General features: G+C 35.0%; 1 protein-coding gene across 1 annotated transcript; it reads left to right on the plus strand.

Annotated features, from left to right (window-relative positions):
- The first annotated feature begins 50,207 nt into the window (after positions 1–50,207).
- Positions 50,208–242,642, plus strand: F13A1 (coagulation factor XIII A chain). Its single transcript, XM_003760207.4, has 15 exons — positions 50,208–50,317; positions 54,381–54,519; positions 71,873–72,061; positions 121,443–121,694; positions 140,379–140,497; positions 150,516–150,623; positions 173,169–173,343; positions 177,487–177,625; positions 200,311–200,414; positions 203,912–204,000; positions 209,167–209,320; positions 214,975–215,262; positions 222,949–223,109; positions 230,041–230,177; positions 240,837–242,642. The coding sequence occupies exons 2-15, from the start codon at positions 54,399–54,401 to the stop codon at positions 240,982–240,984; spliced, it is 2,184 nt and encodes a 727-aa protein (XP_003760255.1). The 5' UTR covers positions 50,208–50,317; positions 54,381–54,398; the 3' UTR covers positions 240,985–242,642.
- The last annotated feature ends 26,255 nt before the right edge of the window (positions 242,643–268,897 follow it).

Raw genomic sequence — 268,897 nt, forward strand, 5'->3', positions numbered from 1 at the left:
CAGCACTAACCCTAGGGTCAAGAGCACCTGAGTTCAAATCCACCCTCAGATACTTAACCCTGGGCAAGTCACTCAATCCCAATTGCCTTGGGAAAAATAAAACAAAAAATATCAAAAACAATAATAAAAACAAACACAACACAGAAAGTTATGTAATAAATATTTGGAAGTATATGAAAACTTTCTTCTTAGCAATCAGTTCTTGAGTTATAAACCCAGTAATGGAGTCTCTGTTTCAAAAAGTGTGGATATTTGGTCATTATATTTGCATAATTGCAAATTGCTTTCCCAAATAGTTGTATAATTGTATAGCTCCAGCAATTATACATTAATGTATTATTCCACAATCCCTCCAACATTGCAATTTCTTGGGAAATTTTGACAATTTTTAGGGAATAAGATAAAATATCATGGTTGTTTTGATTTGCATTTTTCTTATTATTAATAATTCAGAATGTTCTTTCATTTGTTTGAGTACTCTGAAATTCTTTTGAAGCATACTTGTTCATGTCATTTGATAATATATCTATTAGGGAATGACTATTAGTCTTTCATATATTTATTAATTGTTTTTATATTTGAGACACTAAATCCTTAGTAGAAACATTTGATACAAAATTTTGTTTCCCCATTTGAACGCTTCCGAATTCTTATCTTAAATCTGTGACTGTTGCTTGAACAGAAGTTTTTCAGTTTCAAAAAAATCTTTTGAAATCACAAAGGTCTGTATGTTGATAAGAATTCTGAAGGTTTTTGATGTTGTTTTCCTTTAGATTAATGTGGCAAGCATGTCAGTAGTTCCCCTAGTTCTGTTTACTTTGCTTAATCTTTGTTTACATCTATCCATTTATATGTTACTCCAAGTTTCTCTGATTTTTAACTTTGTCTTCTCTTATTATGCAATAACAATTTCTTCAGTCATTTCCTCAATCTATGGTCACCCCTTTTCTTATCAATTCTTTACTTTTATAAAGGGTTTGTTTTAAATATTTCTGCATATTTGAAGTTTTTCTCTATGTCTTCAACTCTTTGTTTTATGTGCATAATGGTTATATTTCTGCACTAAAGGACATATATATTAATTGATTTTAAAATTATAATTTCAGATTATGTCCCAGAATGATTGGGCCCATTCAGAGGTATGCCAGCATTATAGCATTAGTGCACATATTTTACTGTAACACCTTCAAAATATATTATTTTTGTCCTTTCTCATATTTGCATATATAAAAGATATGAGATAAAATTTTAGAGCTGTTTTAATGTTTATTTCTGTTGTTACTAGCCTTGTTTCATATGGTTGTTTATATCTTGCATTTGTCTGTTTGAATACTGTCTATTCCTAAACTTTGACAGTGGAAAAGGAAGGTAATTGCAAAGGAAAGACATTAGCATTATAGGGGGAGAGAGGAAAGGAGGACAGAAGTGGTGGAAAAGGGACAAAAAAAAAAGCTTCCTGCAGATGGTGATTTTTGCTTCAGTCTTGAAGCCAGGGAAATTCCAGATAGATGGTGAATGTTGCTAGAGTATCATGTTTGCTGGTTTATGTTTAAGTTTTCTATTTTTTGCCCAATACCAAATAATTTTAGGGTATATGGGGTGTTCAGGGAGGACTAGCACTCCTGGTGTAAGGACTTGCTAAACCCTTTTCAGGGCTGCACATGCATCTTTGGTGTCTACTTTCATCTAGCTCTTACCTGTGACTCCAAGAAACTGTAGTGCATGCAGCAGACACCTGGTAAACCATTTCATCAGACAGGTAGACAGGTCTACACAATAAATCTCAAATCCACCAAGTATGTGACTTGAAGGAGAAGAATTTGTTCTAGTGGTCATGAAGGCAACAGGTGCCTTGATGTGCTTAGAACTTACTTAGACATTGAAGAAGACATCTTCCATTTCATCCTGCGTCATGGCCAATCATACCAAGTTTTTTTTTTTTTTTTTTTTTTTTCCCCCCGCTGAGGCAATTGGGGTAAGTGACTTGCCCAGGGTCATGCAGCTAGGAAGTGTTAAGTATCTGAGGCCAGATTTGAACTCAGATCCTCCTGACTTCAGGGCTGGTGCTCTATCCACTATGCCATCTAGCTGCCCCAATCATACTGACTTTTATATTGCCATTGTACTTTGATGACTCTGGAAGACAGAGTGAAGCTGATGACTTTGTGCAGGTCTGCCCCACTTAATCCAATTAAATGGGAGTCAAAAGACATCACCCATGTCATTCTGCTATTTCACTATTTTATTATTTTCCTATTTCAACTATTTCACTATGATACTATTTTATTCTTATACCTTATAACTCTGCACATTGGATGCCCAAGCCATAGGATCATCTTCTTTCTGAACTAAAGCAACACTAGGATTCAGCAGTCCCCCATGGTCTGAGCAGATTTCTTAAGGATTGCATTGCTTAAACCCAAAGAACACTGCACACAGTAATAGCAAAATAATGTGATTATCAGCTATGATAAATTTAGCTTTTCTCAGCAACACAGAGCTCCAAGATAATTCCAATAGACTTGGGTTAGACAATAACACATGCATCCAAAGAGAGAACTATGGAGACTGAATGTGGATCAGAAGCATACTATTTCCACCTTTGTTGTTGTTGTTTTCTTTTTGTTTTCACTTCTCGCATTTGTTCCGATTTCCCTTTCACATGACATGGAAATATGTTTAAAATGATTGTCATCATCAGTACATATATTATATAATAGCATCAATAAAATTTTGATATGGAAAGGCAAGCCTTTTTTTCCTAGGAAAATCTTAGGGAAAATTAGAGATTTGCAATTTGTATAAAGCATTCCATAGTTGTTTTCCGAGTGGTACTGAATGTATCTTGACAGGTCAAATTTTGGATATTTTATGATTTTTGTAGTTATTTAGAATGGAATTTTTTTTCTATTTCTTTTTGCCAGGTTTTGCTACTAACTCACAATAATATTTTTCCCCTGTGGCTAATAATGCTTTAGGACTGCTTTTGTTGCATCCTGAAGGTCTTGGTATATTGTACCTCATTTTTAAAGTTTTCAAAAACATTATTTTTATTTTTATGATTTGTTATTTGCTTCATTCATTCTTTAGAATTCCATTACTTTAAAATTGCATATCAATATATTATTGTTAAATTATATATTAATATTAAGATTACGTAATTAGGTCTCCATATGAGTCTATTTTTTTCCAGATTCCCCTTAGTTATAATTTTATTTTGCATTGAAATATAAAGAAGGTGCTTAATATTTCTACTTTTCATACTAGTCTACTTTTCAGCTAGTTTCATATTAGTTCTTGAAGACTTTATATTCTAGCACATGTTATGAGGTGTCATGAAAAGCTGAGAAATATATATTCCTTACCATTCAGTATTTATGAAAGTTCTATTATGGTATTTAATTTTCCAAAAATTCTGTCCCATTCCTTAACTTCTTTCTTGTTTGTATTTTGCAGATTTATTCATAGCTTTCTTCTAGTTCTGAAATGAGATACACCCAAGTCCTAAACAATTATTGTTTTGTTATTTCTTTCTTTAATTTGATCAGCTTTTCCTTTAAGTTCATGGACCAGAATACTTTACAGTATTACAGAATACTGTAATAAATTCTAATCCACCCCCTCATTTAATGCTTTGTGACTTTTTATGTTTTAGGTTTATCTCTTTAAAGTCACAGTGTTAGAATTTACTTTCTGAATTCATTCTGCCATTGTCTTTTCTTTCATGGGTGAGTTTAACCCATTCACACTAATAGTTCTGATTTGTTTTTCAATTTATTATATCCTATTTTCCTTTCTTTGTCTTTAATGCTAACAAGAAAAAAATGAACTAAAAATAAAGGAAAAGGGAATTAATTTGACACTAGTAATTATAGTTGGAACGATTTAATCCTAATCTTCACTTCTTTATACCATTCAGTTGAGGTCCAGATCACTACATTTCGGATTTTTTTCTCTATCTCCTTTTAATTCCTATTTCTTAGGTGGCCCTCCACCATCAAAATTTGTTTTGTTTGTAGCTGTTTTTCCCCCACTCTACTCTCTCTAAGGCCCATTCTTCATTCTCCCGATCCCTGACCAGGTCTCTATTTATTCTTTTACATTTGTACATGATACTCTTTTTTCTCCTACCTTTCCTTGCCTAATTCAGACAAAATTATGGGCCATGAAATGTTTGCTTCCTCTACACTAACTCCCATGCTTGTATAATCTTTAATACTAAAATTATCTAAAGATTAGTTCCTTCAATCTCCTCATCTTTTCACTAATGTTTTCTGGAACTTTGAAGATACAATAGTCTCTTCTACTAATTTTCGGAAGCAAGCACCTGATGCAGAGTGGGACAGTAAGAAAAAAATACTGAGTTTGGAATTAGAGGACATTTGTTTCAAAATTTGTCACTCATTGAACTTTTAGTCATTACTTCATTGCTCTGGGACCCAGTTTCTTCATTTACAATTTGAAATGATTGAATTATATGACTTCTAAAGTTCAGTCCAGCTCTAAATCTATTATCATAATTTTCCAGACACTCAAACATTTACCTTTCTCTTTTTTGTCCACAGAATTTGTATTTCAGCTTTTGTTTTCTTAAGAACTATGTTTAGAAGTCTTTGATTCTATTAAAGGTCAACATTTTACCCTATAATATTAAGCTCCACCTTGAAGGATAAATGATTACTTTGGCTTTTTTTCTTTTTACATTTTGGTATGTTGTATTCTGTTTTTCTTTCTTTTCTTGTATGGTGGTATGATCTAGTATGATATTGTGATTCAATATCTGTTTTCTGTGTTGTTGCATACTGCAGTATTTTTCCCTCTTTAATAGGGATTTAGAACCCCTGTAAATCCTATTTTTTGCTATTTTAAATGAAGACTTTTTTTCAGATGGTGATGTGTGGATATGGTCACTTTCAATTTTGCCTTCTGATCTGAATAGTTCTGGGAAGCATTCCTTTATGATTTATAGTAATATGGTATCCAGACTTACAGGAAGTACAGTGGTTTTTAAACTCTCCATAGCATACTGCTTTTCATTTTTTTTTATAATGGATACCTCAAATGTTCTATTTTTCAGACTTTTGACTTGGTCCTAATATTCATTTTATGCTTTTTGTTTCTTTTAAACTGTTTCTGATGGTACTGACTATTTGGGCAAGGTTTTTTTTTTTTTTTTTTTTTTTTTTTTTTTTTAAATGTGGAACAGTAGACAGCAGGCTAATTTTCTTTTTTTAAAATTAAATTAAATTAAAATTTTAATTAAAACTTTTTATTTTCAAAATATATACATTGATAATTTCCCACTTTTACCCCTACAAAACTTTGTGTTTTATTTTTTTCTTCCTTTTCCCCATACCCTCCTTCAGTCAGCAAATGATTCAATATATGTTATACATATGCAATTCCTCTATACATATTTCCACAAACATCATGCTGCACTAAACAAATCAAATTAAAAAAAAAGAAGAAAGAAAGAAAGAAAACAAAATGCAAGCAAACAATAACAAAAAAAGTGACAATGCTATGTTGTGGTCCACATTCAGTACCCACTGTCCTTTCTCTGTGCGCAGGGGCCTCTCTTCATCACAAGACCTTTGAAATTGGTCTGAATCACCTCATTGTTGATGAGAGTAGAACAAGGTTTTTCATCTTCTGTTCTAAGCAATTTATTCTCTCTACAAATTCTTCCTTAAAAGCTTCAATTTTCATTTTAAAATCACTTAAGACTTTTAGTTCATTTAAAAAATATGTTCTTGGAGTTATTGTGGTCAACCCGTTATTTTTCATGGAATTCTACTTATAATCATTGTAGAATTATTTTCTTCTTCCAGATTTTTGCTTTTCATTTCTCATAAACTATAATATTTCTTTAGTATCTTAACTATTTTCTTCCATTTTGTTTTCTACCTTTCTACTAGAGAAGATTTATAAACATACCCTTTCTTACTATTTAGAAAACTTTTCTCTTGGATTTGCTAGAGATATTGCTAACTCTGTCTTTTAATATAAGCTCTAGAGCAGGACTGAATGTCTACAAGCAATCACAATCAGTTTTCATTTCCTAGGCTTGAAGTAGAGCAATGTAGAAACCTGAATGATGTATTTTATTTGCTTTCACTCCTATAGCAACTTTTGTTTGAAATAATGAGGTAGGAATTGTGCTCCTTAATAGTGTGATTAAGCCTAGAATCCTAAAAACTGTGCCTTGTTTCTTCCTACAGTATTACCTGGAATAGTTCATCTGGGATTGTAATAGTTTTTCTTCCTTTGCTATAGTTTGAACCCACTGAAACAATCCCAAGGACTACTCTCATCAATAATCTTAGATAAGGTTTCCCCACCTTACTCTGTGTTCCCTCTCACAGTTGTAGATGAAGATACCAAAGTAGAGACTGTACTTTCTGATACATATCTCCTGAAATAATTTTACATTTGATGGTGACAACCAGGCTCTACTTTCCACTATAGTTCTGGCCTGGCACCCAGAATTTTAATCAGACTCTGCTATTTGCTAAAGCCCTGGCTTAAGATGTAGAGTTGAGACCAGGCCTTGCTTCTGTATTGGGCTTGGATGGCTTGGAGGATCAGAGGTTCCTAAGGCAGGGTTGTGTGAGGGATGTAGTCAAGACCCTTACCCAAAATGACTACTCAGAAATCACTCAAAATAGAAAGCAGAAAGGGTGTTTATTAATAAATTCTCATGAGAATGAGCAATTCTACTGCGAGGAAGGAGAGAGAAAGCTTGTGATAGAAGGGCTAAAGAATTAGGAAAGCTATACAGTTTTTATAGTTTCTGTTAAAGAGGGTTACATCATAGGTTGGGGAGCATTAAGAAATAGGTATCAAAAGCAGATTAGAATGGAATGTTTTCAGTTTCCCTGATTCCAAGAAAAATCATCCATCAGAGCTTCAAACTTCAAATTACTGAGCTGATGGCATTTAATAATCTAAATATTGATAACATTGAAAAAGGATAAACATCATCATCTCTGGTTAAGTAAATGTATCTAAAGTTTAAGCAAATATTGGCTAGCACACACCATACTTATGTAGGTCATAGAGACATAGAAATAATAATAAAAAAGATAAAATACAGAAAAATAATTTAAATATTCCTGTAAGTTCTTCACTTTTCCTCTCCATTCCACACAGTTGCCAATGTCTGTAAGTTTCTCAGAACTAACTCATGATTATTTCTCTTCTATGCATTGTTTTTGATATGGTTCTAGAGTGATTTGGGTTTGGCTGATACTTTTCATACTGCCATATTTGCCAGAAATCCATTATATCTTTTCTCCTAAAAACAAAACAAAACAAAAAAGAAACAGAAAAAAAATGAGCACATACCAGCTTTCCTATAGGAAGATGTCAACTCTTGGTCCATCTTTACTACAACATGTGCTCATTCTTCCTTCAAAAGAAGGATAAGTTGCCTCTACCCACTTATAACCAAAAGCATATGTCAGTGAGACAGTTTGTCAGGGAGAATGCTCCAGTTTATGATCATGAAACATAATTCAGTGTCTAGGTCACATCTACATCTGTTTGTTTAATCATTTTTGTAAACAATGTGCTGATTATATACTTTCATCTGAATAGAAATGAAAGGGGCATGACTTGTCAACAACTACAAGATTATTGCCTTAGAGGAAGTTTGATAGAGAGATCTGACCCATTTATCAAAGATTCATTGATTGCTTATAAAAAGGTTTTTAAAAATATGTTCGGTTGTGTTAGCAGGCAATGTATAGTTGTTTCAATAGTTGGAATGGATAGATTTTGGCAAATCAAAATAAATACTACAAAGTATGCAATATGGATAGCACCTATATCTGACTGTAATACTGAAGGGAACACGGATATTTCATCTGAAGAAGATGCCATAAGAGAACCCTCAAGAAAAGAAATTTTTCACTTATTTATGTATATGTTGTTTCTTCCTACTAGAATGTAAGCTCCTTGAGGGCAAGGGACGTTTCATTTTGTCTTTATGTTTCCAGTACCTAGTATAGTGTCAAGCACATAATGAGTATTTGTAGAATTGAATTTAATATCCTCATCTTTACAGATATGTGGGACAAGTGGTGTGCAAGACTCAATCCAATGAACTAATCAGAGACTCATCAGGTACAAAGAGAAAACATTTATTTAATCCCTGCAGGGAGAGGTCCAGACACACACCTGGGAGTTTTCTCATGCTCCTGCCATATGCTCCTGGAACCTGACCAACTTCCAGCTTGTCCAGGGTTTAAAACTCAAAGGACTCAAGCCTTCTCATTGGATAGACTAAAAGAATCCTTGATCAATAATCACCAATGTTGACTGTCTCCTACAGGTCACATCACTTCCTGCAACTTCCTGCATCTCGGGTTCAAAGTTTGTTCCTCCAGAGAGCAAATGACCTCCCAAGGTCCAAAGTTCTGGGAACAGGGATCATGTGACAACACTAAGAAATACTTCATCCAATCAGTCCTATTCAGTCTCCCCTCTTTTTTCATCAGTTTAAAGATTTCCCACCTCAAGCAGTCCAGACTCAGCTTCATTTGGGACAAAGAGACGAAGATCTCATCTTCTGGAGCTGCTTCAGGCTGACAAGGGGTATGGAAGCTGGTCCTATCCAGTGGGGTCCGGACTGAAAAGGGGAGATGAGTGGGTTGTAGGCAGGGGCACTTGCAGCAGCAGCAGTAGCAGTGTCTGGTCCTGAATGTCAGAATCAGGTCTCAGTGATTTTCAGGATGACATAGTTGGAATTTCATGGGTCGGAGTCTGGAAGAAGCAACTCTCACAAGTATATTAAAATGCAAGGACTAAATATGAGTAAAAGAGAAAGAATAAACAGAGTTTATAGAGTAATAGATAGCAGACATAATATAGAAATTATAGTAGAGTTAATAAAGAGGTTACTAAGGACAGTAACCAGGAAACCCTACCCAGAAGAGGGTTGGGTGGGAGAATGAGACTATCAAAGATGCCTCTCATCCTAACAGCTTTCCTAGCATAATTAACAAAGAATGTTTCCCCAAATTCTTGCTTTTGTTTCCTCAAAGGAGTAGGTGCGATAGAACATGTGCCCTTCAGTGAGAATGATCTCTCCCACAAAAAAACAAACAAACAAAAACAAAAACAAACAAACAAACAAAAACAAAAATGCTAGAGCCTTACAAAGGAAGGCTTTTACCCAATTAGTACAGGTGTTAACAAAACTGAAAGCAGTTTGAAGTCCCTGAAAGGCGCACATGAAGCCCCTTTTCAGAATTTATTTGCCTGGGAGCTATATGAGGGAATGCAGGAGTCAGGGAATTAAAGTAGCCATGGTCAGGGGTAAACAATCAGCAACATGGGCAGCTGATCTGTAAGCCTGCTTCCCTTCACCTGGAGTGAATTCCCCTTCATTTAAGAAACAACAGAAACCTAGAGAGGTCCATGGATACCTGGCAGTAATCATTTTCTCTGAATACTTAACGGGGAATTGTTTGGGTGACAAAAATTCTTTCCATATAGCCCCCCACGATCATGCAAAACATGAAAAACGCATTTGAAGACTGTAGATCTTTGATAAATAAGTCAGGGGTCTAAGATTCCAGAGACCCCAAGGACCTAGCCCTGCCTTCCATCAACATACAATATAAAAGACTCTAGGCAGATTAGTTTAACTTTTAGGGTCCTAAAAAAAAACAGCCTAATCAGGGCATGATGAGATTTCCAGCTTTCTCTCAAAGAACAAAAGGAAAAGTGGGAGTGGCCCCAGGTACTTTGACAAAGTAAGCCTTTAGATAAAGAAAGTCTAGTCCCAGGGAAGTAAAAGAGTTAAAAGATATAATAGCAGCAAACCAAAAAAGCAGAAACCTACAGGGCTGGGCTGCAAATTAAAATATCTACATACTTGTATTTTATATCTCATTGACCACTTAGTCTAATTACAAACATTTGCTGTAAGAGGAAAAATCAGGGACATGATTTATCTAAGACAGTTTTACTTCAGATAACTGTCCTAATTTTTTTTTTTTTTTTTTTAACCATACCACCTTAAACCAGATTCAGGAATAATTAGCTGGGTTCTCATTCAAAAGAAGATCACTGGGAAATTGAGTCAGAAGGATTCTATCTCAGTTAAGACCAAGATAGTCCTTCCAATTCATTCCCAAATGTCACCTTCTACCTCTAACAGCTTCTTCTGAATAGCTTGTTGTATGTTCCTTTCAGATAGTGGAGTTTGATAATCTATTCAGACAGTCATACCTGAATTCAAAACTCCAAATAAATATCAGCTGTAGTCCCAAAAGATTTTATCTCCTACAGCAATTATCATGAATCAAAGCTTCAGATGAATCTGGTTCTCAAGAATCACAGTAAGAGATTCATCCTAGAAAGTTCACAGTTCATACAACTTATCTTTCATGTCTAAGTAGATGGTTTTAACATTACACAGATCATTTTGCTTTTAAAACACCCAATACAGAGAAAAATTTTAAATTGCATATTGTCCATCCTGTTTCCACATAAAAGAAATTTTGAGATTTAACATTAATACTCTCTTCATTCTAAAAAAAAGAATTAAATTTTGGAAATAACCCTATCAAATTATCAGATCAGATTAAAATCCTGCTCTTACAGTTCCAACAAACTTCTTAGAGCAGCTATACACTTAAAAAAATAAAAATAAGACATTGTTATTAACACCATGTAAATGTAGGCTGTTCCTTGTTCCTTTAAACATTAGAAGCAATTAAAAAGCCACCATACTTAATAGGGGGAGGGAGATTAGATTGACCCTTTCCACAAGATGGCCCTTCCCCCATTCCACCATGCTTCCTGACCCCAATTTATCACAGTTAACCTTTTTAGGGTGCGATTTCTCTCAGGACCCAATCTGCCAGCTAAAGACAGGCCCCAACCTCAGGGGTTATCTCTTTTCCCATGGTAAATGGCAGATTCACCAGGGGTTTGTACCTTTTTATTCCCCATTTCTGGAAAGCTATTTTCCTCTCTCTTCCTCCTTTTTTCATGCCATTTCTTCCTGTCCCATCTCTGTCTCTCTCCTCCCAATGCCTACTTGCTCAAATCTTCTCCAACATATATTAAACACTCACAAACCAATACCAGATACTCCATTTAAACTATTAATTGCTTTTACAAATCAATCTTTCTTGTCCCTTGTCTTTAAATCATTTTTAAAAAAAAAACTTTAAACGTCAAGATTCACAAATAACTTTGAACCAAATTTCATAAAATTTATACATACCCAATAGAGCTGACAAATTTTTAAGGCATAACTAATAGTTTACAAATTACCCAATACTTCTAGGAAGCAACATACTCTCTAAGTTGGAAGATACAAATATGACCTCTCCTAAGGTAAGCTACTGGCATTTTGTTTTAATAACCTATATTTTAACTTAAAATCCAATCAAATACAGCTTTAAATTCCCAATAATGTAAAACTACTTTTGCTATCATATTTAAAATAATGAACTTCACTAAATAGCAGTTTCTTGCTGGTTTCTTTCTCTCCCCCTGTCCCTGAGTGGCCCAGCTGCAGTCAAGACACAGGCGAAGGAAAAGAAAAGAAACTACCATCTTCACTCTCACTTCACGATCCTCCCGTTTAATTGAATTGCTTTGGAATTTTGAAATGACCAACAGCCAAATTCCCTAACCATTATTCCCGATGGACTTTCCTAAAGTTCCAACTTTGGCCAGAGTTAGGGCCTACAGGAAAGTCTCTTTCTCTTTTTTTCCCTAACAAATTCTAACTCACAGAACAAACATGACAGACATTCTGCACAAAGACACACAGACAAAAATCACATGGAAGAGACCATCTCTTCTCCACTTTCCCATATAAAAATACAACAAAAATACCGAAGTGCACTTTTTTTTTCATTTTTGCTCTGAAGATTTGAGTTGGACTGCCCTCTCTCAGAGCATCTAGTCTCACTCACTGGTCTCCAGCAAATGTACAGCCAAACCCCTCCAGGGTCTCTTGACAGACCAGAGTCAGAAGGAGTTGCCTACCTTCATAGCCAATCGTAAAGTGCCCCTATTCTGGCCCTCACTCCCTAATCTGGATCACACAAGGCTTAATGATCCCAGGACCCACAAGGATAGTTCAAGGGCACATTAACAGACAGTGCATGAGTATGCATAAGTTACCTGGCTTTCTTCACCTGCACGGTTTCATCTTCAAAGACTTGCTTGTCTTCTGTTTGTATCTGAGTGTTTCTCCTAGGCCTATTCTTCACAGAGAGGGAGGCTGAGAGTCTGATCTCAAGGTCGGTTGGAGAACCCAAATTGGTGCCTACCTTGAATCAGAGGCCCACCAGTCATCTCTCTGGGAAGCCAGATCCCGGACAAGCCCCCATAAACCATGTGGGACAGGTCAGGTGCATTCCAATCCAATGAACTAATCAGAGACATCATCAGGTACAAAGAGAAAACATTTATTTAATCCCTGCAAGGAGAGGCCCAGACACACATCTGGTTGCTATCCCATGCTCCCGCCATGTGCTCCTGGAACCCGACCAGCTTCCAGCTTGTCCAGGGTTTAAAAGGCAAAGGACTATTGGATAGACTAAAAGGACATAACCATCCTTGACCAATAATCACCAATGCTGGCTGCCTCCCACAGGTCACATCATTTCCTGCAACTTCCTGTATCTCAGGTTCAAAGTTTGTTCCTCCGGAGAGCAAATGACCTCCCAAGGTCCAAAGTTCTGGGAACAGGGATCATGTGACAATACTGAGAAATACTTCAATCCAATCAGTCCCATTCACAGATGAAGTTTCCAAGGACAAGCTAGATCACTTAAAGTTTCAGCTATTATAAGGTCTTATCTATTGTATCTTAATATTATATATTAATAATTAATTATACATAATATTTCATTGTTAATATAATTATATAGTAATAATTAATATGTGATGTTATGTGTTAATATAATCACATGTTTATAATTAATAATGATATATTTTAATATTATATCTTAATATTATCTTTTATATCTTAATATCTTATATCTTATCTATTATAGCCTTATCATAAAATAAAGGATATTAAGAGAGTCAGAAAGAGCTAGATTCAAATTATATCTCTGATATTTGTGAGATTGTAGACTAAGAATTGAAGGGATCTTAAAGATCATAGAATCAAAATCATCCATTTTACAGATAAGAAAGTTGAATCTCATAAAGATTGAGGAACTAGCCTAAGGTTACACAACTAGCAAGTGTCTGCAGTAGAATTTGAACCTAGATCTTAAATTAAAACCACTAAACCCAGTCCTATAACTGCTACATTATGCCACCTCTTTGATTCTGGACAATTCCCTTAAGTTTTCAAGCCTCAGGTAATTCTTTAACAGGGCAGTATATTCCCATATCTGTGAAACTCAAGTCCTTGGAGTATTATCTATTATAATGATGATTTCCTTAATTCTAAAGAGGAAAATAAATTTTTTTCATTGAGAATGAAGGCATTTAATAATTGATAAAGAAATGCATTTAACAGAAGGAAGTCTGATGAATATAGATTTGAGGAATGTGTAAGAGAGATGTCATTGTCTTGCTGAATTATTTTCCTAAGGACATTTCTGAGCTTGTCTATTCTTCCCAGTTCTCTGAAATACTATCCATTTATCTAGTCTTTAAGGAAGCAACTAAGGATCACAATTCCAAATTCCCACTTTAGTATTCCTTCACAGTTCCTTATAAGTTCCCTTGCCCATCTTGGGAATGAGGTCAAGCTAAAATGCTTCTTTCTAGTGCTAACAGAGAGATCTCAAATTTTGACTGTATGATCATAAGTGCAGATTATGAACTCTTTCATAACATTTTCCTATAATCTATTTTTTTTTTCCAAAGTGGTATTTTCACAATGCTATCCACCATATTTTCCAATTATTTTCATCTTGTCTATCACCATTTTCTCCATGATGCTATGTGGCATAATGAATGGAAAAGTGATCTTGGAGTTAGAAAAATCTATGTTCAAGGCCTATCTTTGAAATATGCTAGTTATGTGACCTTGCCTGGCAAATAATAGGAGTTTAATAAATGCTTTTTAGCTGACTGAATGATTGATCCTGGGCAAGTCACTTAACTTATCAGCGCCCCAGGCGCTGATATGTGAATTAAAGATGTGATTAGCATCAGTAAAAGGAATTTTCACAACAGGAATTCCCCACAGCAATGAAATCCTTGGTCTGGACATTGCCCTTTCCATTATAATTCCTCCTCTAATATTATTCTTCATATCAGTAATTTCCTAACTTTTTACTAATCTGGATCTTGGGGTTTTGGAAATGGAAGGAACCTTAACAATTGTTAACATTGTACACAGAATAGATTTGCCTTTGATGGAATTCCAGACAGAATTCTTGAAAACCTCAAAAAACTCATTAGAAAATCATAGGATCAAGAGACCTAGGACATCATCTAATATAGCACTCCTATTTAATCTATCTATCTATCTATCTATCTATTTATTTTTACTCTCTATACATTAGAAATAAGGCCTTTACCAGAAATACTGGCTGTAAATGTTTCCCTTCTAATCTTGGTAGCATTGACTTTGTGCAAAAATTATTCCCCACTTCCCCCCTTTTTTTCCCTTAAATAAACTGAAGCAGAGAGAGATGAAGTGACCTACCTAAGGTGACATAGCTAACAAATATTTCAGGAAGGATCTTAATCCAGGTCATTCTGACTCGAGAGAAAGAGCTTTCTTCTTCTTTCATTATTTCTCCCTCCTTTCCTCTCTCCCTCCCTCCCTCCCTCCCTCCCTCTTTCTCTCTCTCTCCTTCTCTTCTCTCTCTCTCTCTCTCTCTCTCTCTCTCTCTCTCTCTCTCTCTCTCTCTTTCTTTCTTCCTGCTTTTGTTTTATAAGTTACATCCACAATTAAGATTTCTCTTCTTCTTATTTTCTTCTGTTTGCCCTTTTCTCTCTTATCACTCCTCAAAAGTATTTTGCCTCTAATGTAACAACAAAGGTCACTTTTAATGGGGTGACCAGTTCCTCCATTTGTCCTATTTCGTATTCTGCCTTAAGGTTATGACCTTCCCCTCTTAATGGTTGAGATAAAGGTATTATAGATTTTCCTTAATGTCATTAGAATATCAGTAACTTCCATCTATGAGGCTATCCCCACCTAGGTCTCTGCATTATGTAAATGTCTCTCTGCATTATGTCAATGTTCTTCTTATTCCATAAAAGGCTTGCTGTCCCCATACTCGGGGCTAGACCCTTTGAGATGATAGTCTCGTCTAACCCTGGGATCCATTGGTCCCAGTATTTCTCTCCATTTAATAAATTATTTAATTGGTCTCTAATCTCTGTCTTGCTCAGTTTCTTTTGACATTACACTAACATTGCTTCCCTTAATCTACCTCTGTGTGTGTGTGTGTGTGTGTGTGTGTGTGTGTATTTTCTTTTGGCTTCGAACCAATTCTCATGAGAGTGAAGTTAAAGCATTGCCTGTTACCACTAGCCCCTTTCCCTCTCTACTATTAAAATTGATCCTTGTATACCTCTTTCATTTGAGACAATTTCCCCCAGTCTACCTTCCCCTTTCCCTTCTCCCAGTGCATCCCCTTTTCTTAGATATTACTTTTTTTTTCCTTCTGGAGAACATCCTATCACGATTCACATACATACCTTCTGGCTATGCAGACTCTTTCTAACTGCCCTAATGATGATAAAGTTCTTAGAAGTTACACTTATCATCTTCTTTATAGAAATGTAAACATATTTGAATTTATCTTTATTGAGTTCCTTAGGGTTACTCCTTTATGTTTGCCTTTTTATGCTTTTCTTGAGTCTTGTATTTGAAAATCAAAATTTCTGTCATTTTATCAGGGATGCTTAAAATTACTCCCCATTTAATTAAATATCCATCACCCCCCCCCCCCCCAAGGGATTATACTCAGTTCTACTAGGTAGATTAATTTTGGTTGTAATCTTAATTCTTTGCCTTCTAGAATATCATATTGAAAGTTTTCTGTGTCTTTAACATGGAAACTATTAAATTTTGTATGATCATGACTGTGGTTCCATGATATTTGAATTGTTTCTTTCTCATTGCTTTTTAATACTCCCTCCTTGACCTGGGAGTTCTGGAATTTTACTATAATTTCTTGGGAGTTTTCATTTTGGGAATCTCTTTTAGGAGATGATCAATGGATTTTTTCATTTATCCACTTGATCTAAGATATTAAGAAAGTTTTCCTTTGGTCTTTTCTTTTTTGAAAGATGATGTATGTTATTTCTTTGATGATAGTTTTCAGGTAGTTCAAGAATTCATAAATTTTCTGGACTTATTTTTCAGATCTGCTGTTTTTCCAATGAGGCATTATTGCACATTTTTCCTATTTTTTTCATTCTTTGACCTTGTTTTATTGTTTCTTTAAGTTTCATGGAGTCATTAACTTCCGTTTACTCCATTCTAAGACTTTTTTGGTTGGTAACACCTACCAGAGGTTATGTATCACTTCAGAGCTTTCAAGAATCCAGGATCACTTTAAAAAAAACCCAAAAGCACTATTAATTAATACTTACAAAAAAAAAAAAAAAAAAAAAAAAAAAAAAAAAAAAAAAAAAAGATGATTCTTCAAGCAATGAGATTCCTTTGAACTGGTTCCAGTGGACATATTCATCCTATCTCCCATGCACCAACTTGAAAATTCTTTTTGTCCAAGCCCTCCCTACCCATTCTAGGTACAATTCTGATAGTCTTTCAACACTTTTCTTCCCTTGAGTTTCCCACCATTTCCCAAATACCCCAACTAATGTTTCTTCTTTGCCAGAGTCCTTCCTTGAAATAGAGATTTTACTATGCTTGCTTGAACTATGGGTCTAGCATTCAAGTGAGAAACCTTGACCTGCCTTTCTATGTTATGAATTGTTATTCAGTGGCATCTGTAAAATTAAATAATAATCCCAAGAATTTTTTGTTAATAATCACTCTAAAACAAATAAATACTTCTTGGGATTTTTTCTTCTTTAAGAAAAAAAGGTATCATAATAGCGAAACAAAAACATGCAAAAGGTTGCTTTACTTGGAGATTTTAACAGTTTACATTTTAAAAAACATTTTTTGTGGCAAATTTCTTTATTAGTACTTATTGATACTTAAAAATTATATTATTAATTATCTGGACACTGAAAGGTTAAGTATCTAAGGTCACAAATTCAGTATTTGTCAGCAGAAGGTTCTGGACCCAGTTCTTTACAATTTTCACTGCCTTCCTTCATCATATTTTCCCTCTCCTACCAGTGAATTCCTTCTAGGTCCTCCATTTTGAATAGGATTTCAGTGGTTCATTTTCTTTCTGTCTGTGCTTCTGACTTCCTGATTTAGCTACCTTCTTCTCACATGTATACTCCCCACCATCACTTTTAAGTTCCCTTTTATGTTTTTTCTTCCCCCATTAGAATGTAAGCCCTTTGAAGATAGGAACTGTCTTTATTTTTATTTAGATTTGTATCCCTGGTGCTTAGCTCCGTTCCTGGCAAATAATAAGCACTTACATATTAATTATCTGCCTGCTTAAGTTACATAACATGTGCTAAAGTTGGTAAGTTCTCTTTATCAGTTTTTCTTTTCATCTTTGCAGTCTTTTCAACTTTAGCTTCCCCTTGTTTACACTGCCCTTTAGCAGGTTAATAGGATATAGATTACCTTTAAATATCCTAGCCTTATGTAGCTGCTTTTTCATTGTTGATAACATTTTTAAAGGGCATCCACATCCTAAGAAATGACTATGGCACTTTGGGTGTTCAGATGTTTTTATTTTTGATAATGCTTATCTTATATTATAACCACCCACATCCTATCAAACTAGGTTTTATTCATGTATACTTCTAATTCCTTTGTTTAACTAATGAGAATTTGTTTAAGGTCAAGGAGATAAGTTTCTTTATTAAAACTGAACATATTTATTTAACATATTTATTAATTTCTGCACACATTTCTGGACCACAAGACACTGCAATTCTGGAATTTTTACTCTGAACTTAATTTTCTCAGGGAACAATCACCACATATGATAACATGAGACTTCCATTCAGCATCTTCAATGATTTTTGAAATCAATTGGTTTAAATCTTATATTATTAAGATGACAGGTTAAACACTAAATGTTTCAATAGTCAATGACACTGAATCTTCTTATAACAGCTAAGAATTAGAAACAGAAAGGATGCTTATTACTTGGGAAATGGCTAAACAAGCTATGGTATATGATTGTGATAGAATATTATTATGCTATAAGAAATGACACTCAGGATGATTTCAAAAAAACCTTGAAAAACTTACATGAACCATTGCAAAGGGAATTGAGCAGAACCAGGAGATCATTGTACATACTAAAAGCAATATTGTATAATGAAAAGTTGTTAATGACTTAGCTATTCTCAGCAATACAATGATCTAAGACAATCCCAAAATGCCTCGGCCTGTGAGGCAGAGTATATGGACCCTGGAAGAAAAGAGATAAGGGCAAGAGAGAGGGGATGCACAGAAGAATGGAGGCAAGACAAAACCATCTGATCAAGCCTCGTTTAATTAATGCAATAGTACAGGTATATATAGCAATAGGAAAGGAAGCAGGGTTGTGCAAACTCAGTACAGGATTGGGGTCCTAGACAAAGGGTTGGTTTCTGCTCAGGTGTCTCTGGTCGTAAGAAGCTCCATGATGTGATTAGGGGATGCCTAGATATCTGCCTATTCAAGGTTAGGGCAGTCCTTGGTCATGTAGGAAACTCCATGATGTGATTAGAAGATGCCTAGATATCTGCCTATTCAAGGTTAGGGCAGTCTTTGGAATGTGACCTTAGTGCTGGCTCCCCACACCAAAAGATTCATGATGAAGCATTTTATTCATTTATTCACCTCTAGAGAATGAACTGATATTGTCTGAATATGGACTAAAGAATGCTATTTCTCTCTCTCTCTCTTTCTCTCTCTCTCTTCTCTCTCTCTCTCTCTCTGAATTTCTTGTCTTCTTGTACAAAATGACTAGTATAGAAATGTATTTCATAATCACATATGTATAAACTATATTGGATTGCTTACTATCTCAGGGAGTGGGGAAAGGAGGGAAGGAAAGAGGGAATTTGGAACTCAGAATTATTTTTCAAATGTTTAGGAGAGAATTCTAGAAAGATGTCAGAATATATCATAAAATTCCAAGTTCTCCAGATTTCCCCCACAAACAAGACTAACACATGCCTCAGGGGAACATAGAATAATTAAAAATAAACAAGAGTTGGGGTAGAACAATCCTGCTGGGACATCTGAAAAAAAATTCCAAGAAAGATACTAGGATGGACATTTTGCCTGTGTGAAGTGTAAACACCTCCAGGCTAGCTCCACTAAAACAACAAATCATTAGCCTTGGGTCTAGCTGCCTAGTAGGAAACCTTAGTCCCAACTACAAGAGTTTCATTCTCCCAGAAAGTGTGTGGAGTTGGCAGTCTGAATGGGGGAAGAGTGAGGGAACCTAGGCTGATAAGGAATGCCAGGCTCAACTGAACTGCTGAGATATGGCCTTGAGTGAGAACAAACCAGCACATGCCTGGTTAGTGCAGAAGCAGTGGGGCAAGGACAATGATGGTTGTGGGATTTCTTCATTTCAGTTCCAGGTCAAAAGGAGAAAACTGCAAAAGGATTTGAGACCAGGGGCTTCATACCTCCTACCCCTAGACTAGAGGTGATCACAGTAATACACTCCTGTAAGTTTTTTTTTAAAAATGAGAAGGCAAAAGAGAATGAATCCAATAATAGAAAGTTACTATAGGAATAGAGAAGATTGAGCTTCATCTTCAGAGGAAGATACAGAAGTTTAAAAAAAAAAAGCTTCTCATACCCCAAGAGTACTGTTAAATGGTTACCTGCCCAAAAAGAATTCCTAGAAAACTCAAAAAGATTTTAAAAATCAAATAAGAGACACTGAGGAGTTTTTTTTTAGAAAATAAGGATAATCCAAGAAAAACAAAAAGATAATGAAAATAAAGTCAATCACCCGGAAAAAGAGATACAGAATATTAAGGAAGAAAATGAGTCTTTAAAATCAGAATTGGGCAAGGGGAAGTCAGCAAAGCTAATAAAAGAATAAGAATAAAAAAAAAGAGAGAGAGAATGCTTAACATCTCATAAAAACAAATGATCTGAAAAAAAAAATCAAGAAGAGAAAATATAAGAATAAATCAATCTACCTGAAGGCTACAATCAGAAAAAAACTCTTGATACTATAATGCACAAAATAATTAAATTGTCCTTAAGTGTTAAATCAAGAGGGGAAGTAGAAATAAAAAAAAAAAAAATCCCCTAATCATTGCCCCAAACAGATCCTATGAGGACAACCTACCAGGACATCATGGCTAAATTCTGATACCCCCAGGTCAAGGAGAAAATATCATGAACAAGAAGAAAGGCACAATTCAAAAAAGCAAAGCCACAATTGGATTAATACAAGACCTAACAATGGCTACATTAAAAGATTGCAGGTCTTGGAACACTATATACCAAAGAACAAATAAACTGGAGTTGCAGCTGAAAATATACCCAGCAAAGTTAAGTATAATCCTGAATGGGAAAAAAAAAGAAACATTCAATTGCTAGACTTTAAGGAATTTGTTGCAAAAAGCTCTAAGCTCAATAAAAAATTTGACATACAAGATCCAACGGAATATGAGGTAAACATCAAAGACTAATTACAAAAGATCAAATAAAGACAAAATGCTGTTTTATACATAGAAATGTAAACTCCATGTCTAAAATTGTTATATGTAATAGCGTTGTTTAAAAGAAAGATTGGGGGAGAGCCGAGTATGATGAGATTCTAAACAGTAAAACCATGTAGAAAAAGGTACAAATAGTCATCTTAAACAAATGAGGTGTAAGAGGAAGAATTGACACAGAAGAATTAGATGAGGGAAGAGAGTTCAGAGCTCAGGAATCCTACTCTTATCGAGAATGGGTTAAAGAGGGAACAAAATACACTTATCTATACATGTATAAAAGTCTTCTAAATTCAGAAATAAACAAGGGAGTAAAGGGATAGAAAAAAAAAAGGAGAGGGCAACGGAGGGATTTTTAGAGGGAACCCTACTCACATCAGATCTGGGTTAAAGAAAGAACTACTTATACATTTGGAAGGGAATAAAAGTCTTCTGAATTTATAAAGGAACAAGAGGGTGATTTCATAGAATTTAGATGGCAGTGCAGAAGGATTGTAGATAGAGGAATGGGATGGTTAACAGAGAGATCTTTGGAGGGGAGTAGGTTAAGTATTAGGACAGCAATGTAGCAGAGGAGTCAGGAAGGATAGGAAATAAGAAATACATGCAAATATAAAATATAGATCAGGAATAGAATTTATGTTAAAAAAAAATAAAGGTCTAAGACAATGCTAAAGCTAAAATAGATTTAATCCAAAAAAAAAAAAAAAAAAGGGAAACTACACTATATATCAGTCATATTAAGCAATATTATTTTAGATTATTTAAAATAACTAAAAAGTATAAAGTTGGAATATTGTGGTGTCTAAAATGATGAGTTGATGGATTTAGAAAACTATGGAACATATTATCCATCTTCAGTGAAACAAAGAACAAGCAATATATCATATAGATATGTTATAAACATCTATCTATGGATAGATATACATATATATGTATGTATGTGTATATGTGGGTATGTATCTACACTTAATTTTAGTCTTTCTGGGGGAAGGGGATAAGGAAGGTACAAAAAAGAATAAAGTAACAAGTTCTCAGCAAAGAACCAAAGAAAATCTACAAGGAAGCAATGAATAAATGGACAGTTCCAAACATAATAAACAATTATGGGCTTTCTTAAGGTGGAAATGTATTGCTTTATATTTTGAATCTTCTCAAGTTCTGCTATGTACATGGCATTTTTTTCCTATCTTGTTTTTAAATTTAAAAACATTTTTTCCAAAAAGAAATGAAAACAACAAAAAAATCTTAAAATAATTTTAACATGTAATTGGAGGAAATAAAATATTATACATAAAAAAGAAAACTTAACATAATGAATAATACTGGTTAACCAAAAGATAGCTGTCTATATCTTGGACCAATAGAATTCAGTTTTCTTATCTGTAGGAAAAATAAAGCATTCAGTCTGAGTGGTTTTAAACATCTCTTATAGCTGCCATTGAAAGATTTTATTATCATTTTAAATGTTTTTATGTTCATTATTACTGATATCCATGTGTTTTTGTGTAGTATAGATACAATACTTTTTGAGTGCTCAGCCTCATTAGCTCTTTTAAATTTCAAGACCATTTAATGACTTTACAGACAGCATGTTATAGTAGAGACTGATGGACTCAGAGTCAGGAGAAATCTATATTGGCTTTGTTATTGTGAGCAAGTCATTTAACTCTTTCAAAGATCAATTTTTCATTTACAAAATGGAATAAAAACATATGTTGTATTTACTTTCAAGTTAATAATGCTCAAAATGAGGCAAATATGTAAAATTCAACACAAATTTTAAAGTATGTATAAATGTCAGTTATTATTACTATAAACTTCAAATGTTACAATAAAGTTGTTTTTATTAAGGAATTCAAAATGGTAATTAAGCTAAATAATACCATTTTCCTCATTGGGTATTTCCTAATAAAATTTTTACAAATAGGTAGGGGCTGAAATAAAAAGGTACCTCGGGTTTACCTTTTTTATACATACCACTGATTCAGCACTAAGTCCCTTTGCCTATGGGGAATTGTACCATTCTTTACACTGATGAGAATGTGATTCACTTTCAGATGGAGAGCTTTCTTTCCCATGAATGTCAAAGCTGTTGACCTTTATTATGTTAATTTGTTTCTCCAGCTGTCAAAAGCATTTGATATAGATGTGAAGAATTTGATTTTCTCAAAAGGTACCTTCTTTTTGTGTGTTTGTCATACTAACTCCACTAAACAGTTAGCATCATACAAATCTAAGTAAGTTCTGAAATTTCTTGTCATAATATATTTGAAGTTGGTCTCAAAGTATGTGTCAATACTATTGCCTTTTTTTGCCTTTAAAGATAATTGTCTATTATTTCTTTCTAGATAGATAATATGGATTTGAGAAGTTACAGGCATTATAGTCTGAAAAAGAAATAAGATTTATGATATTGTAAACTACTTATTTTTCAGATATGATATTTGGATAATTTACCAATACAATAAGTCTTTTTCAGTTTCATTAAACAATATATCATAATTGTCCATGATCAGAAACTTGAAATAGTCATACTAAACTCCAAATATTTCCAAGATTTTATGACCTCCTTTAATTTAAATTTAAACATAAGATTATTAGATACAAAATTCATTTTGGCATCATTGATTTGAAAGGCTCATCCTTTGTCAATATGGGACAACATATTACTTTCCATTTCATCATAAGGTACTGAATTCTACTAATTACCTTGCTTGGCTTAAGCTTTGTTCTAACCAGTGATCCTGCAATTTGATTCTTTCTGGTATAAATAATTTTTTGTTACTTATTTTAGCATTTGGTATCTCATTTGGATTCTAGTTTCTAGTTTAACTTTTTTTTTTTAGTTTTATCTGGTTGTGTTTTTAGCCTGTGGGCATTTATTAGATTAATTTCATCAAGAATCTTACTTCTGGTTCCTGACCTGACTTCTTGTCATTTCTGAGATTAGCTGCTAAGGTATGGGACACTGCCAAGAGGGAGTACAGAAGCCACTTCGACCTTTGGTGCACAATAAGTTTTCTGCCATGTTGCAGAAACACCCCTGTTGAGCAAGGAGCAGTGATTTGTGATCATGGGAAAAGGTTTGGTCTGAGGGCCACAGCATAGTTGATCATAAGCAGAGATGACTTAACCGGGCCTTTCACCTATGAGTGAGTTGCTAAATGGCTGGATTGGCTCTCCTCCCATTGGCAGACACCATGCATACACAAAGCCCACTGCTTCTCTGATGGTGATTGCGGATGTCCTACTGTTCATGTGCTGATCACGCTTGCAAAAATGTATGTCAACAAGGCTGTGCGGCATAATAAACTGGAGCTCTTTTCACACTCTATGAGTCTCCCACCTCATTCATCTCGCCTCTAAGATCAAAGAGCTCATATACTTTGTACTCTTAAGACAGCCACAACAATTAGCCTTGATAAAGGGTCCCAACCTAGGCTCTGTCTCTTGTCAGTATATAAAAGTTTTTTCATTATTCTGAAAACTTAATTTTCCTTGCAGAACTTATTTCATTTAATACACACAAATATTGATTCTCCTAAGTGTACTGGGGAAAATAATAGTTTTACCCACACTCTTAGAACTCAGACTCTTCCCAGAGAGCCTGGCTTCTGATAGGTGAATGTTTGCCTTGATTTATCTGGAACAAGCTACCACTCCTCACCATTTCCAACTCATACCACTAGCATGGACCCTTCTTGTCTACCCCCACTCTCTTTTATATATTTTCTTGAACACAGACACTTTCTTCCTAACTTGCCTTTTCATCTGTAGCACTTCACACTGTGTCTATTATATAATACATGCTTACTACATTCTTTTTTCTATTCATTCATTTATTTATTCTTCTTTTATTTGTTCATTTCTCTAAGATTTGTCATTATCTTTATAGCTATAGAGATGATATAGATAGATATGGATAGTTATAGATATATAATTTGTATAATATATAAAACATATATATGGAATGATAATGAGTCATCAGCATATTAATAGTATATAAGAGCTGTGGTTCCATCTATATCTATATTCTCTTTAACAATTAAGATAGTAAGCACCTTAATAGATGACTTCATAAATTGCTCTGTCTCAAAAAATAAAAAAAAACAGAATTGAGCAGCTAGTGGCTAAATTTCTGATGATCAGCCCCTTCCAAATGTAACTGGGCTGATCCTTGAATATGAGAAACATTTTCAGAATTTCAGGCACATTCCATTCACTAGGCCTATTCTTGAAACTTTTTGAATTTAGAACAGTTCAAGATGGCTCTACTCACCTAGTACTAAAGAATACATAGTTACCTCTTCACATCAGAGTGGGAACATCAAGCACAGCAAACATTATTCGTCCAAAGTCAGCGCTACCTTCATTGGTGGGAAGAGCTCTGGAGATAGAGACAAGGAATCCTGTCTCTGATAGTGTGTAATTTTAGCAAAGTATTTGAATCTCTCTTATAAAACACACATATTCAGGAAGAACTAGTACCTGTTGGGTGAAGTATTGCAGGGCCTTTTTCAAGAATGCCAAATTTGATAAAAAAAATTTTGACTCTTTTTTTGGTAAATTTAATACTGAACATTCATGATCATTTGAATTTTATGATGAAAACTGGATATACTTGATAATACATAGCTAATAACAATAGGCAGCATATATGTTTATTTTTTTAATTAAAAAATTTTATTATAGCTTTTTATTTACAAAACATATTCATGGGTAATTTTCCAGCATTGACCCTTTGCAAAACTTTCTGTTCCAACTTTTCCCCTCCTTCCCCCCAGGGTAGGTAGTCCAAGCCTATATGTATACAGTCTGTGTATGTATATATGTACACCTATATGCATGTGCACACATATATATTCCTTAGAAGTTTGCAAAGCATGTTACATATGTTATGCATGTGCTCCTCACAAAAAAAATATTACTATTGTTATCCCATTTTACAGAGAGGGAAAACTGAGGGTGAAACCATTAAAGTGATTTGACAAGATCACCTAGCTGATAAATGCCTGAAGCAATATTTAATGTTTGATATAAACATGAAATTTAAACAGGGCAATAAGATAAACAGTTCCAAGAAACAGAGGAAGAAAGAAGGTTATATAGTATAAGCTTGACCAAGACATTTCACTGAGAATTCACTACTGTTTATATAGCTCTGAAAAGAGGCTAAACAAGATTTTGGTAGTGCAAAAGACAATAAAACAAACAGTTCATTTCAAGGCACCCAAAGTCATCTACAGAAGGAGAGAGATAGTCATAAAAGGCCATGTATCATTAAGGGATTGATAAAGAAACAAAAAGAAGGACATCTGTGATAAAAGATAAAAATAGTTAGCTTGCCTCTGAAGCCAAAGCAGTTGCAGACAGATGGAGGGAGCGTGGTGTGGTCCTGTAAAGCATCAGCTTGGTATCTAGGGAGGGTTAGTGTGCGGCATATTTCAGAGAATGTCAGAGCAAAAGATGATCCCTATCAGGTACTTGGGGCCTGATTCTCTGTAAATGTTGGCATCTAGCATAAAAGACGTCGGGGTTCTAGGGGTTCAGTCTTCGTACAGCTGTTTGCCTTTACACTTCAATGCTAGAAAGACTTCTTCAATACTTTCTTTCAGATCTTCTGCTCCTTAGAATTGCAAAACCTTGAGGGTAAATACTTTAATAAGTAAGGAATAGAACTCTTCTGCCTTGTCTAAGATGACTCAGACAGCAGCAGAGACTGAAGAAGTTCCATTGTCAAAGCCTCTCAATCTTTGACAACCCAACATATAACTTTCAAGTAAAACCAGCCTCAGTAAAAACCCTAAATGAAGGCCATCTCCCCTTCTCAGATGACAATACACTATATATCTGTGGAACTATCATCTGGGGGTTTATAGTACTCACCTAAGAGTTATTGGAAAGTTTGAACATGCTAATATATTCGCTTTGTAAATATTCACTTTATAACATAACATATTCACTTCGTAAACTTTAAAGAGGTACATAAACGTCAGATTCTAGGAATACATGGGCAGAAAAAACAAAATACAAAAAGGTGTTTACTGATCCTTTGACAGGAAAAGGAAGAGCAGCAGTCTTAAGGTTTTGAATTGATGACTTTGCTGTAACTAATAACATTTTGATAGAATATTAAAATATCACTGGTGCTAAAGGAGCACCAGCATCACAATTTGCAATGGGTCCTACCTTTTCCAAAATCCCATTTACTGTTATTCTGAATCTCAAGGAAAGTAGAGCTCTACCTTAAAGAAAAGGTTGTCATTTACCTCATCTGTTATCCAAAAATGACATTTCTTACATCAAGCCCAACCATTTTCTTATGGCACTCTAGACCTTCTATAACTTTGCTTCATCTTATTGCTACTCATCCGCACACCTCCTCACCAATATGGACAGATTTATCTTATTGTCCCCTCACTTTGTGACCTTAATTCCTTCTCTTTTGTAAGATGGTCTAGAGATCCCCTTTACTATCCACTTATATAAATCTTGTTGATTTTTCATCACCTCCTATATCAAGTCCTGTGTGCTTCTTGAAAGCTCCCTGGATAATTTCATTTTCATTTCCTGATAATAAGCATACATAGTGATGTGTGCATGTATGTGTATATATATATATATATATATATATATGTGTGTGTGTGTATGTATGTATGTATATACATATCAGAGATACTTGTGCCGTAATGGAGAGAGAGCTGGTCTTAAAATCATGAAGGCTAACTCCTCAATTTCCAAACAACTTCCTAAGACTATGAGTTGTGGAGAAGATGTCAATTAAAGAAAGATAAAACATTTATTAAGTACTTGCTACATGCCAGGAACTGCATAGTAAGAAATTTCATTATGGGAAGTTCCTTATAAAAATGAAATTATAAATCTTATCTGACATAGTGATACATATATTTCTTTCCTTTTTGTATTTGATGAGGCTTGACCAGGGTCACTTCACTACCTTGCTGCCTTTTTTGTCTTGTATTTCTTAAAAATACGGCTGCCTATATCATACATATAAGTATTCAACAATATAACAATATTAAATTGAGCACTTTTAAGTACTGCATGAAATTCATACCACTTATCTCCTTAATAAGACTGGATTATTTTGGATAGCAAAGATCATACTTCAAATTTTTACATGACCCCAGAGAATAGATATACAAATCAAATATTTTCTGATAATAAATCATAATTTCATGGCCCCCACATTTAGTTATGAGATTTCTTTTGGGGTCATGATCCACAGTATAAGAAGCTGGGATATAGAGAATACTTAACAAATTAGGGTTATTTTAGATTGAACACATCCTCTTGAATAGAACAAAGCTTCAATCCAACTGCTACTACTTTATGTTTCAGGATTAAAATAAGCAATAATTAATAGTTGCCTGAGTTGAGGAGACTGAGTCCAACTATATGAATTCCCTTCCAGTCCTGCCTCTGCCCCAGCATTCATCCTTCAACAATTTGAGAGACTTTAAGAAGCAAAGAAGGATTTTATGAACTGTGATGAATAAGTTAAATACCAGCAAATTCATAGACCTAACAACAGCAGCTGAAACTGCCTACTAAATGGAAATCAGTGCAGAACAGAAGAAGCTAATGACCGTGGAAAGTGCTGATTCCTAACAAGGGATTCACATCAAAAGTAGAAAACTCTAATGAGTGAACTCTCAGGTGCCTTCAAGCTGCCACCATCACAAAAGAAGGAGAAATCTCAAGTATAAATTCAAAGTAAAACTGCTAGTGTGGGTCTTATGTACTGAGTCTGAAATAACCAGGGGAATTAGTGATACTGCAGCGAATGTTAAAAAAAAAAAAAAAAAAGCCCAAAGCAATGAGTTTATTATATAATTTTTTATTTATTTTTGGAAGACACATATGAATGTAAAACTTGGATTTTGACCACAGAAATCAAGTGAAAAAGACAAGAATTTTAAGAATGTGAGGATTCTCAAATGTAACTTACATAAGATTTACAGCCAATATGTCTATTTGAAAAAGGCAGACATAAACAAGTCCTGTGCTCAGTTTAATATTGTTGAATATTTTTCATGTATGTTATAAATGGCAAGTGCTTTAAAATATATATGCACAATTACATATATATTTATATATGCATTGGCTACACTAAATAGAGAAGTAGATCTCACTACAGTATCAAACGACCACAATTATAAAAACATACAGCTTAAAGTCCATTTGCATAGAACCTATCTCCTTTTGGAAATTGATTATACAATGCTTGAAGATCTTGGGAAAAGAGATCTTAGTTTGTGGTTTCCAGCTTCAATAAAGAAAATATCTTCATCTAGATTACCTTCAGGTCCCTGAAAAGAATGAAAGAACAACATGTAGAAAAGGTAGCACTTCAATCATGTTCCTATTCCAAGCTATATTATATTAAAGACTGGGAAATTTCCCTTTTGGTGAGATCTGGAAAAGTTTCTCTCTTGATTGAACTGTGATAGTTCTTTCCTAAGGAGAGGAATCTGTGTATTTTCTCATACATTCTCATCTGTATACCTTCTCTGAGTTCTTTTTTGCAATCAGCTTGGGATCAATGAGTATATTGTTATTTGTTGTGTGCTCATTTTGGAACTGGAGTTTGGTGGGAAGAGTCAAGCCTTGAATATAAAGGTCAGCATATGTATTGTCCATAAGAAATAGTGATCAGGAATTCATTTTGAATCTAAAAATTATTTTCCCTAGACTGACAAAGAGGGCTAATTTTATCCTGACACCCTTTCTTTGAGAAGAGGGGAGAGATTAGGTATTGGCACTAATCTTTCTTGCTTCCCCTTTTGGTAGGAATAAAAATTTTCTTTAGAGAAGGAGAGTCTATAGCAATATTTATTCATGGGCCACATACAAACAGACCTATATGAAAACATGTAATATGTGTCTTTTGCCCTACATGGACAAAGTGAATACAATATATCCCCAAAACAAACCCATACATGCACACACACACACACACACACACACATTCTTCATGAAACACATGTATCAAAGAGAAACTTACTCATTTATTTTTCAGTCATATTTGATTCATTGTTACTACATTTGGGGTTTTCTTGCAGAGCTACCAGAGTAGTTTGACATTTCCTTCTCCAGCTTACTTTACAGATAAGAAACTGAGGCAAAACAGGGCTGAATGCATTGAATTGCGTTTATTGGAGTTAGACCACTCTGTGAGCTACCATTGTTTTAATTTATGATACCCAGAGTTATTTTAACAATCTGATCCCAAATCAGTTCATTTGCTATAAAAGAACAGACTTGCATAGTGAAAAGAGGTCAGGATTTAGAGTAAGATGGACTTGTCCATACCCCCACCCCCATTCTAATACTGCCTGTGTAACCTTGGACCTCGTCAGGTCTCAATTTCCTTATCTATAAAATGTGAGAGCTGAACTGAGTAGATGAATTCTCTTCAGATTCTTTCTTTATGATCATTTATTCTCCATGGACGTGAGTTTCCTTGGGTGCTAGATAGCTAAATGGTCTCTGGAATTCATTCTAATTCTGTGCCTTGTGCCCTGTGAATGGGCACAATACCAACATTAGCTCCCCCATAGAATGAAAATGATGAATTCAAGTCTTTTATAGTTCTAACATTCTATGATTCTATGAATAATCAAACTTGCAGAGCACATAACTAGATTAAACATTAACAATAAGGTGGCTTATTTAAAACAGATTTTATCATTTCTACATGACAGATCACAGAAGAGATTTCTTTTGCTTTCAAAATATAAAGACAGAATGATGTGTCTAAATTCAAATTAAAAGTTGATGAAATAAAGTACTGTCTAAAACATGTTATCACAGTGGCTGGCACATAGTGAGTGTGAAAAGTATTTATTATCATCAATAATAATAAAAATAATAATGAAGAGAATTTTTTTCACCGAGTCACTAAAGTAAACTTGATTCATTTATACTTAAATGAATTTGTGATTACATCATCTTATATTTCAAGCTGATTCAAATTGCTGCCAGTTCATGGTCCCTCATTCTGTGGAATTCTTATTAATTCTTCCCCCCAAAACCGTTCTAGAAGATTTATAGAACATAAATGGTACTCTTCTTCTTCTCTTTCCCATTGCTCTTCTTTTATTGTATTATTTTATTGTAATATTTTATTCTTTTATCTTCTTTTTAAAGTGCCAACGTGTTCTGCTCATGTTTTCTTTGTATTTTTTCTCGTTCTTGCTCAGTGACCAGCCCACCTTCTGTCCTATGGCTCATCTGTGATTCTTTTTGTGCCCTTTCACTTTGTACCCTCTAAGTCCTCAGGGAACCAGAAGGCAGGCATGCTTCTTATATTTCAGCAGAGAAATGATGAACTCCAGGTGTAGAAAGAGGCATGTTTGTGAGAAAGGAGTCAGGACATATATATATATATATATATATGTATGTATGTATATGTATACACACATATATATGTGAATCTTTCCATTGATTGATTTTATGAATCATTCTAATTTCTGAAATCACAGTATCTAATGTTTCATATGCATAGAATATCACTGAGTTAAATGAGTTAGGATTTGTAGGAGAGATCTTTTTGGGTCATTGAAAACACTACAAAACTAAAGTTATCATCCATAGAATGGGAAATGGATAAACAAGGTAAGAAACAAATGTTATGAAGAATCCTGAGAAATTTGAGCCAATACAAAATGAAACATGTAGATCCAGAGACACAAAATATACATTCAATACAATGACAATTATATGGAATGATTGAAGCAAAAACCAAAACTGCATTCTGTATAACTCTAATGATTAAGTTTGGTCTAAAAAGAAAATATGTAAATGGACACCTCATAATCCTTTGGAAATGTGCATACAAAGTAGAGCTTGGTATATGTGCTAGTTAGTTTTACTGAAGTATTTTTCCTTTCTTCTTCTTCTTCTTCTTCTTCTTCTTCTTCTTCTTCTTCTTCTTCTCCTTCTCCTTCTCCTTCTCCTTCTCCTTCTCCTTCTCCTTCTCCTTCTCCTTCTCCTTCTCCTTCTCCTTCTCCTTCTCCTTCTCCTTCTCCTTCTCCTCCTCCTCCTCCTCCTCCTCCTCCTCCTCCTCCTCCTCTTCTCTTCTCCTCTTCCTCCTCTCCTCTTCCTTCTCCTCCTCCTCCTTCTTCTTCTGATTATTATTATTATTGTCTTGTAAGGAATGTTTTTCTGGGATAAGGAAGGACATATTGGGAAGTGTAAGTGATACCAATAAAAACTTTTCAGAGAAACGGTACACATTTTTCTAAATGAAATACAGCTCAATCTCTTATTCTTATTCAATTCTAGAATTAGCTTATTGTACATTGCATTATAATTCAAATAATGATGAAATCACTCAATAGTCTATGTCTAGTCATACATTAAAGTCTAAACAATATACCGTATGCAAAGAATTACATTCTACATAGAAAAACAAATTAAAAACAAGCTCATTTCCTTCAAATGTTCTAACTTTTAACTTTTACTTTAAAAAAAGAGTAAATGATAGTCTCCACAATTTTATTGGTATTTGTTAAGGCATGAAGGGTGGTAAGAACTCTATAGCCAAATTTAAAAGTGAATCTTATATAAAACCATCTTAGCAATTAGAGAAAATAACAGTCAAGAGCTCCAATAATATCTAATTATAGATCTTTTGTTCAATAAAGAATTTCATTTTTAAAAGTGTACAAAGCTTACATGCAGCTGGTTAACATGTGTGCAATACACATTAACACCAAAAACTTGGTAGGATTTCCTGCTATCCTGGAGAAGTTTTTATCTTAGTTTTCACAACTTGACAAAGAAATATTTTTAGCTATAATCTCCAAGAAGTGAAAATTGGGTGTTAAAAGATAGGGGGCAATGCAAATGCAAAAACAGTATTTTCCCCTAACAAATTGGACAAAGTATTTGATCCTATTCTTGTGGGAAAATGAAGAGGTATAAGTTTCAAAACTGACTAAAAGGTTACTCTCAAAGAATAACAATAGTTTGATATCTTTTTTTTTAAACTTTTTTGTTATAGCTTTTTATAAACAAAACATATGCATGAGTAATTTTTCAACACTGACCCTTGCAAAAACTACTGTTTTAACTTTTCTTCTCCTTCCCTCCACCCTCTCCCCTAGATGGCAGGTAGTCCCATACATGTTAAATATGTTAAAGTATATGTTAAATACAATATATGTATACATATTTATACAGTTATCTTGTTGCATAAGAAAGATCTGATTTAGAAAGAATGTAAAAATAACCTGAGAAGAAAAAACAAAGATGAAAACAAACAATAACAGAAAGAATGGAAATGTTATGTTGTGATCCATACTCATTTTTCAATGTTCTTTCTCTGGGTGTAGCTGGTTCTGTTCATTACTGATCAATTGGAACTGATTTGGATCCTCTCATTGTTGAAGACAGCCACATCCATCAGAACTGATCAACATGTAGAATTGTTGTTGAAGTGTATAATGATCTCCTGGTTGTGCTCATTTCACTCAGCATCAGTTCAAATATGTCTCTCTCTCTAAGCCTCTCTGTATTCATCCTGCTGGTCATTTCTTATAGAACAATAATATTCCATAACATTCATATACCACAATTTATTCAGCCATTCTCCAATTTCTGGGCATCCCTTCAATTTCTAGTTTCTAGCCTCTATGAAAAGGGCTGCCACAAACTTAATAGTTTAATATCAACTTTGAAAGTCTTTAATGGATTGTCCCTGGGACTTGTGTTTGAACTTGTGATGTTTAACAATTTTATACATGACTTAGAAAGCCTGATGTTGTGGCCCACCCCTGTAATTCCATTAATAACAAGAAAAGATGAGCCTGGTAGATCTCTCAAGTTCAGTTCTGAGTTGCAGTGGGCTGTGTTCAGAGTGTTCGCAATAATTTCAGCATTAATTATAATAATAATATCCTTCCTGAGAAGTATTGCCTGCAAGGTGAATTGGACCAACTCAAAAATGGAGGAGGTCAAAGCTTCCCTGCCAATCAGTAGTGAAATTGGTCATGAGTTGTCAGTCCCTGAATTTCCTTTCTGAGTGAGATAGGGAGATTCCATCTTTTTTTAGAAAATCAATTTGAACAAAGGCATAGATAACATATTTAACAAATAAGCATGTGCAAAGAATTGAGAGGGATTCTGAATAGAGTAGATGACAGGAACTGGATCCCAAAAGCTCTTATAGTTTGGATTATAAAAATGTACATTAGAATTTATTAATAGGGTTAAATGTGAAGTCTTACATTTACATTAAAAAAAAAATAAAACTTCAGAAGTCCAAGATGAGAGAGACATGCTTAGACAGCACTTTGAAAAAAGATTGTTTTTGTTTTTGTTTTGTTGTTTGTTTGTTTTTGTTTTTGTTTTGTTTTGTTTTGCAAAGTTGGCCTGTGTAAAGAGAGTATAGTTTCTAGAAGTAAGGCCATGATAAGTCCTCTTTATTCTGCCTTGATCAGTCCACATCTTGGATATTATGTTTAATTTTTGATGTTGCAATTTTGGAAGGATCCTGGAAAAGAAAGACAAGTAAGGGATCTTGATTTCTGAGAACTGATTGAAGACACTTGGCATGTTTAACCTTTAAAAAAGGGAAACTCAAATGGTTCATATCTTTAATAATGATTTTTGTTTTTTAGTCATTTCAGTAGTGTCCAACTCTGTGTGACTCCCCTTTGGGTTTTCTGGGCAAAGATAAAGTGTTTTCCTATTTCCCTCCCCAGATCATTTTACAGATGACATAACTGACCCAGAAAGAGGTTAAGTGACTTGTCAAAGGCCACATAACATGAAAGTTTCTGAGGCAGAATTTAAACTCAGATCTTTCTGACATTAGGATCAGTATTGTATCTATCACAGCACCCTAGCTGCCTGAATCTTCAATAAGTTATCATAGAGATCAGATTTATTCTCTCCTTGGACCCAGAAGGCAGAACCAAGAGCAAAGGATAGAAGTCTTTAAAATTATAAATAATTTTAAAAGGGATAAATTTGAGCTTGACATCTGAAAAAGAAATTTCACAGTGATGAGAGCTTATTTTGGGAGGTAGTGTGTTCCTCCACTTGTTGGGTATATTGTTGTGAGGACTCTTTTTTAATAAGCATTTAATAAGCACCAGACACAGTGCTAAGCATTGGGAATACAAATAAAAGAAAAAGACAGTCTTTGTTCTCAAGTAATTTACATTTTATGAGAAAGTCATCACTTAAAGCAAGATGAAAGGGAGTTCCTACTTAAATGGGGATTCTGGGAAGAGCCACCCAATCAGAAGGAGAGGCCAAAGACTTAGAGGATATTTCTAATAGTTGAATTTCAGGGCTGGAAAGAGCAGAAGAATGAAGCGATTTGGGGAGCATGATACAGGAAATCCAGAGTGTAGCCCAGAGAAGACAGCTATCCTAATATCCCTGAGAATATACCAGAGAAACCAACACTGGGTACAATAGCTCTCTTTGGCTGTTATCTCAGTAGTTCTAGAGCCTAAAGGAAATCTTGCTGTGAGCAAACCAACATTTTAAATAAAAATCTATTTTTTCTGACCTATTTTCAAATTAAACATATCCAGACTGATTCTGTCACATTAACTTGGTTAACAATAAATATTTATTATATCCATCTATTGATCATTATAATATATGTATACATTATATTAAATATATTGTTGCATGTTAATAACAATACAGTACACACAAGTATATGTGTATGTGTGTAAAATCAAGCCAGCCCCCAAATGAATAAGATGATGCCCCCAAATCTCCAAATATATATAGCCAGTCACAAGTCAGAAAAGCAATCAATCAATAAACATTCACTAAGCTCCTACTATATTCCAGGCAGTAAAGAAAAGATTAGTAGCACCAAATAAAGATGACAACTCTTTCCATTTCTTTGTCCTTAATACATATTTCTTATAATGAATTAAAAAGGGATGGTAGATTTCTTTCCTTCCCTTTACCCAGCCTAATTCTGAAAATTAGTGGAAAACCTATTTGCTACTCCCAGGACTTGATTTTGAGTCAATGGCAGATACCCTTATGGAATTTACCTAAAGAACTAATTACAACAGTGGTAATTTTCAAGTGTCTTCAGTCAGTTAATAAACATTTACAGTAGCTGAAAGCCATACAGAAAAAAAATAAATAAATTTCAAACATCTATACATATAGGTCATTAATGAATTAGCCTTCTCCAGAGCTAGAGATACAAAGAGAAGCAAAAGTTAGTCTTTAATCTCAAGGAGGTCAGTCTAATGGACAAATTCTATATTCTTGATAAGTATTACCAAATTACACAAAATAGCTTATAATGTTAGGTTTAATAGAAAATATCCCAAGTCTAGTCTCTCTCTATAGCTCTCTTTCTCTCCTACTTTATAATAGTGTTTCCTTTAATCTGTAGTCTATCACACTGTGGTAGAAATATAAGGGCAAGACAGATAGAGCTTGCTCTAGGGGGACAAAATCTAATGCATGATCGCAACATTTGCTGTTTTTCAGTCACATACAATTGAGTTTATCTTTTATTAAGTAAAAATAATTTCTCAAAATAAAAAGCTACCAGATGGCATGGTTGTGACAACTCTTCCCTGAATCCCAGCCTTCCCCTTCCCCCAATCTAAGGACCTCTACAGTAGCATCTGAGGATACGTTTTATATCACTTGGGTATAGTCTGGGCTTCCTTGTGTGCAAAAATTGCTAGTTATAGCTCTGTATTACATTGTCCTCAGAATAAAAAGATACTTCCCAATGTGTGTTAGGTAAAACCTCAAGGTTTAGGAAAAATCAAAGGGCAAATAGTTATGCCTTGGGGAGGAAACTTTAAGCTTTGTTTGATCTTTTTTCTTTTATCTCACTGTTTGTTTCCTACCTCTGTACAAAGCAATATGTACACAGTACTTAAAATAGGACTTAGAAAATATTTGTTCACTAAACTGTGTATGGATAAAGATATTTGGAAGGCTAAATCATTAATGGGCTATATGTATAGATGTTTGAAGTTTAATTTTCTTCTCTGTAGCTCTCAGCTACTAAAAATGGAGTCCAAGATTGACTCATTTTTTTAAACTAAGACAAAATGGATTGATAATCAGTGATTTCAATACATTTTTAAAGGACCTTATTAGGTATTACATTGATCCTGACCTTTTTGCAAGTGTCTGGGCTATGTATTAGAATTTTTGGTTGATCATTGTTTCTTTTTCTGTCTTTACCCCATATATCTCTTCTGCTTACACATACATATATGCCGTATATAAATATAAATGTATATATATGCATGCACATATACATGTAGGTATATACAGTATATATGTATGTATATCTATCTATCTACATAGATAGATAGATATACATACATATTTATACATCCTACATATATGTGTGTGTGATTAGACTGTTAGAACAGGGAAAACTGTAGTTATATTATTCTAGATTTCAGCCAGGAATTTGACAAAGTCTTTCATGTTACCCTTACAGCAAAATAGAGAGGCATAAGCTAAGTGATTGGACCAGTTGCATTAAGTCTGAAATATTTGGATGATTAGACTCATCCAAATGAATAATTGATAGATGTCAACTTGGAGGAAAGTCTCTCGTGGAGTACCCAAGGGATCTAGGTCTTTGTCCTTGCTAAGTTTAACATCTTTTATGATGGATTGGATGAAGACAAATGAGACATTACTTATGAAATTTTCGGACGACCTAAAACACTTTATATAGCAAGACTAAACATGATAGACTAGAATGATATGCGGTTATAAGCATTGGACTATAAGTAAAGCTGATCCTTAAAGAATCATGGTGTTGGAGAAGAGTTTTGAAAGTCTTTTGGATAATAAAGAGATCAAATCAATAAATATTTAATAATTAATTCAGATTACTTATAAACACAAATAGTGAGGTTGAAGCTTAAATACTTTGATCACATAATGAGAAGGCAAGACTGGAAAATACCCTGATGGTAGGAAAGATTGAAGGCAAAAGGAAGAGACAACAAAGGGTGAGATAGCATCATAGAGGCAATGAACATTTGCCTGGACAGACCTCAGATGAGTCTGGTGTGCTATGGTTCATAAAGCCATAAAGAATCAGATGTGACTGAAAAAAAATCTAGAACAACAAGGTTAGCTAGCTCAATTTGGGCAAATCCCCCAAAATCCAAATTGTTCTCGGGCTTACTGAGATAGGTGGAGTGTCCAGCATATGACAGGTTAGAGTCTCACTGTAAGGGGCTCTAGTCAGGTCAAATTTGTATCATTATACTCAGCTCTGGGATGGAGCAAGAAAACAGGATGACAATGAATCTGGAAATCACACTATGTAAGGTTCAGATGAAGAAACAGATCTATTTAGGCTAGAGAAGAGACAACTTGTCAGGAGGAGGTAAGCAGGGAGAGAGGAGGAGGCCATAACAACTGTCCTTAAGTGTTTAAAGAGATGTCATGGGGAAGACATATTAGTTTTGTGTTTCATGGGTCTATAGAACATATCTAACTACCATAAACAGAATTAGCAAAGAAGTAATTTCAATATAATGAAAGAAAAATTTCCTTAACATAATCCTTGAAGAGCAAAATGGCACACCTCTGTAATAAATCCTGTCATATCAAAAGATCTTCAAGCAAAGCCTGGATGAACACTTGCCAAGGCAAGTAAAGAAGATTTTTATTCAGGAATAGGTTGGACTAGACCAAGTCTTCTTAAACTTTTTCTACTCATAACCTCTTTTCAGCCAAGAAATTTTACATGACCCCAGGTAGTTTGGTATATAAAATAGGCATATAAACCAAACATTATTGATAATAAATAATAATTTTACAACCCTCGCATTTAGATACAAGACCCTGTAGGGGCTCATAAATCACAGTTTAAGAAGCTGGGGGCTAGATGACCTCTTAAGTTCCTTTCAACTTTGAGATTCTGTAAATCCAAGTTTGAAGGAGAGAGTTCTAAAAAAAAAATAAATAAAAATAAAGCACTATTGCCAATAGCAGGCAATAAATATATGTAACTAATTAACCCCCATGAGGTTATGCATGCTGAAAATATAAATACAATGCAACTTCATAATATTATAGCCAATTATTGCAAAGTTCAGGATATGCCCAAGGATAGAACATGCTCTAAGAGGCAGAAAATAAGACAAAATAAGAATTGATCCTTTCTTCCAAAACTATCATTATCAAGAGAAGTTCCAAGAACATGGTTCATAAACTAACAAGTCATTACATATATCAGGTGCTTAATAAATGTTTACTATACAAATCTTGATTACATGCTTATGTTCCAGAAGGCTATGAAAGACTTTAGGGATTTTTTTTTCCTCTTTTATTCCCTTTGTTCATATTTTTCCCCTTCTCCTGCCACTGGCTATAATATGGTCTTTTTTCTCCTTTGTTTGCCCTTGGAGTTAATGGAGAGAGGGAATGGTGTCCCTTCCCTCATCTTAGGTCTTGTAAGGCAAGGCTTTCTTCTTGCCATTCTGTATTATGTTCTCCGATTCTATAGCACAATCACCCCACTAATTTCTCAGAGAAGGTAAAGAAAAGTCTCTGATGTTTTCCAGTCTTTTGCTACTATACTTTCTATATGAAATGAGAGGAAAATCCTCAGACTTCTCCTCCTTTCCCCAGTAGCTGCTGCTCCTCTCTCTTTAGCTCTTCCATTATTTTTCTTCTTTGATCTTGATGAAATATTAGCTCCATCCACTTGACTTCTACAACTTCTAGGACATATGGAATCAGAAACAGAGAATCACTGTGTGAAAAGTGACATAATAGCTCACCTCATCTAAATAGTGCCTCAATGCTAATCTTTGACAATACAAGCAGCACAGCAACTGGTCTTCCAGTTTTGGCTTACAAGACCTCAAATGAGGGAAGAGATACCATTTCTTCTCTCCAATAACTCCAAAAACAAAGAAATGAGAAAGAGGAACATATTACAGTCAGTAATAGGAGAAGGGAAAATGATACAAGTAAAAGGAATGAAAGGGAAAAATATTGATGAGAGGCATTCTCTGGAATTAGAAATAGTTCTCTACTCTGATCAGACAACATCTAGAGTGTGGCATTCAGGTCCAGGGCTACACTTCTAGAAGACCATTGATGTATTGTTATCAATGGGACTGTTATCAATGGGAGAATGACAAGAATGGAGAAGGGCCTTGAGCTCCTGCTACATGAGAATCACCTGCAAAAGAAAATATTTAGAGGGTTGAGGAAGATATTTTAGACAAGTGTTTGAATGACAACTTTAGTGGGAAAAGAGATTAGATTTGTTCTGTTTCATTTTAGAGAGTTGGGTATAAGCTTAATTTAATTGCTAATAATCTAGTGCTTAGCATGGTACCTAGTACATAGTAGACACTTTTCAATTCACTCATTTTTTCAGTTATGTCTGACTCTTTGTGATCCCATTTGGGGGTTTTTCTTGGCAAAGCTATAGCAGTAGTTTGCTATTTCCTTTTCCAGTTAATTTTACAAATAAGGAAAGTGTTGGCAAACTGATGATGTGACTTGCCCAGAGTCATACAGCTTGTATTTGAGGCCAGATTTGAACTCATAAATCTTCCTGACTCCAGGTCTGGCAGTTCCTAGCTGTAGGAACTTAATAAATGTTAATTGACTTTAGACAATAGAACTTTCTAAGAATGAAATGGATTTCCTTAGGAGGTCATAGTGTATCAATTCCTAGAGATCTCAAGTGAAGGATGTATTTCCATTTTTAAGGATACTGTAGAGGGGATTTTTGGTCTACTACTAACAACAATAGTAGTAGACAATAGTGTCAAGAATCAAGGTGGTTCATCTCCCCAATCATGCATACTCACAAACACTAGAGAGCACTCTGGACTATCAACCCCAGCTTTTGGAGGCTTTCTCAGGTTCTCCCCAGACTGTTTTGAGTCACCCCTTGGTTTCAACCCATCATGGATAGGTCACCATATTCTTACATCAGTCTCTAGAGTTTGATTATCCAATCAGTTTATGATAATTTGCAAACTACTAAAAAAACTACTCCCTTCAAAATTTCTCTTTTTGATTAATGAACACTTGCAAAATAAATTATATAGAATGTTCATCATAATGGTAGGGTAACAGGGAGATTGGCCAATGAGAGTTCAATTTTTATTATATGCACAATATGTTCCGGATATGAATATTGGAGGTGCCCTTTCCCCTCAAAGAATGGACAAGATTTGTTTTGTGTGTGTATGTGTGTGTGTATTTCTTTGGAGTTTAGACCTAATAACAATGGGTCAAAAAGTATGTACACTTTAATCATTTTGGGAGCATAATTTAAAATTGCTTTCCAGGATGATTAGATCAGTTTACAATTCTACCAATAGTACATTAATATATTTGTTTTTCCACAGCTCCTTAAACATTAGTCATTTCCTTTTCTGTCATCTTTGTTAATCTGATAAGTATGAGATGGTACCTCTGGGTTGTCTTACTTTGCTTTTCTTTAATTAAATAAATAATGCTTTAAAGAGAGCATTTTTCATATGGTTATTGATAGCTTGGATTTCTTTCTCTGAAAACTTTCTATTTATATCCCTTAACCATTTTTCAACTAGAGAATGTGTTTTATTTTTAGAAATTTGGGTCAGTTCTCTATGTGTTGTAAAAAAGAGACCTTTATTAAAGAAACTTACTGCAAAGATTCCCTCCCTCTTACCTATTTCACTTCTAATTTTAGCTGCATTAGTTTTGCTTGTGAAAAGATTTTTAATTTTACATAACAAAAATTATCCATTTTCTATCCTATTAACCTTTTTAATCTCTATTTTTTGGTCATGAACTCTTCACCTATCCATAGTTCTAACAGGCAAATCTAATTTGCTTATGATCTAATATTTTCCACTCACAGCAAAACTTCTGTGGTATCACAAAATCCCAGATACTGAAAAGAGTTCAATAGTCATTTAATTCAACCCAAAAGAATTATCATGACAATAACTTGAAATACAATCCAATATCTTCTTGAAAACAGACCTACAACAAGAAGACTACCCATCATCTCTTGAAAAAGCCCATTACACTTTTAGCTAGGGCTAAATGTTAGAAAGTTCCCTGACATCAAGCTTAAATTAATCATTTTACAAATTCTACTCATTACTCATAGCTTTGTCTTCTGGATCCAAGGAGAACAATTTTAATCTATCTTCCATATGGCAGTCTTTCAAGTCTCTAAGGACAGCTATTGTGGACCCTCTGAGGTTTCTGTAGGCTAATTCCTTTAACCAATCTCCATTCAAAACAAAAAGGTATTCACTATTCAGACTGTCTTCCTCTGGAAACTCTCCAGTTCATCCTAAAATGTAATGCTCACAATTTAATACAACACTCTAGCTATGATCTGGTCAGGGTAAAATACACAAGGACTATGGACTCCTTATTTTTGTAAATTATCTTAGTTTAGATAGGATACAAGAAGAAGGATGCCAACCTTCATGAACAGGAAGCTATTATCTTTCTTTCCTTGATGTTAAGCTCAGTCTCTATTAATCCCTCACCCCAGCTTCCTTTCTAATCTAATAATCATGCATACTACACAACTATCCATTTGAATGGACACCCCAAATAGGGTGACTGTATCATCCCTGGAAACTCCTACTAGAACTAAATGCCAGCCCTGGATAGACAATTAATTTACCTTAAGAAGACATTTCTTCTATTTTATGTCTACATGCTTTTTTTTTCCCAGAAGAAATCCAAAATCACGCAATGTTCATCTAAAACGTAAGTAGAGATGGTCAAATATTTTAGTGACAAAAAAACTCCTTTGGAATTAAATTTGAGTGTGTAAAAAATGTTAATTAACTCACTTTATGTATCTATGTATGTATTTATCTATTCATCATTGTTAAAGTCTACTGGTAGGATTAAAAAAAAAAAACTTCACAGAAGAATTAAACAGGCTGATAAATGCTGGAAGCAAAATGTCCTTGTTCAGCGTATTTACTGGAAGGGTGCATAATTTAACTGGAAAAGGAGACTTGATGGGAGATGCAAGGGAAGAGTTCTAAGGCTATATCCACATCTGCAATGAGACAAATACTGTCTCCAAAGCTAGACACTCTAATTATAGTTGGGACTATACCCCTTAAAACAGAGAATTCTGATTCAACTCATTGAGCAGAGGGCAGAGACCACCAAAGACAGAAGAGGGCAAAGAAGGGATACAATTCTAGCACTGTTAGACAGTGTGTGACAAAATGCAAGCCATGGAAGGAACATTCATCACATCATGGAAGGAACTGGGAGTTCAAAATGATCTAGAGAGAAGTTACTCTATGGATGGGACATATAATTATAATAAGCTCTTGCTGAGATTCTAGGGCCATCTTCAGGTCAGTTCTGGAACCAAAACAACTCTGCTGCTTTATAACAATGTGCGGGATCCTACTCTTGTGGGTCTGATTGGTTCCGAACAGCTGAGTGACAGCCATAGTAACACCAAGCAGCTAGGATTCCAGAGAAGGGGCCAGGAAGAAAAGAAAGATTACTAGGCTGTAGAGGAAGGGGGAGACATCTAGATAGTTTGTTAGAAATAGAAAGACTAAGGTTTTAAATGAGAAACATATATAAAGCAGTTTTTAAACCTTAAAACCCTAAGGAGGTGCAATGTATGAGGATGCTGATAATAATGTTAGATTACCCAGTGGTTTTTGTATACTTTGATGATTTTTGTTGTTTGTCCTTTATTTTTGAAGAGGACCATGACATCAGGGAGGTGATGTCATAATATCTAAGTGAAGTGGATTTAAGTGAGGCAGGGTTGTGCAAAGTCACCAGCTTTACTTTTTCTTATAGAGTCACATGGGTCTAGTGGCCAGATATAGATCAAGACAACTGCAGATGGCCTTGGATACAGCAGGAAACCTTGGACTTTTTAAGCTAAGGTCTTTAATAGGTCTCAGTTTGATTAAAGCTAGGTAAGAAATTAAAATGATCACATCTATATCATCTATATAACAATAATTAGTAACCACAGGAACAATTAACTAATAAAAAAACCTAATCAGAAAAAATGTGCTAGATATAACACAGTCTGCACTTGAAAATTACAAAGCAAACAGCAAAGATTGATAGTTGCAATAAATATGAAATTTTATTTGGAGCCAGAGGACCTAGGTAAATATACATCACTGCTACTTTCTGTGTGATCTTGGACAAGTCCCTTCCCCAATTAGGTCTCCATTTCCTCATCTCTAAAATAAAGGGGTGGGACTAGATAACTTCAGAGTTCCTCTCTTTTCTAGTTGCTTTGAGCCTACAAAATCTGCCAAGTGTGTGTGCTAAGTACACACAAATCTGTATAATTATGCAATGAATTTTGAGTTGCTTTGGTAATGCATTTAGATCACCATCCCAAAGTTCTTCATTTAAACACTTATCATAGAACAGCATGTTCTTTCCATTTCCTGTCTAGCCTCGTGCATCTCCTCTCCTAGTTTCAAAGCTCCACTCATGCCCCTGCTGACAAACACAGATCTCAGCTTAGCTCCAGGCTTGCTGCAACCAGCTACTTGGTTCATGAGCAATGAGAGGTTTGTTTGTTTGTTTGTTTGTTTTTTAATAGTATTTTATATGTGTTTTTTCCCAATTACATGACAAGACAATTTTTAGTATTCATTTTTACAAGATTTTGAGTTCCAAATTTTTCTCTCTCCTTCCCTCCCCTTTTAAGTTCAAAGAATAGTCTTGCTGGCTCATGTCTATGGGGTCTCGTCAAAAGAATCTGATGACAAGCAGGGGCAGAATTACTCTTTTGACCTACCTGGAAGATACTTTTCCACCAGTCTTGGTCTCTGGCTATATTCAAGTTAGTCCCCTATCTTAATAAAGTCTATCTTTTCCTATGACACCAAACTACATCTGAGACTCATTATCTTGGAAATTTAACATTGTTTTGTTTTCAGTGTAGAAGGAGGTTGACTTCAGTTGAAGACAGTATCATGTGATTTTTTTTTTTCACTGCTCTAATTGCAATGAGCTAGTTGCTTGAATTGTTAATCCCACCTATAAAATCAGACATTTAATGAAAATCAAAACTTCTGAGGAATTTTCCATATGAAAGATAACTTAAGATGTGCCCAAAGATAGAGATATGAACTCCCCTTCTTCTATTTCAATGAAAAAGCATTTATGAAGCAACCACTGTGTGCCAAGTATTGTTAGGTGCTAGGGTTTTGAACCAAAGGATTCCTTCAAGGAGCTTGCATTCTACCCTTCACTGTTTAATTTTTTTGTTTTTGTTCAGTCATTTTTTTTCCTAGTCCAACTCTGCCTAACCCCATTTAGGATTTTCATGGCAAAACTATTGGAATGATTTGCCATTTTCTTCCCCAGATCATTTAACAGATGAGGAAACTGAAGCAAACAGGATTAAGTGACTTGCCCAAAGTCACACTAAAGAGTATATATATATATACATGTGTGTGTATGTGTGTGTGTGTGTGTGTATGTGTGTGTGTATAATTTTGCTGAGGCAACTGGGATTAAGTGACTTGCCCAGGGTCATACAGCTAGGAAATGTTAAGTGTCTGAGGCCAGATTTGAACTCAAGGCCTCCTAACTTCAGGGCTTGTGCTCTATCCACTGTACCACCTAGTTGCCCTGAGTATATTATATTTTTGTAACTCTTACTGCATAATAGCTCAACAGAAAGGAAATAAAAACAAAAGAAAGTAAAAGAAGGAAAGAAGGAAAGAAGGAAGAGGGAAGGAGGAAGGGAAAAAAAGGAGGGAGGGAAGAAAAGAAAAAAGGAAGGAAAGAAGGAAAAAAGAAAGGATGGAAAGAAAAACAGAAGGAAGGAAGGGAGAGAGAGGGAGAGGGAGAAAAGAAGGGAAGGAGGAAGGGAGGGAGACAGGAAGGTAGATTCCATTTCCTTATTCATGACCCATCTATACTTTTGTGTACATTACACTATACATGAGGTAAAAAGCAGTCAAGAGGATTGGATTTAACCCAAAGTATGCATTGACTGTATCTAATGCATTGGAGAGACAGCATAAGACAGTGGAAAGTGACCTAAATTTAGAAGCAATAGACCACAGTTGAATTCTGGCTCCATTACTGATGGTTTCTGGGATTTGGACAATTCATTTCACCTCCACAAGCCTCCATTTCTCACCTAATTCTATAATCCTAAAATCTCAAAGTTTTCTTTCAGCTCTAGATTTATGACCTTATATTCCTGATGATTCCAGACAGTCAGGATAGCTAACTTTAATGATGGTAATAGTGCTTTCTAAAGGCCATTACTTTTAGACTTACAATTCTGTAATCAGCAGACATTCTACAAACAGCCCTTCGTCCCATCTCCAAATGGGTTCTTTTTAAACTTTAAAAAGTCTCTCTCAAAAGGCCATCTCACAAACCTACAGAACTATTTGACCTCTGTCATGCCCCTGCTATGTCTCTGAAGAATCTTTAAAATTTAAAGATTCCATGAAGACTCATTAAATTTTAAAAGTTCCACTAGTGCTATGGAAGGAGTTAGTATGACAAGAAGTAGTTTCTGAGTTCAACCCTACCCCAAAAAGAGCCCAAACAACCTAGAGTCTCTTCCACTGTCCTATCTTTCTGTTCATGTCCATAATACATACCAATCACTAAGTGTAGTTATTAGATAATCAAAGCAGGTAGATGAGATATTAATTCTGATTCATGTAAAATATTCCTTTTTAAGGAAAAACACAGATTGGTATATACAAACATGTGGTATAAACCTTAAACTGGTTTTTAGTGGAAATTCTTAGAGTAGGGACTAAGGATTTATTTCATAGATTTAAAATTTATTTAATTTTTCATAAGTGAAAAAACTCTATCAAAGCAGTGTGCATTGTCTCTGCAATTAATAACCTTAAAGAGCTTCTGAGTTACATTGAGAGGTTAAGTGAGTTGTCCAGGATTAGGCAGCCAGTATGTGTCTGAGATAGACACATACTTAAATCTAGGCATTTCTAGCTTCAAGATGAGCTACTTCAATCCACTATATAACACTACCTCTTAATTATTAAAGTGCATCAGCTAAATTCTTCATACCTGAGAAAACCAGATCTTTCTCATTTATCCTCTTTGATCACCCCTGCCATGAGGAGAGGCAGCTTAACTTTCCATCTGCTCCTTAGGAAGGTAAATTAAGGACAATTCAGGATAATGGGCAAAAGGAAGCAATAGAAGCAATGATAATACTTCTACCATCTGGAGCTGTCATAAGCATGGATTTCCCTCTCTCCTAAAAGAAGAAGCTTGGGACCTTAACTTTACTCAGATGCAAAGGTTCACTGCTGCTGCTGCTGCTTCTCCCATAAATGACTTCTCTCCATTTCCAATGTCACTGTTAGACCTTATAAAAAATTTCCTGTGGCCTCTGCAGAGTTCTGAATAGACTGAGAGGACCACTTGCTGTCACCAACTGCCTAAATACTGGGGATGAAACATGATTCCAACCATCAGGTATACTCCTGTGTGACCACCAACATCTCTACTTCTATCTTAAGGGCAGAAAAGTTTCCTCCTGGATTCAAAAAACTTAGGGCCACTCTGGAAGAGAAGACAAATTATCTCCCAGAACAGAATGTTTAGTTTTATTGTTGGAAGTTTTGGCAATTCAGTGTTCATGCCAGTTATTGATTTTTCCTCAATCTCCCCTCTGTCCTACCATCCCTGTTACCCTGAATATTAACTTTCAGGGTGCCATTTGATTGGAATGAAGGAACAAAATAATGAAATGGACATAAATATTTCTTATTTCAGATGAGATGTTTTGCATGCAAATCAAGCATTACACAGTAGAAGAGCCATCTTCTTGGAAATATGTTTTTATTTCTTAAGCACACCCAATTGGTCTGAAAGACAGACATTTACTCTGAGGGAAGATAGAGTCTATGCTCAGGAAATTGAAACTCAGAATAAAATAGAAAGGTAAAGGTACCCAGGCTTTCTCCTTGAAGATATTCTCTGTTTACTGAAAGCTTCCTGAGGGCTATTATTAATTTCTGTAGAATTTAGCTCCCTAAACTTTGTTATTAGGCTTTTTTATGTAACATCCCCCCCTAGGTGATAAAGTTTGAAGGGCTATTCTCTTCAGTTTTTAATCCATGAGGAAATACTATAGCCTTGGTAGCCTGACCCCTGTCACTTTTTGCTGGAGAAAAGTACATTTAATCACTTTCTCTACCCATCAGAGGTTAAGCATTCTGAGGATTCCTCCCATTCCCAGTTAGTGAATACTGGAAAATGTTCTCCAGGATCTGGATTCTATTGGGAGCTTTTATTTCCTTATCTGTCATTTGAGGCTAATAGAACTTACCTCACAGGGTTGTTATAAGGAAAACATTTGAAAATTACAAGTACTACACAAATGTGAATTTATTATTATTGCTATGTTTTTAAAAAATATTTTTTGCCGTTCCCCAGTTATTGGAGAGTTTTTTTTTTTCCCTCATGGAGAGTATAAGGTGACATTATTTAGCTGGGGCAGTGTAGGGGTGGGACTGGGCACATGTGAGAGACTGTGGTCTGAAAGGGAGGATAACAGGTTGGCAGCCACTATGACTAAGAACACACCAAAGTGATTGCCTTGGTAGCCACACCTTGGGCATGACTCAACCACCAGGGTCCACTCTGTGTATAAATTGACTGTTCTAGTCCACTCATGGGTCAAGGATTAAAAATTCAATTATGCTAAGAAATGAACAAGAATGTTCATGAAGGCATGCTCTATACAAAATAAATTGGAGTTTTTGTGTGGTCCACCCTGCTGGGGTAAACTACCAAGTATAAGAAAGTAGGACTGGCAATTTGGGGGTTTCAAAGCTAAGAAGCTCTGCAATGATAACCTAGCATCAAGTGTGGAGTATCATTTTTGTGGGGCCTTTTTGGTACTATTGTTATGGTGTTTTCCAGAGAGGACCCAGAGTAACAGCTCAGCATACAAATGGAAGTGAAATGACTGCAGGGCAATCTAATCTGAGAGCTGCAAGCCTCTCTCTTTTCTACTCTATCATCAAATGTGTCCCATTTCCTAGAACCATGGGAAATGCAAGAGCAGTTGTTAACCAGAACACTGAAGATAAGACTTATTGTAGAAGCCTTATTGTATTGTAATTGAATTGGAGAGGGTTTGGCAAATAAAGACTCTAAGACAGGATTCACTACAAGGATAGGCAACCCTGAATGTTCTGAGTGAGGGTAAGCAGTATCTGTACCTGGTATGAGCAGGTTTAAGGCTTAAGCAGGAAAGTAGAAATTTAGAGAAAAGAATTAGAAAAAAAGTTGAAAAGTGGGGAAAGAGAAAAACAGCTAGCTACTTGTGATAAGTCTACAAAGCCACTAACATTATGCTTCTTCCTAAACTAGTCTACATGAGGGCAAGAACTTAGTTTGACTGAATCTTGCAGGCACCGGCAAACTCTCTCTTGAGGGCTCATGTGTGTATGGGTGCATACACATACACACACACCAGTGTTTAGTACAGTGCCTCAAAGAGTAGATACTTAGCAGATATTTGTTGATTATTATATCTCCCTTGGGGAAAAGTATAACAATTTGAAAACTTAAAAACCATGGAATTATAAGAAAATATTCACATATTTTCACATATGTATACAATAGCTGTGTAAATTATTTAACATGTTTTTTTCACATATAAAGTCATGTAATTAGTTTAGGAAAATAAAATTATGACATATAATTAGATTTTCTCTTAAGATCATCATGATTTGAGTATTTGAAATGAAATAAATAGAAAACGTATTGGGGAAATAAATAAGAGACCTTGGGGGAAAGGTTCCTGCTTTTAAAAAATTTTGTTAAAAATGTGTAGGCATGTGTTTTTCCCAACTTTTCTGGAAATCGTGCCTTCATATCACCACTGTCTTTGTTTACGTTAAATCTTATTGATTCCAGATGCTGTAGGAAGGGAAGATTGGGTCATGATTGAATCAGATTGGCTAGTTCAAGAGTATACCTATATGACCCTAATTTTATTTCTCTGCCTGGCCATTTGTGTCCCCATTATTATATGCCACATTTATGTGACTCATTGTCATAACTGGCTACTAGGGTTATCTGCAAGTCTGCATTCCTTCTCTTCTCCTAAGCCATGAAAGTTAATTTCTAAATACTTCAGGGACACTACTGTGAAAAATAGACAACCCAGATAAGCGAGAAGAACATGGGGGTGGGGGGTATTTAACATAGGGAGTCGAGTGAAGAGAAGATTAACTTTTTGCAAAATTGACAGGAGAAGCTTTCTTCTGATATATTTCAGGGATTAAAGAAAGGAAGGGTAGAATCTCTTTGGAATAAGGAAGATAGAAGTGAATGAATGGGAGTGGACTGAAAGTCTGGCTCCAGCTGTTAGGGAGGGAGGAAACCCAACCCTCTCAAAGAGGAGGAGGAAGGGGGAAAAAAGGAAGAGAGGGAAGTCTTTAAATTACTTAAGAGCCCCCAACTTCTGGTATTTCTTTCCTTTCTCTGACATACTCTGTGCAGCTTAAAGAAATCTTCTAGAAGAGAACAAGAGCTCAGGGGAACCTCAAAATTACAGGTAAAAACACACATACACATTAAAGCAAATTCCTCTCATTCCGGAACGCTTGACTCTAACCTGCTTATATCCAGGTATGATCCATCCTCTCTGCCTGGGTTCCTGCTATAGCGGGAGCCTCGACTTCTCCTGGCAGAAGGAATGCACTGCTGCTATTGCTGCTGCTGCTTGCGTGGGAAAGGGGAACTCTTTAAAAAAAACGGCCACTTTCTCTAATTCCGTCCTGTTATCCTTTCATTACCAGCTCTGACCTACGCCACAAAAGGACCACTTTTCAATCAAGTTTTAGGAAGGAATTTCTAAAGCTAGATCATGTCACTTTCTAAAATGTTATCCTGTTGGGGCTGTTTGAGGTTTACTCTGTGCTCTCCAAGGCAGTAGTGCTGGGCGAGGAGGAGGAAGGGCAAAAGGAAGACAGGGAGTGGGGGTGTTGGTGTGTGTGGCTGTTGGAGGTTAACAGCAAAGAGAAGACTTGTCTTCGTGTGCGCTTTTGAGCAACTTCGATAAGATGAACCTGGAATTGGGATGATCCTAGCGCCAGATTGGTTTCTCAGAATCCTTCTTCTGTGTATGTTCAGGCTTTTTTTTAGAAATAAACTCCATCCTGCCCCTAAAGTGAAGTCTCTTTTATCCAGGTCTCATTCAGTTTAAGGCTCTTGGAACTCCTGCAGTTACTTTAATACCTCCGTCACTCTCCAAATTCAGGTTTTGAACGTTTATCTTCAGGTGATGGCTTCTTCTTTCAATTTCTTTCTTTTCTCTTTCGATTTTTTTTTTAAAAGTGCAAAGTGAATCCACAACAAACACAAACCCTTTAACATACCGATCCTCCTTACCATGTCTTCTTCAGATTCAGAGGTTTCCCAATGCTGCAGGAGAAACCCAACTGTGCCCTAGTAAATGCTAGCCTACTCTCCCCATCTATTTTCCAGATAATAGGCTTTCTTTTCTTTTTATTCCCCTTTCTCTTCCTCTTAATACCTTCCTCACTTCTTTTTCTTCCCAATAGTCTATCACTTTCCCTCTCTTCTTCACTCCCTCCCCTCAGCCATGCAGTACTAATTAGCATCTATTTATATATAGATGAGGTTTAACTGTATAATGTGTTTAATATTAGTTTTTTTAAATACCAGAATATACATATACAAAAACAAGTTGTCCCTTTCAGAATGGTCATCTTGAGAACTACACACTTATTCCAATGATGCTAATTGAAACATTTCTGGAATTCTTCCTTAAGTTTTATTTAAATAACACTTCATTCAGTATACCCAATAGTAAGAAATTACAGTAGTTTAATTAGCATGATGGTTTTCATAGGAGGTTTATAAATCATCTCAGAAGATAATTCCTAAGAAAGTAGTATTCCAGAAATGTTTTTGAGCAACAGATTTGGAGTCAGAAGCTCTGTGGTTGGATCTTATTGTCACTTAATTATTGTGTGTCCTTTGGCAAATTAATTTTGAATCTCTATCCTCATCAGCAAATAAGAGATGATGCTCCTCCTCTACGAGAATGGAGTGTAAAAAAGGTGTGCTGGGAGACAGGATGACCCAAGTTTATCTAACATATTAGTTGTATGATCCTAGCCAAGTCATTCGACATCTCAGTATTCTAGTCAACTCACTAAGATTTTAAACTGAAGCACCACTGCAGCTTGATACTACAGGGTCAGACAAAAGTTTTCTGCAACTCCAACTCCACCCCCCCCCCAAAAAAAAAGACCTGTTCACTTTATATCATTTTAGTTGGCAGTCAAATGATCATATGAATTAATATGTATGAAATGCTTTGTAAAATGTTAGATACTATCTAAGTGACAGCTAAGTGGTGCAGTGGGTAGAGAGCACTGGATCTGGAGTTAGAAAGACGAGTTCAAATCTGTCTTCAGATACTTAATAGTTATGAGATCCTGGGTTAGTTACTTACCTCTGTAAAATGCCATGTCATGAATGGCATGGAGTCATGAAGAGCTGGACATCCTGCACACCTTTAGAAGGCAAGCTTGCATCCCTAAACTCTTATTCAGATACAAAAGACCATCATTCCATAAACCTGTGCACTAATTGGTAGAATATTAAATATATACTTAAATTCAAAATGAATAAAATTAAAATTACAAAAAAGAACAATAACAAAAATAAAAACTGAATGCTACATAATTATACTGACTAAGCTTGACTGAAGAAGTCAAGAATCACTTATTAAAGAGTACTGTGTAACTGGCACTGTATTAACCAGAGGAGTTGAAGAAAATTGTTTGCAGAGATTCCATGGGTATAGAATACATATATTATCCAGATTAAATTGTTGTTTGGGTAGTTTTGCTGAATTATTTTTTTCCCTCCTTTTTTATATTTTGCTACAAGGGATGGCTCTCTGGGGAAGCAAGAGGGGAGGAACTTATTTGGAAGTGAAGGTAAATTAGAAAAAATTTTTGAATAAAAATATTAAATCTAAAAGAATAATAGCAGGATAGCATCTGCTTCCAGGACCATTTTTATTTGAACTTCATCAGAAGAGATGGATATGAGATGAGTAACAGCAACAGTCGATACTTAGTGTTTTGTTGAGCCATTTCAGTTGTGTCAAACTCTGATTTTATTTAACATTTTCTTGACAAAGTTACTGAAATAGTTTGCCATTTTCTCCTCCAGATCATTTCACAGATCTGGAAACCGAGGCAAATGGGATTAAGTGACTTGCCCAGGGTCATATAGCTACTAAATATCTGAAGTCAGATTTGAACTCAGGAAGATGAGTTTTCCTGACTCCAGCCTGGCACTCTATCTGCTTCCCCAGCTCACTGAAAATATTTCAAAGATGTTTCCGATAGTAGTCAGGATGGTGGAGAAGATATCAACTTCATCCTTTTATCACAAGGTTTTGATTTTTTTTCTAGGTCTCAATATTTTAAAAACTTTTTCTGCCACATAAGTTAAAGATCATTAGTATTTGTCATGGCAACATATATTAAAAACATAATTCTAAAATTTTAACAGATGAGTGTTATGTGCAAGCAACTGTGGGCTAAAGTTTTGCATTTGGTAACGCTCCAATTTCAGTACAGTTTGCTGTTGTTTTTGAATTTTCAAGGATATTTGAGCTTTCTATTTGTAGCACAGAGATTTGACATTTTATGAAAGGTAATGAGCTTCTGATCTATAATTCTAATGATGAAGTCATGTTGTTAGATATTCTGTAGGTGCTAAATACTTGCAATTTAAAAGGAGGTGCTTCATGATTTCTACAGTATCTTTGCTTCCTCCTCCTGCTCCTCTTCCTCCTTCTCCTCCTCTTCCTCCTTATCATCAAAGGTAAAATATATTTACCACTGAAAGTTTTGCAAAGAACTATATAAATGTTATCTCATTTGATCCTCACAACAACCGTATGAGGTAGGAGGCATTTTTCTCATCGTATAGATGGGGAAACTGAGGAGGAAAGTGGATGACTTGCCCAGGATCATAAAACTATTAAATATCTGAGGTCAGATTTGAATTCAGGTTTTCCCAATTCCATGTCCAGTGATCTATTCTCTGTTCTATCTAATCTGCATTAATGAAAAAGGCTGGAATCCTTAAGACAACTTTTTTGTAATTTCTCTGGTGACAACCGAATCCCAAATTCTTGTGATAATGCAGTCACACATTCCTTTACTGTTCTACCTTGCATGTTTATATAGCCACATCACAAACATGAATGTCTCTACATATATAAATGAACTCTCAAGAGAGGTAATGTCTTTGAGGGATGGAAAAAATATCTCTAATTCATGAAATCTTTAGAATTTTTCATTTCCTCAAATAAACTCCCTTATGGAAATGTCTCTCCCTCTCCCAACCCCGCTTTTCATGTTTTGACAAACACAAAATATCTTCTTGGCCCTTGGGGAGTTGTACTCCATCATTAAATTGATGCTTGTTGCTGTCTCAGTTTTTTATTTATGTGGAACTAAAAATGTGTATCTCAAGTGCCATTGAACACTGATAAATCTCTATTTTTGAACTTTCAAATATAACTCACTTCATGTATTTCTTTTCTGCCTCCTTTTCATTTCAAGGAGCTGACAAATTGGACAATGTCTCAAGGAACTTTTTCCGGCAGGAGGGCTCTGCCACCCAACAATTCCAATGGAGAAGAGAATGAGCTCCCTACGGAAGAGATTAGTGGTCTCTTGCCCAGGGGAGTTCAATTACAAGGTATGGCATAGATGGTAACATAGGCTAAAAGCTGTCTGGCTCTGTATCTCCTCAATGACAAAATACACGTCCTTTGGCTTCGTAAGCCCGGTTGTCATTCTTCTTGTCTAGAACAAGAATGACCAATCCCCCCTTTTTGAAACCAGTCTACCAATGAAAAAGACTGTCTTTTCAAATCATCTTGGTTGTTTTGTTAATCTGGCTTGTACTTCTTCCTTCCTTAGTTTGTTGTGAATTTCAGTGCTAGGAAAGGTGCCAGACCTTGACAGGGATGAAATAGAAGCCCTTTATTTATTTCCAGAGCAAAAACAGCCTGAAAAATAAAAAAAAGGCACTTCAAGTTGTTATCCTCATTCTGGGGAAGGCTCGTTAAGACTGGTCACTCTCAGGGTCATTGGCATGGATGGCTGGATGATTTAACAACTGATCTTTGGGCGATGCTCTGGAAACTTTCCTCTCATTCCTCTGGATGCCACCTCAGTGCATCTTACATTCAGTGGTAGTTCTCACTCTCCCTGGTGGAACATGATCCTTTTTTTCAGTTTTCTTCTTGACTGTGGTTTGTGGTAGTTTTCACCAAGATATGAACATTCATCTTACTCTGGTAGATCAGGATATTTTCCCAGGGGCTTTGTGGTACTTTCACCACAATCAGAAATTCTTAACTGTTTAAAGTCATCAGTTGGTTGCAGCCCTCTTTGCCGGAAAAGGGCAGAGGAAGGAAGAAAGATGAAAGGTGATAGATAATAACAGACAAAAACATATAACACTTTAAATTTTGCAAAATACTTTGCGAGTAGAATTAGTTCTGGACTTGAGATAAGAATATCTTGCATCTAATTCTGGCTTTTCCATTTATTACTTGGCTAAGACACTTAATTTTATTGGACCTCAGTTTCCTCACCCGTAAAATAATTAAGTTCAGCTCTTTGATCACTGAAGACCATTACAGTTTGAGCTTCACAAGATCCTGTAATTAGAGATATTTGTTGTAAAAACACTTAGCATAGTGCCTGGCCTGGCACATAACAAGATCAATGCAATTACTTACTCCTTTCTCCTTTTCTTCCCTTCCCCATTTTACAAATGAGGAAACTGAGGTTAAGGCATGTCAAGCCACTTGTTCATAGTCACAAAACAAATATGGTAGGTCTTTGTGACTTCTAGACATCACTCTATTATTTCAGATATCTCTTAATGCACAGAATAAGTCCCTGAGATGTTGATTGAATCACAAGGAATAGCTTCTCAGTCCCCAAGTTGAGCTTCAAATGTATTTTTAAATAGCACCAGAGATATATAGGTTTTTTGATGGCCCTTGACAACAAATCAGGGATGAAACCAAAAAGACATCTAGTACTCCAAAAATACTTCATTAGTTCTTGTTAGAGTGGCAGAACAAAGGGAGGCTCTTACCTGGTTTTCTGGTGATGACTTAAAGAATATTAAGAAGGCATCCCTAACCCCAAATCTGTCTCCTTCAAAAGTCTGCATGTTTTAAATTCTATCTTTTCTCCCATTTAGGAGGATGATGTGTCTTTTCTCTTACTTACTCATATAGTACTAAGGTAACATTCTTTCACCACTAAGCAACTTGAAGCCTATGATTCTGTCAACAGTTCTTCCCTACTCTCACCCCTCACCCCAAACAACCAGTTAATTCAGGTGACTCAGTTTAAAAACAAAACAAACACAGAAGCCCGGAAAAATAAACCAGTCATAGAATTTCCAGCTGGTTGGGACTTTGGAGATCATCTAGTCCAGATTGAATTTAAAGTCATTTAAATTGATTGTTGTATTTGCTCAAATATAGCACAAATGATTCCCCAAGAGTTACATTCCCCCAAGGGATGAGTGGCCATCATGCTAGCATCATCATGAATTCTAGAAGGGATTTTTATTCAGAGGATAGCTGGATCCAGATGACCTCTGAGGTCTCATCCACTTCTAAAAATCTGTGAAAGTAAATGTCAGAAGTATTAGAGATCTTTAAGAAACCCAGCAGGAAATTCAGAATGACTGGTCCCTGAGAACTGCTGCATGCTAACTTTTGTGAATAAGAAGGATATAAGTAAGCTAATAGACCCCTAAGAGTCAGACTTCTGTTTTATGGTTAAAAATAATTAGCACTGTGGGTTTCCTGATACTAAATATGCCCAATTTTCTCTAAGTTATTTCCTGCTGGCAAGATATGAAGCTCACTCTTTCAGAGCTTAATTCATCATTCCTGTAGTTTTTTAGTATTCAAAAAGAAAAAAAAATATGCCTCCTTAACCACTAGGACTTACTACCAGAGAGTACTATCAGTTCAGTTCAGTGTCTGACTCTCTTTTGTGATCCCATTTAGGGTTTTCTTGGCAAGATTTCAGGGTGGTTTGCCATTTCCTTCTCCAGCTCCTTTAAAGATGGGTAAACTGAGATAAATAGTGTTAAGTGACTTGTTCAGGTTCATACAGCTAGAAAGTGTATGAGATCAAGATTGGAACTCAGGAAGATGAATCTTCCTGACTCCAGGCCAAGTGCTCTATCCATTCTGCCACCTAGCTTCCCATCATCAGTATATTTCACAAATATTTGTAAATCTCCTGCTCTGAATACTACATTATACTTGAAGTAGGATTGATAAAAAAGATAAATCTGATATGGTCCTTACCCTCATGAAACTTACAGTCTAGTAAAAGAGGTAACACATACACAATCATTAAGCACAACACAAATAAAAAAGAATCTGAGTATATTTTTAATGTGCCAGCAATTTAATGTACTTCAAGAAAGGAATGTGAATTGGGCACTTGGAAGAACAAAGATCTAAATAAAAAAAAATACATATTTTCTTATGATACCCATTCCTTCAATCTCATGATTGATACCTAATTTCTTTGCATTTCCTTTAACATGGTACTGCATCTCCTGATTCCAGGAATTTTCACTAGCAGATCCCTGATATTTGGATTTCTCTCCTCCTTTATCTCTCCCTTTTCTTCAAACTTGTCAAGCATTCTTCAAGTTTCAGATACAGTCTACTCTCTGCAAGAAATATATTCAAATATATTAAATGGGGTATTTATAAAGCATTTAGTGCCTGCCATATAGTAGGCACTACATAAATGCTTGTTTCCTCCCCCAGTAAGTGTTTAATTAACATTTGTTAACTTGACTTACAATAGCACTCATCTTTCAGGATTGTTGTGATTTTTAAATGAGATATTTATAAAGCTCTTAGTACAGTGCTCAGCAAAAATGGCACTAGATAAATGCTTGTTCCTTTCTCTCTAGTAAGTTTTTAATTAACACTTGTTGACTTGACTACATCTTCTGACTTCAGAATCAATATATTTTTGCTCAACCACACTTCAAGTTGACCAGCTGAGAGTCAGGGCCAAGATTCTCACAAGTCCTCCCGATTCCAACTATTGCTTGCCAATTTAGAACTCTACCTTTAGAACATGCAAGTTAAATTGCATGACTAAATACATCAGGCCCATAAGTCATGATTTCAGAAAGTATATAGTTATGAATTATTCTGATTAAAAAATAATGCTATATGATGTCCTATCAGCTCAAAAAGGCAATTCACCACACACCTTCCACCTTTCCAGTCTGATCAGAGTTCAAAGAAGAATTTTAAAAATTCATCACAAATTGGGCAATTTTACATGTCAAACACTAATATTTAGCTGACTACAATAAATTCAGTCAGGGAACTTGTACTTTGGATAAGCCATTGGCATTCACAGAAACTACTTTTAACTATAAACTAAATGGTGTAAAAAAAAAAACAAAACATTTCAGGCCCTTGTGATTTATTGTTTTATTAGCAGCAAAAGATTGTTTTGTGTGGTACTATTTAGCTTATGACCTTAGTATTGTGAATACATGCAGAAAAGTAGATCTATTTGTAGAAAGAAAATGCAATCCCATCAATTAATTTGAAATAGACATAAAATCTAGCTAAGTCAGGACCCTTTCCTAGGATGGAATGATTACATTATCCAGATTATTTGCAATTCTCTCAATTCTCAATCATATAAACACTAGTTCCACCAAAGGTCAAAGTCAACATTGGACGGACCATTGTGGTGATCTTGGATCTACAAAGGTTATATCTGGCAATTTCCACCAAGCCGGGATTCAAATACTAGACTGTGGCAGTATACTCTATATCTTTTTCTAAAATTTAAAAAAAAAATCTCTAAGTTTTTGGGAAATGATCACCAAGTTGGCCACAAGATGATAGGGTTTTTTTTTTTTTTTGGGGGGGGAGGTGATAAGCCCCATAGGAAATCAATTCTTTCTTTATTGAGGACCTATTATACATCTTTTACATTGCTGTTTGATCACTGTGATGCTGGATGAAGCAGATGGAGAATTTGGGTTCGAATTCTGGCTTTTCCATATGCTATCTGTGCTATCTACAAATCATTGATCTTCTCTAGACTTGTAATGTATAACATGAAATGCTTAGGATAGATGACCTCTATGATTCCTTATAGCTCTAAATTTATGAATATCAGAAGCTTACAATCTAGAAATTAAGTATAAAGAATATATGAAGAAGAAAGCATTGACAAATAGAAGTGTATATGGAATGGATTTACATGTATATAGTATATATATGTGCATACATATTTATATATATATTTGTGTCTAATAATAGCCAACTCTATGGAAGGAAGAAAAAAGGGAAAAAAGAAAATTATACAATAGATTATAGATTGAAAATGAGTAACAAGTTGTTATTAATAACAACATAATAAATTTGCAGTTTCATGTACATCTTTTTTTCTATTTTACTTTTTATGGAAATTCTTATTTTAAAAATTATGATCAACTCTAAAGCAAAATGAGGATAACTAGAAACATTTTCTTCTTCATAATGCTTAGCTCATAATGCTTTAGAATATGAAAAAAAATTTAAAAACATGTACAAAATACTGAATATTTACCATATCTTTGGTTCTGCTTGTATATTGGTCTCCATGGACACCTTTGAGGACAATGATACTTAATGAGTGGAACCATAACGTTCATTTTCCCCATTGATATCTATGTCAACTCCTTTGCTTTTTTTCCCTATGTTTTAGATTAAATACATGAAAGAGCATTGTGGCAATTGGCTTCCGTAGCTGACTCTTCCCTTTTCTCCCTCTATCCATCACAACTATTTGTCTTTTTCTTAAATTCCATTCTATTTTATAGCTGCTGTTATGCTACTTCAAGAAATCACTAGACTACTGGGACTTTTCAAACTTTTCAAGTCCCTGAATCCTTATCACATATTTGTGTATTTGTGTGTGTGTGTGTGTGTTGTGTATGTGTTGTTGGTGGGTGGGTATTTACTTCTTATTTCCTTCCCCCTGTCTTTGAATAATACCATAACTTCCTTCCTGAGTTGTTAAATTCTCCTAGAAAGGTTTGTTTACTATACTAATAGAGGGTGTCCCAAAAATCTTAGTGCAGTTTTAAGGTACTAAATTTTCCAACTACACTATAATCTTTGGAACACTCTATATTTGTGAATATTAGCCCAATGTTTGTGAAATATTGTGTTAATATTAATAATATGGAATGAAGCATGAAAAAACCATTTGATGTCACATCATATTTTTCTAATCCTTTGCACAAAGTTAAAATTACATTTTTTCAAAAGCATAGCCGCAAGAAAAGTCCTTAAATCATTTCTAAATAATTAAGAACTGGAAATCCTAGTAATCTCTTCTCTTTAAGGCTTTTGGTTTTGGTTTGGTATATTCAAAATAATTAATTTCCTATAATATTTTAATTATATTTTTTGCTGGAAAATGTCACAAGAGTCAAATTGGTAGAATGAATAAAAAGCTAGTTTTAGGAGCTTAGAGGACCTGAGCTCAAAATCTGGCTCTGATAAATACTGCCTCTTCTCCCTAATTCTGTAATTAAAAATACCCTCTACACTATCATTAATTCTCCTTCATTCTCATCTTGGAGGTGCCCATTCTTGTCAATGGCAACTCCTCAAAATGTTCCTTTGATCCAATTCTTCCTCTATGTTTAATCTCTATCAATTAACTCTTTCCCCAAACATTTGCAGATCTTCATTTTTGTAATTTTTTTCTTCCTTTTACAGCAAAAACAAAATTCCTAAAGCAAACAAAATACAACTGGCTAAATTCATTGCTTTTATTTCCTTATTGCCTATTCACTTTTCAATTCCTCACAACATGAATTCTGACCCCACCTTTCAATAGACTTTTATAAATTTATCAATGATTTAATTGTTAACTCTGGTAGCTTTTTATTAAGGCTTATATAGTCTTGTTAACCTTCCTTGAGTGTTTATTATTATCTTTTATCCTGAATTATCTCTCCTACTTATATTTTAATCCTCCTCCTCCTTTTCCTCCTCCCTCTCCTCTTTCTCCCCCTCTTCCTCCTCCTCTTCTTCTCCCCTTCTTCCCCCTCCTCCTTTTTTTCTCTTTCTCCTCCTCCTCTTCCTCCTTCCTTTTTCCTTTCTCCTCCTCCTCTTCCTCCTCCTTCTTCTCTTTGTTCTCCTCCTCCTCTTCCTTCTTCTCCTTTTCCTTCTCTTCCTCCCTGTTCCTCTTCTTCCTCCTCATTCTCCTTTCTGTCTCTTCCTCCTTCTCCTTGTCCTTCTTCTTCTCCTCCTTCTTTTCCTTTTTCTCCTCCTTTGCCTCCTCCACCTCTTCCTCATCTTCCTCCTTTTTCTCCTTCTCCTCCTTTTCTTTCTTTCTTCTTCTTCTTTTTCCTCCTCTTCCTCCTCTTCCTCCTCCTCTTTCTCCTCCTCCTCTTCCTCCTCCTCCTCCTCCTCCTCCTCTTCCTCCTCTTCCTCCTCCTCCTCCTCTTCCTCCTCTTTCTTCTCCTCCTCCTCCTTCTCCTCCTCCTCCTTCTCCTCTTTCTCCACTTCCCCTTTCTCTTTTTCTTCCTTTTCTTTACTTCTTTTTACTTTACTTTTACTTTACTTTACTTTACTTTTTTACTTTACTTTTTACTTCTTTTTACTTCCTTTCTTTTTTCTCTGATTATGTCTCTTTGCCTCTTTCTTTCTCTCTTGTCTCCTCCCTTTCTTACATTGTCTTCTTGATATCTTTTGATAAATCATCATATTTCTTACCCCCCTAGGTGTCTCAGTGGTCTGTTCAGTTCCCTCTTCTCTACTCTCTACAATTTCTCTCTTTTGCATTAAATTCCATAGGTGAATTATCATTTCCATGTTGCTTGCTGCTGTAACCTGTTTAATTCTTCCAGATTTTTTGTACTTTTTCTATATCCTTCCTTGTTATTAAGCTGTCATTTCTTGAAGGTTTCACTATGTCTTCTTGAAGCAATCCCTCTAACCTCTTCTGATTTCCCAACTTTAGGGAACTATGGTGTTGGAAATCAGACAAACAAGATAAGTTAGAATTGTGTGCAAAGTGAAAGAAAAGAATAGCTTCATGAAGGCATAAGCAGCTATTTTATTAGTTAAGTTCATGAACTTCAGTGTATGGATTTTAGGATAAAATTTTGGTTTTTTGAAGGTTTATTTTTTCCTTTACTTATTCTTATCTGTGTTTCAGAAGCCCTTCCCCCTGAATAACCTAGTTCTGGAAAGATAATTTATTATGAAGCAACAAATATCCAGGAAAATAAATCTTCATTTAAAAAAATTCATATGGTATGTTCCAAAGTGAAGTAAAAATTATTTAATGTAAATCTACTGCTTTTGATTATCCATGTCAGTAATCTTCTCCCTTAAATAGATTAATGAACAGTTTAGAAGACTTATGTTTTCAGTAATTTGTATATGTGACTGATATGGTAGAATAAATTTTACAGAGCATTTTATATACATTATCTCTTTTGTGCTTTATGACAACTGATGTGGAACAGATACCATTTAATCTCCATTTTGCAGAGAAGGAAAATCGTACTCAAAGACGTTGTGACTTGTCAAAAGTGGCACAGTTAGTAAGGGCTTGAGGTGGGATTTGCACACAGGTCTTTCTGATTCTAAAGACAACATCTTAGTCACAATGCCCCAAAAAGCATTGTGACTAATAGGAGAAATCATATACTTCTGAGAATGGAATGATAAACTTGCAAACATCAGTCTAGAGAATTAAACAAGTTCAGACCACAACATAATGGAAGGAAAGTGCTCTTTAGGGGATATGTGCTATGATGAGGCAGGGTAAAAATAAAACTAGGAAGCAGGTTGCAATATTTGTCTCCTATAGTACTGTAACCAGGTTAACTCATTAAGCACCATGTTTGTTTATTTAAAAGCCTTTCTGAAAGCCAATAGAATAGTCTAACTGGAACCATATTTTTCCTCAGGACTACAACTGTGCTTGTACTATGATTAATGTTCATAGTGGAATTGAATTTTAATCTTTTGTCAGTAAGATTGACATTAGAATGAATTACAGATCCACAAAATACCTTTCTCATGAGACCTTGCTTTTGCCAACAGCCAGAGCTTTGCTTACAGTTGGGAAATTCCAGTTCCAATAGAGGTAAGATCCTCTTAGAGGTTTTTAGCACAGATGGCTAAAGTTTTGTTTGGGTAGGAAGATAGCAGCAGAGAAGCATAAGTAAGAAAGATACCAGAGGATTGGAGAGATTTATAATTCAAAAGCAAAGTGAGAAGTGTGACCCAAATCAAAATAGTAATCATGATATGAAAAGATAATTCAAATTTCAGTCACTGTGAATGAATTTTGATAAAGACACAAGGATTCATGAAGAGGAGTGCTCTAGAGCTGAGCCAAGAAAATTAAAAATCAGACTAAATAAATGGTTTTGGGGCAAATCCTCATTCTTCTTTGACTCTTGTCAATTCAATTAAGTAATATTAGGATAATGTAGACAAAAGAGTCCTTAGGGATCATCTTCTTCAATCCTCTCAATTTGCAGATGAGGAAACTGAGGCCCAGAAAAAATTAAGACACTTGCCCCAGATTATACAGAGGGATACATGGCAGAGTTTAAATTTGAAACCCAATCCCTTGACTCCAATACAGCCAATTTAATCCAAGGGATTATATTATAGACTCCTATAAAGACATATAAGAAGGTTCCAGGTATCTCATAAACTTCCCCATGTCTTACTGGATGTCTCTAGAATGGCATAGCTCCAAGTGTCCACTTTAGTGGTTTAGCTGCTATGCTTCCACACCTATGCAGCCACATTATTGAGAAGCCCCCCAGGTGGGGTTAGTTTATACTTACTTTATTGCCTCTCTCACAGATTGTATACAGAATAGTACCCTTGGTCTTAGATCCATCTAGGAGTTCTGAGAGGGCACAGAGCAAAGCTGGTCTCCCCTCCACAAGGTCATATTGTGGCACCTAATTGATGAGACCAAAGCAAAGAATCAAATTTACATATTCTCACATTAGTATTGTGTCATATTACTTAACTTTGGATAAAAATAAAAAAAACAACAATCTAGAGTCTCATTTGTTTCTACTTCAATTGAGTTCCAACCATAAAAGGTAAAAAAGATAAAAACTGCACCAAGAAGCAATTTTTAAAAATATATTTTTAAAAAAATAAACAATATTTCTCAGTCTCTCTTGCTCTCTCTCTCTCTCTCTCTCGCTCTCTCTCCTCTCTCTCTCACACACACACTCCTCTCTTTCTCTGTGTCTCTCTTCTCTCTCATCATTCTCTCCATCTCTCTCTTTCACTTCCTTCTCCTCTCCCTCCTCTCCAACTTTTTCCTCTCCTCCCTAGAAATGTAGCATTCTTATAAATATACTAAATACCTGTGTCTCTTAGGAGATCTTGGTTGTCATCAAGATGGCTAATATACCCATGCTATTTTAAAATAACTTCCTTTATTAAGGAATTGCTTTCCTTATTAGAGCTGAGATTAGAAATTATTAGAAATTATAGCACTTTGTAGAATAATCTATCTGCCTTGAATTGATGTGTGTGTGTGTGTGTGTGTGTGTGTGTGTGTGTGTGTGTGTGAAAGGTGGAATGGCATAAAAAGTGGTGAGGGGCAGGTATTTCCCAATAGATGTATATCTGCTGGGGAGATGGGAGTACCCGGCTGCTGCATAGGGCTCAGAAATCTACATAGTTGACTCCTTAATAAGCTTTTCCAAAATAGTGAGGCTATGTGCAGCCTGTGGTAATACGTCTTTCTCTGCCAGGGTTTGTTTACCTGCCAATGGCTGAAAGCTTGTACTATCCTTTAACAAGATTGACTGGAGGGAATCACAGAGTTGAGAGGGACCTCAGAGGCATAGCTAGTGCAACCCTTACCTGACTGAAAATTCTCAGAAATGGTCATCCGGGTCTTTAGACTGTATTTCTTAAGGATATATGTTCTACCTTTGGAGACCTCTAATTGAAAAACAACATGGAATAGATAGAAATGACTGGTGTCAGGGAGACATGACCTCAAATCCTGCTTCTGACACATATTAGCAAATCACTTAACTACCATAGATGAATCTCTAGACAGACAAGTTGCTGTTTTTCATTTAGAGTGGAATTAATACACCCCTGGATTACTATACTAATGGAATTATCGGTTTAGACTCTTAAAATATGATAAATTTTTTTCCTTCCATTAAACATCTATTTGCAATTTCTATCTAATGTTCCATTTCTAACCCCTTGAAACAAGTTTAGCTTCTCTTCCATATGTCAGTCCTTCAAGATAAATGTAAGGCAACAAATACAAAGTCCTATATAAGGGCTCAAAACCTCATCTTTATGGGTATGATAGAGAGGAGGCCTGACTGAATTGACAGCAATTTTTCTGGGGAAAAAAATCCCTGTAGTTTAATGGACTACAAGCTCAAAATGGGTCAACGGAGCAATAAAGCTAATGTGATGGTGAGTCACATTGTAGAACATGAATGGTCTCACCAGCTTCCATGGATTCAATTATCATTGCCAAGATGATGATTCTCAAATTTGTTTATCTGGTGGTAACATCTTTGCTCACCTCCAGTACTTTTCTCAAATTGATTATTGGGCTTTTCAATCCAAATTTTTCAAAGACATTTTAATACTCAACATGTCTAAAACTCAATCATCTCAATTTTTTTCTTTTTCACTTCCTAACTTCCCTATTACTATTGAGAAGTATTACTGTGAAGGATACTGCCATCTAGGTTCAGAATGTAGGTATCATCTTTGACTTCTCACTTTCTTGCCACCTAGATATTATCTGTGGCCAAAATCTGTCTATTATTACTATATATAACATTCCTCACATACACTGCCTCCCTTTTCTCCTCTGAAACTGCCCCCAGCCTCTTACAGGACCTTATTACCTGACACATAGGCAGTTGAAATAGCCTGATTAATCTCCCTGCTAGTTTCTCCTAACTTCAGTCTATCCTCATCTCAGCTACCAAAGTGATCTTCCTAAAGTATAGGTCTGATCACATCATATACCACCATTACTCAATCACTACTACCATTATCGGAACCATTACCACCAATCACTCTACCACTCAATAAACTTCAGTCACTCACTATTGCCACCAGAATCAAGTGTAAGTTTGTCTTTCAAAACTCTTCACAAACTGCATCCCCCCAATATTTTCAGTTTTTTTTACACCTTATACCGCCTCTTATACCCTGAAATCCAGCAACACTACCCTTATGCTGATTTTCAAAAAAGACACTCAATCTCCCAACTCTGGGAATTTTCATTTATTATCTTTCAATGAATAGAATGTTCTTTTCCAAGTCTCAGCTAAAATGCCACCTTTTACAGGAAGCCTTTCTTAAGTATTCTTAAGTCTAGTGCCTTCTTTAATTATTTGTAATTTATTCTGTATATAACTCATCTGTACATAATTGTTTGCATGTTTCTCCTATTAAATTATAAGCTTCTTGAGATTAGGGGATGCTTTTTGTCTTTTCTTTTTTATCATTAGCATTTAACACATTAGTTGGCTGACAGTATACACTTAATAAATGTTTATTGACTGACTCTGCTATCAGTTTTAATTATCCAATCTACCCCAAACAAAAATTCTGTTCCTTATTGGATGTCCCCCTTTCCTTCAAGATAGCTACAATGTCTTTTTTATATCTATGTTTAGCATTCCTGATAATGTTACCAATCCTTGCTTCTAACTTCTGCACATTTCTTTTAGAAATCTAATTGAATTCCCTATGCATCCACATTGTTTTCTTCAGACATAAATACTATTTTTCTCTTCACTGGAATTTTTTTTCCTATGTGTCTTCTGACTTTCCTCCTTGAACATCTCTTATCTCTCCTAGACTGACTTTTCCTATGGAATCTTAATCTGTGGGATACTAACTAATCTTGCTTTGAATTGAATTCTTTGAAATCTGCTTTCCCAAAATCTAGTGTTTATGTAAAACCATATCCAGATGTCTTCCCCTTTTTAAAGTCACAAACTCTAAGAACAACTGGTCACTGTATACCTTCGCCACCTAGGGTTATCATCATTTCTATCACAGCAATCAATTTATCCTTGATAATGAAAATCAGAACATACTTTCATTTTATTGTCTTATTTATCTTTTGAAATATAATTTCTAAGAGCAATGTAAATCAAAATTTGTTGAGTGCTGTACATTTTTCTTTTTGGAGTGAGAGAACTGAAGTGAATTCTAGGAATTGTTTTGATAATTGAAGTTCCCCATCACTACCTTATATTGTTTCTCACCCCACCTAACTCTGCTTTCCATTTCCAATGCAAGGACTGGTTTATTTTGTTGTTACATACTCAGCTCCTGGAAAATAGTAGGCAATTAATAAATATTTATTGATTTATTGCTATTATTTATTATGTCTCTTTCCAAGCTCATGGTGTTTCCCCAAATTCTCATCTATTTAATCTCTGTAGCCAAGTGTATGTAGCATACACAAATAGCTTCTTTCAAGATAGAGCGTCTTATGTAAAAATAAATCCAGTTCATAAACATGCTTATTAAGTCATACTTCAGATATTAGAAGGTATTTAATCCTTAACCTTTATATTTTTCTATCTTATACATAGTATTTTTCTGCCTAATAAGAATCACTAGCTGTAGAAACTTACTTTTAATTAGTTAGGAAAATGAATATCCACAGACATATTCTCCTTGGCGTAGTTATCTTAGACCAATGGTTCTCAAACTTTTGTTCTCAATATCTTTATCCTATTAAAAATAATTGAGGATCTGTCCAAAGAGTTTTTGTTTATGTAGATTATAGTTATAGATATTGATCATATTAAAAATAAAAACTAATTATGAATTTTTAGACTCTCTGAAAGGATTTCAGAGATTCTCAGGCTGCTCTGGACCATACTTTGAGAACCACTGTCTTAGACACTTCATAACTAATGCTAAAGTCTAGACACTGTTATGCTTTGTCATTCATTTTTGAAGATAACCAGTGACATCATAGAATGATGTCATGACTCATGGAAGAATTGGATTTAAACGAGGTAGAGTTGCACATAGTTGTCAACCTCCTTTCCTTCCTCCTGAGTCATCTAAGTCCATTGGCAAGACAGAAGTCAAGATGCTTGGTGATAGCCCAAGATGTAATGGATGGCATTTTTAATGTCTGACCAAGCTGCAAACATTGCTTTAGCCACTTTCATAGCCACTAGAACAAATTGTTCTCATCCACCCATTCAGCCAGGGGAATTCTTCACATGCTTGAGGTAGAACTGTCCATACTAACTCACAGGTTTGAGGCCTGTTAGCTACCCTCAATTTGGTTTAGCCTACCTGCCAAGATGGTTTTACTGAAGTGTGGTCACTGTGCATGCTACAGTTGCTTGTAGTCACAGGTGAGAGTTGGGTGACCAGTGGTATGTAAAAAGTGGAAAGCAGCCCTCATACCAAAGGTACTAGTCCTCCCAGGGTTTCCTTTAAAGAATGTGAAATCTATTCTTACACTCATCACAGGCTTCCTTCAAAGGAGCTCTTTCCCACATTTTAATGAATATGTTCAATATCATAAGAAAAAACTCTGAAAGTTTTCAACATAAAATTGTAATATTTTTTAAATTCAAAAGAAAAAAAATCAGAATATTATATAAAGTAAATATCTTTTCTGTGAGTATTTGGGGATATTTAAAAAATAAAATTGTTAATATAAGTATATAATATTTGTGTACATAATAATATAAATTATATATTTATATAATAATATATAAATATTATATTTATAAAATAAAATATAATATAATATTATATAAATATAAATTTATATAATACAATAATATAAAATGTAATAATATAAATTATAATATAATTTAATAATAATATAATGATATAAAATATTATAATAATATAAATAATATATATAACATAATAATATAAAATTTGTTATATAATAATAATATTATAATTGTTAGGGAGTTGAGGTATATGAAAAGGTACATTGAATAATATTTTTATTTTGCTATGTGTGGTTTCCCAAATCTTGAATGTTAATTAATTCATCTTCAATTTGTTTGAAGAATTTTAGTCATATTTTATGTTCTGGTTGCTTTTTGGTTTTGCTAACGGTTTTGGTGACCATTTTGTAGCACTTATGAAAAAAACAACATTGTGTTGCTATTTTAAAATTTCTTTAATTTTTGATTTAAAAAATCCTATTTAATTGGAGAGAGTGCTAGATTCAACATCAGAGGCTTTGGGTTATAATACCAGATCTGCCTCTCACTCTCTGTATATCCCTGGGCAAACCACTGACTTTCCCCCTACACTCAGTTTCCTAATCTAAATAATAATAATATGAATATGAATAACAATAATGATCTAAAAATGAAGAGATTAAGCAATCAATAAATTTTCAATAAATACTTACTATGTGTCGGGGATTATAAAATCAAAAATGAAAGAACCCTTGCCTTCAAGGAGCTTACTTACATCTGATTGAGGAAGATAACTTGCACATATATAGGTATAAATAGAACACATGCAAAATGAGGAAGGTACTTGGGATGGGGGTTGGGAGAGAAGGGAATAAGAAAAGATAATGCTTGAACTCTGTCTTAAACAAAAATAGAAATTTTAAATGGCAAAAGTGAGGAATAGAACATTCTAAGTATGAAGAACATACAGTACAAAGGCATATGGAGAAAAGATGAATTACCATGTTTGAACAACAGCACAAAGATCACTATGGTCTGTCTATATGATTCTTGGAGAGGAATAATATGTAATAAGACTAAAAAGATGGGCAAGGTTAGAAAAAGCTTTAAGTATTAAATAAAGTAATTTATATTTGATCCTAGAGGTAATGGGGGAGGGGAGAATAAATTGTTGGAGTTGGAATCAAGAAGACTCCTCATCCTGAGTTCAAATTGACACTTCCTACCTGTGTGACCCTAAGCAAGTCTCTTAACCCTGTTTGCCTTAGTTTCTTCAGCTTTAAAATGAGCAGAAGAAAATGCCCAACTACTCCAATATCTTTGCCAAGGAAATCCCAAATGGAGTCACAAAGAATTGAACGTGACCAAAAAATGACTGAACAATATAGATAATAAGGACTCCTGCAGTTTATTTTGTATGTGAGGTGAGAGGAGAGATGACATTGCCCTATGTATGTTTTAAGAAAATTACTTTGGTAGCTGTGTGGAAAATGTATAGCTTGAGATAAAGTGATCATTTTGGAGGCTATTGAAAAAAATCAAATGATTAGATTATGAACTAGTGTGCTGGTTATGTGAGTAGAGAAGAGGAAGATTGCAAGAAATGTTGTGAGGGTATGTGAAGAACACCAAGGATGGTACTGAGGTTGTGAACCTCAGTAACTGAAAAGATGGTACTGCTCTCAATGGAATAGGGAAGTTTGGAAGAGCCATGGGTTTAGAGGGAAAGAAAATCAATTTCATTTTGGATATGTTGGGTTTGATATAACTATTGAGTATATGGTTCAAAATGCCCCATGGCATTTGGTATAGGAGGACTTGAGTTTTGGAAAGTGATTCAGAATGGAAACAGACCTAAAAAGAACATGCAGAGAGATGATAATTGAACCTATGGGAGCTGATGAGGTTATGAAATGAGAGAGTATAGAAAGAAGAGGGGGAAAAAATTGGACTAGATGACTATTCAGATAGCCCATTACATTCTTGGACAGCTTTTGTTCTTGGGAAACTTTTCCTCATAAAAAGCCTAAACATATCTTGCATCATGGAGAGCCTATTTTGGAAAACAGAGTGTTACTTAAGGTTTCTTGAAGAGACAGAGGCTAAATCTAGTCCAAATGGAGTCATGTAACTGAATGTGGTGAGGTCACAAAAATTTAGCAACAATAAAAGATGTCTGTGTTCTGCAGTATCAAATAGTCTGCAAAGATTTAATTCTTTATATAAAAATGAACAAATATGTCCATCTCATTAGTGTGCAAATTTTTTTTGCCTTTAATAAATGGTAAGATTCTATGCATACCAAATGATTGTTTTAAAATGAATTTCTTTATGATTTATTATATAAAGATATTATATATCTTTATGATATTATTATATCATACATTATCTAAATGTATGATTTGTAAACCTATTTCATATAACTATATTCCCAGGACCATGTAAAAATTTCTTGGGTGAAAAGGGGTCATGTGTAGAAAAAGTTTAAGAAGCCCTGATATAGCCAACAGTATAGATTGTCCTCAATATGTGGAAGGTTCCCCATTTTTAAAAAAATGGAGATTCTAAAACAGAAATTACATGACTTACTCAAATTTATTTAAGTAGTAATTCATAAGGATTTTAAAAAAAAATCTCACATAGTACTTTCTTTGCAGTTGTCTCATGTTATTTATCATACATTTTTGAGTACATTCATGTTTGATTAGTCTTCTTCCCCTGATAAACTGTAAGATTCATAAGGAAAAGTACAACTATATTTAAATTTTGTATTTCTCCCAATGTCCCTAGTAGGCACTTTAGATATTTTACCAAGTGAAATTGAATTGGCAAATTCAATGAGTTGGCAATATTGGAAGGACCACTGCATAGGTCTTAATCTTACACTTCATAAATTACTGTGTCTTCCAGAAACTTATTTGACCTTTTTCTTTCTCAGTATTTTCACCTATAAGATGAGACAATTCTAACTGTTCTACCTACTTCACAAGGTCATTGATAAAATCACAAAAACTTGATAGTGTATATACAATTTTAAGGCATTATTCTAACAAACTGTCATCATATGGGATTGAATCTCAATGAATTCCAATTAAATCTCAAATCTCTCAATTTCATGTCTAGGGCAGGGTTTCCTAAACCTTGCTACATTCTTTCTGAGGGAAAAAAAAATAATCCATTAACCTACCCTATTTTTCCTTCCTAAAGATAAAGATGTGTTTATCAAATCAAAGACACTTACCACTTTGTTTCTACTTAATTCCTTTGAATACAGAGTTTCTGAATGTCACAGACGTCCACCTCTTCAAAGATTCCTGGGATACCAATAAGGTGGAGCATCACACAGACCGATATTACAATGAAAAGCTGATTGTTCGCAGAGGGCAATCCTTCTACATCCAGATTGACTTTAATCGCCCCTATGATCCCCAAAGGGATATCTTCAGACTGGAATATGTCATCGGTGAGTGCTATGACTAAATTAAAACCATAATAGCAAAGGAATGAGGTAGAAATGGGGTGATAGAGATGGTATTGCCTGACTTTTTTATTTTTTGTAATAATAATTTTTATTTTTCAAAATACAATCAAAAATAGTTTTCAACATCCCCCTTGCAAAACCTTGTGTTCCAATTTTTTTCCCTCTCCCTCCTAATCTCCCCCCTCCTAGAATCAAGTAATACAATATAGGTTAAAGGTACAATTCTTCTAAACATCTATCCACATTTATCATGCTGTGGAAGAATAATCAGATCAAAAAGAAAAAGAAATGAGAAAGAAAAAACCCAAGCAAACAAACAACAATAAAAAGGTAAAAAATACTATCTGTTTGATGCACATTCAGTCTTCATAGTTCTCTCTCTGGATATGGATGGTTCTTTCCATCTATTGGAATTGCCTTGAATCATCTCATTGTTGAAAATATCTGAATCCATCACAATTGATCATCACATAATTTTGTTGTTGCTGTGTACAGTGTTCTCTTGATTCTATTCATTTTACTTAGCATCAGTTCATGTAAGTCTTTCCAATTGCCTGACATTTTTTAGAACAAGTATTTTGAGTTATGTAGTTTAGGAAACTGAGAAATAAATTTGACTACAATGCAATTTTTTACTACTAGATTGACACTAAAATTAATTTCCCATTACTAACTCACTTTGTAAAGTCAAGTGAGCCACTAGACTGCTCTGTGCTTTAGATGGTGGAGCAGTGCTTAGTTACAGACATCAATAAACAGGAAAATATCGAGATAAGTGCAATAATGATGGTGAAGTAATTCTTTTTTTTTTAATTTAATAGCCTTTTATTTACAGGATATATGCATGGGTAACTTTACAGCATTAACAATTGCCAAACCTCTTGTTCCAATTTTTCACCTCTTACACCCCCACCCCCCTCCCTTAGATGGCAGGATGACCAGTAGATGTTAAATACATTAAAATATAAATTAGATACACAATAAGTATACATTGACCAAAACGTTATTTTGCTGTACAAAAAGAATCAGACTCTGAAATATTGTACAATTAGCTTGTGAAGGAAATCAAAAATGCAGGTGTGCATAAATATAGGGATTGGGAATTCAATGTAATGGTTTTTAGTCATCTCCTAGAGTTCTTTCCCTGGGTGTAGCTGGTTCAATTCATTCCTGCTCCATTGGAACTGATTTGGTTCATCTCATTGCTGAGGATGGCCTGGTCCATCAGAACTGGTCATCATATAGTATTGTTGTTGAAGTATATAATGATCTCCTGGTCCTGCTCATTTCACTCAGCATCAGTTCGTGTAAGTCTCTCCAGGCCTTTCTGAAATCATCCTGTTGGTCATTTCTTACAGAACGGTAATATTCCATAATATTCATATACCACAATTTATTCAGCCATTCTCCAACTGATGGACATCCATTCAGTTTCCAGTTTTTAGCCACTACAAAAAGGGCTGCCACAAACATTTGTGCACATACAGGTCCCTTTCCCTTCTTTATAATCTCTTTGGGATATAATCCCAGTAGTAACACTGCTGGATCAAAGGGTATGCACAGTTTGATAACTTTTTGAGCATAGTTCCAAACTACTCTCCAAAATGGTTGGATTCGTTCACAACTCCAGATGGTGAAGTAATTCAAAATCATGCCATTAACATTCATCCAATAAACATTTAAGTGCCCATTCACTATATGTCAGGCACTATGCTAAGGGCTGGGATTATATACAAAAAGAACCAAAAGACAGTCCTTTCTTTCAAGGAGCATAGATTTTAATGGGGGAGAAAAATAGCAAACAAATATATATAAAGTAAGCTATATCTAAAAAAGGAAATAATTAAAAGAGGAAAAGCACTGGAATTAAAAGGGGTCAGGGAAAGGTTCCTGTAGTTAAGGGGACTGGAAGAAGAAAGAGTTAGGTTGAAGAAAGGAATACTTGAGAGATACATGATAGCTCTCTTCAGAGAATTTGAAATTTCCACAATATAAAAAGGAATTATAATTGTTTGCTTGGATCCATAAGGTAGAATTATGAACAATGAGTATTGAAAAAAGGGAGATTTCCTAACAATTAGAGACATCCCAAATGGAATGAATTATTTTTGGAAAATAGATGGTTCTTTTCCAATCAATCTCTGACAGTAGTTGATGATGAGTTGCTAAGGATATTGTTTACGTCCAGAGTTGAACTAAGTATCCCTTAAGAATACCCATTACCTCTGAGACTTTCTGATTCTGTATCTACAATAATCTCAGTAGTCACTTATACTAGTCTAGGCATAATTTTTTTTTTTGCAAGGCTATTGGGGTTATATTGACTTGCCTAGGGTCACAGAGTTAGTAGGTATTAAGTGTCTGAGGTCTCAAACTCCTTAGGCCCTCCTGACTCCAGGGGTAATGCTCTATCGACTATACCATCTAGCGCTTCTATAACATTTTTTAAAAGGAAGGGAGAAAAAGAGGGAAAAAATAAAGAATATGAAAAAAAGGAAGGGAGGAAAAAATGAAAGAAGGAAGGAAGGAAGGGAGGGAAGTAAGGGAGGAGGGATGGAAGAAAGAAAGGAAAGAAGGCAGGAGGAAGAAAGAAAGGAAGGCAGGGAGGGAGGAAGGCAAGGAGGAAGGAAGGAAGGAAAGAAGATAAGAAGGGAGGAAAGAAGGAAAGAAGGAAGGAACGAAGGAAGGAAGGAAGGAAGGGAGGAAGGAAGGAAGGAAGAAAAAAGGAAGGAAAGAAAGAAGGAAGGAAGGAAGGAAAGAAGGAAGGAAGGAAGGAAGAAAGGAGAAGAACCAAGTCTTGATTGATTTCAACTGGCTATGGGTGATTTATGTATGTAGGATGATACCTGGTTGATTGGATTTTTAAACTTTTCTTCTCACTGTTTTAGTAACATCATATTTTCTAGGCATAACCTCTGTTTCATTCATAGTGGTTATTGATTATTAAAAAAAAAAACAACTCTAAACTGCATTGTGCATAGTATGCCCTTTCTAATTACACAAGACTAGCACTTAAAATACTGACTAAAAGCAAATGTCAAATTCTGAATTCCAGCTAAATGATGAGTATGGTGTAATCTTATTCATCATGTGAAAATAAACAGGAGATAGTGAACAATAGAATATATAGCATTTATGAAGTTAAATGTTAGGTCTGAAAAAGACTTAAGCAATTATCTAGTCCATCCTTCTCATTTTATAGGTGAAGAAACTTTTATCCAGAAAAATGATGTTATTTGTACAAGGTATTAACACCTTCTTGGTGAGAGGGAAAACTATTCTTTGCTTTATACTCTACTCTACTCTACTAATACCTTTGTAAATGCTTTTAAATAACAGATAAAAATAATTTTCAATGTTTTCCCTTATTTTTATAAAGAGCAGTATAACTTTATTTGATCAAAATATTCTTGGTGGATTTTTAATAGAATGACACTTTTCCCTTCTCTCCATGTCCAATAGCTAATCTTTTTAATGATTACCACTTTATAACATAGAGTTCTGAAAATCTTATTTCCTCCAACTTTTTTTATTTACCTGAATATTCCAGGCTTTCTGTTTCTCCAAATAAAATTTGTTATTATTTTGTCTAGCTCTGTAAAGTAAACTCATGGAAATTTCATTATATACTAGATAATATAATATATACTTGATAGATATACTACTAGATAATATCATTAGGTTTATTATGTTGACATGGCTCAAATATGAGAAGTAAATGTGTCTACATTTAGTTGTCTTTTCTTATTTCTGTAGAGTGCTTTGTAATTGCATTTTTATTTCTAAAGTGTCCTGTGATTTGTCTTAGCTATTTTATGCAATTAGTATTTTGAATGAAATTTCTCTATCATTCCCCCTTTAGTGTTGTTAGATAAAAAATTTAACAACTTACGTGTGTTTATTTTGTATTTTATGATTCTGAAATTTATGTTTGTCTCAATTTGTTTCTTTGATGATTCATTGAGGTTTTCTAAGTAAACCATTACATTTACCATTTGGGAAAAAAAAAACACTTTTCTTTTTATTGATAATTTACACCTCTAATTTCTATTTCCTTATTGGTATTATTAACATTTCTAAAAATAAATAAATAAATAAATAAAAAGGTCAAATCTGTGTGAGGATGACAGAATCTTTGCTTTTATTGATATGCCCATTTGGAAGTTTTGTTTTTTCCCTGTATCTGTTGATGGAACATATGGTTTTGATTAGTTTCTTTCTAGTATTGCTAATTATATTCATTGTTTTCCTAATGTTTAATCACACTGATATCCATCATATAAATTAAACTTATTTATTTTGAATACTTTTTTGTTTATATTGCTATAATTGTTTTGGTTAGGTTTGTATTTTTAAATTTTATATCATTTTTCATTAATGATTTGGCTTTATAATTCTCTTCAATTTATCCTTTCCTGATTTGTGTATAAGAACAATATTAATAAAAAACAAAAACAATATTAATTTGATTAAAAAAAGAATTTGGTAGAATTTTTTATCTCAAAAATAATTTATATAAAAATACAAATAATTTATATATATGTATACATATACACATATGTATATGTACATATATACATATATATGTCATAGATTTTAATTGCTCTTTATGTATTTAATAAAATTTACATAAAAACACTTTGCCCCCATCTTCATCTTTGGAAGTTTCTTATTCAGTTTTACTTCTTATTATTGGGTTGACTGAAATCTCTATTTCATCTTCTTTGGCTCGAGTATTTTATACTTTTTGTAGGTAATTCTTTACATTCTAAATTTTACTAGCATACAATTGTTACACTAATTTCTAATAATTAAAAAAGTCTTTTCTGTCAAATTACCTTGTTAATTTTTAATTTTAGCAATTTGATTTACTTCCTCTGTTTTTTTTTTTTTAATTCAGGCTAGCATGAGTTTATTGATTTTGTTGATCTTTTCAAAGAAATAGCATTTAGTTTGATCATTTCTAAAGACTATGTTTTCTTTTTTTTAACCTCTGAAATTTGCAAGGCATTTTTCTTTTATGCTTATTTTGGATTTGATGAATTGATGATTCTCTTTCTTTTTTAAAATATTGCATACTAAGACCATTATTTTCCTTTTTCTGTTTTATTAATGTATGCTTTCAGAGTTATGATTATTTTCTGAGTACTGCTTTAGTGGCATTTCAATTTTTTTTTTTGGCATTTTGTTTCAACATCATTCTCTTTCATAGATTTCTTAATTATTTCTATTTTTTAAATCTACTTGTTGTTCAAATTGTCATGATTAAATTTCTACTCAAGTGTGTATCTTCTGCTTGTTTTCCCTTTATTAATGACTTCTTATATTATAGTCTATAAATCATGTCTTTAATATTTTTCTCTTGAATTTATTAATTTTTTATTTTCCCTAGGATATGGCTGATTTTTGTGAAGGTACTATATATACATGTGTGTATATATATATATATATATACATATACATGTGTATATACACATACACAATTTAATAATTTCATTCAGAAGGTGTCATAATTCTTTTAAATCTGACTTTTTCCACAGTTTGTTTAGTTCCATGTTTTCTTTTCTTTTCTTTTCTAAATTTGTTTAGATTTATTCAACAGAGATATATCCAAGTTTCCTATCTATGTTCGGGGGGTTTTCTTTGTTATTGCTATGATGGTAGTTGTTATTTAACAGTTTAGGTAACTTTTCTTTTAATCATTTAGACATGATACCACTTGATCCATAATATTTCATAAGAATATTGTTTTGTTGTCCAAGCCAGCTTTAAGCATTAGATTGTTTCCCTGTTAACCTTATAGAATATAAATTTTCTTTTCTTTTTTGCTTTTCTGATAGCAGGGTTATAATTTTTGCTTCCTCCGTCAATGTCAATATGTCTTATTAACATTTATAAATACTTTTCACCATCCTTTCCCTATTCCATGCCTGAAATATGAAGTAAATCTTACTCTTCTCCTCTCTGCCAAACCTTCAACCCAGCAAGAGTAAAAATCAGGCAGTTCTTTCCCCCATATCTAAGGTATTGTCCTTTCTGCTTATTGCTAAGTCAGAAAATAATTCTGATACTGAAAGTCTTAGGAAAAAATGATGAATAACTAGCCTTGAATTAGCAGGATTTTTTAGAGGCATTTTAATTTCTTCCCTCTGGCTATATAGTCCTTGGAATAATAAAAAATATTTCTTTTTTACAATTCCTTGTTGTAGTGCAGAACTGATCTTGATTTTCTTCCAGGTTTGACCAGTGGAATTTAAGCCTCAAAAAGACCTGAGATATAGGTGTAGGAGCAAATTGCATCTGTTGTTGTATGAGGACCAGCTTACCTAAGTTCTGAGACACTCATCACCAGCCAAAATAATTCATTTCTGAGCCACAGAAGCTTTCAATGTTCTTCTGACAAGTTATAGAAGACTTGTTCTTAGTGTTGATTAGGAAATTTTCCACGTTGACATAATCAAAAATTACTTGTTTTATAACCCAATTAAGAGATTTTGTAATTTGGAGTAAAAGTCTGGCTCCAAATCCTAGTTCTGCCCTTTATTACTGTATGATCTCAGACCAGTCTCTGTTCCTCATCTGTAAATTAAGGGTGAGCGAGGGTTGATTATATGAATTTAAAGATTCTTTCCATCTATAAATCTATGAATCTAAATATACCAAAACGTATTTTAAATCTATGTATATGTAAGAAAGATGTGAGGTTTTCTTTCTTTTGTCCATTATCATTTTGAAAAACAATTACATTTTCCTCCAATGTAAATAAATTTTTGGAGATGTCATTGCATTTGAGGATTTTCTATTTCATTATAAGTGAAGGAAAAAAAGGAAATTAGAGAATTTTCTATTTGACCATGAGAAGGAAAGGAAAGAAGAAATATCATTAATAAAGTATTTAGTATATTCCAAGCACTATGCTTAACACTTTACAAACATTATTTAATTTTTTTTCTTCCAATGACCTTGCAAAGTAGGTGCTATTAGAAGTCCCAATTTACATTTGCAGAAACTAAGGCAAACAGATTAAGGAGCTCCTAGAGGGTTACTTGATAATTAAGTTTCTGAGATCAGATTTGAAGTCAGGATCTCCTTATTCTAGGCCCAGCACTCTTATCTCCAGACTCTCAAAAGCTAACATTAGAGTAATCTACATTCTGGCAGGTCTTAGCAAATTAAGAAGTCTTCTAGTATGGATCTGGCAAAGGGTTCCATTTCTGACATCAAAGATAAGGAGGCCTAAGTTCAAAAGGTTCATGAATTTTATCAGTCCAGCAGACTACAAGATCATCTGCCAAAAGTATGAAAAGCTTGCTGTCTTTGTCAGCAGAAAAGGCATACATATGAAGAAATATATCTTATAAAAATGAAGCAGCATATGAGAAAACAAGAAAATTCAAGATATTCAAGAGACTCTAGGAAGATAATGGTATATGGCTTTTCTCTAGGTGGGCATCATAATGGGGTCTGAGCTTCAGGTAGGTCACACGGTTACTTCAGGACTTGAATCATAGATGCAGTACTGAGCCACGTTTTTGTCTTTTAAAAAAATGTATTTCTGTGGCCTCATTTGGACTCAGAAATAACTCTTGAAATGCAGTGTTTTTCCTTTTCCTGTTGAACTGAATAAAGCTATGGAAATTAGGTTTTAAAGCAATTGTCTGTAACAAGAACAGACAAGAGCAGAATGCCAACTGGAAAGAAAACGAAATGTGAAGATCTGGTTTTATAGATCCTAGGTGTGCTGCAAGTCAAGGAAACTCAATATATGAAAATTGGGTTTAAGAAAAAAAGGAAGAAGAGAAAAAAATAGATGGAAGGATGATAAATTTGGCAAAGGCATCTCCAATGAAATCATCATCTAATTCCTTCAAATAGCTGCTTTAGTGCATTTGAACTATGATGAGCTTTACCCAAGTTTGATTTACACCTTTTCAGGAACACAGCCATTTCATAAAATAAGTCACAATTACAAAAAAATAGAACCCTCTTGTTTTCTTTCTAATTTTTATCACTGAAATTTAGAGCTGAATGGAATCCTAAAGATAATTTTACCCAACTTCCTCCCCACCCCCTAACAAAGCTCCCATTTCACATTTGAGAAAACTGAGGCCCAGAGAAATTAAGAACCTTGGTGCCCCTTTTTGACTTCTATCAGGTGAGCTGGTTTGTATATAGAATCTTATGTCAATACTGTCCTCTACAACCAAGCTATGGAATCAACTGATAAATATGAATCTCTCTGATAAGATCTTCAGAAATCAAACTCTCTTAGTTAAGTTCTAAGATAGTTCATCTTATACAATACAGGTAGGATAATGGAAAGAACACTGGATTTGTAATCTAGGATTTGGGAGTCAAATAGCAAGTTCTATTATGGACTACCTATGTAATCTTTCTTTGAATCTCACTTTCCTCAGTCATAAAATGAAGAGACTGGACTAGGTTAGGGTTTCTTAAATTTGTTGAGTATCATGGACCCTTTGGCAGTCTGGTGAGATTTATGGTTCTCTTCACAAAATGTAAATGTGTGAAATAAAAATCATAAGATTATAAAATATATATAATTATACTGAAATTTAGTGAGATTATATGTATATATACACATATATACATTCATTTATATTTATTATTTATTTTTAACATCTAAAAATTTGAATTTCAAATTGTCCCTCGCCTATTAACAAAGCAAGAAATATGATATGAACTATACATTTGAAATCATAAAGAACATATTTCCATATTAGTCATGTTGCAAAAAAAATCAAGAAAAAATTAAAAGTGAGAAAATTATATTCCAATTTGCACTCAGGGTTCATCATTTCTCCTCATGGGGGTAGATAAGTACTTTTTTCATCATTAATCTGGAATTGTCTTGCACCATTGTCTTGATCAGAGTAGCCAAGTCTCACAGTTGATCATAGATGCAATATTGCTGTTAATGTTTATAATGTTTACTTGATACTACTCACTTTATTCTGCATCATTTCATATATGTCTTCCCAGGTTATAGATAGATAGATAGATATAAATATATATGTATGTATTTAAAAGTTTGTAAACCTACAGGTTAAGAACTTTCTCTAAGATCCATTCTTACTTGAAAACAACGATCTTATCAATTCTTGATAATAAACTACATCAGAGAGAATTTCAACATATTATCTTTTCCAGACTTCCTCCTTCATATTTCAATCTATTAATTTTTATGAATATTCTTTAAGTTTTAATAACCTCATCTTTTAACTAACCATAGGTAATATACTGTTATTCATGTGAGTTAAGTGGGAGGTGTTAATGAATGTGAGGTGGGGGAGTGGGCGGGAAATGTACTCTGTGGTCTATCCAAGACTCCTTTTCTTTCCACCTCTGTCTGTGGCCGTGATAAATCATGAAAGGCGCTGAGCATTAATTATAGGTTCTTGTAACCTGGAGCCTGAGCTGTGAAAGCTTAAGGACGGCTTGTGGTGTTAATTTGCTTTTACTGAAATGTATGCCTCCCTGCTGCTTTTGATGTAATGTGGAAGGAAAAAGGGGAAAAAAAGAATTCATTCTAAGGAAAGAATTCTCTGTTGTATATCTCTCCCTCCATCAAAGAACTGAAATATCTCAACCTCTTGAGCAACCTGGTGCTTTGAAATAACAATAAATAGGATTAGCCAGCAAGATTTCCCCTGGTACTTCAACCACTCCCAGATAGTAAGTGAGTGAGGTCCATAGGGGTAAAGCACCATTTAGTGAAACATAGCTGTAATTGAAGGGGGAATTGTGAACAGGGCATTGCAACCTTTCTTCAGCTCTCCCGAAGTAGCATAATGTTCAGCTCTGACCTACAGACATCCGAATTTGCAGACTTCTCAAATCAGGTGAATAATTCCATATATACTCCAATGAATCAATTTACTTAAAGTGCAGATCTTTTCAGCTGTATTTCAGTAAACATGCCTTTCTCTTCATGCTTTGTCTTAGAAATAATGTATCTGAAATTCCACCATTAAAGATTCATTCTTTGGGATTTCTTTCTCCCTGTGGTCCTCTTTTTAGAAAGCTCTTTGGGGAGGTAACACAAAATAATTAACCCTAAGGTTACCTTAGTGAGATATGCATTACTGACTCTCAAGGTTGTTGAAAGGAAACCAGTTTGTAAGATTAAAAGTGCTATAACTTGTTATTGAAAGACAGAACCATGGGAACAAGGTAGAGAGGGCCATCCTTCCTCATTTTAGAGCACAAGTTTTCTGAATAGGTGTTCAATTCCTGAGAAGAGTCTGTGGGAGATTATACTCATTCAAGGATCTTTAACCACTGAATAACACTAAAAGCTACTCACTGGAGGGTTGTAGGCTATCTTAGTGGTTTACAAATATCCTATTATGGAAAAAAGTTTTGAATCTATACCATGGTGTCTAAGGTTATCAAAGATTTTGTCCATATTCTATGCTTTAGCTCTATGGAATACCACAATTCTTTGCTAAGGATGATATCTACTCTACCACTAGCTAATCCTTTCTTCTTTTAAACTACTATATCAATGCATATTAGACATGTAACATGAATTGGTTCCTTCCCAAAATAGACACATTCAAGAATAAGTTACATGCATTTTTTTCTTCAGCACAAATAGTACTTACTTAATAACCGGAGAAAACATGCATTATAAATGTATTAATAGGTAATGTATAAATTTTAATAGGTAAATGTATAAATAGATAATGTATGACCATGAACTTATTCCTCTTATAATGAAACTAAAAGTCCAAATTGAAACCATGTAGAGCACTTTGGTTGGAATGTGGTATTCACAAAAGGAATTACTATGAAATAAAGATAGAAAGAGAGGTTAGAATCAGCATAGGATATGTTTACATTCTAAATTAAGCATTTTACTAAGTAATTTATTTAATATGTTAGTATTTTATTTGGTAGGCAATGAGGATCTGAGATTTTTGAGCAAATATGTGAAGTGATCAGAACTGTGAATTTGGAAGATGACTTTGACAGGTATGACGATGTTAAACTAGAGAAGGTTGAAAATGGCAACCAAAAGAACAGTTGAAGTTCCTACAGTTCTATAAAGGAGAGGTTATAAGAACCTGGAATAAGATGGCAATGGTGAGAGTAGCTGAGAGGACAAATGTAAAAGGTATTTCAAGGCAAAATTGGCAGAACTTAGGAACTGATGGATTCTGAGGTAAGGAAGTAAAAGATCAAAAACAAATCTGTGATTTTTTATTTAATTTGGATGATTAGAAAACAGAAGCACCATCAACAGACATAGAACAGAAAGTAGGAAATAGATTTTGAGAGACAGATGATGAGTTTAGGTTTCTTAGATTTCTATTATAAAACCAAATCCAGCATTGAGCATACTGGCCACATGAGGTGGTTAATAAATGCTTGTTGATTTGAATTGAAATTAGTTGTTTATTTAAATATACAAATTTTTAAAGTCACTCAAACTATATTCCTTACATTTTTATTTTATGAAAGCAAGAAATAAATATATAGTTTGTTTAATAATCATGATTAGGATTATCAGAAGAATATGAAACAAATTGAGAGTGTGTCAACATTTTAAACATATAAGAGGAGTTCCGATTAAAAATATAACAGTTTTCTACTTCATGCTTGGTCAACACAGGCTCATTAACATGAAACTAGTCATATTTAGCATTCTTTAAGTTAACTTTGAAGCACTGATATATGTTCAGTTCGATAGGAGTCAGAGATATTGTCTTAAAGCTTGAGCAGAAATGAGTTAGAAAAAGAAATTCATGAGTAACGGGATAAAAGTGATTACTGATGGTATAAGAATGGATAAGTATCCTACCAGAAAGTATATAGAGTGAGAACAGAGCAGAGAAAGTCAAGGTAAGGATCATGAGTCATTTACCTGTTTTGTTATTATTGTTCAATCATTTCAGTTGTTCAGTCATGATCCCATTTGGGGTTTTCTTGGTAGATGCTAGAGTGGTTTGCCATTTCCTTCTCCACATTATTTTACAGATGGGAAACTGAGACAAACTGGGTTAAGTGACTTGTCCAGGGTCACACACCTAGTAAGTATTTGAGGCCACATTTGAACTCAGCTCTTCCTTACTTCAGGTCCAGAACTCTGTTCACTGTGCCACCTAACTCAATTTACTCACAGAAATTGCTTTCCTCCCAACAGATGTAAGGGGGCAATGTGACCATTTAGGGAGAATTAAAAAGGGGTGAATGTGTCAGTAAAGAACTAAGAAGGCAAATACTACAACTTCATAATTTTGCTGAGAACAAACCACTAATTATGACACTTCAATTAAGTATCCTTGACCTCCCTGATCCTCTAGTTTCTCATCTTTTAAATGAGTAGGATTGGACTGGATGAACTCTATGACCTCTTTCAATTCTAACATTTGCTTATTCTGTGATTCTTAGGGCCTTATTCCTATTTGCCCACTTATTGTACCCCTTTGAATTATTGTCTCCATTGAATTTCTGCATCTCTTCCTTCCTACAACTCAGATTAATTTGTCCATTTCCAAAAGGTTAGCAGCTTTCACAAAAGCGCTAGGTGATAGAATTTGAGCAACCAAGGCGCTGCATATTATCCTATTCTAGAATATCAAGAAGAGGGATTGATAGAAGTACAATGATTTTTCAGTCCAATGTATTATATTCCTTTTAGTTTTCATTGTTATTTTTCTTTTTGACCTTTAAGCCATCATTCCAAACATAAATATAATTCTAACTGCATGACTTTCATATTTTACAACTTTATCTTTTTCTAAAGAAAATATTTTTTAAAATATTCAGTTTTAAAATGTTCACTGAATTATTACATTAGACTTTCTTATATCGTGGTACTATTTCCTCCTTATACTTGTCATTCCCACACCCCAGCAACCAATCTTTACTAAAGGCAGTAAGCTAAATAGGGTTTAAAATGCAAATTTTTCACATTTTTTCCAGAAATATATGCATTTCATGAAATAAGGCCTGATTATGGGTCACTAAATCTGTGAATGGTTTGAAAATTTTTATGAATCTGCTCAAGAAATACCAAGGTGTGACTTAAGGAGGAGAAAAAAGCCCAACTAATAGTTGTTGAATTGATTCTTGAACAATTTTTTTGTTGTTATTTGCTTATTAGATTAAGCTTATACCATTTAACTAGTTTAAGAAAAAACTAAGTCAATAAATATATATTAAGTGCCTACTATGTACAAGGTCCTATTATAGGTGCTGGGGACATAATGATGAAAAATTTCACAGTCACTGACCTCAAGCAGCCTAAAATCTAGTAGGCAAGGAAATATGAATGCAAATAAATTTAATGCAATTTAGAAGATATATCCAGCAGTCTTTTGGCTAAGAAATTTAAAAGAGGATTCATTTTTGCCTAAATAACTAGGTGAGGTTGCATATAGAAAAGCTAGATGTGATAAGGTGCTGAGACTTGGAGATTGGTATTAAGCAGAGAAGGAGATAGTATAGGGAACAAAGTGATACAGTGGATAGAGTGCTGGACTTTGGTGTCAAAAAGCCAAATTCAGAGCTGTGTGACCCTGGGCAAGTAATCTATCTCAGTATGCCATAGTTTCCCCATCTGTAAAATGTGTTAATAATGCTACCTCCCTCCCAGGATTGTTGTGAGGATAAATGAGATGATGCTTTGCAAACCTAAAGGTGATTATGTCTTGCTAGTTGTTAATAGTAGACAAAATATTTATTTCAAGTAAAGTATTAAAAATAACTTGTTTCAAGTTGATAGTGGGTTCAAAGCCATGGGTGAAGGAAAGGAAAGGAGAGAGTTGGGAAACAAAGAGCCAGTTTGGTTTCAGGATAGAGAATTAAAAAGATGTAGTATGAAATGAGTCTGGAAAAGGAGGTTGGAGTCCTTGAATGTCAGTTTAAGAAGCATGTGATTTTATTTAATAGACAATGGAGAGAGCCACTTAAGATTTTTCAGTAAGGGACTGATGTGAGCAGATCTATGCATCAAGGAAATTGTTCCCCTAACAGTATTAAGTATGTACTGAAAAAGGAAGAAGCTGGAAGCCAGGAGAGTGGTTTAGTTAGGGGAACCTGAACTATGGAAATAGTGGTCAAAATGGAAAGGAAGAAATATAGGGAAAATTGGCAGAACTTAGCAATTGATTGGATGTCAACAGTAAAGGAAAGGAAAAGCTCAGTGATTGCTTATGAGGTTCTGTAGGGTAGTTAATAGTGATTTCATAGTTTTTTCCAGCCATCCATGGATATTTTTATGATTAAGATATGCATTGCCAAACAGCTTTACATCAATTCACTAAGGATTTGATGATATAATAAGTGGGTAAAGGAGTTTCCTAAAAATCAATTGGGAAATTTGGAGAGGATGTCCTCACAAAATATAAAGATCACAATATGCATACTGTAATGAGAAGTGCATTTAAAGTACAAGGATCTGGGTTCAAATCCAGACTATACTAACTTGTTCATTTGAACAAGTCATTTCATTTTTTGACTCTCACTCTCCTCATCTATAAAATGAAATAGTTGGTTTAGATGACCTTAAAGGTCCCCTTCAGCTTGATATTTATAATAGCAAGATCCTATAACTTCATGGTTTGGTTGAGAGAATGTGGGTACCATCAGTTCAAAATAATGCTCTATTCTTACTCCATTCTTATCTATCCCTATTGAGTTCATCCTGTTCTGAAATGAAACTGGGCATAGCTCCAAAAGGCAACCAATTGAGTAGAGCAGATTCTCTAAATAAAAGGCTGCTATTAACAGGAAAATTCTAGACAGGGATGTTGTCCTACTATGGTTCTGCCAGTGTTTGCATGTTGGGCAAAGAGAGGACAGTGTGCATACTTTAATTAAATATAGCCCTAACACAAACACCAAACATGAACACCTAACATTCATACAACTTTGGCAATTAAAGTCAAAAATTCAGAACCACAGAAGCTGTGCTCTGCCCAGGACTACTTGGCCACAACTCCTGCTGGGGCAATTTAAAGTTAGGGGCAAATGGCTGAGGAAGCAACTTAGTCACAAAATGGTATCTCAGGAGCAGTTGATTCATTTCTGTATTACATAAATAGCACACTGCAGATTCTGAGTTGTTGGAGGTAAATGAGATCCAGAATCCCTGAAGAGATAGAAATCTTGGTGAAGATGGAACTCATAGACAGCCACTAGAAGGTACCTCAGGGACCATCTCATGTTTCTATTTCTCCCTGTATCAAAATGGAAAGGAAGTAACTTGCTGTCTGTCTCTCTCTCTCTCTCTCTCTCTCTCTCTCTCTCTCTCTCTCTCTCTTTTCTCCTTCCTTAGATTTCTCATTCCTCAGAAAAGGAAGCTGAGAGCTAAGATGATTAAGTCATTTCCCTAAGGTCACACAGGTGATAAGAGTCAGAACTGTCATTGTGCTACTCTTTATGTGAACAGGTAAAGGTACCAGCAATAGATCCTTGTCAAGGACATCACTCATCTTGCTCTTAGTATGCACTGAGGAAGGAGCACAGTATGGTGGGGAAAGTACTGCTTCTTGAGTCAGAAGTCCTCATTCAAATCCTACTTTGTGACTTAAGCAAATGTTCTGGACTTCAGTTTCCTCATTTTAAAACAAAGTGTTGGACTAGATGGATTCTATGGTCCTTTTCAAATCTAGATTTATGAACTTATGATTGGGATGTCTGAAGTAGTCTCACATATATCATTTGATATTCACAATTTCCCCTACTTCCATGTAATTTTCCATGTGATATATTATTTGTCACTTCCCAGAATTGAGAAGCTTGGCTAACAACTAACATTTGTATAATTGAAATTGAGTGAGACCAGTATTCCATGTTCTAAATTAAAACATAACATAGTGTATATGTTTTCCTGACTTTTGCAGATAAAATCATTGTAGTTTGTGAAGGGAAAGGGTCATCAGGGTGAAGAGAATATTTAATGAAAATGAGTGTGCCCATGGCTATTATCTTGTTTTGGTCTCTCCTGATTTGTGAAAAGAAAGAAAGAGGATGGTGTTTGAACAGAATTAAAACCCTCTTAAGCATGATTACAAACTGGATCAAATATTCACATGTTTTGTTCTCATATTTCCTCATTATAAGGATTAAGGAAAGAATGCCTAGAATATTTTTTGAACTCCTTGGAAAGAGTGACTCAGTAATAAGATTGCCCTACTATCAACCTTATTTTTATTGTTGCAATGGTATAGGAGAGCACCATCCTTCTAACATTCCTCAAGAAGGCTTAACCTTCATAGTACACTCTTATGAAAGCCAGATTCTTTCTTCTATTAGTACATCACATGAATGATCAATGGAGAGGCTAAAATCTGAAAATCTATAAGGTGTTTGTATCTTATTTCTTCCTTCCCAGTCTGTCTGTCTTTCTCTGTGGCTCTGTTTCTCTGTGTGTTTTTGTCTTTGTCTCTCTACCTCTCTTGTCTCTTTTTCTTCTCTACCTCTGTCTCTGTTTTTGTTTTTGCCTCTATGTCTCTTTCTATATCTCTATCTTTCTGTCTCTGTCTTCTCTCTCTTTGTCTCTTTCTGTGACTCTCTCTCTCTCTCTCTCTCTCTGTGTGTGTGTGTGTCTGTCTCTCTCTCTGTTTTTGTCTCTCTGTGTCTCTCTTTTTGTCTCTTTCTGCTCTGTCTCTGTGTGTCTGTGTCTGTCTCTCTACCTCTCTGTTTCTCTGTGTCTTTGTCTCTCTCTGTGGGTGTCTTCCTTTACATTTCTATTTTTATTTCTCTCTGTCTCTTTGTCTCTATCTCTCTCTCCCATCTCTATTTCTCCCTCTGTTTTTCTTCCTCTGGTTCTGTTTCTTTCTCTTTAGATATCACTCTCTCTCTCTTTAGGTTTGAGGTCTCTTTATAGTTCTTTTTCTTTGATACTTTCTCTGTCTCTCTGGTCCTTGCATAGCTCTGTCTCTTTTTCTCTCTCACAAACTACTAGTATATACATGAACAAAATCACGTGTGTGCATGCATGTTTGCTGCTATGCAAAATCCTATCTGTCTGAAAACAACTCTCTTACAGTATTCTTTCTAAGAGTATGATATTTTAAAATAGAATCATTCATGGGATTGATTAGTGAAACTGTTACCCTCTTTACTAAAAGCTGTTTTTATTTTTACTTCCTAAGCTCAGGAAATGAATATCATAATATTAGGCTCTAATATCCCCTTAATCCTTGTCCCCACTCCTTCTCTTCTCTGTTTTGGTGTAGTTGCAGATGATTATTGGTTGTTGTTTCCTAACAATCCATACATTGATTGCTACCTTTAAAAAAAGTTCTTCAGTGAGCCTTCATGCTGCCTCTTCAATTCACCCTTCATGCTTACCTGTTCCTTAAGTTTGCTGGAGCTCCCTCCCTCATATTATCAGTATATCCAAAGGGTTATTAAAGTCTCTAAGAATGAACATTGTTTTGTGCTTTCTAGAAAGCCTGTGCTTTGTTTCAATACAACTCGATTCAATTTTGAATAGTTGTTATATCTGACATAGGCTGGATGTTGCAGAAGACTCAGAAGAAGAAGATCCAGTTTCTTCACTCAAAGAATTAGAGAACTATATAAAACAACATGTATACTCAACTGAATATAATCAAGTACTGAAAATGCATAGTAAATACAATCAGCAACTATTTATTAAATATATACTCTCTGCTAACCATCATGCTCACTATTATGAGATTTAGAATGGGAAGAAATGACTGTTTACTAAAATTCCTGGGGGAAAAGATTTAAGAAAGAACTTGAAAATTTGTAGAAAATAGATTGTTAGACCAGTTCCAATGATCTTGTGATGATGACAGCCATCTACATCAGAGAGAGGACTGTGGGAACTGAGTGTGGATCACAATATAGCATTTTCACTTCTTTTGTTATTGTTTGCTTGAATTTTATTTTCTTTCTCATTGTTAACTGTCTATACAATGTTGATAAAGGAAAGATAGAAAATGATATCAGGCAGGGTTCAAATTAGCAGGTCCAAATTGAGATAACCTGGGTTATTTTGAGTCATTGTCCCATTTAGGGATGCCTAAGTTCCAATTTAAACCTGATGATATAGTAGAAAAAGTCAGGAAGTTTAATCTGCTCTCAGACACTAGCTGTATGATCCTGGACAGGTAACTTAATCACTGTTTGCCTCAGATACTTCAAGTGTAAAATAAAGGTTATAATAACACCTATCTCAGGATAATTGTAAAAAGATCAAATGTGAAAATATTTTGCAAGGTGCTCAGCACAATGCCTGGCACACAGAGGCCTCTTAATAAATTCATGTTCCCTCCCTCACCTTCCTTAGTAATTTAAGCAACTCTCTCTTTCTCACTAATATAAGCAAATATCATTAAATTTTTGTGAGTTTTCAAGGACACTTGCTAAGTAATGATACTAGTGCTTCAAGTCTCACTGAAGAAAGATTTCTTGAAGGTGCAGTATGAGGAATTCCTTGACAGTATCCATCTCCTTTCATTTTTAAAAGCCTTTATGCAGATCTGCATGTGCAGTTGACTTACTAATTTGAATCAACTCAGCTGTTCACAGTGTGTTCAACCTTGTACTGATGTGAAATTATGACTTAGCCCTAACGAATTTGAGGGAACTGTTTTGACTGGAGGAGAGTTATCATGAAAGGGCCTTTTAAACTTTAACCATGACTGTGGCATCCCCGTGACATGTGATTATCCACAAATTAAGTTTGCTAAAAAGAACAGATCCAAAATATCTTCCCCATTAGCCCTACATAGGCTCTGAAATTCTACCAGTAGCTATTATAATGACTTGATGAATCCTGTCGGTGTAAATGAAAATCTGTTTCTAAGGATAGGTCATGAAAATATCTACACAGATTATCTGAATAGAAGCAAAAGGAATAGCACAGTAGGATGGAAGACAAGTATATATACATATATACACATGCATGGATATATGTTACATATATGTATACTATCTAGCCATAGATATACCTATGTGTATGTGTTTGTTTTTGTACATAAACACACACATGTATGCAGAGAGACAGAGAAATATAAAAGAGAGAGAGAGAGAGAGAGAGAGAGAGAGAGAGAGAGAGAGAGAGAGAGAGAGAGAAAGGGGAGAAACAGAAAATTAGAAAAAGATATTCAAAATACAAGATGCTTCCCAAGGAGGACAGATTTGATGGGGGCACAGTAGTGCCTTGTCCTGAGAAATCAGGACACAGCATATAGGAATTAAACACATGGGAATGAGGATGGGGTCATTTTAGGATAGGAAAGAGGACATAAATGGGGGAAAACTTCCAAAATATGAACATTTTGCTTAGGTCTGGGTTGTACATAAAATTCTCTCTTGAGAATTCTCAGGAATTCAGTTCACCACCATTACCTTTCATATCCAATAGCATATTAGTTATTCTAGAGCTTAGATAATACAGTACCTTAAGCACTGTTCAAAGGGACTATTACTTGGTTAGTCAAATGATAGATTTAAAAAAAGAAATTTTTTTTCAAATATAGACCTAATTGCCCACAAAATGCTTCCAGATCTTCCTATTGGGGCTTCAGAGATTCCACTTTAAATGATTTTGTCAAGATTTTGCATTATTTCAAGGTACATTTCACTTGAGAAAAAAAGATTCTCCCCTTGCAACTCTCATCTTTTCCTCCTAAAAAGGACAGTCCATTTTTGATGTCCTAGCATCCCCAAATTAGGTTCATTTTAAATTTCCAGACTTGCCAAGAAATTAGTCCTCAGTGAATTCACCAGGCTTTCATGTTTTGAAGTAATTTGTTTCTCACTCCCCCACCTCAAAGTTACTCTGACTGAAATGATGAAAAGGAAGTAATAGAGACAGCCAGGACATCATTTTCAATCACACAACTTTTTTATTGGTGCAACATATTTCTAAGTGATGGAAAATGACACTCTGACTGTCTGCAGTGCTTCATTTCCATCACTCTTAACTTTCTTATTTGTGAAACAAATTGCTTGAAACATGTCAAAGACACGAGTTTACCATTAGCCGTATTCAAAGCGAAAAAAAAGAGTGACTCAAGAAAAACACTTCAAATCATAGCCACAGAGACAATAATTTAAAAAAGTCATTGCCCTCATTCTTTGGGACATCAACATAAGGCAATCAGTGGCAAGAGGCAGGGAAAAAAGTCCATTTCCATGGGTTGTGCTGACCATGTACAACTCATGATCTTATGAGTTCTATCATTAAGGTAGTATTTTGTGCAATGGAAATATCTTTGGCTTTGAAGTCAAAAGTATTATTCGATGTTCAACATTTGCTTTTGTCACTTATTACCTGTATGACTTTGGGCACACTTCCTGGGTCTCATTTTCTTTATCTATAAAATGAAGGAGTTCTTTCTGAAGTCTCTTTCAGCTTTACATCTATGAACTTATCCTGTAGAACATTATTAAGTTTTGTTGTGAGAATGAAGTGAGATAATGTTTTTAAAGCTATTTGCTTTATTAAACTATTAAACCACTATATAAATATCAGTCGAAATCACCATCTTCATCATTATTTTTGTTTAGGTCTTGGAATACTGATTTCTCATTGCTCTGAAATTTTAGTACACTTATAAGTAAATTATGAAGGATTGGTCTTCAATTATTTCATGAGACTTAGCGCACCATTTGGACTGAAAGTTCCTGAAAGGGGGGGAGGGGAGAAGATAGCAAGATTAGAGGCAGCAATCCACCTGAATTCTCTCAATGTTTCTTTCTCTCAAAACAACTTTAAAATAATATCTCAAATAAAATTTTGGAGCAACAGAACCAGTAAAGGTCAGTGCAAAACATTTTTCAGGCCCAAAACAACTTAAGAGATTGATAGGAGAGACTTATGAATTGGGAGAGAGACCTGTCTGGAGCATATGCATGAGGGGACAGTAACTAGCTTATCAGTAACAGTGGCTTTGGGAGATTTCAGCCCAGAGACAGTAAGGGCCAGACAATTGGTTCAAAAGAGATTACAGGAGACTCATTCCTGCCACTGTGCTTCACTGATGCTGACTAAAAACTCTACTGGGATAAGCATTCTGAATCACAGTGCCAAGACACAACAGAGCACTGGTAGTTGATCCCAAGGAGAAGGCACCCTGATCACCATTCCAAGACAGAGAAGAACACTAGCAAAGTGAATAGAGAACACTTAGAGGTCCAAGAGGAATTTTGCCTTAGCAGCTATAAAGGATCAGGGGATCTTCCTGGGTAAAGACCAGAGCATAGACCAGGAGAGCAGTGACTATATCTCTCTCCAAATCACACCATCTTGGAAACACCAAAAACTTTCAGACCCCCCCCCAAAAAAAAAAAAAAACTAACTTTGAAAATAGCAATTCTCTCTCTCTCTCTCTCTCTCTCTCTCTCTCTCTCTCTCTCTCTCTCTCTCTCTCTCTTTCTCTCTCTCTTTCTGTCTCACACACACACACACACACACACACACACACACACACAACATGAAGCCTTGGTCAGGGACTTCTCAGCCTCAGGTGAGCAGAGCACAATTTTAATATAAAGTTCAAAATCCAGAAACAGGTTGGAAAATGAGCTAACACTATTCCTCCACCACCAACAGTGAAAAAAAAAAACTTGAAAAAACCACCATGGTGGCAGGGAAGACCGTTCAGAAGAAAACAATAACATGAAAACAGCTATAATAAAAGACTCAAAAAAATGCTAAATACATATAAGCCCAACAAGAATTCCTGGAAAACCTTTTTTTTTTTTTTTAAGAGAAATGAGTGGTACAAGAAAAATTGGGAAAAAAAGAAATGAGAATGATACAAGAATATGAAAAGATGGTTAATAGCTTGGCAAAAGGGACACAAAAAACTGAAGAAAATAACATTTCAAAAAATGGAATTGCTCAGCTTCATTGAAGGAAAGAATTCCTTTAAAAAGTAAAATAGGAAAAAAAAAGTAAAATAGGCCAAATGAAAAAAGAAGCAGAAAAATTTACTGAAGAAAATTATACCTTAGAAATTAGAATTGGCCAAGTGGAAATTAATGACTTTATGAGACCTCAAGAAACAATAAAATGTCAAAAAATGAAAAAAAAAATAGAACATATTAAATATCTCATCAGAAAAACAATTTCCCTGGAAAAAATAGATTGAGGAAACATGATTTAAGAATTATTGAACTATCTGAAATCCACAATGAAAAAGCCTATACATAATTTTCCAAGAAATTACTAAGGGAAAATGCCCCAATATCATAGACCTAGAGGGTAAAAAACACTGGAAATAATCCACTGATCACCTTGTGAAAGAGATCCCAAAATGAAAACTCCTAAGAATATTCTAGTCAAATGTCAGAACTCCCAGGTCAAATAGAAAGTATTGCAAGTAGCCAGAGAGAAACAATTCAAATATCAGTTATTACATAAGATTTAGGGACCTCTACTTTTAAGGAGCAGAGGTCTATATTCTAGAATCCACGATTACAAGCAACAATAGTCTACTTAGCAAAACTGAGTATAATACTTCAGAAGGAAAAATGGTTATTTAATAAAATAGAAGGTTTTCAAACATTTCTGATGAAAAGGCCAGAGGTGAATAGGAAATTTGACATTCAAACACAGAATTTGAAACACAAAAGAAAAACCATAAAAATACTCAATGATGTTAAACTGTTTACATTCTTATATAAGGCAGTAATACATGTTACTCCTAAGAATTTTATATTATTAAGACATTTAAAAGGAGTTTATATAGGTAGAAGCAATGGATATAAGTTGATTTTAGCTTTTAAAAAATGAAGGGATGAAAGACAGGGATATATTGGAATAAAGGGGAAGAGAGGGAGAGGTAGAAGGGAGAAATCTCACAAAAGAGGCATGCAAGAAAAAGCTATTATAATGAAATAAGAAATGGGGTATAGGCATTTTGAATCTGAATTCTACTCTCATTGGAATTGGTTCAAACAGGGAAGACTCAGCTGTACATAGAAATCTTTCTTATTCATAGAGAAAGAGGAGTAAAAGGAGATAAAAGAGAGAGGGGGGGGGTAATAAAATGTAGAGGGGATTAAAGGAAGCAGTGGTTTGAAGTAATAGACTTGAGAATAAACAGGATAAAAAGAGAGAAAAGGAAAAAGAAAAAAATGGGATGGAGAGAAATACACAGTAATCTTAACTGCGAATATGAATGAAATGAGTTGACTCATGAAATGAAAGCAGATAGAATGAATTAGAAACCAGAATCCAACAATATGTTGTATATAAGACACACTTGAAACAGACAAGTACAGAATTAAAATAGTAAAAAAGGAAAAGGTAACAATTATGATCTCAGACATAACAAAAGCACCAAAAAAAAAAAAAAAACCTAATTAAAAGAGATAATCAAGAAAATTACATTTTGTTAAAAGCTAAAGACTTTTTTTTTTGTGTTGCAATTTTCAACTTTAGTTTGGGGACCTGCAAGTTTTTTGTGCTTCCAAGATGATATGATTTGGGGAGAGATGTGGTCACTGTGCTCTATTTTTTTACCCAGGAAGACAATGATACATAATATCAAAAATGTTTACAACTTTTTATATTTTGTCTACAACTTTTTACTATATATATAATATCAACATTTTTTACAAGTTTTTCTGATAAAGATCTTATTTCTCAAGTATACAGGGAACTGAGTTGAATTTATAAAAAATAAGAGCCATTCTCCAATTGATAAATGATCAATGGATATGAACCATTTATCAATTGGAGAATGGCTCTTATTTTTTTTCAGAGTAAAAAATAAAATCAAAGCTGTCTGACAGTCACAAGAAAAATGCTCTAAATCATTATTGATTAGAAAAATCTAAATTAAAACAAATCTGAGGTACCACCTCAAATACTTAAGAGAATGAGATAAAATAAGAACATTAATATATTGTTGGTGGAGTAGTGAATTGGTTCAACCATTCTGGAGGACAATCTGGAACTATGTTCAAAAGGCCACAAAAGTATATAAACCCTTTTCTCTAGCAATACTATTCAGTCTGCTGCAAAAAGATCAGAGAAAAAGGAAAAGGACATATATCTACAAAAATATGTACGGCAAATCCTTTTGTGGTGGCAAAGAATTGGATATAGAGAGGATCAATTGGGGAATAGCTGAACCAGTTATGGAATATTAGTATAAGAGAGTATCATGGTGTTAAAAGAAATGACAAGGAGAGTAGTTTCAGAAAAAAAAAGTAGAATGAACTTATGCAAAGTAAAGGGGGAAGAACCAGTAGATCATTATGCATAGTAACAGCAATACTGTGCTGATGATGAACTATTAAAAAAAAAAAAAACTTGGTTACTCTATACATTCTTAGTACAAAGTAAAATAAAATGCTCTTATTTGAATGTTTTTGCTTTTTTTGTTTTACAGTATAGCTAATATGGAAATATGTTTTATATGATTTCACTTATATAATGCATATATTATTTTCTCAGTCTTTGTGGGAAGGAAAGAGAAAATTTGGAACTCAAAAATTTAAAAGAAAAGAATACGAAAAATAAATAAATAAATAATTTTATTTAAAAGTAGGGGAAAAGGAGAAAAGTTCCTGGAAGGCAAACACTATACTATGTATAACATTTGGCACCACTCCAATCCCATTGAAAGTACACAATAAATATCTGTCAATCACTTGATATTCTATTGTTCTATCCTTTCCCTACAACAGAATTAGTTAAAAGAATGATTGAATAATAGAATTTTTGAACTGGGAGGGACCAGAGAAACTATCTTGTCTGACCTGTACCTTGACAGAAATCTCCTCTACTACATCCTTGAAAAATAGTCATTCTATTTATCCTTCCCAATCAGTGATAGGAAATCCAACACTTTTGAAGGCAGCCTACTTTGGCACAACTTCAATTACTGTAAAGATTTTACAGAACTAAAACCTGTAATTTCCACCCCTCATGTCTATTTCTACCCTTTACAGCCAATAATAACACATCTAATGCCGTTTGCACAGGAGTGTCTTCTATATATTGGTAACTAGTTTTCAAGTTCCCCCTAGTTTAAGGTTGCCTGATACTCCCGCCTCCCTATTCTAAAAGAACTAAATTTGGCATATATAATACTAATAGAGACAAATGTCTACATAAGGTTGACATTTAAACCAACAATTCTAATGAATTCTATTGTGTTCAAAGGCCACAAATGATGTACTAGCACTATAAAGACTAAAACAAAATAGACTCTGTCTTCAAAAAGTCTTAATTTTACTGAGGGCAAATATCATGGACACTGATAATAAAATGCGAAATATATATATAACTTAAATTTAATATAATTTCTAGAGGGAGAAAATCCTAGCCTTTCAGAGAATCAGGGGAAGGTTTCATCAAACTAGATGGATCCTGAGCTGGGCTTCAAAGTGAAATTAGAGCATCCAAAAAGAGGGACTGAATGTGCATCACAACATAATATTTTCACCTTTTTGTGGTTGTTTTATTGTTTTTTATTTCTTTCTCATTTCCCCCCTTTTTGATCTGATTTTTCTTATGCAGGATGATAAATGTATCAATATGTAAAGAAGAATGCACGTTTAACATGTATTGGACTATTTGCTGTTTAGGGGAGGGGGTGGGGGAAGGAAGGGAGAAAAATGTGGAACACAAGGTTTTGCAAGGGTGAATGTTGAAAACTATTTTTGCACGTATTTTGAAAATAAAAGTCTATTATTTAGAAAACAAACAAGCAAACAACAACAACCAAAAGAAAGTGAAACTAGAGGTTCTAAGAGACAAGTGAAGAAGGAATACACTCCTGGCATGAAGAACCCCATGTAAGGTGACACAAATGGAATAATGAATAGTTGGGTTATAATAAAAAAAAATATGACATAGCATGAAATAAAGGCAGGGAAGGTAGAGTACAAATGTATTGCTCATGGAAGGGAATGAGTATGAATCCAGAGAGTCATATGATTTGATAGACTAAAAATGAGAGGAAAAATTATCTCTAGGTTTTTTGAAAGAGGATTTCAGAAGTTGTTTTAAATATCCTTTTCCTTATTCTTTCTACTGTTTTTTTCATTTTTTTTCTGTTTTTCTTTATCCCCTCTTTTTCTTCTTCTCCCCCCATGTCTCTCTCTGTGTTTCTCTAACTCTGTGTCCCTCTCTGACTCAATTTCTTGCCTTATTCTCTGTCTTTTTCTTTCTGTGTGTCTTTGTGTCACTCTCTCTATTATCTATATCTGTCTTTATCTTTGTTTCTGTGTATCTGTCTACCTGTTTGTCTCTCTCTCTTTCACACAGACATATACACACATTAATTTGAGGTTAAATTTAGGAGTTGAGCTACTCACTGACTCCCTAGAATATCTATGTAGGTCTGTCAGTTGTGGGTTGGAGTAGATTAAATGAGACTAAAAAGAAAATAAGTATTTGTATTTATTTCTTTGTATTCTCTGGTAAAATGCCTCTTTTGAGAAAGCTTTGTTCTATTGGAGAACCTTTTGAAACTTGTGGTAAATTGTAATCGCACATCCCAAGAAATGCATCTAGAAGTTCAAATAATTTCATTTTGAGTTTTTTCAAGGCAAGTATCTGTATAAATTTAACACAGGATTATTAATAGCTGCTGGAGGAAAAAATCAGTTTAACTACAGTTTTGAAGTAGTGGTGACTTAAAGGTCTTTCTTCTTTTTATATGACTGATTAACAGTTGTGTGAATTAGAATTTGAAAATCTATGTCTTTATTTTTGAAAATACTGTTTTATTCATATGTCAATGATAAGCAATAAGTTTAATATGATTATTAAGATCATTTGTAGATGACTGTCATTATTAAAATAAAAAATTCATAAATAATCCAATTCTTATGAATATTAGATTTGGTCTTACCAGAAATGTTTAACCTTATGCTGATCTCTTCTTAAATCAGATTTCAAAATTTATTGTTTTCTCATTACTACTAGTCATGGCATATAACAGAACATAATAGAATAAAAGAACAGCATATAATAATGTACTGAAAGCAGAGCTAGTTAACATAAGCTTAAATCTAATCAGCTACTGAGTTGAAAAACTTTCTTTGACTAGTTCTTCTATAAGACAGTTTGAATTGTGACAAAAATGGCTTCCAAAGATTCTCATTTGACACCCTGGACAAATTATAATTTCAGTTTCATCAGAAGAGAAAGAATCATCTATTCTGGCTTCAAAATATCTTCTTCAATTCTTTATTTGTGAAATTGTAATGTGAAACTTATAGATTAGGTAGCATCTGAGAATATCACTTTAATATATTTCAAGTGATTCAGAATAGTTTATTCATAGTATTGAACCATATCATGAGCAAATTAATGTTTTTAAAGCTCTTTTTAAAATTCCTGAATTAAAAAACTCAGGAATTCCTTTAGAGTCTTCTTTTTTCTTAATATACTATCCTCTTTCATCTTCAGGATTAGCCTTCTATTTCATTTCCTTCTTCATCATCATCTGTTTTCCATTTGCATTCTTCTGAGGCTCATAAATTGTATTGATGATTTCATTTTTCTTATCAAAAAGGGGCTAGTAAAGAACAGCATATTTTCTTTCAAGGGCATGAACTTTCTCAAAGAATTTAACTTCTATCTCTGACTATGTTTGAGAGCATTAGTTCATAATCTACTCTAGGCAAGATTTCACTGTATCTTGGTCATTATCCTCAACAAACCATTCAATCTTTCTTGAACGGCTACAAGGATTTAAAGGTTCAGTCTCATCAATAGTCACTCGGCTAATAAGTTTTACAGTTTGCAATCTCTCTAATTTTTACTTCTTCGTCAACATCTTCCATATTTTGTTGGTTAGGTTCAGTTTGTTCTTTGTTGTCATGTACTGTATTGTAATTCCTCTGAATATTTTATACATATGACTATGGAATCAGAGCCATTTGTTTTACTAATAACCAAATTATTTCCTTTGTCATTAAAAAGCCCATGAAGACCAGAACAAAAGAGTCACATGTTACCTATAACTCAAAAGACTTATCACACATACCAGACCTACACAATAGCTAGCACTTGTTTGCACAAGAGCATAATATTATTTTTCATGATGCAATTGGATCACAGAAGGTCACATGATTATAGAACCAGGGATCCCAGAAGCTCTCTAGTTCAATATTCTCATTTTTTAATTAAGGAATTTGAGGTTCAAGGAGCTTGAATTACCTAGTGGTCAAATTATTTATAAATATTTGATTTGAATTTATAATAGATTTGAACTCATGTTTTTTTGACTTAGTAGCCAATGCACTTTCTATCTTCTCACTTAGAAAAATTTCTCCCCAATGAAATGTTCTATAAAAGCTATTTTTTTCAAGATATTTAGCTTGTCTATATTGAGAGAGACTCAGGTTTCCTATATCTCCAGCTTTTCATTGTTGTGGTTCAGATGATTACTTTGACAACTTAACCCTGTTTCACTCAGTTTCCTCTTCTGTAAAAATGCTCTGGAGAGGGAATATCTTTGCCAGGAAAATCCCAAATGGGGTCACAAAGAGTTGGACATGACTGAAATAACTGAATAACAAAAATGACAAATGATTGCATCAGTTTAAGAAATTTCCAGAATGGAAACTCCCCACAACAATGCCAATCAGCAACTCATCTGCAACTAATAGTCTTTGATAGATGCCTAGGGCATGGCAGAGGTTATCTGAATAGCCTAGTTATATAACTGACCTGTGTCAGAGACAAGACTTGAACCCAGGTTTTCTTGATTCCCAAGCCATTGCTTTATTTGATATAGCTCAATGCTTATCATTTCTAAAGTAGGTTAGACAAATGAATTGGGGGCAATTTTTTTTGTGTTTTAAAAAAAAATCAAATAGAAGATTTCTGGAAATCTCATTCAGATATTAAGATCACACAGAACAAATGAAGCAGCTTACTAGATGTTTTTAGAGCATAGTGACCACTATCATCACTATTTTCAATAATGAGCATTTATTAAGTCACCCAGATGATGATTTTTGTTATTAATCATTTATTTCAGTTGTGTCCTACTCTTTATGGCCCCATTTGGAGTTTTCTTGGCAAAGATCCTAGAATGACTTATCATATCCTTACCTGTCTCATTTTACAGATGAAGAAACTGAGGCAAATAGAGTTAAGTGACTTACCTGGAATCATAAAGATTGTAAATATGTGTATTTACAACTTGTAAGAGGCTGATTTTTAATTCAGGTCTTCCTGATTCTATACCTGGTACTCTATCCATTGTACCAGCCCGCTGCCCAATATGATTATATATGCATTGAATAATTTACCCACATTTTAGGGGAAATATCTCCCTGCCACCTATAATACTTCTGTTTTGTCTTCTCCCAACTGTCAATTGGTTCTCACTAAGATAAAACATTTATTTTAATATTAATTTAACAATTAATTATTAATTTATTTATATAATTTATATATTAATATATAATTTATTAATTATAACTAATAATTAATCATTAATCGTTAATTAATAATTAAATAAATTTATTTAGAAAGGTAAATTTGCCAGGGACAAATAATATATTATATTCCAGTGTCAAACAAAAGTGATGTATAACTGATAAGTTATTTTGTTCCTTTTTAATAATGGCCAAATGTTGACTGTGTTTCTCTTGGAAAAGTTCATCAATTGTTTTCTTTTTAGAAAATTCCTCATCAAAATTTTGATCTAAGCCATTGTTGACCAACAACTTTTTTTCTTTTTTTCATTTGTTATGATTTTAATTAAGTGAATATTTCTCTGAGGACACATGTGCATAAGTCTGTTCCCATTATGAATTGAATAAACATGGATGATGATGTTGGCTCCATATCATTTCCATTTTCTGAGAAGGTTCAGTTCTTTGTGAGAGGAAGTGATTTAATGGCATGTTTCTTAAATCTGATTAAAAAGATAAAAGGAAATTAACACAAGCTGCTAGTCATCAAGCAACTGGCTAGTCCTCCTCAACTGTAGCCAAAAAGTTGTTTTTGATAGATTTTAGTTTTCAACCTTCCCCAAAAGGTAAAAATAGGCAGGCATGAAAGTGGCAAAATTTCAGGGATTCTGGTAATTTCATTCTCTAGTCCAGAGGTCTCCATAGTGGTTTCATTAATTCATGGGAAAGGGTTGTGGCATGAGGTTTGTTCTGGATTTTTATGGTGAAGAACCAATAAAACCAAAATAAATTGGCTTTCTCTTCCTGCTCAGCCACCAAGGACTTCTTTGTCAGCTTTTTTTCCCCTAGAATTTTCCCCAATAACCAAGTTTTTTCACATTCTACCTCTTTTGGGATAGATTTTTTAAAAAGCATAGACAAATTTTTCTAACTCTGACATTGTGGCATGCCAGTAACTAATTAAATGTAGGAAAAAAATGTGAATGAAGCAGTTTTACAAATGTAGCTGTATTTTCTGCTATATCTTCTTCTTCTTTTTTTTTTAATAAAATCTTCCATTTCTTGAAGACCATACTCTGAGAATGAAGATCATACCTCCTTTGTAATCTATAAAAATAATTATAAAATGCATATAGAACTTAGCATATGCCAGATACTATTAAGTGCTTAATAATTATTATGTCATTTGGTCATCACAACAATCTGGGAAGATAGACGTTATTATTATCCCCATTTTCCAGATAAGCAAACTTAGGCCAAAATGTTGAATGACATGTCCAGGATCACATAGTTATTAAATGTATGAGTTCTGATTTGAACTCAAGTCTGCCTGACTTCAAACCAAAGCTCCATCCATTGTATCATCTGAGCACCAAGGTATTAAATAACCTGTCCAGATTTACATGGACAACATTGTCAGAGTTAGTAGTTGAACCTGTGTCTTCCTCTAAAGCTTTGTATTTCACACAAATTAAAGCTTTTTTTGGGAAGTGGGAGGAAGCTTAGCTCATTGTAGAATGTGACTTTTTTAAAGCTTTTAAAAAAATTTTTTAAATGTATTTCCCCCCACTTAATAGTATTTTTCCAATTACATATATAGTTTTCAACACTCCTTTTTAAAAACAAATTTTGATATATACATATAGATATATATACACATACACACACATATACACACACACACACATATAAATGTATATGTAGTCCTATTAAATATATTTCCATATTAGTCATATCATGAATAAAAAATCAGAACAAAAGGGAAAAACCAAAAGAAAAGGGAAAAAATAGTATGCTATGATCTGTTTTCAGTTTCACCATATTTCTTTCTCTGTCTCTGGATGACATTTTTCATTACAAGTCTATTTGAAATGTCGTATGTGATTGTCTATCAAAGAGCTAAGTATCAAAATTGATCCTTTTATAATATTATTATTACTGTGCACAATGTTTTCCTGATTCTGCTCACTTCACTCAGCTTCAGTTCATGTAAGTCCTTCCAAGTTTAGTTGAAATTCACCTGTTCATCATTTCTTACAGAACAACTATATTTCATTACAGAACATGACATTTTAATAAAGTGATTAAACCATGTAAAATTCTTTGCAAACTTCCAAATGCCATCTAAATGCTGAATATTCAACTTTTAAAAGAAATTTCTGGTATCAATTACCCAATCCTTTATTAAATTAAGACCTTTCTAAAATCCTGAAAAATCACATGCTCATGTTTAGTTTCCATTTAGAAGTAAGGTAAATGCTATCTGGGGTGATAATAACTGTTTTTATAAGATTTATATTTTCTTCTTGTTAAGTCATTTCAGTCATGTCTGACTCTTCATGACTGGGGTTTTCTTGACAAAGATACTGGAGTGGTTTGCCATTTCCTTCTCCAGATCATTTCACAGATGAAGAGATGAGGCAAGCAGGCTTAAATGACTTGCCCAGGACCACATATCCAGGAAATGTCTGAGGTTGGATTTGAACTCAAAAGATGAGTCTATCTACTCCAGGTCTGGCACTCTATCTAGGTGTCACCTATGCTTCTCATTATATTCTCTAAGCATTAAGGCAAAAGTTAAAGTATATTATATTCTCTAGGGAATAACACACTTCAACATTCAACAAAATCCAACCCAGGGTATAGAGTGATAATTAATCATCATGTTTTTTCTGAATATTTGAGGAAAAGATATTGGGGAGGATCTTAATAAAGAAAGAGGCAACTAAGGAGCTTGATTGTGATCCTAAGCTGGTTATTTAGCAACTCTGTACCTCAATTTCTACCTTTGGAAAGGAGAACAATAATAGCACCTCTTCCAGGGCTGTTGCAAGAGTCAAATAAGATGTTTGTTAAGAACTTAGCAATGTACCTGACACATGGCTCCTGCCATAAAATGTTAGCTATTATTAAACTAGAGAAGTGCTACTCTTTTCACTGGGGGGAAGGGGGGAGTGAAAAGCTGGTTTGAAGCAATGCCAGAGAATTTGGTAAATTCTATTGAACTAAACCTGGACCTTTTTTTTTTTTTTTTTAAATGGGGTAGATTGGGTATTATGTTTATTGAAGCATATAGGATATTCATAGAATGTTCAAGCTTCAAGGAATATTAGCAATCATCCTGTCAAATTCTTCAATTTTTGGAGGAAAGAAAATAAAGAGGTTAGTTAGTATGGAGGCAACTAGATGGCACAGTCTATAGGGTAGCCAGACTGGAGTCAGGAAGACCTTAGTTCAAATCCAGCCTTAGACAATTACTAGGATATTAGTACTTACTAGTGTGACCCTAGGCACATTACTTAACCTTGTTTGCCTCAATTCCGTATCTGCAAAATGAGCTAGAGAAATAAATGGTAAACCACTCTAGTATCTTTGCCAAGACCATCCAAAAGGGATCACAGAAAGTTAGACATAACTGAAATGAGCGAAAGGCAACAGTTGGTGTAAGGAAAAGAACCTGGGTTTTTTGAGTCAGAGGATTTGGATTTAAACCTGAACTCTACTACTTACATGATCTTAGAAAAGTTGCATTACATCTTGGAGCCTAATTTTTTTCTGCAAAACTATGGGATAACTCCAAAATTTTCTAGAATCTAGTCTATGACCCTCTATATTAGTAACAGTAACAGTAACAGTAAAAATTATTAAACATTTTTTCAATACGTCTATGCAATAAATATATGTATTTTATAATAAATGAAAACAAATCAAAGGGTCCAAGCACTTATTTGGAGATAGTCCATTGGAGATCTCCTGGCAAGTTCACACTGAATCATTTTTAAAAACAATTTATTAAAGCTTTTTATTTACAAAACATATGCATGGGTAAATTTTCATCATTGACCCTGGCAAAACTTTCTGTTCAAAACTTTTTCCCTCTTTTCTGCCACCCCCGCCATTAAAACATATATTAAATCATATATATATATATATATATATATATATATATATATATATACACACATACAGTTATCTTGCTGCACAAGAAAAAATAGGTAAAGAAGGAAAAAAAACCTGAGAAAGAAAACAAAATGCAAGCAAACATCAACAGAAAAAATGAAAATGCTATGTTGTGGTCCAACTCAGTTCCCACAGTCCTCTCTCTAAGTATATTTGGCTCTCTTCATCACTGAACAATTTGAACTGGTTCGAATAATCTCATTTTTATAGAGAACCATGTCCATCAGAATTAATCATCCTATAGTCTTGTTGCCATATATAATGATCTTCTGGCTCTGCTCATTTCACTCAGCATCAGTTCATGTAAGTCTCTCCAGGCCTCTCTGTATTCATCCTGCTGGTCATTTCTTACAGAACAATAATATTCCATAACATTCATATACCATAACTTATTCAGCCATTCTCCAAATGATGGGCATCCATTCAGTTTCCAGTTTCTGGCCACTACAAAAACACATTGAATCATTAACTACTACTTTTAAAATTTTGATCATTCATCCGCTACCAAATTCTCATTGAATTATTATTTACCTTATATTCTCCATCTTTTTTTCTGTACAAAAATATTACAAGATACTTTACTAAATATTTTGCAAAAATCTAGGTAAAGATATGTATCTCAGATCTGTCAGTTTAGTAACTCTACCAAAGAAGGATATAAGATTACTCTATCATGACTTTCATTGATTAAATCCATCTAGCTCTTCCAAACACTGTTTCCTTTTGTAGATGTGTAATAATCCTAGAGATAAAAACCAGATCTGTGCTATCATTCCACACTAGAAACTACTTTCTACCAATCACTATAAATCAGACTCAGTTTCATAGGGAACTCTCTGAATTAGAAAATTCTCCCTACCAATGCAGGTTAGCACTTTCTGTATGAATTCTAGTCTTCATTGCCCAGAGTGCTAAGAAGTTAAATAATTTTCACAGAGTTCCATAACCATTCTGTGTCAGCTAGATTTGAATCCAGGTTTTCTTAATTTCAGTGTCAATGCTCTGCCCACTCCATGCTGCCTCACTCACTAATAAGTTATAATCATTCTTTAATAATCTGTTCCAGCAGTTTGGAAGGAATCAAAGTCAAGGTCACTGGTCTATGGTTTATAAACTCTGCTCCCTTCCCCTCCTACTTTCTTTTCAATAAGAATATTTGCCCATCTTCTTCCTTGCAGAAGCTGTTTGACAGTCATGTTTTCCAGGTCTTTTAATACTTGAAGATGGAATTCATATGGGCCAGGGGATTTGAATTCATTAAGGGCTACTAGAGATTCTCTTACTATCTCCTCCCTTAGGTTGGGGATTGATTCCCTCTTAGCCATTTTTGCAGTCCAAAGGTCAGTCTTGTCAGAAGAGAAAAGAGAATCAAAATATGAATTAAGCAGTTCTGCCTTCTATTGTCAATAATCATTATTCCATTCACCCAGGAGTACTTTCTCTTCTTGATTTTCCTTCCACTAATGTAGCTTTAAAAGACCACTGTATTGTTCTTCCTCCACAGAATCAGCTTAATCTGAGCTTTAGCATTCCTGACTGTATTGTTTCAGGATCATGTCCTTTTGTTTACATTCTCTATTACCTACCCTTGCTGCCAATTTCTGCATATATTTCTTTCAACTCAAGTTGTTAGTGAGTGTTTTGGATACCTAAGGTGGTCTCTTTCAATAACGCCCCTTTTTTCCCTCAGAATTTCTTCATAATTATTTCCTATCATGCTTTACAATTTCATTCTTGAGTTTCTCATCTCTCCTGGATTTTCTTGAATTTTTATTCCATAAAATCCTACCTATACTTCCTTACAACTTTTGAAAATCTACTTCTCCAAATCTACGACGCATGTCATACAATTTCTAACCCCTTTCACAAACTCCTACAGTGATCTGTTCTCTACAGATTCCCATAATTTCCATCCCAGAAGTTAGTTTCAAAGTATAAATAAAATTCAGACCCAAAACAAAATCTCCTGTCTCTCCCATCCCCCATTGACTTCTCTACTTCTCAAAGAATGAAATTATCATTACATCAAGTCAATAAGTTATTAACAACTCTGCTTTTTTTGTTGCAGTGAGAACTCCAAAATGTGTCTGTATATTTAAAGTTCCTTTTCATTGCTGTGTGATGCACTTGTATGGCTTGTGATCTATTTCCCAAACTCTATCTCTATTTCTCCTTTTTGCTTAGATGGTTCACAGTGTATTCTGCTAACAAATAGCTTTCGTTTCTATCTCCATTACCCTCTCTCAAATACTCTCCACCAGGCTTCTTTTCTGCATACTTCTTTTTTCTTGACCTGAATTGAATTCTGTAACACTGATTAAAGAGTAAATTTCAGAGGAGGAAATGAGAAGAGAAATCTCGACAAGAGAAGGCAGGTTCTTAAATTTCATACTTTAATGATGCTGTTTTGAGAATTTGTTTTTCTTCTTACTAGTTTTGATATCTAAGATTTTGTCATTTTGCTAATTTATTGTTGGCAATCTAATGTCTCTAAAAGTTATTCGTGGACTAATTATGCTATAGTCTCTTAATACTTATATTATTTCTGGAGGCTATTGTTTAAATAAGATGTACTTCTCTTTACACTTACATTGTACTCAAACTACCAGCTCCAGCTTATTTATGCTATTACAGAAATCTTTTGTAAGTAAATTCATTATTTTAAGTGTGAAAGTTGGAGTTCAGTAAAGCAAATTAACCAAATCAAAAAATGATTTAATATTATGTCATTTAGTGACATGATACATTTTTATTTCCTTGAAGAAAATCTTTTCATAGCATTTAAAAATAATTCTGTGGTCTGATTTAAGTCAGATATGTTGATACTTCCATTGTAGATTAAGTCAAAACTTTCCTTTAAAAAAACCCCACAATCTAATAGAAAATATTGTCTAAAATTTTAAATCTAGAATGAAAGTTTTTATTCCATGCTCAAAACATCTTAATTAAAAGTTCTGCTTATCTATTTACTTATGGGGTGGTTAGGAATTGATAACCATACTTCCACAGGTAATTAGTTTCATTTCTACATGCATAACACATGATTAATATTAATCTTGAAACAGATAGGACCAGTAGGACCTCCAGTGCCATTGTATATTTGTTGTAGATGCATATTACCTTATTCAATTAATTCTCTGGTTCTGAATTGACTTGCTATTTTATGAAAATCCCACAAGCTCTGAACAAATCCCTCAAGTCAATTCCATCACACTTCCTGAGAGTAACATTCCATTTTATCCAATGACTTTCAAGGCCTTCTTGCAACTAGTCTAAGACTGTTGATTGATTGATTTAACAGAGGAGTTCTGCTCTGATTAAGAATATTTATTTTAGGAATTGATCGATGGACTCAATAGAGATAGGTTAGGCCTTGTCACACCTACTTTCTATCTCAGATTGATTAACTCAAGATACTAGAATAAAGTTTAAAAGAATAAATATAAATAAACTCAAACATTAGTAATGGAGAGGATCGAGAAAAATTTCATGATTGTGCCGAAATGCTATAAAACTGCATACCCTTTGACCTACAAATACTATTGCTCTATGCCCAAGAGATGAAAAAAAGAGAGAAAAGGACAAAGTTGCAAAAAATATTTATGGTAGCTCTTTTCATCATGACAAAGAATTGGAAATTGAAGGGATGCCTGTAAATGGTGGAATGGCTGTAATAGAATAATATTATACCATAAGAAAAGACAAGCAAGATGATTTCAGAAAAACATGGAAAGACTTGCATGAATGGATGCAAAGTGAAGTGAGTGGAAGCAGGAGAATAATAATATTATAGTAATATATTAATAATAATATAGTATAATAGTATATAATAATATATGTAAAATATTATTATTGATATAATAGTAATAATATAGTAATAGTAATATTGTATGACAAACAACCATGAATGACTTAGCTATTCTTAGCAATACAATAAACCAAGACAATCCAAAAGGCTTATGATGAAACAAATGCTATCCACTTCCCAAAAAGAATTGATGAAGTCTGAATACAGAATAAAATAAACTTTTAAAACTTTCTTTATTTTTCTTGGGTTCTTTTTTTTGGTCTGTGTTTTCTTTTTACAATATAGCTAATATAGAAATAAGTTTTACATAATTTCATATATATACTCAACATCTAATCGATTACTTCTCAGGAAAGAATAACAAGATGGAAAGAATTTGGAATTTAAATTTAATTTAAATTTAAAAAATTAAAAAAAATTTAAATTTAAATTTAAAAATTTAAAAAAATTTAAAATTTAAAAAAGTTAAAATTTAAAATAAAAAATTTAAAATTTAAAAATTTAAATTTTAAATTTTAAAAAAAGGAAATTTAAAATTTAAAAATTTTTAAAAAAGGAAAGTTTTTTTTACATGTAATTTGAAAAAATATATACATTCAGAAAAATAAACCATTTAAGCAAAAAGAGGGGAAAAACAAATGATGTTTCAAGTTTCCTCTTGAAGGAAAAGAGGCATTGCATGAAGCAGAGATGAGGAAAGACTACATTCCAAGGAACAACAGATGGAGTGTCCCATGTAAGGAACAAAGGGAAAGTCAATTTCTTATATTACATAGTGGAAGAGTGGAGAAACATTTAAGAAGCTTTTGGGGCTAGGTTTGATTGACTTTAAAAGCTAAACAGAGGAATTAATATTTTACCTTCCCGGAAATAGAGAGCCACTGGAGTAATTGAATAGAGAACTGACAGTCATCTCTGTCCCTTAGAAAAATTGAAAAGTTATTAAAGGATGAACTAGCTTAGGAAATGATTTGAAGCAGTGATAATAATTAGGAACTCATTGCTATAAAAACAGAAAGAAATGATAAAGTTTTGAATTCAGCTCAAACTTCTGAGATAAAGAATAGTAAACAAATGTGAGAGATATTGTGTAAATAAAAACAGCAAGATTGGACAACACAGTATTTCACATACCAAAGGATGAAGGATGAAGGATGAAGGGGAAATTGAAATTAATGTGGAGATTATGAATCTAAGAGACCGTAAGAATGGTTGTACCTTCCACAGAAATGGACAGGTATGGAAGAATTTGAAGGGAGAAATAGTGAATTCTCTTTTCATACATGTTGAGTTTAAGAGGTATTGGGCCTTCCAGTTTGAAAGAAGAGGGCCATCTCTAGTTGTCTTGATTTATAGCTTGCCACTGAACTCAGATGGCTCTGGAAGAGGAAATGAGGCAGGTGACTTGCACAGTCTTCCCTCACTTAAATCCAATTCACTTGCATGTCATAGCAGCACCTCCCTGATGCCATGGTCATCTTTGAGAACAAAGGACAAACAAGAACAACAATCCAATAGATAATTGGTGACTCAAGATGGAACCTCATAGGAGAAACTGGGACTTGACATAAATGCTTGCTAGTTATTGGCAAAAAGATTATACATAAGTCCATTTTGATTGGTTATTGAGAGAGAGGAAGAAAAAGTAGGAGATAGAATAGAGTCTCCAGGAATACTCATACTTAAAAGGGAAATATGTAGGATGAACCAACAAAGGACCTTGAAAAGGAGTAGTTAGGTAGGCCAGGTAAGTGTTAAAATGAATAGAATGCTGGACCTTGAGTCAGGAAGATGAGTCTTCCTGAGTTTAAATCTGACTTCAGACCCTTACAAGCTCTGTGACCCTTAAAAAGTCATTTAACAATGTTTGTGTCAATTTCCTTATCTATAAAATAAGCAAGAAAAGAATATAGCAAACTACTCCAGTATTTTTGCTAAAAAAAGAAACAAACCCCAAAATGAGGTCATGGAGAGCCAAATGTGACTAAAATGACTGAACAATAATAACAAAATAGAGCTTATAGATTGTGAAGAGGTAGAAATGACAGAAGAGTGTAATGCAAGATCATAGAGCAGGAAGTAACCTCAGAGGCCATCTGATCCAACTGTCTCATTTTACAGATTAAGAGCAAATGCTGTTTCCATTGTAGCACACTGGGGGAATTTTCTCATTAGCGGAAGATAATTGAATCATGATTTTAAGGCAAGTAAAAGTTGGGGGAGGAGGGGTTTGCAGGAATCAGGTGGTAGCAAAGCAGCAGCAGCTGGTTCTTCCCAGGCATCTAAATTAAGAAACACTTAAGGACTGGGTTCCTTGCACTAGTTTGAATTTATGCTTGGTGGTAGCACAATAATCTTATGGCTTGATAGTAGATGCATTACCTGTGGACCACGGCACTTACCTCATGACCTCAGAGTCATGAAAGTGCAGGTTTTCTTTGGTTTCCTAAAACATGGAATTTCCGATTGACATGAGTAATCTCTCTCTAGCGCACCTACCTTACAGGTTCTTATATTTCTAAAACTCCAGAGGTCATAGATGATGACTCTGGAGATTTTCCTATAGAAGCACCCTTACAATGGATGGCTAAAGGCAATTGAAATAGTACTCTTATATTGTATTTTATGCACATCGTGGCTGATGTGAACTGCCCTTGGAACCAACCGTGCTATATGGGAGAGAGGAAGGCAATAAACCTTTAAGTCTTTACTACGTATGCCATACTAAGTACTTTACAAATATTATCTCATTTGATGCCCACAATAACCATGTAAGGTAGATGCTGTTATTATTCCCCCCCCCCTTTTTTTTACAGTGAGAAAACTGAGGCAGACAGAGATAAAATGACTTGCCCAGGATCACACAGCTAATTAGTGCCTGAGGTTGAATTTGATCTCAGCTCTTCTGCCATTTTACTGCCTCTGATATGCCATTGTTTCTATAGGAAAAGATGCTACAGATTCCAAATGAGTGACTATAGAACACAACCCATTAGTGAGTTGAGGATCGCCTCTGCAGAATTCTGCACAAAGCTGGTGTTCAGAAAAATGTTGCAGACTGAAATGAATTTTCCTCCAAGATCATTTAAGAGGGGCAGAATCCAAAAAGAAAACGCCCAAGTTCCTGTTACCCTTCTACCTTGTGGATGACATCATAAATAAAGTTATTCATTCATTCAATTTGATAAATATTCATTTAGTACCAAGAGATATGTTAGAAAGAGCCAGAAAGAAATCAGAAGGTCTGAGAAGAATTGACTAAATTCCCTTTATTTTGATGAAAGAGAGGAGGCGGAAAGGGGGCGGAAGGGAATCTGTGTTTGAAAGTACTGCTCTGTTGGCGGCAGGCAGATACTGATGTTCTCTCGGCCCACCACAGCAGAGAGGGCTAACTGAGACGAGGGAAAGATGGCAGTGGCATCTGTGGTCAGGACCCATATGAATTCTGTAGAACATAGAGCATTTGTGTAGGGCTTATGCTTTTCTAAAAATGATTTGCAAAACCCAATTAAGGAAGAAAACTAAAAGTATATGTTAATTGCAAATTCTCTTGGGGAAAGTAATCAACTTTATATAAATTGTGAAAGAATAAAGTGAATATTTTTAGCAATTAAGTGTTTAGGAGACTGGTTTCACAGAGCTTACATTAAAAATAGAAAAAAACAGCTTTATTTGGAGGAAATTAATTTTTTTCTTATTTAGCTTTTTAAAAAAATTAAAATGTAACAAAACATTGAAAAGTCAATATATATTTATCTATATATATATATACACACATACATATATGTGTGTATATGTAGAAAATATTTAAAGGTACAATTTACATATGCAAATATATGTAAATTGAGGGTCAATTTACATATATTTGCATATGTAAATTGTACCTCAATGTAAATTGACCCTCACTGCTTTTGTAACATATATATTGTGTATGTGTATATGTGTGTATATACCTCAATAGCTCAAAGAAGTGATGGCTAAAACGTATTTATTAAATGGGAGTGGTGTCTTGGTATATTTAGAGAGATAGATATCTAAATTCATATATCAAGGCACTAAATTATATATATTTATTGCTGATGTCTGTGTGAAGTGTGTGTGATACAAAAATACATAGTCTGTGTTTAGCCACTTTTCTTGTGTAGTAAATATGTTTATAGTCTTTACCAGTGTGACATGTGTGACCCATGTGACACATAGATATAGATGTAGGTGTATGAACATGTTTTGTTGTTCAGTCATTTCAGTCATGTCTGACTCTCTATGACCCCATTTAATATTTTCTTGACACAGATACTAGTTTACCATTTCCTTTTCTAGCTCATTTTACAGGTGAGGAAACTGAGGCAAATAGGATCAAACAGGTAGGAAGTATCTAAGGGCAGATTTAAAGTCAGTTTTTCTTGACTCCAGGGTCAGTGCTCTAACAATTGGCCATTTGGTATAGCTACATATATCTATCTATTCACATGTAATAAATAAATGCATTTATAGTTATCACCTGTGTGATGTTGATAATGTGTGAATTGAAGAGTCTTATTTAACTTTTTTACCATATGCTTTAGCATATGCACATACATTTATCTATAACTCTACATGTATATAGCTATATTTCTGTATGTGACTATATAGGAACTACTCAAGTGTAATAAATGTGTTTATAGTCATCACTTCTATGGGTAGTTTGGAGTTGTTTTATTTTTGATTTTCAGATTGATATTCATAAATGGATGAATGTGCAAAAAATAAGAGTAGTGACTATTGTGTAGTATATAAATACATTCATATAGACATGTATATCTATATATGTGATATATAGATATACATGCAATTAAGTACTCAGTGTAAGCACTGTCCTGCATCTGCAGTTGAATAGTCTTTTTCAGCATGCTAAAAGTGAGAGGGTTATTTCATTGAAAGATGCTTGTTCCTTTGCGATGCTTTCCTTGCTCCCAACTCAATCACTGGAGATTCTTCCACCATACTGTCCCTGAATAGGTTATATACAGAATTAAACATGGCATCATAACATAACTCACAAGACCATGAACTTATTATTGACACTTCAAACCATAAGCTAACAACTAGTTTTTACATACTGTCTGTATGAAAATGTTCACAAATGTTTGTGTTCATTTTTCTTCCTTTGGAATTAACATGCTCACTAACAGGTCTTCTTATATCTTTTTATAGCTACAGTCTTGGGTTACTTATCTCTATCCACTGATTATTGAGATTCTTTTCATATAGAATATTTAACACCATTATTTCCTTTTCTCTCCTCTCCTATATAACTTTAGCATCCTTTCCTCATTCCCAAACCCCTTGCATTTCCTTGGCTCTTCTGGAAATCTCTCCCATTATAGCAGAGTCACTGTCTTTGCTCTTAATATATCTAGAATAAAGTACAAACTCCTCCAGCATTTAAAGCCATTCACAGTCCAGAGCTGCAGCATCTTTCCAGCCTTACTATACAGCTATCTCTTTCATATATTCTTTGTTCTAACCAAACTGGCCTACTTAGAGTTCCTCCTACACGAAATTCCATCACCAATCTCAGAACATTTCTATAGATTATCTCCTTTTCCTGGAAGGCACACCCTGCTCATAGAAACCATGACTCCCTTCAAATCTTTGCTCAAGCATCACATCTTACTATACAAGGTTTTTCACAATCTCCTCTTGCTACTGGTACCGTACCATCCCTCGTTCAACTGTACATATTTTGCAGTTATTGATATGTATATATGTTGTTTTCCTTCATAGAATTCAAGTTCTTGAAGACAGAAATGATTTCATTTTTTATTGTGTATGCCCAGTATTTAGCACAGTGCCTGAAAAGATATTAAACATTCAATACATATTTGTTGATTGTTTGATTGACTTGCTTTATTTGGGGCTGAGGGTAAATGAGTTGATGACAGACATATAGTCTCCAGTCTCACTGAGTACTTTCTTTTCCCTTTGCTGCTGTCTCATTCTTGAGTTGTTATTCAGCCATATCCATTTCTTCTTGTCCCTGATTGGGGTTTCTCTGGCAAAGTTGCTGGGGTAGTTGCCATTTCCTTCTCTGACTCATTTTACAGATAAGGGTCTAGTAAGTGTCTGAGGCCAGATTTCAATTAAAGAAGCGGAAGCTTCCTGATTCCAGGCCTAGCATTATATTCTCTAAACCACTTAGTTGCCTCTAACTCCCAAGTCACCATCACACTTCAGGGCCACCAAAATTACAGGATCGAGAATATTGATTCTACATAGTCTGCTTTCATGTCAGGGTTTTTTTTTTTAATCTTACCTATGTAGATATCACAGAACACATCTAATTTCATTTATCCCTGCTCTGTCTATTAATCACCTTCCCTATCAAGTTCCCATTTTCTAACACATTACTTCATACTACCTTCAAATAGCTTTTTTTCTGAATTCTCTAGGCTTTCTAAACCTTCATCCTATTCAGATACTCACTGATTTTGCTCTGTTCTCTTCCACCATCTTCTACACACCTACTCCTTCCAAGGATCTTCATAATTCCCTATACTAGTATCAGCCTTAATTTTTTTTTACTAACTGTGTAATTCCAGATAAGTCATTTAATACTGTTTACCTCAGTTTCCTCATCTGTAAAATAAACTGGAGAAGGAAATGACAAAACACTCCAGTGTCTTTGCCCAAATGAGGTCACAAAGATCAGACATGACTGAAATGATTAAAAAACAACAATATTATCAGACCATGAGCTGTTTTGGTAAATATTAAATATCCTTTAAATATTAAAACATTTTAAATGTATTCATTAGCTATGCTATAAAATTAAACAAAAATTTAAAAATATAGTCTTCAGTGGTGGAAGCAATCTTTCAGACCATGAGAACTTAATTGAGATAGAATTTGGGGGAATTGTAGAGGGCCTAAAAACCAAAGCATAACTGAAGGCATTTGCTATTAAGTTGGCAACAAAGCCCCAGACAGAGTGAGAACTTAGTGGCTTGCTTGCTTTTATAAGTGTTTGAGTTTGGGGATGGGAGGAGGCAAAGAAGTAAATAGTAGAGAGGTGAATATCCCCAGAGTATAAAAGAGAATCACTCAGAACACCAAAGATTACTTTTAGGCCAGCCTGTTTCAGGTAATCCCTCTGTGGTTATCCAGGAATCATAAAGGTTTTATGGGTAATAATGAATGCAGCCATTATTTATAGCCTATGCAAGCCCCTCCTGACAGTGTAATGATTCCTCTAAAGCCATTTGAACCTTGAGGGAAAATGGCATTTGCAAGAGGGTTTTGATCATGTGTATTTTCTGGCAACATATGAAGGCAATTCAACCACAAAGCTAAGAGAAGAAAATGAAGAGAAGGAGAATGGGAAATGGGAAATACTGGAAAATAAGGAACCCATGCGAAACAGGTTTTTCTTGAGTCATCTGCCTCTCTAGGATCAAAATTAGAGCTTAAATAGATCATTGTCTCATTTCCCAGAACTAACCCCAAAGAGGGTTTTCTCCCATTTTCTCCTAAAAGGCCCTGACCAAACCATGGGGATGGAGATGCCTGACAAGAGCCCTGAGAGTACTCTGTATTTCCCACCCCCACCATGCTGTGAATCAGATTTGCTGACAATATGGATCATTCTGAACAAGACTTCATATTAATTGCTTAATTTTCATGGTCACTGTCACCAACATAAACGTTGGCTATAATAATCACAGGTGACTAATGAGATCTAATAGGATTCTAAATTTAGAGTTGCAAGGGACCTTAGAGGTCATGCCATTGAGCCACATCATTTTACAAATGAGGACACGAAAGACTCTTAAAATGAAATGGCTTAACCAAAGTCTCAAGGGTAGTAAGTGACAGAATCAGGATTTGAATCAAGATCTTGCCACAAAGTCCAGTGCTCTTGCTACTGTACCTTATTGCTTACCTTACTACCTACTCAGTTATCTTGCCTTCAGTCTCCTATCACTCATTCTTATATATTACTGACATATTGATCTTGCTATTTTTTTTTATCATATCAACCACTCACTTGCCCAGGCACACATAATAGTTCTTCATCATCTACAATAACATCTCTTTTATTGCCCTGTATGAATCTCCAGTAAGACTGATCTCCTCACTAGTTCACAAGCTATATTCAACCTTAATTCTGTATTATATTGTGATGCTACTTTCATCAGAATAAGTATAAAATTCCTAGATGGAATTTGCAAAATCTACAAACCTTTAAAAACTGAAAATCAAGTAATAGGGAACTATGACTTTCCATAGATCCATAAAATACAAGAACTAAAGGGAAGCACAAACATGTACAATACACATATGTATGTATAAGCATATGTTACTATAAATGTGCTAAATACTGTATATATACATATATGTACAGAATGTGTATATATATACTTTGTAGCTATATGTATATACATAGCATACACACATATATCATGTATATACAGTATACATACTATATACATATGCATGAGTATATATATATATATATATGTGCATATTCACACATATAAAAGAACCTAGATAAATTGGATGTGTATGTACACATATATACAATACATATATATATTACTATGTTATATTGTATATACCCATATATGTATATTTGTACTTTTATTATGCACACATATATATGTATATACACAAACATACACATAATTTAGGCAGATGCTTTTATTTTACATAAGGGGAAACTGAAGTTCAAAAGTTTGAAGCAATTTTGCCAAGTTTGTAAGTGACAGAGTCATAAAGAGAAACCAGTTTTCCTGACTTGCTAGCCCAATGCTTTCTTAACTATAATGTACTTTCTTCCATCTACCAGAAGCATGTAAGTTCCTTGAGGGCAAACACTGTCCCTGGCATCTCCAATGTCTACTACATTGCCTTGTACACAGTAAATACTTAGTAAGTGTTGAATTTGGATGGAATTGAGTCTCCCCCTCACCTTGTCTATAGTACTGAATTCATACAAGGTATTTGTTACTTTTAGGGTTGACTAAATGATAGCTGGGATAAAAAAAAGTCTGAATTATTCTGGGTATAAGGACCAGGTTACTCATGGTCATCATTTTCTTTTTCTTATTCTGATTGCTTTGTGCATACTCTGTAGAGGTGTCCACACACAACACACACACACACACACATACACAATTTTTTCTCCTATAATGCAGAAAACTTAGAAATTCCCATCTCAGCCATATCTGTGACATGAGAGTTGTGTAAAGAGCTAGTTGCAGAAATTAATGGTGTAAATTACTGTTAATTTTAATTATGGCCAGTAATACAGAAAATCAATAAGGGAGCTCTCTTTTTTTAAAAAAGTACAGATTTAGTTGTAGTGAATTAAAAAAAAAATAATAGAACTGCTATTTTTCAGAGCAGTCAACAAATACCTTCAGTAATATGTATTCATCCCTTTCTTCCTCAGTTGACAGAGTCACAAGGAAATAATTATATAAAAGAAACTAAAACACGAAAAAACTTATTCCCACCTTCTCCTTAATTTTCAAACTGGTGCCTTGGTTGGCCTTTTTCCTAGAAACATTATTACTCTCTAGAGCCCTCATCACTCTGCTGAAGCATCTATATCAAACACAAAGTTCCCAGCTATGGGTCCGTAGTTCATTTATTAAGCTATTTCACACAGCAGTTGATACACTAAAAACTGACTTAGATTAAAAACACAACACTAAGCAGGACAAGAAGTTTGCCACCAAATCCATAAAAGCCCAGGAGATAATTAAAAAAAAAACATAAACAAAGAAATATAAAAAAGTTTTAAGAAATGATTACCAAAGAGTGAACTTATAAGTAAAACAGAGAATGGGAGCTAGCCAAACTTATTTCTCTCTACTTGTGATCACTCACATCCCATAAGTATTTTGAACCTCAGTTTCATTTCTATGAAATAAACAGAACTACATCTTAACTACATGAAGAATACTGTACTAAAAGATAATTACATAAATGCTAAAGATGATAAAAAATAAAAGACTTTATTCCAACACTCCAAAAAAAATATATCAGAAACCTGAATATGATCTTTAAACTCACTTGACAAATTTGAAAATTTTAAAATGTGTTTATAAGTGGGATGAAAAGAAGAAATAGGGAACAAGAAATTGATATATTTTAAAAGTTGGATTGCAATACTAATTCACAGTTTCCAAAAGACCCCAGTATTCAAAAGGGAACACTTTAATGTCAAAATTTTTGTTGTAGTTTTTTTAGAGTCAAATCTCCTGAGAGTTAGGATCACATATAGCATAAGAAAAAGAATACCTGCCTTAGATTCATAAATTTGTATTTGAACTCTGGATTTGTCTACTTTAGTAATTGTGTGACCTTAGGTAAGCCACTTATTTGATTTCTTTGAATTTTAGTCTCCTGATTTGTAAAAAGAAAATAAAGAAAACAATAAACTAGATTATTTCCTAGATCCTTGTTTTTATGATAGTAGGGAGAAGAAAGAAGAACTAAGCTTTAGCTGAGCTGTGAAACTTCTTGTTTTGGGTCAGCAAGTAAAAATTACTTTTAACTTTTTTCATATCCCTCCAACTTAACAACATCATCATCACCACCACCACCACCACCACCACCACCACCACCATCATCATCATCATCATCATCATCATCTAGCACTTAAATAACACTTTACTATGTGCCAGGCACTATGTTAAGCACTTTATAAATTTTATCTCATTTGATCCACACTACTACACTAGGAGGCAAGTGCTATTCTTATACCCTTTATACAAGTGAGGAAACTGAGGGGAGACAGAGATTAAATGATGTGTTCAGGGTCAAATAGCTAGAAAATGTCTGAGATCAGATTTAAACTCAGATCTTTTTTCTTTCATGCCATGTTTTATGTGCTGCACTGTTTAACTGCCTAAGTTATATAAACTGTCCAAATAACCACCCAAACCATCCATTGCAGAGAGAAATATTTAGGAGTTCCTGTGCATAAAAGCTTTGGGGAACAAGGTCAAAAAGAAAGAATTGTAGAATAGGAGAAAACTTCTTGCAATATTAGGTATAAATAAAATCTCTCCCTCCCTCCTTCTCTTCTCTCTCTCTTTCTTCCTCCCCCCCCTTCCTCTCTCTCTCTCTCTCTCTCTCTCTCTCGGTCCCTGTCTCTGTCTCTCTGTCTCTGTCTCTGTCTCTGCTTCTCTCTTTGTGTTTCTCTCTGTTTCTCCTCCCCACTCTGTCTCTGGCTGGCTGGCTATTTGTCTGTCTGTCTGTCTATCTCCCTGTATCAATAAATCTTATGTTAATTGATTCTTTTTTTTGAGGAGGGAACCCCGATGTGCAATTTCACTAGTGTAGGGAATCCTTGCTGTTAAGGAACTTCCTCTCCCAATGTAAAGTCAGGCATTTGCTCACCAATTTATCTTTTTAGAGAGTTGCCTGGTGGCACCAACAGGATAAATGACTTACCCAGGTCTATGTGGCAGTATGTCCCAGAGGCAGGGTTGAAGCCAGGTTTGAACCTGAAGCCATGTGTTCCCACCTCTGAGGTCAACTCTCTATCCATTATACCATGCTGCTTATTATAAATTTCTTTTATTTTTATATTACTTTAATATCTGAATAAAGCTTTTCCCCTCTTCCCTACCCCAGAGATTCATCATCTCTTTAAAAATAGTTTCTAAATTCATTAAAGCCAACCAAAACATCAATCATGTTTGACAAAATATGAAATATCTCATCTCATATTCCCCATATCTGCAAAAAAAGGGAGAGGATACAGTTCTTGTCAGGTACCAATTAACCAAAAAGGGACCATCACTACTAATCTCCAGCTCTGGCAAATTGAGAAATTGAGTTGAAACAATATGGCCAATTTAGTAAAAATTAAGGTTCTATTCTTGTCAAATTTGCTACTGGAAAATGAATATTATCTGTGTGTTTTTTTAAAAAAGAGAGTACTCAAAGAATAGGAAGTTCTGCTCATAACAGATTAGCCCAAAATTGATTCACTTATGGTGACACCACGTTTCCACTGGAGCTGAGAATAAGGCTCAAAATTCTTACTTTACTGTCCTCCTAAGGGCAGTTTAATGGGAAGATAAGTTCATAATAACCAAAATTTTACAATTCTGCTTTTTCATCCTGGTTGTCTGTCTTTTTTATTGTCCAAGCACAATGTGCATATAAAGTAGAAGCAGTTTGAAAATTCTTACTAAATTCTTTTTTTATATTTTTCTTTCTTTCTTTCTTTCTTTTTTAAAATAGGTCGCTACCCTCAGGAAACTAAAGGGACATTCATTCCTGTTCCCATCGTGTCAGAGTTTCAAAGTGGAAAGTGGGGGGCAAAGATAATTTTGAAAGAGAACCGGTCTGTCCGCCTCTCTGTCCAGTCCTCCCCAGAGTGCATTGTGGGGAAATTCCGCATGTATATTGCTGTCTGGACACCCTATGGCATCTTCCGAACAAAGAGAAACCCAGAAACTGACACTTATATTCTCTTCAATCCTTGGTGTGAAGGTGAGGGGATATATTATTCATTTCTTCTCTCTCATGAAGATAATATAACTCATTTATTTCTAATATGTGAGTCTTTGGTAATAAAGGAAGTGTTTTACAATGTTTTGCAAAGGGTGAATCTTGAAAACTGCATGTATTTTGAAAATAAAAAGCTATTATTAAAAAATGAAAAAAAGAAAAGAAAGGGAATTGTTTTGCAAAGAGACTGGGGGGAAAAGTGGTAAATTTCTAATATCTGCCTATTAATTATTAGACATTTCTCCATTAAATGAGGATATCCATTCCATAGGTTATGACCCTAATGAAGAAACTCAGAGCACGTCCCTGATTTTCAAAGTTGATATAATTAGTTGCCTCTGACTTCAGATGAGAGAAATAACCCAACTCTTTCCTTCTACCCATTGATTCTCATAGTTTTCCTCCTATTTTCTTTCTTCCTGAAGAGAAGTTTAATGTCAATGTTTCATAACTATTTAAATTTATATAAATTAATTTCCATGAATGAAATGTTCTGACCTTAAGCCTTTATCAGGACCTCTGTTCATTCATTCTTATTCATTTTTTTTTCTCTTAGATGACCATAATAAATGAGTATTCACTTCTAAGAGGTTTTTTTTTTTATTTTGTATTATCTCATAGAGATCTTACTTACACATATATTATTTTCTATCTTAAGAAAGCACTGTTCTGAGGCTCACAAGTACCCTTTGAGTTGTATTATTGTATTTATAAATGTAAATAATTATAATGAATACAAATGATTTCATACCCACATTCTTCCAAAATGGGTTAACATTTTTATTGGTTTTGAACAATCCCTTTTGATGTTTTGTTTTTGTTTTTTTAGTAAATAGGCTGTTTCCTTACATGGGATATGACATTAATATACTGAGGCTAGTGACCTATTCTCTATAGAATTGATATTTTGAATTGTTTGTTAGAGTAGTGGTGACAGGTTGCATTGGGCTACCCAGAGTCATTTTTTCCTCAGGTCTTGTGACTCACAGCATATATTTTTTAAAATAGCTGACCAGCCTCAGGACACTGAGAAACTCAGTCATATGAAGTTCAAATTTTTTTTTTCAATAATTTTCAATTGTCTTCCAATCAACAGGCAAAAGTTAACATCTATTATTGTATGGCAGAAGTGCTCAGGTTAGAGATAGGGAATATTTATGGCCTTAATTTTTTTAAGGAACCTATCTCCTTTTTATAACATTTTTTGCATGGAATTAAATTCCCTTATAACATTGTCCTAACCTCATGTTTTCATGGAACAAATTAGTGACAGTAAATAGGGATATGTCTAGGAAAAGCTATGTGAATTTCCTCTTCACCCCCTTCTAGTTTTCTACATAATCAAAGACACAGATAAGCACTGAAAACATTTCTTTCTTGATCAATAACTGTGAGTGCTAAAGGTGTGAATTCTCTAATTGGTTGTACAAGCAGTTTCTCTGTGAAACATTGTTGACATTTTTTTGTGATTAAAAAAAGGAATATATCTGGTAAAACTATGGCATGGGAAAAGATTAAATAAGCATACCATAGGAAAAATTAGAAGTTATGCAGGCCTTGATATTGAGGGAATTTTTTAGATATATGATCAAAATTTATTTTGTTTAGTCTCATATGGTTCCTTAGAATATGCTTCAAAGTGTTAACTCCCTACTTCCTTCTTTTTCCCATGCCCTTGGAAACAGATTTATGCAAATGCATTCTGAAATGCTTAGGGTATTTTTACATTCTGGGTGTATGTGGGAGGTACAGGTGGGAAGGAGAAAATAAAATATTCTTCATCACCCCATTCACTGTCTGGGTTCTCCCCATCATGGTCCCCTAGGGTACGATATTGAAAGGACACTTGTCTAAAGATGAGTGTCCTGGAATTAGCATTTGGAGCTTCTCTATAACCCTTTTGTATATTTAAAATAAACGATTACACCTGCATGCACTAATTTACAAGGAATTAGTCATCAGGGCCTGGAGTGAACAATAAGAGAAATGTAGTTAGGGTCCATAGACCTAGAGGAAAAAAAGATCATGGAAAGGAATAGAAATTTTTTTGTTTGTTGAAATTGAGTTGAAATATTTTTATAAAAGGGGTTCTTAACCAGATATTAACAAATTTAAAATTTTTTTGATAAGTCTATTTCTGTATAATTGATTTCCTTCTTAATGCTATTTTAGGCATTTAGAAAGATTATTCTATGAAATGGCCCCATGATACACGATAAGTTAGAATCCTAGAATAGAAGAGAGAGTTAAAGAACTGCCAAAGATATAATTTGATTTGAACCAGGAAACTAATAGGAGCAATCTGGTTTTTTGAGTGGCCAGGAGGGAGGAGAGAAGACTTAGGTAGAAAGAAGAAGGGAAAAAGAAAAAATAAATTCTTATGGATTGCCGTATATAGAAGAAACTGAGTGAGGAAAATAAACTAGATAGGAGCATCAGTGTAGGCAACTAGTTGACACAATAGATAGAGCATCAAGCCTTGCGTCAGCACCAAACCTTGAGTCAAGGAGACCTTAATTCAAATGTAGTCTCGTGTGACCCCTCTGATTGCCTCAGTTTATTCCATCTGTAAAATGATCTGGAGAAGGAAATGACAAACCACTCTAAAAGTATCATTTCTTAGAAAACTCCAAATGGGATAATGAAGAATTGGACATGGCTGAAGACAACTGAACAACAATAGCAAAAATGGAAGCTGATAGGAAAGAGCAATATTCTCCATACTATAGCCCCTCAGGAAGAAGTCCTTATGTTCTAAAGTTGTGTCAGCAGAAATTATAACAAAAACAAGGAGCTTGGCATTTTCTTGCAGCCTGTTCATGCTGGGCAGAAGAGAAACAGTGACTTAGGAGCAAGTGGTCATTAATATTTCCTGGGTAGGCTCACTGTCTCCATGCTTATACTTTAAGTTTGTACCATCTGGGATCTCCCCACTCAAGCTGCCCTCCAGCTGCCTCAAAGGCTGTGGGAGGACATTTCTTGTTCTTCTCTACCTACACTGCATGTTGCTAGTTATTTAAGACAAGAACACGTTGGCTAGTTCAGTTTTGACTGAGTTTGCTGATTAGTTCCACTGCAGTGTAATAATTAATTAATGAGAGTTAAGTGGTCTAATAATTAATTAATAATGAGATAGCATTTATATAGCCCTTGAAAGTTAGCAAAGGGCTTCACATGACACCTAATTTGATCCTCAAAACAATGCCTGAAAGCAGGTATTATCATCTCTATTTGATAAAGAAACTGAGATTGAAAGAGACTTGTCCTGGGACACAGAGGTGGCACAAGGAATAGAGTGCTTGCCTTGGAGTCAGGAAGATTCATCTTTCTGATGATTAGTTTAAATTTAGCCTCAAACACTAGCTCTGTGTCCCTGGGCAAATCACCTAACCTTGTTTGCCTCAGTTTTCTCAATTGTAAAATGAGTTGGAGCAGAAAGTGCCAAACCTCTGCAGTATCTTTGCCAAGAAAATCCCAAATAGGGTCATGAAGAGTTGGACATGACTGAAAAATGACTGAATTGAGCTATTAAGATATTTTTGGTTGTTTTGTTTTCATTTCCAATTACTCTTTGATTCTTGGCGAATGTTTTAAGTAATTTGGGTATTTATTAGAAACTTTTGGAGGATCCTAGATGTGACCTTTAAAATGATCTAATCTAGTACCCCCATTTTACAGAGGAAACTGAAGCTCAGAGAGATTAAATGACTTCAATCAGTCAACATTTATTAAGCAAGAAGTGTCCTCAGAAAGCTTACAATAAATACGAGAAACAATATGCAAACAATATATACAAAGCAAACTATTACAAGTAGGATAAATAGAAAATAACTAATTGAGGGAAGGCACTAGAGAAATCTTCCAGTAAATGATAAGATTTTAATTTTGATGTAAAGAAAGCCAGGAAGGTCAGTAGGTAGAAGGAAGGAGGGTTTTCTGTGCATGGAAAATAACTAGAGAAAATGTCCAGAGCTAACAAATGGAGTAAGTTTATGGAACAGTCAGAAGGTCAGTGTCAGGAAATAAAGTGTTAAGAAGACTGGAAAGATCAGAGAGGGATAGGCTATAAAGAGCTTTGACTGCCAAGCAGAGGATTTTGTATTTGTTCTTAAAGGCATTATTAACAAGCTAGTGGAATTTAGTGAGTTGGGATAGTGATTTGATCAGACTTGGCTTTAAGAAAACCACTTTAGTGGCTGAATGGAGAATAGATTAGAGGACATTGCAAAAATTCAGATTTGAGGAAATGAGGATCTACACTAGAATGGTAACAGAATCAAAGGACAGAAAGGAATGTATTTGAAAGATTTTACAAATGTAAAATCAAGAGACTTTGGCAACAGATTGGATATAGGGTAAGGTTGTGGGGGGAGTTGAGAAATAACGAGGAATCCAAGATGAATCTTTGGTTGCCAGCCTATGGGATTGAATGGGAGTGGGAGGAAAGGAAGGAAAATGGTGTTGTCCTTTACAGTAATAGGAAGATAGGAGGTGGGAAAGACTTATGGAGAAAGATAATGAGTTCTGTTTTAGACATAATTAATTTAAGATGTCTACTGGACATCCAGTTTAAAAAGAAGTCTGAAAAGCTATTGGATATGCAAGATTGGAGGTCAACAGAGAGTTTGGATCAGAAAGGGTAGATTTGAGAATCATCACTATAAAGATGATAATTAAATCCATGGAAGCTGATGAAATCAACAAATGAAGTGGAATGCATAAAGAAAAGAAGGCACAGAACAAAACTTTGAAAGACATCTATGGTTAGAGAGTATGATTTAGACGAGGATCCAGCAAAAGAGACAGGAATGGTCAGAGAGGTAGGATGAAAATCAAGAGTTGCCTACAGTTACACAGGGCTCAAGTGGTAATAGAATGGACAAAATAGCAGAAGACAAATAAATTCAATTGCACAAGTTTAACCTATGTTAGATTGGTTTCTGTCTATGGAAGAGGATGGGGGGAGGGAGGGAGAAAATTTTGGATCGCAAGGTTTTGCAAAGGTAAATGTTGAAAACTATCTTTGCATGTATTTGGTAAAATAAAAAGCTATTAAATTTTTAAAAAAGAAATTCAAGTACTCATGAAGAGCACAGCACTGGCATTCTTGATGTTTTTCTCATGGGACACTCAATCTTCCTACTCTTCTTTTCTTTTCTTCTTTTTCTTCTTCTTCTTCTTTTCTTTTTCTTCTTTTCTTCCTCTTCCTCTTCTTCTTCCTCTTCTTTTTCTTCTTCCTCTTCCTCTTCCTATTCTTCCTCTTCCTCTTCTTCTTCTTCCTCTTCTTCCTCTTCCTGTTCTTCCTGTTCTTCCTGTTCTTCCTCCTCTTCCTCTTCCTCCTCTTCCTCTCCTCTTCCTCTTCCTCTTCTTCCTCTTCCTCTTCTTCCTCTTCTTCCTGTTCCTCCTCTTCCTGTTCTTCCTCCTCTTCCTCTTCCTCCTCTTCCTCTCCTCTTCCTCCTCTTCCTCCTCCTTCTCTTTCTCCTCTTCCTCTCCTCTTCCTCCTCTTCCTCCTCCTTCTCTTTCTCCTCTTCTTCTTCTTCTTCCTCTTCTTCCTCCTCTTCCTCCTCTTCCTCCCCTTCGTCTTCTTCTCCTTCTTCTCGTTCTCCTCCTTCTCCTTCTCCTTTTCCTTCTCCTTCTCTTCCTTCTCTCTCCTCCTTCTCCTCCTCCTCCTCCTCCTCTTCTCATTCTTCCTTCCTTTTTTTGTTTTTCTTCTTCTTTTGTTTCTTCTACCTTTCTTTTTTTATCCTCATCCTTCTTCCTCTTTCTCTTCATTTTTCCCCCCTCAATTACATGTTAAAACAGTTTTTAGCATGTTGTGTTTTTATTTTTGGTTTTTGGTTTTAAATTCTATTCCTCTCTCTCATCCATGATCCTTGAAATGATAAGCAATCTTATATAGGTTATATTTGTGCAATCATATAAAATATTTCCACATTAGCCATTTTGTACAAGAAGATTTGAAAAAGAAAGAAGGAAGGAAAGTGAAAAATAGCATGCTTGAGTTTGTTTTCAGGCAATATCCCATTCTTTCTCTTTTCTTTTTTCAAAAAGATGGGCCAACTTTCTTTTTGTCCTGGATGGTTTTCAATTTTTTAAAAAAATATAGCTCTGAAAAGACAGGCTTATAAAGTCCATTGTGTTTTAAACAGAACTACATGCCTGCACCTTAAAACCAAATAATGCTGGCTACTGAATGGCCAATAATAGTCCCAACTCAAGCCTCCGTGACTCATTGCTTAAATCTTGATGACTTAGAGTGTAAATAGAAATTTTGTTTGTCCTGGTCAGAAACTCAGAGGGTCTTCCTCTTTCAGATTGTGACCTTGAGACTTGTCAAAGACCTTAGCTTACAAAGATCATGGTCTCCTATAACATCCATGGCCACCTTCAGTCTTCCTGATCTATATCTTGCCACTGGACCTAGATGGCTTCTGAGGAGAAAGTGAGCTTGGTGACCTTACAAAGCCCTCCTTAACTTAAATCCAATTCACTTGCATGTCATGGCATCACCTCCATGATGTCATATCTTCTCCAAGAATCTTTGGAATGGTAAATTGGGCCAAATTTTGTCTCAACTCTTATCCAGCCCCTAGTCATTGAATGTTCATGGCCTCAGACAAACTGAGACCTGGGAAAGTCTTTAATTTAGAAAGGCCATGCACCCACTGCATCCTTCCCCAATCTTCTTGCCCTTTGTCTTGTCACTGAGGTTCCATAATTCTAGAGGAGTGAAGCTGATGACTGGGCAGCTCTGTCTCACTTAAATCCAATCTGCATGCAACTCAGTACATCACCTTTGGAGTATCATCTGTCTACTTCAAGAAGGAAGGACCAACAACAGCAATTGCTTACAAGTTGTCTCCCTCATTGAAATATGAGCTATTTGAGGGCAGGGACTGTTTTTGTCTTTTTTTCTATCCCTAGTGCTTAGTTTAGTGCCTAGGACATAGTAAAAACTCAGTAAATGTTTGTTGGCTTATTTGAACTTTGTTACCCAAGATGTAATAAGCATGGCAAGATTTTGTACCAAAGAAGGAATAATAATTATTCCTAAATTGGAACACTAAGGCCTAGATCTATGGTACCATGGGCTCCTTACTCTAGCAATCCCTGATGCATGGTACTCCTCCTCCTCTGTACCACCCATAGCAGGGCCCATATCATTTATATCACCTACTAGGTTCCAGCTGCCACCACTTATCCTCTATTTCCTTCCCCGTGGCCTATTCCTACCTGGCCCAGAACAGAGAGGTCTCTTTCCTTTTCCTCTCACAGATTCCTGAAAACAACACATACAAACCATCCTCTTGCCTGTTTAAGTGAAAATTTGTAATAATAGTAGTTTATATCAATGTAGCTCTTTAAAATTTACAAGCACTTTGTGTATTAAAATTATTATTGTTAATAAATTAATAAGTTATCATAACTTATAAAATGAAAAATAATTGATATAGTACTTACTATGTGCTAGGCACTGTGCTAAACATTTTACAATGCTCTCATTTGATCTGCACAATAACCCTGGAAAGTAGGTGCTATTATTATCCCTATTTACAGATGAGGAAACTAAGGCAAACAGGTTTAGTGCCTTGCCCAGGGTCACATAGTAAATTTCTGAGGCTGGATTTGAACTCAAGTTTTCTTGACTCTAGGCCCAGGGCTCTATCTATTGAGTCACCTAGCTGCCTATCTTATTTGATGCTCATGCCAAACCTGTCAGATATGTGTTATTGATATTCTCATTTTATAAATGAGGAAACTGAGGTTTCAAGAGGTTAAATAACTTGCCTAAGTCATACAGCTTTATTTACTATAAATAGGAGCGAAATACAAAGTGTTTCTGAGAGCTGGAGATTAAATACACACACACACACACACACACACACAATTGAATTCAGACTATTGTTTTTATTATACAAGAATTCTGGATAATTCTATATATTTTAGTAGGGTTGAGGTCCTGAATGAACTAAATAGTTAATTTAGTCTGCCAAGAATTCACTGGAGGGTAATAATAGTTTTCTTGCAACTATGACCTCAGAAAATATAATTCATTCCCATCATCAACCTTTGTTTATTTATTCATTTTTATGTAGTTTTAATGGAGTATGGCTGACTCAACTACAGCCTTTTTTCTCACAAACATACACTTTACAAAATGAAGTTTTATTTTCCTCTATATCTGAGGTACTCTCAGAACAGCAGGTGAAGTCCATTCAGTCATTCAAATGAACCCACAGCCCCTCCTCACCTCATTTAGAACTCCACTGCCCAGCACTCATGTCAGTGGTAGCCTGGAGGACTCAGGCAGTGAAGGTACTCTCCTAAGAATGCAACTGACTCCCAGGTAAAGAGTATAAATCAGCAGAATAAGGCATTTCTACACCTGGGCTTTGTTTGGATGCTCAGTTATTTATCAAATTCTTGCACCATTAATAATACCATCAAATTTGTATAGCACTTCATGCTTTTCAAAATACTTTTCCATCATTATTTCATTGAGAACCAGGTTATTGACAAGTGCTCTGTTGGAAACTGGAAGTTTTAGTTCCTGGTTTTCCCTGTATGACCTTGGACAAGTTACTTTACTTTTCATGATCTCAGCTTCCTCATCAGTGGGGTCCAGGAATTAAAAGGTTGACCTAGGAGCTATAATCTTTATAACAACCCTTTGAAATTGATGGAATATCATTAGCCCTAATCACTGAGTATTATTAATTCTATTTTACATATAGAGAAACAGATTCATTGACTTGCCCAAGATCACACAGAAAGCTAAGAGTAATAACTGAGGTCTCTGGACTTTTGGCTCAGTACCCTTACTACTTGTTTTGAAAGTCAAAGTCCTTAGTTCCTTTGATTTCATAATGATAAAAAGATTTGCCTGAAATTTTCAGTAATTGTAGTTCCCAGGGCTCTAACCAAGATTGTACAGAACTACCATGAAAGAGAAGGAGGAAGGAAGGTCCAAGTTGATATTTGTGAGATCAAACAATATTTTTCTCTACAAAGAAAAATAATGTATAGTATCAAGGGCATAACACTCCCCAGGAGGATAAGTTCTAAATAAGGAAGACCTGACATTTTCTTTGTAGATACTGTTCTGTGAATAATAGTCATATTTCTAAAGGTATTTGAGTATACTTGAAAATTCCTTAACCAGCAAATCTGGCAAATGAGTACAAATCAAAAACTCTCAGGACAGATATAATCTGTGATGCATGCAGCATGTTTAGCAAGGTTTGACAGCTTAGGTTTTGGGGCCCAATAGAGTTTAAGGTCAAGAGGGCCATCTTCTAGTCTGTTTGACTGTTTCTAGACAGGATGGCCATTAAACCATTCTAGAAAGATGGATGAATTTGAAATTTCCAGAAAAGCTAACTCCAGAAATGCCATTTTTAATATGTTACCATGTCTCACAACTCCTACAGGCAAGATGTTGTTCCTAATGTCAATTCCGAATCCCTCCTAAATGCAGATTATCACCCCACCTGCTTAATTTCAGTGATGAAAAATATTTTGCAGGCTGAACTCCTTTTTGTTGTCTTTCTCTAGTGATTCAATCCCCAAATGCTTTTTAAATAGTTAATAGTAATAGCTAAAATTCACATATTACATATTTACATATGATTAAATATATAACTTTATATCATATATCTATTTTACATATATAAAATTATTATTTTATTATATTATGTTATATATATGTCCTAGACATTGTGCTAAGCACTTTACAATTATTATCTCATTTGATCCTTACAATAGCATTAGGAGGTAGATGCTTTAATTATCCCCATTTATAGATGAAAAAAATAAAGATGCAGTGTCTTGCCCAGGATCATACAGTTGCTCAGTGTCTGAATCTAGATTTGAATTCAGATCTTCCTGGTGTTCTATTCACTGTACCACCTAGCTGTGGGAGGAATGTGTTAGGTATTTTCTTCCTGAGTTATTACAAATTTCTTCATTTGGTGTTGCTCCTTTCAACTTGGCAAGTCAACCAAGCATTTTAAAGGGTACAGATCCTTTAGTTTTTCATATGTTTTTATATAAGACAAAAGATATTTCAAAGTATCAAAAAGCTAAACACGTAACCTCAAGAAATCATTAAGAGATAAATGACTTAAAGGTTAGCGATAACCTAGGATTATGGATCTCAGAGTTAGAAAAATCAAGGTTCAAATCCTGTCTCTGAGATACATTAGCTGTATAACTTTGACAAATCATTTAACCTCTATGTGCATGAGGCAGCTCCCTCAAACTAATCTACTACATCAGAGAAGGCCTTGGCAGGTCCTTTGTACATTGCCAATTAGTAGGAGAAATCCCAGCAGCCCTCTGAACAACAGCTTTGGATTTTCTTTGATCCCTAAGTACATCTTGCTGGGATCCAGACCTTTAGGAAGTGAAAGACTTCTTAAATTCTTAAGAATGTCTTACTTTTCACCTTAAAGTAGCATGTGAGTAAACTCAAAGGACTTAACAACCTATAGCAGATAATAGTCTACTCTCTCCTCTAGAGATGACTCCCATAGTAAAATTAATTAAATCAGTATTCCTTTCTACTATTCTAGTATAAATTCTAATTTTCCCTGGGTGAGTAGGCAAATGGCAGTTTCCAAAACTGTCTGAAATCAATTCTATAAACATGTCCTAAAAATTTGCCAGCCCACAATTTTATTTTTAACTACCCCAACATCTTTACAAATGGCAACAGTAAAATAAATGAGATCATCTTTCTTTACTATTTACCTAGCACTAATTGTTAGCCATCCTTGGTAACTGGTTATTTACAGGACTGCCTGAAAATACGCTTTGGCTTCAGTGCCACTCATGGGACAGCAGGATTTTATGCCAGTATCTCCATCCATAGTCACTGTAACAAGATCACAATCAACACCAATGATTTTTTTTTTTGCATTCATTATTGTTTGTCTCTACTGACCAACCTACAAAAAAGCCACTTAAGACTTCTGGGGCTCTTTGCTCTGTTTCCACCCCACTGAGGTACAGAAATCTTGTCTCTCATCCTGGTTCTAAAGCATTTGATAGTGGAAGCTTAAGGCAGACGATGGAGAGTCAGCATTCAGACAGAAAGATCTAGGATTAAATTAGGCCTCATAAAAAACTGGCTGTGTGATCTAGGTAAATTATTTAACTCTCAGAGCCCCAGGCTTAAAGTTCCAAAGCTTTAAACCGCAAAACAGTAGTGGGTATCAGAACTGGTTAAGTATTTCCTCACCTGCCTTTGACTACACCAAATAAACTATTCTCAGGGCTGAAAAGAAAATACCCTAAAACATAAATCCCCTGAAATAATGTTTGGCTTACAGAACTGTGAGCAGTTTTGCTGGATTTGTCTTTGTTACATGTCATCTTTCTTAATTGCAAAGATGTCTTGCTCTCTCTACTCTTCACAAACATCTCCAGAAAAGCAGATAAAAGGTAAAAGAATTCCAGGGGTTAAATCACTAAGTTTCCACTTTTTTTCCTTTTTTAGTCCATCAAACAAAGATTTTGGAGTTTCCATAGTGATATGAATATTTTTTTTTACCTAGCTCTAGGACAACTGTATTTTAAAGTGACAGATGTGCTTTACCCCTTCAATCTTCCCATAAACTCAAGAAAAAAATTTAAAATTAAAATGCAGGCTTCTCGATTTGACTTTCTATGACTTGCCATGGATTCATGATCATGCCTGTCCATCTTGTGGCATGATTTAGTTGAGTGGCTGGAAGGAAAAAGGAAACCTATTCTTGAGTCACAAAACTGGCCCCTGTCCCTGGTATGTGGCTTTGATTTATAACGTGCTATCAATAATAAGAGAAAGATACAAGGAAATTCTTGAGAGGAAAGGAGTCCCTTTTCCAAGTTTCTTTCAATTTTGTTATAAGTATATGAAAACAATTCACAATAGCAAAGTGAAAATGAATAATGCGTCTTAGAATCTTAGAACAGCTTAGAATCTATTACAAATGTGTCGAAATGAAACCTAGTCAACAAACATGTATTAAGCATCTACTACTCAACAGACATTATTGCTAAATTCTAGAGAAAGACAGGCACCATGACCAGAATGGGTGATGATACAAACAAGCACTTATTTCCATAGAATTGGATAACAAGAGTAGTCATGAGAGCTGACTTTTAACTAGTGGTTTAGGGTTTATAGCTGGTTTATGTTCTACTTAAAGTTCTTTCATTTAATCTTCACATCAACTTTTCTGAGGTAGTCAGGGAATAATCATTATTCTGATTCTCCAAATGTAAAAACTCAGGTTCAGAGAGATTAAGTGACATACATTCCCAAACACACATACCTTATTAAAGGATAGAACTGGATTTGAATACAGAACTTCTAAATAGAATTCAACTTTTTCCAACTACAACTTTTGGACTCTTCCTATAACTCCAGTTGACTTCTATTCCATTTACAGCTAACTGTTATAGATATACTATGATCTATACATATATATATATATGTATGCATAAATATACATAATTTTAAAATTCCTTTTTGCTCTTTCTCTCAATTCAAATCCTGTATTATACCTATTTACCTTTATCTAATACTTTATTGAAAGTCTTTAAATATAAAGTTATATTAGTCAGATTATTTGTTGATTGGTTGATCTGAAAATAGCCAATCTTTAATCAGTGTTTCTTGCTATCTGACCCTGGGCAAGTCACTTAACCCTGTTTGCCTCAGTTTCTTCACCTGTAAACGAAGCTGGAGAAAAAGATAGTAAAACATGCAGTCTGACATGACTGAAACAACACAGAAACAATAATTAGCCTTTACTCTCAATCCATTTTAAAGCTGAAGGATTTAAAGGTGTAGCAGAGTTAGAAACATATATTTAGGTTTGAGTACAGATGAGTTTTGACTAGTTAGATTGCTTAGGACATTTTAGTTAACCTCACTGACCCTTCTATGAAATAAAGATAATATGGGCACTACTTACTTTTCATATTCAGGAAAATGCTTTATAAATCAGGAACAACCATGTAAAAGTGAGCTAAGATCATTATCTTTGCTGAAAATTTCAAATTATATGAAAATTATGATATTAATGTAGAAAACTCAACTGTCGATGAATGAATGAAAAGCATTTATAGGTGGTGCAGTGGAAAGAGTGCCAGGAAGATTGATCTTACTGAGTTCAAATCTGGCCTCAGAAACTTACTAGCTATGTGATCCTGGGCAAATCATTTAATCCTATTTGCCTCATTTTTTTCATCTGTAAAATGAACTGGAAAAGGAAATGGGAAATTACTCCAGTATCTCTGCCAAGAAAATGCCAAATGGGGTTACAAAGAGTGAGATATGATTGGAAAAGACTAAAACTATTATGTGCAATGCATTGTTAATCCTGGTGATATAAAAAGCAAAGTAAGACAGTTCCTGCTCTCAAGGAACTCACATTCTAAATGGGGGAGACAATATTGATGAAAGGTTTTAGTTACAAGTCAGATAGAAATGTCCCATGGTCCTTAGTGGCAAAGCAGATGGTGACATCTCTTCTTTAATATCCTTCCCACTGATAAAATCATAATCATTTCTGTTGTTGAACTGTTTAACTGTCAAGGATTTGGTGGCAAAAAACTTTCTTTTAAATCTAATCTAATTATAACATATTATACTACACTGTGGGAATATAATTTGTTTTTAATGATATAGTTCCTGCCCTTTGGTAGATTATATTTTCTTAAGGGGAGAGAGTGGAAGAAAATAAATATACAATAAAGCATTATAAAAAAAAATAGGGATGCTCCTATTGCCTCTAGGATAAAAAATAAATTCCTGTTTGGCACAAAAACAAAAACAAGAAAATTCTAAACAATCTGACTCCAACCTACTTTTCTAGATTTATTAATAAACACATCTCCTTGCCACAATCAATCTTCCACCCAAACTGGTCTCCCTACTGCTCCTTATACCAGACCTTCAACCTCCAACTGCTGCCTTTGCAGATATAACTTCCAGGGCCTGAAAAGCTACCCTTTACCTCAAGAGTTCTGGTGCTACCTCATATAGGAAGACATCCTTGACTCTTACCCACCCAGGCACCAGTGTTCAATATCTGTTAATTACTTTTTGATAACTTTGCCTGTATTTTGTATTTAATTTTATGTGTACATGTTATTTCTGTTAATTATAACATTATTAATATTCTTGTATATAAGCATATAATTGTTTACATGCTGTCATCCTGACTGAATATAAGCTTCTTGATGTAATACCAGACAAACCTAGGCAGATAGAGATTGTTGGTTTTTTTTTTTTTTTTTTTTTTTTTTTTTTTATCTTTAATGTAGAATTTGAGCTAGCCGACCAGATGGAATTCTGGTCCAAAGCGTTCAACACAGATAAACTGATGTGAGGAACTTATATAGGGTTTTAGCTAACTAGGATTTGCAAACAGAATACATAACCTGAGTATACAATCTTATAGGAGCAACAAACGCAGATAAGGAAGTGGGGTGAGGGCACTGGAAGGATGGGGAGCTATAATTACAGGAAAGGATCATAGCTTAATCCTGAGAAGCAGGATTTAAGATGAGAAGGTTGAGGGCAGGAGATAGTGAGGTGAGGGGCAATACTGAAACGGATGGGGGAATTATCCTAGCAAGAATTGAGATAATGGACCTGGAGTTTATGACTCAGTAGTATGTAAAGATGATCAGAACGTCAAGGTTTTTCCTGGGCTCTTTTTTATAACTCAATTTCTAGTCCTAATGGTAAGAAAGGTGGGGTTGGCTCAACACTGAGAGTGGGGGCTCTTTGTATTCCCTGTTCCTAGCAAAGTTCCAGGAACTTTGGAGTGCTGAATATTCAATATAACTGGACAAATGCTTTTTCTTTTTTCATTGATTGATTGATTGAATTGGAGGAGATCAAGTAAGATATCACAAATGGGTAGTCCCTAAATCAAGTCTTGAAGGGAGAGGAGAATTCTTAAAGATAAAGACAAGAAAGAAAGTCTTCCAGGTACGGGGGAATCATCCTTCTGTAAATAAATTAAAGTGGGAGGAGGCAAGTTGAATTCAGAGCAGCATGAAGGGAAAGAGTTTGCAATTAACCTAAAAATATAGTTTGGAAACAAGATTATGGAAGGGCTTAAATGCTGGGATCCTTTTATTCTAAGAAAATTTAAAAAACATTTTTTGAGCAGATGAACAACATAGTTCATTTTTATCTTGGGTTCAGATGTGACTGAACCTAACTAGGTGAATAAAGCTATCTAAACCAAATTTTCATTTTGGCAAAAAAAGAGATTTATCTCCTACAGATCCTATATCTCCTTCTAGAATCATGGTTAACAAGAGGGTGAGAACCTGCTTTTAATAGTTAGAAATTACATGATGGTTACTAGCTCACTTTTCCTCTAGGAGCCTCATATATAAAATAAAAATAATAATTCAAGCTATTTTACAGGATTTGATGAGGATTTAATGAAATTATATGTGTTGTAAACCTTAAAGGTATAGAAAAATATCAGTTATTATTTTCATGTTACCAAGAATCATTTATGTGTACAAAGGGGCAAACAAAGAGGCCATCCTGGAAAAAGATCTAGGAAGGAGGTAGGCTGATTTTATATATGTCAGTCAACAAACACTTGCTATGTGCTGAGCATAATACTGAAAGCTGGAGATCTTTCTCCAAAGATCCAAAAAGGACATTCCCTCAAGGAGCTTATTCTAATTTGGGAGGTAGAATGCAAACATTTATGTACATGCATATAAGTTTTATTCAAAGAAGCCGGAAGATGATCTCAGAGAGAAGGCTTTTTATAATAACAATGGTGAGAGCAAAGAGCAGGATTTAGAGGGAGAGATGAGAAAGACCTCCTATAGAAGATGGAATTTGAGCTAAATTTTTGAAGGAAGCCGAGAGAGAGAGAGAGAGAGAGAGAGAGAGAGAGAGAGAGAGAGAGAGAGAGTGAGTAGGCAGCCAGTGAAAAGTCAGGGAGATAGAAGATGGGGTATCATGGGAAAATAGGAAGAACAAAGGTAGCAGAACACAGAATTGCATGAATAAAAGATCTACAAGGAGACTTATAGCATGATGGGAAGATTGTTTCCATTAGGCATTTGCCAGAATAAACATGATGGGATGACCATTTCCATTAGGCATTTTCCAGAACAAGAGTCCCTACAGGATGAAAAGGGATAGGTGAGTTGTAATTAGCATTTCTGGAGGGGAATACAAACATTGATGAGATTAATAGGTCCATTTAAATACTGAAGTCATTTATGATATTCAATTTATTTTGAATATATTTTTATATTACAATTAGTATCTTAGAGCTGTAAGTGACCTCAGAAGTGAACCTGTTGATCATCTCATTTGGTCTTAGTGGAGGAACTTGCTCTAGAAGTCCCACATTCTTTTCCCTAGATCACTGCCCATTATATCTCTCCAAATGGAATCCTGGGTTTGCTGTTAGTGAAAAGAAGAGATGAAACAATTTTCTATTTTCCTTTATTCTGTTGTGTTTATAGGTAACGTTAAAGAGAAGGTAAATAGATAGGCTTTTTGAGCACATCAGGGGTTGGGCAAATGATGTTTCTATTTGCCTAAAGCTAGGCTGGATGAAAAGGGGGACATGGGGAGGGGATGGAGCAGTCTCCTTTCTATTGCAGTAGTAGGAGACCACAGGTTCCCTGGTACTTCAGGGAGATAGGAGTGCACCCTGAGTTTTAAAAATATGTGATAATACTTTTGCAAAGGTAAAACCCTGCTGTGTCAATTCGAGGTATGCCTTTATGGCTAAATTATGAATACAATGGCAATGGCACTTACATTAGTAGTGCCAGTTCAATTTTAAGTAATCTGACAGATATATGAGAGTTTTAGTGCTTTTAAAATTGAATCTATATTCTTAGAATAGAACTTATGAACACAAAGCCCTGTGATGGGAAAAAAATAATCAAAGGATATAGGCTTGAAAGGGATCTTTAATGACCATCTAATCCTAATGCTGTTTGTGATTCATTTAGTCAATAAACATTTAAGTACCTACTATGTGCCAAGCACTGTATACTTCACTTAAACCTTTCTTTAGGCTTCCATTATTACTGTCATTGCTATGAGTATTATAGCTATACACTATCTCCTTAACTTTTTCAGGATTAGAGCTACTTTTGACCTTTAATTGTTGATGAGATGGGAGGGAGGAAAGGGAAGGGAAGTTCTGAGAAAAATAATCAGAGACAGAGACAGAGACAGAGAGACACAGAGAGACAGAAACAGAGAAACAGAGACACACATAGAGAGACAGAGAGACAGAACAAGGTAGAGGGGGGGAGAGACAGAGAGAGTCAGAGAGACAGAGACAGAGACAGAGAGAGAGAGATAGAGACAGAGAGAGAGATAGTGAGAAAGAGAGAGAGAGACAGAGAGAGACAGTGAGAAAGAAACAGAGAGAGAAACAGAGAGACAGGGAAAGACAGAGATACAGAGACACATAGAGAGACAGAGAGGCAGAGCAAGGGAGGGAGGGAGGGAGAGAGAGAAAGAGAGAGAGAGAGAGAGAACTTGAAAAATGGAAAAATAGAGGAGGAGAGAAAAATAGAAAGAGAGAGAAATAGAATGAAAGAATACTTTAATATTTATAAAGAATGTCAAGAAGAGGTCAGAAGAAAATTCAGAAAGAGTCGCAGATCAGTAGGAAAGCTTTGAAAACTATAGATTGAATTTACTACATACTTTAAAAGAAAAACAAGTTGTATATAACAGAGACAAGGCAGCAATTGGTACAACTCCAAATGGGGTCAGGAAGAACCACAAATGACTGAAAAACAACTGAATAATAACAAGCATCTATCATGTGTCAGGCATAAATGTTGGGGATGCAAAAATAGGCAAAAGATAGTCCCTGCTCTTAAGGATCATGCAATCTAAGTTCTCTATCAAATGGACACCTTGAATGATAAAGTTACCGTCTAGGCTATTGGAGGTGATCACATAGCAAGGGAAAGAAATGACAAATAGGTAGACTCAGAATTCCACTGCTATACTTAAGATGTCAAGGAAAAGCAAAATTTTGGATAGATCTCTGTGGTAGACAAATATAAGAATCATTGTTACAGGATGGAGGATAGACAAGACCAGATGGATTGCAAGCTACATAGCTAGAAGGAACATCCAAATTGATGAGATCATGGATTGATTCATTTTGAATACTGATGCTTTGACAGATATGTGATTTCTTAGGTCACATATTTATTTTTTAAAAATCATCTGCTAAAAATCATCAGCTGTTTTTTATTAACATTAATAGGATAGAAATTGTTCTTTGATCTGTGTTGCTGATTTGGAGCTACATCATAGAATTCTGATTTTAAAATTGCTGGTGCACAGAAATCATAAAATGCTTGATGAGACATGGTGATTTAATTGTGCCATCCTGAGCACATGAAGAAGAGTAAGGACTTGTCAGAATTTCCCAGAATGCCTCATTTGCATTCTGATTTTTGGTGCTGTTTGTGCTCATTGTTGATTCCAATTCCACAGAAGAAAATGAGAGCAGACACTCTGAAGAAAATACATTTTTTCATCATATTTTTTCATGTTTCAATTAAAAAATGAGACATGACATTACTTTGGAGTATTTGAAAGTGGCTTGGTAATGGCTATTATGTTTACACCTTTTGCAGAAGATGCTGTGTATCTGGATAATGAGAAGGAAAGAGAAGAATATGTTCTGAATGACCTTGGGGTTATTTTCCATGGAAACTTCGATGACGTAAAAACTAGAAGCTGGAACTATGGTCAGGTAAGCCATTTTAAATTCAACTATCATCTTCCCAAGCATTTATTTAATGCTTTTTGAAACTCCTTTTCAACGGCAAAAAAAGTTGTGATTTCTTCTTTAGAATAATTGGATTGTTCATATCTGTTTATTGAAAAAAATTCAAAAAATCATAATGCCCTAACAGATTTATGATCTCAGTAATGTGGGATAAGCTCAGCAATGATACAGATTTTTATCTATCCATGCTTGGTTTTACCCTCATCCTCATAATCCCTTAAGTTCATCAAAGAGGCTTACCCAATGTGCAAGGTGACTTCCTTGCTTTCTCTGAACATCATGAGACTGATAATGTAGCATAGATAACTAATAGATTGTCCGTTGGTCATATCTCACCCTCACCACATGAGCAAAAAGTGCTTTACTCTTATTTTTCTTAACAATTTCTCATTTTATGGTGTTGCATCCTCCCTATGCTCAGCATGTACCTTTCCTTTGCCCTCCAGACAACTGTCAATTTCAATTCTTCATACTATAATGTTCTGTTATGAACCCTATAAACCTCAAGATAAGAGTCTATGAATTGTTTGCATAGTATATTTTTAAAAAAATAATGAACCCTAGAGGTAAAAAAAAGGCCAAAGGAGATATTCTACTTGTAGCATATATAATAAATATAAGTAAATTCATTATACAAAGAAGAGTCATCTCAGGATCTAGATTCTTAAATCTGGAGTTTGCATAGGCTATACCAGTGGGGAAAGATTCAACAAGTTTTGTGATCTTATATCAGAAGAGTATGAATCACTTTTCTCTACTGATGAAGGATTTGATACCCAAAAGAAGCTAAAATGGAAAAATACTGACAGTCTCCTCATGACCCTGGCTAGAGATTTTATGCCTATCTCATAGGATGATATTTTTTTTGGAATGGTCTAGGAGAGTACATCTTTAAGGAAAGACTGGAGCTCAAAAGAAGTGGTACCAAATTACTTTGTCTCTGGGTGGAGTTCTAGAGATAAAGAATACAAAAAGGCAAGAAGAAAAAAAGAAAGGCAAACTATGGACATTTGAGAGTTTATTTCTGCTATTTTGAATTTTCACACTAGGAAGACTTCAAAGTGTTCTTTTGTTCTATCATTTCTCTTCCAAATTTAGTCTGATCTTGCAAACATTTATAGACAATCTATATACCTACATAAAAAAATCCTCCCCCCCTCCATTACTAATTTATTTTAAATTTTATCCTACAAGAACTAAAAAGTCATTGAAGACTTCATTTAGGAAGAGGTAATGACTTCAACAGATGTTGTTTTAGAAATGTCAGTTTGACAACTTTGTGGAGATTAGATTGGAGAGGGGAGAGTCTGAAAACAGAGAGGAGTTCAGAGGCTGTTGCAATAGCTAAATCAAAAGATGATGAGGGCCCAGAAGAAGCAGGATAAGAATAGGTACCAGGAGTGTTAAGCGATAGAGGCAGGACATATTGTTGAGGTAGGATTGACAAATAATTGGACATTGAAGTTAAAGGAAAATAAATAATCAAATATTACTATGGGGTTGTGAATTGGGTAACTGGAAAAATGGTAGTACCGTTAAGAGAAATGGCACATATTTGGAAGATGGGTAGGTTTAAAGCAGCAGAATAGAATGAGTTCCATTTTGGGTGTGTTGGAGATGAGTTACCTAAGATATAATGGTGCCATCACAAATTTTCATTCCTTCTTTCTTACAGAAAGTGTATGTAAACACTCTTTGTCTTTGTTATTCTCTAATTTTCCTATTCTCTTGAGGAGAATTTTATGCAGGTATTTCTCTTAGTTTCTACCTTACTTTCCAAAATAGCCCATATTTCTGTCACTCATGACTCCTCTTATTCACTATTTTCTTGAATATTAATACATTGGATTATGTTGCTAGTATATTGTTGATACAAGGAATATTAGAAAGATATTTTGTGTCTTGTTGGAGGACTACAGTAGACCATTGAGGTGAGAGTGCTCTGTTCTATCTTTTAAGTTGAACTTACTGTTTCTGGACCTCTTTTCTGAGCTTTATCCTGTCCATTTTTTTTGTGTTATACTTTATTTCTTCATGTTTCTAGCCTACACCTCCAGTATTCTATATGTGTGTTATATATATATATATATATATATATATATATATATGTATATATATATATATACACATATATATACACATTTTTTTTTTTTTCAGAGGCAATCTTAGGGTCACATAGCTAGGAAGTGTTAAGTGTCTGAGGTCGGATTTGAACTCAGATCCTCCTGACTTCAGGGCCAGTGCTCTATCCACTGGGCCATCTAGCTGCTCCATTTCAGGCATATTTAATGAATTAGTAGACTATTGTTGGATAGGAAAAAATATACTTAGTTTCTTTTTTTAATAATTGTTTTTACATCTTTAGTTTTTTTATTAAAATTTCTCATAGTATTACTGCCCTTGTAGCCATACCACATAAAAATGTTTTTTAAAGAGGAAAGAAATCATCAAAGCAAATCAATAGATGGAAAAAGTCTGAAAAGAAATGCAATGTTGCACATGTGTGAATCTCTCATCTCTGCAAAGTAGGAGTTTAGATATTATATCTCTTTTTTAGGATCATGCTTATTTATAAAATACTATTAGTTTAAAAAAACAACTCAGGTGAAAAAAATAACAATTTTTTTTAACATAGCTTAATCATAAACTGATGGATTGTCTATATTAACAACAAAGTCTATATTAAGTCAATTAAGAATATGTTTTTTTTTGTGGACTTAATGCAATGTTTCTACATGTGAATGTATTAATCTTTATATTAGGGCAGCAACTAAAATTCTTCTACTTTAGACATATGCTGTTAGCAGCTAGTCGAATTATAACTGTCTGCACTTAAAAGTGATGAGTATTTTTTTTTTCATTACAATTCAGCCCATTCACTAACTTAGCCTGGCAACCTTTACCCTTTGAAAATTAGATCTAAGTAATGAAGTTTAGTATACTTTCCTAGAAACACAACTTTTTGGTAGGGCAACATTTTGTAGCAATAAAAAGAAAAATAAATAGCTTGGGTTGCATTTGTAAGAAAGTTTTGCTTGAGGGATAATAAACAACTGATATCTTCCAAAGGTGAGATATAGTTTTGTCTTTGATGTTTGTGCTCATGAATGAGGTTTTGAATTGTGTTACTATCTGTGAATGTGGGAACAGTAATAAAAATCTGCTTTCCATCAGTGCTGCTCTCTGTAGCTTAGAGTCATTGCTAACTTGAATTGAGAACCCCATGAACCTCAACCTATGAAGATGCTGATGGTGGTTTGAAAAACTTTGAAATCAGTAAGCTACAAACATCATGCAAATTCTGAAGATGTCCAGGAGCTGGTAAATTATAATATTTAATTTGAAAAATGCACACACAATGTAATGAGAAGGAGGACAAATTACTTTGTAGAACCACAGTTTTATGAGTTAAACCAGAAAAAGACAAAGATAATGTATCAGAATACTTCAAGGAAATCCAATACATTACTTACATTATCAATAGAGGACTTATTTCCAAATCCTGTTCTGGGAACAATGCATTATCTATCCAGTTTTGTTTTAATTACCAAGTAAGTTCAGTGTACTCTGGGAATCAGTTACTTAACATTCATTAAATACCTACTACATGCCAGGTACTATATTAGGTACAGAGAATTAAAAAAAAAGATTAAAAGAATTCTTACTCCCAATGAGCTTACATTTTATTAAAGGAGGCAACATGTAAATACTAAAGGATTTTGTTAGGCACAAATGAAGAGAGAGCGAGTATTCCAGGTATAGGAGATGCCTCACAAAGGCATAGAGATGGGAAATGGAATCCTGTGTGAGAGGTCAGTTTAGTTATTTAATAGAGTGTAAGAAAGGAATAATACATCAGATTGGCAAGATAGATTTGTGCCTAGTTATAAAGGGCTCTAAAAGCAAAAGAGAGGAGTTACTGTTTTATCCTATAGATATCTAATAGGGAAGGTATTGGAATTTATTGAGGAGAGAAATAACATTGGTACTTAAGGGATGTCATTTTGGCAGTTGCCTGGAGGATGGACTGGCAGAAGGAGAGACTTGAGACAGGAAACCAATCAGAAAACTCTTCCCATGCAGATCCATCATCCACACAATTGTTAAACTTGCTTTTGTCGTCATTCTAAAAATCCCTATGGATTATAGACTCCTCTGAAATCTGATGTCTGTAGGATCTCAGAGCTTATGGGAATGTATTCTAGTCTAACCCTTTACCTAGATCAAGAATACTCTCTATAACCTCTCTGACAAGTTTTCAATCAGTATCCATTTGAGTATTTTCAGTGATGGGGAATTCACTTATTGCAAATCAACCTATTCTACTTTTAGAGAGCGCTGGCTATTAGGAAGCTTTTCTCTGTGCTGAACTGAGATTTGCTATCTAAAAAATTCAGCTCATTGATCCTAATACTGTCCTTTTCCAGAACCATGTAGAATTAGTCTAATCCTTCTTCTTCCTGACAGTTCTTCAAATGTTTAATGTCCCTTTTATTTCTCCTTAAGTCCATTCCTCTCTAAGCTAGATGTCCTCAGGTCTTTTTAACTGTATCAGGTGGCTTTAAATGCCTTCACCATTCTGTCTTTTGAATGCATTGCAGTGTGACTAGAAGAGAGGTGCTCATCAGCTACCTTGTTCTGGAAGCTGTGTATACTCGAACTCAAGGTTATAATATATTAAAATGACCTCAGTAGGTTCCCCACTCTGCTAAATGAAGAAGCCCAAGGAAAACTCAAAACTCCCAAGTCTATTTTAAGACGTATATTAATAATACAGTATTTTTCTTTTTTGCAATCACATCATTCTGTTGACTAATTAAGTTTGCAATCAACTAAAACCATGGATCTTTTGTCAAATGTGTCTCCAATCCTATATTTGTACAGTTTTTTCTGTTCCAGTGTTCTGTTCTCATCAGTGAAGAATTTTAAATTTATCCCTTTAAAATTTCATCATTAAATTATAAATATTTTTTTCTGAGTTATTGATAGATATTTCATTAAGACATTATGACACCATGACACCATTAAGACACCATGACATTAATTATTGACATCAGTTCACTCTTTAGATATGGATGCTTACTCCAAATTGAATTACAGTACTGTCATCTAGCTTACATATTTCTATTTATTAACAAAAATATCTTGAAAAACTATCAAATATCTCACTGGAATCTAGGTATCACATATGTTAGGTAGGTTTAGTTACTCAAGCAAATATGTGATTCATTCATTTGGAAGTTTCCTTCATTGTTTAGCTTACAGATCATCTAATTATCTAATTCATCCATCTAATCCAGACCTCAAGTTCATTCAGCTTGCTGGGTCCATCCGATATGCTGGTGAACTCCCTTGCTTTTTCCTAGAATAGCAATAATATCCAGAGAGCACTTGGGAAATCTGCTGGTCATCCTACTCTTCACCCCATGATTAGCCCATCTTCTTTCTTATAAATGTTTCCTTACTGATATCTTTCAATCCTGCTCTTCTTCAAAGTGTCTCATTAGTTATATGTTGCAACCCAGTCACTCCTACCATATACCTCTCCATTGCCTTTTATGTGCTAGTTATTTCTAATCCCTCTGAGATAATTGTGCTACATGTATTGAAGCTACACAACAAAGCAAGTAGCATAATGTCATTAAAAAGATGAGCTTTTGTTTCTGGGAGAAGTTTGGGGTTATTAAAGGAGGTTTGAAACTTCCTGAAACCAACATAATCCATTCTTCTCCTTGGTTTTAATTATAAGTCCAAACTCCATGCCCGTTTGTACTGCCCATTGCTATATTTATCCCAGACATGGATACTGATAGAAAAGTTTTAAAGATTGCCCATCCAACTGGATATTCTAATCTTGGCAGTGGATATTTTTCATCCACTTCCTCTTTCTCATTTGGATAGTCAGGTCAAACACTTTTGAGTGATTACTGATTTCTTCCAGAAAATTCTGCATTGTTCTAAGGGCTTGAATCAACCAGGACAATATTATCTGCAGAAAGGAGCTTCTATTTGTATGATGAAAGTAATTTTCTGCTTGTATGATGTGAAAACAACAACAACAACTAATAGAGTCAATATGTTCACTCAGAAAACTTAGTCAAATAAAATTTGGTTGATGTAGAAGCCAAAAAGCTTATTGTCTGATTTTTTTTTTTCATTTTCAACTGGATGTTGTGTTATGAAGTATATGGCTCCACTGATTCACTCCTACATTTGCTAAACTAGTACAGTAATCCACTCCTGCATCTCATGTTTTAGGGCTCATGCTTCACTGGTACATTAATTGGTTCCGTAAGGAAGGATTAAGCATCAATTACTCATACAGTCAGACTGAGATCACAGACAGAAGCATCTGCATGAATGAAAAATAAAGTGTAGATGACAAGAGTGCAGGGAAAATGCACTTTCATTGATTAAACTGTGGGCTTTGACACTAGCCTGATGGCTGGTTGTAAAAAGAAGCCCACTTCCTTACATTGGTGAAAGTGATGAGTCACAGAGGAAGGCCATGGGCAAGAGGAATAGGGCTGAACAAATGTGAGATACCATATGCCTTTGTGAAGATAGTAGACACAGACCCCAGGCAGTCTTTGCTGGGCTCATGATTATTTAATAAACAGAGTGACACAGTTTGGTCTCATGCAATCTCTGCATACAACTTGCTAGTAATTCCTAGTGACACCCTATCCTGTTAAGCCTTTGCTTTTCTTCTCTCTCTTTCTCTGTCCATTTTCCCTCCCTCTTATCTATGTCATTTATTCCTCAAATTTTCCTCTATTTTCCCTCTCTCTAATGATTCAGACATAAATAGCAATGGGTCCTAAATACATTCTTTATTCTCACTAAGGACTCTTGGGATTTGAATTAGCTAACACGGCCTGTAATAGATGTTGCTTTGGATGAATTGGGATATTTAGGTTTTTATATTGGATTTGTCATTAATTTTTTTATGGACCCTGGCCTACCAATGCTTTGGAATCCTCCTCCCTTTCTTTATCTGGGACTCTCTTCTCTTTATTGGTAACTCTCACCTTACGACCATTATTTTAGGGGGAACTCTACTTATTTTTCACTCTACTTACTTCTTCCTTCCCTTGCCACCAACTCTTGTCAGCTTCCTATCATGTGTCAGCTTTCTCCCGTTAGATTGTGAACCTCTTCAGGTTACTATTGTGTCTGGAATGTATTGTGCTTCTGTCATCTGCACATAGTAAATGTTCTGTCTATCTATCTATCTATTTATCGATTTATCCATCCATCCATTCATCCATCCATCTATGTCTCTATCTATCTATCTACCTCAAACAAATTAATGGAAAGGAGAGCAATTACCAATTGCTTCTTTCATCAAAGAAACTGAAGATTAACAGAGATTCTTGAATCATACTTTGAACTGTGAATTTTATTGGAAGGCAAGGACTCTGCAATTATGAATAATTATAGTACTACAGCCTAGATACATGAGATCATTGAGAGCCTCACCTTTAAAAAGAGCTTACTGGTAGCCTCATGGGATATGACTTTAATCACAACTTCTTATGTGATCTCAATTCTGAGCCATGTCCCAAGATCAATACAATGACTATTTCTCAAAACAACCACAACTAAACTTAAGGCTATGGCAAGAAACAAATTAACATAGGAAATATAACCAAAGACCTCTGGATACAGTTATCATTTGAGGTAAGGGTACGGCTTTATCCCCCCTTTGTTTTGCCCTAATGTGAGAGAGGATGGAATCCAACAATCATGCTTTAAAAAAAGAGCTGAATTAGCCTAGTATGGGATAAATTCGTATCAAGTACAATGTAGAGCAACTTTTCAAACTAAGCCTGATCTTTTGATTTGCCTTATCCACCCAGATAAGAGATAAACAGTGTGCTCTTCCTTCTTCAAAAGATATCACTTTGATTCTCAGTAATGCAATGATACATGTGTCTTAGATCTCTAGCACTGAGCACCATATTTGGCCATAGTAGCTTGTGATAAATGTATATTGAATGCAATTTATAAGACACCTTTTCTGACCCTGATCCATATGGAGACATGCAAACCTGCTAAAGACCAGCAGATCAAAGAATCTCAGAAACCATAGATGAGGTGACCCCTCAGGGTACAAGATTCTGTTTATGTATCCCACCTATGAAATCATATAGTTCCCCTCCAAAATAAATTTTTTTTCCAATTTACCAAGGCTTGGGTCCTATCTTGGGGATAGAACATAGAGCCAAAAGCAATCAAATTACCATCATTAGACAAATTCTTATTGCTGGTTAATAAAGCCCAAGTTGGACTTATTCTGCATGGGAAATAACTGATGAATAATGAAACTCTACTAGGGCCATTTGAGAAATTGCTCAGTTTACTTCACCCCTCACACGTTGAAGTTATGTTGATCCTAAACTATTGATTGACTAAAATAGTGAATATGGCCTTCGGGGAAACTTATGAAGTCTATGGATCTGTGCTTCTGGTGCCCAGAACCATTTTCTTTTGTTAGTTATCAAGAAGCTTTGCTATTAACAATAGATGATATTGAAAATTGGTTTCTAAGAAACCGGGGTAAACACATTTACTTTTTCAAGTCTCTTTAGAAATTCAAAATCAGTGAAAATCAATTAAAAAAGAGATATACTGGAAAAAGCAATGGAGTCAGAATACCTGTGTTCAAATTTCACATTTTACAGCTGTATGACCTTGGTCTACATCATTTGATATCCCAATGCCTCAGTTCTATCATTTGCAAAATGAGGAAATTGAACTAGATGGTTTCTAAGATACTTTGCACTGCTCAAGCTATGATCCCCATGGACTAAATAGCCATAACAGATTTTGTTTCTTGAGCAAAACTATTCCACCCACTCAGAAGATGTGCATACATTTCTTATTGTAGGAAGGTCATAGAATGGCTGGATAGGACTTTAGGGGCTTCTCTAGTCCAAGTCCTTTCTTTTATAGAGAAGGAAAGGTCCAGACAGGTTAGTAATGTGCACAAGGTCACACACAAGTAAGGTGCACAATGTGCACTTGTGATAGAAAGGAGCAAAGTCAGAAGTTAAGCTAAGATTTTATCTATCTCCACTCCTAGTTTGGTGCTCTTTTTGTTACTCTACAGCACACATAATGTATAGCTGAATATCATGATACTAATTGTTGCCTCTAACCATTATAGATAATTCTGATACTTCCCATGCCTCAGGAATTTTTTTCTAAGCAGATTGAATTGTATTATTGGGTATTCCCCTTGGAAAAAAAAATCTCTATCTGGATTTATCTGTCTTCTTGTTGATACTGGGACCCTTCTTGTCTATCTTGTCTCTAAAGAGAAGAAGCTTTAGATGTGTATGCTCCAGCTAAGCTCACTTATTTTTTTCAAAATATAATCTAAATAAACCAGAAATTTTTCAAAGTGAGAACCTAAGAGTCAGTTTATTTTTAAAACTCACAAGGACTCATGTTGTTTTTGAGGTTTAGAAAAGTTAGTAAATCATTCATTGTTTAGCCTTGGGCATTCTAACAGACATGCTTGAAGAATCCTCTGAAATGAATAGGCCATTTTCAGAAAGACTTAAATTTCATGTTCATTAAATAGAGAGGTACTTTTGTAATTGTCTTGTAAGTGTAATTGTAACAGCTATGGTTTAGTATGCTATTAATTTTAGACATATCAAGTTTTATGTACAGTATCTTAGACATAGTAGGTAATTAATAAATATTTGTGGGATTTAATTTAGTTTAAAAATATCATTATCACCTTTCACATTCAGGCCTCTAAAACTGCCTTGAAAATTAGAATATTTTCCTCTTTTATCAGAGCATTTCTCACTAAATATGGATGATTAATATATATTTTTTTAAAACCTAGGTTTCCAAACATTGGACTAAAATACAATTTTGCTTCATCTATTTTTAGGCAAAGAACATTTGCTCTCCCGAATGGATATTAAGCAGTTTAAAAATGTTTTTCTTTCTTATTACATAGTTTGAAGATGGCATCCTGGATGCTTGCCTGTACATAATGGACAAAGCACAAATGGATCTCTCTGGACGGAAGAACCCAGTGAAAGTCAGTCGTGTTGCATCGGCAATGGTAAGCAATTAAAATATCAGTGATTATAGTGTATCAGATGTGATTTCTTCAATCTGACTCAGAATTGCCACTTAATTAAAAACTATCAAAATGATGAATTTGTGAGTAAATTTTGGGTAAATGTTCCAATGATGATTACTCTTGGGATTTTTTGAATATGAGTTGAAAAAAAGTGATTTCTTTTCAACTATTTCATATTCCTTATATTTCTGGTGATTGAAGAAAGATGATGAATAATAATCTGAACAAGTGATTCTTAAAATCAGTCTGAATTTGTTGCCATATATGATCATGTCAATGCCATAGACAATGGCCATAATCAATCAATCTGTTGTATTGTGAAAGGAATAAAGATGATTAATAATAGCCAGTATTTGCATAGCACTTTAAAGTTTACAAAGCACATTTGATCCTTATAACAATTCGAGGTGTGATTTTTTTAAATCCCCATTTAACAAATAAGAAAACCAAAGTGGAGAAAGAGGGTCACACAAACTAGGTGTTTAGCATAGGACTGAACACAGGTCCAATTCAAGTACTTAATCTATTAGTTATTCAACTAATACAAAAGAATCATGCTACCTCATCTCTTTGAACAAAGACTTTTCTAGTCTAGTTGTAGATGTGAGACATCTGTTCATTAAATAATTAACAAATTTTTTAAATGATGCAAGATAAGATGCTATTTGTGTGGGAAAATGTCATCACATGGTATAGTCCATAGAAAACCAGCTTTGAAATAAAAAAGAATGAATTGAAATCCTCCCTCTGACACTATATTTGTAACCACAAGCAAGTCACTAGATTTCTCAATGACCCCAAGCAACTGCTTACATTTATATGAATTGCATCTATATAGCAAAATAAGTTTCTACACTGGGAGTTCCCCACACCAATTTTATAAATTGTGTGTATTTCAACTATATCTTCAAAAGGCTTATGGGGTGAGAAAGTGCCATGGTTTGGAATCATCAGATTACCAATCTATAGGGATTAATTAGAAATTAATTAATATTTAGGAATAAATCTGCTTCTTCATTGATAAATAGGATATGTCTAAATTTGATTTATGTAAACTTTACTGATAGCTTTTCATGCTCCTTTCCTGCTACACAAACCCTAAATCCATTCTGAGGTAGGAAAAGTCCAGTGCTTCTCAATTTTATTTTCATTCTTTACTTCCAGTTGTTCAGTTACCTATGGGTTTTTTTTTTCAGGAAATTTAAGGTCAGAAGTTATCTTTGTGAAGTATAGATTGCCTAATAATCAATTTTTGAAAACATTTGTTTCTCTGTTGAGCTCTTTTTAGGAGGAACTCATTAGCAATCACTCCTACCCTCTAAAGTTTTCATTTTAAGACACAGAGTAATTATATGTTCTAATATGAAGAGAACACACAAACAACAAGCAAACAGGGACTGGATAGAGAGAAAACATATTTTTAAATAAGGTAAAAGATAAGTTAATATTCACATTATGTTAAGGAGGGTAAATAAAACATAAGAGAGTTTATTTCTGCTCTCTACCTTAGTCAAGGAAAAAAATCATGGAGGATGTGTAATTCAGAAGGTACTTGTATGTAGAAGTGATGAGAGATTCTGGAAAAATGGTTGAAGTTCAGCAAAAATGGGGCAGGAATGGGATTATAAGAAGTATATTGTGCAGCTTAATATGTGCTATCCTCTGAAGCAGGTGCTATATTTTCCCCATTTAATTTCAGAAATGTGAGGCAGACAAATTAAGTGAATTGCCCTAAATCACACATCTATTAAATGTCTAAGGATTTGAACTGAGGATTCTAAGCTCAGGTCTACTGGGCAACATGGCTGCCTCCAACTAGGAGTGCATGATGATAAATTGATTCTTCCTTAAACTTTCTTAAGATGATATTCTTTAGATAAGGAAAGTTCCTCATAGACATTGTGAATTTTTTTCATTAATTTAAAAAATTACTGTCTTATGCAAACCAGTGCAATTAGGAAGCAAACACCAAATGATCCTAATACTACATGCAGAGACACTTAGCCAAGCTGAAACTCTGAGTCTCAGACCAAGGAAATAATCCTAATGTAAACTATACATTTGTATTAATCATACAATGTCAATGAAGTTTCAGACTGGGAAATTTAACACTGCATAAAATTCAATTCACGGATTTCTATCTAGCGGTTGGTAGAAATAGTTTGAGAACATTACCACTGCCCTGAGTTTGTTGGACAAGACATGTTCTCCAAAATCAGTCCAGTTTGAAAAATTAAAATATTGAAAATATTCATATAGGACCAAGAATAACATTTTTTAAATTGAGAATGTATTTAATCAACTTAGAAACTTTTCTTCTTCCTTTTATGGGTAGCTTTAGTGAAATGAAGAAAAGTAGACAAACCAACAAATTTGCTTCTAATGCAGGTAGTCTTGGAAGTGTCTTGGAATGTAAATTCAAGATGAATCTCTAGTGAAATCTTGACTACAGTTAGTCCTTTGACATCACAGTGTAGGTTAGGGGTTAAGGGCACAGCATCCCCTAAATCTGGAAAATCTGTGAAAAAAAATTTGGTTTTCCCTTGATATCAGGGAACTCTGAATTTTTTCATTTTTCTTTCATGGGGTATTTATATTACCTTATAGTATATAGTATACCATATTGCATATCATATATAGTATTTATAGTGTAAAATTTAGGTTGATAATGTGCAAAATTATACATATATTTTATGCATTTCTGAATTTCTATTTTCTGTGTTATCTTCTAGCCTTCACATATCATCTGCCATTTCTGCAAAATTCCCATTTTATTTCTTATGTCAATCTTTGACATATGGAAATTGTCATGGGGAAAGTTGTGATCTGGAAGAAATAACTCTATATCATGACTAGATAAGTTCCTAAGGCCTTCAGCCAGTGTTTCACCTGCTAAATGGAACACTGTGCACTTTCCTTATAGACATAGAAATATTCAGATAATGACTATCACTGAAGCAGCAGAGAGGGGTGGATGAAGTCGTGAGTAAATCAGTTGTCAGTTATTAAGCACTTATTATTTGGCAAGCACTTTACTAAGTGCTGAAGATAAGGACCGTACTTGGGATTTCCCAAGTAAGGAAATTCCCTTTGCCAATTCCAGAGGGCAACTCTTCAACTTAGTCTTAGGAATTTCCTGGATCCTTGAGAGGATAAGTAATTTGCCCGGATCATAGAATCACTATGTGTCATAAGCAAGACTTGAACCTGAGTTTTTAGGGGTAGCTCTCAGTCTACTTCTCCATGTTGCCTTTGTGTGGTAGGCCCTGCGATTCAAAAGCAAAAATAAAACAGGAACACCTAAATTTAAGGGTGTTTTATTTTTAATTTTTGAAATAAAACAAGCATTTCCAAAGTATAGTTTAATTTTTTTTAAAAAAAGATGACTGTACAAGAAACTGAAATTTATTTTGTAAAACTTGCCTTTCCTTTTAATATATGATAAAATTTATAATAAAATGATCATATTTTTCTTTTTTTCATTCCTCCCTCTACCCTAAAGATGACTACCATTAGACACCAATAATATATATATATATATAATATGAAAAAATGTATATGTCAAATTATTCTTTACATATTTCTATTTATCAGTTATTTCTCTAGATACAGATGGTATTTTTCTTCATATGTCCATTATTATTAATTGGATTATTTATACTGATATTTCCTATTGGAGGGACCCTAAGCAAAGCATTTAATCTCTGAATTTTAGGCAACTTCTTAAGATATATTTGCAAACAAATAAGAGGATTGTATATTTAACTACTTCAGCCCAACATAGCTAAATTTGGAGAGGTTCATAACCAGAAGTGTGGTTAGCAACTGAAGAAATTTTCTTCTTGGCCATAGCCATTCACAAAGACTTCCTAATAAAACATGGAGGGAAAGTTGTCTCTATGAGAAAAATGAGTACCCACATGGTACTTTTTCTCATAGAGACAAATGAGTACCCACATGGATGAAATATAAGATTCTTGGAATGGTGATGTAAATATTTGTGTTTTACCAAAATCTCATCATAAATCAGATGTATTCCTTGGTGGTTGACTAGCCCATCATACTTCAATTCTTCTTGGTCAAGGCAAGGGAACATTTGGTTTACTTTTCATAATTGGTCCAGATGCCTGAGTCCCCGAGGCCTAGATAGTTGACTTCTCTTCAAAACATTTGTAGCCTTTTCCTTGTGGTTTTCTTTTTTTTTTCATTCTCTATTACTGTAAATTCAATATTTCCTCTGGATCCCTTCACTGAGTCCTGCAGTTTCCCTGTAATGTGAAAGGGGAATCATTTATAACCTTGACTGCTGGAGGCAAGTGGACTTTCCCAGAAGAAAAAGAGCATCTCAGAGCTGAAACATTTTTGCTTGGGTGCAGAGACACAAGGGATTGTACCTAGGGACTGGGATAGACATGCTACAGATATTTGCAAACCAGTTTTTCTTTAGGTTGAGAGGTATGTGTTACCAAAAAAAGGATATTTTTTTTCTAGACAGATTTACTGCCCATCTTCCTTAAATCCCAGGACTTAGCTATTGTTTTCTTTCCTCTTCATTTCTCACATGGTGTTCACCACCAAAGCTGAATATTTTATGCCATCTGAAAATTAATCTCACTCATATGGAATTAATGAAATAAAAATTACTAGCCTTAAATTATTGCAAAGGAAACAGATGTGGGTAAAGGGTTCTTAACCACAAAGTCATAACGGTCCTGTAATGGTATATCTTGACAACTTGAACCTAGTATAGAGGAAAGAGAGTGGTATTGATGATAACTAGTTCTTAGTTCTATATGGATCCCTGCCCCTTCCTTCCTGCTTCAAAATGGTTATTCCAGTATTAGCTATGGAACAGGAACAATTCTTCACCACTAAATGCTATCATCATTGCTACTCTTGTTCCTTAACATTTCTTGAATGCCATCGATGGATCCCAAGATTCCTTACCAGTACCACCATCGCTTTGGGTTAAAATAATAGGATTCAAATAATCTTAAAGCTGTAAGGAACCTTGAGAAGAACTTAAAAGACATTGACAATCTTTTAAAAGAGAAAAGTCATTTGAGGTAATAATCTTAGAGCACAAACTTTTAAAGAGCCTTAAAATAAATATTAAGGCTTCTATATGGCACAGTGGATAGAGTGACAGACCTGAGTCAGAAAGACCTAAATTCAAATCTGACCTCAGACACTTAATAGCTATGTGATCCTGGGCAAGTCATTTAATTCCATTTGTTCAGTTCCTCATCCATAATATGAGCTAGAGAAGGATGTAACAAGTCAATCCAGTATCTTTCCCAAGAAAATCCCAAATGAAATCACAAAGAGTTGAAAATGACTAACAACCACAAAATAAATATTATGTCACATATATTGCCCCCAGCACAGTGCTTGCATAAAGTGGATACTCAATAAATACTTGTTGAATTAAATTGAGTATTTCATTAATGGTGGAGAAATTTCATACCAATTTCATCTAGTTAATATATAACTTAATTATTCCATTTTATTTGTACAAGAAGATATATAATCAAAAGACCATATATTTATTCATCATCTCCACAAATATTTTGTTATTATGCTATAAAATGTGCTACAAATATTGTAGGAATTAGAGGAAGAATTATAAATTCCTAATAGCTTTCTCTCAATTAAGTTATTAAATAATTTATCTAATTAGAACATATTTCCTAGAAAAACTGATTTTAAAAATATAATTATATAAAAAGAAAGAAATATAAATATATAGCTATCTCTATAAATAGATAGTAATATATATTTACATGTATATGTATACATGGATATATGGATATACTCATATATGTACATCAAAAGATATTTACATGAGAAGCCCATAGAGTAGGGAGAGTGAAACACAGTAGGATCATGTTAGAGAGGGAACTTTTTCCCTTCTATCATTCCCTCTGTCTTTCTAGTATTTAATATCTCCTTGGCCATTAGCTCCTCTGCTACTTATAGCATGCTTCAATGTCCCTTCTTTTTCATCTTCATTTGCCCTTGCAGTCTCCACAACTCTTTCCCTATGTCCTTCTTCCTTTTCAGTGACAGGCTTTTAGAAGTAGCTATCTGTACTCATTGTATTAACCTTCTCACATCTCACTCACTTTTCTGCCCCTTGTACATTGGCCATTGTGCTGTTGAAAAGTATTCCATTCAAGGCTAGTGATGATTTCTTATTTGCCAAATTCAATGATCTCTCCTCAGTACTCATCCTTTGTAATATTTCTGCACTATTGACCAACCCTCTTCTTGAATACTCTCTCTTATTTATGTTTTCCTCTTTTCTGGTTCTCCTTCTACTGGTCTTTCACTTTCTTCTCAATCTTTTTTGCTGGACTGTTTTTTTTTAATTCATCCCCTATTGCATCCCAGAGCTCTGTCTTTTGCTTTCCTTTCCTCACTAATGCAATATTTTAATGATCTCATCAGCCCCCATAAATTCAATTGCCAGCTCTATATATAGATTGTTCCCAAATACATTTAGCCAGCCATTATCACCTGAAAGGCAATCCTTCATCATCAAATATCTGCTGAATATTTTGTGGGTTACCCATAAACAATAACTGGACTGTTGGAGCTGAAAATCCCAGGTGTTATAGTTCAGGTTTCTGGTGGAGAAAAGGTAGAGGTAATGCTTTGAGTAGAAGTTGTATGGTCAGAGCAGTTCAATAATGGAGAGGCAGTTCTGATAATGATGGCAAAAGGGCATCAAATATAAACTTCCACCTTATAACTTTACTTAAAGCCATCTCTGAAGTAGGCTCTAATATTTTTAATCAGGTGACCATGGGATTGGAGTGAAGGATAAAGATGGAGAATCCAGTGTGCTAATGACGGTGTTATTACTAACTAATTGGGAAGTAGAGGAGGAAGGAAATGAGAATTTATTATATGCCATTATTATTATAGGTCAGCAGAGGATCTTCCCCTTCAAATTAATATTGTGTGTGTGTGTGTATGTGTGTGTGATGGTAAATTGGGCTATCAGTTTTTACCTACTTCTTAGTTATTGAATGGCCATGGCATCAGACAAACTGAGACCTAGGAAAGACCTTAATTTAGATATATAACATAAATTCACCTACAGCATCCTGAACCATTGCCAGGTTGATGACTTTGCACAACTCTGCTTCACTTAAATCCAATCCATGAAGATGAGACTATTGCAGTAGCTTACATGAATTATTGGATTCCTGGCACATGAGCTAATGGACAATGGATTCCTTTTCGACTATTTCTAGGACTTATGGACATGTATAATTCTGTATGATCATCCTTGTGATGTCATTGGTCTTCTTTGAGAACAAAGGACAAGTAACAACTACATATCAGGTAGTGAAGTGCTGTACAAATATTATTTCATTTGATCCTCACAACAACCCTATGAGGTAGTTATTATTATCAGCATTTTGTAGCTTGTAGAAACTGAGGCAGATAGAAGCTATGTCTTGCCCAGTGACACATAGCTAGTAAGTATCTAAAGTCAGATCTTCCTGATTCTAGACCCAGCAGTCTATACACTCTACTTCATGGCTGCCTTTTGGAAGCCTGGTTGGCTATATGACCTTTTACAGGAGAGAATCTCTTATTTTCCTTATTTTCTCATCTGTAAAATGAGGAAGTTGAAGTATTAGTTAATCTCTTAGGTTTCCCCCAATATTAAGATTCTATGATTCTAGCCTTTTTCCCTTGTGGTAAATCCAAATGAACAGCTCATGAAAGAGGAAGACTTCCTGCTGAAAATTGGTTTATTTTGCAATTAATTAGGAGAAAATATGACTCTTATTTGACTTTTATTTTTTTCAAAGAAATCCTCAGTTTAAATATGGTCCTTGGCTTTTCTCTACAACATTTATATACAACAACAAAATATGATGACATTGAAAAGATAATTTTGTAAGAAAAAGGGGTACAAAAGTCACATACTTTAAAAATCTAGTACTTTATATTACTGCTAAATGAGAAGTTCCTTTTTCCCTTGAGATTCACACATTTATTTTTAACCCTGGTCTTTTGCTAATATTGAGCCATGTTTCTATCATTAATCCACATTAATCTCCTGTCTAATAGAGTCTTCTGGGAACTTACTCAAGGCTTCACTTTTGTTTTTAACTAGTTAGTGAAAGAAATGTTTCTTAGCACTCTAACATTTCCTGAGCTCAAACTACTTAATCAAACTGACTATTGCTGAAGGTGAGGAGTAGGAGTATTTAAAAGGGGGAGACAAGAAAAAACTGACCCAATGTGAGTGCCAGATGGGAATCATTGATATCAAAAAGTGTATGGCCTCTGAAATTAGCTTGATTTTCTAGTGCCTCTTAGGACTGCAATTTAAGGGCTTAGAAATAGACTAAACACTGATATTCATAGTGTCACCAGTATGTTAAATTTTATCCCATACAATCTCTATAACAATTCTATAAAGTAAATACTATGATTTTATATTATGGTTTTTATATTACATTACATATATATTATGTTATATTATATTATGTTTTTATATTATATTGCATATATATAATATAACATGCTATATTATATATTACATTATAATTTTACAAATGAGAAAAGTGAGTCTCAGAGGTCTTATATATTATATGCTCAGGTTTCCAGAGCTGGCAAATGACAAAGGTGAAATTCAAATCCAGGTCCCTCCTAATTCCAATCATGTCACAATATCCCATTAGAATAAAAGTAATGTTTTACTTTGTGAATCTGATCCCTGTAATCTAAATGTTAAAGCTTATCAACCATGACCAGGACAGAAATTTCATTCCTGCTATCACTGGAAGGATTTCTATGGAGCACACTCCCCCAAAGCACAAACTATATCATCCAGAAAATCTAAGGTCAGAAAATGAGGTTGATTGTTCATGAAGTAAGGCTAAAAACTAACAGATTGATGTGTCAAATTCTGTACTGGTACTTATGGAATATCCAAAAGACTGGGAGAAGAAATTCTTATCCTGAAGTCTATGATCTTATCTTTTTTTTTCCTCCCCTGAGGCAGTTGTGATTAAGTGACTTGCCCAGGGTCACACAGCTAGGAAGTGTTAAGTGTCTGAGGCCAGATTTGAACGCAAGTCCTCCTGACTTCAGGGCTGGTGCTCTATCCACTACAACAACTAATTGCCCCAATCTTATTTTTTTTAATAAAATTTTGATAATTATATTTCAACATAATTGATTTTCTTTGTAATTCTATACATTTAATTTTTTACATTTAAAAACATGATTCTAATTAAGTGCCAAAAAAGGATAAGACCCTCTGACTTAAAAGAAGACCTTTAAGACATTGAGTGGATCATTTGTGGAAGATTTTTGGAAGGCCTTGAAAAAGATTCACTCAAAATTGAAAGAGGAAGATGGATTTAAAATTTTGTTGTCGGAAGAGAACCCACTTGTAGATCCATTAAAGAATTGAAGTATTGGGAGTTCTTAATAACAATCCTTTATTCTATAGACTGAAACAGAAGAAATTAACCATAAACTTGGTTCTCAGATCTTTGGGGAAGACGGGGTATGTGTGGAAAAAGACCAAACTTTTCTCTATCGTCTTCCAAAGAATTACCTCAGTACTATAGCATTTGGGGGGGGAAAAGTCCTCCCCCTTTTTTTTCTTGCCCTCTGTTCCCTTTCACTATTAAATTCAATTACATACTACTTAAGCATCTTTTACACTTATTCCTCCAATGTTTCTATCTTCCTAATATTCCCAGTCCTGGGTCACCACCATTTAGAGCCATGTGAAGTAATGATAGAGATAGATACTAAACCAATATGATCAAGTCTGTTACAAATTTGTGTAAAATAACCTTGGTTTTGCCCTTGATACTTCACAAACATCTTTTTCTCAGTTTCTAATTGTCTTAGTTACTCTGCCCAGAGTGTGTTCCCAACCAACTCTATATCTACTGCCTCACCATCAGCAAATAACCTCAACATCTACTTTATAGGAAAGATTAATGTTATTTAATATTAGCTCCCTCACAACTCCCTTCCTTCATATCATAAAATATTTCCATTTCTTCCTCTTTTTACCCAATTGTAAAGAATAAACCTGACTGCTTCCTTGCCTGGACCCTAAATCTTATTCCTTTACATATGCTCCTTGCTATCTCCCTGCTGATCTTGGATATCTCCCTCTCCATTACCCCATTCATCTGCAAGTGTGCTTAGATTTCCTCTGTCCTAAAAATGTCCTTCTTTTGACCTTTTTAGCTCCTTAAACTATTACTGTCTTTTTTCTCTTCTACTCCTAGAAGATATAGCCCAACCTCTGCTTTTACTTTTTTTTTTTAATCAATCACCTATTACTTTTATTGTTCAGTTGTTCTTAGAAAAATACTGAAAGGATTTGAAATATTAGTTAACTTCTAAGATTCCCTCTAACTCAACCCCATAATTTTATAGAAGAAGAAAATTAAGGCCTAGATATGGATCAACTTACTTGAGGCCATTTGTTCAGTCATTTTTCAGTCTTGTCCAAATCTTGGTGACCCCATCTGGGGTTTTCTTGGCAAAGATACTGGAGTGCTTTGACATTTCCTTTTCCAGCTCATTTTACAGATGAGGAAACTGAGGCAAACATGGTGAAGTGACATGACCAGGGTCACACAACTAGTAAGTGTCTGGGGCTAAGCTCTACATTCTATCCACAATGCCATACAACCCATGCCCAAATTCTGGCTTCCATCTATACCTCTTCTTTGAAATTGCTCTCTCCAGGGCCATCAATGATTTTCCAAATGGTAATGATCTCCACTCAGTACTCACATTCCTTAATCTCTCTATATCAATTGATGGCATTGACCATCCTTTCCACTTTAATAATTTTTTATTGACCTAAGTGACATTGAATTGCTAAGATTTTCCTCCTACTTCTCTGAATGTCCCCTTTTCAATTATACTTCCTCCTCTTCTTGAGAACATTTACTTTCTGATGCTCTGTCTCTAGTTTCCCTTCATCTATTTTCTGTATTGTCAAGCTCATTCATTCCCATGACTTCGATCACCAATTTTATGCCAATGATTCTCAAATCTAGCTCTGATCCTGATGAATATACCCCCTTCAGTAGTTGTCCTTTTCATATCATAGGGGTTAGGGGCATGATGACCCCATGATCTGAAAAAATCTGCATAAAAGGTTTTGACCTTCCCTTTGTACCAAAGAAGTCTGAATTATTATGGTATTTAACAATAAAATATGTTGATATTATATAATATTTTACATATATTTTTACATTTCTGAGTTTCTAAACTTTTTTCTCTGACATCTGCTCAATTCCACAAAATTCCCCCAAATTCCCATTTAATTTCTCATGATGACCCATGACATATTGAAATGTCATTGGGAAAGTCATTGAAGGGATAAGTATACTGAGATCTCAAATCAAATCTAACATGTTCAAAACTGAACTTATAATCTCTCTCACAATTTAGTTTTCCTCCTAACTTCTTAATTTTTATTTTTATCCTCCTACTCACCAACATTGAAATCTTGATTGTCTTTGGTACTTCCCTATCCCTCCCATTCCATTTTCAATTGGTCACCAAATATTAAAGATTCTATCTCCACAATATCTCTCATTTATATCTTCCTTTTCATTCTTTCTTTTACATCCCTAGATCAGACAATCATCACCTCTTGACTAAAACTGGTCTCCATGCTGCAATATCTCCTCTCTCTATATCCTATATACCACTGTCAGAGTAATCTTGCAAATATACAAGTCTAATCCACTTAATATTTATTAAGTGCCTATGTGGATCAGGCACTATGCTAAACACTGGGGATATAATTAATAAAAATAAAAGCAAAAACAAGTTTAATCATGTTATTTCCCTATTCAGGATCCTTCAGTAACTCCTTTATCTAAACTAAAAACTCATTACACAGAAATCTAGAATTTGTTTTTAATCTTATATTTGAAACTTTATATACTGTAGGGTCTGGCCAAACTATACAACTAATCTCCATTCTTATCCTGATGTCTCCTTTCCTCCTTTTTTTATGTGTTTCAACTTTCTTTATGATAGACTCTCCTCACTTCACCTACTGAAATTCCTCTATTTTCTATTGGATTCTCCTTCATTTGCTTTCCCTGATCCTTTCGACTAAAAAAGATTCTATTTTCCTTGATCCCTCATGCATCCATGTGACCCTCGTTATAACTCATATTTTACCTATACACGTCTTACCCCATCACTAATTTAAAGTGTCTTAAAGGAAAGAACAATGACATTTTTCACCTTTGAATTCTCACTGTCTAGTACAGTGCTTTGCACAGAGTAGGTGGTTAATAAATATTTGCTGATTTTGTTGAATTGTGGATTTTTTCCCCAAAAGAGAAAAGATCTCTCTCATACACTTCTATTATCCCAACAACATTAAGATGAACCAATCTTTACTCTAAAGAGAGAGAGAGAGAGAGAGAGAGAGAGAGAGAGAGAGAGAGAGAGAGAGAGAGAGAGAGAGAGAGAGAGAGAAAGGCTTTCTCTTGAGGTAAAAGCCAGCAAAGTAATAATGCTTCCATCTCTGGTTAAACAGCTAGGTTTCTCAATTATGAAGGTTAAATTTCTTAAGGATTCACTCCCTGTATTTTTAGCAGAAATACAGACATTTATTACAAGTCATCTCTTGAATACAATAATCACAGTCAATCTCAGTGTCCATGTTTCCAGAATTGCTTCCTGGAATGAGGTTTCAATACTACATCTATTTTATAATCACGGTCTATTTCTGAAGCATGGGAATATGATTTTCAGTGCTCCCTTCCTGCCGTGAAGTTGGTTGTTGTTCTGATCTCCTGGGACAGGCATCCTGCAGCTAATGGATAGAAACAGAGCAGGACACTTTTTGCCCTTTAGAATGTGGTATGACAGCTTTATGCAATTTACCTTTCCTTCCTTCTAAATTCTCCTTCCTTCCTTCAGCCTCTGTATTTCCATATCTACTTTACTTTTAATTGCTATTTTCTATAAATTTTATAAATGATTGTTTAAATGAGGAGGCTTTGTTATGGTTAGTGACAAGAGACAATTACCTATTTATATGGATATTCTAAAAAAATTTCTTATTACAGTCATTCTTTCCAAAACCTTGTAGAAGGAAGGCTATAAGCCTGGGAGCAGGTGTTTACCCCTTATTCTTGGATGTAGGATTACAACACAGGGGGTCTGTATGCATATCATTGAATTCTTGATTATTCATACTCCAAAAAGACCAGATTGTATAGCCAGGGTGAGAGAGAAGTAGCAAAAGAATGCCTTTTTTTTTAGGGTATACTGGCTAACAGGGCTATCCTAAGTAAAATTGTGAGCCAGAAGAATCAACTAGTAATTAATCAAGATGTGCTTTTAAACCATCTACTATGTGCCCTGGGAGCAGAGAGTCAAAAAAGAAATAGTCTTTGCCAGCAAGGAGAATATATTCTATCAAGCAGGCAATATGCACATGCATAAGGATATTAAAATATATATAATATCAGTACAATATTTGATAATTTGGGGAAAGATAACTCTGGCAACTAGGGAGATGGGGAATGGTTACATGAAGATGGTGCTTGAATTGAGCTTTGAAGGAAGCAAGGAATTCTAAGAGATAAAAGTAAATAGGGATAAAAGCAAGTGGTGGGAAAGCCTATTATACAAAGGTTTAGGAAAGGAGAAATGGACTGTCATTTGTGAGGAAAGCAGGAAAAATCATGTTGACTAGTCTAGATGCATGAAGAGATATAACATTATAAGACTAGAAAAGTATGTTAGAGACAGGCTGTGAAAGATCTTCAATGTCAATCAGAGGAATTTGTACTTAACATAGAAGTAATAGGGAGCCATTGGGTAGTTGAACACTGGGTAGTTAGAGTCAGGAAAACCTAGACTCAGGCACTTACTAACTGTGTGATCCTGGACATGTTACATAAGCCTATTTGCCTCAGTTTCTCCTGTAAAATGATCTGAAAAAGGAAACAGCAAACCCCTCCAATGTCTGCAAAGAATAACCCAAATGGGGTCACAGAGAGTCAGACATGACTGAAAAATAACTGAACAACAAGAAGAATTTTTCAGTAGAAGGGTTGCATGGTCAAATTCATACTTTCAGGAAAATCAGTTTGGCAGTTATGTGAAGGACTGATTAGAGATAGAAGAAACTAGATTTAGTGAAACCATAGGAAGTTTTTGAAAGACCAAGAGGTGATGAATACATGAACTAGGTTGTTAGCCAAATGAGTAGAGAGAAGAACACAGTTGTGGAAAATGTTGGGAAATAGATTTAGCAAATAATTGCATATCTGGAGTAAGGAATAGAAAATAACTCAAAAGTTGTGAACCTGAGTGGTTTGGAAGGCTAGTGATATCATTCCAGAAAATAACTTCTAAAAACATCCTTATAAAGAATATAATAATTTAAAAAATATAACTAAAAGTAATCTTATGAGAGATTTAATACTCAAATGAAAAATACTTTTAAATGTTTACAATTTACATAGGATAAGTGAATGTATTAAGAACTGGAATATGATAAGTCCTAAGATGATGTATTAGACTAGTGCTTTATGTGTCCAACTTTCAAATGGTTGTGTTTTGTGTACATCTGTACACTATCTGCCCTGTCTGAAAAAAAAAATAATGATAATTTTAACTTCTATTTTTGTTGAAAGTATACTTCTTTTCATATTGTATTATGTCATTCATTCATATGGTCAACAAATATCCAGTGTCTTCTTTGTGTAGCACTGTGTTAGAAGAGATTTAAAGATCAATGAAATGTGAGCCTTGCTTTATAGAAATTTCTAATTTAATAAGTCTCTAGGTCTATATTGAATTGCAACTGAAATTCATCTAAATTTTGGTATTTTAGTAAAATTAGTAAATTAGTATTATTAGTAAAATATTAGTAAAATGATAGTAATTTAAAACATCAAGTGAAATAATATACGTAAAGTACTTTGATTTCTGTGTTAGCTATCATCATTATTATTAACTGAAACATTTGGTCTGGTGATGAAACAATATATGGCACGGAACTACATTGTAAGAACCTAGATACATTGGTCCTAATGTGAATCCTGGAAAGATAGTCCCAGAGAAATGAAAGGACTAGGTCTTCCTGACTCTCAGGTCAACCTTGAATCCATTAGTCTCTCACTGCCTCTGTCTTGTAGAGTTCCTAGTCTGCCTCAGTAAAGAGGGTTTCTATCCCCAGGAGTTCCCTATGCTAGAGAAACAGTAGGCATGAAAAACAACAACAAATACTAAATTTACACAACCCTGGATAATCAATGAGTAAAAAAAGCTTCAAAAATGAAAAGGCAAAGAGAGATTATATTGGCCAGATAAGACTCCACTTGAGAGATAGAAGAAAATATGACATAAAGTGCTTTGGAAACCTTAAAGCATTATATAAGTGCTAGATTATTGTTATTGTTAGAGGCTGACTCCATTGCATGATTTCCTTAGACATCAGTTCTACTTTGGGGTAGATTTAAAAGTCCACTCTACAAATGTATCCGGAATCTCATTTGGAACATGAGATCTCAAGATCAAGGGTGGTCTTGCCATAATGCATTGAATCCTTCATAGCAAGTCATTCAGAGAATTAACAATTTGCAGGGAGAAGGAATAGCATGTCCTTGAAGTGTTCCTCCCCAAACAGATCTCCCTGGTTAAGAAGGTGGATATCACCCTAACCCTTTGGGTTTGTCAGGAAAGACATATCACTTTCAACCTCAGGGCTCTCTGGACGTCAATTTTCTAATTAGAAAACAGTAGCTAATCCAGCCAAATACTTTTAAATGAGAGTTGTGATTTATCTAGCAACAGGGGAACAGTCCAGCATTAATATAATTAAAAGGTCTGTAGTAGAAAGAGATTTTTTTTTCATACTCTTCCTTATGGCCTCAACTGATTGGGTTCAACTTGCTGCTATAAAAAGTTATGCTAATTAATGACTATGTTTAAAAATTAGTCATTAACAAAGCCTTTGTCATTTTACCTGGTATGGATTCTCATAGTTCTGAATGGCAAAAGAAGTGATCATTTGAGTACCAGAAAACATTGTCTATGTACTCTATATGACAAGGATAAATAATATGCTCTATCAGTTTGACCTTCTTAACAATAGCTGCATATTGCTACATAATCAATTCAGCTTCAAGGATGACAATGAAAATGATGATTATGAAGATAGTGAGAAGGATTTGAGCATTCTACAATGCAATCATTTCATAGTTGTTTCCAAAAAGGTGAATTTGCAATTAATTACTCACTTAATTCAGCCTTGTTAGATGGGTCAAATTGAATTGTTTCACCAAAATGCTCAATTGTCTAGCCATGTTCAAATTATTAGTATAGTGGTCTAGTTTCTCCTTTGTTTTATAATGAATAAACATAGTTTCAAATAGAAGAGTCCTGGTGAGTCTAAATGGGGAACTGTAATGGCCATGTGGAGAAAGCTCATTAAAACTGGTACCTTAGGGGAGTGCACCACTGTTATAAGTACATCCTACCTTTCAATAGCCAGTTTGCCCAAAATCTAAGAGCTTCTGAAACATGACTTAATAAGATTATACTCTCATGCCTTAGGTGTTTTCCACCTGGTATTTTTCATATCCTCTCATTTCTGTGCTCTTAGGGCAACATCCTCCTAAGCTTGTTAAGAATGGATGCTTATATTCAGAATTGACATTCCATGTAACTTCAAGAGGATTGCCCACTTTAGGAAAGATGAAAGCAATGAAGACTAGAGAAAGGATAAATAAGCTTCAAAAGTATTACCTGTTGCTAACTGCCAATGAAAGAAACTCAAAAACCATGCTCTTAAAGCTGGGAAAAAGAGAACAATTCTTCATGTGTGACATATGTAATTTGTTTGTATGAAGATCTTAGAAATATCAAATAAAGCTGCTCTTTGATCAGATGCCATGGCTTCATTTGGAAAGGACACTAATTTCTAGAGCCTATGAGACTAACAGTTATTTCACTTTTGTCTTCATGCCTTGTGGCACATAGTAGGAGCTGAATAAATATCTGTTTGACTGATTTCTAGCCCTTTTCTTATTATTATCTTAAATACACTCTCTATTAAAGGGGCTCTTAATCTGGGATCCACAGCTACCTTGAAGGCTTGTGGAGAGATTCCTAGAAGTCCATAAACTTGAATTAGGAAAAAAAAAACTTCTTATTTCAATATATTTTATTGACTGTTCTATTCCAACCAAATCAACCTATTCATTATCCTCAAATGCCCTGTATACTATTCTGAACCTTTTTATACATTGTTCACTTAACTTAATAGAATTCTTCACCACCACCACCAAAAGAAATCCATGTATACACTCATTTCTTGTTTCTTTGACCCAGTCTAAATCCATCCTATCCTTAAAGGTCCAACTCAAATTCTACTTTCTCCATGAAGCTTTCCTTGATTAGCCAGAATCTCTGAGGCCACTGACCTCCAGTGAACCTTATGGTCTATCTTCCTCATTTAGCTATTCTCATTTATCACCTTACCTCTTCACTGGATTGCAGGATCTTTGAAAGTAACAGCCTTATTTTATAATTATTCATGTCACTCAAATGGTTTTAAGTATAGTCAGCACTCAATAAATATTTCATTAGTCTAATTTATAATTATCAAAATAGGATTGCAACTGAAAATTACATTAATGAAATTGAGTAGGAATAAGCTAGAATTTTAACCAGAACACTATGGTATATTTTTAAGGTTCCCTCTAGCTCTAAAAATTTATGATTCAGAATGACAAATATAAGTGATATTTGATTGAAATACCATTTGATGATCACTTAATGAATTTACAAAAATATTTAGGTTTAAAGAATTTGCCACTATGTAAAGTTAATACTCAATATCACCAATTCTCGCTTAAATTGTATACAGAATTTTTGCTGCTTAGAAAAATGCTTTTACATTATATAGAGAAGTGACTCAAATTTATAAGAATTCAAGCCATTTTCCAATTGATAAATGGTCAAAGAATATGAATAGACAATTTTCAGATGAAGAAATTGAAACTATTTCTAGTCATATAAAAAGGTGCTCCAAATCACTATTGATCAGAGAAAGCAAATTAAACAATTCTGAGATACGACTACACACCTGTCAGATTGGCTAAAATGACAGGAAAAAATAATGATGAATGTTGGAGGGGATGCGGGAAAACTGGGACACTGATGTATTATTGGTGGAACTCTGAACAGATCCAACCATTCTGGAGAACAATTTGGAACTATGCTCAAAAAGTTATAAAACTGTGCATACCCTTTGATCCAGCAGTGGGGTTTCTATTGGGCTTATATTCCAAAGATATCTTAGAGAAGGGAAAGGGACCTGTATGTGTAAGAATGTTTGTGGCAGCCCTCTTTGTAGTGGCCAGAAACTGGAAACTGAGTGGATGCCCATCAGTTGGAGGATGGCTGAATAAATTGTGGCATATGAATGTTATGGAATATTATTTTTCTCTAATATGGCAGAAACTAGGCATTGATCCACACTTAACACCGTGCACCAAGATAAGGTCAAAATGGGTTCATGACCTAGGCATAAAGAATGAGATTATAAATAAATTGGAGGAACACAGGATAGTTTACTTCTCAAACCTGTGGAAGGGGAAGGAATTTATGACCAAAGAAGAACTAGAGATTATTACTGATCACAAAATAGAAAATTTAGTCTATACCAAACTGAAAAGTTTTTGTACAAACAAAACTAATGCAGACAAGATTAGAAGGGAAGCAATAAACTGGGAAAATATTTTTACAGTCAAAGGTTCTGATAAAGGCCTCATTTCCAAAGTATATAGAGAATTAACTCTAATTTATAAAAAATCAATCCATTCTCCAATTGAAAAATGGTCAAAGGATATGAACAGACAATTCTCAGATGAAGAAGTTGAAACTATTTCTAGTCATATGAAAAGATGCTCCAAGTCATTATTAATCAGAGAAATGCAAATTAAGACAACTCTAAGATACCACTACATACCTGTCAGATTGGCTAAGATGACAGGAAAAAATAATGATGACTGTTAGAGGGGATGAGGGAAAACTGGGACATTGATGCATTGTTGATAGAGTTGTGAATAAATCCAACCATTCTGGAGAGCAGTTTGAACTATGCTCAAAAAGTTATCAAACTGTGTGCATACCCTTTGATCCAGCAGTGTTACTACTGGGCTTATATCCCAAAGAGATTATAAAGAAGGGAAAGGGACCTGTATGTGCACGAATGTTTGTGGCAGCCCTTTTTGTAGAAAAGTTATCAAACTGTGTGCATACCCTTTGATCCAGCAGTGTTACTACTGGGCTATTGTGGTATATGAATATTATGGAATATTACTGTTCTGTAAGAAATGACCAACAGGATGATTTCAGAAAGGCCTGGAGAGACTTACACGAACTGATGCTGAGTGAAACGAGCAGGACCAGGGGATCATTATATACTTCAACAACAATACTATATGATGACCAGCTGGCCATCCTCAGCAATGAGATCAACCAAATCCTTTCCAATGGAGCAGTAATGAACTGAACCAGCTACTAAAAACCATTACATTGAATTCCCAATCCCTATATTTTTGCCCACCTGCATTTTTAATTTCCTTCACAGGCTAATTGTACAATATTTCAGGGTCTGATTCTTTTTGTACAGCAAAATAACGGTTTGGTCATGTATACTTATTGTGTATCTAATTTATATTTTAATATATTTAACATCTACTGGTCATCCTGCCATCTGGCGGAGGGGGTGGGAGTAAGAGGTGAAAAATTGGAACAAGAGGTTTGGCAATTGTTTAATGCTGTAAAGTTACCCATACATATAACCTGTAAATAAAAGGCTATTAAATAAAAAAATGCAATTATTTAAAACAGTTTTATTTGGTCATTCTGTGTAAGAAGATTTGAATAAAAGGGGAAAAATAAAAGACAAAAGTCAAGAAAAAAAGGAATATTATTTTTCTGTAAGAAGTGACCAGCAGGATGATTTCAGAGAATCCTGGAGAGACTTACATGAACTAATGCTGAGTGAAAGGAGCAGAACCAGGAGCTCATTATACATAGCAATAACAAGATTATACAATGATCAATTCCGATGGATGTGGCTCTTTCCAACAATGAGATGATTCAGGCCAGTTCCAATGATCTTGCTCTTTTGAGCCATCTACACCCAGAGAGAGAACTGTGGGAACTGAGTGTGGTTCACAACATAGCATTTTCACTCTTTTCATTGTTGTTTGCTTGCATTTTCTTCTGTTTCTTCTTCTTCTTCTTCTTTTTTACTGCTTTGATTGGATTTTTCTTGTGTAGCACAATAATTGTATAAAATGTATGCATATATTGGATTTAACCTATATTTCTATCATGTTTAGATTGGACTTTTTGCCATCTAGGGGAGGGTGTGGGGGAAGGCAAGGAAATTTGGAACACAAGATTTTGCAAGGGCTAATGTTAAAGAATTGTCCATGCATATATTTTGAAAAACATCTTTAATAAGAAAAAGAAAATGCATTTACATATATGACCTCATTTGTAACAGAGAGAGGACAAAAGCTGTTTAACCAACTAAAAAGTATTCTCTCTTGGAAAAAAAAATATACAGAAAAGCATTTCATTGCCAATTCCAGCTATCTTTAGTGGGAATCCATTTGGCCCATAGACTTTTACTTTACCAATACTCTCAAACCAGGGTTTGTCCCAAAGATATTGTTTGTTTTGGACAAAATGTTAAAAAAAAATTTTCATGAAGTTCCTTTTCCAAAATGTTTCTGGTTGACAAATATACATACATACATACACACACACACACACACACACACACACACACATATATATATATATATATATATATATAGAGAGAGAGAGAGAGAGAGAGAGAGAGAGAAAGAAAGAGAGAGAGAGAGAGAAAGAGACACACACACACACACACACACACACACACACAGAAACAGAGTCATTGAGACAGTTCCAAAAACCTCTTTTTTAGTCATTGAACTCTCTAATCTCCATTTGTCTAGATTTTATTTTTTGGCAAAAGGCTGTGTTTTAGATTTATTTGTTTCCATGTCAGTCATGAGTTTATTGTAAACCATAGTGATTCTTGTTATCTTGAGAATTATATATCAAATCACCCGAAAAAAATAAGAATACTTTTTTTACACATATTTTACCAAAAAATGATTTTTGGTATATATAAATGCCAATATTTATAAATGTTGTAATATTTAAATACTTATATGAATATAAATAAGAATATATTTACATATAAAGTTTTTATATATGTGATTATATATCCATGTATACACACATATGTCTGGCAAATCCATTGGGATGGCTTGCCATTTCCTTTTTGTGCTCATTTTACAGATGAAGAGACTGAGGCAAACAGGATAAAACGACTTGTCCAGGGTCACACAGCTAGCAAATGTTGGAGGCCAGATTTGAACTCAGACAGATGAGTCTTTCTGACTCCACACCTGATACTATCCATCAGGCTACTTTGTTCGGTTATTTGCTCACAGTTATTTAGGGACAACTAAGTAGCCCAGTGGATATAGTTCTGGGTCTAGATTCAGAAAGACCTGAATCTTCTACAAAATGAAAAAATAACTGTCTCTTCCTACAAGGAGACTACAGACTAATAGGAAGATATAGTACATATACAATAATGTATGAGACAAGTGGAAAATGTAGTGATCTGAAGATAGGTACATTTTAAATAGTCTAAGAAAGGTTGCGGCACCTGAGATTAAAATGGAATGACAACCCCAAAATATAGTAAAAGTGGGGAGGCCATAGCTATGAAAGAAATATATTTATTAGTTCTCTGCTTTGCAATGGCAAAAAATAGGAAGCAACTTATATGCCCAGCCTTTGGAGAACAGCTAAATAGATGATGCTATGTGAATGTAATATTATGGTGCCATGAAAAACAATGACATAGAGGGAAATCATGGGAATGGTATGAAAATAATGATCATTAATATATTCATAGAGTGTTTTAAACTGATGTACATAGATAGTAAATGACTTGTCAGATGTCATACAGCTAGTAATTGTCTGCAGTTGCATTTGAACTCAGGTCTTTTTGATTCTAGATCTAGAATTCTATCTACTCTGCCAAATGGCTACCTCTATTTTATTATGTGTATAATTTATTAAATGTAAGCACACTAAAGAGAGAGACTATATAAATGATGCTTATAAAAAAGAAAAAATATCATGTGGATAAGAACCACCAAGCTTTGAATTGGGTGATAAATATGAATAGCTTGAACTTCAAAGGAGGAAAAAGCTGGTGGAGGAAAGGAGTTGGCCATCAGCCTCCAGAAGTTTAGGATCACTGGCATATTGGATGAATATAAGAAGATAGGAGTTTATTGAAGTTCACTTGGCACCTCTGTACTTAAAGGGAATTTTACTCCCTAATAAAATTTTAATTTCAACATATTTTCTTCCTTCTTCCCCCTTCCATTTTTCATGTAGATCAATGCCAAAGATGATCAAGGTGTTATTGTTGGATCCTGGGACAATATATATGCCTATGGGGTGGCTCCTTCTGCCTGGACCGGGAGTGTTGATATTCTGTTGGAATATCAAAGTTCTGGGAATCCAGTACAGTATGGTCAATGCTGGGTTTTTGCTGGTGTCCTCAACACTTGTAAGTATCCAAGTGAAACTTTCTAGAAAAATTGAAATTATTTAAAGTATAAAGGAGAATTTCAAATAAGTCCCATGCATAGAATATAGAGGGTTAGACTTAAAAGTCAAGAAGACTTGCCTTCAAGTCTTGCTCTTACACACACTAGTTATGTAACCATGAGCAAGTTATTTCAATTCCCTAAGGCATGTCTCTAAGACTATAAGTTACAGATGAGTTGCTGGTCTACGTAAGTGGAGAGTTTCCATACAAGAGAATTCTTATTATCAATGAAATAATTTGTTTATTTATTTTTTTAAATCATGTTCAATCCTTTGTGACCTTTCTGGGGATTTTCTTGACAAAGATACCGGACTTTACCATTTCCTTCTCCAGTTCATTTTACAGATGAGGAAAAGGAGATAAGCAGAGTTAAGTGAAGTCATTTAGTGCTCAGGGTCACACAACTAATGGATGTCTGAGGCTGAATTTGAATTTTTGGCATTCTAATGCTGTGCAACCTAGCTACCCAAAAAAATAATAGATCCAAGATTAAAAAAAAATTTAAGGGGATTTCCATCAGCATTTCATCTGAAATCTATTGTGTTGTTTCTGCAGTATTCATATGGTGAATATTTGAAAGTATAGTCAATACAGAATGAAAATGCCAGCTATATTCCTAGGTTTCTTTGGCTTTATGATTTATGACAAAAACGACATTGACCTGTTTAAAGCCAACTCTCTATACATCTGAAGAACTTTTAGGCTAAGTAAACTAAATGGGAATGTATAAAAAGTTATACCCTTTTAATCTCTGAAACTATAATTTTTTTAAAGAGGTTTAAAAAACAAATAATCAACCACCACAAAATGAAGTATGTCTCCTAGTTACCTCGAATTACCTTCCTAGGGGAAACTTGAGGCAGGTGTTGATGATTTATACAATTAGTTCTTTTCCATTGCTATGGGAGAGGCAGTGGCAGGTAGTGATGACTTTATTCTAGACACAGGGAGAAACAAGTTAAATGAATTACCTAAGGTCCCTGAGCAATTAGGTAGTATAACCTCAAGTGTAATCCATGTCTCCCTACTTCCCTTCCACTGTCTTAACTGCTATATCATATTTTCTCCAAGGGAAAACAGATGGAGGTAGAAAAGAATTCTCTGTAGTTCCCTACACCATTTTAAAAACGTTTGCATAATTTTGGCACAGCTATAACTTTTACTTTTTTGTTAAGTCCCAAAGAAATATGTTGTGGAAAATAAATTTCTTTCACCGCATATTAGTTGAGAGGTTGATAAGGCTGCTATAAAGATCAATGAGTTGCAAATGAATTTTCATTTCTTTACTATTTGCATAGCCTTGGAGAAATCAGCAATCTAAGGCTGGGGACCATTTCTGAAAGATCACTATTTAAAAAAAATATTTAAAAGAAACTGATTTAACTTTATTTACTGATTGATTTTTGTTTTACAAATGAGAAAAGCCAAATTTTCAAGGGATGAAGAGTCAAATGGATTTTCTTTGTTCAACTAGTGGCTTTTTTATACTCACTGGAGGGGCAACATATGATAATAACATGACCTACTTGCAATCAAAAGTTATGACTGTCAAAGAATTGGTCAATAAATTTATAGGAGGGGGGAGTCTCTTTTATATGGACTTTTTAATCTGATGACCTCAAAATCCTGTTCTGAGGTAAACTGACTAGGTTCAAATATCCAGTGAGCTTTAGATAAATTATATAGATCCAGAATTTTCTAGAGGGAGATAAAGGGAAATGTCATTAATTATCTGGTGAATTTACCCTCTCTGCCTCTCTTTACTCCATATGGATTGTCACTCATCTCTGGAAATTAGGCTTCATAAAAGTAAGCCTGACCAGACTCAAGACTTTTACCTTCAAATACAGTACAATGCAGAGTCCTCTTAAGAGGAGAGTAGACAGGGATCTATAGGAAATAATTTCAGCAAGGCCAAGAATATAATTCTATCTTTAATCCCTCATTATTTTTCCATCTACCCTTATGAGAGGTGCTGCCTTAAGTTCCACCATTACAGCATAATGTTTGATTTTTGGCTTTGATTCTGCAAGTGCAAACTATTATAACACATTCATCTTTAGCAGTAATTTAAACATTACTGTGAATGGGATGATCAGATCTTTTCCATGAATGTGTTTTAATAGGAGGTATCCAATAGGAGAAATACAGAGGACTCACATATTTGGTATGCAGGTAAAGTACCCTGTGATGGCAATACCACAAAGAAGGAATAAGAAAGGGAGGCTGGAACCCCAAATTCAACCTTCCTAAATTAATAACACATTATGAGTAAATAACAATTATGAGTAAGATTGATTTTAAACATAGCATGAGTCAGAAGAAGGTTCAAGGAATAGAATAGAGGATTCTAAAATTTTCACTAATTTAAGCCATTGTAAATCACCACAGAGGTGTAGATGTGAATAAGATGGAAAAGGTAACCTCTCTCACTCTTTGGGGGTTATAGATTAAGTCATTTAAGGAGGCTGACAGCTGACAGTGTCCTCCATTGCAGACTTCCAAGGTTATCCTATTGAATGGGAATGGATAGTCATTGGTTAAATATGCTAACCTATCTCAAAAGGAAGAACCAAGCTCAGTCATTAATCTTAAAATTGTCAGCTAAATTATTTTCAATGAGCCCTGATAGCTCAAGTCCTGGTAGCCAGAGAGGGCATTTGAATTAAGTTTAATCAATAGGTACATATGGCAAAAGATGCATCTAAGTAATTTATAATCAAACAATTAAAATGAATCTTCGCTGTCACCCTCTACATAGAGGCCCCAGAGTGAATTCCAGTCAAAGATGAAAAAAACAACAGGATATCTACTCTATAAAACTCTAATTTACAAATTTAGTTTTACCTGATTCTCAAAGAAATGTACCATTAGCATATTATGAAAACCTGTTTAATATGGTTATTAGTAATTAAAATAATGTAAAATGAGAAATATTTTTATATTTCTATTACTGATACTTTCTTATAATGGTCAGAATTCTATTATTAAGACTATTCTGTTTGAACTTCTCACATAGTACTGCATTAATTTTCTTCACAATGAAGGAGGTGGTCTAGACAACACCTTCTCAAATCCCTTCTAGCTCCAAATCTCTATCATCCTCTGTGTTTTTGTTGTATTATTCCCATATTCCATGACTTCCAGTGGCTCCCTATTGTATGCTATTGTCAATTCAGTTCATTAAACATTTATATAGCACCTACTGTGTGTTGGGTACCATGCTAAGAGCTGGAGATACAAAAAAGAAAAAAGCTAAATGGCAATTCCTGCCCTCAAGTAGCTTACTCTAATTCTGGGGCAGCTAAGTGACATGAAATCAAAAAGACCTAGAATCAAAAAAAAAAAATCCAAACTCAGAGTCTTAGTATCTGGGTGATCCTGGGCAAATGATTTCATTTCTGTCTGTCTCAGTTTCAACTATGAAATAGGAATTCTTATAGCATCTACATCCCAGGATTTTTGAGAGGATCAAATGAGATATTATCTGAGTAGCACTCAGCATAGAGTCTGGTATATAATAGGTGCTACAGAAATGTCAGATTGTAGTGGTAGTAATATATACTATCTAATATCACCTTAGTATGCCAGGCGCTCGACCAACTAGTGTTATCTCACCAATGCAATCTTGTCTTCCCACTGCTCCCCAATTTGGTCCCTCTATTAATGGCTATGATGGAAGAAGGAAAGGCTGTTTTTTTTTTAGTTCTGACTCTTCCATGGGATTATTTTGAAGAATGTTCAATATGATGTCACAAACATCAGGTTTTCTGACTTAGAAAATGAGGAAGTTGTTCAAGAAGACCTGCTACATCCATTCTAACTTTAAAAATGGAAATCCATGAAGTCAGAGGAGTCCAACTTTAGTTCAACTTTCTTTGAATGAGCCCTGTTCATTCTGCTCCTAAAACCAGACTTGCTGCATATCAATGGTCAACTTTTTCCTTCTTTAATCTAACAGTTTTGAAAAAAAAATGTCTCTTTATTATTATTATTTATTATTACTTTTCTCAAGCAGAACTTCCCTCTCTATTAAAATCTGATGGTAATTTCAGAAGTTTAGTCCAAGTTTGTTTATTGCTATTTTTTTTTTCATTCTAGTTTTTCGTTGCCTTGGAATACCTGCGAGAATTGTCACCAATTTTTTCTCAGCCCATGATAATAATGCTAATTTACAAATGGACATCTTCCTAGACGAAGATGGGAAAATAAACCCCAAACTTACAAAGGACTCAGTATGGTGAGTTGTACCTTCAAGGACATTTGCTAATAGATTAGATTGTTCTTATTCACAGCAAGGAAATTCAGCCTAGATTTTCTTTCTTTCCCTTGGTTATTTTTAGAGTGGGTCAGAATCATGAGTAAAAATTAGATCAACCAATCTACAAGAATCTATTTAAGCACCTATTATGTTTCAGGTGCTGTTGATATGTAGACAAAAGTGAAAACAGTCCCATACTCCATTAGAACATGAGCTCCTTGAAAGCAAGAACTGTTCTTTTTGTCTTTCTTTATTTCTCAAGTCTTTAGCACAGTGTCTTCTTCATTACAAATGTTTATCAACAGGAAAGATGACATGTTCATAAATGACTACATATAAAATAAAAAAAACACATAAATGGTAATTAGAGGGACTAGAAGCTTAGGGGAATCAGAAAAGGCTTCATATTTGTAGGAAATAGTATTTGAACTGAGTCCGAAAGAAAATAAGGGATTCTGAGAAACAAACGTGAGGAAAACTGAGTCCAAAAGAAAATAAGGGATTCTGAGAAACAAATGTAAGGAAAACTACTGAATTGGGCTCACTTCCTAATATCAATCATTATTCATTTCCTAACATTAAGAAAAGACCACAATTTGGTATCTGGATTTGCTCCAGTGAATTTATTTCAGATTTAATACTTTTCTGTTGCAAATAATAGCAAAAGGATTGTTATGATGATTTGCTTTTCTATTTATTTTATGTTCTTTGAATCTAAAGATGGGGACTGTTTTCATTGTTGTTCATCATCAATTGATTACCATCACTTAGAAATGTGAGCAAAGTGGGGGTAGAGGACATGGTACCATTTTCTATCACCTCATCTATCTATCTGCTGTTTCTCACTGCCCATAACAAGATGGCTAACGGGAGTCTGCATCATCTGTTCTACATCATGCTCTATGGATTAGTTCATTAAGGTACCAGAGAAATATTGTACCTTGTGACCTCTCAGTCCAATACATTTAAAAGGAGGGGGGGGGAGGAACCAATGATAATTTCCCAGGTGTCCCGACTTAAAGGTTTTTTTACAATATCATTTACAAGGGGAAATTGGGGCATAATTTTAGCTGTTACTAGGCACTGAACAGATATGGGATTCCCAAGCTAGCAACATTTTTACTCTTAAGGTTATATTCTGCAAGCAATAAAGGTAAACCATTCTTGTGAAGACATCTAGATTGAGGTGTTGAGAAGGTAGAAGCTCATTTGAAGGGAGATTAACAGTGAAAAGTGCTCCATTTTCTCTTTGTTACAGACAACTGGAATGGTTGCCAGAGCAGCACTAACTCCCAGGATCAGGAAGCACTCATTTGGCAATGTAAAAAGAAGGGAATCACTGAACTAGCTGCAGAGCATTACTATGAATAAAACATAACCTGGTTCATTTTAAGGGCTAGAGTAAGCTGAGGAGGAGAGAAGCCGAGGGGCTGTGCTGAAAGAAGTGAGCCTGACCTCAGCAAATAGAGTAAGAATTTAAGAAACACTTTAAAGAGAGATTTGTAATACAAAGTCTCTGAATGTGTATGATGGAATCAAAACAGACCAAAGTAGTTGCTATAAGGATCCTGACAAGATTTGATAAAGTGGAAAATTGAAGAATTGTAGGCATTCTATACTCTATATCTCTTCCTCATACAAATATACACAAAACACCTTGCAAAGTCATTGCAATAGCCCTAACTCTTAATTATTTCTCCTTATTCCTCTCCTTCCACCTTTTATTTGATATAACCTCACACAACATCCTCAACAAACACCTGCATTCCACAGGCCTTTCCCCTTCCCAGGTGCCTAGATTAAGTGTTCCAATACAGGTCTAAAACTAGAAGTTACCTTGGAGATTAAATAGCTTAGGGATTGTGAATTTTTTTTGTATGTATGTCATGGATCTCTTTGGTGGTCTGGTGAAAACTGAAAACCCTTTTTCAGAAAAAAATCTTTGTAAATGCATAAAATAAAAGATAAAAGAAACCATTATGTTGAAATAGAGTTAACAGGGAGGAAAGGATAAAGGAAGAGAATTTGGAATTCAAAATTTGAAAGAAAAATGTCATAACTTTTTTTTACATATAGGGACAAAGTAAAAAAAATGGTTAAAAAAGCAATTGAGTGAACAAAACATTTTGAAATAACTTCTTAGAATCTAGGGTAAGAAGCCCATGGTTTCTAGTCTAATCTTTTAAATTTAGATATGAATGCCAGAAAGATTCATCATATTAACTATAGTATATATGTTAAATGGCAGAGACTCTTTCCAGAACTCTTTCCAAGATAAAACACAATGAGAGCCAATGTTCTCTAGCTAAAATGCTAACTACTTCTTCCCCTTCTCCTCATTGTCTCATCTAGTGCTCATTACAAGGCTGTCTCACCTCTCTTCCCAAACATCCAGGGCTTGTTCCATGTCAGTGTCTCCAGGCTATGTCCCAAATTGAAACATTCCTATTTAATAGTCTCCCTTCTTCTCCTCTTCCCCCTCCTTCATGACTTCAACTAATGAAATATTTATGCTAATAGATTAAGCTAGAAACAACATGAATTTCCATAATGGACTTCTGGAAATTATATCTTTGACTTTGTTTTCTAACTCAGCAAGGAGGGTCTAATGTAAATTTTAGGGCAGGTAGAAAGGGAAGGCAAGAGTTATACTAGGTTGGTGATGGAAGAGATTTAGGAAATATCCTTATCAAATTTTTCAAATCACAATATAAAGGTAGCTCCCTAGTCTGTATAGTGTATATCTGTACATCTTTCCAAACAGCATCTTGGGTCCACCTCCATTCATCTCCTCTTCTTATGATTTGCCCATGATCAATATAAGTATACTAGATTGTTGTTGTTTGTTGGTCCTTCATTCTCATTCACAAAGTAAGCTATGACATCAAGGAGGTGCTGCCATGATACGCAAGTGAATTATATTGAAGTGAGGGAGAATTGTGTAAAATCACCAGCTTCACTTTTTTCTTCTGGAGCCATCTGAGTCCAGTGGCAAGATATAGATCCTAACAACTGGAGAGGACCATGGATACCTTAGAACAACTTGGCCTTTTTTTAAGCTAAGATCTGGTGGACTGAGGCAATATCCATTCAATGATTAAGCTAAGTAAGAAATGAGGCAAAAAATGGCCTTTTTATCCAGCTTTAAAAAAAATCAATTTGAGAGGGGAAAACTTTCAGGGTTTCTGGCTAAAACAGAAACAACTGCTATGTACATTCACTCTGAGTCAATCTGGGCCCAAATAATGCCCAACTGGGCCTTGGCCTTGGACCTATTTAGGCCAATCAATGAGAACCAAAAAGATTGAAATTGGGAAAGAAAAAGGTCAAGGTCTCCAATTGCATCCAGGGCCATGTTCAATCGTCCTGATCTACATCTGGCCACTATATTCAGATGGCCTCAGAGGAGAAAGTGAGGTAGATGACCTTGCACAGACCTCCCTCACTTAAATCCAATTTACTTATATGCCATGGTATCACCTCCCTGATGACATGGTCCTCTTTGAGAAAGGGACAAACAACAATAACAAGAAGAAAAAAATCTAGCTGGCAAACCTCAATTTATTTTGGAAGGTTTCAATGATCAAAAAAATTTTTTTGTTTTGCATTTCTTTGGGCAGAGCACCCACAGATAAATGTATTAATACATACATATATATATGTATACACACACACACATATACTACATAGGGTGTTAAAGGAGACAATAATTATTGTTCATCCTCTCTTCCCAAATGCTGTCTCCTCTCAAAGTTTTAATGACACAGTTATAAACAGATTTTGTCTCTCTGATAAGTCTTTCCTTTTCTCTGCCATTTCTTTCTCTGTTTCATACTTACTATATAGGAGTGTCCCTCGAGGCTTTGTCCCAGACCCTCATTTCTTTTCTTTCCTTATAATCTTACTGAGGTGATTTCATCAGCTCTCATGGGCTTAATTATCATCTCTATGAAGATAATTCCCAAAAGATACTACACAGCCATTTCAGTGTCATCTGAGACTCCTCACTCTCCCACTTCACATATCCAATGCATTGCCAACTCTACCTTCACAGAATCTCTCACATGCCTCTCTTTTTTCCACACATCTATTACCTTAATTCAGTATTCCATCAACCCTCCCTTAGCTTCTACAATAACTTTCTGGTGGGTCTATCTGGCTCAAATCCATTTTCCTTCCAATCCATCCCAAACCCAGTTCTCAAAGTGATCTTTATGAAACATGTGTTTGATCATATCACCCCATCCCCAACTCAATAAAACTTTATTGGTCCCTTATTACCTCCAGGATTAAATCTAAAATCCTCTGTTAGACACTTAAATATTGTCATAACCTGCCCCTTCCTTCCTTTCCAGGATTCTTTAACTCAAATAGTGCTCTATACCTCATACAACCTGTTCCTGATGCTTGTAATGTTCTCCCTCCTCACCTCCGCCTTTTTGCCTCCCTGGAATCCTTTAAATCTCAGTTCAAATATTCACTTATACAGAAGGCCTTTTCCACCCTCCATCACTTCTTCTCATCCCTCATCACTTCTGGGATTTTCTTCTGTGAATACTTTCTCTTTATTCTCTGTATATCTTGAACAGATCTAGTTACTTACATGTTGTCGATCTAATTGGAAAATGAGCTCCTTTGCATCTCCAGGACTTACATTCATTAAGTTGTTTTTTTTAGTTATGTCTGAATATTGTGACGCCATTTGGGGTTTTATTGACAAAGATAAAGAAGTTTTTTGTTTCTCCAGTTCATTTTACAGATGAGGAAACTGAGGCAAACAGGGTTATGTGGCTTGCCCAAAGTCACACAGCGAGTAAGTGTCTGAGGCTGGACTTGAACTCAAGGAGATAAGTCTTCCCGATTCCAGATCCAATATTCTGGATTAAGTACTTCCCTGGGGTTTATTGAAGCAGTTAGCTGGCACAGGGGATGGAGCATAGAGTCTGGAGTCAGGAAGATCTGGGTTCAAATTTAGCTCAGATTAAACTATCTTAAGTTTAGTTAGAGCAAGTCACTTCATTCCTGTTTGCCTCAGTTTCTTCAGCTGTAAAATAGGTATAAGAATCTACTTCCCAAGATGTTGTAGATACAAGTTGCAAGATACATGCACCTCCCAAGGTAGATGCATTTGTAAAATGGTTATAATAATAGCATCTGCCTCCCAGGGTGGTTGTGAAGTTCAAATGAAATCATTGTAAAGCACTTCCATAATGTCTGCTACATGGTAAGCCCTATATAAATGTTAGATATTATTATTATTTCTAATTGTTGAGAGTACACAAAGAACAGTTACCCAGAATGAGCAGGCATGGGTAGACTGAAATTCATGTCATTATGTGGAATAGTAAAATCAGTGAGTTCGAGATCCATTGGAGCAGTAGCATTCTTTCCAACTGTAAAACTCAATGATTTTTGTCTTTTCCATACACATATTTGAAAACTATGTTTCATTGTTCAGCCCAAAGTTTCTCCCCACCTCTTTCACTGAAGAATCATAGATCTAGATCTGGAAGAGGCTTTAAAGGATATTAATTGAAACAGGCTCTAATGAACCTCAGATTTAATTTCAGGAAACTCCCCAGGGCCAACTAAATGGACAGGGAAAGTTAGAGGGTCAGGGAAAGTTGGAGAGGTGGGATTAAACCCTGTGAATCTCTGAACCCTCCACATTCAATCCCTCTGCAAATCTCAAGCCAAAAGTCACTTTGATTTTTGTCAAATTCCAGGTAACTTTAAGAGCAATTTCAGAGGTGCCCTTCCCACTTCATAAAAGCTATAAGTGATTCCCTGGAATTCACCTGAAGATGGCTCTTACTCAAGGTTGATGTGGCTTTATTTTGAAGATCCCTCTTCCCACTTTCACCCTGTCTTAGTTTCTCAAAAGAGACTGGGATCTTTCAGGCGATATAGATGTTCTGAAACAACTTAAACAGAACCTAGATGTCTTCATAATTTCCTTAATTGAAAAAGCAGGGGATTGTTTCAATGTGGGTTTAGAGATTTTGTTGATCCTTCTTCTCTGATGCTCTCTAGTCTGAATCTGTCGATTCAGGGGATTGCGCCAAACTGAACCAAGGGTAGTGAGTCAAAGAAATGATGTTAATACCCTGAGACAAAACCCACATTCACTCTACCCCCGGTTATCACTCTGCATGTAGCATCATTGGCTACCAAAAAGTATCACTTAGGTTTGCCTAGATTGAAAAAGAGGATGATCAGATGAAATCTTTGTCTACAGTAAACTCTTCCTCTCACTTTATATCTCTCATCTTTCATCACCGTATTTCCCACTACAAACTCCAGTCAAATAGTTTTTTTCTCTTACCTGATTTCATCACTTATCTTTGAGCTTTTAAATTTGTCACTCCCTCCATATGAAATGCCCCATTTCCTTCAGTTCTTCCAGTCTCTTTCCCCTCTCTCCTTCAAAGCAATTCTTCAGGTTATCCTCTTCCATGAACCCTTTCTGGACTGAATCCATCTGGCTCTTTTCTCTCCTTTGATCTATAGTCCATCATTACTTATAGTCTGTATGGTATTTCTTTGTACCAGCAGGTACCAGTTATCACTGTGTCTACTTCTCCAATGGCTAAGGGATCAAGCTAGAAGCAGAGCTGGGGCCAGGGACAGTGAGGATAAGTGTAGACACAGTGTGCGTGTGTTAATTCTCTGATTACTAGCCAAATAAACTTTAGTCTTAAAGATTTGTTGCTTTAGGGGATTGGCACTAGACCTGTGGTTTTATTCCTATAGGAAACTCCTAAACAAGGAAACTCCCTCCCTTCCAGTACAGGTCAACCCCTTCTCTGCAATTTATGGTATTATAGAGTTGTCTATGGCCCCAAAAGGTTAAATGCTTTGCCTAGAATCACTTCAACCAATATGTGCCAGAGGCAGAATTTGAATCCAGGACTTCCTGACTGAGGTTAGCACCCTAACCAAGACCCACTGCTTCTCTCTGTTATTTTATACTACCCATAACAGTTCATTCGGCATAGAAGACAGGAGACTTTCTGATAGTCAGAAAGACCTGGCTTCCTGTACTGCTTCTGCATGTGGTGTTTGTGTGACCCTAGACAAATCATTTGTCATCTCAATTCTCTTGCAGGGGTCCTCAAACCTTTTAAATAGGGGGCCAGTTCACTGTCCCTCAGACTGTTGGAGGGCCGGACTATAGTAAAAACAAAAACTTTGTTTTGTGGGCCTTTAAATAAAGAAATTTCATAGCCCTGGGTGAGGGGGATAATCGTCCTCAGCTGCTGCATCTGGCCTGCGGGCTGTAGTTTGAGGACCCCTGTAAATTAGGCTGTGAAATACAGATCTACCAATGTGTGCTTAGTAGTGGGAGTTTGCTCAATGAAATCACAAATCAGGCAAACAAAACTGACAATATGTTTTCCTCACAATAAGTGATTTTTTTTTATCAATATCATTTCTAATTTTACAAAAGAAGTTGAGACTCAAAAAGTCTTCACAATATGTCTTCAGTCCTCTCTCATTTACTACATCATTAAGTCCCAACTTGGTTTCTTGATAGATGAGAGTAAGGGGACAGGATACATGATGGGTAGAGCACTGGATTTGGAGTCAGGAGAATCTGAATTTGAATCCTTTCTCAAGCCCTTACTAGCGATGTGACACTGAGACAGTGAATTAATTTCTGTATACTTTAGTAAGCTTAACTAAAAATTGGGGGTTATATTATCTTTTGCCTCATAAAGTTGTTGTGAGGATCAAATGAGATAATATATATTAAGCACTTTGTAAGTACTTAAATACTATCTAAATGTAAGTCATTATAATTGTGATTATGATTTGTTTCTGTGTCCTCTTTGTAAGTAATGTTCCTGTTCTCCCTTAGCATACACTTAGTTCATTATGGAGTTTTCCAACCTTTCCATATAGTGTAGAAGAGTCCTTTGCCCACTGCCATCATATTATAAATGATGAGTGACTGAGTGAGAGGATAATTTCAACCAATCAGAGGAGAGAACAGCTGTAGACCATCAAAAAGACATACCCGACCCGAGCTATTGAACCTCGTGATAGTAAATGAAATTCAGTGTAGACAAGTACAAGGTAACAGCCATTGCAAGAACCAATTTCAGCTACTTGTCCCTGGTGTGCTGATGGTTTCTGAATTATTTGTAACCTCTAGGGGAAAGTATCTATGAATCACTATGGACAGTTTAATGAAGATGCTTGCTCAGGGTTCAACCACAATCAAAAGAATGAATGGGTATGTGAGGGTGTCCTGGAGAGGGAAGAGTCAGGAACATAATTTCATCAGGCATGAAATAAATTAATGGTTTGACTTCCCCTTGGATAACTTGAATTTGGTCACCTAATTTCATAAAGGGCTTCATAGAATAGAAAGTAGATAAAAACAGGTGTTTAAACTTATTAGACTTATAGAAGTGGCTAGGGGAGTCCTTTCCTTCCAAGCACAGTTAGCAGCATTCTCCTTACCTGAAAAAGGAGAGGGCTCCTTGAGAGTAATGTCTGTCTTTTACCTTTCTTTGCATCTCTGACATTTAGCACAATGCCTTGCACACAGTAGGTGCTTCATAAATGTTTATTGAATGACTGGCTCCTTGGTGATAATAATCAATGTGCAAGAATAAACACTTGGTGAGTGGAACTAAGTAAATGAAATAAGGTGTGTGGGAGGTGTGTGATCAGCTCCTAATTATTCCCACTGAAGAGAGCAGATATATAGGTGAAACTAAATGGGAAATCATCTGAAGATCATTTTTATTTGACTTTCAGAATGAGTTTTTATATTTTTGAATATATTTGGGAATATTCTTTTAAAAATTGTGAGCTACATTATGAAGATATGACTTGGGAGGAGCTGGGAAATTATCCAGTTTCCCCATGCTGGATTCTTATTCAGGTCTTCTCTACAATATTCCCCAGGCTAAGAATAAACACTTTCCATGCTAGGAATAAGTTTTTCTCTCTTCCAGCTGGATAGAAGGTTTGTTCTCTCTCACATCCTAGTTGGAGAAAGGGAGGTGGTTAGTTACTTGATTTTCAAAGGATTTCTTCTACATGCAGAGTAAATAGAGAAAATTGATTTTGTCAATACAAGAAGTGCTTAGGTAGAATGATATTAATAACTTACATTTATATAGTGCTTTACAATTACAAAGTGCTCCACAAATATTATTTCATTGAATTATCACAGCAGCACCCCCGTAAAATAAGTCACATAATCATTATTTATTATCATCTAATAGATGAAGAGCTTAAGCTTCATAGAGTTGATTTGCCCAAATTACAGACCTAGGAGGTTAGGGACTCAGAATTTGAATCAAGGGTCTTTGGTCTTCAAATACAGGGTTCTTTACACTATGTCACACTGCCTCCAACAAACAATATAAAATTTCTCTAAGAGAAAGCATTTTGACATGAGCCATCTTCCTCCAAGCAAGGGAGTCAAGCATATGACTATCCATTTGTGTTATATCTTTTTGTATGCACACATGCTGGCCCAAAGTCTTATCCAAAGTGGATGACCACTGATGATATAACATGGGTAGAGGAAGGCTCCTCATCAGGAATGACAAAGGGCTAAAAAGCAGGCATCCATCTGCATTGATGGAAAGAGCTTCCTTCCCTGAGATTCCCTCAACTAAGGAAATCACAATTCTAGTCTATATATAGATTGTTGCTTAGTCACTTTTCAGTAGTGTTTGACTCTTTGTAACCCCATTTGGGATTCTCTTTGCAAAGATCCTAGAGTGGTTTGCCATTTCCTTCTCCAGTTCATTTTACAGATGGGGAAACTGAGGCAAACCAGGTTAAGTGACTTGCCCAGAGTCACACAGCTAGCAAGTGTCTAAAACCAGATTTAAACTCAGGAAGATGTTTCAGATTCCAAGCCCAGTGCTCTACCCACTATACCAAGTATTGACCCTACACATATAAATGTATGCATATATATGTATATATGGAGATAGATAAATAGACAGATAGATGAATGGATGTAGGTATGTAGAAAGATTGAAAACTATAGGCAAATCATTTTACCTTGTTATGCTCCATTTTGTCACCTATAAAATGAATTGGAGAAGGAAATGGCAAACTCCCTCAGTATCTTGGCCAAGAAAACCCCAAAAGGAATCATGAATAATTAGATATAACTAATCAACAAAACAACAAGCAAAATGCATATACAAATATGTACACAAGTATATATATATGCAAATATGCACACATATATGCATATGTATATGTAGGATATGTATGTGTATCTATCTCTCTCTCTCTCTCTATATATATATTTTAATAGCCTTTTATTTATAGGTTATATGTATGGGTAACTTTACAGCATTAACAATTGCCAAACCTCTTGTTCCAATTTTTCACCTCTTACCCCCCACCCCCTCCCCCAGATGGCAGGATGACCAGTAGATGTTAAATATATTAAAATATAAATTAGATACACAATAAGTATACATGACCAAACCATTATTTTGCTGTACAAAAAGAATCAGACTCTGAAATATTGTACAATTAGCTTGTGAAGGAAATCAAAAATGCAGGTGAGCATAAATATAGGTATTGGGAATTCAATGTAATGGTTTTTAGTCATCTCCCAGAGTTCTTTCTCTGGGCGTAGCTGGTTCAGTTCATTACTGCTCCATTGGAAATGATTTGGTTGATCTCATTGCTGAGGATGGCCAGGTCCATCAGAACTGGTCATCATATAGTATTGTTGTTGAAGTATATAATGATCTCCTGGTCCTGCTCATTTCACTCAGCATCAGTTCATGTAAGTCTCTCCAGGCCTTTCTGAAATCATCCTGTTGGTCATTTCTTACAGAACAATAATATTCCATAATATTCATATACCACAATTTATTCAGCCATTCTCCAACTGATGGGAATCCACTCAGTTTCCAGTTTCTAGCCACTACAAAAAGGGCTGCCACAAACATTCGTGCACATACAGGTCCCTTTCCCTTCTTTATAATCTCTTTGGGATATAATCCCAGTAGTAACACTGCTGGATCAAAGGGTATGCACAGTTTGATAACTTTTTGAGCATAGTTCCAAACTACTCTCCAAAATGGTTGGATTCGTTCACAACTCCACCAACAATGCATCAATGTCCCAGTTTTCCTGCATCCCCTCCAATAATCATCATTATTTTTTCCTATCATCTTAGCCAACCTGACAGGTGTATAGTGGTATCTTAGAGTTGTCTTAATTTGCATTTCGCTGATTAATAATGACTTGGAGCATCTTTTCATATGACTAGAAATAGTTTCAATTTCTTCATCTGAGAATTGTCTGTTCATATCCTTTGACCATTTTTCAATTGGAGAATGGCTTGATTTTTTATAAATTAGAGTTAATTCTCTATATATTTTGGAAATGAGGCCTTTATCAGAACCTTTGACTGTAAAAATATTTTCCCAATTTATTGCTTCCCTTCTAATCTTGTCTGCATTAGTTTTGTTTGTACAAAACTTTTCAGTTTGATTATATAGATATATGTATGTAGGACAACATGGTACAGTGAATAATGCAGAGAGGGCTTCAAAGCCAGGAACACTTGGTTTTAGGTGCTGCCTCTTACCATAATGGTTGTATGACTCTGGGCAAGGCATTTAACTTCCTTGTTTTTCTAGGTAGCTTTCTTAGACTATAAATTGTAGAGAAGGTACTGACCCATGTAAGGCAGTTTTGTTTTGTTTTTTTACCAATTGTAATCTCATTGATCTAGGGAACTCCCAGTGAGGAAAATTTTTCTACTAATCTAGATGGTCACATGCACTGCACATTATAAGCTTTGAGAATTGTCTGAAAGCACTAAAAGATTAATGATTTAGCCAGGGTCATACCAGTATGAATCAGAAGTGAGATTTATACATACACACATATATACGCATACACATGCATATGGATGCTATCAGATTTGAAATATTATATTCACAAAAGGCTATTCCATGCAGAAGTATAATTTTGGGATTTATTGAATATGTTGGTTTGGTTGTTAAAAAATCTTTTAGATAATACATATGTGCAAATAAATACTTAATTCCCGAATGTGTTGAAAAAGTCTGCCTTGCAGGATATAAACTCAGGCATTTGTTGATTTTTTTTTCCATTTTTCAAAGGAAAAAAGCCCTCTGAAAAGGAGGAAAAGAAAGCAAGCTCTGATATGTTTTCAGAATTGCAGGCATAAATGTGTTTACTAGCAGTATGAAATAGTCTTTTGTTGGATGCAGAGCTAGGTAGTAGAGCATTAGCCAGTCTTTATTCCCATTTCCCCTGGCTTTCTTACCACAGAAAGAAATTAACAGAAATGTTGAATGATTTTTTAAGCCCTATATTAATATCCCAAGCACTGCTAAACTCCTGTTTTTCCCTAATAATGAGAGGAAAGGTCAACATGGATGCCTGAAATCTGCAAGTAATCCCTAAACCTTATCTGAATCATTCCTATGATTCTCTTCCTTTACCATCATCACTGTTAATGTGGAACAGCCCTGAGGAAATGAATTCTGTCTCTGCTCTCATCTCAACCCTGCCACCTCTGGTAACAAATGACAGCAGACAGAGAAGAGACTGAAAAGGGTGGCCTGACAGAGAATAGAAATCAAGGATCTGAGAAGTTTTCATTATTTTCATGTTAAAAGATATTTCATTTCATTAGTACGCATAATTTTTCCATTAAGGCAGATCATAATCCCTCTACACCTTAGTGAAAAAGTGATTAACCTTTTGTATGTTATGGGCCCCTTTGGCAATCTGATGAAGTATATAGATTCCTCTGGAAAAAAATGTTTAAGTACACAAAATATATAGTATTATAAAGGCCAACAATTATAAAGCAAAACAATTACATTGAAACATGGTTATGAAAATTTAAAAAAAAAATTGGACCTCCTGAATTCTATCCACAAACCTTTTCAGTCCCAAGTTTAAAAAGTATTCCTTAGTGGATGGTTTCCTGATTTGGGGTGGTCAAAACAATTCATTAACTGGTAACTAAACTGAAGATTGCTTTTTCTTTACTTACTTAAAGTGATTCTCCTCTTCCTCCTCCTTCTCCTCATTCTTCTTCTTATTGCTCTTCTCCTTCTCTCCATTCTTCTCCTCTCCATTCTTATTCTTCTTTTTTCTCCTCTCTCTCTCTCTCTCTCTCTCTCTCTCTCTCTCTCTCTCTCTCTCTCACACACACACACACACACACACACACACACACACACCTTTCTATGTTGGTAATGCCAGAATTTTTACTATATTATCCCAGTTTTTAAGATCTTAGCCTTGCCTTGATGCCAAAAAAGATGCAGTGGAGTAGAACTTTAAGGGAGTGGTAAAAGACAAATCAGAATATTAATAATCAAAGTTTGATTATTTTCCTTTTTTTAAGTTGATTATTCTTAAAGATGCATGAAAATTCCCTTAAGATCTATGACTACAGACTTAGCAGAACAATCTTCTTAGCAGGAATGAAAAACATCATAGTTTGATATACATATATATGAATGTGTATTCTATTATATACGAATGTGTGTATGTGTGTTGCTCAGTCAATTTAGTCATATCCAAAACTTTCTGACCCTAATTGAAGTTGTCTTGGCAAAAATATTGGAGTGGTTTGCCATTTCCCCCTCCAGTCCATTTTACAGATGAGAAAACAGAGGCAAACAGGATTAAGGGACTTGCCTGTATATATCTGAAGTCAGATTTGAACTCAGGAAGATAAATCTCCCTGACTCCACCTGATATTCTGTCTACTATATCACCTAGCTGCCTCATATGTATATAGATATACATATATCTGAAACTCAGGAATATATTTTATAGAAAACTTTGTAGATGGAAATTTGAAGTATTTTATTCTGTATGTAAATAAAGATTTTTTTTTTTACATTTTAGAATATGCCACAAAACCCTCAAATTACTTAGAAGTAATTTACTCACTCTCAATCTCTCTGGTATCAATGGTTTTTAGTCAGTCCACAAACATTTATAAAACTAGGCTGTGTGCTATGAAGGTTCTAGATAGATCAATGAAGAGACAGTGACAGACCGGGGCAGGGGAGGGGGGAACAACAGAGACAGAGAGACACACAGAGAGAGACAGAGAAAAAGGGGAGGGAGGGAGGGACAGAATCAGAGACACAAGAGATAGACAGAGATGGAGAGAGAGAAACAGAAAGAGCCAGTCAGAGAGACAGAAACAAGGAGAGAGCAGGGGAAAGAGAGAGATGAATATAACTCAGGATTCCAGCCAAAACTGGTGATTTTGCATGAGATGCTCATAATTGATGGAGAAAAAGCTCTGGAGTCATCCTCAACCCTCACACAGCTAGACATGATCCAATATTATTGAGTCAGCATCCTCTCTATTAATTAGAAGTTTCATTCAAAATGCTTCAAGCTTTTCTGGAAACCTGGATTATAAGAGGAAAACAGAGTAATAGAAACACAAAACAGAAAAGAGATGGGAAGATAGGAAAGGAGAGAGCCCATGTTTTATGCCAGGATTCTAGTTGGTAAAATGCTTTGCTGGTATGACTACTTTTCGACATACTTGCCTCTTATCTTGAGTGAGCAGTCATTTAGCCGGGCAAGAAGGAGGCTAGCACAAATCCTCCAAACATCCCCCTCTTTTTTGTTTGTTTGTCTGGCAATTGTTTCCTGCAATCCCATCTTTTCTATATTAGATTTTCCTTGACAACCTCCATTCATCTCTCTCACAGCCCTACTGCAAAAGTTAGGCTATTTCTGATTGCTTCCTTAGGGAATTCTTCAGTTAGCTCCCAACATCAGAGAAATAAAAGGCCTCATAGGACACAGACTCTGCAGAGCTCAGGTCTGCACATACCTGGCTAGGCCTCTGGCAAGCCCCGTTGACTCACCTGTCCCTGGAGAAGACCAAGACTTCCTGCTTCTAACCTCCTCCCCGGCCCCTAAGAGGAAACAGCAACATCTCAGAGTACAAAGCAGGGCACCAGACTCTCAGCCACATAAAAGATTCCACTGACATGCCTTCCTTTCTCTGAATAATTCCTTTTCTGTCATCTTGCTTCATTAACTTTCCTAACTGACAAGTTTTTCCTCCATCCAGGCTTTCATTTCCACTTTGAAATGTCTTGTTAGACAAGCCTCAGAGCCCACTGATTTCTTTCCACTTCCTTTTTTTTTAACCTATTGTGACTAGAATGGTCAGAATTTAAGAATGCTAAAACTCCAACTTTTTTTCCCTTATTGCTAATATCATTGCCTGCATTAGGTGCCCAGAAGTAGAACAGGGGAGGTGGGTCTGTTCTATCTGCCATCAGAATACAAATTATTTCCCAGGTAAATGACTGGCTTCTTTCCATCCTCTACCATTCTTTGCAATAAAAGAATTTCAAACACTTTAGTTTATTTTTGAAACTGTTCCAAGTCAGCTCCTTTAGGGCTTTTCTCTGTCTTGTTTGTGCTTTCCCTTGGGCCCTAATAAAACTGTAGAAACAAAGTTACAAGCCCATCTCTCTTTCTTTGCTTTTAAGAACTATTTCTCTTTGAAACTTTCTGGACAGATTGTAAATGAGATGACCCTGTGGTGTGCTTAAGCATCCAGCCAAGTGAAGGCATTAAAGCCCTCATTGCTTTAATTAACCACTTTATTACCTTGAACATACAGCACTCATAGCTGCAGAAGCTGACCTTGGTGGGTGTAGAGTATACGGGTCTGGTTTTCCTCCTCCCTGTGGCCACCCTCCCCCCAATAACGGACATGACCTTAGCCAGATGTTAGGGATAAGACATCTTTTTAGAGCTGGTTTCTTGCTTCCAAGTACTGGGAAACCAATACCAGCCTCCGGTAAGGAGCTACCTATCTGTTAGAGGTGCTGTTTGCCTGAGGAGAAATAAAAAGGCGCTCCTGGCCATGTGCCATTGGTGAAGAGCCACTGCAGAAACTCTGAAGGTTTCTTGCAACAGCACTGCCAGGGTATTAGCATTCTGCAAGGATACAGCAATGCTTTGCAAAGAAGCACAAAAATTGCCAGCCATCCCTGACTTTTGAGAGGGGCACAGAAAATAAAATAAAGGAAAAGAAAGCCTTTGCTAATCATTATAAAAAGCATCATGAATACCTCAATTTACCAGAACCTTAAATTACCTGGAATTTTTTTAACTCGACTATTGAGGGGAAGAGACAACAAGGAAACACACTTAGAGCATAAATTTGTTTAGAGAGAGAGAGAGAGAGAGAGAGAGAGAGAGAGAGAGAGAGAGAGAGAGAGAGAGAGAGAAAGCTTTATTTTAATCCCTCTTTTGGGATTATACTATTTTGGTAATCCTGGACAAGATACTTTACCTCTGTGGGTCCTAGTTTCCTCACCTATAAAATAGAAGGTTTGGATTTAGAGGATCTCTAAGATTCCTCCCAGGTCCAAATCTAGGATCTCATGACCCCAGACATTCAGGGTTTGTTATTCTGGGTACAGTGTAGCCTGCCTGATTGTCCCTACCTTCTACATCAGAGGTGTCAAGCAATCCAGTTTGCATTGGCCACTGTACTCCTGAATGGTCCAGAATAAAATTAAAATATAATTGGAAAAGATTTAACAACTACAACAACAACAACAACAAAAACAACAAAAACAGAAATACCACAGAACATAGATGATGTGAATGTATAGTTTTCTGAGTCAGTATATGGCCTGTGGGGTTCCTCATTAGGGTGAGTGGCCCCTGCCTTTCTACTTAAGATTGATGTCACTGTTCTATAACCATAAGATCACATGATAATAATCGATATTTAGAATAATGACTGGGGCTACTAGGTAGTACAGTGATTAGAGTGCTGGGCCTAAAATCAGAAAGACTTATCTTCCTAAATTAAAATCTGGCTTCAACTTGGCAAGTCTCTGTTTGCCTTAATTTTTTTATCTGTCACAAGAGATGGAGAAAGAAACAGCAAATGCTAATATCTCTGCCAAAAAAAAAAAAAAAAACCCAAATGGGATCATGAAGAGTTGGACAAAACTGAAATAACTAAGCAATGACAATTGCTTATCTGTCTTAGAAGAATTGAATTACTCATGCATTTTAGAAAAATATTCAGTCACACAAGATGATAAAAAAAGGTGGTCATACGTAAACTAATAGGGAAAGACAATTAACTGGAAAATTCCATTTAATTGAGACTATATCAAGTGTCTATTTTATATGAATCTGTAGAAGACTCCATAAAAACTGAATTTTATAGATCCAATTCTTGCCCTCTAAGAACTTACTTAACACATAAAACAGACGGTCATGAAATGGGAAGAAATGTTAAGGATATACAATTCAACAATATTAAGTTCCTAATATTGTACCGAGTACAGAACTATAATGTTAAAAATTAATTCAGGCTCTATTCTCAATTATCTTATATGACAGCACAGGGATGGAGGGGGAGATGAGATCAGTTACTTACAGAAAATGGTAATATAGTATAGAATGTAACAGGAATAAAGAGAGATATAAACAATGTACTTGTAAAGAATATTTGGAAAAAGAACCCATTTATCTCCAAAGAAGACTTGGCTCCTAAGCTCAATCTTGAATTAATTAACACACATGTAAGTGCTCACAAACTAAATCTGTGTAGCAGTTGTGTTGAGGTGTAGACCACATGTTGAGGTCTACATTTGGGGTACCTAAATGAAATTAGGGTTTAGTTAAGGCCTAGTGGCAGGTTTGGGGTACAGGGAGTCAAACAGAGTTCCCCTGCAACCGCCTTGGATTCGTCGCAAGGAAATGGCGGTATATGAGGTCTAGTAGCTGCGCAGAATTCCCAATAAAAGCATTTATTGGCCTGGAGAGCTAGATTAATAAAAGAGGTTTATTACTGAGTTTAGAAGTAGGAGATAGGTGAAGGTAGAGATAAGGAGGGCACTGGACAGAGGGTCCAGTGGACAGAGGTTCCTCACATGGCGACCATGTTTGGAATCTCTGCAAAGAGGGGTTCCCAGTGTGGTCCTTTTAAGTCGGAGACTTAGCTCGAGGGGCTTTGGGGTGTAGCCCCAAAGTTGGCTCAGATCCAGCTGGGGCTGGGACAGGTCCCGATCTTCTATTGGAATTCAAAGGAACCAGGATTTGTGAGTCAAAGGGTAATTTACATTAGCTAGGGGGGTTGGGAATCAAAGATTGGAATCTTTCCCGCATCAGTTGACAGACCCTGCCCTTGAGAATCTTACATTCTAAAGAGAGAGCAAATGCAGAGAGGTGGAAGGCTGCTTTTAAGATTAAGATCAACATGCAATCATGTTGGTTTGGACTGTAGACTATGTGATAGAGTATGATGAAATAAGGCTGGACAGTTAAATTGGAGCCAAATTCTAAAGGACCTACTGGCAGCTAAGGGGTTCAGTGGACAAAATGCCAGGCCTGCAATCAGGATGAGCTGAATTCAAATCTAGTATCAGACATCTAGTAGCCTGGTAACTCTGCATAATATCACTTTACCTCTATTTGTTTCAGTTTATTCATATATAAAATGGGGGTAATAATAGCCCCCACCTCCTAAGACTGTTGTGAGGATAAATAAGACAGTATTTGTAAAGCTTTTAGCACAGGGCCTGGCACATAATAGGTACTATGTAAATAAATGCTTATCCCCTCCTCTTCCTTCCTCTAGTGTACTCAAAAAAAAAAAAAAAAAAAAAAAAAAAAAAGATTATTTTGGCAGCTATGTGAAGGATGGAATAGAAAGAAGGAAGACCTAAGAGAAGGAGGCCAGGAAAGAAGCTAATACAATAGTTCATGGAAAAGAATATAGGGACCAGGGCTGGGGTAGGAGTTATGTGAACAGAGAAAAGAGAGACTGTGCAGAGGATTTCTGCAAATATTTATCAGATCATAAATTTGAGATTAGAAGACATCTTAGAGGTCATTGAATCAAACACCCATGGTTTATAGATTAGCTTCAAGAGGTGAATAACTTGCCTAATAGACAATAAGTGATAACTATGATTTGACCTGAGTCCTCTGACCCCAGATCTAATGTTCTTCATACTATATTAACTCATTTTAATCTCAAAACAACGTGAAGATGGTTAACTTATATCAGATTTCTTGCTGTGTTGGAGAACGGAGAAGGGGAGAGAGAGGGAGAAAAATTTGGAACACAAGGTTTTGCAAAGATAAATGATGAAAACTATCTTTGCATGTGTTTGTAAAAATAAAATATTATTTATAAAAGAAACAAGGAACAATTTAAAAACAACAACAACATATGGAGAAGCTAGCCTAAGTATATGTTCTTATCCTCATTTATGGAAGGGGAAATTGAGTTTCTAAGAAACTGACTGCCCAATGTAACCAAGATCAATTAGGTGGCACCATAGTGAACAGAATACAGCCTAGAATCAGACATCTTTCTGAATTCAAATCCAGCCTCAGATATTAACTAGATGTGGAATATTAAGCAAGTCTTTAACCCAATTTGCCTCAATTTCCTCATCTGTAAAAATGATCTGGAAAAAGAAATGGCAAACCATTTTAACATCTTTCTCAAGAAAACTACAAACGGGATCATGAAGAGTCAGCCAGGACTGAAAAACAATTGAACAACAAAAAGATAATCAAGCTGGTTAAATAATAGAATTGAGACTTGAAGTCAGGTCCTTTGATTCCGGGTCCACTTCTTTCTCCCACTAATTAGGCTGCTTCCCCCTCAAAGAAAGACCTATTTAAAAAAGAAAAAAAGAAGCTACAGAGATTAAATAACAGAAACATGGATGTTATACAAAAATTGGAGATTAAGCATATTTAGGAGTGAAATTGTAAATAGGTGATTAGTCTCAGACCTTCAATATCATGAGCAAACACCACTTTTCTTTAATAGCCACAAAGTATTCAGGGGGAAAAGGAGTTTCAGTGGGCTGTATAAGTCAGCTTGGCATAGTGGAGAAAAGATAATGCAAAATTGGAAAAGAGCAAATCGTGTCCTAATTTTTTAAGATAAGAAAAGAATGAAGTCTTTAAATGAATGAATGAATCATTAAAGGGATGGTCAGTGAAGATCTACAAACAGAAAGCATTAAGAAAGAAACTATACTCTCATGATGGCTTTATCAAGACTGGCTCATGCCAGACTGACCTCATCTCCATTTTTGATAGACCAATAGATCAAGGGAATTTTGCGGATACAATTTATCAGGATTTTAATCCACTCCCAAAAAAGTCATGTTGTTTTAATGGAAAAAACTGAGACCGGAGTTAAATTTGAACCTAATTGAATGTCTAGACTCAAAGAGCAATTATCAGTGGCTCAATCTGATGTTAGGAAGAGCTCTCTATTGGAGGAGCCTAATGCTCAGTCCTGGGGTGTGTGCTGTTTGACATTTTTATTGTGATTTAGATAAAAGCATAGAGAAGTTATAAAACTGAATCACTAACTTTCTTTCCTAGACTGACCTCCCAATTATAGATCACACTCTGGAAAAATATCTATTTTTAAATCTATCTATTCCCATTTCTGAGTTTTCCCAGTATTGAATCTTACTTTTCTAATAAATTCTTCCAGAAATACAGACAGTTTCATAATATATCATCATTATTCTAATTACTGTTTTAAAAGAAAAGCCAAGTGTTTGACAATACTAACTAGTAGCTTTATAGTACTTTAAGGTCTACAAAGTGCTTTTATAAATATTATCTCATTTTAAATTCACAGCAGTCTTGGGCATAGGCACTATTATTATCTCCATTTTAAAACTGAGGAAATTTAATTAGGCAGAGGCTAAGTGACTTGTCCAGGATCATATAACTAGAAAATGTCTAAGGCTGGGATTAAACCGAGGTTTTCCTGACTCTGGATCAGTTGCTTTATCCATTGCACCACCTCATTGCCATTTTAAAAATAAAGGTAAATAAATGTTTATGAAATAGATGTAAGCCTGCTACCAGGAAACTACAGGTTCACACCCTTTCAGAAGGAAAATGTATAATCATCATCTTGGTTTACAGTCCCTCTTCCATGTCCACTGTGGCCTCATTTAATCGGCCCCTCTTGAAGGCTTCTACATAGTTTTTCCTGCCTTCTTCTTCCATCTTTCCACAAATCCGAAGTGTTGGGAAAGAAAAGCTTGTCTTTGAAAATCAGCTCATCAAAAAAAAAAAGAAAGAAAGAAAGAAAGAAAGAAAATCAGCTCATCCACTGGGCTCCAACATCACCCTAAACTCCCTGGGGGTCACAGAGGGGGATGATGGAATATCTTTTTTCATTCCTTTCCTGTCTTCTGATCTCCTTGGCAATTTCTGGATTCAGTATGGCCAAGATAATGTTATATTCATATATATATATATGAATGACACAAATACATGCCATATATAATATGCATATATATACACATCTTATGAGCTCATAGAATTGAAAACAATTGAAAAATGACATAATATATGTAAATTTATATATATGTACAAATTATATATATACAATTTATCTCAACACATAGTTTCAATTTATACTTAGATAAAGGGCTTTCAATATGTTGGCTATCATTTTTGGTCTTTGCAAGGACATAGTATTACTTTTAATCACAGCAACTATATGATTCATAATAGCACTTTCTTTCCCCATATTCTATTACTTTAAGAACTTTACAGAAAACTCTGAAGAGCTATGTGTCCCTAAAGTAGCAGATTAGATAGTTTCTAAACAAGAATTATGTGAAGGTTCCATTGTTATATTATATATTATTATATCATATATTATATTATATATTATATATAATATTTCCTCCTTTATTTAGCCCTACATGTGAATTTATAATGATTTTTGTAGAATTATAGTGAATACAAAATTATTTCTATACAGTGGTCTAGGACCATAAGCACCAGATGGATTATCACTGTAACAATCCTTATGAAGAACCATGCTTTTTATAAATCAAAGCTCAGAGAGGGAAAGGGAAATGGAAAGAGGAACCATTGATGGAAGGTTGCCTCAGAATCAGCAGGAGAGATTGGCTAGAGAATGGTAGAAAAACCAGCCTTACCAGATGGGCTCAAATGTCGAGTTTCCATGGTACCCGGTAGTTTCAAGTCAAAGCTATATATAAAAGAATCCAGAGGCATGTATTTCCTATCCAAATAACCTCTGTTCTCCACATCAACCACACACATACACAGCTCAAATGATAAAATTCTCTCTTTTATTATCTTGTATGTATTTTGCATTAACTCATTTGTTCACATCTTGCATGCCCTCAATAGAATGTAAACTCCTTGAAGGGAAGGAAATATTGATTTTATCTTTTGATTCATGCTTTTGTACACAGTAGATGCTTAATAAAAAGTGTTTTGAATTGAACTTTAAATGGGCAACATAAAAACCAAACTATATATAACCCAAAGTTGGAACTTGGTATTTCTAACCAAACTGATACCTACGGATGAATTTAATACTTATTCTAGAATGGACAAGAATGGACCAATTCAGAGGTCAGCTGCTGAGCTGATGATACATCCGGTAGCTCAATGTATGGTGTCCTGATACCCCCCTCTCCCGTTCTAGCACCGCTGGCAGGCAATTTCTAGGTTTATCCATTTCTATAAGTTATCAATAGCACAGCTATAATATATTCATAGCTAGTGTTAATTTTGAAAGTACTAAGCAAAAGAAAGTTGACTTTTATGTGTTCTTTTTTAAGGAACTACCATTGCTGGAATGAAGCCTGGATGACCAGACCTGATCTTCCTGTTGGTTTTGGAGGATGGCAAGTGGTGGACAGCACCCCTCAAGAAAACAGTGATGGTAAACTGCAACCACTTGAGAAACTGCTTTGTGGCTGATTCTTTATTTGTCTTTAAAATTGCCTTAGTTATTTAAGGAATCGCTGACCCTAGCAGGCAAGACCAGAATTACTTCTGTTCTCTAGATCTGAATCTCAGATCTGCCACTTAGTGGCAGAACCTTGAACAATTCAGCTAACCCTGTGTTGAACCTCAGTTTTCTAGTCTGCAAAATGGGATTAGTAATACTTGCACTAGCAAAGGGAAATGCTTTGTAAACTTTGTAAGTGCTCTCAAATAAGATTTTAGAAAAACATTTTGCAAACTTTGAAGGGCTCTATAAATGCTAAATGTTGTTATTGTTCTTACTATTATTAAGAATAGCAGTATGTAATTATAATGTCATGGATATAGTGTATTCCATGCCTAGATTGTAGGGTTGTTTTCAAATTCTTTTTTTGAAATTCTAGTTTCATTATAAGTTACAAATTTAGCTGGAAATGACCTTAGATGTTATGTGTTTTAATTTTATAGGTAGGCAAACTGAGGCTAAGAGACTTGAGAAGTTTGTCCAAGCTTACTCAGGTGATAAGGAATTCAAAGCCAGGTTGTCAGAGCTCAAATCTACTATTCTCTCCATAGAAAAAAAACAATTAATTTCATGGCTCTTGTGAGAAAAGAAAATACAACCCAATCTGATGGAATTTCTCTACCTTGGCTTTTTTATAAAATAAATTTTTGGAAGGGAGAAAGGAAGGAAGGGAGGGAGGGAGGAAGAAAGGAAGGAAGAAAGGGAAGGAAGGGAGAGAGGGAGGGAGGGAGGAAGGGAAGGAAGGAAAGGAAGGAAGGAAAGGAAGGAAGAAAGGAAGGGAAGGAAAGAAGGAAGGAAGGAAGGAAGGAAGGAAGGAAGGAAGGAAGGAAGGAAGGAAGGAAGGAAGGAAGGAAGGAAGGGAAGGAAGGAAAGGAAGGAAGGAAGGGTGGGAGGGAGGAAAGAAAAGAAAATCTGTGGAAATGCTTTAAATTATCTATAAAAATATTTTCCTGCTTTCTCAGAATGAGATCAATGAAAGGTCTGATGGTAGAAGGAGCATTAGAAACCCAATAAAACTATGGATCATCTGTACAATTCTTATGAAACATAACTTACCATGACTTGATTTTTTAATGTATTTTGGAGCAATTTATTTCAGACTCTGAATGTGTGGATGGGCTAATGGGCATGATGAGTATTAAAAGGTTCCGAGAACCATGGCCTCCCAGAGATTCTAATTAAACCAGAATAAAGGCTTAACCTTTTTTATTTCATATGGAAACAGGGGTTATAGTAATTTGAAGAAATGTACATATAAATTCAGAAAACTAAATCTCTGCTATTTTTCAGACACTAAGCTAACTAGGAAGAAATTCAAATCCAAAGAATGAAATCCCTCTTATGCATGCTTGATGTATGTGTATGTGTGTGTTGTGTATGTATGTATGTATGTATATATATGTATATATACATAAACACAGAGAGAAGAAGCAGCTGTAGAGTGACCAGCTCAGTAGAACACTGTAACATTGGTAATGTCTAATGTTGTGTAAATGTATGTGTATATATATATATATATATATATATACATATATATGTATGTATGTATATGTATAATCACCTAAAAATATGACCTTCTGCGAAAACTCTTTCCTTATCCCCTTAATGGTGGTACTTTCTCTCTGAGATTACCTCTAATTTCCAGATATATATATATATACATCTTAAATATCCATATCCATACATATACACATTAATATACAATCTGAAATTACAATCTGAATGGAAAAAATCCAATTTTCATATACATAGAATATCTACTACACTCATACATACATATATATACACACATGCATATATACTTTTACACATATGTACACACATACACATATATTAGAGGTAATCTTAGAGAGAAGGCACTAGTATTGAGGGGTTAAGGAGAGGCTTCTTCTAAAAGATGAGATTTTGGCTGAGACTTGACAAAGGACAGAGGAGGTGGGAGAGAGAGAGTTGAAGAGGGAGAGCTCTGGGGACATGAAGATAGATAGTGAAAATGCACACAGTAGGGAGATGAAGCGTTTTGTGTGAGAAACAGCAAAGAGGTCAATGTCACTGATTTATACAGAACAGAGAGGGGAGAAAAATCTAACAAGGCTGGGAAGGTTGCAATGGGCCAGGTGATAAAGGGCAAAGAAAGGATATTTCATCCTGTATGTAACAAGGAGCCATTAGAGTTAATCATGAATAGGGGCATACTCTTTTGGAAGATTATTTTGACAGTTGAGTGCTAGATGAGCCAGAATGAGCAGAAACTTGAGTCAGGAAAACCACTAGCAAGCTATCGCAGTATCCAGGTATGCAGTGATAGATTTGTAACAGGGTGGTACCACATAAGAGGAGAGAAGCAGATGCTCCATATGAGAGATGTTGTGCAGATAGAATTGACACAATTCAGAAACAGATTGGATGTGGAGGGTGAGAGACAGTGAGGAGTCAAGGATGACACCTTGATAACTAGAGAGATGGGGGTATCCTCCAAAGTAATAAGAAAGTTAAGCAGAGGGGAGGGTTTGAGGAGAAAGATAATGAGTTCAGTTTTGGACATGTCAAGTTGAAGATGTGTCTGGGAGCTCTTGATCAGGATGTATAATAGGTAGTTGGAGATGTGAGACTGGAGGTCGAAAATGAGGTTAAGGCTGGATAAACAAATCTGAGGATCATCTGTGTAGAGACGATAATTGAAGAAGGGAAAGCACTATAGGGAGAGAATTTGAGCTGTAGAGTAATCAATTCTGTAGAAGATTGGTAATGTTTAAGGTCTGAGAAGAGAGGAAAGAAATATTCCTTTAAATAGCACTTGCTAGGTGTTGGGCACTGTACTAAGTATTTTAATGATAATGAGATTTATTCATTAGAAAGAATTACTTTGTAATTCTTCTGTAACTTAAAGTATGCGAAAAATGACTCAAAGAGAGATCTAGATCCAGGAAGAAGTTAGGAGGCTGTTGGAGCTATTACATTGGTCTGGGTGAAAGGTAATGAGGAATTGAACTATGGTGGTGGAACAGAGGAGATGACTATATCTCATTTTGGAGAGTCAGAATTAACAGGACTTGGAATCTTATTAGATATGGAGGCTGAATAAAAGGACTAAGTTAAGAGTGACTACGGGTAAATGGGAATATCATGATGCCATCAATATTAATAAAAAAAATTGGGAGGAAATGAAGATTTTCCAAACTTTTATATTTGAAGGGACTTTCCTGAAGAAGACCTCCTGGATGAAGCCTTGTATTTAAATACTTTCTTCAATCTCTCATAAAAAGGAGGAAACCATGAAGGCCCATTTAGCGCAAAATAAACTAGAAAGTCTTGTCCTATATTGACCAAGCCTCAGCATTAAGAAAGATAATCTCTCTAATTTCTACTATTTCTCTAACATAATCTGAAAGTAATAATCTCAACCATTCCTTTGCTCTCTCACTTAGGGATGTATCGTTGTGGTCCTGCCTCTGTCCAGGCTATTAAGCATGGCCATGTCTGCTTCCAGTTCGATACACCATTTGTTTTTGCAGAGGTAGGTGAAAGCCTGTGGAGCAAGGGGCAGACTAAGTCTTATATTGTACTTTTCCAATAATATTCCTACTTGCACACTGTACCACATTAGATGCTATACAATCAGAAAGACTGTCTATAACCTATAGGCAGAGTGATTCTGAATAACTGGTGATTCTGAAGCTAGGAACAAGCATATCTCTTACATAGACATATACCTCAGTAGGCATGGTAAACAAATGGCCAGCCCTAGATTCAGACAATTCGGGTCTGCCTCTGATTTGATACCTACTGGCTCTGTGACCAGGAGCAAACCACTTAATTTCCCAGTGCCCCAAACAAATCTCTCAAACTACAAGTTATAGAAGAGTTTCAGTCTGCACTGGTAGGGATACTTTTCTAATTGGGAATTCCCAACATCAACGTCCTCATAGCCAAGCACTGTACTTAGCACTTTTTCTTAATAAATACTATCTCATTGGATCTTCATAACAACTCTAGGAGATAGGCACTATTGTTATTCCCATTTTTACAGATAAGAATACTGAGGCAAACAGAGGTAAGTGACTTGCCTAGGATCACAACTTAGTAGGTGTTGAAGCCTAGTTTCGAACTGAGGTCTTCCTGATTCCAGACCTAGTCGTCAATCTGCCGTATATGATACTAGTCAAAAAAGAAAAAAAAAATCAACACCCCTCCCTTTCCAAAAAAATAAAAAATAAAAATAAAATCTACCACAGGCAAAAACATTATTCTAGTTAATATGGAGGAAAAAAGAGATTTTGAAAGAGTATATAACTTAATCACTACCTCTTTGAAGCTTACAATGTAGCGAGTAAACCAAGACATTAACAAAGTTATACAATAATATGTGGGATGGATATTATTGCATGTATCCCTGAATTAGCTTGAGTTGCCTCATTAGACTTTGTTGGATATCTGCTATTGGTCTCCTAAACTAGAATTGAAATTTTTTTGACAATGTTAACCTCTTCCTGGAAACTTGGTGCCTATTTGACACTACATTGATAATGACTGATTAAGTCACAACCAGTTGGTTTGATCATTAAAAGGAAAATGGAGTACAAACAGGGATGACTAGAGCTCAGAGGGTGTACAGAGAAGTCAGTAAGAGTTATCCTGCCCTACCAGAAAATCAACCCTGTGCTTCAGGAACTCTGATGGTTGCTCAAGCATATAGTTCCTTAGAGAGCTAACAGGTCTTTGTCTCTAAGGAATTCAGTTTTTGACTTGGTGTAACCCCTATCCTCTCTGCCTTTGTCTCCATCATCCTTTTAAAGACCAGGTCCCTTGGTCACTCAGCTATGTAAATTAACAATGAATTATTGCATCACTCATAGTCAAAGTGGGGCAAGCATCCAGGACAAGAGAAAGTTCACATCTTATCTTACCAAAGAGTTATTCCTGACTTCTTGGTAAGAAGCCATTACTCTGGAGAGAAAAAAGTAATCATCAATGAGGCAATAAGAATTATAGAGTATCAAAGAGAACTAGGATCAATGGGGCTTTGATTTAGAAGGGTAAACGACCTTATAAATCATCTTGTCCTATACTGTCATTTTATGTGTGAGAGAAATGAGGACATTGGAGTCAAGAAACTGGCCCAACATAATAAGTAGCAGGTCCAAATTTTGAATTCAGGTCATCTGACTCCAAATACTGTGCAATTTTTATGTCCAAAAAGAACAAAAACAAAGAATCACTGGGAGGGGAGTGAGCTGGAGCAGGGAGGGACCACTCTGATGCTGAATCTGAGCTCAAATCTCAATTCTACCACTTACTTATTTGTGTGACTTTGGGCAATTTATTTAATCTCTCTGGGCCTCCATTTCCTCATCTGTAAAATTAGAATAAACTCAATTTTCTCTTTGGTACCTTCGAGCACTAAATCTATGATTTTATCAATGAATGAATTGACATCCTCAATGCCAGAATATGGCCCTCACCAGTGGAAACAAGACTCAGGACATAATACCTAGGAATATCTACCAAAAAAGAATAGTAATATAAGGACTTTCATGTGGTAATGCATGATAAATCATCAAATGAGTAGCAGAGACATAAAGTGCCAAGATTTCCTAAGAATTCACATATATCTATGTCCTCTAAAAAAGGATCTTTGCTGTTATTTTCCTCTTTGTGGGGCCCTGTTATATTTCGCAAGTTCTTCAGAAGGGCAGACATATTTGGAACAGTTTGAGCTTTTGTTGATTTACACAAACCTCCTGGGTTGCATTCTTCTAGTTTATTATGTTATAAGAATCTCTTGATGAAAATCATGTTCTATATTTCACAAATCCTTATATTATTATTATGTTTTATTGCCAGAGAGAGGTAGAGAAGACTTCCCACCAGGAACAAATTGATTTAATCACTGCTAATGTCAACACACAGTGTCATTATTAAATCCAGATCTTGATTGTTAAGAATTCTGTCAGTATTTGCAAATGAGAATATCTTCTCTTTCCTCCAGTGAAATCCTCAGTAACAACCTGCAGCATTTCTCATTCTATCTATCAGAAGCCTGAATCTGAGAGCTGTACATTTCTGGGGTGTTCAGATGGCTAAAAAGTGAACAGAAAAGCCATTTGGGGATTCCAAAAGAGGAACATCATGGGAATGCATTAATCTTTAAAGAGAACCTCTATGAATCAGTCTTTAAACTGAATGTGTTCTTTCCCTTCCCAAACCTACCCTTTCCATCCCTTCCTTAACATTCCTCCTTTCTTTCCTTTCTTTAACTTTCTTCTTTCTGTTTCCTTCCCTTCCATTTTTGAATTTAGGCTCAGCATCCCATCCTCTATGCCATGATTTGATAGAAGCAATTGCTGAGACATCATTTATGGTCTGTAAAAGATAATACAGTAACAAAAGAGATAATGCAAAATTAGAAAAGGGTGAATGTTTCCATTTTCATATATAAAAAGAGTGGAGTCTGCAAAATGCAGGGCAGTGAGCTTAATTTCCATTCCTGAAAAGATCCTAGGAGACTTTGTTTAAATGATAGTAAGCCTCTAGAAAAGAAAGTGGTTATCACAAAAAGCCTTATCAACAACTAGTCTTGTCAGACAGATTTCATTTCCACTTTTGCTAGGACTAGATTAGTGGATCAGGGAAATTCTAGACTTAGATTTACTAACTTTTAATGGAACATTTGACAGTGTCTCATGCTGTTCTTTTAGAAACTATTGATAGATAGAGGCTAGATGATACTATAATTAGGTGAATTTGGCAATGGTTGAATGGTTGGACCCAAAATATCATTGTTGGTTCAATTTCATATTGGAAGAGAATTTATAGTAGTGTACCCCTGGGATCTCTGTGCTTGGAGTTGTGCTGTTTGACATTTTTATGTTTAATTACTTGAATCTAGCTATTAAAGCCCTTCTATTCAAATTTGTAGATACCACAGTGCTGAGGGATAGCTAACGCTTTAGCTGAGCAATTTAAAAATCTTACATGCTAGAACATTAAACCCAATGTAAAATTTTGCATTTGGGTCCAAAAAATTGACATCATAAACTACTAATTTAGTCTTTGTGTGTGGGGTGTGTGTGTGTGTGTGTGTGTGCGTGTGTGTGTGTGTGTGTGTTGGGTGCTAACAGTTTGGGTGGAAGGAAGAGAAAGAAAGAAAAGAAAAACTTTGTGAAATATATTGAAAGAATATCGTGAAACAGGTAACCCAGAAGTATAGAACAAAAATTGCTAATTGATTTAATAGAATTAAACTTTCTTTTCACCAGTGGGCAAATACAGAAACAATGATACAAATTTTATAGAGATATATTTTATCCTTCATATATAGAAATGTTTCCTAATGCTGAAAGCACTTCAGAAGCACAAACTCCTTTCTTGGGAGGTAGATTCCCTATTATCAGAGTTTTTGCTGAGAAGTTAGATAACCATTTGTCAAGGATATAGTCCAGGGATTGAACTAGATGGCATCTACAATCTCTTCCAATTCTAAAAAGTCTTTGATCTAGTCCCAAATCTATTCCTGAAGAGCTGTGCAATCTGGAACTAGTAATTGAATCTCTCTCCTCCTCAGTTATCTGTTAAATGAGGGGGTTGGAAAATTGGAAATGAAATGTGTGAAATTATAAAGAATATGCTTGGGCCCACAGAAAATATATACAAAGACTCTCTTTTGACTCTCTACTGGTGGAAGTGAATGAATATTTAAGTACCTACTATGTAGCAGGCTATGTAACTTTACAAATATTATCTTATTTAATCCTCATCAAAAGCTTAGGAGTTAGATGCTGTAATTATCTCCATTTTACAGTCAAGGAAACTAAGGCAGACAGAGATGAAGTTCTCAGAGTCACATAGCTAGCAAGTGCTTGAGGCCATATTTGAAATGTTTTCTTGTTCCAGGTCTAGCAATCTATCTATTATGCACAGCTAGCTGCCTCTCCTTTATAGAACTAGGGATGGAGAATTCATAAGTGTAGGATATTAATTAAATGTCAAGTATTTTTTCTTTTTTAATGTATCAATCAATTTTGATAAATTTCTTTCTCTCTTTTTTTCTTTCATCTTTGTAAAAATATTTTGTTATAAGGAAAGTTTTTCCAGAATAGGGGAAGGGGAAGGAAACAGAAGGAAACCTAGGCAATGTACAAACTTTCAATAAAAGAAAAATCTTTTTTTAAAAAATGAAAGGGTTGAGTGAGATGATATATAAAGTACCTTTCAGCTCTAACATTCTGTCTATAATATAGCTTCTGTAGGTAAACTTTCATGGACCAAACATGGGTTTCAGCAATGTGAGTAATAAAATTGGTCTTGGGGAGAGCTTGGGGACTATCCATCACCATTTTGCCATCCCACTTTTGATCCCCAAATACCATGGGCCAAACTGTAGACTCTCAAGACTTTGTGTGAATTCCTCCTAGATTATTACTACTCTTGCTTTATGAAAATTATTTGATTGTAGAATATTAATTTTCCATGGAGGGAAAAAAGAAACAAAATATGGAAATGTTTAGCTTCTGCATTTTGTGCCAATGTTGAAGAAAGGACAATGTGTTGATGTGTTAAAGGTTCTGATAATGAATCTCCATAAATGGGCTTTAAGATTATTTAGATAATTTTAATTAATAGAAAAAATATTTTGGTGGCTAAGTCAATAGATGACATGGTACTCTCTTCTTTTTTTCCCCAGGTCAACAGTGATCTTATATATATTACAGTCAAAAAAGATACCACTCATATGGTTGAAGCTGTTGATAAAACACACATTGGGAAATTAGTCATCACCAAGGAAATTGGTGGAGATGGAAAACAGGATATAACTGAAAATTACAAATTCCCAGAAGGTAATTTATTGCAAATGGCAAAGAGAAGTACTACTTGAATACATAAGTTTGACTTGATCAAACTTTTTGTTGTTCCTGAGGAAATTGAGTCAAAGAATATAGTGGTATTTGGAGATTTTTGTTGTAAGTACTTATTAATATGGAATCACACATTTTAGAGTTCAAAGGTCATTTGCTCCAATCTCTCCTCTAATCATAAATCCCATTTTTGTATTGACAATTGATCATAAAGCTTCTACATGAAAACCTTCAGCGGTAGAAAATTTACTCATCTGAGGCAACCCATTTCATTTGACCTCTTCCTAATTGTTGAGTGGTTGATCTCATGCTTAGTCGGTATTTCATTCCCCATAGCTTCCATCCCTTTGGTCCCTTTTCTGTATTTCAGGGGCAAACCAAACAAGACTCTTTGATAGACCTCTTCAGATATATAAAGGTTACCATACTCCCCTCCCAAGCCTTCCTTTCTTCAGGCTCACCATGCCCACTTTCTTCAACAATTGTCATATGATATGGTATGTAACTGAACAAAATAATCTTGCTGTGATGTGACCAAAGAAGTACAGGGAGAATATCATCTTCCTTAGTGCAAGTACTCTGTTTTCTTTATTGCAGCCGAGGGTCCCATTAGCTTTTTCTGTTGCCACATCGTTGCCTCATACTGAGTTTGTGGTTTACTAAAACAGCAAGGGAAAATCAAGCTCTCCTTACAAGTTTCCTTGTTTTTAAGCCCTAATATATAATCTCTGAAAACAAAGCCAAAAGTTAAAGAAAAACACAGAAAATTTTTTTTACTAGACTTAGGAACCAACTGGTTAATTAGTTATAAAAATCTCTGGCTCTTAATGAAAATAGCAGTAAGCATTTAACTAGTTTTTCAATGGTTTATTTTTTGTCAAGGAATAAATTTTTATTTTGAAATTGAAAATCCTCTTTCTCAGAACTTACCTTGACCCATTTGCTCTTTACCTCTCTAAATGAAACAATAAATCTTTATTACAGCTCTAGGATTTTTAATTGAGGAAAAGAAAATAGCTTTCTTATGAAATAGGTTTCCAACTTCCTCTTATTCATGTGTGAAGAACTTTCTGCCATTTTAATATTGTGAGTGATGGGTAAATCAAAACACATGGCTTATAATATGCCAGTCTTCTCATCTGTTTGAGAAAGAAATAGAAGAATGTTTTGGCTTGAACCAAGCCAAATAATTTCTCATGCTTTCAGACCTCAACTTGAACTTTACATATAGCTGAAGAAGCTGTAATTTTCAAGCAAGAAATAGCTCTTTGTCAGCTACCTTTGAAATGCTGACACCCTTCTCAGTGACCACCTTCATAGGTATGAGTAATTAAGTCAGAAATGGCTTTAAAGTATGAGTTCTTTCTAGCCTAAGGAGAAATACTTCTCAACTATTCCATGAAGTAACCCCTGTTAGAAAATCACCAATTTTCTTTTCCTTCATAGTGAAGAAGCAATTTCATAATATGTATTAACAAGAAAAAACTTTTGCCCTCTCAACAATTTCCTATAATTATAGTCCCAGTGCTAGTTGAATTTTGCTAATGGTCTATAAGTGTTGTATATTAGAGCATAGAATACATCCAGAAAGAATCACAAACCTGCCTGATTCCGAGGAAAATGTGGATCCTTTCCTCACGGATGCTACCCTCTAAATGACTTCAAAACTCTCATCTGCTTTTGATTGCTTGATTCAACATGTCCTAAGAGTGATCATGTTTCCCAGATCCACCAGTCCTAAGACACATCATTTCAAAATCATAACTAGGGAAGAGTGACTGGGACTTACTCCTAGGGCACAAGAATTATTTTAAAAGTATATAATTGTTAAATTTGTTATTTTTAAATTTTGACAACACTTGTGCCCCTTCTATGCTATGGGAACAATTAGTGTTAACACCTAATTAGCTAGAATAATTAGTTAAAATATAAAGCTACCATTCTATGCTTTTTTCCTCCACACACTGAGTCACTCCCTAATCTGGTTTGCCTTAGATCCCATGTTATCCTCAGGTCTCTCTTGCATGAGCTGCTGTCTAGTACCTTTAATCCAACAAGGTTGTATGCAAGGGTCTCTCAGTATTGGACACATCAATAATATTCAGTTTCAGGGTTCCTTTCTAGCTGGAAGTAATGTTAAGAGTGTCTCTACTCACGTTGTTCTGATGTCCTGGGGTTTTTTCATATACTCAACTGCAGTAGTGAAAGTTACTTCTTTTTTACTCTGATAAGGTGAATTACAAAGTTGATTTGAAGACCTGTTTCATGCTCCTTTCCCCGGATGTCAAAGTCTAGTACTTCTTGTTGGTCATTTTTCAGTTGAGTCTGCCTTTTCATGACCCCATTTGGGGTTTGCTTGGTAAAGATACTGGAATGGTTTGCCATTTCCTTCTCCAATTTCATTTTACAGATGAGGAAACTGAGGGAAACAGGATTAAGTCACTGACCCAGAGTCACACAATTAATAAATTTCTGAGATTAGATTTGAACTCAGGTATTCTTATTCTAGATTTAGTGCTTTACCCACTATGCCACATAGCTGTCCACTAAAAGTCCCAAATAGCTCCATGTACTTTTCCTTTTATCCTTGCAAGTGGCCCTTGTTAAGAAGTTTTCTATAGGTAAGGCTGGTAATTCCATCTCTCTGTCAGTTTTCCACTGAAGCTATGCTGCTGATTATACAAATCTTAATTATGTCTTTGCTCATTTCCAATGAATTTCCTACACCAACATCTACTTCCAAAACCAAAATAATGATAATAGCTAGCAACTATATAGCACTTTGAGGTTTACAAAGTGATTTACAAATATTATTTCACTTGATCCTCACAAAACTCTTGGCATCTAGGTGCTAGTTACTCTTATCTCCATTTTACAGATGAAGAAACTGAGGTAAATAACCCAGCTAGTAAGTAGCTGGAATTCTGGTCTTTTTAACTTAAAAGTTCAGCACCCTATACACAGTGCCACCTAGCTACTTTGCCCTGATTTTTTTTAAGTTTTTCTTTTTTTTTTTCTTTATTAAAACTTTTTATTTTTCAAAACATAGGCGTGAACAATTCTTCAACATTAGCTCTTGCAAAACTTTGTATTCCAGATTCCCCCCTTTCTTCCATCCCCTCCCCTAAATATCGAGTAGTCCAAAATATGTTAAACATGGTAGAAATATATATTAAATCCAATATATGCATACATATTTATACAATTATCTTGCTGCACAAGAAAAATCAAATTACCCCCCCCAAAAAAAGAGAAGCAAAATAAAATGCAAGCAAACAACAACAAAAAGAGTGAAAATGCTATATTGTGAACCACACTCTGTTCCCACAGTCTGTTCCCACAGTCCTCTCTTTGGGTGTAGATAACTCTTCATCACTAAACAATTGGGACTGTTTTTTAGTTTTTTTAATAAGGTGTTTTTTTTTTTTTGCCTTTTACCTTCCTTTCCAGTTTGATCTGATACTCATCAGGAATGATAATAGTTAATTTGGAATTACATTGTTATTATAATTATGTTATATATAATATATAACAACAACCTATAATATAATATAGATATAATATTAAAATTAAAATTTCTAAATTGCATTCTATTTTGAACATTTCTCAATTATATTTTCATCTGTTTCCTAATGCACTTAGGAGTTTTGTGGGGGCACTTACAGTTTGAATTTTATATCTGTTTTTTGTAAGAATGACTATTTTTATGTTTCTGAATACCTTGTACCATATACTGTCACCTCGCAGAGTATCTTGATTCCCCACTAAGCTTTTAAAAATATTATCACCAACATCTAGTGGTACTCATCAGACCAACTGTCCTTGATGTTCATCAGTTTTCCATGAAAGAACATTAATCTTTTAATAACTAAGTAGCCATAGTAACTCTTTGAATAAATATAGTGTTCTATAACACTGAACAATGTTAAACATAGAATAGCATCAGTGTAGTATAAGAGAGAAAAGAGGGAGGGAGAAAAGGAGAGCGAGACAGAGATAGAAACAGAGACAGAGAGACAGAGACAGAGACAGAAACAGATAGAAACACGGAAGGAAGGAAGGAAGGAAGGAAGGAAGGAAGGAAGGAAGGAAGGAAGGAAGGAAGGAAGGAAGGAAGGAAAGAAGGAAGGAAGGAAGGAAGGAAGGAAGGAAGGAAGGAAGGGTTGGGGGGAGGGAAGGAAGGAAAGAAGGAAGGAAGGAAAAGAATAGAGAAGTAGGAGGACAGAAAAAGTGTGTGGGGGAGAGAGACAGAAAGACAGAGAGATAGAGATAAAGAAAGAGAAAAAAGAGGAAGACAAAGAGACAGAGAAACAGAGGTGGGAGAGGGAGAGGAAGTAGTGGCGAGAGAGAGGGAGAGGAAGAAGAATTGGTTTTGAAGTCAAGAAATCTTGATTCAGTCTTACTTGTTACACATACTTAACTTTTCAGTGCTAAGCTAAAATTAAGATATTGAGAAAATGTTGAATTGCCTTAATGGTGGGACATTCCTCACTTAAGACAGTGAAATCATAGGTCAGATCCCTAGTTCCCCATAAACAGTGACACATCAATGACATCTTGACATAACAGTATAATAGTTATAGTAAAAGAATTGATCTGACCTATAAAAGTCACATCAGAAAATCCTGTTATACAATCACAATCTAGGAAAGATAAAACATTTTTTGAAAAAGAAAATCTTCAATGGCTCCCAGTAGTGCCCTTTGGGCATCTGAGATAGAAATCCCAGATAAGTCCTCCAAATGTATTCTTGTTTTTATGGGAGCTAACCCAAGTTGAGGCACTTTAGGGATTGGCATCCACTCCAAAACATAATCCATGACTACTAGATGGGTTTCTTTTATGGGACCAACTAGAAGAAAATTTAATTCAAAACAAAAGCCCATCAGTAAGTATAGCAACAGATGTGATAAGATCTCCCTACCAAAATATCAAAATTCCAAGATTACTCTCTCCCACAGTTTGCCATGCCATATTTGGAGGAAGGGAACACATGCAGGAGGTCTATGTGAAAAACAAACAAATAGAGAGGGATCGGGATATCAATAGTAAAAGAAAGGTAATGTCTCCAAGAGAGGAGCAGAAGGAAGAACCTTTTAAGAATCCTTTGCTAGAGCCAGGCAGAAGAAAAATAGACCGACTGTGTTCAGAAGGAGAGTCCTAACAAAGGCTTTTCTCCACTTTAGAAGATGCTCTCAAAGTCCTTCGGCAGCAAAGAAACAATGGAACTACATTCCCGTATTAACAAAAATGATAGTTAAAATAAGAAACCACCAGAGTTGAGTTCCTCCCCTTGCCTTCCCTACTTTCCCACTCCCACATGGCAACTTTTTCCAGAGTTACGGTCCCCCACCGTATGGTTGCCCCTTCTCACCTTTTTCTGCTTGCCCTAGATGCACCTTTTGTTGATTTGCCCCAGGAACAAAAAATTCATGATTAGACTTTGGTTCAGAGGAATAGATAAGTTTTAGTAGCTTCATGTGTCTTACTTCTCAGATACCAAAAATAGCAGTAAACACATCTTGGAGAAATTTCTAGTGTATTTCCAGAATTCAGCCCCCAAACAGATGGGTAAATTGATTAAATAAATATCTAGGCCTCTATAAGTGTTCATTATTTTGGTTCTTTTCCTCTAGGCAAAGAAGAAGAAAGACTTGCTCTAGAAACTGCTCTGATGTATGGGGCTAAAAAGCCTCTTGACACAGAGGGTATCCATCAATTCAGAGCTGATATTGACATGGATTTTGAAGTAGAAAAAGCTGTACTTGGAAAAGACTTCAAAGTCACCATCACTTTCCGGAACAGCACCAACAGACGTTATACAGCTACAGCTTATCTCTCTGGCAATATCGTCTTCTACACAGGTGTTGCAAAGTCGGAATTCAAGAATCAGACCTTCGATGTGAAAGTGGAACCCTACTCCTGTAAGTTGGGGAGATTTTTCTCAAATTTCTGAATCCTGAGCTTTTTCCAGTCACTTTGATCTATATCTGACCACTTGACCTAGATAGCTCTGGAGGGGAAAGTGAGGCAGATGACTCTGCACAGCCCTCCCTCACTTAAATCCAATTGACTTGCATGCCATGGCATCACCTCCCTGATGTCATGGTCCTCTTCAAGAATGAAGGACAAACAACAACAGTGACTTTTTTTTGAGAATCTCTTTACCCATTTTGGAAAGGAGATATGTCTAATGGAGACCTTTGCAAAAGTCTCAACTCTTGTGAACAATTTTAATTTTGAAGGACAAAATAAGAATTGTAGTTTGAACTCTTTCCCTCCCTAAAAATTAGGTTTGGAGGGAAAGCTTAGAACATGTGATTTGAGTATTATAAAGGACTACCAGTGTGGTAAGTCCTCCAGAAATTCAGATAAGTAGTTCTGTAAGTTCTAATTGTTAAAAATTGAGTGGGGCATGAAGTTAAATGTCTTGCCCATGGTGACTATCTAGTAGACTGTCTAGTATATGATCGAGTATATGATCTAGTATATGATCGAGGCAAGACTTTCTTATTTTTTTGTTTTAAATAACAATTAATTTCCCCAAAAAACAATTTTCAACATTCATTTTTTTTTTAAATTTTGAGCTCCAAATTCTCTCCTTTCCTCCCTCATTTCCTTTGCCCCTTTTTGGGATGGTAGGTGATTTTATATAGATTATACATGTTCAATCATGCAAAACATATTTCCATATTAGTCATCTTGTGAAAGAAGACATAGCCAAAAAACATGGAAAAAAGATAAAGTAAAAAATAGTACACTTCAGACTCCATCATAAATCCTTTGGGATTGTCTTGGATTATTGTATTACTTAGAATAGTTAAGTCATTCACAGTTGATCATCAGACAGTATTACCATTACTGTTTACAATATTTTCCTGGTTCTGCTCACTTTATTCTGCTTCAGTTTTTGTGAATATAACTACCTTTTTCTGAAATAATCCTGTTTGTCATTTTTTTATAGGACAATAGTATTCCATTACAATGGTGGATACTTCAAGTTTCTGAGGCATTCCCCAATTGATGGGCATCCTTTCAATAGCCAATTCTTTACCATCAAAAAAATTACTATAATTATTTTTGTACCAGTGGGTCCTTTTCCCTTTTTAACAAAAATCTCTTTGGGTTGCAGACTTAGTAGTAGTATTGCTGGATCAAAAGATATGTACAGTTTTATAGCTCTTTGGATAATAGTTTCCCAAGGGGCATAGTTCCAAATTACACTTCAGAATGGTTAGATCTGTTTACAACTCCACCAATAGTGCATTAGTGTGGCAATTTTACCATTATCCCACCAACATTTATCATTTTCTTTTTCTGTCATATTAGGTGATAGGTCTGCGGTGGTACCTCAGAGTTGTTTTGATTTGCATTTCTCTAAGCAATAGTGATTTAGAACATTTTTCATATAACTATAAATAGCTTTGATTTTTTTTTCCACCTGAAAACTTAGAGAAAGGAGTTTAATGAAGACTTAAGGGTCTCTTTATAAGGAATTTCTAGATGAAGACATCCACTGACTATTGGAGATAAAAGATTATAAATCAGGAGAGAGGTTAGAGATGAATAAACAGATCTTCAAATCACTAGCTTAGAAATGATAATTGAATCCATGATTATCATCAAGTCAAAATATGGGATAGATAAAGGGAGAAGAAAAAAAGGGCTAGAACAGAGTTTCGGAGGACATCCATGATTAGTGAGCATAACATGAATAAAGAGCCAGAAAATGAGACTTTAGGGAAAGAAGAGAAGAGAGTTAGGACAGGAGAATGACATTCATGTAGACAACCATGTTTTTTTCTCATTTAGCAATTTCTCATTTTTAAATTTGTTTTATATTTTATTTTCACCCAATTACATGTAAAAACAATTTTTAAGATTTGTTTTAAAAGATATTTGAATTCCAAATTCTCCCTCCCTTCACCCCTGTTGAGAAGGCAAGCAATTTTGATAGAGATTATACAAATGCAGTCATGCAAAACATGTTAGTCATATTGTAAAAGAAAGCACAGAAAGAAAAAAAATAAAGAAAAAGTATGCTTTGATCTACATTCAAAATCCACCAGTTCTTTCCCTGAAGATGGATAGCAATTTTTTGAAAAATTCTTCAGAATTGTCTTGGATCAGAACATGATGTTTTAGACATGGCTCTTCTGCTTCTTACCACTCTGAGTTCCTCTTCTTTATCCCTGACTTCTCCCACATTTCTTTTCTTACATATCCTTCTGAGTGTTTTCATGAGGGGAAAATTCAGAATCTTATTCATTGGGACTATCATCTTAAACCTGAAATTGAAATTTTGATAATGACATTTCCAAGTATGGTACTTAATATGCAATTGGGGATATCCTCTGTCAAAAATGAGCAAACCATTCAAGGCAGTGTTGTGTAGTAGATAGAACACTAGATTTAAAGAAAGGAGTCAATGAATTATTCCTTAGAGACTATCTATGTGACCTTGAGCAAATAAGTCATTTAATCTCTCTGGGCTTGAATTTCCTTATCTGTAAAGTAGAGGCCATTTGATGTCCATTAGGGTCTCTTCCCATTCTAAATTTAGGATCTCATAGTTCTGTAGAATCTGAACCTGAATTAGATCCTGTAGAGTTAGTTAGCTTGAAAGAATACCAAAAGAGTCTAATTCAAGTTCAGGAAGTAGCTTAATCACCTATAAAAAACCTATCATTCTTTATTTTTGGGGGTGGAGTTTGGCAGTAGGCACAGTCTTCAATGTTTTTGCTCAGATTTCAGAACCTATAGCTAAGAAGTAATGTGGTTGTTGTTTAGTTGTTTCATCATGTCCAACTCTTGATGACCTCTTTTGGGGGGTTTTCTTGGCAAAGATCCTGGAATGACTTGACAATTCCTTCTCCAGTTCATTTATAGATGAGGAAACTGAGATAAACAGGGTTAAGAGACTTGCCCAAAGTCACACAGCTAATATCTGAGGCTTTATTTTAACTTGGCCCTTCCTGACTCAAGACCCAGCATTGTATCCATTGTACTACCTACCTGCCATAGACTATAAATCAGCAGCTCTAGGTACCTGTTCAAATTTGGGAAAAGGAGCATTTCAAAATAAAAGTCTTAGGCTCCTCTAATTCAGAAAACTCTGAGAAAATTCCCTTGGATATGTAAAAGCCCTGCAGGTGTTATTGATCTCCCATGCCTGGAGTAAGAAAATATAATTTTTAAATTATTAAAAAAGAAGAAATATTTTGGATCACTTATTCTATGCATGTTAAGAACTCAAGATGGAGTAAAAAAAAAGGCTGCCAAATTACAAGATACTTAAGTGATGTGTAATGAGATTGGTAACTATATGAATAAAATTGTACAGTAAATAAAATTGACCTTTTCCCATGATTTGAGTCCCCTTCTGCTCTACTGATATCTCTTTCTAGGGCAATACAATAGAAAAATGGCTTTAGAATCATGGTTTAAATCCCAGGTCCACTAATCAATACTTGTCTCCCATGTCTACTAATCATTTAGCCTTTTGAGGTACCAGATCCTCTTCTATTAAATGACAAAGGTTATAATAGGCATCTATGGTCCTTCCTCCATAGGCTTCCTATGAGGCTTCATAACTCTTCCCAACTCTAAACATTTTATTAATTGTTGTTGGTGGTGGTCAGCCATGCCTGACTTTTTGTCATCCTATTTGGGTTTTCTTGGCAATGATGCTTGAGTGGTTTACAATTTCCTTCTCTAGTCCATTTCACAGATGAAGAAACTGAGGCTGTGGCTTAAGTGACTTGCCCAGTATCCTATAGCTAGTAAATGTCTGAGACTGGATTTGAACTCAGGTCTTCCTGACTCCAGATCTACTGCCCTAACTAACCATTTAGCAACCTAGCTGCCACTATCTAACCACTGCATGCAAAAATAAAAACAGTACTCTAGATGGTCTAATTAGAGCAGGTAAAATGGGATTTCCAACCCCTTTATCCTACACACTGAGCTTCTGAGACTAAGATTGAATTAAATTTGGGAGCTATTACATCACACCATTGGCTTATATGGAACTTGCAGCCCACAAAAAGAAAGAAAGAAAGAAACACCTGTCTTTTTTCATATAGACTGTTGTCTAGCCACATCTTCCCCATCGTCTGCTTATATAGTTGATTTTGTATTCCAATTATAGGACTTAACATTTATCCTTATTAAATCTCATCTCTTTAGACTCAGCAGATTGCTCTAGCCTGTCAAAATCTCATGTCCTGATTCTGTTATTCAGCACATTAGCTCTCCCTCCCAGAGTAATGTCACCCCCCAAATTTGATAGATGCTATTCCTGTCATCATTCCAGTCACTGATTAAAAAAAAAAAACTTGAAGAACATTACGTACAAAATGCCAATACAGGTTGGGAAAGGTATCTTCACACTAGAACTTTAACAATCAGGTCAAAGACAGGTATTTCTCAATCTGTTGAAATAAAAATTTCCCAACTAGAATTGAATGCATGCTTTCCAGATTGATGATTAAAGGGAATGTGTGGGCTGAAATCAGCTTGGAGGATCTGAATAACTTAAACCTTCCAGTGCCTTCAAAGGTGCTATCATTTCAACTTGGCTATATTTAGTTTTCTTTACTTTGGGGAAAGGAGGCAAGGCAGCTCAGGTCTGTGTCTCCCCTGGCTTTCCCCAGGCACAGTAAATGATATTGGCAGCAACCCAGCTCTACCAATAGTACAGTGGAGTTCTATTACTCTTTCTCTTGCCATGATTAATAAACTTTATCTGGAACAATTTCTTGTTCAGTAGCAAAATGCAGCAGTTATATAACATGCTATTTCAGGAATACTGTTCTCCTGGGCTCTGAAACTGAATCCAGGTTTTTTAGTCCTACAATTTAGGTGACCCTTCACCTGCCACTCAAAGGGTAAAAAGATCTTGACCCCTGGATTATTGAAGATAATAAGAAATCAAGTATATCCCCAAAACTTGAAATGTTGCCAAACAGTTCCACATCAGGAAAATTGGGGGAAAAATTTTTATCATTATTATTGACTAGAGCTATCCCTGGGCAAAATATCTCTTCTGTAGAACTTTTCATTTTGCCATTTCATCAGCCAGCAGTCTGGTTTATCAGCTTCCTTGATAATGGGCCAACTCTGAGAGTGGTTTAGGGACTGAATTAGAGACTGGAATCTAGGCTCCATTCACCATTCTTGACTTTGGAGGTGTCTTAGTTGGAAAAACTGACAGAGGAACCTAGATGTAAGCATGATCAAGCCAAAGTCAGAGCTAGAAGGAAATTCAGGGTCTACAGACCACACCAGGAAGAAAGTCAATATCCTTAGGAGATTCGGAATGGAGTCAGAACTACTATATAGTAAAACAAGAAAGGTGGATATTTAGCACCAGGCCTGGAAAAACTGAGTTCAAATCTAGGCTCAGACATTTACTAGCTATGGGCAAGCCATTTAACTTTCTTTGCCTCAGTTTCCTCATCTGTAAAATGGGAATAATAATAGCACTTAACTCCCCAGGTTGTATCAAATAACTTAATCAAATCAATTTAATGAGAATCCAGTAAACTAATAATTGTAAAGTTCTTAGTACAGTGTCTGCTATATAGCAAGCAATATAAAAATAGTAACTATTACATATATATATATATATATATCCACACACATATATATTATACATAGTTACTATATATAGTATATAGTAAAATAGCTATCATCATCATCATCATCATTATTATGTATTATATGTGGATTATATATATATTTATATATATCCACATATAATATATACTCCATTTATATGGTGGTTCAGTACCAAAGATGTGGACAGTGCTAGGGGTATATACTCAGTAATCAAGAAACTGCAAGTTTGGGTTGCTCTTCCAAGACAGAAGTCTTCTATAGTCCTTCTAGAGTCAGCTGTTGTTTTCTTTGGCTCATTTTCTTGTTTTCTTTGGCTCATCTTCTGGGTTTGCCCTTTCCCCTGCCCTAAAAAGGGCTTGTGACATCTCGCCTAGGGAATCTCATGCTCATGCATGAGCTCTTCCTTATTTTTCTCCTCCACCCATCTCCTACTTCCACTGGTCATTTTACTAAAAGGTTTGTCCTTGGACCTTCCTACAATTCAGAATCCCAGAGTCATTACCCAATTATCAGTTGCTGCTCAATACAGCTAAAATGAATGATTTGCTAGAGTCCAAACTTCCAGTCAGAGGATTTCTTTCCTTCAATAATTTTCATTGAGGAGCACAGTGAAAAATCTGTGGAAAAAGGAGGGAGATGAACAGAGAAATGATTGGGGAAGAATGAGTAAATCAATTGCCTTCTTGTACTCTGCCTGCAGGGTTGCCATAGGTCAAAATCTGGCCTGAACAACTCAGCACTGACAGGATAAAGGCTTTGCAGCCTTATATACTGAAACACAGAGTAGATTCTCCACAGGAGTGTTTTTACAGGCATGAATAGCTAGGAATCCTCCTTACTTAATTTTCCCTAGGAGCTTGGGACCTAAAAATGGGAAAGAAAGTGAGAAAGAGAATAAAAACTAATCCAACAGAATACAGTTCAGATGCTTATTATTAGACAAGTAAAATAAGCAGTCACCTGCATGCTTTAATTTGAAGGATGATCTCCCTCCCAATGGCTTATCATGAATTCCTCAAAACATTGGGAACTGATTAAATATTATACTATCCATGCATAGGAAATTATCATGAATTTCCTAGGATTCAGTTTATAAAATTATTTCTTCTGTGAAAGGAAAAACTGGGCTCAACATAAAAACACTCAGTTCTCAGTAGGTAGGTGATCTTTCCCTATCTTATTATTTTATAGAGGCCAAATTTAGCCACAGCTCTGGTCTTTATAAGATATTTTTGATTCCTAGAGAGTTTTACCAACCTAGGATTCCTCTTGTTTTCCTTTATACCCCAATATTCCACACTATGTCTGGATGGAAGATGTCTGAAGTCCACTTAATAGCAATCCTAGTTAAAACCATTTTCAGTCCAGCAAGTTAACAAAAAAGTTGCCTGGACCAAGATCAGAGTTTAATAAATTCTTTCCCTTCCTTTCTTCTTTCCTTTCTCTTTTTTCTTTCTTTCTCTTATTCCTTCCTTTCTTTCTTTGTTTTGATTTCTTCCTTCCCTCCTTCCCTCACCTTCTTTTCTTTTTTCATTCTTTTTCTCTTCCTTCCCTCTTTTATTCCCTCTTCATTCTCTTTCTTCTTTCTTTTCTTATTCCTTTCTTTCTCTCTCTTCTTTCCATTCTTTCTCTTTCTACCTATCTTCCTTATATTAAGTGCCTTCTATGTGCAAAGCACTATGTATTAAAAGCCCTCCTCACTGAAGATGGCCAGAAGAAGGCCATCCTTTTTTGGGGGAAAGAATAATTGCATTGTTTTGTCATTTGATACAATCCAGTGAGCCTTTACAAGTTATCATCCTTTAGTAATTTTGCTGAGGTTTGCCACCACAAATGCACACTGCTCTCACTTGACTTTCTCTTCTTTTAGTCTGGACTCTGTTGCAGTCCCAATCTGTAACATTGTTATTGGAAAGCTAGATGAAGTTGATAAAGCAGCAAGATTTTTGGATTCACTCTTTCACGTGTTCGTTTTTCTTCCTGACCAGTTACAAATGAGGAGGTGCAAATCAAAGCTGGCGAGTACATGGGCCAGCTGCTGGAACAAGCCTCGCTCCATTTCTTCGTCTCTGCTCGGATCAATGAGACCAGCAAGGTTCTGGCCATGCAGAAATCAACTGTACTGCATATTCCTACAGTGAACCTCAAGGTCAGTTCCAGCAATTCCAAAGAAGGACCAGACTAATGCATGTCCTAGTTCTTTGAGAAGTTGGGCATTCATTGACACCAACTGGGTGTCAATAACAAGTGAGCCCTGTGTGTGTGTTCCTTATTGCTGTAAAACCTGAGCCAGAATCTTCTTGTTCTTTGAAAGAAATAAACAGCCCTATATATAGTCATACAGACATTTCTCCAGATATAAATATGTAGCTATAGCTGGAGATATAAATGTGTCTTTGGTTATAAATGTACTTATAGAGAAGTAACTAAAGATATGGTGGCTATAGAAACATAGCTGACTCAATTAATTATTCAGAATAAATCAGAGAGAGGAACAGCATACATAAATTAAATACACTCCCCCCCATCCTCAGGTAAATTCCTGTACTCTATCCAAAGTTTTTTATTGTCAACTTCTAGTTCCTAACAAGGTACAAAAAATAGGCTGATTTGTATCAGACCTTTATAATCTTGCCAATCTTCTGCTTCAGCCTTCAGAATCTGTGAATTTCAGTTACTATCAGAAGTCACAAAGTAGAGTTATGGCCAATTCTCTCAAATTTGGGGGTAGGAGGAGGCTTTTTCACATCACCCTCCACAACACCATTGATAGTTCCTAGGAACAGTGAAGACAGTAGCAGCTGTGGTAGAGGGTGTGTGTGGGAAGAGCTGCTTTCCCATATGCCTTAGCTTAGAATATAAACCAATCAACATTGGTTTATAGACTGATTCAATGATCAGTTCAATTCATTGATCAATTAATACTGGTTAAGCTAGTGTTGTGCTAGGCACTGTGCTTAGTGATGGGGTTACAAAATGAGGCAAAAGATAGCCCCTGCCTTTGAAGAGCTTAATGGGAGAGAGCATGAAAACATATATATATATAACAAGTTATATACAAGAAGAATAGGAAATAATTAATGAAAGTTTTGGGGAAGGTTTCCTATAAAAGGCAGGATTTTTATTGGGACTTTAAAGAAGCCAGCGAAGTCAGTAGTTAGAGTGGAAGAAGGAGAACATTCCTTGCAAGAGAGATGGCCAGAGAGAATGCCCAGAGCTAAGCTATGGAGGGCTCTTGGCAACACGCAAGGCCATAGCCCGTGGCACCTCACCTGTAAGTAAAAGCCCAGAACTGATAAAGGAATTGGGGTGCCCAATGATAAAGGTACCATCAGATACCCAGCAGGCATTTTACACTAATGGGTGTCAGGAGATTTCTCAAGCCAGTCACAACTAACAATTGGCACCCAGATCCTAGACAGAAATACTTCAGGCAATAGTCATGTTTCTGGGGGGGAAATGGTGTTTAAATTATAGAATTATCAAAAGTTTTAGATGAAGAAAGCTTTAATGATAATAAAAATGACAACCATATTAATAAGTTACCATTTAAACTAGAATTGGAGTTTTAAGTTTGCAAAGTATCTTTTAATTTTTTTTATTATTATATCTTTTTATTTATAAAAAATATGCATGGGTAATTTTTCAACACTGACCCTTGCAAAACCTTCTGTTTTAAATTTTCCCCTCCTTCCTCCCACTCCCTCCCCCAGATGGCAGGTAGTACAATACATGTTAAATATGTTAAATTATATGTTAAACACAATATATGTATACATATCTACACAGTTATCTTGCTGCACAAGAAAAAAATGGATCTAGAAAGAGAAAAAAAACCTGAGAAGGAAAACAAAAATGCAAGCAAACAATAATAGAAAGAGTGAAAATACTATGTTGTGGTCCACATTCAGTTCCCATAGTCCTCTCTCTGGGTGTAGAGGGCTCTCTACATTACTGGACAATTGGTATTGCTTTGAATCAACTCATTGTTGAAGAGAGCCATGTCCATCAGAATTGATCAACATTTTTGTCTTTTTGTGTATTATGATTTCCTGGTTCTGCTCATTTCACTTAGCATCAGTTCATGTAAGTCTCTCCAGACCTCTCTGAAATCATGCTGCTGGTCATTTCTTACAGAACAATAGTATTCCATAACATTCATATACCATAATTTATTCAATAATTTTCCAATTGATGGTCATTCACTCACTTTCCAGTTTCTAGCTACTACAAAAAGGGCTGCCACAAACATTTTTGCACATGTGGGTCCCTTTCCCTCCTTTAAGATCTCTTTGGGATATAAGCCAGTAGAAACACTGCTGGATCAAACAGTATATGCAATTTGATAGCTTTTTGAGTATAGTTCCAAATTGCTCTCCAGAATAGTTGTATCCATTCACAATCCACCAACAATGTTTCAGTGTCCCAGTTTTCCCACATCCCCTCCAACATTCATCATTTTCTTTTCCTGTCATCTTAGTCAATTTGAGAGGTATGTAGTGATATCTCAGAGTTGTCCTAATGTGCATTTCTCTGATTAATAATGACTTGAAGCACCTTTTCATATGACTAAAAATAGTTTCAATTTCTTTTTCTGAAAATTGTCTGTTCATATCATTGACCATTTATCAATTGGAGAATGGCTTGATTTCTTATAAATTAGAGTCAATTCTCTATATATTTTGGAAATGAGGTCTTTATCAGAACCTTTGAATGTAAAAATGTTTTCCCAATTTATTGCTTCCCTTCTAATCTTGTCTGTATTATTTTTGTTTATACAAAAACTTTTTAATTTAATATAATCAAAATTATCTATTTTGTGATCAGTAATGATCTCTAGTTCTTCTTTGGTTACAAATTCCTTCTTCCTCCACAGGTCTGAGAGGTAAATTATCCTATGTTCTTCTAATTTATTTATAATATCATTCTTTATGCCTAAATCATGAACTTATTTTGACCTTATCTTGGTATACGGTGTTAAATGTGGGTCAATGCCTAGCTTCTGCCATACTAGTTTCCAATTTTCCCAGCAGTTTTTGTCAAATCGTGAATTCTTATCCCAAAAGCTTCTTGCAAACCATTTTTTATACATTTGATATATACACATACATATATATTTATCTATGTCTCTGTCTGACTCCTGTGTTTCTCTCTCTCTCTCTCTCTTTCTCTCTCTCTCTCTCTCGGTTAACTCTGTTTACCTTCTGTCCCTGTGGCCACTTACTTCCTTTTTCTCCCCTTTCTCTTCTTTCCTTTTTCTTCTTCCCCTTTCCTTATCTATGCCATCTATACAGCAACAGCCACATGTGCATTACTTAACTCCTCAAAGACTAATCAATTAAGCTGGACTAAAAAGGTTGGCAGCCCCTGACCCATGTGACTACTAGCCTTTGAGAAAATGTCAGAATTTTTCTTTTCCTTTCTTTTAAATCTAGTCACTGATAGCAGGTCATCATACGCTTTTGTAGACTCTTAATATCACACATTTGAAATTGAAATGGACCTTAAAGGTTCTGTGGTCCAGTCCTTCTTCATTTTATATTTGGTTTATTATAAGTATGGCACTATATATGTAAAGTTTTTGGTGATTTCCTTTCATATCCAAATGTCTAATTTGTTGTTGTTGTGTGGTTCCTCAGATTCATCCCAGTCCCCAATAGTAAATAATGTTTGATAGTATTTCCTTCCACCTCTTTGCTTACTTCCTCCCCACAGAGGCAAAGAGATGGGAAAAAAAAAGGAAATCAGCAAGTTCTAGATTTGAATCCTTCCTTGCATACCTACTAGGTGTGTGACCATAGACAAGAAACTTCTCTGAGCCTCAGGTTTTCCTGATCTATAAAATGAGGGAGAATGGACTTAAATGATCTCTGAAGCTATTGTCCCTTCTACCTTTAAATTTATATTGCTAAGAACACTGGACTAAATGTTTTGAGATGATTAAAGAAAGCATTGTTCTTCGCCTTCTAAAGTTTCCATATGAATAGACTGCTGAATTTTGAAGCCTGATCCAATTTAGAGTGTCTCCTCTACATAGTACCTCTTATCCACATGGGTACTGTTTAGGAGGAATAACTCATCAACCATTTGGCAGGCTTTCCATTCCATGCACATCTGGTGTATCATGGATATTTTGTCCACAAGAAAATTTACTATGATTATAAACAACTCACCCCCTGAATGCATATTTGTAGTATGACTTCGGTTTATGAGCGATCCCATCTATTATAGAATGCACATTTCACTTCCACTTTTTTTGATAGAACAATATACTTTAGACTAGAGAAAGAAAAAAAGTAGGATGCCACTGGTAACTGAACTGTTCCCTAGATATAACATATATTATTTCAATGGATTCAGTGCCATCGAATTCATTATAAAAGACTTTCAAAAAGCATGGAAAAAATTATGAATAAGTCCCAAATCATTGTTTTCTGCCATATCCCAGCAAGTTCAGGGCATTGTTTTCTCTGACACCATTTTAATGAATGATAGTCTCCTTTGCCCTAAATGAAAGAAAAATGCCATTATCATCAATTAATATATATTGAACACTCACAGGGTGCTTGGCAACTTACTTTGATGTATCACATGGGAATCTGTTTCTTTCTCTATTTAGTAAAAAGATTAGTAGGAAGAATTCAGTTCTGTTTCTTTGAGAATTTAACTGAAGTTCAGCTCTTGATCATTGACCTTACCTGATAATAAACAAAGAAAGCAATCCTTCAGTATTTTCCAGGGAATAAATGTAATCTTCCTTGTAAATAAATGCTAATATCTTTGCTCTTCCACTGTCAGACTATACATGAAATCCCTGGTTATATTTTCTCAGCAAGTAAGTAGTTATAATTGATTACAATCATAGGTTGAGAAAAAAAAAAGAAGGTGGTAGGATCATAATTAATTAGCAGTGGGAAAGGTATGTATATACATTCTATCTATCTATCTATCTATATATTATATATATAGTACAAATCTTGACTGATTTCAATCAAAATTTTAAAAAATTATTATATCTATCCTCCCCCCATTAATGACATAAAATACTATATACAACTAAGATTACTCATTTTTTCTCCAAATATTTTTCTTTTAACTAAGTTCTCACTTTCAGCTCCCCTCTACAGTAAAAGTTGCTTTTTATGGCATGAATTAATGAAAGGAATTTCTGGAAAGAATTTTCTTTAGAAAAGGCTACAGTCACAACAGGGACTTTTCAAGGCATCAAATTATTGAGGTCTTCTATTGAAAGAAAACATTGACCTTGGTTCAACTAGACAAATTAAATGTCATAGCCAAGAAATCAATATGTGAATATTGGTGAATTATAGTTAAACTGGAAAGGTGCCGAATGTTTCTTTTTTAAAGGGGAAACATTAAAAACTATAATATTGAAAAAATTCAAAAACAGTGACTTCACAAATATGAAAATTCATAGTGATGTCACTGTACATGATCATTTGGAAACATTAGAGTAACTGCATTGATTTTTAATGCAGATTCATGTAAAAGACTTTTCTTCATACAACCTTCATTGGATAAGGCAAAGAGTTCTTTCATTCAATGTTTTAAGAGGGCAAGAATTTAGAAATGTAAATAGATTGTTTGGGAATGCTTAGCCCAGCAGGAGGATTGATGGCAAATTAGTAGAAAACTGTAGAACACATAAAATAAAAAAAAATCAGCATTTTTGCTCCAATTGGTATGGAAATAATTTGATGTTTTCAGTGCTTCATAAAGACTATATACTTTGATAAGTCTCTTTATTGTACCCATCCCCATGGCTAAATTCAAAGCACAATATCTAAATATTAAACTGATTTTTCTTCTATGATAAAAGAGGGGAAAACATAATAACCAAAGATGATGTTCCTGAACTTGGCCTGACTTTTCAAAATTAGTTTTTATTTTTAAGGTTAATTACAACATCTCTCTCCACATAAAAGTCCTACTCATATGCTTCATCGTGATGTGACAGTGACCCTGGGGTCTCTCAGGCTAACCCATTGAAAGCAAAGCACAGACAGATTCTACTAAACTTGAAAGGCTTCAAACAGAGGTCCAAAAACAGACTGTACAACCCAAATATGGAACAAAAGAGTGTGACTTTGTACCATTAAATTTTCTATGTAAGGCTAAAACAATCTAGCAGTGTACCTGAAAGGGAAGGGGGATAGAGGACAGGGTATCAAAAATAGTTTTTTTAGATCATAGGGCCCAGCCCAAAAGATTAATTATTGTTTTTAAAAAAAGAATTTGAAACTCTAGTGGCATTAGCTCTTTAGACACTAATTTCTAATCTCAACAACAGCAAAGTGTTATGATGAATAGGAGGTAGAAGAAAAGAGAGAAAGAAGGGGGTGGCGTAGAGAAAGAAATAAAGGGAAGGGAAAGAAAGGAGAGAGGAGAAAGGAAATGGGGAAGCAAGAAAAGAAAGGGTGAGAGAAGAGCAGATTGAGAGGAAAAGAAAAGGGGAGAGGAGGGTTTTTAATGGTTTAAAATGTCATGACTCAGAATATAAACATCTTCTTGCCCATTTTTAGTTTTATGTTCCTTGTGGTCAAATCAGCTGTGACATCCTCCTGTTCAGCCATGCTGATTTCAAGTGTGTCCTGAAATCTTCCCAGGCAGGTGCAAAGCTGTGTGGAAACTGTCTTACACTTCTGGTATTCAGCACCTGGCCCAGCTATGTTCTGCCAAAGAAACTCTTAAATACAGGTTACCCGGCAGGAAATCTGAGAATCTTCCTAGGAAAAGGATTCACCTGGTAGCTCTCACCATTGAAACCTGAAACCTCAGTGAATGTATTTCTACCTCCTGCTGATAATGTAGGGCTAGTGTCCTAGCAATTATCCCTCACTCTAATTAGGTGTATAGGCATTTTTCTAGAAAAGGAGAATCATACTAAATAATATTTTTCTGAATTTTTGATGTGCATTCCTCAGTTAAAGTTACAAATTATTCTCTCTGTCTTAAGATTATTTTGATCAAAAGTAGTTGTACCAAATCTTTAAAATGAAAAAAAAGTAAAGAGATTTTGTATGATACTAAGTTGCATTTTTTTTCCCTTTGCTTCTTAGGTTCGAGGACAAAAAGTGGTTGGTTCAGACATGGTTGTTACAGTAGAATTCACCAACCCCCTGAATGAAACACTGTACAATATCTGGATACACCTTGATGGACCTGGAGTAATGAAACCAACCAGGAAAATGTTTCGGTAGGATCACCTGACATCGGGGTCACTTTCTCTGTTTCTCTTTCTTCCCTTTCCTATAGCATAGAAGAGGTAAAGAGAAATAGGATGGTGGGTCATATAGGACAGGATTTCAAGGCCAGATCTGTCATTTACTACCGGGTTATTGTCCCTGTGAGTCTTAGTTTCCTATCCTACAAAATAATGGGAATGGACCAGACAAGTTCTTAATCCTGTAAAATTCCCTTAGTAAGTATGTAAACTTCTTATTTTCCAGATGGCAAAGCAGAGCCATTCAGGAAGGTAAAGGTAGAGAGCTGGTCTCAGAATCAAGAAGAAATGACTTGGGTTCTGCCATTGAGACATCTAGGTTCTATAACCCAGGACAAGTCATTTAATTTTTCTGTAGATATCTACCAAAGTCAAAGAGAATGTGTCATCTGAACTAGCTCATCTAATTCCTTACCAGTAACTCCCTATACCAATGAAATCATAAGTTGAGCCCTCCTAAAAAGTATTATTGAATAAAAGCATTATTGATTCCCCTTTCTAACTACTTTAAATTTCCTCAGGTCTCAACTCATCCTAATAGCAGAAACTCAAATTTGGAAAGCCTCTCTAAGCAAAAAAAAAAAAAAAAAAAAAAAAAAAAAAAAAAAAAAAAAATTAAGAAGGAGCCCTATTTCCCTTTAGTGATAATAATATTCCAGCAAAGAGGGATAAATAATAATAATAGAAACAAACATTTATTGAGTACCTATTTTACACAAGGTTCACAATTATTGTCTTATTTGATCCCTGCAACAATCCAGGGAGGGAGGTGCTGTTATTATCCTTATTCTACAAAGGAGGAAACTGAGGCAAACAAGAAGTCTTTCCTTCAAGTACCCCCTGTATGCACACCCTGAATTGTTTCTTGGATCGCATTTATGATTCTACTCCTGTACTTAGCTGTCCACAAGGAAATGCTGAGTTCAGGAGTAGAAAATTAGGTCTGAAACTCGCCAGCTTTATCACTCAGCCATTTGAGAAAGGCAAAAGCTACTTCAGGGTCTATGGAGACCTGATGGTGCTGCATTTCAGTCCACCTTCATGCCAAAGTTGATCTAATATGACTCTCAGATCCCACAGTATTGTTGACCTCAAAATCATTGATAATCACAGATCCTGGGAGTCTTCAGAATTCAGAGTTCATCTAGTCTAACCTCCCATCCATTGCAGAAACTCATTTTTCAACTTCCCTGATAGATAACCATCCTCTTTTATTTGAAGACTTTCAGGGACAGGGAACTCATTCAACTTCCCAAAAGAAGTTCTTATTTTTCTTAAGTACTCTAATAATTGTTTTTCAAAAATTCTTCCTAAAACAAACATTTTTGTTTGTTTAAATGGTTTAATCTGTCTTAATCTTCAAAGTGCTATGATAAGAGCATGAAATGTGGAACTAGAACATCTGAGTTTAAAATCCAGTCCTTTGACGTATTATCTATGTAACTTTAAATAACCTTAGGCCACCCAAGTCACAGCTTTTGGAACATGTTATATAATTAATGGAATGAAAAGCTGGTACTTTACATTTAAAAAAACATTTTATGTACAAGAAATATCTATCAGTCTCACAACTGTGAAATGATACAATGCTTTTTACAGATAAGGAAAAAGTTGCAAAGAGATTGACTTGCCCCTGGGTTGTATGTTATTATGTACCTTCAGTAGTATTTGAACCAATTTTTTAAAAACTCCATGACGGCAGGGAACATTGTTTTGGTTTGGTTTGGTTTGGTTTGGTTTTTTTGTTGCTGTTGTTTTGTTTTTTCCTTTTTTACCTCTTTTTGTATCTCCAGTGCTTTGAACAATGCATGGCACATAGTAGGTACATAATAGATGTTTATTGAATTGCATTTTTGACTGCAACTCCAACCACAGTGAGTTGAATGTTCTTGGTGTTGTTGTTTTTATCCTTCATTTTCTAAGAGGACCAGTAACATCACAGTTTGCAATCACTCTTCACTGCAAATGTCACTTGTTTTAATGACCTAAGTAATGCATAATACTGGCCATGGCTTGTCAGAAACCAAGTTCTGACCATCCTTAAACCACAAAGCTCCATCTGGAATCAGTTCTACCACAGATGGGGTTCTTTACAAGAATCTTAATGGCCCAAGAACCAATCTCCATATATATTAATTAAAGGCTTATTTCATGGTGGAGCTGGAAACAGAGCATAGACTAAATCACTTATTTTGCCACCATATGGCTCCTCCCCTCTTTTTCCTTTCCTTTAACTTGCAAAGTGAATTGGATTTAAGTGAGGCAGTTATACAAAGTCTTCAGCCTCTCTCTTCCAGAGACATCTAAGTCCAGTAGCAAGATAGTAGAGCTCTATGTGATCATATAAGGACTGGGGAAAGAGTTGTAGGACTCATCTAGCCTTAGAAATTGCCTTGTGACTTGTTAACTGGGAATTTGGCCAGCCTACTTTGTAGAAAGCATTCTCTGCTGAGTTTTTTCTGTGGCTATTACTTCCAAGCTCCTTTAAATCCTTATGTTTCACCATTTTAATACTGATATTTCTGTATCTCTTAAATGTCGCACCCGATGTTCCCTAACCCATGCTTACTCCTTGTGAGATCTTAGGCAAGTCATATAAAAGTTTTCTCAGTCACAGTTCCCTCCTCTTAAAAAGATAAAACTGGACCATCAAAGAGATCAACTGCAACACTTCTAGGTATTACTAGAAGCATATCAAAATGTGATTGGGAATTATTTAACAAAATAAATAAAAACATAGATAATGTCAACATGTGGTTTGCTCAGTCAATATGCTTCTCAGAATAATTTAATGACTCCTGTTTCTTTAGGAGTTTGACATTATTAGACTAGATGAGCTTTCAAGTCCCTTCTAGCTCTAACTTTATGTACACTAAGATGTCCAATATCAGAGAGGAAACTAGTCACTTTGGGGAGTTTGCTACTTCTTATTAATGCAATAAGAAGAAGGAAAAAAACCTTGAGGCTTTTTTTTAAACTAACAAGCAAAAAATATTCAGCTATTGAGCACTAACATACAAGTCACAGGAAAATGAATTAAATTAGAAATCATGCTTAGCTCAATAGAGAGGTCAGAACAGACCACTGTGCTTCAGTCAGAGACATCAGCCTCAATCACCTATTCTCACACCTCCCCACACTAATCAACTACAGGAATGTCTCGGGTAAAGGCAAACAACACTTTTCTTTTTTTTTCAAACAGCTCCTCTGCTGCTGTGTCCATTTTTTCCCTCAAACTTTTTGATCAAGACTCCCCAATCCTCTGGTCATTATATCTAGAAAAAATTTGTTCCCTTGAGTCTTTCTCTGCCAGACATATGTTGTGTGAGCATAAACCTACGTTTTTGTCTATGGGTGAATAACATGCCAACAAATACAAAGGGACTTAATGTATAGGTGTGCAATAGGGAGTGGGGGAAGAGTGAACACAGGGCCCCTGAATCAATTTTGTTCTATCTTGTAAAGATTCTCCATCATGAAGACTTGAGGCTTTAATCTAAATGAGACTTTACAGGAATTTAATTTTAGTATCCCTCTTCCCCCTTCCTTGAGATCTATTACCTTCAAAGAGGGGAAGGATAAAGAAGGGAGGAGCCATATAGTGGCAAAATAAGTGATTTGATCTATGCTCTGGCCCCAGCTCCACTATGAAATATGTCCTTAATTGACAAAACAGTTATGAAGGATGGGTCTTAGGATACTGAGATTCTTGTAAAGAACTGTGTCCATGTTATAACCAATTCCAGATATATGAAGCTTTGTGGTTTAAAGATGGTCAGAACTTGGTAGGAATAAGCCATGTCCAGTATCATTCATTACTTAGGACATTCAAACAAGTGGCATTTTCAATGAAGAGAGAGGACCCATCTCATCTTAATATGCCCTAATTAACACAGGTCAACTCAAATGGAGGAACAACAAGGGACCTTGGTGTTACAGAGGTCTAGCATGAGGATGTCTGCACTATTTTAGTAACTCAGGATTCCAGGACAGGGGATCAGGAAAACTTAAAATCAAATCTGGCCTCAGATACTTTCTAGCTTTGTGACCTTGGGCAAATCACTTAACCCTATTTGTCTCAGTTTCCTCATCTGTGAAATGAACTGGAGAAGAAAATGGCAAACTATTCCAGGATCTTTGCTAAGAAAATTCCCCAAAAGGATCACAAAGAGTCAGACATGACAGAAAATTACTCTCTGTCTCTGCCTCTCTCTCTGTTTCTCTCTCTCTCTCTCTCTCTCTCTCTCTCTCTCTCTCTCTCTTTGTGTGTGTATGTGTGTGTGTGTGTGTGTACACATAGGGTAAAAATTACAAAATAGGTCACAGGCAGCTTCCTTTATTAACTTGCTCTAATTTTAGAGCACAAAGACCAAATGTACAAGGAATTAGCCACCTTTTAGTAATACAGAATTGTAAAAAGAGCTAGGTACCAAGCTACTAAATGACAGAGAGTCTGGGAATTCAGTGGCTCAAGAATATAAAATTTGACCAAGAATGGAGAGGAGAGATGCCATTTCTCATTCTTCATCCTATATTCCATCTTCACTATTACACAACTCTTCCTACCATCTTCTCTTATATCAGATGAACTGTAACTTTCAGCTTTTAAGTTTCTATTTTTCAGAAAGCATGGCAGCAACTTAACTTCAAGACAATTTCCTTTAACAAAAAAAAGAAGAAAGATTACATTCGATGAGTTATTGTGAAGACAATGTCCTGGATCTTATTTTGATTTTTCATATTAAGTTTCCTGGGCAGATCAGAGGCTGAGAATTAGACACACAGAGGACAAACCATAGGTAGTTGCAGTTTATTGTAATAATAATCTCATTTGCCTGCATGTATTCAAGATGATAAATGGCTATTGGAGGCTGATGGCTCAGCACATTACTTGGAATCATTTATCACAACATCTATTCCCAGGCAAATGAGATTATTCCAAAGTTACTTTATTTACCAATGGGGAAAGGGAGGATGGAATAATTGCCTTTCTTCTCTTTTTATGCATACATGTCTTGCTCCACTTGTGCAAAAAAAAAGTATATAAATACATATGAATAAATATAGTACATACACATACTCATTTAGTATGTATGAATAATCAATACATTCATTAGGGGAAGGGGACACTGGACCTCTGATCTTTTCTGTAGGAAACACTCAGTAAGGAATCTCCCATCATTCATATAGATTGGCAACTACCTTAGGATTTCAGAACTTTTTGTCTTAGGAAATTGCCCTGGGAGCTTAAGGAAAAATTGATTTCCTCAGAGTCATGTAGCCAGCATTAGTGAAAAGTAAGATTTAAATCCAGGATCTATTGACTTCAGCAACAGCAACTAACACTGATATAGAATTTCAAAATTTAGAGAATTTTTACAGATATTATCTCAATTTATCCCCATAACAACCTTCGGGAATAGGTACAATTATTATCCCCATTTTACAGATGATCATAGTGAGCCAATACAAATGACTTGCTCAGGATCATACATGTAAGTTTCTGAAGCAGGATGGGAACTCAAGCCTTTTTTGGAGTCCTGTACTCTATCTGGGTGCCAAGTAGATAACAATAATAGTGGTAGTAGTGGTACTGTTGGTGATACTCGTGGAAGTGGTAGTAGTAGTAGTAGTAGTAGTAGTAGTAGTAGTAACAGTATTTGTTATTCTTGTTTATTGTTGTTTTCTCTTTAAAATGAAGTTGTTCAATTAGATGACCTCTAAGGTTCCTCTGAATTCTGATTTTATGACCATCTTTATAGACTAGAAACTTATTCATACCTTTATTCCCTTCATTTTTCCTAAGATCCTCCAATTTAACATCCACCATCAAGATCCACACTTCCATAAACTAAGTTTCCATAGCTGTTAAGGATTCTCCTAACCAGGAACTCATCTTCTGGCCTATCATTTCTTCTTGGACTTGAACTTAAAGCATAAAACACTGGCTTAGGTATAATTCATATATATTTGGATTATTCTAGCCTCTGATTAAGTCCATTTTAATCCATATATGAATGGAAGAGAAGAGATGTGGAGAGATCCTAGCCCTGTTATAATTACAGGTGGCTTAGCATAGTAACAGGCTAAAATAATCAATTCAATTCAGATTAGACACTGAACAACCTGAATTGACTATCTACACTAAGTAAAGAAACTTGCTAATCAACCAGATTTCCCACTTTACTTCATATTTGGCTAAAATTTGTCCTAAAATAGGCAATATCTATAACAATACCCAAATAAATGGTCTATTTAATCAGTTGGGTAAAACAGTCAATCAATTTACAAACAAATGTAAGGTTAAATTATGTTTCTTTCATTGAGCGATCCAGTAGGGATTCACAATTCCAATTCTGTGAGATAGTAGTCATCCTATAAACAACAACAGGGAGGACAGAAACAAGCATTTTTAAATGCCTACTGTGAGCCAAGCATCATGCTAAATGATTTCAAGTATCTCATTTGACCCTCACAACAACTCTATGAAATAGTAGTAATTATTATTTCCCCATTTTACAGTTGAAGATACTGAGAGAAATGGAAGTTAAATGACTCAAAGTCAGTTACAAAGTTTTTAAGACTGAATTTGAATTCAAGTCTTCCTGACTCCAGGCCTAGTATTCTATTCAATGTGCTATCCAACTACTGTTAAATAGCAAAGTTAACCACGAAGGCAGCTGGCTGCCTCAATGAATAAAGTTCTGGGCCTGGAATTGTGAAGATCTGACTTTCAATATGAACTCAGACACTTACTGACTATGTGAACCTAAGCAAGTCAGTTGCTCATCTGAAAATAAGCTTAGAGGAGGAAGTCTTATTATTTTTGCACAACAAAACTCCATGAATACTATTGACATGTTATGATCTATGGGATTACAAAGAGTCAGAAATGACTGAACAAGTCACCTGATTAATTTTTTAAAACTTTTCAATTATATATACACAACTTGGTACAGACCCAACCACAATATATTAATTGGATGATATAAATAAATGTAATAAATATAATTATATAATAAAAAGAAATATTAATTATAATATAAAACTATTAATTTTGTTTTGGTTTAGTACTTTGTTCTTTTTGAATAGAGACAAATAAGCCTCCTATTCTCATAACAGGTGCTTCTAATTATTAACATAAACCACATATTCAGGCAGGACTGTTTTAGAATATAAATGTATCCTAAAACATACAAGGTCAGTTTTTACTCAGGAGTATTCATAGCCTGTAATGGGCTGAGGTTTGAGTTGATGCACTGAGGTCCCAAGTACATGAGGCTAAATAGTAATTGGACTATACTCTATTAATATACATGATGGGATAAAGAATGGTCCCTGCCCACTCTCCGTGCAAGTCCTGATGTGTTATAGAGGAAATGACGATTTTGGTGGGTGGAGGCAGAGAGAGAGAGACAGGAAGAGAAGCTGGGAGAGATTGAGCCTGGGTTCCATATTCCTAGCAGCTGGTCGTGTGGCTGCTGATCCAGCTAGCTTCTTGACTCAGCTGCACACATTGCTATCGCCGATTCTCTTCCACCTCCGATCCTTCTTCACTGAGAATAAAGACTGACGATTTTCCCCTAACCTGAACTCCAGACTCCTGCTGATTTTAAAAATACACGGTCTTCACAATAGCCCATACATCAACATTTCCAACTCATTATTAACTTTTAGGTATCTAAAAATGTGTTACATATTAGGCAGATCTTACATCAAACTCCCTCTAGAATTAAAAATTTCAGTAACAGTGAAGCAACTTGGAGCTTTTGTCAGATTTGAATATGATAACTTTTTTAAACTGCTACTTTTGCCCCTCTGGTCACTATCAGCCTAGGTTATCCATTCTGCTGAGCAGGTCCTTTCTTTAGTTGAATATCAGTTCTTCAGAAGCCAACATTTAGTGATTTGATAAAATGTAATAAGTCATGTCCTAGGCAGATGAATGCAAAAGCATGGCATGTGAACATAATAGTATTTAGTGCTCTGAATCTGAGTCTGGGAATAGACATGTAAAGACAGGGGCAAAAAGGATGATTTTTGGAGTGGGGAGATAAAAGATGAAATATTCTGGGCCCTACATTAGGTAGGGAAGTCCAGTAATCCAGGTTCAAGGGTTAAAGTAGTAATAAAACCAACTTTACTCATCAAAGGAAATGAAAAGAATAGATTTCTAAAGTGAAAAGGATATCAGATGTTATTCCTCCCTGTATCAACAGTCACCATGGAAACCAATCAAGTAAGTCAGCAATATAGAAAAGCTTTTTCTCACCTGCAGTAGGAACTCAGGTACATCCTCCTACTCTAGTTCCCAACCATTTGGGCTTTTTATGCCTCTAAGGGCAAGGAAGCCAAACTTCCTCCTTTAGTGACTGATCCCCAACATGCCAGATATTGGAAAGACCTGCCAAGAGAAAGAGGGGAGGGGGGGAAGAGACTGCAGGTAACCATGTTGGGAATGCCATATCCCACTCTTCCTCAGAGATTGCCTTGAGCCATCCCCACTCCTACCCCTGATCCAGATGTCACAAGGAACATAGCAAAGAGGAGCTCCTACCATGGAGGAGAGAGAAAGAGAGGAAGAAGAATATCAAAGAAAGGATAGGCTCTCTACTGAGGGTAGACAGGACAATGAAGAAAAGGCAGAACTTCTCAACAGCCTCCCTGACTAACATCCATAACTCAGGAAAGTCAGTATATGATTTTATAGAATTGTAGTATCACAGAATTATTAGTTGTAAAAGGGAACAAAAAGATTCACTGATCAACCCTCTTCTTTTACTGGTAATAAAAGTCTTTAAATAGTCTGAGACCCAGAATGCTGAAGGAATAAAACCAAGTCCAAAAGCAGGGTGATTTGGCCAAGAGGTGAAAGACCTGCATTTGACCATTGGCTCCATTCCACAAGTAAGCTGTCAAATCACTTAAACCTTTCTGATACTTACTGTATGACCTTGATCAGTCGGTGATCAGCCAGGCAAGAAGACTACAATAGCTCTAGACATGAGAGATAGCCAGTGTAGACACAGAGATGGGAGAGCTTTATCTTTGTGGAATTGCAACATAGTTAGACCATAGAGTCATAGAGAAAAGAAGAGTGGAAGAAGACTGGAAACTAAGAAGAGTCCATGTTAAAATAGCTTTTAAATAACAGAGGAGTTTGCATTTGAGACTACAAATCATTTAACCTCCAGGGTCTTTAGTTTCTTCATTTATAAAATAGACTAGATGAGCTTTAAGACTCCTTCCAGCCTAGATTTTTATTTGAAGACATAAGCACTTGAAAACTATGATTATGCAAAATGCTATACAAACACAAAGTAAAATTAGGAATATATTCTTGTGTCATCTAATAGAGATCCAGAAATGTCAATGCTCTCACTATGAGATAATCTCCAAGAAACTTGTCCAAAAAGACCTCATGGCACCAAAAACATTGATATCACAGAAGCATGGGCCCACAGAGTGGAGTGAATAGAGAGATCCCATGCTCTAGCTTCCCCTTAAATGTAATCCTTTAGCAAGAGAGCCTCTAGATCAGAAATAATCTTGAGGGTAGTTCCTGAGGCTTGAGAGTTAATGAGTGGAACTTGTAATGAAATGTTTTAGTTAATTTATTCATTCAACAAATATCCATTCATTCATTCAACCAAATGTATCAGATCCTAGGGAATATATAAAGTTGTATCTTATTCAATCTTTATATCTTTCCTAGCCCCTAGTCTTAGGGATTATAAAGGAGGTCAGATGTAGTAGTAATAGTGGTAGTAGTTGTAATAGTAAATAAGTAGTAATAGTAGTAATAAAAAGTAGTAGCATTAAGTAGTATCAAAATAGCAGTAGTATTAAATAATAGCAATAAATAGTAGTTGTAGTAGTAGAAGTAAGTACTACTAGTGGAAAGTAGTAGTTAATAATAGTAATAGTAAATAGTAAGTAATAGCAGTAGTAGCAAATAGTAATAGAATTAGCAACAATAGTAATAAGTACTAGCAAAAGTAGTAAGTACTAACAGTAGTAACTAAATACTGCTAGTACTTAAAAGTAGTAATACTAAGTAGTAGTTAGATACTAGTAATAGTAATAGTAGGTACTAGTAGTATTAATAATAAGTAGTAAATAGAATAAATACTAGTAATTTGTGGTTGTAGTAAGTAACAATAAATACAACTAGTATTGGTAATAGTAAGTAGTAGTAATAATAAGTAGCAGTTAATAGTAGTAGTAATAGTAGTAAGCACTACTAGTAGGTAGTAGCAAATAGTAAGTAGTCATATGTAGTAGGAAATAGTAATTGTAATAGAAAGTGGTAATAGTAGCTGTTATTGTAAGTAATTCTTATTTCTCTAGCATGTGAAGTTGGCAAAGACCTTCCCTCATAACATACGAGCCTCAATCAAAAATCAGACTACCTGGCATCTAAGGACTCTCCCACCTCCAAATCTGCATGATCCTCTGTCACTATCTCCACATCTGGATTTTCCCATGTAAAGCTTAGTATGCATGTTCCTTCAAGAAGCTAGGATGAATGACCCACACTAGTTCTTACTAGTCTCTGATGAGGATTAAGATCTGCCTGTCTAAAAAGTAAAACTTTTTTTTTTCAAGTTTTTCTCCTTTTCATTTTTTCAGTGAACTTCCACCCAATTCTACCTTGACATGGGAAGAAGTGTGTCGCCCCTGGGTCCCTGGCTCACGAAAACTGATGGCTACCCTGAATTGTGATGCCTTGAGACACGTGTATGGGGAACTTGATTTAGAGATTCAAAGAAGGCGATAGGTGGAGATCTGCAAGGAAGAAGGGGGAAACAGCTCCTCCATGTTTTACTTAAGAAATCTTGATGCAAAAATAGGCCAGCTCTTATTTTATCTTAGGTACCAGCATATTACACATTGAAGAAGGCAAGATCAAGAATAAAAAGGCTGGTATGTGTTTGACATCCACAGAGAGCTCTCTACCACACTTTTCCAAATTCTGCCTCCTCAGTCTGGAGATGCATGTAGACAGACTAGAGGGATCTTGAATAATTCCAACTTCTAAAGTGTTCAGAGCATTCGCTTTAATTAAACTCTAATTAAGCTCTAATAGCTCATCAAACTAAAAGTTATCATTTATCATGGCAAATGGCTCAGACTCCATTAATCAGAGGGATTTCCTAACCCAAGTAATTTGCCTGTGACCTGATTTGATTTCAGACAAGATTTCCAGTGCCCAGGGAAGTAAATCTATAAATGAAGAGAGAAAGATCCTCCAAAAAAGACCCCCCACACACACACTTTGATCCAAATCTTTTTTTGTGCTTCCTGCCCATGAATATTTCTCACCACAACTCCTCCTACAGGTCACAGCATTCTGGGTTATAAGAGGGGAAGGGCTTCCAAAAAGTCTCCAGCACCTACTGCAGAAGGACTGGCTGCCAAATTTCACAGGTTAACTGTGTGAAAAGACACAGCTAAGTCTTAACAAACTACATTTATGAGGAATGTAATCACCTAAAGATGAGGAAGCAAGGACACCACTCAGCCCTTTTAAAACAAGACAGCTTTATTGTGCATTTGATAAGAGATGTCAAACACTAGTCTCATGCACAGGAGCTTTTTAGCTCTTAGAGTTAATGAAGTATGGCTATAAAGTACTAAGATAGGTTTGTGTAGTATTTAGAATCTGTCTCACTATTTTAAATTCACATTTTGTTCATGTTTCCTGAATCATCCACCTCCTCAGAAATTCAATCCTTAGAAATCCCTTAGAGTCATGTCAACTAGGCAAATGCTGTGGAGGGAGCAGTGAATTTGGTGGCTCAGCATAGATGGAGAAGGATTGATTCCTACTAAATCTCTCCAGCTATTTGTATCTTTCACCCAGTAACCTCAGCTAATTCTGGGATGCTGAAACTTTACATTTACTCAGTCTTGCAAATGGCTATTAGCTCTGTGATGATTTCAGGAAAATAAGCAAGAAAATCTTGCATTCATTCATTTCATTCCCTGAGGAGAATAGTACAATTGGACTAATGCTTAATTTGCAATGGTGGTTTATGTTAAAAGTCTACCAAAATGTCCAAGAGAATAATCTAGATCAGCAGACTCTTATTCTTATCAACGCTGTATAATGGGATAGAGAAGAGGGGTGGGGGATCATGCTCTGGTGCATATGACTACCATTGAGGAAAAACTGGTTGCCCTTCCCAGACACCTAGACATAAGCCCTTCAAGAGCATTAGTTAATCAAAGCTAAGGCTTTTTTAAAAATCACTTTTATTAAGCAGTCTCTAGAACTTCTGCTGAAGCTCTTTTTGGTAAACAAATTTCTAAAAGTTTTTGCTTTGCTATGAGCCAGCTTGACTTTGTATGCTATTATTCATTTGCATGTTCTAATTAACCAGAATGTAATGGAAATTTAAAATAAAGTTCATCTGATTATACTTGCATACAGCACAAGGGCTCCTCATTTTATTTCAGATCCAGCAGACCACCAACCGCTCCTGCTTCAGTCATAAAAGTCTGTCTGACAGCAAACAGTCTGCAATGAATGCAAACTATTTTAGTGGTAAGAGTCAAAAGGCCTTTTTTGCTCCCTGGTTCTATGCTATGCAACTATGGACATCTCTTTGTGCCTCAGTTTGTTAAAGGAGAGGACTGAACGAGATAGAGATAACAACTTTTGAAGTCTTGTCAGCATTTAAAAGCCATGATGATATAAGTCCTCCTTACAGGGGAGGGTAGGCAGGAAATCTGGGTAGCTGGTCTTTCCCTTTTCAAGAAGATCATAAAACAAAAGTAGATTCTGTTAGTCATTGCTGGGATCCCAATAATCTTATTTATTAAAAGAGGAAGGTCATATGTTAAGGACGGAGCACAGCAACACTCATCAGAATTAATAGAAGGACATGAGAGAAATTTCTCAAAAATGAGATAAGGAAATGGCAAACCAGTGCCAGGAATGAAAAAATGATCAATGTCAAGAAAGAGTCCCAACCAATTTGCAGGCCCCACTTTGATGCTATTGGCCAACGGTACCTTGGGGACAGAATGGGGCAAAAGGACTTTCACCCAGGTTGCCAAAGTTAGAGAACAGAAACAATAGGAAAAAATTGAGCTTAATGGCCTGTTATCAAGAATAATTAAATTGAAAAACAATTAAAATAGGATGAGTTCTTTCCCCAACCTCACTCTGGTCTTGCCACCTCCTCAAGTGAGGCCAGAGAAAGACTTTAATTTAGAAAGGTTAAGATCATCAACAACAGCATGTGATATTCACAAATAGACTTTGTGGATGGAAAAAAAGGCAATGGGCAGAAAAAAGGCATTCAAATCAGGAAGATGTGGCTCCAAGACCTGCCCCTACCCCTGACACATACAAATAAACACACAGAACCTTTCAACCCTCAAATGGAAGGTACTAACCTGTTGGTAAAGGGAGTCCTATTCCAATGAAGTCACAAGTCTAATCCCTATCCTTTGGAGGGGAAATTAAGTTTCCTCATACCTCAATAGTCTGTAAGTTGGAGTTAACTTCTGCATTATTTTTTGTTCCCTACATCCTTTTGTGTTATCAAAATATATATTGATATAATATATCAAATATATAATAATATAATAGATAAATGGGAGAAAAAATATAAACCTGCAGGCCAAATACAACATGCTACCCACTTTTGAATGACCCTGAAGCCTGCAGATTGTGAATTCCTGATTTAAATACCTGGCAGAGGATAAAGGGAATAGATTATGCACCAAATGCACTAAATTCTCTCCTACACTAAGAGGAGATTAACATTTCGGGAGGAAAAAGTACAGAAAACCCAAACTGTGTTTAATTTTGCCCTTTTCTGGTCCAACCCTAAGAGCTAACCCTTGGCCTTAACAAATAACCAGCACTTGTACCAAAATACAAAGACTAAAAGAACACAAAAAAATGTTGTTCTTTGCCATTGCTATCTCCTGATGATTTAGTTATCTTATAATTTAATAACTCACATTTTTATAGCTCTTTAAAGTTTACAGAAAACTTTCCTCATCACCACCTGTGAGGTAGTAGTACCATTATTGCTATCCATATTTTAAAATTGAGGAAATAACCTTCATGATCACATAACTAACTAGGGGGAAAGTTGAGATTTGAAATCAGGTCTCTCAAGTTTCTCCTATATAATATAGGGTCTCTTATTTTAATCATTATTATTGATAATTATGATATATTAGAATGAATGATATGTTTTGGCTATGACATATCACTGAAGGAGGAACCCACATTTCTCATATTACAGATGCATTTGAGTTTTGGAAGATAAATGAAAACAACATCTTAAAGCCAGAAAGTACAAATTTTTTGCAGTCTTCAGATTTCCTAGTCACTAAATCAGATAATTTAAGGACAGCCACTATCCATATTGGACATCATCCTGCCCATTTTATCATCAGCTAGTCCTAAGCCTCCAGAATAAAGTTGAGAGTACAGAAAAGCAGCTGGAAAGCTCTACAGTCCCATTAAAAACAAAGGACTTTCTATCCCCTTTCCACCATGTAGCCAGAGCTGACTGATATGCTTGATCCCAATTTTGTTTTCTTAATGTCTATATTTATATATTAGACACAAAAGACTGAGCTCATGCATTGTTCCCCTGTCTTGGTCATAACCAGAAGTTCAATATTTATGGCTCCAATAAAGAAATCTGCCTTATATGTGAATCGTTAAAAAGAATGTTTGATTTTTTCAATAACACCACAATTAACTCTATTGAGTGTACAATACTGAAAACCCATACAGATCAACAAAATGTTATTATTGACTCAAATTGAAAAATAAGGAGAATGCAATAAAACTTTCTGAGGAAAAGCAACAACAGGCTTTAACTATATCTTCCCTAGCAAAAATGAAACAAACAGTGGAGGGCATTAGCTGAGTAATTTGAACTAACAGTCCTAGTTTTGAATTTTCCATATATAATGGAGACCTTAAGTATGCTCTCCTCATCTCTGCCCCCTGAATGATGTATGAGTTCATCAGCAGAGAAACTCTCATTGTGATAATTCCTTTCAGCAATAGATTTTCTAAATGTATTCATAATTTGGTAGAGAATTTTTAAACAAGATAATTTGCAATCAACAATCACGTCACCTATTATTGTGTTATAAGAAATGACAAGCAGGATTCTTTCAGGAAAACCTGGAAAGACTTACATGAACTTATACAAAGTGAAATGAGCAGAATAGGAGAACATTGTAAACAATAACAGGAATATAGTATAATGATCAACTGTGGATAACTTGGCTATTCACAACAATACAAGGATCCAAGACAATTCTAAAGTATTCATGATGAAAAGTATGATCTACTTCCAGAGAAAGAACTGATGGAGTCTGAGTGCAGATTAAAGCATACTAATTTTTACTTTTTAAATTTTTCTTGAAAACCTTTTTGTCTGTTTTCTTTCACTACATGATTAATATAGAAATATATTTTACCTGACTACAAACCTATTACCTTTATCAAACTGATTTCCTTCTCAAGGAGCGGGGAGGGTAGGCAGAAAGGGAGAAAATTTGGAACTCAAAATTTTAAAAATGTATATTTTCTTAAAGGGGTATTCAGATGGTGTAGTGGATAAAGCATTGGCTCTGAAGTCAGGAGGACTTGACTTCAAATCTGGCCTCAGACACTAGCTGTATGAATTTAGGTAAGTCACTTAACCCCCACTGCCTCCCCAAAACAAACAAACAAAATGTTAAAATTTATTTTTACATGTAATTGGAAAAAATAAAATATTTAAGAAACAAAAGAATTATATCATCATTCCAGAATTGGGAAAGAACTCAAAGGCTATCTCATGTAATCTCCTCATTTTTTCAGATGAGATATTTCAAAGGAAACAAGTGACTTGCCCAGTTTCTCACAGCTAATTGATATTGGTGGTAGAAACCAAGGTCTTCTTGACTACAAACACAGAAATCTATCCACTGTGATATTCTGTTACTTGTATCATCTACTAGTTATTTAAATTTCAGGGATTCCTCTATCTGAAGGACAAGGACAGGGAGAACCTCTGTATTCTACCCAGGGCTTAGTGACCTTTTAGTACTCAATAAATGTTAAATAAAAATTAATTATAAAGGACATACTGCATTTGCATCTCACAAAGACACATTTCAGACAGTTAGGTATCCAGAAAAATGGTATGCTGATCATTATTGTTATCAAAATTTATTGAACACTGACAGCAAGCCCAGCCCCATAATGAATCTAGAGAAGGAAGACATGGTGCCAGACCAAGTAGTCAAATAAAAAATTGATACTGGATCTACCAGGCATCCCAAGAAAAAGCCATCGTCTCCTGCAAACCCCAGCTTTTGATCCCAAATTTTCCTTCTGTGTTGCCTCAAGAAGTTCCCTATTTTACAACTATTATTAGTTTCTTGAGTCCTTTTCTTGCTTAACTAAATACATTGGATTATGGAGATCTCTTGGCAGGATATTATCCTTCTACATCCATGCCTCCATTATCCAATTGATGGCCTGATTTTAAAAAGATGGTGGAGGAAAAGTTAGCACAGTAGATAAAGCACTGGTTCTGGAATGGGGAGGACCTGAGTACAAATCTGATCTCAGATACTTACACAATTTGAGCAACAACTCAGGGCTGTGACAGTCAGGGATGGGGCAATTGACCATCTTTGAGAAAATAGTTTCAGTAGAATGATTGAAATAAAGACAAATTACAAAGAAATAAGAGAGAAATAAAGAACTAGAATCAAGATAAAGTTGCTCCTTCTAGAATTACCACAGTGAAAGAAGAGATTGGGTGATAGCTTAAGAGGTAGTAGTACTAGAACAGGTTTATCAGACTGGGGAGATATAAGTGTGTATTTATACACAGAAGAAAGTTTAATAGAGAGAGATTGAAGCTATAAAATGGAAAATGGAAAAATAGATGGGGGATATGGAAAGGATTTAATTCCTTTCCAGTGTTAAGAAGGCAGGAGGAGATCACAAGATCTTAAATGGAAATATGGAAGTAACTTCAGAGGTCACTGAATCCATTCCCTTCCTTTAACTGATAAACATAACCAGAAGTTAAGTGGCTTTTTAAGGTCCACAACTAGTAAATGTCTGAGAAGGGTGTCCAAACCTGATCTTCCTGACAAATCCAAAGCTGTACACACGATATCATGCTTAACTTCATAATAAGAAGAGGAGGGAAGAAGTAGGGATGCATTAAAGTACAAATACATTTTTAAGACGAGAAGGATGAGAGTCAAAGTTGCTCTCATTCTGTCATTTTCCCATCTAAAAAGCCAGATAACTACAGCATGGGTTCTTTAGCAGTCCTTCAGTGAAAACCAATGTTCTTTAAACATTAGCCAAGATTAGTAGCTCGGACCAAGCTTAAAGAGATCATAGCTTTCCATAGCAACTTTCCCTTGATATGGTTTCCTTGGTAATCTCTATATAAACTTACACAATTTAGTTGATTATCACTATAATTTGCTTTGCTACAAATAGAAGAGTTTTTAAGCATTTCAGGACAGCCTATCCAAACAACTCTTTTCTGTCTTGTAAATTCTGTCTTGCTGGTACATCTCCATATGGCTTCTCCATATGGAGGTCTGACCACTATATGATAAAGGACTCTTATAGACCACTATCACCCTGACTACCACCATCACTTGGAGCTTTTCTTTAGTCTTAATAACTAAAACCCCTCTTTCCTGATTTTCTAGTAGTTTTCAGTGCTAACCTGAGCATCAAGGACTATTAGATATCAAAGGATTCTGGACCAGGATAAGTTCTTCCACAGCGCTTAACCCCATCACCTATTTATGTTCATATGGGTGTTGGTGTGGGTCTGAATGTGTTTAGTGCTAGAGAATTTAGATAAAAAGCAACAGCTCATACAGAGATGGCCTTAATAAACCTTATTGCTACTCACAAGGGAAGGGGGAGAATAGTTATTGCCAGGAATGGTCTCATTGTATGGCCTCTGTGCTTGCAGTGAATAGTATACAGTGAGAGAGGGGGAAGAGGTATCCATTCTTTGATCAAAGGCCAGATCCCCTTAAGGCTCAAACTAATATATCATTTCAGACAAAGACTTAGTATAATATCAATGGAAAACTGCCCTGTTAGTCACAGGACCAATGAAGTGAGAATATTTTCTAAATCACTAAAGCTAGATTGCCCAGTGATTAGAGCACTGATTTGGAATCAGGAAGACTAGTCTTCACAAGTTCAAATCTAACCTCAAACTCTTATTATGTGATCCTGGTCAAGTCATTTAACCCTCTGTCTCAATTTCTTCATCAATAAAATGAGCTGCAGAGGCACCTTTGTCAAGAAAACCCCAAAATGGGATCATGAAGAACATAAATGAACATTTTCTAAATTGTATAATAGTTAATAGTCAATAAACCTTTGTTACTATGTGCCAGCCACTGTGCTAAGCAATGGGGATACAAAGAAAGGCAAAGCATAGTCCTTGCCTTTAGGGAACTTGCAATCTAATTAGAGAAGTAGCAAGCAGGCAAATATAATACACACACACAGACACACACACACACACACACACACACATATATATATATACATACACATAATATGTGTATATATACACACAATATACATATTTACATATAAAGATATACTCATGAATGATACATAGAAAATAATTAATAGAGAGAAGGCTCCAGAATTAAGAGGGATTGCAAAAGATTTCTACTAAATGATGAGATTTTAGCTAGAACTTGAAGGAAACCAGAGAATCCAGGAGTCAGAGATAAGGAGGAAGACAATTCCAGGTATGGGAGACAGACAATGAAAATATCATGTTATTGAATGTCTTATGTGAGAAACAGCAAAAAAGTTGGTGTCACTGAATCAAAGATCATGTACAAATGTGTAAGGTGTTTGAATAATGGAAAGGTGGGGAAAGGGAGAGATTATAAAGGCCTTGGAGTGTTAAGCAGAGGATTTTATATTTGATCTTGTAAGTGATAGGAAACCATTAAAATTTGTTGAATAAAAGGGAGGGGGGAGGTCAGACATAGTCAGACCTGTACATTGTCAGCTGAATAGAGAATGGGCTACAATGGGGAGACACTCATGGCAAGCAGACCATCAGGATATTATTGCAACATTCAGTCCATGGGGTGTTGAGAGCCTGTACCAGTATGGTTGCAGGAGAGAAAGGATGTAATCAAGATATTTTGCAAAATGAAATTGGCAGATCAGTTATGGGGGGTGAGAGATAGTATAGAGTTGTGGATGACTCCCAGTTCATAAGATAGAACATTGGAATGATACTGGTACATTTGACAGTAATAGGAAAGTTTGGGAGAGGGGAGGGTTTAGGGAGAGAAAGAATGAGTTCAGTTTTGAACATATTGAGTTTAAGAAGTACTACATTTGAGATTCAACAACTAAAAATATTTGAGACATCTGAAAGGCAATTGGAGATGTGAGACTAGAGGTCAACAGAGAAGTTAGAAGTAGGTAAGTAGATCTGAGAATCATCAGCATAGGGATGACAACTAAATCTGTGGCATCTAATGTAGTAGTTGCTGTACTTCAAAATGAAGAAGTATAAAAAGACGAGAGAAGAGGTCAGAACCCTGTAAAATATCAACAGTGAGTGTGCCCTGGAGGAAAATCTAACCAATGAAACTAGGAAGGATTGTCCAACAAAGAGAAAATAATATTTCAAAAATCTAGAGAGGAGAGAATCAAGAAGAAGAGCATGAGGTATGAGGAAGAATGAAGACTGGAAGTAAGGAGCTAAACGCTTAATTGTGCTAATCTGACAAGGGACTGTGAAAGAGGAAGGTAACTGATGACCAGTCTCTGTTTTATTAGCTTTCACATAATAAACCTAGAAGGCTAGCGTCATATAAAAACAAACCAAAAAAATGACATTCAAGGAAGGAAGACAGAAAGGCAGGAAGGAAGGAAGGGAGGGAGGGAAGGGAGGAGGAAATGAGAAATACAAGGAGGGAGGGAGGGAGGGAAGAAAACAAATATCTATGTCTAATACAATTGATCTAGAATTCAAATAATTCATTTTATTGTTATGCTTCCCCACAGACCATCCCAAGAGGAGTATGAAGAACAAATAAGGTATATTGTGATCTTTAACAGTGTAATGGCTAGATCTGAAGTAATAGGACCATTCTTCCAATACTATCTCTAATAATCACTCTTTGGGACTGTGAGGCACATTTTTCTGGATTTCCATTTCATGTACTAAATGAAGTTACTAGACTAAATGGTTTCTAGGATTCTTTAAACATCTGAATCCTATGATCTCAGTGTACTCCTTTGCCAAGATGCCAATCTTTTCGATGGGTCTGCTTTTAACTCTATCACAAGAGGATATGCAGGTAGAATATCAGAGACAAGATAATGTTAAGGGGCCCAATTTTCTGCAGATATAGCATTGATTATAAACCTACCAGCTGAAACTGGGAAGAAGACCTGAATGCCGAGGCTGAAGAGGATTGAGTTCCCTAAGGGAACTGAAATGATTTCTGACCTCAAAAAACTACAATCTGTTAGAGGAGACAATATGTACCTATAATGGTATAGATACTGACATAGCTATCTATACATCTACAAAATAAATATAATATAGACAACAGATAAAACAGATAATTTATACAAAATAGGCTTATATAAATTATTTAATAGATACTATATTTTAAGTGAAATGTATGTTGCACATTGATGTGAGTGCCTCTGATGTCTACAAGCTCTTGCTTAAGGGAATTAACAAGGGCTTAGGAACTTTTGCAAGTCCCAACCCACCTATCTACCATCCAGTTCCTGCCACAGAAAGCATTTCTGTCATCAGATAGTCTCAGGTGCTGAGCTGATTGGTTTCACAGTGTGTCCTGAGTTAATGAGCTGACTCAGAATTCAGACTTCAAAATGGGCAGAGTATGCAAACAGTGTCACCTCAGCACACATGCATCCTCAAGGGCTGGCATCTCTTCAACCAGGTAAGGAAGGGTCCTTGCCCTGTGCTGTATGACCAACCTTCAGTCTTCATCTTTCTCTGAAATAGGGAAGTGCACCATCATTTTTGTTCCTGTTAGAAGAGTAACTCACACTCAGATGCTGACAATGTCTCTTGTTGCTATCACCACGATGTTTTCTCTGGGAATTCTCACCACTTAGCACTATTCTCCATTGGGCTTGCAACCAGGTGTTGTTATATCTCTGATGTTCCTCACTAAGTACTGGCTGCCCACCTTTGTTATTTCAGGTCCCCAGATGGAGTTCTCAATGGGACTGCTACTTCTTCTTGGTAAGTGGAACCAAGGACTCTGCCATATGTTTAGATTGGTGGAATTTCCAGGAGTCTGAGGCATCCTGTTTTTATTAGAGATGAGATGGTTCAGCAAGGAATTCAAAAGCAAGTGAAGGGCTTGGTATTTGGGACTGATGAAAGGCTTTTCTACTCTGGCAACAATTGATACCATGCTCAGTTTCCCCAATATGAATGAGTTAATCAGTACCCTCTACCTCTGAAGTTTTAAGTCAAACCATGTTCCTTTGGCATAGATATATGTTATATATTCTTCTTCTGAAGCTTATCATCATCATCATCATCATCATCATCATTATGCTTTAAGATAGATTTTATGTTTCAGGGTTTTTGCCCACTGTGATTAATTAAGAGCACAAAAAATGGTTAGAAGTGGTAATCAACTAGTTGTTAGTCTCATAAGCTGTCATTCATAGTTTCCATCGAGATCTAATACAAATAGAATTGCAAGTGCCCATAAATAAATCTGTATGTGTGTGTAAAGTTTTATAGGGGAAGAGTCTTAAACAAGGAAATAAAACAATAAAAATAAAGCTTACTAATTAGAAATATAAGTAAATATATATGCATTGTATGTGCATATGTATTTATATATATGCATTTATGTATAATATACATCTGTATGCATATATGTATATATATGTTTATTCATTTATTATATTTAATATAAATACTTTTCTACCTGATCTTTACCTGTTGACTAAAAGAAAATGAAAAGAAAAAGGTTGCCATAAGGAGGCTCCATTCAGGTTGCACAGAGCCAGAATTACTCCTGATTCTTACTCAAGTCAGAACTATAGAACTGGGTCCATTTTGCAAGGACCATGAAAGGAAACTAGGTTTTTATCCACATTGGCTGCTTGGCTGTTGACTTAATTTTCTTACCACCAGATGGAGTAAGAGAGTCTTCTGTTTTACAAGTAAAGTTGACCCATCCCTGCCCCCCACATTTATGCTGAATGCTTAATATCCCAAAATGTTTTCTCATTTCTAATAGGTCCTAAGGGTCAAGGTTTGTCTCGTCAGTAAAGAGATAGACACTAAAGCTGATAGCAAGAAAAGCCCCCCTCTATGACCAAGGTGACATTCATATTCCCATAAAGCATAATAAAAATCAGTTCTGTGAAGCAATACTACTGGTCTAAAGTCCCCCAATGGCATTTAGGTCTTTTGAGTTCTTTTCTGTGAAATGATAGCCCTGTAGCTCTGTTTCAAGAACTGTATATGCCTTATTTATACTCCAAGATGGATGTCTACCATTTTCACATTTCTCAAAGCAAATAAGCATAAGCCCAAGGTCCTAGGGAAATTAGAGCAAAAATAAATGATGGTGGGAGGAAAACAAAGGATTTATTATGGACCAGTAGATAAGAACTATTCTTGTTCCATACATGTACTTCTGCTCTTGTTAGTGGCCGCAACAGTTTGTGAACAAGAATAAACAAGACTGGGAAGTTTCTATGAATTAGGGAAAAATGTCTTCAGGTCAGTTGGTCTACCACATCATACTGTCTTCGGGTCCTTTTAGATTCAACTGCAAATATTTAATCATGTCTCTCCCCTATCGTTGTCTCCCAAAAGAAGCCCTGGGGCCTTATTTTCTCTTCTCAGTCACTTTCTGTCCCATGTGCTTCCTTCATGCTTATGAAAAAAGTTAGAGACAGTGACAAGAGCAAAAATGGGAGTGGTGTGGTTTAATGTGGGAAAGGATGAAGGAAAGGAACTTGTAACACCTCTGCTAGCTTTAAATCTTTGAATCTATTATAGCATGACAAGAATTTAGGGATGAGAATGAGATAAAAATTCAAGTGGTAGAACAAGATACAAGGTACATGGAAATTAGGAAAGAGGGGCTTGATCACAATGTCCAATTTAAGAACTAAATTGTTCTTTGTTGTTGCTAAAGTTAGGGAACAAGTTCAAAAAATTAATCTGAGAGCCTAGTAATAATATAGAGGTAATAACACTGTACTAGGATCCAAGAAACCTAGATTCTAGTTCATTACCCTATACCTGCCATGTGGTAGCCTCAGGCTCTGTCCAGTAGATAGAGTGCTGGACCTGAGTTCAAATATGACCTCAGATTTTTAACTAAATAGTGCCTTGGGCAAGTCACTTAGCCACATATGCCTCAATTTCCTCATCTGTAAAATGAAGTTAAAAAGGAAATGCCAAACCACTATAGTATCTTTATTAAGAAAAGGCCAAATGGAGTCACAAAGAACCAGACATAACTAAGATGACTGAAAAACAACATCAATAATGATAACTGACTTTCTTTTAATACTTTGTAGTTTAAAAATCCCTATATGTGCATTATTTCATATGTGACCTCCCCAATCATCCTGGGAGATGGGTAGTACCTATATTATCCCTGCTTTGCATTTGAGAAAACTAAGATTTAAGGGGGTAAACAACTTGTTCAAGATGTCATAGCTAATACATAGCAGAATTACTAGTCAAACCAAGATCCCCTAATTCCACATCAAATATTCTTTCCACTCAAACACAACAAAAAGATATTTAGATTTGAATTTAAGAAGGCAGAAGCAACAGCAAAATAGCAGTTGTATTCTATTCTAAATTACTCTTTGCTATGCATGCCTTCGTTGGTGGTTGTGATAATGATATTTCTAACCTCTCTCCATGCAGCTCCACACCAACATCATTACTGCACCATGATTTTATTACATTCAATTTGTATTCACTATATTACCTTTCCATTTTACCCTCTTAAATATTACAAGAAAAGAAAGACAAAAAGAATATATGGAAAGTATATTTAAACAGGGGGGAGGGGAAGGGAGGAAGGATCTTTATTCAGTGGCCTATAACCAATGACTTATACGAGTATTTCTTAAAGTTTTTTGTGTCATGGATCCCTCTGGCAGTCTGGGAAACCTATGGACCCTTTTTAGAATAATACTTTTAAATGCATCAAATAAAATATACAGGGTTACAAAAAGAAATCAATCATACTGAAGTATAGTTACCTAAGTCTTTTTTTTTTTAATTTTCAAATATTAGGTTAAGAAATTTTTCTACCTAAAGGCTTTCTACCCTTCAGTTTAGCTTGAATCCTGTGGGGTTCATAAATTGATTGCAACAAGTTGGCAATTTTCCTTTGAAGAAAATACCTAGACTCCAAGTTTTTCACCTTAATTTAAAGCTTCTGCTTTCCTATCTCTCTTTGCCACTGAATCTACCTTTGATTTTCTTATCAATCTTTCTTTAGCCCATCAAGTGTGAAATGATTAAACAAGTTGTGATATGTGATTGTGATAGAAAAAAACCTAGAAAGAATATATGAATCGATGCAAAGTGAAGTGAGCAGAACCTATGGAACAATGTACATAGTAACAGCACTATTATAAGAATGATCAATTGTGAATGATTTAGCTACTCAGCAAAACAATGATCCAAACCAATTCAAAAAAACTCATGATGAAAAATGCTACCCCCTATAGAGAAAGAATGGATGGAGTAAAAATGCAAAACAAAGCACACTTTTTTTTTTTAACTTTATAATTAGTTTTTTTGTTTGTGTTTTTGTTCACAACATGACTAAAATGAAAATGTTTTGCATTACTGTAAGGGTATAATCTATATAAAATTGTTTGTTTTCTTAATGAGGAAAGAGAGCAGTGAGGGAGGAATAAAAATTGGAATTCATATAAAAAATAGATGTTAAAATTTGCTATTCCAGATAACTGGGAAAACATTTTCAAATCTTGCTTAAAAAAAAGAAATTCTCCTTAGGAAAATGACCCATCTAATCACTCTAATTTATGTGGCTTCCCATAACTATAAATTTGTGGTACAGGTGTATGAATTTGTGAAAAAATATCTTACTTCTTGCCTACCTCTTCCCTCCTACACTAAATCCTTTAGAATATTTAAAATACATCAGTTTTAGATTGCTGCTTCTTTTTTTTTTTTTTTTTTTTTTTACTTAATTCCTAATTCTGTTGCTATATAATTGTCTTGGGATTTCACAAAGACTAAGGACTAGACCAGTGATTTCATTGATATGGGTACATTCAAGATAAGAAAATACCTTTAGACATAATGATCAGCTTCTTCTCTACAACTTATCTTTTTTTTTTTTTAATTTAATAGCCTTTTATTTACAGGATATATACATGGGTAACTTTACAGCATTAACAATTGCCAAACCTCTTGTTCCAATTTTTCACCTCTTACCCCCCCACCTCCTCCCCTAAATGGCAGGATGACCAGTAGATGTTAAATATATTAAAATATAACTTAGATACACAATAAGTATACATGACCAAAACATTATTTTGCTGTACAAAAAGAATCAGACTCTGAATTATTGTACAATTAGCTTGTGAAGGAAATCAAAAATGCAGGTGTGCATAAATATAAGGGATTAGAATTCAATGTAATGGTTTTAGTCATCTCCCAGAGTTTTTTTCTGGGTATAGCTAGTTCAGTTCATTACTGCTCCATTAGAAATGATTTGGTTGATCTACGTTGCTGAGGATGGCCTGATCCATCAGAACTGGTCATCATATAGTATTGTTGTTGAAGTATATAATGATCTCCTGGTCCTGCTCATTTCACTCAGCATCAGTTCATGTAAGTCTCTCCAGGCCTTTCTGAAATCATCCTGTTGGTCATTTCTTACAGAACAGTAATATTCCATAATTTTCATATACCACAATTTATTCAGCCATTCTCCAACTGTGGACATCCATTCAGTTTCCAGTTTCTAGACCACTACAAAAGGGCTGCCACAAACATTCGTGCACATACAGGTCCCTTTCCCTTCTTTATAATCTCTTTGGGATATAATCCCAGTAGTAACACTGCTGGATCAAAGGGTATGCACAGTTTGATAACTTTTTGAGTATAGTTCCAAACTACTCTCCAAAATGGTTGGATTCGTTCACAACTCCACCAACAATGAATCAATGTCCCAGTTTTCCCACACAACTTATCTTCTTAGAGTTGCCTAAAGACTTGAGTGACTTGTCAAGCGTCACACTGCTAGTATGTATAAGAAGCAGGTCTTCCATGTTTTGAGGCAGATTTTCCTATTAAATACATCATTCTGTCTCTCAGGTTTTAAATAGAATTATGAACTCTGCCATTTTGTATTTCAATTATGGCCCTCTTCTCAGTTACATCCAGGTCCATGGAAATGTTGGAGAAGCCTACTAATCAAATGCAAAAGAGTGATCACTGTTCCTTTTACTAGAACAAACAAAATGAGCATGAACTCATAGCAAATGCTTCAAATGAAATATAATAACAAGGAATAAGATAAGATTATAAGATAAATGAATCATTTATAAAATAGTGTTTGCCATCTACAAATATGAAAACTCAAAAGCACTATTTTAGATTCCTTGTTAAACATCCAGCTTCCTTCGACCTAACAGAAGAGGAACAGATTAACTATTCACAGAAAGGAGTTAGGAAAATGTATTCCAGTTCTGGAAAACTCAGCTTGCTAGGATAGCATAATTTGGTTGGTATGTTGAACTTCTGGGCAAGGAAATTGTAAGTGAAATAAGGGTTTTTCAGCACAAAAGCCAGAGTAACATGGAAAAAAAGGTCTGCAATTCTCAAGTTTTAGTTTGGGTGCTTGAACCAATGATACAGCTGTCAATTTCTTACCATCCTCCTTTAGCTCTTGATTGCCTGGTATGTTTGTCCTATTACGTTTATTGTGGGGTTTTTTTATTTCCTCTTCTTTCATATATTCCTCCATATACTTCCTGCTGTCTACTCATACAAAGTCTTCTGGGAAATATAGTTTCATTTAAAAAAAAAATTCTGGAATGTGTAGCTCAACAACATCTCCTTATAGTACTATAGATGAGTAGATTCAGCACTTAATTCAGTGCCTGGCACATAGTAGGTCATTAATTTTTTTAAGCCTTTTGTTAAGCTTTTTATTTTTAAAACATATGCATCTCTAATTTTTCAACATTGACCCTTGCATAGCCTTGTGTTTCAGATTTTTTTCCCTCCTTCCCTCCAACCCCCTCCCCTAGATGACAAGCAGTCCAATATAAGTTAATCATGTTAAAATATAAGTTAAATCCAATATGTGTAAATGTATTATACAATTCTCTTGTTGCACAAGAAAAATCAGATAAAAACAAGAAAGTAAATGAGTAAGAAAACAAAACGCAAGCAAAAAACAACAAAAATAGTGAGAATGTTATGTTGTGGTCCACATTCAGTTTCCACAGTCCTCTTTTTGGGTGTGACTCTCTTCATCCCAAGATCACTGGAACTGGGGTCAGTCACCTCACTATTGGAAAGAGTCATGTTCATCAGAAATGATCGTCATTTAATATTGTTGCTGTATATAATGATCTCCTTGTTTTGCTCATTTCACTTTTCATTAGTTCACAAAGGTCTCACCAAGCCTCTCTAAAATAATCCTCCTGATTGTTTCTCATAAAACAATAATATTCCATAACATTCATATACCATAATTTATTCAGCTATTCTCCAATTTATGGGCATCCACTCAGTTTCCAGTTTCTTGCCACTGCAAAGGGGGCTGCCACAAATATTTTTGCACATGTGGCTCCCTTTCCCTTCTTTAAGATCTCTTTGGGATATAAACTCAGGAGAAACAGTGCTGGATCAAAGGGTATGCACAGTTTGATCATTTTTGAAGCATAGTTCCAAATTGCTCTCCAGAATGGTTGCATTCATTCACAGTTCCATTAACTATGTATCAGTGTCCCAGTTTTCCCACATCCCCTCCAACATTCATCATTATCTTTTCCTGTCACAATCTAAAAGGTGTGTAGTGATATCTCAGAGTTGCCTTAATTTGCATTTCTCTGATCAATAGTGATTTAGAACACCTTTTCATATGACAAGAAATGATTTTAATTTCTTCATCTCAAAATTGTCCATTCATATCCTTTGACCATTTATCATTTGCAGAATGGCTTGAATTCTTACAAATTTGAGTCAATTCTCTATATATTTTAGAAATGAGGCCTTTATCAGAACTCTTAAATGTAAAAATGTTTGTTTCCAACATATTGTTTCCCTTTGGATATTGTCGGTATTAATTTTGTTTGCATAAAAACATTTAACTTAAAACAATCAAAATTATCTATTTGGTGTTCAATTATGATTTCCAGTTCTTCTTTGGCCACAAATTCCTTCCTTCTCCACATATCTGAGAGGTAAACCATCCTGTGTTCCTCTAATTTGCTTACAATATCACTCTTTATGTCTAAATCATGACTCCATTTTGACCTTGTCTTGATATGTGGTGTTAGATGTGGGTCAATGCCTAGTTTCTTCCATACTAGTTTTGAATTTTCACAGCCATTTTTGTCAAATAGTGAATTCTTATCCCAAAAGCTGGGGTCTTTGGGTTTATCAAACACTAGATTGTCATAGTTATCGACTGTTTTGTCCTGTGAGCCTAACCTATTCCACTGATTGACTACACTATTTATTAGCCAGTTCCAAATGGTTTTGATAACCACTGCTTTATAATATAGTTTTAGGTCTGGCACAGCTAGATCACCTTCATTAGCATTTGTTTTTCATTAATTCCCTTGACATCTTTTTGTTCTTCCAGATGAATTTTAGTATTTTGTCTAGGTCTGTGAAATAATTTCTTGGAAGTTTGATTGGTATAGCACTAAATAAGTAGATTAATTTAGATATTATTGTCATTTTTATTATATACACTTGGCCTACACATGATCATTTGATATTTTTCCAACTGATTAGATCCCAATTTTATTTGTGTGGAAAGTGTTTTGTAGTTGTGGTCATATAGTTCCTAATTTTGCCTTGGCATGTAGACTTCCAAATATTTTATATTATCAATAGTTATTTTAAATGAAATTTCTTTTTGTATCTCTTGATGTTGGACTTTGTTGGTAATATATAAAAATGCTGATGATATATGTAGATTTATTTTGTATCCTGCAGCTTTGTTAAAGTTGTGAATTGTTTCTATTAGTTTTTTAGTTGATTCTTTAGGGTTCTCCTAAAGTATACCACCATATCATCTGCAAAGAGTGATAATTTGTTTTCCTTATTAGCTAATTCTATTAATCTAATTACATTAATCTCCTTTTCTTCTCTTATTGCTAAAGCTAACATTTCTAATACAATACTGAATAGTAAAGGTGATAGTGGACAACCTTGTTTCACTCCCAATCTTACTGGGAATGGTTCTAGTGAATTCCCATTACATATGATGCTTGTTAATGATTTTAAACAGAGGGTACTGATAATTTTAAAGAAAAGTCCATTTATTCCTATACTCTCTAGTGTTTTTCATAGGAATGGGTATTGGATTTTATCAAATGCTATTTCTGTATCTATTGAGATAATCATATGATTTTTGTTAATTTTGTTATTGGTATACTCAATTATGTTAATAGTTTTCCTAATATTGAACCAGCCTTGAATTCCTGATTTAAATGCTACTTGGTCATGGTGTATTATCTGGGGGATGACTTGCTGTAATGTCATTGCTAATATTTTATTTAAGATTTTTGCATCAATATTCATTAGAGAAATTGCTCTATAATTTTGTTTCTCTGTTTTCACCTTACTTGGTTTAACTATCAGCACCATATCTGTGTCATAAAAGGAATTTGGTAGAACTCCTTCTTTCCCAATTTTTTTTTTCAAATAGTTTATATAGTATTGGAATTAATTGTTCTTTAAATGTTTAGTAGGATTCACATGTAAATCTATCTGGCCCTGGAGATTTTTTTCTTATGAAGTTGATTAATAGCTGGTTCTAGTTCTTTTTCTAAAATAGGGCTGTTTAAATAATTTATTTCTTCTTCTGTTAACCTGGGCAATTTACATTTTTATAGATATTCTTCCATTTCATTTAGATTATCAAATTTATTGACATATAGTTGAGCAAAATAACTCCTAATTATTGCCCTAATTTCCTCTTCATTGGCGAAAAGTTCTCCCTTTTCATTTTTGAGACTAACAATTTGATTTTCTTCTTTCCTATTTCTAATCAAATTAACTAAAGGTTAATCTATTTTGTTGGGGTTTTTTTTATAAAACCAATTCTTAATTTTATTTATTAATTCAATAGTTTTCTTATTCTCAATTTTATTAATCTCCCTTTTTATTTTCAGAATTTCAAATTTGGTTTTTAATTGAGGGTTTTTAATTTGTTCTTTTTCTAGCTTTTTTTTCCTTGCAAGCCCAATTCATTGATCTTCTCTTTCTCTATTTTATGCAAGTAAGCATCTAGAGATATAAAATTTCACCTTATAACTGCTTTAGCTGCATCCCACAACTTTTGGTATGTTGTCTCATTATTGTCATTCTCTTGGAAGTTGTTGATTGTGCCTATGATTTGTTTCACTCATTCATTCTTTAGGATTAGATTATTTAATTTCCAATTATTTTTTGGTCTATTTTCTCCTAACCTTATATTGCATATGATTTTTATTGGATCATGATCTGAAAAAAAAATGCATTTACTATTTCTGCCTTTCTGCATTTGATTTTAAATTTTTATGCTCTAATACATGGTCAATTTTTGGTATAGGTTCCATAAACCACCAAGAAAAGAGTAAATTTTCTGTTTTCATTCAGGTTTCTCCAAAGATCTATCATACCTAGTTTTTCTAACATTCTATTTACCTCAACTTTTTTATTTATTTTGTGGTTTGATTTATCTAGTTCTGGGACAGCCAGGTTGAGATCCCCCATAGTTTTGCTGTCTATTTCTTCTTGTATCTCTCTTAACTTCTCTAGGAATTTGGTGCATATATGTTTAGTATTGATATTGCTTCATTATCTATTGTATCCTTTAGTAAAATATATTTTTCTTCCTTATCTCTTTTAATTAGATCTATCTTTGCTTTTACTTGGTCTGAGATCAGGATTGCTACTCTTGCTTTTTTTTTTTTTTTAACTTCACCTGAAGCACAATAGATTCTTTTCCAGCCCTTTATCTTCATTCTGCATATATTCACTCTGATTTAAATATGGTTTTTGTAAACAACATATTGCAGGATTTGGGCTTTTAATCCAGTCTGCTATTCACTTCTATTTTATGGGAAAGTTCATCCCATTCACATTCACAGTTAAAATAATTGATTCTATATTTCTTGTCATATTATTTACCTTAAGTTATGCCTTTCTCTTTTCTTTCTTCCTTCCCTCCTCCCCAGTATTTAGCTTCTGATGACCACCTCCCTCAAACAGCCCTCCCCTTTTTTACACCTTTCCCCTAATACTTCTGTTTTCCCTTCTATTAGTCTTTCCCTTTCCTTTCTTCTTTTCCCTTCCCTATAAGGTGAAACAAGTTTCTCTCTGAAACCAAATATGTCTGATATTCTCATTGAGCCAAATCTGATGAGAGTAATATTCACACAATGATCATCTCCCTTCCTTTTTCCCCTCAATTATAATAGGTCTTCTTTGCCTCTTCATGAGATATAATTTCCCTTATTTTATCTTCTTTTTCCAGTACAACCCCCCCACCTGTAGTTTCTTTTTCATATTATCATAATAAAATTAAATTATATCTGTACTCTCTAAGTATACCCATAACAGAAATATAGTTTTCAAGAGTTCTTTCCTTTTTACCTTTTTATATTCCTCTTGAGTAGTATATTAGGAGATCAAATTTTTTGTTCACTTCTGGTCTTTTCATTAGAAATAGGTTAAATTGGGGGCAGCTAGTTGGTGCAATGAATAGAGCACCAGCCCTGAAGTCAGGAGCGCCTGAGTTCAAATCTGACATCAGACACTTAACACTGCCTAGATATGTGACCCTGAGCAAGTCACTTAACCCCAAATGCCTCAGGAAAAAAAAAATAATAACTAAAATTAGCCTCTGTCATTGAATGTCCATCTTCTTCCCTGAAAGATAATGCTAATGTTAGCTGGATAGCTTATTCTTGGCTGTAATCCAAGTTCCTTTGCCTTTTGGAATATCAGATTCCAGGCCCTTTGATTTTTTAAGGTGGAAGGTACTAGGTCCTGGTTAATCCTAATTCTGGATCCTCAGTATTTGAATTGTTTCTTTCTGGCTGCTTGCAATATCTCCTCCTTGGTGTGATAGTTCTGAAATTTAGCCATGATATTCCTTGAGGTTTTAATTTTGAGGTCTCTTTCAGGAGGTGATTGGTGAATTCTTTGGCTATTTTACCTTCTGATTCTAAGCCATTAAGATAGTTTTCTTTTATAATTTCCTATAAGATGTTGGCTAGATTCTTTTTTTCATCATAGCTTTCAGGAAGTTCAATAATTCTTAGACTGTCTCTCCTAGATCTATTTTCCAGGTCTTTTTCTGGGTTGTTTTTTCTACGTGGTTTTTCATATTTTTTCATTGTTTTTTGTTTGTTTGTTTGTTTGACTGATTCTTGAACTCTTATTGAGTCACTTCCATTTGTTCAATTCTAATTTTTAGTAAATTATTTTCTTCAATTACCTTTTTTAGCTCCTTTCATATTTGGTCAACTGAATTGTTTTGTTCATTGAAATTTTTTCCATTTCACAAATTTTGTTTGTCAATTAATTAGTATCTTTTTCATATCTATTTTATAAGGCATTATATGTTTTTTCCATTTAATCAAATCTATTTTGTAGGGAGTTCTGTGCTTTTTCCATCCCTTCTTGCAAATATCTCACTTGCTTTCCCCATTTTTCTTCTAATTCTCTTTCAAGATCCTTTACACAATCTTCCAAGAAAGTGTTGTGAAATGGGAACCAATCCATATCTCCCTTTGGGGCTTCATCTGGAGTTGATTTACCTTTAGGAATGTCAGGATTTGAGGACTATTCTTCTCTCTCACCATAAAAGCTGTCTATAGTAATAATTCTTTTTGGCTTTTTGCTCATTTTTATAGGCTTTTGGTCTGCTCTTAACGAAAAGGAGTGACAGCTGCTTTAGTTTGCTCTGGGGCAGTTCTGCTGATTGACTTCCAGTGATGGATAATTGTGGCTAGATCCCATGTTCTTCCAGGGTTCAATGGTTTAAAATTTTCCTTTTGTGGCAAATCTGCCAAACCATCTGCTTACAACCAGGACAGAGCATCCTAAGAGGCTCACAGAAGATTCCCAGGTTGTGAAAGCTACAATTCTCTGACTCTCCACCTCAGTTTCTTGCACCTGTCTCCCTGTGTTGTGGTCTGGACTTGGCAGATTTTCTTTCTGCTCATTTGAAACAGACCCATTCTGCAGTTTTTCCAAGGTATCTTCTTCTGGAAATGTGTTGTACTCCAAATATTTGTGGGTTCTTTGATTCCAAAACCAATTTAGAGTCTTAATCTACTATTTGTTTGAGAGGAGGTCAGAGGGGTCACAGAAAATCATGTCTGCTCTCCGCCATCTTGGTTCCTGTCTTTTCAGTAGGTCATTGATTAATGTTTATTAATTGATTAGTTGAAGAATGTTAACCCAACATAAGTGACATTATGACTTTGGCATTTTCATAGCAGAAGCTTCCAACTAGATTAAAAAAAAAAACACATCTAAATGCTTAACAAATCCTACCATTGAACCTGGGACAATAAAAATGATCCTAGCTCTACTCTCTGATGCTTAAAATGAATCATAGAAAACTTTGTAAATATGAAAGAATTATATAAATTGCAGCTATTGTTATTGTTGTTGCTATTACTATTTCCTTTTTTTTCCTGCCAAAGAACAAAAAAGAGAAAACAAGCTTAATCTTATCCTATAAAGTCAATGGAAGCTCTTATATCTCTTACATTTCTGAATCAGCTCTCAGGGACAGGAATATCAATGAGGATTGTGAAAATGAATTCATTCTAGTTATATAATACATAGTTATCTATTATCATCAAACTCTGATACAAACTTTGCAATTCTAGTCCAGAAACTAGATTCTAGATTCTAAATTAGAATTGATTCTGTAAAAAGAATTTGACCATAAGATAGAGTACCAGAAAATAGAATGTCTTCCCTAAGTTAATATGTTTACAAACTTGTAGGTCTCTTATATTTGGACCTAAAGGAGTGGATGGCATTCAAGGTAGGAGCAATCAGTGTAAATAATGGTAGGAACCAGAGCAGACATTTCAAAAATTTCTGTCCCTTTCTCACAAAGTTTTAGGCGATGGGGTAGTATGTTCCCAGAAAGATTACAAGGAAAACTATTACAGGCAATGGTAGTGGCTAATAGCACAAGATCTAAAGGAAAGGATGGAGAAATTTACAGATTGAAAGCTAGAAATAAAGTTCTCCCAGAAGATGGTAATACCAAAATAAGAACATAGATGGTAACATTCCTAGGTTGAAACAATTATCATTGAATTGTAAAATCTTTGTGTCATCTTGCAAATAACACCATGTAACAAAATAAATGGATATCTAATTTATCTAAAATTTAGATTTTTTTGTTCTGGTATGAATGCTAGTTATTCTACAATCTTTGCATTCTATCACCTTTTTCCATATCTTTGCATTGGTAAAATTCTATTCCTGGAATCCATTCCTTCTGCCTTTTAGAATTTTTAGCCTCTTTCAATCAAGGCAGCTAGAAGGTACAGTGGATAGAATGTTAATTCTAGAGTGAGGAATATCTGTGTTTAATCCAGCTTTAAATGCCTACTAGCTGCATGACCTTCTGCAAGCCATTTAACCTCTCTCTACTTCAGTTTTCTCCTCTCTAAAATAAGAATAGTAACAGCACCTGCCTCCTAGGGCATTGAATGAGGATTAAATGAGATAATACTTATATAAAGCACTCAGCACAGTGTTTGGAATATATATTTGATATTTAATAAATGCTTATTTCCTCCCTTCAAGGACCCGATTAATCAGAAATCAAACAATAAGTATTTATTAAGCCTCAAATATATATCAAGCACTCTGTTAAGTGCTGTAGAGGAAAAAAAAAAAGACAAAGGACACTTCTCTCAAGGAATTTACAATCTAATGGGGAAAACAATATTCAAACAAGAACAAACAAAACAAGCTATATCCAGGATGAAGAAGAGATAATTAACAGAGAAAAAGTACTGGTATTAAGGAAAGGTTTCCTGTAAAAGTTGGGATTTTAGTAACCAAGGAAATTCATAGTTAGAGTAGAGAAGGGAGATCATTTTAGGCATGGAATATAGTCAGAGAAGATGCACAGAACTGAGGGATAAAATGTCTTATTCATGGAACTAGAAGAACAATGTCACTGGATCAAATAGTACATGATGGGGAATAAGATAGAAGAATAGTCAGAGGGAACTGGGTTATGGGGGGCAGTTGAGTATAAAACAAAGCATTTTGTATTTGTTCCTGGAAGCAATAGAAAGTCACTGAAATTTATTGAATGAGCGGGGGGGAGGGGTAGAAAAAGATAGGACTTGCATTTTAGGAAAATCATTTTAATTACTGAATGAAGGATGGATTGGAGTGAGGGCTTGAGGCAGGCAGACTCACCAGCATGGTACTGCTATAGTGAACGTATGAGGTGATGAGAGCCTGCACTAGAATGATGGCAATGCCAGAAAAGAGAAAGGGGCCTATTTAAAGAGATGTTGCAAAGGTGAATTCAGCAGGCTTTGGCAACTGATTGGATATAGGGGGTAAGGGAAAATAAAGAGTCAAGGATGACAAATCAATTACCATCTCCTGCATGAAACCTTATCCTGATTATCCCTAATTGATAGTTCTTTCTTCTTCTTCTTCAAATTACCTTTTACTTATTTGTGTATACATATAATATCTCCTCTTTCTGAAGAATATAAGATTCCTAAGGGAAGGGATGCTTTCTTTCTCTCTTTTTTCTTTTTTCCCTCTTTCCTATCTTTTGTTCTCTTCATTCTTTCCTTCCTTTCTTTCCTCTTCCTTCCTCCTTTCTTTTTCTTTCTTTCCTCCTTTCCTTCCTTTCTTCCTTCCTTCCTTTTGTTCCTTTTCTTTCTTTCTTTCTTTTTTCTCCCTCCTTTCCTTCCTTCCTTTCTTTTGCTTTCTTTCTTTCTTCTTTCCTCCTTCCATTCCTTCTTTACTTCCTTTCTTTTTCTCCCTTTCCTCCTTTCCTCCTTCTTTCCCTCCTTCCCTCCCTTCTTTCTTTACTTCATTTCTTCTTTCTTTCTTTCTTTCTTTCTTTTCTTTCTGGACTTCCTTATTTCTTATTCATAATGCCTTCCCTATAGTTAATGCTTTGGGAATATCAATTTTAAAAAGCTCTACATTCAATTCAGCCAGGCACTTCATCACTAAAATTCAAAACTATCACAACAAAGATCTTCTTCTCAACTTGAATCCTTTCTAGTTATCTGAAATCTCATCTCCTAAAAGGCCTACCCCAGGATCATATGGGAGCTATAAACAGCTGTTTTCCTGCTTCTCTAGTGATGAATGGAACATCCTATTCAGGACAAGGTATATCAATTCATCAATGAGCATATACTGAGAGCCTAACAAAAATAACGCATCAGTCTAAATTCTATAGGTGGATACTAAAGAAAATTAAGTCATGGTCCTTTTTCTGAAGGCACTTGGTAAGGAGAGGTAAAATAACACATATGGTAAGTTTAGACACAATCACAAGCAGAGCGTGTGTATGGTATAAAATACAAGTGCAAGAGGGGATTGTTTTAGGTAAAGATCAATCTGGACAGGATTAGTCAGCAAAGATTTCATGAAAAACATTAGATCCTGAGGGACACATAGATAAGTAGTAATAGCATTCTATGTCAGAGGGGAAAATGGAAGAATGAGCATTGTGTGCTCAAGGAGCATGTTTCAAGGCTAGAAGGCCATCTTGGCTGAGGCAAAGATTGAGTAAGTTTTCGATAACAAAAAGAAACAGATGGTTGTTTGCACATTCTGGGATTATTTCCACATTATGGGAAAAGGAAACAATATATCCTAGAATTTTCAGTAGAGGAACCAGTAAGAGGAACAGAGGAACTTATAATAGCAATGTTTGTCTGGTCAAATATTCCTTATTAAATTTGCTCTTCTGATAAAAGAAGTTCCCACTCCAGCATTCTTAGGCTATTTTCTACTTATAGAATGGATTGCTGAGTTTTTAGTTATATCTGTCTCTGAATAGATAGCAACATTTTTAGGAAAAATGCAGAATATTTCCAACAACAAAGAATTATGCTAGACTATTTTTCCCATTTATAGCTGATAGAGTGGAGGCAAGAAGTAAAGTTGTAATCTTATTTTAATTTTCTATAACCTCCATAAAGTGGGTAAGATTTTGGATCAAGCATCTGTTTAAGTGGGAAATGGACAGGTAAATTGTGATTGGATTAGCAACTTTCAAATATCCACTTATGGAGTCCCTGATACAATCGAGATAGTTTTATTCAAATTATAAAAGAGAAAAGCTTTTCTGAGTAGAACATAAAAAGTAACAAGAGATCACCAGTCCTAGCCCAAGCAAAATCATAGTTTTTATTGTTTTTTAGCCCCACAAAGAATGCCCTACATTCTCTGCTGTGTTTGCTATTCCTGTTCAAACAAATGGTATTTCCCTGACTTAGTTGGAAACATTTCAGTGCTTTCCATGAGTATGTAAGAACTTGTAAGGGATTTAGCTGACTTGACTATAATTCTCCCTCTCTTGGGATTTTCCCCTCTCTAGATGTATCATGTCTATGATCTTTTCCACAATTTGAACTGGGAAGGCTACATTTACAACTATATCTGACCTTAAGGCTATTCTGACCTTTTTAGGCATCTTAGAGCAACAAGATGGTGTGACAGAAAGATTCCTAAAAAATAAATTTACTTGATAACTTAATTATATTTTAAGAAATAGCAAGTTGTACATAAAAAAATTGGTGTTTCATGTGCAGTCATTTTTATAATACTGTTATGAAAATGCTTGTTTAATTCCATGAATTAAAATTTAAAAATATTTCTAATGTAAGACTGATATGACACAAATACAAAAAGCCAAGAAACATTATAAGTGGTCAAACGATAGAAATAGTTTACAGAAGATAAATACACATTCAATATAAAAATTGCTCTCAATTACTAGTAAAAAAAAAGAATGGAAATTAAAACAACTTTGAGGTTTCACCTCACATCTAGAAAAAAATTTTAATAACAAAAAATATAAATTTTTGATGTTGGAAGAGAAGGAATGTTGTAGGAAGATGAGCATATTGATGCACAATAGGAATCCATGCATTTGTCTAATCATCCTAAAAACAATTTGAAATTGTATTAAAAAAATGGCTACTAAGCAGTTTATCATACTTTTTTTGACCAAGAAATCCTATTATTGTGCACCTCTCACACAAAGGTCAGTGATAGAAAAGTATGTGTATGTATGCACTTGTACGTGTATTTGCATGTGTGTGTCTACCACAAGATTTTATAGTAGCATTCTTTGTGGTAGCAACAACAAATGACCAAAAACAAAAGGGATGGCATTCA

Source organism: Sarcophilus harrisii, chromosome 1 (genome assembly GCF_902635505.1).
Source record: "Sarcophilus harrisii chromosome 1, mSarHar1.11, whole genome shotgun sequence".
NCBI lineage: Eukaryota > Metazoa > Chordata > Mammalia > Dasyuromorphia > Dasyuridae > Sarcophilus > Sarcophilus harrisii.

Bases quoted from the DNA above. Each gene is read 5' to 3' on its own strand.
- F13A1 (XM_003760207.4), top strand. From the start codon at position 54,399: ATGTCTCAAGGAACTTTTTCCGGCAGGAGGGCTCTGCCACCCAACAAT. The intron at 209,321-214,974 runs GTAATTTATTGC...CTTTTCCTCTAG, and splicing joins AAATTACAAATTCCCAGAAG to GCAAAGAAGAAGAAAGACTT. The intron at 230,178-240,836 runs GTAGGATCACCT...TCATTTTTTCAG, and splicing joins CCAACCAGGAAAATGTTTCG to TGAACTTCCACCCAATTCTA.